This window comes from Miniopterus schreibersii (genome assembly GCF_964146895.1).
Source record: "Miniopterus schreibersii genome assembly, chromosome: 8".
Classification (NCBI taxonomy): domain Eukaryota; kingdom Metazoa; phylum Chordata; class Mammalia; order Chiroptera; family Miniopteridae; genus Miniopterus; species Miniopterus schreibersii.
Genome location: NC_138109.1, coordinates 75,535,613 through 75,823,970, shown reverse-complemented (window position 1 = coordinate 75,823,970; position 288,358 = coordinate 75,535,613). Strand labels below are relative to the sequence as shown.

The 288,358-nt window shown below is 43.3% G+C and overlaps 1 protein-coding gene across 5 annotated transcripts; it reads right to left on the bottom strand.

The window, feature by feature from the left end:
* Window positions 1-61,732: 61,732 nt before the first annotated feature.
* On the bottom strand, window positions 61,733-220,886 carry F13A1 (coagulation factor XIII A chain). 5 transcript variants are annotated; one of them, XM_081143694.1, is made up of 16 exons: window positions 220,683-220,886; window positions 220,379-220,439; window positions 218,433-218,631; window positions 204,628-204,816; window positions 175,073-175,324; window positions 151,287-151,405; window positions 148,760-148,867; window positions 127,369-127,543; window positions 124,495-124,633; window positions 107,816-107,919; window positions 106,251-106,339; window positions 97,695-97,848; window positions 89,123-89,410; window positions 83,066-83,226; window positions 69,919-70,055; window positions 62,677-64,525 (listed from the first exon to the last, which is right to left on the bottom strand). In XM_081143694.1, exons 3-16 carry the CDS (start codon window positions 218,560-218,562, stop codon window positions 64,372-64,374), a joined length of 2,199 nt encoding a protein of 732 aa, XP_080999820.1. In that variant the 5' UTR covers window positions 218,563-218,631; window positions 220,379-220,439; window positions 220,683-220,886; the 3' UTR covers window positions 62,677-64,371. The 5 variants fall into 5 exon arrangements, with proteins under 5 accessions (XP_080999819.1, XP_080999820.1, XP_080999821.1 ...); XM_081143695.1 differs by having other exon boundaries at window positions 218,433-218,580; window positions 220,683-220,769; XM_081143693.1 differs by lacking the exon at window positions 220,683-220,886 and having other exon boundaries at window positions 61,733-64,525; window positions 220,379-220,610.
* Between the last annotated feature and the right edge of the window lie 67,472 nt (window positions 220,887-288,358).

Below are 288,358 nucleotides of genomic sequence, written 5' to 3'. Positions count from 1 at the left end.
CTTGTTTCTATGCATGAAGACGTAACAACCATTTCTAGGATAGTCACAGAAAGGAAATAGCTGTTTTCACTTACATTCTCTCCAAGTAACAATAAAATATTTATTAGCAGCAAAATATAAGGACAGGCTACTCTTGCAACTCCCAGAACATTATTGAGCTTTAACTCCCTCTACCCCTTGGCCTAATTGTTTGGTATTTTGTTATAAAACAGGATAGAATGTGCCAAAAACTTGTGACAGATTGTTCCTAGTTATAAGCTGCCTCGAATTGAGCCTAGAGTCGAGGTAACATTTACAGTCCCCATTAAATGATGGTGAGGATGGCATTTTAATGGAAAAATAGGAAGGTAGTTTTATTAATGTATGTATTTCATTTTTATTAAGAACTCCTTAATAATGTTGGTGTTGGAAAATGGGATCTGCCTTATTGAGGTCCCTTGTGCTCCTTGAGGAATCACTCGGAGAGAAGGCAGGGGTGACACAGTTTGGCGAGCAGTTCATCCAAGTTTCCGTCGTTCTGTGGAATCCGATGAATTGTTGATGACGCTTTCTCAGCCTGACCTCGGTCATAAGGAAACATCTTTTATTCTTCCTTTAATATAATACGTGAGTCTTATAATATTAAACGCAGCACAGATGAATAAATACCAGCTTTCAGGCTAGAAATGTGTCTTAAATAATATATCATAAAATTGGATGCCCAAGAAAGCATTTCATATGGCGCTGAGCGGGAGTGGAAGTGCCACCTCAGCTGAGAAAACATTCTTGTCCTTGTTGGCAAAAAGTCAACGTTAACTTGACGTTTATATCAAAAGACCCACTTCGGGCACCTGTGTGCATCCTGGGGCCCAAAGAGACGGTTTGGCCGCAGAGCGCTCCCCTCTGCGGGCAGCTGCTGTGGCCCCCGGAGCTGGGAGCCGCGGGCCGTGGGGCAGCCTCACCTCTGCCGTCCTGAGTTGTCATCAGGCTGGATTCAACCAGCAGGAGGCGGCTCCCCCTCCTCCTGGACTCTGCCCGTGGCCAGAGCACAGCGTCGGGGATCCTTGGTCAAGCCGAGCGGTGTAATAACGTTGCAGCGCTGGTGGGGGGGGGAGTGTCACGAGCACTGTTCCTCACACAGCTGAAGACCGTGGTGTTTACCTCCCCTCGGCAATGTAGGTGTACAAGTGTGTTGGGCGGGCAAGTGACGTTTTGGGACACTTGGGAAGCCAACTCACTGAGACTCCAGTCGTCTCTACTCTCACAAAGCAATTAAAAAACAGTGCACCTTGCCCAGGCCAGGGGAGGGAGGTTGCCCCAGCAGCATGCATTTGTCCAGCTCCTCCTCTCCTGGTCCTGTCCCTCCTCCTCCCCCCCTCCGCCTCCCCCCTCCCCTCCTCCCCTCCCCCTTCCTCTCTTCCCCCCTCCTTTCCCTCGCCCTCCCCCTCCTCCCCCTTCCCTATTCCTCCCCCTCCCCCCAACTGTGGTGTCTCTCACACCACTCTGCACTGCGAGAGACATAGAAGGATGATTTTTCCTCTTCTGCTTTAGATGACACAAAGCATTGACGTTTCCTTGCTTTTTAACTCCTCGTGCACACTAGAAAAACTTAACAGGTAACATGAGACAGGGTGTAGTTTGGCTCTTGACAGGGCCTGTAGGCAGCTCAGTGCAGCAGAGAGTTTGCCACAGGCCCAAGTCCTGGGAAAGGCGTTTTCCTCTCTCCTGCCGCTCGCAGGATGAGATGCTCACCCCTGGGCCCGGTCACCCCCTGGGCCCATCTCATCCCTTCGCTTGCCACATTCCATGATGACTGTGTGGCGAGGGTGACTGAACATCCCAATTTGACTAACACAGTCCTGGCTTATGTCTGTTATTCCAGAATAATTACTAATAGCTCTCCCATTTGTTCCCTAAAGTGTCCGGGCATAGATTATAAATACAGCTCAGATATAAACTGAGGATCAGCTTAGCTCAGGCTTTTCTATGCTGCTGCTGTCAAATGAGCAATCTGGTAACTGAACAGCAGTCTAGCAGCTAAAAGTAATTACAAATATCAGTGTGTGTCAAGAAGAACATGAAAGGTGATCTAGGTCATAACCTACAGCGACACCCTCCAGGCACCTTTCTCCTTTCTTCCCTGCGTGTTCCTGGGATTGGTGGCTGCTCGAAAGCCTTTCAAACGTAACACCCCTAACTTCCCTGACATTCAACCCAAGCCTTTAATTTTGTCTCTCTTGCTTCTCTTAGCTCTTTTTGGCCTATGTGGCTTCTCTTTTCTCTATCCACTCTCTTAATTCTGTTTTACAAAGCCCCCAAAGCCAGTCTGGCAGAGACAGAACTCTCTTTGGAGGGTGGGGGAGGGAAGGCACCTGAACTGGCCAGATGAAACTGTCCCGAGGGTGCTGGAGGTGGGAGAGGGGAGGCTGGTGGGTCGCCTTGATGACTACATCTCGTCTGTGTCACAGCTATCTGAGAGCTGCTCCATGAGTTCTGTATCTCAGTGGGTAGCACAGTACTTCGCTCAAAGAGTTACCCAGAAACATGAGTTTTGAGAAGTGAATTAAGGAGGACTTTTACCTGGCTTTGAAGAAGAACAATATTTAGTGGGTGGAGAGGCAGCAAGAAGGAATTCCAAGGAAAGGCGGGGAAGGGCTTGTGTAGTCGTTGCTTTATTTATATGTGGTGGGGTGTGAAGGGGGAGATGACACTGGAGCCTCTCAGAGGGGAAACGTGGAGAATTTATTGGCTTCCAAAGGGGAGGCAGCTCAAAGAGAGCTCCAAAGGCCTTGGAGAGAGCTGTGTAGTAGAGAGCCAGGGTTGGTTCATGAACTAGGGAGTGACCTGGTGGAAATGACACTTTAGATAAATTAATCTGCCCACTTTGGGTGTAGTTAGTGTGCTTTGTACATCGGATTGCATTGTAATGGGTAAACATATCGCACACAGACATAACAAATAAACGATAGGCAACCCATCAACACCATTGGCATCACCCTCACTGCCATCCATCATCATCGCCACCACCACCATTGTCACCACCACCATCATCACCCTCACCTCCTATCATGAATTTGATGTTGAGGCAGAGAGATAAACTGGTGGGTTGTTTAAGGGAGCCATTGTGGAAGGAAATGGAGAAGATTCTCTGGAAAGAATGGAGACTCCAAATATTAGAAGGGCTGTGTGGTAGAAGAGGGAGGAGGCGCCTTATGTAGAGCTCCCTTGGGTAAACTTAAGGAGGAATCGCAGGGAAGCCAACTGTGGATCAGCATTAATGAACTTTCTCATATTCAGAATGTCTAACCGTTAAATTATAATGGGGACGAGAGCTCCTTGATGTTGGGAGAGTCAAGGAGAACCTGGGTGATCACCTGCCAGGGGTGCTACAGATGCTTTAATAAACGTGAGGAAGAGAAGGTTTATTCCCTCTGAGATTCTTTCCCACTGAAAGATGCAAGGATGTGCAGGCCTTCAGGGCATGGGCCAAGTTGGTGGCAGATGTAATAGCGTAAAAGGGTCATGGTCTATATCAGAGGTCCTCAACTGGGGATGATTTTGGCCCCTAAGAACACTTGGCAATGTCTGGAAATGTTTTGGGCTGTCAAAACTGGGGGAGGTGCTGAGGCCTAGGATGCCAGTAAACATCCTACAACGCACAGGTCAGCCCCTCAACAAATAATTATCCGGCCCAAGCTGTTGATAGCGGCAAGGAAGTACTGTCACTTACCAATCCCTTGAATTCTTTTGTTGAAGAGTGAGCAGAGTTGCTGGATGGATAAATGTTAATTCACATTGATCGGGTAGTATTTTCCTAAGCAGTGAGCCAGCAACAGGGCTCAACATCTAGTGAGTAGAGGCCTAGGATGCCAGTAAACATCCTACAACGCACAGGTCAGCCCCTCAACAAATAATTATCCGGCCCAAGCTGTTGATAGCGGCAAGGAAGTACTGTCACTTACCAATCCCTTGAATTCTTTTGTTGAAGAGTGAGCAGAGTTGCTGGATGGATAAATGTTAATTCACATTGATCGGGTAGTATTTTCCTAAGCAGTGAGCCAGCAACAGGGCTCAATGTGCCCTGTATGCTCTGGCTTTCACACATATCTTAAAGATTCTTCTTTTCTTCTTCGAAGCTTCTTTGAAGTCGGTAGAAGTGGTGTCCTTATAGCACTAGGCTGTAAGGACAAACCCAGTCTTTGAATCTGTTTGAAACCGCCTCCTGGCCGCCCCCAGGAGCTCTGCAGAGCGCAGTCCCGCATTTGTCGTCCTTCCTGGGGGGTGACTGACTTCCGCACAGGCTGAAGATGAATGGCGAGGACTCAGGTTTTATAGATTTTTCTTGGTAACATGGTCCTGTCCTCGTTTCACCCATGGCTCACGAGTAGTTGGGGCGATCGTATGTCCAGGTTTGCCTGAAACAGCCATGGTTTGCCTCTATTGCCCTGGAATGACTAATAGCACCTCCTTTACCATCAGAAGTGTCCTGGCTTAGACAATACATTATATGGCCACCCTACTATTAATTGGCCAGAAGGTATTTATCCATACCATTTAAAAAGAGTATGTATTTGCTACAGTTCTATCAGCTTAAAAATAACTTCCCAGTAATAGCTAATTTTATTCATGATCATTACCATCACTATAATAGCTAATTTGAATGACTTGCCAAAGTAGTGATGAGCTCTGTTTCTCCAGCCGCACTTTGGCCCGTTTCCTTCTGAGATTCATGTTTGTGACTTGCTTATGTAGCCCACGTGATTGCGTCTGGGGCCACAGACCAAAGTAAGTAACTTACACGGGGCCACGCTGACCTTGCTCTGCTCCACTGCCCATCCCGGGACACATTTCAATAAGATAAGCAGCTCCTCTCTAACCTTTCATGCAAATTCTTTCTAAGTCATGACCAATTCTATGTTAATTTTTACATCCCACTTTATCTTTTCTATCCATTTCTCAACTCCATTTCCTAAACCACTGTCCTTTTTTAAACTTTAATACCCAAGGGAGCTGATTTTGAAATACCGTTTCATTGGTTTCCTGAAGCACATAAAAATAATAGATCTGATTAGGTAAATTCATAATTTACAAATACGATGTAAAGGGCCTCATTATTGAGTACAGACAGGCATACCTTGGCGATATTCTGGGCTTGGCTCCAGGCCATCACAATAAAGGGAGTATCACAATAAAGTAAGTTGTAATCTTTTTTGCTGGTGGAGGGTCTTTCCTTCAATTTGTAAGAAAATACAACATCTGTGAGAAGCACTTACTAACGAAGCTCAATAAAATGAGTTCTGCCTGTACTTTAAACAGAGACTGGGATCTGTTCAATGAAGTTTTCTGATGAGAAAGCCCACGACCTACTTCCTATTTGTCTAGATTTTGTTTTCCCTGAGTTGTATTCTCTATGTCACACTCTTCTTATCTCTGGGGGAGGGAGTTTGTTCAGCAGGTGTTATGGATAGTAGATTGCCACATACATTTATGTTGCTGTATAAATAATAAACATTTCTGCATTCACAGGCACGTTGATAGCCTCAGTGATAATATGTCTCCCTTATCTTGGAGAAAAAATGTGCATAAGCGTTTTCATTGCTTTAGCCCATAAGATGTATCAGTTTGGCACTTGGTCTTCTTTTTTCCTTCAAAACTACAGTGTAGCAGTTCATGAAATTGCTCATAAAAGATGCCAATTGCTTAGAATGCAAAAACACAAATGACGTTCACTGACAATCTCAGAAATCATCCTGTTTTCTCTTCCTAGGAGACTCCCCAAATTTGGGATTTGTAGGTCAAATAATTAAGAGATTTCTTTTCCTGCTGCTTCTCTCTGCCTTCCAAACTTAATATGCGATGATAGCACATGTGTAGTCAGGAGCAGGGGCTTGGGGGTCCGTCATCAGTTAGAAAAGTCAGAGTAGCTGTGTGACCTTGGGCAAGTTACCTCATCTCTCTGGGCCTCATTTGCCTCCTAAGCATTGGTGGGGGGGGGAATAAAAAAGTTGATCTGATGGGGTTGTTGCGGCAATTAAATGAGATTGTGCATGTACATTCTAGGCAATCTCTAGCACCTGGAACAGAGTAACACACACAATAAGGCAGCAATTCTTCGTAGGTTCTCCGCATGTCTCTACCGTTACACACCCTATAAGTCAACTGCCATTATCTGATCAAACGCCTGACCTGACTAGGTGGTGAGAAACCCAGGGGTAGGGGCAAGGCTTATTCATCTATGTAGCCTGAGAGTCTAGTGTAGCATAGGTTAGGCACTCAATTCGTACTTTCTGAATCAGTAAAACAATGGAAGAACTTCCAACTTTCCAAGGGTGGCAACTTATTGCTACTCTCTCCCCCTACATTCAAAAAATGTCCTTGAAAAGCTTCAGACTATGGAGTATTCAGGCTCTCCCATGGTTCTGAGTACAGTGTTTGACTTGGCTTTGGGGGTAGATGTCCCTCTATTCCCCTCGCCCCCGAGGTCATCACTGGCTACCTCTGTGGAGTGGAAGCTTTCGTGCCGAGCTCATGTCATCCTTCCTGGGCGAGTGCCTCCCCTGTGTTGTCTGCTAGCCATGCACAGCCACAGCCTTTTCCAGAACCCCCCCTCCCCCCATTAACAGGCGCTCCTTGACCACAGATGTTGGGAGGTTATCCCACCTTCCCTGCCAGGTAACCTGCTGAAACTAATAATGGACTGACACAGGGATACAAAGCCTGGCTCCCTTGGGACCATACTTACCTTAAAACTAAATCAGATTGATAGTCTTGAGGATCTGACAGTTATGAAGCCGACAGTGTTGGGCCTGTTTGTTTGAGCCTTCAATCCATGTACACATGGGGGACAAAAGTCAAGGCCTTTCTGAAGTTTTTCTTACGAGGCCCCAGACATGAGTCTTCAGACCCACTGTAACCTTTAGCAGGTCCCTTCTCCTGCCCAAGCTTTTTGTACTTTGTTCACATTTGGAAATATAGGTCATATTCTAATATTTCAGATTTGAAGGTTATTAAACTTGTCAAGACTTACCAGTTTATAGCAAAGGCTCAAAATGAGTTTCTCATGAATGTTTAATAATTCTTGACATTCGATTAAGGAAAAGAATATTAACAAAAAGTAGTCTTAGAAACATAAGCCCAGAATGCCAGAATGTTCTAACTGTATCACTAACAGAAGTACAGGTTAACTTATTTGTGGCAAACTATGTCTGTTTTCCGGAATGTTCAGACTATAACATTTTGGTGAGATAGGGAGAGAGATGATAAAATTGACTTTCCAAAGAGTATATTCAAGCCTATCAAAACCAAACTGAGTGTATTTTTTCTCCGACAGCATCAAGATTTTATAGTATTTCAAGTTGGAAATTACAAATATTTGTTAACTTAGCATTAGAAATATGTAGCAAAAAATCTAATAATAGAGATTACATATTATAGAGTATTATAACAGAGAGCTTGGAGTCAATGCATTAACTGAGTTGACTTGACCAGTTTGCGTGATGGCCAGTAGGTTTCCAGAAATGGGTTCTGTTGCCACACGTGGTATCTCCACCCAGGACCTTTCTGTACGATGGTGCTGGAAACAATGTTAAAGGCCATTTATTCTAATTCCTCTGTTTTATTTTTCAGATGAAGAAACTGCTTCAGCAGATAAGACATAGCAGGTTGGCATGTGGCCTTAGGTTTCTTCTTCAAAACCACAGTGTAGAGTTCATGAAATTGCTCAGGAACTGTTGCTCAGGAAACAGAGTGGCCCAAACCATACATTTTTAAAAACATGTAATAGCTCCTTTCACTGTGCCCTTGATCGAGAGAAGCTCCAAGCGGCCTTGCCGAGTCGTCCTGCACTGGTCAGGATGTGGATGAGCGATGGGCAGCTCACGCAGGAGGAAGCGCAGGGTGTGTCTCCTTCCATCCTCTGTAGTTTCAGGGAACACGTTTTTTGAATTGCCACAGCCAAAGAGATGAGAGGGGAAATAAGTTGTGACTTGATTCACTAGCGGAGTGACATCCCCTTTTGCAGACCTGTGATTTGTGTTTCTAGATATTCCAGGATCACCTCTGGCGACCTGGGGCTGACAATAGTCCAGATGGCCAACACCAGGCTGAAAGTAGCCTGGAATAGAGGGGGAGATTTGTACTTTGGGTTTTGTCATGAATACCTCTGTGAGGGTGTGTTGATTTTAGGTTCTCCCCTCCTTTTAATTTCAGGGGAGCCTATCAGAAATAAGAGAATGTGGGAAAGGTTCAGAATTTGGATTTTTAAGGGTCCATGTGCAAGGAAACTGGATAGCTCGTGTGGTTCCATATGGGCATCACAACAGACTGTCTTGAAGACGTTGCGACCAAAGCTGCTTGGCTTTCATAGGACCCTGCGGGTGGATCCTGAGCAGAGCGTGGGCTGGAGTCGCTGCACTGTGCAGACCACCAGGAGCTGCCTCCAGCCTGCACATGCTCTGCCCCCACCGATGACCAAAATATTCTGGAGCGTTCGGAGATCACTGAGAGGGTTGAGCGAGGCAAGGCCCTGAAGCCCGAGGAAGAAAAAATGAAGTCTGGTTTGGCTCTGCCCATAGGTCAGATCCAAAATTTGGGGCTTCCCTTATTTGCATTTGCTACCAGGGTGCTGCTGCTGATTGGAGTCCACAGAGCAGCAGATTTGAGACAGCTACAGAGGGCTAGCTGTTCATACAAGGAACAGGGGTGTCAAGGGGGAGCTGCGAGAAAGGGCAAAAGAGTACTCAATATACAGGGTGGGGCAGAAGTAGGCCTACAGCTGTTCGTATGGAAAATACTACAATAATTAATAAATAATAATACAAGAATAAACTCTGTGGTTCGCGTGCTCACAACTGTAAACCGACTTTTGCCCCACCCTGTATAAGTAACCCCCAAGCCAACGAACCAATTCCCCCACCTTCCCTGCTGGAAGTGGCCTCATTTTTAAGAGTAACAAAACAGAAGTAAAAAAACAAAACAAATATATTCTCCCCATGCCATCCTCTCTCAGGAATCATAAGCAGCTGGAGGAGATGGAAAATAGATTGTGTTGGTAACAAAACAATTGCCCGTGACATTTTTCATGAGAAATGGAATATTAGCCGAGAAATAATACAGACAGCTGCGAGAAAGCACAAGGCTTAACATTTCACATTTTTTTCATAAACTTATTTTTAATACTAGCAGACAGAGATTAAAAAAAATGACTCTGTGCCCTTCCTAAGCTCTGAAGTCACATTACTTAAGATTGATGGCCATGAACAGCCAGGACAGTCGCTGTCATCACTGCAGGTATTCAGACAGTTGGATAAGTGCAGTCAGAGTCCATGAAACAGGCATCTGTGTGCCTGTCCCGCCGTGACCTGTGGGGAGCAGCTTACCACCAGGTCCCCAACTAAGGTCAGATCAAGGGTCCCTCTAGGGCCACCTCCTACCTGTCTTCAGGTAATTATCTGACTTCTGTTTTAGGGGCTTTGAAGTAGGTGTTTTGAGGGAGCAGTGTTGGCATTATTAACCATTTTTTGATGGAGGGAGAGGAGCTGCAGGGTTTCGGCTCTGACCTCTGCGAGTGAGACCAGCAGCGGCTCTAAACCTCGCCCCCTCGCTGGCCTGTGGACACACGACGGCTGCTGCTCACGGGCACCGCACCTTGCTGCGCAAATTTCTAGATTTTGATGAATCCCTACAAAATGTCTCTGAGAAGTAAAGCAAATAAGACTACAATTTTTATGGCATTCATAAAATACATTGTATGAGTGTGTGAGTAGTGAACCAGCCTTTTAAAGATCTCAAAACTTGTCCTTTTACGAAGAATATATGGGTTATCTAATTTTGAAAAAATGATTGAATTTCTAATAAGAGGCTCAATGCTTCTAGATCATCAGTCTGTAAGTTTATTAACAAGCTAGAAAGTATGTGTTGTTAAAGAATAAAAACAAGTAAAACATGCAGATTTATCAGTTTCCAACATACTCTATTAGTATGAATAATATTATTGCTAATTTCTTCGTATGACCATTTTTTCTGCCTTTGAAATAACAGTTGGTATTTGACTAAGCAGCATGATTGGAGCCTCCTGCCCATCATGTGCCGGGAGGATAGGGGTGTGCTTACCAGTCATGTTTCTTTACCTAAAATTGCATTCTTCCTTAGGTAACAGCAAAATCAATCAAAATTAACTATAAAACCACAACTCAGAACCTCTACAAAAGTGCATAATTCCCAAATAAAATTTTAAATGGGATTAAATAATTTAGTGTTTTTACTATAAAAAGCAGTATATGGGTATTGCCTAATCTAGAGACCAAGTGTATAATGCAGAAGGTTGACTTTTCCTCTGTATAACTACACCCTACAAATGAAACACAATGTATAAACACTGTGTGTGTGTGTGCATTTGTGTGTATTAATGGGATCATCCTGTAACCTACTTTTAAAACTTAACACAGCATGGGTAAGTCTCCATATGAATACATACAGAGCTGCCACATCTTTTTTTAAAAAATATTTTGTTTAAAATTGATTTTAGAGAGAGAGAAAGGGAGAGAAAGAGAGAGAAACATCAATTAGAAAGGAACATTAATCAGCTGCCTCCTGCATGCCCCCCACTGGGGGTAGAGCCCGAAACTCGGGCACGTGTCCTAACGGGGAATTGAACCTGTGACCTTTCAGTGCATGGGTTGATGCTCAACCACTATGCCACACTGGCTGGGCCTGCCACATCCTTTTAATCGCTGCTAAGCAGTAGTTTAAGAGGAGGCCATTGAAGCAGGCAGGACCAGCTGGTGCAGAGCCTGAAAATAAGCCTAAAATTTATCCTTAAAAGCAATGAGAAGCCACTGGAAGGATCAGAGCAGTGACAGGATGGAATCTGCATTCCAAAGACCATTGTGGCTGCAGTGGGAAATGGGTGGAAAGGGGGCAAGAACGACCCTGGAGGAATGACTGAGGCTACTGCTGGTTCCACCGTGAGGTGAGGCTGCCCTAGACCGCAGGGGGTGGTGGAGGTGGAGAGAATCGGGGAGATTCAAGATCTGTTTCAAGCTGGAATACAAACGACCTGACTCTTAGTGGCCATGGGTCTGAGGACAGGCAGGCGTGGAGGTTTCTGGCAGGCGGGGTTGGCTAAAGCGAGCCCTGTTTGCTGCTGGAGGGTGACGCTGGGGAGGCGGTGAAGTCAGGAGTTCATTTGACTGCTGGGTCTGCAGGGCCTGGGGACACGGGGAATGCTTACCAATCGGAGCAGAGAAGTGGCCCGAGCATTAGGCTTGTCTGTGCTGGGTGGAGATCAAGGCAGCCGAGGCCCTCTCGAAGACGCTGCATGAGCCAAGGCTTGGGCCTGGAGGAGCTCCAGGGCTTACGGCTGGCAGGAGGCAGACGGAGGAAGCTGAGAGAAGCCAGAGAGAAAGCAGAAAACCTGCAGGTAGCTCCTTCCGTTAGGGACCAGGTATGTTTTTGGTGGCTCTTTTATCTCTAGAGTTTAACACAGTTCCTGGGATATATAAATATTTTTAATGAACAGATGAGTGGAACTATGGTACCATGTAAGCCAAAGACAGAAAGGTGTGGCGAGGACACCTACGGAAGAGTGGTCCTGAATTTAGCAGGAGCAGCTTAAGTCAAGAGAGTGGAGTTAAAGACAAGTTGGAGTGGATCACCCATTTTATATCAGCACCAAAAGCTGTGTGAAGTACTGTTTCACTCCCATCCTCAAGGACCTTAGGTGTTACCAATCTTGCTGATTTGAAAGGCAAAAAACCCTGTTCTTTGACTTTCAATTTCTTTAAGGCTTTGAGCATTTGGGGGCATTAATTTATTTATATATTTTGTTTGCTTCTGTTTAGATGTTAAGTTTTTCCATCTTTAAATAGCCTTAATGTATATTAAGGCATTTAACTCTGTCATCCAGATGTCAAACATTTCCTCCTCTGTCATTTGTCTATTTGATTTGTTTATATGTTACAAAAATATTTTAACTTTTCATTATATTTATTTCTCTAACTTAAACTTTTATTGATTGAGTGACTGATTTTAGAGAGAGAGGAAAGGAGAGAGAGAGAGAGACAGGAAATTTGTTGTTCCACCTGCCTACACACTCATTGGGTGATTCTGCCGTGGGCCCCAACACGCAACCTTGGCTGTGGGGATGACTCTAAGCAATGGAACTATTGGGCCAGGGTATTTCCCTAACTTTTGAAGTGAATGATACATTCACATAATTCACAAATAAAATATAAAACAAAATTATAGAATGGCTTAGTTGTTTGGAGCATCATCCGGAGCACCAAAAGGTTGTGGGTTCGATTCCTGTTCAGGTCACAATCTAGGTTGCTGCTTGGATCCCCAGTTGGGGCACCTGTGGGAGACAACTGATGGATGTTTCTCTCTCACATAGATGTTTCTCTCTTCCCTTCCTCTCTCTAAAAGTAATTAAAACATATCTTTGGGCGAAGATTAGAAAAAAATGTAAATTGAAAAAATTATTTTCCCGGCCTTGTGCTCCTCCCCCTCCTTGGTTCCTAGACTCCCCAACTGTGGCAGGTTTTATTTTTATTTGTGCTGTATGTATTTTTCAGAGTTTATTTATTTTATTCCACGCAAATATAGATGTTTATTTATTCTGTTTTTATACACAAAAGGTGGAAAATAACACTCATCGGTCTGTACCTTGGTTTCTTAAGATGTGCCAGTGCCCCCTGGAGTCCTGCCCTTTCTGTACGTCAGGGAGTTCTCACTCTTAACGCGAGTGTTGCAAGAGAAAGGCTTTCCATTCTCTAAAATCACAGAAAGAACCTCTCATATTTCTTATATTTTGATAGTTTTAGTTTTTCATTTACATACATAATATCTGGAAATTAATTTTGTAGGGTTTGAATTTAACATATTTTCTTTTTCAAAGGGAGATCTAGTTGTTTCAACAATGTTTATTGACTAATCCCTCCTTTTCCCACTGGCTTAAATGCCATCTTGCCCTGTAATAAATTCTTATAAATGCCGGTGTCAGTTTCCGAAATCTCTGCTGTGTTTCACTGATTGATTTGTCTGGGCAGGAACAGCACGGCGCTGTTTTAATTTCTCTGGTATTGCAATGTAATTTGTTAACTGGTAAGGCAAGTATCCTCTCTTCTTAATTCTTTAAAAAATGTTCTCATTATTTTTTAATCTTTTATTTTGTGGGCAAATGTTATAACTGATTGGTCAAGTTAAAAATATCTTGTTAAAAGATTGATTGGAGCTGCATTAAATCTATAGATTAATTTGTGAAAAATTACATCATGAAATGTCACCTTTCCATTTACAGCATAAAATGTCCTTTTATTGATTAAGCTCTTCCATATCTTTCAGTCAAGTTTTATAATTTCTTTTCTCCCCTATAGGTCTTTTATATTTCTTGAGTTAGTTTCTCAATATTTTATGTATTTTTTTGTTGCTATTAAGAAGGATGTTTTCCTCTTTCATTATATTACACACCTGGTTATTTATGGACTACAGTTTGCCACTGAATTTTAGAAACTTATCTGTTTTTGTTTGTTTTGGTTTTATTATAGAAAACTCCAAACATACACAGAACAAAAGGCAGCCCCAGCCCCAAAAGCCATCATCCCACAGACAGTCCCATTCCATGTGTACCGTGTGCATGATCCACACCAACTCCAGGTTATTTTGAAGCAATTACCAGGCATCACATTTCATTACACATTACTAGAAGATTTGGACTCTTTTTTTTTTTTTAAAAAAAAACCCCCAAAAACTATGGTATTGCTTAACCACAATACCATTATCACACGCCTAAATAATATTAACACCAATCCATTAATATTATTAAATATCCAGTGTTTATATTTCCCCATTGTCTTTAAATTATTTTTAAAATTTGTTTGAACTGGGATATAAATAGGTTCCAACACACTGTAATTATTTGATGTTATGTGTCTTTAATCTATAGGTTCACCCCCCCCTTTCGTTCACTATTGGTGTCGACAAGTCTTTTGTAGAGCTCCCCACACTCTTATATTTTCTGTTTGAATCCGATCGAGTCATTTTAATGTCCCTCGGTTGCCTGTACTCCTTCCAATCCCATGATAAAGTCTCTCGAATCCTTTTGGTTGACGGCTGCTCTTTCTCAGGGGCATTTCCAGGAAGGGCCCATGGGGACACGTTCCCCGAGCTCCTGCAGGTCCCCAGCAGCTGCTCTGCAGACTTCGTGCTTGGAGGTAGTTTGGTTGATGTAAAACTCTTGGTGACTGCGGAGTCCTTCCGTTCTAGACCAGACAGACAAACACCCTGTTGTCTCCCCCTGCCTCCTGCTACACAGTTGCTAATCCAGCCCTATCTGTCCCCACCTGCTCCCGTTTGAGGTTCTTGGGAATATCATATCACCCACTTTTGTTAAAAATAATTATAGATGGCATTTACAATGCTTATGTTCAGTTTTGACTCAATAGTTTTTCTCTCCAATATCACCTTTTTCTTTCTGTCTCGAACAATTCAGAGGGCATATGAATGGCATATTAGGGATGATCTTGACTCTGCTTTCATACACAGACACACACACACACACACACGACAATTTAGAAATGTGGCCAATATAGAAGGCAAATTATTTAAAAAACCCAAGTGCCTTAATGATTAAATGTGGAAAATTATGTGTGATACAGCTCAGAATTGATACTGACAAGCCAGGTTTTTCAAAATCACGGCCTCTTTCGTGAAAATCAATGATTTCATGAATCAGAATCTACTTCCCATAACACATTTCGTATTTTGTGTCATGATGACATAAATGTCATCAATTAAAAAAACCTTTCAGATTCTTTTGTTGAACCTTAGTCTAGTCAACAGTAAGTGAAAGTTCTAAGTTGTATAACTTATAACCGACTTATCTAACAGAACTCGTTAGTTGGTTTACTTTGAGTTTGATCAAATACGATATTCTCTGGGTCCTCCTCTTTATTTGTGCTATGTGCCCCACGCTAAACTGTGAGAAAACATCTTCATATGCCTCAGTCAATGACTGGTGAGGAGCTTTTAAGGATTGAGCTCGTTTTAAAAATAAGCATGTTGCAATGGATGACAATGAAGTTTGTTCACTGTTGAATGAAGAAAGCCCTGGTTGGGGCTATCAGCTGTGAAAATTCAAACAGCTCTAATTTGATATTAGATCCTTAAATTATGATCCACAATTTTTGGAGTATTAAGACTCTGTGGTAGAATTCAGATCTGAAAACATCTCGGTAGATGTTCTCAAAGCAAAGTAGGAATTCATATATATCATAGGTCAAGATGGAAGAGAGAAGAGGGCCTGTGGTCCTCCTAGGCACCAAACTGATATTCAAGTGGTTCGTGAGAAGGACATGTTCTGACCATTACCTCTTTCTCTCCAGTTTTTCAAGTTCCCCTTCTCTGGAAAGGCTGATGAAATGAGGACATTTTACTTGTCTTTAAACCAGACAGCATGCCAAGCGTCGCTGGAGATGGCTCCGCTCCTAATCATGAAAGGGCACAGGGAGGCTGCGGGGCAATGCGCGTCCCTGACATTCCGTGACATTGCCCTCACTGCAGCTGCCAGAAGGACACAGCTGCTGCTTCCACTCCCCAGCCACTCCCAGCTTTGCTGAAAGAGGTCAGCGCGGCCTTCTCACTACTGAGCTCTCCATCGGCTGGGCATCTGGATTCTCAGCCCTCCCGTATCCTAATTCAGTATTTTCCTTACCTCATAAATGACAAGATTGGGCAACCTATGGCAGTGAGCTTTTGTAGTTTGGCCCCGGTGACTCAGCCCCAGCGTTTTAACTGCAGGACTTGAGCCCACATGGTGCAGGAAACCGTGTACTTTTCCATTGAGCTGAGGCAGGGGGGCGCTCTTCAGGACATGGAGGGAAGAGTAAAGTGAGGGAACAGGGTTGCCCTTTGTCCCTGCTTCCCCCAATCTGCAGAATCTGGAGAGGAAGAATCAATGGAGGGTGGTTCTTTCAGTCGAGGCAAAATCTGACATTCTGGGCCTATCCATTTCACCTTGAGGGCTTTCTAACTGCTCAGTGCCTCTGTAAACATAAGTACTTAAATTTGTGTTTAAAAATTCCCATTTAGATAATTTGGGCTAAAGAACAAGAATATAATACCTAATAGGCATCACAAAGCCAGTCCCGAGGTATCCTCCCGGCCTGCTTAGACCGGGTGGCCCAAAGCCAGGCTTTCGGGCCATTCCAGATAGAAGCTCTAGTGGGGGAGGTGTGAGGGATCCCAGGCCCTGGAGGGTCTAGAAGTGGACTCACGGGGAATGGACTTTCATGCCAGCCCCAGTCCGCTGCTGGGAAGGCCTCTGTGCTCCCAAGTGCATTTTCTCACCTCTGGGCGGTGCTTGGAATTCTACCAGCAGACAGTGCTTCGTTCAGCTTAGGTTAGCACCTCATCGGGCTGCTGCTGTTCAGAGGTGGGTGAGTTAGTCAGATTTTCCTCCTGAAAGATGTTATTATGGGCATGGAGATTAGGGGACAGGACTGAGACATATTGATTCAGATGAAGGTGGGAGGTGGGGTTGGGGGAATGATGATGAAGGGGAGGAAGGAGGGGTCCCATGAAATGGGGAAAGCATACAGAATATGAGCAAGTACAACGCTAAAAATAACCCCTTGTTATTAGTTTGCATATGAGCAGCCTTGGTGAGGATCCAAAACAAAATGTGCGTGACCAGTTGTGTAAGAAATTGTGATCTGGAGCCCACATATGTTTCTAAGAGACATTGGTGCAAGAAGAGATAAGCGGGCATCTCAGGGTTTCCAGAATGAGCCAACATAACCTTTGTGGCTTGATGTCTCTGTCGCCACTGACATATCTCAGACCACAGCTGTTTTAGTCTCTGAATATGCTCTAGACCCTCGGTACTCAAAGTGTGGTCTGCGGACCTGCAGCAGAGGCGTCAAAAACTCAGAGGCTTGTTAAAAACGCAGTCTCAGGTTCTTCCCCAGACCTGGAGAAAGAAAATTTGAAAGATCCCCAGTTTGTGAACCACGGTTCTAGAGCACTTTGTATACTCAGCTGCACAGAAATGATCTGTCATAGCAAGATGGGGTGACCTTTGGAGGTACATCCAGAGGAGGCCTCATTTTCTCGTCACCAGAGCAGAACTCCTCCCTGACGTGGCCCTGAGTGGGGTTTGGCCAAGCAGGTTCATTCAGTGCACGCCTGGCCTCAGCGGTAGAAAGGGAGGGAAACAACATCACAGTATGTCTGCTACTGAGACTCTTCAGTCTTCGGGTAAAGGCATTTCAGTCTAAATCCCAGGGCCACACCAGCTTCTTGTTTAATTTGTGATTTTTTTTGGTTCATGAGCCGAAAAATAACTGAGTTCCTGCGGCAGCTGGAAGGTCCTAGTCTTGATTCCGGCCCAGATGACTCGCAGCCCCTGCAGCCTGGCCAGCGGATCGAGGACCGGCTCTCTCCCTGGCTCTCTCAGTGACGGTGGCAATACTGGGTGACAACTGTCGAGCCCCAAGACGGCGTAGTGCCGGACCTTCGATTTATATGAAATACAGAGCCTTTTCAAAAACACACAAGGGAATCTCTGTGCTTAGGAAATCATACGCCCCTACCTTTAAGACACACAGTAACTCGATCCTCATTATTTATTAGCAAAGAATTGAAAAAAAAGGCTTGATTAAATAAGTCACACTGTGGTCAGTATCATCAACAAAACTATGTTGAAGGACTCCACTCCACCATTCACACAGCTGCTGGTTTTCAAATCGAGGAAATGCTGGGGGAGTTTTTCTTTGTGAAGAGAAGAGAACGTAGAGCCAGCTATGCATCTGGATTTTGCTCCCAAGCAGTTCTACTGATGGTACTTAGACGCCAAAGTGGGTGAAGCCCATAAGATGGAGACTTTCTCACCAAGGAAAGGCGTGCGACAAGGGACTTCATCACCCAAGTCGGGACACCCTGTGGTTAGAGTGGTCATCTGGGTCGCCCGGACGGCCTTGGTTTACACCTGCTATCCCCGTGTAATAGTGACTCGGCTGCCTCTTCCTCCCCACCCCACCCCACCCCACCCCACCCCACCCCACCCCACCCCACCCCACCCCACCCCACCCCACCCTGGTTTGGACCTTAAATTAGATTTATCAAACTGCCAGTTTTGTCAGTTATAAAAATCATTGCATCATTTTACATTTTTTTTTATGGTGAAATAATAAACCCCTTATTTCTTTTAAACTTAAATTTTGATTTGCTTGATAATTTTATTTTATTTTATTTATTTATTTTTTAATATATCTTTATTGATTTCAGAGAAAGGAAAGGAGAGGGGGAGAGAGCGACAGAAACATCAATGATGAGAGAGTCACTGATCGAGCCCGCAACCTGGGCATGTGCCCTGACCGGGAATCGAACCCCGATCGCCTGGATCTCAGGTCGACTCTCAACCGCTGAGCCACGCCCGGCCGGGCTGCTTGATAGTTTTAAAATGAGAGAATGTTTAAATGTCTTGAAGTCTTTTCTTGTTTTAAGAGATAGATTACTTTATCTTCCAAGGTCTTTTTGACGTCTATTTTTTAAGCAACATACTTTTGTTTCAATTACAGTTGAAATTCAATATTATTTATTTGAGTTTCAGGTGTGCAGCATAGTGGTTAGACATTTATATAATTTACCAAGTGATCCCCCAATAAATCTAGTACCCCTGACACCAAACAACCATACATAGTAATTACAACATTATTGACTATATTCCCTATGCCGTTCTTTACATCCCCAGGACGATTCTGTAATGACCGATTTGTACTTCTTAATCCCTACACCTTTTTCACCCATCCCTCCAACCTCCCTTTCATCTGGTGACCATCAAAAGGTTCTCTGTTGGTTCTGTTCTGCTTGTTTATTTTGTTCTTCAGATCATCTGCACATGTTTCACAAGACAAACTCCCAGTCACTATTGTGATCCCTGTGGCCCTTCAGAGTTGACCGCACCTACCATTCTAGTCGAATTTCCAGCACTCTCCCATGTTGTACTTCTGCTGAACTGCTGGGCTCTTGGACATTTATTTCTCTGTGGCTTTGTATGGGGCTGTTACCTCCATGGAGGGGGGCTTATTTTCCCAACCATTTGCTCGATCAATTCTTCTTTCTTCTGGGCTCTTCTCATGTCCTTCCTCAGCAAGGCCTCGCTTAGAAATGTCCATTCTGTGGCACTTCCATAGCACTGGGTGCCTTTGTTGAGTTCTGTGTGGACTTTGCCATCAAGCCCAGAGTGCCTAACATGGTGAGCACTCCACACATATTTGTGCAAGGAAGAGAGAGAAGGCGGGAGGAAGAACAAAGGAAGGAAAGAATGAACGAACAGGAGGAAAGGCATAAAACAAGTATTATTATTATAGAGTCAATAGCCACTAACAAGAAACAATGAATTTAGGGACCAACTTTTCTATGAGACCGTGAGATTTCTCTCTAGGTCTATGTCCGTATTTATTTCCCCCTGTCTTTTCTCAGTGTTGCTCGTAATAAAATTTCTGTGAAAAGCTGAAATGTCTGGTGCCCTTTTGAAGAGACATGAGATTGCTTTCTCTGCAGTGCTGCAGGGAGAAGACTGGTTGGAAAGAATAGCTGAAAATAATTTTAAGAAAGGAGCAGAAAACCAATTCCTGCAGCTGGTGCATAAAATAAACAGCACGGTGTTGGGGCTAGCCTGGGCCTAAGAAGCATCTTGGCGCGTCTACACTGTCATGTATACTGTCAGACGGTTGAACCTTAAAGTAATAGCTACGTTTATTATAATACTATCTATGTAGGGACAAAAATGAATACAGGGAGTTATTCTTCTATGAAGGTCTCGTTAAAAGATGGGTGGTCATGAAGAGGTCTTGAGAAGCCAGTGCATTTGGCTAAATGTATGTTTGCTTCCTCACACAGTGTTTCTGAGGTATGGTCCAAGGACCACTTGTCCCGGAGTCAGCAGGGCTGCTTGCTAAAATGCAGATTCTTGGGCCTTTCTCAGACCCACTGAACCGGAGTGTCCAGAAGCAGCTGAGGACTCCGGATTTTCCAAAGGCCCCTCAGGGGTCCCTAGAATCACAGCAGGGTGAGACCCACTGTCCAGGGAGAGGTTCCTGGGCTTTCCTCACCATGTTCCACCTTGGATGGGAGCTAGCTTCTTAGGAGAGTCGACACTTTCCTGTGATGGTCTGAACTGCAGAGCTCAAAGACCCCACGTAGCTGCCTGAGCCTTCCCGGGAAACCTGGGCAGGGGCAAAAAAACCTCGCCTCCAGCAATGGTTCTCCTTTTGGGGTCAGTCCACAAGGTTCTCCTCCATGTGACTGATGGAGATGGCTGAGAGACTCTAGAAATTTCTCTTCCATGTTTCTTTGCAGAGGTTGGGACGAGACTGCAATCAGCCTGTATCTTCTCTTTAAATTTCCTGCATCAAGGAGACAGGCATCTGATTTTCCAGCTGGCTTACTTTGGCTGGGTTGTGAACTTCCACAATAAGCTCTGGCCAGCTTCTGAAAATCTTTGGAAGGCTCTTTGCACTTGGCAGCCAGATGAGATCCAGGTCAGGACAGGGTCACCTCAGGGAGAAACACTGACATTTTCAGTGTCACGGTGAGAAGACACAGGCAATGGCAGCCCCAATATTTTAAGAATCCCTCTGCTTTCCAGCTGTCCCTCAATGTCACATACATGTTAAATTGTAGTGTGTGGAGTTTTGAAACAATTCTTATTTTAAAATAAACTTTTCTAATATTTTTAATCATTTCCCATGAATCCTAAATCCATTATTATTCCCAGTTTTCAAGAATTCATATAAGACAATTTATCAGCATTTTAGGGAGCAGATGTGTCTTTTTCATGGTGTCTCTGTACTAAGAACAAATTATTCAGACTCATAATTTCTATATTATTTGTCTATGTGATGTTGCTTTTAAACTAATAGCTAGCACTTTGCATAATGTGTTGATTTGTCCATCTTTTTGAAAATGGATACTGTGCTTGAACCCATATTTGCCTGGTTCTTAAAATTACATCTGATTAGTTCCAATAACACACAATAAAGAAAATTGATTTTTGGTTTGGGAATTAGAGAGTCTGGATTATTTGCTTAGCCGGCGCCAATCAATCAATCAGTCAAATTTCCCTTTGGGTCGTGCACTGTCCTCCAAACACCACAGATAACCGCACAAGTGCACTTGTAGAGTAAATCTGAAAAACCCTTTTGAGGTGAAGGATTAGACCCAGGCACCACCAGGACCAAACAGCGCGTGCGAGGAGCCCTGCTCCTGCAGGAAGAGTCGCCTACCCTTGGGTGCGGACAGTCACTTGAAAGAAAGTTAAATGAACGATCATTAGAGGTTAATCAGGTCGCACTCGATCCAGTAGAGGGCACTATATCTCTGTTCTTATTATATATTTATGTGTATATTCTGTGCAGCTCTATGAAACAGGCCTATATTACAACGGGAACCGCACCACTGCAGAACAGTACAGAATATATATGTGTATTTAACGGCCCTTTAAGAGTGTATCTCTCCTCCTTCCCGGAGGAGGGGCCGCTGCCCACAGCGCCCGCGGCCGGAGAGGAGGCGGGAGCGCCCACGGGCGAGGCGGCGCCGCGCGGGGCACCGGCGCCCGCTCAGGGGGTCGGGGAAACTGGGCCTTTTCTTTTTCTTCCCTTGCTGTTTTCAGCAGCGTCGTTCTGGGTTCTGGCTTTTAAGCAGAGGGATGGCCGCCGTCTCCTCTCTCCTGGGAGCAGGACGCTCATTCCTGAAGTCGACCGCGACGGTTAAAACGCCGATGGAAGACCGCGGACCCGAGTCTTTCTCGCTCGCTCCAGACCAAAGGCCCGGGCTGCGGGCGGCGGCCGGGAAGGTGGCCTCGCGGGGGCGCTGGGGAGGCCGCGGGGCCGCGGTCCGTGCGCAGTGCGGGAAACCCGCGGCGGGCGGTTCCGCGGCGCCTGGAACAGCTCGGGTCCAGGGGGCGGGACCCCCCCCCCCCCCCCCCCCCCCCCCCTCCCCGGCGCCGTCCCGGCCGCTCCCGCTCGCGGGGCATTTTGCTCTCATGGTGGCTCCCGGGCAGGTGGGGGCCGCGGAGGGTGGCACGGCCGCCAGCTCGCCGGCGCGGGGTTCTGCGGGCTCTGCGGGGCGGGCGGGGGCACGGCCTCTCTGCGGTTAACCCGAGCAGGCGCCCCTCCCCGTGGCGACACTGGGACTTCTGCGCGACTGGATGTGGCTCTTGCAGGCTGAGCGTCGGCCCAGCTGGAAACGGAGCGTCCGTCTCCGTCCCTGGGAAAGAACTTGCCTTCGAGGCCTCTGGGCGCGTTCGCTGAAGCGCTGTGAGGGAAGCTGCTGCTGCCAAGGGCTTAAAGCAGGGCCGTTCAGAAAGTGTTAACTGGCCAAGAAAGGCTGGGTGCCCTTGGGCTGGATAGACTGTAACTTTTAAAAGAAGCGTTTCCCCCTTGACTTCTCTATCCGCAAAAAGCTTCAATTGGCTACTAAGATATTTTTAATAGCGAACAGCATTAATATCCGTTTAAATATAGAGGCTCTGGGCAAATAAATATTTACTAAGTGAGTGGATTCTGGTGACAAAGAACTGAAGAAAGTTAGGTTGTTTCCCACTCTGTGCCTTTGCCAGGAGATTTCTGCCACTTTGACCGTCTTCTGCATTCCCTGGGCCAAGTTAAATCTATTTATCGTGCTTTCTACATCACATTTACCAAAGGTTCAAAAACCAAAAATGACAACCCAGTGTTGGCAAGGGTGTGTGAAAAGGGCACCTTGCCCATTCGTGCACGAAATAAACTGTTTTACTTTTCTAAAACACAGTCGGTAGGACCCAGGAATTACCCTTCAGTAAACTTATAATAAACGTGAGCAAAGACTTAGGTACTGGTACGTTTACCGAAGTGCTGTTTTTGTAATGGGTTTAGACTAGGAAACGAATGGAGCTTGAACTAGGTAAGCCAGCCCTGTCTTGGCATCTGTTTAACTTCTGGTTAAATAGAAATTGAGACATTTACTGTAGAAACAGTGGGGATAAAATTAAAGAAAATTATTGTGAAAAATTTCAAACACATAGAAATAAAGTCATAGAATAAATTTCCATATACTTATCACTCAGATTTAACAACTATCAAAATTTGGCATTTATTTATATCCCTTTATTTTCTTTGCTGAAATATCTTCAAGTAAATCCCATTGATCATGCCATTTTATCCCTACATACTTCAGTATGCATCTCTAAAAATATTAACTTATATTTACAATGCCACTATAACCCTTACTTATTTAATTTTTTTTAATTGATTTTAGAGAGAGAGGAAGGGAGAGGGAGAGAGAGATAGAAATATCAATGAGAAAGAAATATCACTTGACTGCATGACCCCTACTGGGGATCGAGCCTACAACCCTGGCATGTGCCCTGACCAGGAATCTAACCGGTGACCTCTTGGTGCATGGGACAGGGCTCAGCCAACTGAGCCACACTGGCCAAGCTAACCCCTATTTCTTGGTACCATTTAATATTCTGTTCTTAAATAAAAAAATTATTTGGAAGGGAGAGGTCAGGATCTGAATAAGATCCATCCATTACAATTTGGGGGTGGAAGTTGTAACGGTATTTTCATTAGGGGTTCAGACATATACAGACTTTTCAGCTAAACAAGATGGGTGCAGGATTCTCAAGGTCCGTCCATGTGTCACAAGTGGCAGTGTTTCACCCTTTCTTATGGCTGAGTAGTATTCCGTCGTGTGCATGTCCCACGTCTTCTCTATCCAGTCCTCTATCGAAGGACACTTTGGTTGTCTGCACGTCTTGGCCACCGTGAATAATGCTGCAATGAACATAGGGGTGCATATAGCTTAGCAAATACATGATTTTGAGTTTTTGGGTTATATATACCCAGGAGAGGGATTGCTGGGCTGTATGGTAGCTCTATTCTTAATTTTTTGAGGAACTGCCAAACTGGCTCTACCAGTTTCCATATGTAAACAAAATAAGTCAGTCAGAAAAAGCTAAGAACCATATGATTTCACTCATATGTAGGATATAAAACTAAAACTCATAGACACAGACACAGACACAGTGGTTACCAGAGGGAAGGGGGGTTGAGGGGTAGTAAAGGGTAAAAGAAGCCAAATATAAGGTGATGAAAGATGATCTGACTTTGGGTGGTGAGCACACCATGCAATATACAGATCATGTATCATAGGAATCTATACTTGAAACCGATATAATCTTATTAACCAATGTCACCCCAATAAATTTAATAAAAAATAAATTTATGCTATATATTTGTATGAAGAAAGAAGTAAAAAAATAGTTAAATACAATTTTGTCATAAATTAAGAAAACAACAAGATAGGTGGAGGGCAATGGAAATGAGATTGAAGGGAAGGTGTGCTGGGCCGCTGAAGGGGAACAGAGAACATCTGGTGGCGTGTGCATGCCACGGGCCAAACCAGTCCACTCGTGTGACCTGAAAAGCTTGCTCGCTCACTCTGTAACAATTTGGGACTTCTGCAAACCCGATATGGGATACCCTGAGTTTCCCTGTCCCTCTGTTTCCCAATTAAGCAGAGAAGGAGAGAGTGTTTTCTGGCTTCTTTCACAACATACTGTGGAGTTGGGGCACCAGTGAGCCCTAAATTGTAGATGGAGGGAGCAGGACAAAGGCTCACCTGGGGGCAGTCAAAGCTGAGCAAACCTCAGAAAGGACAGATAGAGGAAGGCCGGTGAGGCAGGTGGGTCTGTTTGTGTGAGAAACTTTTTCCTTCACTTTTCAAGAATAACTTCATTAGATATAAAATTCTAGGTTAGTGGGGTTTTTTCTTTTAAACTCTTAATGTTTTACTCAATTTTCTTCTTGTTTGTATGGTTTCTGAAGAAAATGATTTAATTCTTTTCTTGTTCCTCTATAGGAAAGATTTTTGGGGGGGGCAGGGGAAGGCTTTTTTCAAGATTTCCTCTTTGTCTTTGGTTTACTGCAGTTTAGAGATGGCATGCCTACATGTTGATTTTTTGGTATTTATCTTCCTTGGTGCCCTCTGGTCTTCTTGGATCTGTGGTTTGGTGTATCTCATTAAGTTTAGAAAATTCTGAGCCCTTCATTATTCCTTCAAATATTTCTTCTATTCCTTTATCTCTTTTTTCTCCTGGTATTTCCATGACGTGTATTTATACCCTTTGTAACTGCCCACAGTTTTTGGATATTCTGTTCTGTCTTTTTCCCCCCTCTTTGCATTTCAGTTTGGGAAGTTCCTATTAACATATCTTCACACTTATGAATTCTTTCCTTGGCTGTTTTCAGTTTATAGATGAGCGCAGAGGTTTTTCGTTTTGCTTGTTTCTAACATTTCCTTTTAATTCTTTCTTAGAGTTTCCATCTCTTTGTTATTGTTTTACCATTTACCATTCTGTATTACCTATCTGTTTTTGCATGTGTCCATTTTTTCCCATTAGAGCCCTTAACATATCAATCATAGTTTATTTTAAATTCCCAGTTTGATAATTTCCAACTCTCTGCCGTATTGCGGTTCTGATGCCTACATTGCCTATTCAGATTGTGTTATTTGCCTTTTAGCCTGCCTTGTAAATTTTTGTTGAAAGCTGGACATAATGCATCAGGTAAAAGGTAAATTAGGTAAATAAGCCTCTATGTGAAGTTTTATGTTTATCTTGCTAGGAGTTAGACTGTGCTTACTATTTGTTGCAGCTGTAGATGCTAAAATATCCTCTAATGTCCTTGCTTTTGTGCCCTCTGCTGTCTCTGAATTTCCCTAGAGACTCCTTCTTGAGTAGGGTTAAACGAAGTTAGACAAACTGTTGGTACAAATTCTTAAGGCAATTCATTTTGCTTTTTATTTAGTATAGGAGGAGAAAGTTTTCAAAGGAAGGTTTATTTCTTCTTCACCTTTACAGTGAGGCTCTAGGCCTGTGGGGCTCTCAGTTTCATGCAGGGATTTTCTATTTGATTCTGACTTTGGTGGGACCCTGAGTTTTATTGCCTGTTTCCCGTGATCCATGTAGCTCTCAAGATGGAGGCATAAGATCACTAGTTTGAAGGTCAACCTCAAGGCAAAAGCAAGTTTGGGCTCTGACTGGGTGGCTCAGTTAGTTGGAACACTGTCCCTTGTACCAAATGGCTGTGGGTTAAATTCCCAGTCAGGGTTCAATCCCCCTGTTGGGGTGCATATGGGAGGCAACTGATCAATGTTTCTCTTTCTCTCTCTGTCTCTCTCTCTTTCTCTCTACCCCTTCCTCTCTCTAAAGTCAATAAACATATCCTTGGGTGAGGATTTTAAAAAAAAGCTAGTTTGGATGCTCTCTGAATCTAACTTCTTATTTTTACACTGATATTTTTTCCTTTGTAGAGTCCTTAATTTTTTTTTTTTGCTAGCTCAGCAATAACTTTAATGTTCCTTATATTTTACTGAGCTTTTATATTAAAAACTTTTTCTTAAATTCCCAGTTAAAAAAATATAAAAGTTTTAAATTTTATATTAATTAAAAAAATTTAACTTTATATGGCTGTATGATAAACCATTTACAGTGTCTATCAAAATAAAAATGTATGTGTCCTTTGAGCCAACAGTTCTACTTCTAGAAAGTTCTTTGAAATAATTGCATATGTAAAAATACATGAATATCTTTTTGTTCACTGCAGCATTATTTTGTAACAGTGAGAGACTAGAAATGTTCGTCAGTGACTACTACGTGCTATGGAGTAATGCTGAGAAATCATGAAAAAGGTGAGTAGATCAGTATGTACTGGCATAGGGTGATCTCCAAGATTAATAGTTAGGTGGAAAAGCAAAGAAAAAAGAGCTTCTTAGCTTTTCAATGCACCTTCTATTTCCAAATTTTATTTTGGTGTCTCAAAACATTCTTAGAAGAAGTGATAACAGGAACATTATATGTTAAAAAATAATAATTTGCTCTGCTGAGTGCCTTTCATCTCTATATTTCAAAGAACATGTATTATCATAACATCGAAGCATTAAAAGACTAAAAGATATGCATAAAAGATAAGATAATTTTAAATTTTCAAAATAGAATATTAACATTATAAAGAGCTTTTTGAAGTAAAAGCAATCTAATCTTTTAGTATTTTTTTGAGGGTTAGATAATGTTGATTACAATATTTTTTTTATAATACCCAGAGACAATGTATCTTTTACAAAATACTTCATTTTTGTCTATCATAATTAATAACTTTTAAATCGATAAAATAGATTTATTTCTTCTGCTAGACATTTTAAAGTTATTAGTATAGTGAAGTCCTGATGCCATATTTTACCCACTAGGTATAAACAATATTTGAATTAGATAAATGACATCGTGGAAGGAGACAAACCATCTGTTCTCTAGGCAATTGTCATATAACTAAAGCAAATCATTATATGGTGCATAGGAAATTTTATGAAATAATTTGATTTAAAAAGAGAAATAAATGAAAAAACTCAATAATCTTGATTAATCAAGATTTGATTTTCCTTGAAGGATGAGACTGAATATATTAACTAGATGCACAGAACTTTTGAAAATAAGACAGAGAAAACTCACTGATTTCTACTCTCATGGGAGAGAAGCCACAGAAATTTTTTTGCGCAAGTATAAATTTAAGCCAGTTTATCCTTCAATGGGCCATAATTTAACAATTTCCTCCTTCAGTGTGCCATGGGGCACATTAGCTTACAGAGTCGAATCTCCTTGAAGGCTAAGGTTATATCCCAGTTGTATCAAGAGTGAGAGCTGTTACAGAAAGAGTTAAGGAACTCCCAACCTAAGAGATAAAATAGGATTATGAGATCATAAATCGATGATGTTTTATTCTGTTTTTATGAGTAATTTGTATAAATAACGGAGACAGCACATACCCCAGGAGGATGCATTAATGACTAGCCCATGTTCAAAGTTTACTCTTCTACAGTGTCTTGAGTCTCTGGGTTTGAAAGCATTTGGCTTCTCCCCCTCTTTCCTTTTCTAGGTTCTGAGAAATTCCTTATGTAGGTTGGGCATTTTGTTTCTTAATAGTTTGCGAAACTTACTTGTAAAACATTCTAGAGATAGTTCTTTTCCCAATATGTTTCCAGTGTTACTAATCTATGCTAGTTTCAGTCTCTTCACAAGTCATTTTGGCAGCTTTTATTTTATCATAAAATGGTATCTTTTGTTGTGATTTTAATTTTATAAACATTGAATTGTACATTGTGTTCTATTATACTTTAAAAATCTGCCCATACCCGTGTTTCCTTGTTTATAATTTTGTGTTTTTTAATAGTATGACAGCATTTTTATTTAAATATAAAAGTTAAGGCACAAATCTGGAAAAATACATCTAAATATTAGTAGCGGGTATCCCTAGGTTGTTGGATTATAAGTGAATTTCTTTATTAGTATTTTCAATGCATCATGAATATATTAATTCTTAATTAAGAAAAACCTAATTTTTAGGTATAAGTAATATACCCTGGCTACTTGGTAGCCTCAGTTGCATATTATCCTCTTCCCAACAGAGGGCGCTGTCCTGGGGAACTGGCACCATCAGTCTTTGCTGTGGGAGTTCCAATTAACACATTTCTGGAGGTCATTTTGGCAGGAAGCTAAAATATATGATTTGTATACTCCTTGTTCAGAAATTTCATGCTAAAGATTAATTGTAATATAATAATAGAGCACTTGCACAAGAATATATTTTAGAAAAATGTATATCTATAAATGGATATTTAGAATTGTGCTGTCCAGTATGGCAGCCATTAGTCATCTGAGACTGTTGAGCACCTGAGCTGTGGCCAGTCTGAATGTAGATGTGCTGTTAGTATAAAATATAGACTGTAATCTAATGCCTCAGTATAGAAATTAAATGTAAATGATCTCGTTAATACTTCTTATCTTGGTTAGATGTTGAAATGTTAATATATTGGATCTATTGGGTTAAATAAAATATATTAAAATTAATTTCAGCTGTTCCTTTTAATGTGGACACTGGAACATTCAAATTTGCTTGTACAGTTCGAATTTTACTTCTATAGACAGTGCTATGTAGAAGCTTCATGCAAGTCTGACCTAAGGGGCCCCTCATCTCCTTGAGTCTCTCTCAACATTGAACTAAAGCTTAGACGGTCTGACAAGGTGGAATAAAATATTCTTCCTGCTTGTTTTATTTTCCTTACGAAAAGTTTGTTATTTTATATATGTCTAAAGAATCTCCAAAAGAAGATGTGGTCCCACTGGATGTATTTTAACATTAGAAATCAAGAATTTATCTGTCCAATGCCTGAGAGTCTTCTCTGTACCTCCCTTCATGTGACACGCTGTGCTTTCTATTTCTGTCTTTACTGAGATAACTGCAGCAGACTCACAGGGGTTCACTCTGCCACTAATGCACATCTGGTGTGGAGAAAATCATTTTTTAAAGATATTTTTGTTTATTTTACTTCTTCTTTAGGAACTTTGTTTAGGAAGTTTGTCTCAAATAATTGAGAGCCTAAAAGCTCTTTACCAGTTTGGCACCAGCGTGGAGCATACCTGTTGCTTCTTAACAAAAGCGTGTGTGGCTTTGAAAAGCAAAGACTGGTAGGCCCCTCACTATGAGTGAAAACGTTTGTTAACATAGCTGTTTTCTGGGTTAGTTTCAGTTATACCATGATATTATTTTTAGAAATGTGTTGATAGTAAGAAGATAGATGCATGAGGAACTTCTGTCTCTGGCAACATGGTGAACGAAGGCAACCTGTAACCTTTCAGCGACAGACACCTAGAAGAAGTAGATAAAAATATAACAACTCATCTTCTAAATACCTCAAAAAGGAAAAAGCCCCAGTGCAAAACGAGAAGGGAACTAAAAGTTTTGAGTGATATGATGTGATATGAACAGATGCTTATGATTTGTGGGTGGGATGGGAAGTGTATCTTGGTTTTGTTAATCTAGCTGCACAGGTGTTGGTGCCCATATGGGTACAAAAGATGAAGGCTTGGGTCTGTGTGAGGCAGACATTTGGAACTGAGGAGCCCTAATATAATGCTAGAATTTTTGAAGGCCTTCATTCTCAGTTAAAGGGTGAATCAGAACAGGAAACTAAAGCTTGTTTGCATCGAATGGGTTCTGGCTAGAAAAACAAGTCTCTTCTGAGATCTCTAAAATCTAAGTTTAAACATTACACAGGTTTGGGTTTTAAATTTTACTACTTCTGTGGTCAGAACCTTGGCCAAACCAAGAAATATTAACATGAAATCCATTGTGGTATGCTGATACCCCTAGGGCTGTGTCAGAGCCAAACCCAAAATCACTCTGTAAGTATGCATCCACAGAAAAAAGTCCAAATTAAAAAGAGTCCACATGAAAATTACAAAACTAATGAAATAATTCACCATGGACAAGAGTCAGCAGACATAGATAGTAGATTTAGAATTCTCAAAAACTTAAGATAGCAGATTATCTGAGGGAGAACACAGATTAGTACAGTAGCCTCTCCTTATCCATAGGAGATACATTCCAAGATCCCAGTGGATACCTAAAACCACGAACAGTATTAAACCCTGTATATACTATGTGTTTTTCCTATACGTACATTCACTTTACAGCTTCTCTGGCATATCCAAGTTGCCAGCATCACTACCCTTCCACTTTGTGACCATTATTAGGTAAAATAAGGTTACTTGAACACAAGCAATGCAATATTGCAACGATCTGATAACTTAAAAGGCTACTAAGTAGTGTACACAGGATGGATATGCTGAAGAGGGTGATGGTTTATGTCCCAGTGTACACAGGGTGGATATGCTGAAGAAGGTGATGGTTTATGTCCCAGTGTACACAGGGTGGATATGCTGAAGAAGGTGATGGTTTATGTCCCAGTGTACACAGGGTGGATATGCTGAAGAAGGTGATGGTTTATGTCCCAGTGTACACAGGGTGGATATGCTGAAGAAAGTGATGGTTTATGTCTCAGTGGGATGGAGCGGAACAGGGCAAGATTTCATCACGCAGCTCAGAATGGTGTGCAATTCAAAACTTATGAAATGTTTACTTTTGGAATTTTCCATTTAATATTTCCAGACCACAGTTGACCAAGAGTAATTAAAACTGTGAAAGCATAATCATGTATAAAGGAGGACTACTGCATGTTTTAAAGAAATAGAAGACATGAAAAAGCAAAGAACAAGAGTATGAGAAAAGAACAGATGGGTCTGAAGAGTTCTACAATTCAAATTCAGTTCCAGAATTGAAAGGTACAGCAGTGTAATATAAAACCCTGCATATGTTAAATAACAATTGTGAGAGAATTAATGAAATGCATAATATTTTAAAAAATTACTCAGAATGCAACAAAAAGATAAAAAGATGAAAGACATAAAGGCAAAGTTTATAGACATAGGGAATGAACTAAGAAGGTGTGCTGTGTGTAATAGAAATTCTAGGGGAAAAAATAGAATGGGGCATACAATATTAAAATGGTAGACATTTTTATCCAAGTTGAAGAACAATAAGCTTCAGATTGGAGAAATTCTGTCTCATACAGGCTAAATAAAAGTGAATTCACTGTAGAAACATACTAGTAAAATTGCATAGTACTAAAATCCAAGAGAAAATCTTAAAGCAACCAGGAAGTGAATGTTACCTACAAAAAACAATAGCAGACTGTTAACAGACTTTTCAAGAGGACTAATAGAAGCTTGAAGTCAATGGAATAATACCTTCAAAGAGCCAAGAGAAAAAAGGTTAACCTTACATTCTATACTCCAAAAATGTGTTAATAAAATTAACCAAATTTAAGACTAAAATTGAGAGATTTATAACCCATGAACCTTCACCAAATGAACAAACTCAAGGAAAATAAATTTAATCCCAAAGTTAGAAGTGATGTATAAGAGCAATGATGAGTAACGTAATTGTAAAACATGGCATTATAAATTATTTCCATCACAATGACAATAAAAATGAAAACAATAATAGCATGACTAGGGGAATAAAAATGAGGTGAAACTAAAACTATAAGTAACAATATTATAGATAATGGAAGGAGATAATCATAATTAGAGCTAAGATGGCTACAATCTTTGCATTGTTTGGGTAGAAAGTAGAAATATTAATTATAGTCTCCCTTTTTTGAACAATTACACATTTAAAATAAAACCACTAAAATATTAAAAATGGAATACACAACTTCCAAGTAGGTGGAGGAAGAAAATAGGGAATTAAAAATGTAATTTATAATAAAAAGGAAGAATAGAAGAGAAACATAAACAAGAAAGCACGTTTAAGTAACAAACAAAACAAGATAGTAGAAATATGTTAAAACTAAGAAATAATTACAAAAATGTGGAACCAAAAGATAAAACATATATATTAAATCAAGATATTCTTAGGTTAGATTAAGAAAATACCACCAAATCCAGCTATCCACTGTATGTAAGATACATACACATAAATCTTATGACAAAGAGATGTTAAAGAATAAAGAATGAAAAAGTATCTCAGACAAATGCTAACCAAAGCAAGGCTGAATCAGCAATGTTATCATACTAAATGTACTTTCAGGCAAAGAAAGCATTATTTGAGATAAATAAAAATAACTGTTATTTAAAGACAAAAGAAAAAGCAGAATATTCCTGAATTTGTATGTAACTAACAAGATATAACCAAAAAAATGTAAAGCAAACATTGACATAGTTATAGGAAGATATAAAAAATATTCACACATAAACAAATTCTAATGTCCTTTTTTAAAAGCTGGCAGATCAAGTACACAAACAATAAATAAACGTATGAACGAATGGAATTGTATACACAGAACCATGTATTCAACATTTAGAGAATTCACATTATTTTAAAGCACATATGCAACATTTACAATAAACTGAATATTTAATAAGCTATAAAAACAAGTCTCAAAAATGCTAAGAAACTGATATACAGATATCTGATGATAATAATATTCTGTCATCTCAATGCAATAAAATTAGAAATTGGTAAAAGAAGGATACTAACCACCCTATGCATTTAGAAAATAAAAACCACACTTCTAAAGGATTTGGTTCAAATAGAAGTCAGAATGGAAATTTAAAAATCTTTAGAAATGAATGGCAACACAATCTCAACACATCAGAACTCTGAGGCTATAGATTAAGTAGTATTTAGAGAAAAAATCATCTTAAATGCACATAATTAAAAAAAAAATTCACAAGGTAGGTATATAACTCAAAGGGTTAAAAAATAATAACAGAGTAAATCCATAAAATAAGATAAAGATAAGAGAAGAAGTTAAAGAAATAAAAAATTAACCATAGAGAAGACCAACTCTACAAAAAATCATTTCTTAGAAGGAAAAAGAAACAATTAAATATGAAAACCTTTAAGGTTAGTGAAGACACAAAAATGACAGTAGACATTTGAAAAAACTTTAACTATTGTGACTATATAGACTTTTAAAACTTTATAACATGAGCTACGCCAATAAATGAAAAACTCAGTGGAAATAGACACTATCCAAAATTATAATTTTCCAAAACCTACTCAAGGAGACACAAAGTCTAAGTAGTCCTATGACTTTAAAAAAAATCCTCCCCCAGGATGTGTTTATGGATTTGGAGAGAGGAAGAGAGAGAGACATTGGTCAGTTGTCTCCTGTACGCACCCCGACCAGGATCCAACCCGCAGCCTCTTTGGGCTACTGGCTGACGCTCCAACCAACTGAGCCACTTGGCTGGTGCAATCCTATGACTTTTTAAAAACTAAGTGGGTAGTAAATATGTGTTTCCCCCAAAACACCAACCCAAACTATTTCATTAGTTACTTCTATCAAATATTAAGGAACTAATCATTTTTCTTATACGTTTTCCAGAGAGAAAAAAGGAGGCAAGCTCTCCAGTTCCTTTTATGAGGTTGGTATAATCTTGCTGCAAATATTGGGCAAGGGTATCATAAAAAATGAAAATTATATGACATTTACATTCATCAATCTATAAGAAAATATCCTAAATAAAATATTAACACTGCAAATCAAGGAATGGACAAATAATCTACTATTAATGATCTACATAATAAATGATAATAAATCCCATGAACAGATTAAGGAAGAAACTATCTGATCATCTCAAAAGATGTAGAAAAAACATTTGTTAAAATTCAACAGCCATCCAAGACCAAAACTTTTAATAAAAGTAACTTCCTTCGGAGGATGCATTATAATTAGTTGGTGACAAGATAGGGATGTGTGCTGTCACCGCGTCTACTGAATATTGACCGAAGGTCCTTACCACAGCGACAAGGCTGGACACTGGAATACAACTTATAAGGGCTGGAAAGGGAGAAACAAACTGTTATTTTTTGCAGACGACATGAATGTTTATATGGAAAATACAAGAAACTACAGGTAAACTGTGGGAACTATTAAGAACATTTGGCAAAGTTGTTATATAGAGAAATCAATAGCATTCTTAAGCAGCAGTACCGAATGATTGACAATGCAGTTCCTAAAAAGATAACATTTATAATATTGTCCCAAACTGTAAGGTTACCAGGAATATAGCTATAAAAATATGACACTTCATAGAGAAAATGAAAAACCTTTACTGTATGCCCAGTCAGCATGGCTCAGTGGTTGAGTGTTGGCCTATGAACCAGGAGGTCACGATTGGAGCCCCGATCAGGGCACATGCCCGGGTTGTGGGCTCGGTGCCCAGTGGGGGGCGCAGGAGGCAACTGATCAATGACTCACATCACTGATGTCTCTCTCTCTCCCTCCCTCTCCCTTTCTCTTTCTGAAATCAATAAAAGCATATTAAGAAACACTTTTACTGTATGACATAAAAGATGATGTAAGTAAATGTTGAATCATATCACATTCTTGCATGAGAAGACAGTATTGCCATGGTTTCAATTCTCCCCAAAGCACTTGTAACTCAGTGCAATTCCAATGAAAATCTCATTCATCAACAATAAAATTCCCATAAGATTTTTCATGGAACTCATATGCTTATCCTATAGTTCATGGAACAGTAAAGAGCCAAAAACAGTAAAAAAGTATTTTTTGGAGAACAGTAGCGTCAGCAATAAAAGTGAAAGCAGAAGCAACAGGGGCTGAGAAAGAAAAATGAGGTACAGACATCAAGGGCTTTCTATGAAATAATTAAAATGGATGGCAATGTAAGGGGGGGCCTAGCATAGACAAATAAGGCGCCAGAAAAAAGAATCTGGAAACTGGCATGCAAATACCTGGTGACTTAATGACAAGGATGGCATTGCAAATTATTGGGGAAAATGAATTCATTAATAAATGATAAAGTTACAATAGATTATTTATATGGAAAAAGATGCAATTATATCTCTGCCCCCTTACTATACAAAAAACAACCACCAATTCCTGGTGGGTTAAAGGCCTATCATGAAAAACAAACTGTATGCATTTTAGGAATAAACCCAAGATGTCTGTTATTTTTAGCATTTTCTTATGTTCTCAAAATATTTCATAGTTAAAAATTATTTAAGAAAAAAGTGTGTGAACCAGATGTTTGGGAAAATATGCTATTTGGGGGAGAGTTTCAGAAAATCTAAGGTGCAAAATATTTTTGATAACCATAAAAGAGGCATTTTTGCCCAGCCAGCGTGGCTCAGCGGTTGAGCATGGACGTAGGACCCAGGAGATTGAGGTTCGATTCCTGGTCAGGGCACATGCCCGGGTTGCGGGCTCCATCCCCGGAGGGGAGGGCGTGCAGGAGGCAGCTGATCAATGACGAATCTCTCATCACTGATGTTTCTATCTCTCTCCCTCTCCCTTCCTCTCTCTGAAATCAATAAAGATATATTTAAAAAAAAGAAAGAGGCATTTTTCCCATGGTTAAAATGTCACGGAAGGCCAGATATGAGTATACTAGACTGCTAAAGAATATTACTTGGCTTCTTTAGCTCCCTATAAAAATGAGGAAAATAAAACATATTTCATATGACTGTGTCTTCTATGTCCTTATGGTAGTTATGATCAGGTCTGTTATGGCAAGAGGACAGGAGCCCCTCAAATTTGCCTCAGCAAAGACAGGCAGTTTGGCCCACGTAACTGAGAGGGTCCTGGGCAACCACCACCACCGGCCTACGGGCTTCACAGCTCTTCACCCATTTAATCCCCACAAAGTCCCCGTGAGGTGGGTCCTGCTATTATTCTCACCTTGCAGACGAGCAAACGGACACAGAGAGGTAAGCAGAGCTGAGAGATAAGCAGCTGTGTCTGTGTCCATGGTCAAGAGAGGAATTAGGAGACTGGCCTGTGGCTCGGTTGGTTGAGCTTCGTTCTGGACACCAAAAGGGTTGCGGGTTTGATTTCCGGGTAAGGCACATGCCTGGGTTGCGGGTTCAATCCCTAATGGGGTGAGTGCAGGAGGCTACGGATTAAGGTTTCTCTAGAGCATCAGTGTTTCTCTCTCTCTCTGTGTCTCCCTTCCTCTCTCTCTAAAATCAATAGAAAATCGTCCTTGGGTGAGGGTTGAAGAAGAAAGAAGAGAAAGGACTTAGGACACAGAGACCTGGAATGCGGATTTCCAACACGTTAGCTAGGGCGTGCCGCGTGAGCTCCTGCTCCACACCTCTGTGGAACCCCCTTTGGAAGGGTTGCTTTATTTGGGGAAACCCAAAGAAGAGCTAAGTTCTTTTTTTGAGGAACCATTGGGTAATAACATTATATAGAAAGTAAAAATGTACAACATTATAAGTTTATATCTACATATTCTCTTGGGTGCTCACCACCAGTAGTCTAGTTTCCATCTATTGCCACATATTTTACCGCCTTTAACTATCCCCCCCCTCACAACTTTCCCCTCCTGGTAACCACGATTCTGTTGTCTGTGTCTACTAGTTGGTGTGTTTTTTTGTTTGTTCATTTGTTACTGTTTTGTTTTATATCCCACATGTAAATGAAATCATATGGTTTTTGTCCTTCTCTGTCTGACTTCTTTTGCTTAGCATGATACCCTCAAGATTCACCCATGTTGTCATGAATGGAAATATTTCATGTTTTTATGGTGAATAGTATGCCACTGTGTTCCACACATATCACATATATGTATATATATCCCTGTATATATTCCTATTAACTGTAATATATATATATATATATACTCATGAAAAAGTGTTCAGCCTCCCTACTCACCAGGGAAATGCAAATCAAAACCACAATGAGCTGTCACCTCACACCTGTCAGAACGGCTACTGGCAAAAGGACCAGAAACAAGTGTTGGAGTCCGTGTGGAGAAAAGGAACCCTCTTGCACTATAAATTGATGCAGCCATTATGGAAAACATGGGGCTTCCTGAAATAATTAGGAATAGAGCTACCATATGATCTAGCCTTTCCTCTTTTGGGTGTTATCCGGAGAAGAAACTCTTAATCTAGTTTGATATGGGGCAAAGTTAGACACAGCATATGTGAAAGGAAGAACCCAAGGGCATAGGGCCAGTCGGGTTACACTAAACTCTTTGGAACTTACTTTGCGTTTAGGGAGCTCTGAATAATTTTTGAGCAGGGCTACTCCAACCAAAACATTATTACGGGTATTTTAAGTGACAAGTGCTGGGAAGGAAAGGTGGAAAACTTGAAAGCAGGGGGACAGACTACTGCTTACTGCTTTAGGATAACACTAAATAAAGCTAAATTAAATTAGAAGCACAGGGTGTTCCCATAGGTAAAACAAGAAAAGACAGATGAGAAAGGCATAATCACACAAAAATCCACATCACCTGATAACTGAATGGCTGTTTGGGAAAGAGGGTGGAGAAAGTGAAAGATAACTCTGAAGTTACCATCTGGGTGACCTGGAGAGAGATGCCATTAGAAAGAAAAGGAAAGTTACAGTAAATAACAGCCTTCGGGGGGGGGGGGGGTGGACAGAATTCAATTTTAGACAAGTTGAGTTCGAGATGATGGATAAGAGACTATCAGTTAGGATTCTTAGTTGGAAGCTACCAAAACCAATTCTAATTTAAGTAGCAAAAGAACTTTCTAGAGGGCGCTTGGGTAGTTTGCAGAGTTTTCAGAGCTACAGAACCAGGCTTAGTGGTTCCTGCCCTGGAGCAATGCCCCTAACCAAGAGGTCAGCCCTGGCACTGCCTCGGAGCCCTGGACACTGCGAGGGGCTCACACTGGGCTCTGCTGCAGCCAGCAGCGCCCCCAGGCCTCCTGGTCCCTGCTTCCCTGCATCCTGAGCGCCGATGCAAGAGGCAGGCGCGTTCACTTGGCTTAGGCCCGGTGGCCACACCAGGCTGCCAGGGCAGCCGGGGACTGAGCGTCTGGCTTCTCCAGCTTTACAGTGGATGCAGCCTCTGTCTCCCACCGAAATTCAATAGGTCTTGGAAGCCTCCCAGTGTAGGAAAGGGGGTCATATGCCAGCAGCCAAAAGGGCATTCAAATATAAGTTCCCATCAGGGCTTCAGAAGGTTTGGACTGGAACTTGGGGAGAAGTTCTGGAAAGGAATGTTCCCCAAATAGAAGGTTTAGGGTACGATGGGGAAAGAAGATGGCTGAAACTAAATTTGGAGAAAAGGGTATTTAGGTGGCAGGGGGAGTGAAAGAAGGGCCATCAGACAATTTTGAAAAGAGTCAGCAAGAGAGGAGAGAGCTTCTGTGGGTGGAGTGGGGTGAGCAAGTATGGCATAGGGCCATGAGTCCCAGGAAATAATCAACATTTTTGGAATTAAGAGGTCAGCACTTGCCCTGGCCGGTGTGGCTCAGTTGGGTGGGCATTGTCCCACGCACTGAATGGTTGCCAGTTTCATTCCCTGTCAGGGCACATGCTTGGGTTGTGGGCTCGATCCCCGTAGGGGGTGTGCAGGAGGCAGCTGATCAGTGTTATGCTCTCAAGTCGATGTTTCTTTCTCTTTCCCTCTTCCTTTCTCTCCTCTAAAAATCAATAAACTATTCTTTAAAAGAAAAAAAAAGGAGGTCAGCATTGGCCATGCCAGGCATTCAGAGCAGTTGCAGGGAAATACTGAGTGGGTGGTGAAGGAAGGCAGGACATGTGGCCAACTCATTATAAGCATCGTAGAGAACATTAACCGTGCAGGCAAACCTCATTGGATTGCGCTTTGTTTATGGTGCTTCACAGAGACTGCATTTCAAAAACAAATTGCAGGGAAGACCCTCCACCAGCAAAAAGATTACGACTTGCTGAAGGCTCAGATGCTGATTAGCATCTTTTAGCAGTAAAGTATTTTTTACTTAAAGTATGTGCATTTTTAGCCATAATGCTATTGCACACTTAATAAACTATGGACTACTATAAACATAACTTTTATGTGCAAAAAATTATATCCAAAATATCTGTGTGACTCACTTTACTGAGATACTCATTTTATTGTGGTCTGGGACCGAACCTGCAGTATCTCTGAGGTCCGCCTGCATAATTGCAGGCAACGTAGCCTGTGCTGTACAATTATTCGCATGCTCCATTACTTGCCCCTTACGGGGAGCTCGGCTCTAGAGTGCTGTTTAGCAATTAGCTTTCTGCATTTTCTTGAATACTTAATGTTTTCTGGCCAGGGCCTGGGCAGTGAGGGGCAAGCTTTATCAATATTTGAGATCTCTGGTTAAGTAGAGAAGGTCTGCTGATGTCTGCTCACAGTAGGCCACAACCGTGGCATGTTAGAGATGCGTCGCATGGGGGACACCTGGTGTGCAGATGGGCAAATGAACTTCAGGGTCCACAGAACCAGGTCGAGAACAAACTAGTTCTCCTGAGTTCTGGTTGAGTCCGAAAAATCATTTGAACTTAATCAATTTGAGGCAATTAGCTGTGCTCTCTGGTAAGGGCCAGAAGGAGGAGAGGTCTTAGGAACAGAGTTAAATCCTCAGGGATTGTTTGCTCCACAGGAGTAGGATCTGGCTGGGTCCGAGGTTTGGCCACGGCATGGAGGCCAGAGCGTGGCCTAGTGTCACAGGGCCAGGCACAGTCGGCTTCCAGATGGGAACCACAGCGTGACTCCATTGCTTACAAATTCCTCCACTCTCTGTGGAAAAATCTCAGACTGGAGCAGTATTAAAACATAGTCAAAAGAGACTACAGCTTAACTATCAGCACAGATTCCCCGGAAGGATGGTTGGCAGTTGGTGTCTGTTTTAAGAGGGCCTCCAACAGGGCCTTGGAGTTTTGAAAGGTGTTAAAAGGAGGCGGAAAGGTGGGAACAAGGTTAGGCAGGGGTGGGCTGTCAGGTTGTGAAACAGCAGTGACCTGTCCGAGCAAGCTACCTGGAAGGCGGATTTGTTAAAGGTTTGGAAAGTGAGCTTTGCCGATTAAAGTAAACAAATCCCGCATTGCTATGAGAAGCTATTCATGGCTACCTGATCCCACCAGGTGAAAGTGATCTTTCTCTCCTTTAAAATTCTAAACTCTAACATTATCTCTGTTTCTTATAGATCTTACTGGCTTCCAACAAAGCCATTACCTATCTTATCACAGTTGGGTGCCCTTTATTAATGGGGAAGCACCATATGAATATTAATTATTTATATGTGAGTATAAAAGGTTATCATAATAGAACAGTTTCAATTTCTCAGACCTGAAAGGCCTCAACGATAACCAAGCACACATTTCCAACTCCATGTGGGTTTGTCTAAGGAGGTTTCTGAAAAGGACTTTTGTGACTGTTCACGCATCACTCACCTTCCAGGCTGTAGAACTGAAAGCTAAGGATTTAGGGAAAGAGGTTAGAAATCAGCAAGCAGGTTCCTTCGGGGAGAGTTGTTGCAAAGTTGTGGCATGTCCCTTCCCTCAAGCTACACAAGGGGCTTCATGAAGGACCCAGGGGCTGCTGACTTTTCCTACTCCTGGGAGGTGGAAGGCTGTGCAGGACTCTGCCTGCCCGCCTTGGGAATGAAGAAAGATGACTAGTTTGGGCATGAATATCATTCCCAGAGATGGTGGGCCAAAGGGACAAGCTAGGCCTGGGGACTGAGTGGATGACGCCAGACTAGGGCAGTTCTGAGATTTCTATCCAAGAGAATCGCCTGCAGTGGTGAGATGACCCCAAAGGAGGGGTACTAACAAATACCAGAGGCTGGGTGAAAAGTCCCAAGCTGCCAGGCAGTGCCCACATACTGGAGGCTGAAGCTGGAGGGGTTCCCATGGGGATCCCCAAGGGCTTCCATCCCAGTCAAGGAAGACCCCTTTTACTCCTTGCCTCTCCTCCCCCAGCCCTCCCCACACCCCTGCCTTGAGGACCCAGGCACAGCTTGGTGACTGGGGGAGGAATCGTAGAAGAAGAACTTGGCTGGCAAATGCAGGAGAAGGTGACAGCGCCTCCCCACCCTTGTCCTTACCTACTTCCCCTCGAAGCAAGGCCCAGCTGGAAGGAAGGAGGGGACAGTGAGTGCGATTTTGACACTGAGCTAGATGTTACTGAAATGCGACTGTTCCTATAAGTAGAACGGGCCAAATCTTTTTGTTCTCAGGTAGGGAGATTTCTTCGGGGGCTGGGAACACCCTAGCCCGCAGTTGGGTTTGAGCCGCCTTTAAAGGCGGTGGGAGGGAGGAGTAAAGTTTTCTGATCGAATCCTGCACGTGCTGCTGGTTCAATGAAAACGACTCCTCAAGGGCAGGGGAGGTGTTGGGCCACCCTGGCACCCCTGCAGTGGGATGCCTAGTTCTGGAGCGGTCGGTTTCCCCCGTGAGGCCTGAGGCTCTGCCTGAGCAGAGGTTCTCAAGCAGTCAGGACTGCCTGCAGAGCCCCAGAGCACGGACTGGGCCCCTGCCCCATCGCCGGTTCTGCAGGTCTGCTGGTTTCGGGGAGGGAGCCTTTTCTTATGGACAAGTTCCCAGTGAGGCCGATGCAGCTGGTCAGGGGACCACACTTTGAAAGTACTGATCTAAATGACATAGATGAGGGAGGGCAGGGCTATTCATCAACTAATTTATTCATTCATTTGGTCATAAATGAATTCATCCAGTATTTACTAAGGGCTTGTTGTGTGCTGTGTGCAGGCGCTGGTTGGGCCTGGGGTTACCCAGCCATCTAACCGGCCCAGCGAAGCTGTGGCATTTCCACAGGCCGGGGAACGAGGCCCCCCTCGCTCACATCCTTCCCACGCGAGGGTTTCACTTTCCTTGGTGGCCTAGTTCTGGTTGGAACCGAAGGCCTGCTTCATATTTAATAGAAGCTTCTGTTCCCCCTCACACAGTATATTGATTCTTATAATTGGGCCTTTTTGTTTTTCCCAAACTACATTACCTTCATTAACAGCTAGCTTAAAATGCCATTATGAAGCCATACGGGTCTTAGTGGAAGGGCAAAGAGGAAATGAACCTCTCAGAGCTCCCTCTCTTCCAGTAAGGCGGGCCCTGCACTGGGAAGTGGGGCGCTGGTTGCTTCTCCGCCTCTTATTGGATGCAATCCCCCAGGGCCAGCCGCTTAGTCAGCTCTGCCCTGCAGACCAGGACTGTCAGGTGGTGGTGGTGGGGGGGGCTTTACTTTTTTATTCCACTAATGAGGCCTGCGCAGTGTGAGTAGTGCATGTACATTTGTGTGCCTTCCTGAGCCTTGGCCTGTTGCACTGGGAGCTCAAGAGGGCTACACAGCCCCGTAGAAATCCCCAGGTTAGCAAACCAGACCTTGGTTTAGTGGCTCTCTCTTTGTTTAATGTCCTTGGGCCTACTTGGCCAAGGGCATTTTGGCCACTGCAATGCTCCCAAGTTGTGATTTTGACATTTTTATTGTATCAAGGAGATTTTAAACATGTGTAAGTACTTTTATTTGAAAGTTTGTTTTTTCCCCATTGTTTTACTGCTTCCAGGCATGTACAGTGAAGAAAGGGGAGGAAGGATCAGAGGCAAGAGAAGTTCTGCCAAAGGGCAATTCCTCACAATCTCTCTGGGTGACAGGATGATTGTTTTTGGTGCCGACATGGCACCACACATGGTCAGGGCCTGTCATGGGTGGGTGATCATGGTGTACCCTGCTGGGGCAGCAAGATGGGATTCAGTGAAGAAAAAACCATAATCTTTGTTCCCTAGGTGCTCAAAGAGGTTGGCGGAGGTTAATTTTATATGTTAACTTGGCTGGGCCATGGTGCCCGGATATGTGGTCAAACATTATTCAGGATGTTTCTGTGAGAGTGTTTTTTAGATGATATTAACATTTAAATTGGGGCCTGTGAATAAAGTAGACCCACTGCCATAATGTGGGTGGCCTCATCCAATCAGTTAAAGGACTGATTAGAGCAAAAGACTGACCTCCTCCAAGCAAGAAGGAATTCTGCCAGCAGATGGCCTTCGGACTTGAACTACAGCACCGGCTCTTCCCTGGGTCTCCAGCATGCTGGCCCACCTTGCAGATTTTGGACTTCCCCATCCCCCAAATCACATGAGGCAAGTCTTTAAAACAAACTTCTTTCTATATAAACACACATCCTTTGGTTCTGTTTTTCTGGAGAACCCTAATACAGAGATTAAGACACAGTTTTGCACAAGTGCAACATGTAGATTGCATCTTTGGATATACAGTGTAAGGAGGCTTATATGGGATTTGTTGAGAAGGGTCACATGAGTGTGGGTAGAATGAACACCTGTGATGTACACAGGGATAGAATCCCCACCAGTCAGCTCAATCTGAGCAAAGTGCAGGATCTCTTTAGAGAAGAGCAGATCTAGTTGGCTGGAGAACTAGGTGTGAAGGGGCAGATGTAATTGAGACAAATTGTGTCTGTCATTTTGAATGCCTAAGGTGAAACAATCACCCAGCCTTTGACACTAGAAAAATAGCTCTGGTTCTTGAGAGAAAGAGAGGCTGGGGAAATGTCTCAACAGCATAGAATGAATGAGGCTCACTGTTGCCCACACCAGAGGTTCTCCATCTTTGCTACACATTGGAATCATCTCAGGAGCTTTAAAAAAACTGATCCCTGATTTCTTTGGAATAAGGGATGGGTTGAGAATCAGGATTTTTAAGAAGCTTCCTAGATGACTTCATTGTGCAGCCCAAGTTGAAAACTGTTGCTTTAGACCTCGGCTGTCCAGTTCAGTAGCCACTAGCCACCTGTGGCTTTTGAACACTTCATATGTGGCTAGTTGAAATTGAAATGCACTCTACATGCAAAATACACACCAAATTTTGAAGATTATGAAGAGAGTATGAAAACAAGATTGTAAAATAATGTGTCATTAATAACAGCGGCAGGCAGAATAGTACCTCCCCCAATATGTCCATATTCTAATCTCTGCAACTTGTGAATGTTCTGTTACATGGCAAAGAGGTTAAAGTTGAAGATGGACTTAAGGTTGCTAATGGGATGACCTTAAATAAATAGATACCCTGGATTTTCTGGATAAAGTTAATGTAATCATAAGTGTCCTTAGATGTGGAAGAGCGAGGCAGAAGAAGCAGTGTTGGAGTAATGCCATGTGAGAAAAACTCAAACAACCATTGCTGGCTTTGGAAAAGGGAGAGGGACCACAGGCCAAGGAATGTGGGAGGCTTCAGAAGCTGGAAAAGGCAAGAATATGAATTCTCCACTACAACCTCCAGAAAGAAACACGGCATTGTCCACACATTGATATAGTCCAATGAGACTCATTTTGGACTTCAAGTAATACATGTATTGTTTTAATCTAATAAATTTGTGGTAATTTGTTATAGCTGCAATAGGAAACTAATCTATTACCTTACATATTGAAGTGGTAATATTTTGGATTGGGTTGAATAAGATATATTAATAAAATTATTTCACTTTTTTTTTCTTTTTTTCTTTTTACTTGTTTTAAATGTGGCTACTAGAAATTTTACAACTAAATATGTGGCTTGAATTACATTTCTATTGGACAGTGCTTCTCTAGGCCTTCTCAACCTTTGCACAATATGGTAATGTGACTGACTCTACTACCTCCAGTAGATATGACACTAGACAACATGAAAACAGCAATGACCTCTATGGGGATTCCTGGGTTAACTGAAAATTGTTTATATTCTCAGCCCCTAATAGCTTAGTTACAGAAGGAAAAATTGTGTCATATGCCTGGAACATCCTTTGAATAAGTGGCCAGAGGTTATTTTGACTGATAGTTTTCCAAGTTTATAGAAACCATAAAACTGGCCTAATCACATAAATTGCTAGGGTTTTTGAGAGAAATAAGCACAGATTAGTCTGCCCATTCACCATCCCAACAACAGTGCAACTACTGTAGGAAGGAAGTGGAACTAGATCTGTCCACCCACCAACACCATCACAGACTGGATCTGTGGGTGACAAGTTTGCTTTTGTAGCAAATATCTTTTTGGTTACAAATAATAAGTGTAATGTTTAAATGATTAAGATGGTTGCTTTTAATAAACCCATTAGGAGAAAAGTCTCAAGTTATAGTGTCTAGAGGGGAGAGAATAGTAGTAAAATCAGAGTAAAATCAAGGCCCAGTTCCTTTAGCACTTTCTTGTCAAAAGCAAAGCAAAGGGGGCTGAATAGATAGACTCCTTGAGAGGCTGTTATGAGATAGAATGGGCCAGTCCTTGCTGCTTTATTTGTAGTGTCTTTATTTGGTTTTGGAATCAGGATAATGTTGGCCTCATGAAATAACCTTGGGAGTCTTACCTCTTCTTGAATTTTTTGGAATAGTTAAGGGTAGGTGTTAGTTCTTCTTTTAATGTTTGGTAAAATTCACCTGTGAAGCTATCTGGACCAGGACTTTTTTTTGTTGGGAGGTTTTTTTATAGCTGCTTTGATTTTGTTGGTTGTAATTGGTCTGTTCAGATTTTCTGTTTCTTCTTGATTTGGTCTTTTAAAATTCTATGTTTCTAAGAATTTATCGATTTCTTCCAGATTGTCCAATTTGTTGCCATATAATTGTCTGTAATATTTTATTATAATCCTTTGTATTTCTGTGGTGTCTGTTGTTACTTCTCTTTCATTTCATTACGTAATTTTCTTCTGTCTCTTATTATAGCCTTTCTTTTAAAGTCTATTTTTTCTGATGTAAGTATTGCTACCCCAGTTATTTTTATTTGTTTCCATTTTCATGAGATAATCTTTTTCCACCCCTTTACTTTCAGTCTGTGTGCATCTTTTGATACAAGGTAGGTCTTTTATAGACAGCATATAAACAGATCTTGCTTTCTTATCCATTCAGCTACCTTATGTCTTTTGATTGGAGCATTTAATACATTTACATTTAAAGTGATTACTGATAAGTATGTATTTATTGTCATTGTATTATTTACATTCCTATTCTTCTTTTAAAATTTCTCTTTCTTAAAGAAGCCCCGTTAGCTTTTCTTGTAATACCAGTTTGTTGGTGATGAACTCCTTAAGCTTTTTATTTTCTGAGAAGCTCTTTTCTCCTTCAATTTCTAAATGATAGTCTTGCTGAGTAGAGTAGTCTTGATTGTAGGTCCTTGCTTTTTATCACTTTGAATATATCATGTCAATCCCTTCTGGCATGAAATATTTTTGTTGAGAAATGAACTGAGAGTCTTTTGGGAGCTCCCTTACAGATAACTTTCTTTCTCTTGCTGCTTTTAAGATTCTCTCTTTGTCTTTAAAAAAAAAATTATTTATTGATTGCCTTTTAGAGAGAGAGAGGAAGGGAGACAGAGAAAAACATCACTTTGTTCCACTAATTTATGCATTCATTGGTTGTTTCTTTTATGTGCCCTGACTGGCGTTCAAACCCACAGCCTTGGTGTATGTAGACGATGGTCTAACCAACTGAGCTAACCAGCCAGGGCTCTCTTTGTCTTTAACCTTTGCCATCTTAATTATGATATGTCTTGGTGTGGTTATCTTTGGGTTCACATTGTTTGGGGCTCTCTGTGCTTCCTGAACTTGTGTGTCATTTTCCTTCTCCAGTTCAGGGAAGTTTTCAGTCGTTATTTCTTCAAATAGGTTCTCAATCCCTTGCACTCTCTCTTTTTTTCTAGTACTCCTATGATGCAACTGTTGTCCCAGAGGTCTTAAACTGTCTTCATTTTAAAAAATAATTTTTTCCTTTTTCTTCTCTGATTGGGCGTTTTCTGCTCCCTAGTCTTCCAAATCACTTATTTGATCCTCTGATATTGTATTCTTCATTTCTGACTGGCTCTTTTTCTATGGTTTCTATGTCATTTATTATGCTTACTATCTCTTTGTTGAAGTTCTTACTGAATTTATCCATTCCTCCTCTTTGTCCTCTGAACATCCTTATAGCCATTGTTTTGAAGTCTATATCTGGTAGATTGTTTATCTCTATTTCAAGAGATAAACCTTTTTTTTCATTTGGGGCACATTTGTTTGTTTCTCTATTTTGGCACCCTCTCTATGTTTGTTTCTGTTTATTAGGTAGATCTACTATGTCTCCCATAGTAGGGAGGCCTTATATAACAGGTGTTCTTTGGGGCTCAGTGGTGTATAGTTCTTCTGATCACCTGAGCTGGGTGCTCCAGGAGTGTCCCCTGTGTGGGTTATGTAAGCCCTCCTGTGGTAGTTGAGTCTTGATTGCTGTTGGCTCATCTGTGGGTGGGGTTGACCTTTAGGCTAGCTGACTATGAGGACTGACCCCAACCACAGTGTATAGAGGTGCTATGTGGGGGCTTATCTCATGAAGTGGAATTTGCCCCTGATGGTTCTGGTGCTCGCTGAGACCTGCCTTTGGGTATGCTACTTGTGGAGCTAATCAGATCATTTTCTGCTGTGGTTGGAAACCAGCCACCAACGGGTATATTGTAAATATTCCTATCTGGTAAATGATCAGAGCCAGCTAAGAGATGAAACTTGATTTTAATTCTAGATTCTTTTTATCCCCATCCTTTTGGATCAGGAGAAAATACTGGATTGTTATTAGACCTGCTACTCTTATCAAATATTGTATATTGCTTTTCATTCTTTCCTTCCAAATTTTATAAAACATGAAACATACACTTTTGTCTTATTTGATTGTTTTTGATAGCTTTGCTCAAAAATAAAGTCATTTGTGCAGCTTTGTTCTACTTAAGAACCTTGTTCTTCAGTATTCAGCAGATAATTGGCTTGTGCATGGCTGTGAGCAAACTACCTGAGGTCAGAGAAAAAACCACATACCTGAGTAATTCCCACCACTATCAAGATGCAAAATGTTTCCTCATCTCAGAAAAATCTTTCAAGCCCCTTCAAAGTCCATTCTTGCTAACACTTGTACCCATAAGGTGCAATACTTTCTCTGATTTCTATCGATATAGATTAGCTTTGCTTATTTTTGTATTTCACTTAAATGGCATCATATAGTCTGTCTGGCTTTTCTTGCTCAGCAAAATGATTCTGAGATTCATCCATATTATTGAATATATATCTAGTTCATTCCTTTTTATTGCTGAGGAATATTTCTGTATATATGTAATCATAATTTGTTTGTTTATACTTCTGTTGGGGCCATTTCCCCTTTCCCTGAACCCTCTAAATGTTTCTACTCTTATAAAGAAAGCAGCTATTGACATTCATGCACAACTCTTTTTATGTTTATATATTTTTAATTTCTTTTGGCTAAATACTTAGAAATGGAATTTATATATATACATACATTATATATATATATATATATATATATATATATTATTTATTTATTTATTTATTTATTTATTTATTTATTTATTTATTTATTTTTTTATGAGAAATGCCGAGATATTCTTTTATATTTCCTTTTCCTAGAAGCTTTTTAGTTTTAGCTTCTCCATTTAGGCCTATGAGCCATTCCACATTAATTTTGTGACTATTGACAGATATGAATCAAGGTTCATTTTTCACTGCCATGTGTATACAGAGTGGTTCCAGCACTACTTGATGAAAATATTTTCTTTCTTCATTGAATTGCTTTGGTTGGTCAAATATCAATTTACCATGTAAATGTGGGTCTATTTCTGGATTTTCTTATTTCATTCTATTCATCCGTATGATTGTCTTTATTCCAAGATCTTGTTTATTATAGTTACATAGTAAACCTTAAAAATCTAGTTATATAGATGTACACAGCAACTTTATTCTTGTCTTCAGGATTGTTTGGGGTATTTTAGGTTTTATATATTGTCATATAAATTTTAGAATCAGTTTGCTAATTTCTATGATGATGCCTATTGGTATTTTTATTGAAATTAGATGGAATCTATAGATAAATTTGAGGAGAATTGATATTTCACATTGCAATATTGAGACTTTATAACATTAACATTGTATATCTCTCAAATGTTTAGGTCTTTTAAAATTTTCTCATCAATTTTTTATAGCTTTCAGTATAAAGGTTTTGCAATATTTTATTAAATTTATCTGTAATTACTTTGTGCTTTAAATGTGACTGTAATTAGAATTTTAGAAGATTTGATTTTCTAAATTTTTCCCGCTAGTATTTAGATGACCTTTTTTCCCACAACCTTGTTAAATTTACTTATTAGATCTAATAGTTTTTAATGCAGACTCCTTGGGATTTTGTAGGTAGAAGTCATGTCATCAGTGCATGAAGACATTCTTACTGTTTTTTTCTAATTATTGTGTCTGTTACTATCACTTCTTATTGCTCTGAACAGGCCCTGCATTTACCATCTTGATTGGAAGCAGTGAGAGAGAATATACTTCCATTGTTTCCAGTCATAATAGGGTGGAGTTCAGTCTTTCACCAGAAAGGGTTAGGTCAGTGTGAATTTTATCAGGTTCTGGGTAGTTCCTTTCATTGTTGCTTTACTAAGTTAATAAAACATACAAAACCCTTTGTATATAATGTGTCTTTTCTCATTGGTTGCCTTTAATATTTTTTTCTGAAGATCACTGGTTATCTGCTAGGTGACTATAGTGTACCTCCGTGTGAGTTTCTTAGTTTTTCTTGCTTGAGATTTGTTGAGCAGCTTGAAAGCCCACAGGGACTCATTTTTTTTTTAAATGAAATTTTAAATCATTATTGCTTCAAATACATTTTCTGTTTTCTCTCTTCTCCCACTTTCAGCTCTTTTTCTAGTACCCAAGTTATATATCTTTTAGATCATTGGACATTGTTCCATGTGCCACTGAGGCTCTGGTTCTTTTTCAGCTTTTTCTCTCTGTGTACTATTTTTTGAATAGTTTTTACCGTCCCGTCTTCAGTTGTTTAACCTGCTGTAATACAAATCCAGTTAATTTTTATTTCTTTGTATTTATAGATTTTTTTTTGTTCTAGAATTTCCATTTAGGTATTTTTTTAATATTTTACAATTCTCTATTAAGATTCTTATTTGCTCCTTTATTGTGTGTATACTTTTCTAGGACTTCTTGCTTATATTTATATTAAGTATTATAATGGTCTTGTGGTTATTTCTTGACCGTTATAATCATTTCTGTCATTTTGGGTTTGTTTATATTGACTTATTTTTCTCCTGATTATGGGTAACATTTTCCTGTTTCCTTGAATGTCTAGTACATTTTAATTGCATTATGGCTGCTACATTTTTATAGAAATTATATTTTTGAGTTTCTGTATTTTGTTGTCTAAGTTAATAGAGTATTAATATTCTTACATGCGGCTAATTTCCTTGAGCATCAACTCGAACTTCTGAAGTCTAGTTTTTAAATTATGTTAGGGTAAGTTAAGAGTAGTCTTTATTTCAGGACTAGATTAGCCCTATTTCTAGGCATTGCCTCTCTGGGATCTCTGCTGAAGGTTTCTGGTGCTCAGCATCCCCTCATCCTGCAAGGACTCTGCTAATGGATCTCGGTGGCTTATAGGTGACCTGACACTTTTGGAGGCACCAAGCTTGTGAGTGCAGATGCTGGTGCAATTGCTTGTGTGCTAAAAACTCAAGAATTTTCATAATTTTATTTTTCATTATTCCCATCAAAACAGACATACGGAGTGTTTAGAATTATACTCGCTGTATTTCTTTAGTGTGTAGCTGGCAGCAGAGCTCTCATTTTGCCTTGATATTGATAAGAACTGAATCCATGGTTTGTGAGATTACACAGACTCGCTTCCAGCTCTCTACGTTTTATTTTATTTATTTTATTATTTCATTTTTTATTTATTGTGGTTTCTTTTTATTTTATTTTTGTTCAAAATATTACAAATGTCCCTTTTTGTCCCCAGTGACACATTCCGCCCCCTCCCACCCCCTCCCCAGTCCCTCTCCCCCATTGTCCGTGTCCTTGGGTTGTGCACATCTGCATATAAATTCTTTGGTTACTCTCTCCCCCTCCACCCACCTGCCCTTCTCCATCCCCCTGACATTCGTCGGTCTGATCCATGCTTCCATGTCACTGAATCATTTCTGTTCATCAGTTTATTAAGTTCTTTAGGTTCCACATATAAGTGAGATCATGTGATGTTTCAAACCCACTTTCTCCCACGTGCTTCTAGCGAGGAGCACCCAGTCACGTTCCCACATGGCAGCGTCCTGCTCCCCCCAGCTCTGTGAGTAGGAGATGTCTCCTGAAAGCTGTGCTTACACTGAGGCTACTGGCAATAGCTTCACTGCAGACGAACCACAGAAATGTATGCAACTAAATACAAAGTGGGTCTGTCCTTAAGCCATCCTTTCTTTTCTGGGTCCTCAAAATGCTGTGGACAGTCTAATGTAACCCGACACAAAGGGAAGTGTGACAGAGGGGAAACTGCTAATATAAATTTTGACTATAATTAAAATATCTTCCTTTTGAAAATTTTAGAAATACTTATGACAATGTGAAAACAATGACAAGCCCCCTCACTCCCCCAGGGCTTTGGAAGGGCTCTGGGCAAGTGAGGGGTCCTGCAGCCTTTGTTAGCTCCCTGGTTAGTCTTTCTGGACGGGGCTGCAGTGGGGCCTCTGCTCTGCACACATCGTTGGAACCTTGGGGTGCCTTCGATGTTTGTCTTCAATTTCCTGGGCCTGGTCAGTATGTGATACCATGAGAAGCTGACCTTAGATAGCTTTCATTCTCTTTACGTCCATGGCATCTGAGAGGAATACAGAAAAATAGTAAGAGCTAAAAAGGAATGTCTTTAGTTTGATGTAAAAGAAAAGCATGTAAGTGATCTTTTTCCATGAGAATAAATACTAAATTAAGAGAAAGTCAGATTCAATGTGTATTTAATTTAGAATGTGCTACATGTAAAGCATGTGGACGATGTGGACAACACAGATGTTAGATAAATCATATGAATTAGCTACTCTTACTTGGATGGCTTAAAAAAATGGTTGGTTAAGCCTGGCTCAGGTGATTCACTAAGAAAGGCAGTTTATTTTGCAAATCAGGAAGTAGAACTTGGCACTTGAAAGCCTTAGCATCTAGTGGCTACGTCCTCGAGATGAATACTTACCAAAGTGTAGATAGTGAGTGAGCCCTTTAAGACTAAAATGACACTGAACATGGAACGAAATCATCACTGCTGGTTTACAGAGCAGATTACCTAGACCATCCGGGAAGATCAAAAAGCATATCTATCATTTAACTTCTAAATAGCTTTTCACTCCTCATTTTCATGTCTTTCCTTTCTCTTTATATATATGGAACAATTAAATATGATAGAGTTAAAGAGAAATTATCATGAAAATCAATGAAATTAGGCCCTGCTAAGAGTGACTGCATATTTTGAGACAAAGGTTATTGTCTTTATCTTAAGCTTCCTTAATATACAAAATCTCGAGTCCTTTTAGTGAGCTCTGTAGTTGACAGTGCTCAGCACGGCCCGCATTTTAACTTAGATCCATTTAAGGATCAGGCTCAGTGAGGCCCTGCGTCTTTATTATCCTTTCCTAGAATTCCAAAATCTAATTTCTTTCTCATGCATATGAAATGAGCCAAAGTAGAGAGGGGGCGTGAAGGGGAGGCTGAAAACCCTCCCTGAGGGCCAGGAGAAGGGAGAGGAGAGAGCTATTGTGAGCCTGAGATGAAGTCCATGCAAAGAGGCAGCACTGACTCATGGTGTGTCAGTTTCCAGCCTGCTCAGGCCTCCCACCCTTTCCTAGGACTCGGTGCCAGTGCATTTACATCGGGGATGCGGTGTCAGCGCTGGTCTTTTGAGACATAAGGAATTTTCTTTTTTCATAGCATCATTTCTTTTAATTCATACTTCCCCAAGAGCAGAGTTTTCATACATTTAAAGCCCTAAGTATTTGGAAATAATAGATATCTATATTTAATTCTAAGCAAGACATCTGTATATCTGGAATTACAGGCTTTTTCTTTCCCAGAAAACTACTTCAGGGGAGGCGAAAGGACAGACACAAGAATAGAGTTTCAACATCACTCTTTCTGCCCAGAGCTGGTGTTTCTCCTGCTTTGATGAAGGACACACAAAGTGGTAATTATATTTCATAATGCCTTATTCTTTTTTTTTTTTTTTTAATATATCTTTATTGATTTCAGAGAGAGGAAAGGAGAGGGAGAGAGAGAGATAGAAACATCAATGATGAGAGAGTCATTGATTGAGCCCGCAACCTGGGCATGTGCCCTGACAGGGAATCCAACCCTGATCGCCTGGATCCCAGGTCGATGCTCAACCGCTGAGCCACGCCTGGCCGGGCCATAATGCCTTATTCTTTGTGAAACACACAACCTCAATTTCCTGTGACCTTCAGTAGGGTTATAGACTGTGGGGAGTGAACATTCAGAGTAACCCCGGGCTCCTCTCCGCAGCGCAGAAGACTTTTTACCTCCCCCTGGTGGATAAAGTAAGAGACACATGGTTTCCAAGGACCGAGGCCAAGGAACCAGAAAATTGGTGAATTCTGGGGAGGGGGCCAGCGGGAGAAGGTAGAGCAATATTAAGTGGATGTGAACTGATAGCGTAGGGGACAGTTTGGCACCTCTCGTACACAAATTCCCTGGCCCCCTATTCTATAGCGTCCCCTGTTGGGCCCAGGTGCTTCACTGCCTTCACCCTGGCCTACCACTTTGGCCTACCCTTCCTACCCAGGGGTCCCTAACACTTCCCATGCCAAAGGAGTCCCTGCCCCAGCCATCTCTGAGGGAGGACAAGCCTTCCTCTCGTCATGTGGCGTCCAGCTGCCTTGCTCCTGACGGCACCTCCCCCGACCTGCCTTCTCACCCTCGCTGTCTAAAAGCTTACCCGCATTCCGTGTGGCGGCTTCCCAGGAGCAAGCCTGTGCAGCACCCAGTGCCATGTGTTTTCCAGGGAATTCATGCCTCGTACATACGCAGTGTTTCTTGAAACTTCAACTCTTCTAACCTGCTAATAGAATTATCAGTGGCTTTTGCAGTCAGGATTATTATTAGTGACCTCGACCTTAACATCTTTGCTTTCAGAACTTTGTTTTCCCTACTTTTAACAACTTCCTATGGTTGTTAACTGGGAGGCAATTGTCATTAAAAAATGGGACTTAGGTGCTGTGGAAAAAGCCTGAAATCCAACTAATAAATTGGGAAGTCTTTCACTTTTGGTGCTCAAAGAACGCATCGTCTTTATCTGATAAAAATAGTTGGCTGGAGAGGCATATCAATAAGGCTTGACTTATGGGTTAAGGGTATGGTAATAAAATTCTTATTTACATGCACTACAAATACAATCCATGAATGACACAGTGAGTATTTCAGCTCTTAGTGTTGGTGGGGAAATGTTAGGTATTATATCAAACACAGAATCTTGTAATAATAGATTATTAGAATTGGAAGTGACATTAGGAATCATCTTTTCCATTTTTTGGCCTAGTTTAGTATCTTCATCAAGCCATTCCCAATGAGTGGGCGGGGTGCCCAGTCTGCTTGGACATCTTCAATTCAGAGTTCACTACCTTGAATAGTTGGTTTATGGGGAGAAATTTGTGGGAAATGAGTATTTGTGGGAAGATCAATACATGGTGCCCAGTTTTGAGATATAAAATGAAAGCTCAAGTTCTTTCTTCTGTTAGCTCATCTCTAAATTCCCTAAACCCAGCCTCATCCTGAACTTCAGTCTTAGCAACAGAAGGAGCTTAGAGTCACTGATATTTTCTGTAGAATTGTTTAAAATCACTCTGGCAGTGGTATGAAGAAGGAATAGGGCTAGTTTTGACTCTCTGATTATTGTTCGGAGGGTGCTTGTGCACAGGAAAATGAGAGCCATGTTGCTGGGAAAATGTGGTTGGGATACTTCAGGTTGGAATGATGCAGAATATTTCATTTCCAAGGAGAAGCAGGTAGACAGTGGACTCTGTTCCCATGAGCTGCGATAGGTGGCTGAGTTCTGATTCTCACCCCATCTTGGCCCCTGTTCCCTTTGATATTGTTTGGGCTTTGATGCTTAGGTGGATTCTAGAAAGTGGAATGGTAAAAAGGAAACAAACTGCCTGGAGACAAAAGGCTTTGGGATTTTAGTGGTATGGAAAATGCCCGGATGGCAGTCACCGAAATGACAAGGGGCAGCCTGAACGATGGAGTCCAGGGAGAGTTTCCCACCATCTCTACTCTATTCTGGTCATTCGTTCATTCACCAAATGCTTATTGACAGGCCATCCTGTACCAAGTACATAGTGATGCACGCACCAGAACCACAGAGTTCCCTTTCTAAGTTGGAAAGTGGAAGCTTGCCTAAATGGAATCTATTTTAGTTGCTTGGGACTGTTAGTCATTTTTGGCAAAGAAAATCATCGTGATGGGTCAGTCAAATAACTACAACTTCTTTCAACATTTGGTAGAAATTGTCAGGGAAGTCATGCCAAGGCGATCCAGAGATGGAAAGATGTAATCAACTTTAAACTTAAAGGGTATTATTTTTCCACATGTTAACATATGGTCTGACATATAATTTTTGTTGTATTTACTAGTTTTCATATACAATGAGGTGAGTCCCCATTGAAGGGGCCCAAATATTAATGGTGGAGGGCATTGGCTTTCCAGGTTCTTTTCTAAGCTGTGTCTAAAAGTGATACTGGAGTGAAAACAGCAGCTCCTCCCTCCTTGGCATCTAGATATTGCCTTCTTAGCCAGAGAAGTAGACTAGCAGGTCAGAAAGCTTATTTGGGTGCAGTCAGATGGTGGGCTGTCAAGAAGTGAATCCTGAAGCTTGATGGCTTCTGTTAAGGAGGAAGAACCTCCACGAAAGTGAATTAGGACTCCATAAATATTGAAGGACAACTTTTCAGGCCAAGGAAGGGTACTGAAATAAAATATCTGTGTAACAAGACCCTCTGGCTCCATCTTGGTAATTCTAAGAATAATTTTTTTCATAAATGGAAGTATAACTAAGATTGCCCTCAATGATCTCTGCTTCCTAATATTCTTGCCCTGTGTAACCCTCTCTCCTTGACTGTGGGCTGGACCCAGTGACTCATTTTTAACAGAATATGACAAAAATTATAGGGTGCCATTCTGAGTTTAGGTTACAAAAAGATTTTGGCTTCTGTCTTGCTTGCCCTACCTTGCTCTGTTGCTTCCTCACTGTGATGGAAGTCAGGTGTCAAGTTGTGAGCAGCCCTCTGGAAAGGCCAGTGACAAACCACTGAGAGAGGCCTCCACCCAACAGCCAGAAAGGAACAGAGGCCCTCAGTTCACCAGAATGCAAGGAGCCCATGAATGGGCTTAAAAGCAATCTCTCTTCATTGAGCCTTCAGATGAGAGACCACTACCCCGTTTAACCTTGATTTCAGCCTTGTGAGAAATTCTGAGCCAGAACACCCAGCTAAGCCATGTCTGGATTTCTAACTTTTTGGGGGGTTATTTTGAATGTTATGAACATTCTTGAATAGTCTTATCTTTTGGTGAATATATGTAAATATTTCTGTCAGAAATATACCCAGGAGTGGAATTACTGGGTCACCACATGAATTCAGATTAGTAGCTACCACCAAGTAGCTTTCGAAAGGAGTTGCACCAATTACACTCTTACCTGCAGTGCCTGAAACCAATCTATTATTTTACTATTTGGACTGGATTCTTTGTTCCTTCTCAATTCAGCACAGGACCAAGTATGCCATGGGATTTTAATGGCACATTATATTAGTAACAATACTAATAAAAAGAATCATAATAGCAAAGGTAGCTTTGGGATACTTAATTACCTGATGTATTAATTTTCAAAGAGCCATACACAGCCAAGTACTTCATTATCTATCATCATTCGACGTGTATTGAGCATTAACAGAACAGCACACTAAGTACTAGTTTTTTTAGGAGATATCCAGGATTAAAGAAAAAATAGTAGAATTCTTTTATATTATGTTCTCAATATTTAGGTTACTTAGATGAGCTCAGGCTTTTTTCTTAAATTTCCCAGATAAGGACCTTCATTTTTTGCTCAACATTGCTAGTGAATATATCACTGAAACCTCTTGTTTTTATTGTAAGAAAAGGTTTTATTGATATTATACCTATTTTTCAATTTTATGTCAGTAATAACATTTTGTTGATCTACCTGGGCTTTTAACGTTGTGTACTTGATAAAGCTAATTGGGATATTATTGAAGATACCAAGCATTTCTTTTAAGGATCAGCATAAAAGGCAGATTCCTTTATTACAGCCATACTTTTTGGCTTCATGGTCATAGGTAAGATAAAAGAATAATACCTATGAGCTCGGCCTGCATCTACATGAAAAGCAATGTATGAAAAAGGAAGCCTGGCGGCGTCAGGCCAACACCATGGGCTTGCTCTTGGTGGGGGTGTGAACTTGTCATTTGAAAAATTCTAGAAGATACAAATGTCCATATTTGAAATAGCCATAAGAAACTGGCACCAGAAATAGTAAAGGTTAAGGGAATGATAAAATATCATTATGTCATTATGGTAGGAAAACTTTCAAAACCCACATTAAATGCCACGATTCATGTAAGGGCATGCTCTACTTAGCTTAGGAATCTCTCTTCTAAAGGTACAGAATAGCAAATTAGATGCTCTTTTGCTTTCTGAGGGCCATGCAGTCCTGCTGAGCACAGGCAAGAGCAATAGGGTACATCAGAGACGCTAACTCCAGTGCCTCCGTCAGGGACTGTGGGTAGATGACCTTCTGTGGGTTTGGATGGTGCTTTGATGAAAGACTGGACAAAAATGTGGGACCCATCTATGGCACAAAGAATCTTGTAGAAGAGAGGCTGGGCAGGAGAATTGCTACTAATTATCACCACTGGTGAGTGCTGAGGATAAGACTGATTTCTAGAGGGCAAGACTGTTTTAGGGTTATGCCATCAACTCTGGCAAAAGAGTGATATTTCCTACTTCAATGCCTAGTTTATGACTCATCTTTAACCAGAAACTGGTTTTAGGCCATTATTGGCTTAGCTGTAGCAGTGACCACAAATTTTGGTTTAGGTATAACTAACATAAAAATAAATTACTTTGTCCTACGGTGTCTCACATAGAGCTAAGTCAGTGTAGACCTTTGTGCAAATGAAAGCATTTTTAAATTTTCAGGGAGAAAAAAATGGAATATAGGTTCATGACCAGGCTGGTTTTTTTTTATTATTTCAGCTTATGGGGAAACCGGGTTTGCATGGGTGCTAGAGGATCTGACATCTCTGAGATTCTCAATGGAATGGCCCTGCTTCCTAAGTCTTTGTGAAAGATCAATGTCACCCTTCACCATTGTGCCCTCTCTTTCAACTTCAAGTTTTCCTCAAAGCATCTAACCAAATCTGGATGGAGATGAGGGTGATGAAGTGTCCAGAAAACCATAGTTTCAAAGGAAGAGTTAAAGGTACTGGCGATACTTAAATTAGACTTGGGAGTACAAGTGTTAGTCTCTTTAAACCTATGAGGGCTGTTGAGTAACAACAAACTATATATTTTTCAGAAGGAAAAAATGATGATCATAACACTGAGTATTTCCTTAAAGCAAGAGTAGTATTAATCAGTAAATTGTTCTTCTTTCTGAGATTGTTGGGGTAAGTGCTCTGGTTATGTCTTACTGCATTACAGATGACCTCAACCCTGGTGGCTTAAAACAATAACCTTTTTACATATCTCATAATTTGGTTGGTCAAGAATCTGGGCAAGGCTTGGCAGGGTGAACCTTGGGCTCTAAATGGCATTGGCTGAGGTCACTTGATGGTATTCAGCTGTGGGTGGATTGGTCTAGAGGGCCCAGTATGGCTGCATTGTCATGTTTGGTACCTTGGCGGGAGTAGCTGGAAGGCTGAACTCCACGAGAATGGTTGACAAGAACATCTACATGTAGATTCTCCAGTATGGCCTTTGCCAAAGTAGTTGAGCTTTTACATGGAAGATCAAGACTTCTTTGGAGAGGATTTCAAGAGACAAGAAGTGAAAGCTTCCAGTTTCCCAAGGCCTGGGCTGAGAATGGATAGTGTTGTTTCTACCACAGTCCATCAGTCAATGCTCTCACAGGGCCACCTAGAATCCAGGGGAGGGGAAGGAAGTCGCACCCCACCTCTCAATGAGAGGAGTAACGATGTTTGATGGTTATTGATATTATTGATATGACATTTTAAAAATCTCCTGCATGCATTTTTAAAAAAGTCCTCACCTGAGGGAATGTTCTTATTGATTTAGAGAGAGAGGAAGGGAGAGGGAAAGAGAGAGACAGAAAAACGTCCATATGAGAGAGAAACATAGACTGGTTGCCTCCTGTACACACGCCTACTGGGGATCAAACCCTCAACCTGGGTATCTGACGGGAATCTGACCCACTTGGATGTACTGGATGACACTCCAATCAATGGGGTCACTGGCCAGGATGATAGTCTATCACTTTAAGATAAATTCTAAGTCTGATTGTAACTGTTTTTCAGGCTATATTTGCCTGCTGTCTAAGCTTGCTCAACCAGAAAGAAGAGAAAGAACACTTTCTATGTTATAGGCACTTGCTTTTACTAGTGGAAATACTCACGAGGAACCCTTATGTTTGATTAATTTCAGGGACGGTGAAATATTGCTTAGATAATTACTTAAGTCCTAGAACAATGATTAATTAATGTGAAAATTAATGGGAGTTCAGGAATTGTATCAGCAGTAAGCTTACCAAGCATCTTTTCATGGAAGTCCATTGTCTATGGAGTTAGCAATGCTCACTGTAGCTCCTGGCCATTGAGGTGAGCACAACTGAGGTGAGCGCAATTTCCTAGTAAGTTTACCTGCTGCAACTCAGGTCCCCCCCTCCCCTTCTCACTTAGTTATGTGTTTGTTTTTAAAGAGTAATTTCTGACAGACATACTCAAGAGATGTCACTGTTATTGTCTTGTTTTCATTTTTTAATAGAGTCTATGAAAGTAAAACAGTCTAAATGTGTTGAGGTGCTGAGAACAGCAGGTAAGTCCTGTCCCAAGTTGGAAAGAAGTGTCTCTAGAAGCAGTTGGATTTCTTGGGTACTAGTTGGGGAGCTTTGCTTTTAGGACAGAAGTGAGCACGGCCCTAGGAACAAGATCCTGGGTTTAGTATTCCCTGCCCATGGTAATTGTCATATCTAAATGGCTGCCCAAATTTTAGCCTGTGGGAACTTATCTGTCACACACTTGTATCAGTTTTTTTTTTGTTTTTTTTTTTAATATATCTTTATTGATTTCAGAGAGAGGAAGGGAGGGGGAGAGAGAGATAGAAACATCAATGATGAGAGAGTCATTGATCAGCTGCCTCCTGCACGCCTCTCACTGGGGATCAAGCCCGCAACCCGGGCATGTGCCCTGCCCGGGAATCGAACCCCGATCGCCTGGATCCTAGGTCGATGCTCAGCGGCTGAGCCACGCCGGCCGGGCTTGCATCAGGTTTTGGAACGGACGGCTCCCTTCCACATGCTGCCCTTCCCGCTTTGTCTACATGTCACTTCCCGTTTTTGAACCCGCCTGCAGCCACACCCCATCTCGCGCCTTTCTCACCGCCCTGGGTGAGGCTCCCTACCCCACACTCTCTTGGCCTTGGCCACCTATAGTTCTTAGTCCTGCACCCAGTGTGATATTAGCGGCCTCTACGAGCCCCCTCCACGGCATGGCCCAGAAGGACAAACTCATTCCTGGGAGTGCTCCAGCTCTGAGCCGGGCCCGCATTTCCGTGGCTGAGAATCCCTGCGACTCCTTCTCGTGATCGCCTCACGCATCATGGCGAGTGTGGGAAGCGGGGCTCCCCTTGCTGGCTCCTCACCTTCCGCCCCGCGCAGCTAACGCAGTTCTCTCAAAGGCCAGGCCCTTTCTCTCCTCCAGGCTGTCGCATGAGCTCTTCTCTCACATGATCTCCAACTTCTTTTTTACCGCCTGTTCTTTTGTTCAAGAGTCTATTTAAATCTTTTCCCATTATTCCTGCAGATTTTGGGGGAGCCTTTTTCATGCATCTTCTTCTATTTCCATGATACTCTGGACAGACTTTACTAACATATCTGTCCCTTTGTACGTGATGTATCTGGCTCCCCCTCCGGCTTGTGAACTCTTTCTGGGTAGGGACCGTGGGTTTTCTACTTTTGAATCTCCAAGCTCTAGTATGATGCCTAATATTCAATAAATCATTTTTGAATTCATGCTTGCAAGCACTTATTAATGAAAGGTCGGGGGGTTAGATGGATGGTTGGAATAAAGAATGGATAGGTGTTGGAAGGCTGGCCAGCTGGCTGGCTGAATTGTGGGAGGATGGCTGAATGGTAGAAAAGGTGAATAAATGGGTGGTTGGGTTGGTTGACTACTTTTTATCTTTGTAATAATATTAGATGGGTGTTCATAAATAAGCTTACACCTAGACTTCTGTGACTTTTAATTGCTAATGAGTCTAGCACTAACTATCTCCCTGCACATTACTATTATAAATTTATGCATATATTTGTTATACTGCAGCTCTTCAAAGAGCCTTGAAGTTGGTTTTAAATCAGCATTCTTAAAACTCTGGGGAGACAAAGGATTTAAAGAGTTACAGAAAACCAGAGGTTGATTTCACTGCCGACTCCCACCCCAGCTTAATTTGCCATGACACCTGGCTTCTTAGACCTTTTAAAGTTTGGAAATAATTATATTTACTCCTTTTACAGGTAGATGAAGTAAAATTATTTGAAAAAACACACCCACATATATATTCATACAATATTATTTGTCATCTGTCTATCATCTATGTATCTATGTATCTATCATCCATCTCTATCGTTTTGCATGTGTTGTTAAGGTTTGCTTGATATATCCCCCAGAAGAACCTTGTAGAAATGTAAGTATTGTTACCCCTCTTTAGCCATTGAAGCTATAAACACAAATAAGGATTTGTCCAGAGGCACAGAGGACTAGCACAGGCAGAAACTAGAATTCAGAATCTCTGCTGTTATCTGAGATACACTGCTTAGTGTTGCTAAACTACAATTTGTGGAGCCACAGTGCTATTGCACGGTGTAGAATCCCAGCGATCAAGAGTTGGGGTGACTCTAAGGCAGACAGAGCAAACAGGTTTTGTGGGCCAGCCCCACATTAGTTGGTAATAGCTTCCTGGAGAACTGTGTTGAGAAGGACTCTGAGGCCTATAGGGGCTGCAGTTGTCTAGTGGCGTCTGCCATGAATGTAGGCTCTCCTGTGCATATTTGCCATGTATTTTCTGTCTCTGCTTTAAGACCACAAAAGGTGTTCATTATGATAGGTATTCATTAAGATAGGTATTCATGCTGGCTTGTCCACTGATTCACCCTAATGATTACTGTGGTCATTCATGAGGAAGTTTCTGGAAGCTGGTTTTTGAACTAAATATGTAAATTCCCTCCTCCAGTGAAAGTGGCTCAAGCAGAGAGAGCAGCAAGGAAAGCTAGCTGTGCCATCAATGCCAATTAGAGGCGGTGCTTTTGAAGGCAGGAATGCTTGTCTTCCTGTCCAGGGGGATTATCTACTGCTAAAGACGGGTGATTTACGGACGAGTTGTGAGCAGTAGGATGTTGTATTGAAAATTCAAAGCGTTCACTTCCGTGCAGATGCAAATACGATCAGATTAACTTTATTTTAAGCCTTGATTACATTCTAGTTAATAAGAATATACTACATTAAGCCAGTTTAACAGTCTAACAAAATGCATTCAACTTTAAAATTGGATATTGGAAGGCTTGGCAAATGCTGGGAAATTTGTTAATAAAGTTAGTATGATGTTCCTATAGGGGACCAGCTACCCTCATGGATTCCTGGTGCTACAGGCTCAGGAACAGTCTCAAAGGCTTAGAAATGTGGTTACATAAGCCAAGAATTCCATTCTGGCTTCTCCAGGTTTCTTCCTGCTCTGTTTTGGTTTGTTAAGAATCACAATCTACTGACCTAAATCATACCCTGGCATGTCGGTGGGTAATTCTGACCATAAATCAACTTTGCAGATGAATACCTTGGAGCACAAAACAAATGATGTCAGCATCCTGCCCGGGGTCTGCAGTACTACTGGCTGTTTGCAAGGTGCGTCCGCCTGACCTCTCAGCTCCTGGGCGCTGAGCTGAGGCCTCAGCATGGCTGGTGTGAAGGACAAGAGATGAGTGGCTGCCCATCCTCCTGCATGTTTGGGCACTAAATCTGCCAGTGTCTCTGAATTGCTGGGCTTACTCTATCTCTAAAAATGTACCTGGGCTGCACTATTATGCAAAGATGATCCCAGAGAGACAGGTGAAATATAATCACTAATTAAAGAGACTGAATCTTCATTCCTCCTGTCCCAAGCCAGGCTCATTACTCTCTAGGACAGGCATCCTTGCATTTTTTACAAACTGAAGGCAAGGCCCTTCACCAGCAAAAAGGTTACACTCGCTTCATTAGGATGCTGGCTTTACTGTGGTGGTCTGCAACCAACCTGCAACCTCTGAGATCCACCTGTACCGCAGCCCAGGAAGGGTTAAAGTGAGGGCTAGTGATTCCTGCTGGTCAGACCGCGGTGTGACACCTCCTATAAAATGCACCATAAAACTACATTATTTAATAGAGCCGAGTATTGCACCTGCTTTCTTAGCTCCTCTTAGGTGATTAAGCTTCTCACAAATGCAATTTGTTAATATGGGGCCACGTCTTCTCACAAGGCGAATCTTTGAAATTTGGCTGGCAGCTGCTCTGCTGCAGGTGCCAGGTGAAGGGCCTTTCCCTCGCTTTGTCAAGAAGACAAATGATGCTGTACTCAATCCATGGGAACGATATTCTGACACAGAAGGCAGAACCTGCTTCTAAGACAGGGGAATAGAATTTAGGGCCCAAATCATGTGCTTCTCTCCATTTGGGAGAGTATGTTAGCCTTATAAGAGGCTGAGTGGGGGACCAGAAAGCTTGTTTTATACAAGGCCAGGCATTAAGCGAATCCCCTCGCTAAGGGAGGCCTCTGATACTTGAAGCTGCAGCCATTTGCGATGATAAATGACGACGTTTACTCTTATGAGCTATGAGAGCTTAATTAGGGCTTAATTAAAGCTAATCCTCAGAATCCTTTGGAAGGTGGAGCGATTGAAAACTAACTTCCACTCTGAATGGCCTGAGTTTGGGAAAGTGTGTCTTTGAAATACATGGCACCCCCACTCTGGCGCCCCACCTATCCTGCCTATCTTGACTTAAAGCAAGAGCAGACTATTTTTGCATTAGCATTTCCTTAGCCAAGACTCCAAGAGGCCAAGTGCCTGGGCCCATCTCCGCCTCCGGGGCCTTTACGCAGAAGGCTGTCTTTGAATCTGCAAACCCAGCTCGCCATACACGTGTCGCAGGGAGTCGCTGGTCATGCTGGCGATGAGCTTCCGCGGGCCGGAGACCCAAGGCCGGCACACTTCTTCCCACTGCACGGTGGCGCCGGGCTGGACGTCGCTGAAAGGGGAAAAGACAGGAAACGCTTCACTTCCCGCACAGGCAGATCCAGCTTCCTACCTGACCAGGAGCAGTGAGAGCCCCCACTCCCTGCTCTCAGCTAGAAGACTGGTCAGGTCCACCAGCTACAACCCAGAGGAGGCCCCTAGTGAGGCTCGGCCAGAGCCTGCCGGTGACAGTCCCTTTTGGTTATGGTTTTTCCTCTTGGATGCATCATCGTATCTCTCAGTGTGTGTGGTCCATGAAGTGTATGGTGGAGCTGGACTGAGCCCTCCCAGCCATGAGTTCACGGAGCTCTCACTTGTTCCCAAGCCTCCACAGGAGCCTCATCAACATTAACCATCTGCCCTGGCTCGTTTTTTGACCCTCTACTTCTCATCTGGGACTCAGCTCCTGTCTGAATCCCCTGGATGCCTTTGCCGAGATGCTGACACTCTGATTAGTCCTTACCAGCCCCCTTACGGAGCTGTTAATGGGCAGAGATAAGATTCGAACTCAGGTTTATCTGATTTCCAAATCCATGCTCTTGCTACCACTGCGCACTGTTTCATACTGTGTCCTATAAGAAGACGACTTTTGATCACGCTGCTTGCCTTTCCAATGCTTGATTTCTCAAGCAGGACAGATACCTATTCTGTCCTAAGAGCTTCCTGCGAGTGTTGTTCATGGAGGGTTCCTGGTCTTTGCTCTCTGACTCAGGGAGGGCAGGTGCTGGGTGGCTTAGCACGGGGCCCTGGGCCAGTGCCTCGCAGGGAGAGCACCAGGGAAATGAATCGAAAAGAGCGATAAGGGATCTGATTATTTTCAGGGGTACTGAGGACAGCATGTGGGGGTTGGAAAGCAGTTAGCACTTAGTTCAGGGGTCTCATTCTAAAGATGAGGAAACTGAGATCCAAAGGGACATATGGCAGCTTCTATGGCCACAGAGTCCGATGGTCCAGACGACGGAAAAAGAGAGACACACTGGGGGACACAATGAGGACGCTTGTGTTCAGAAATGAGAAACGTGTTGTGTAGAGGGATTCTGTGGATAGATCCCTGGATAGATAGGCCAGGGGCTGGAAGAGGGCATTTTCGTTAGCACCATGGAGGGACCTGGGGGACCAAAGGATCTGGGGGTAACACTGTAGCTTTGGACTCAGGGTGGCTGGAAGGGTTGCAAGGAAGAACTGTGAAGGAGAGGTTGGAGTGGTCCACGGGCCTGGGCCGCATGAGCTCCCATGTGCTCTTGGGGGTTGGAGCCACACGCATCACTTTAGACAGAGCCAGGGTGAAGGGAGAAACACGGGCCACATACCTGTGCTTCACCTATTCTACGTAAAGTTGGAACCCAAAGATTTCCTCAAATGTTGCTAAAACAATGTATATTTCAACTGGCTGTGGGTGTATCCTCTGGGATAAAAGGGGAAGGAGCCCAAATCCTAGAAATCCAGACACTAAATAAGAAAGCCCTTTCTCTCTGTGGCCAGTGAAGTGAGAAAGGCATCCAAGGCCTTGGGTCCTCTCTCTTTGGGGCTGCTCTAAGCATTGACTTTGACACTGACAGTCTAAAATGTCTCAGTTTATTTGGTATTTGCTAACACTTTTCATAATTTTTATTCTTTATAAGTGTGACTAGATAAATTATTTTTTTATTTTAAAAAAAATGTATGTTTATTGTTGAAAGTATTACAGATGCCCCCCTTTCCCTCACTGACCCTTCCACCCCATATATAAATTCTTTATATCAGTTACATAAAGGCAAACTATGTGAAAAGAACACACACATAACCTATATATGTAGTTTTCAAACTCACTAAAATGATTTTTTGCTTCAAGGTTTAAACATCACCAACCTCAGCAGGGGCTTCCTCACCTGTAAGAGGCAGACACTATGGGATATGGAACAGGGTGTGCAGGGTTTATATTTGTCCTGTGCTTAGAATTACAGCAAGGCGTGGTAAGTGCCCAGCGGTAGGATGGGGTGTTATTTTTAGCCACTTCTGTGGTTGCTGTTTGCTCTGCCTGGACCTTCTGTAAAACAATTTAGGACAGTAGGTTCCTCCTGCCTGTATGTAGAAAACAGTTCTCTATCCTTAATTTGCAGTGATTAATTCAATGGGAATATAAGTTTGAGATAATTATTTCTCAATAACTGTGTTATTTTTACCCCAATCATTCATTTTCCCTTCTCTGGTTTCCCCAAGTGATCAACCAGAAACACTTAGTGAAATTAGTCACCTTGCTCAGGGATCTGGCCTGGAGCCAGACTATGCAGGAAACGACCTCAGACAGAAACTGTAGCCTCTGAGCTTTGCTTCATCAACTCACCCACATAATGGTATTTACACCTGTATCTCACACATGTATACCCTGTACACTCATCATGTATGAGCATCACGCAAAGATAGTACATGAAGGAACACATGCATGTCTAAATATGCATTTACCCACAGATAAATAGAGAAAGAGAGAAACAAATCTTTTGCCCGTCTTGGTAAGTGGAGTAATACTGAAATAATCTCATTTGCTTGGGGATAGATGTGGTGATAAATGGCTCTCAGTAATGTGCTGAGCCATCGGGATATGCTGGCCATTTATCATCTTGAACACACGCAGGCAAGTGGGATGATTATTACAATAAACTGCAGCCCTCCGTGGTTTGTCTTCCATGGGTCTAGCCCTCAGCTTCTGTCCTACTTGAAAACCCCAAAATTTAAACCCAAATCACAAAGTCAGGGAACTTTTTTTTTTGAAATAGCTCCCTGAACCTGATCACTTTTAAAAGAGAAAAATGAATCTGGAAGATGAATTATTTTATGTTCCGGAAATACCAAGGGCAGAAACTCGAAAGCTGAGTCTGTGGGAGGAGATGGAGGGAGCAAGGGGAACGAAAACCTTCTTGGAGTGGAGTTGGCTTGTTCCCCGACCGAGGAATGAGACGTGGCCCCCATTGCCTTCCTCGTTCCTGGTTCAATCCCCTGCCCACCAGCTCCCACCTCCCAGGCCCACTGCTCTGAGCAAGGGGCTCCCTGCCTTCTCGGACCCCGGCAGGCGTGTGTGGGGACAGCGGGGCGGTGACCCCCTTGCCTATTCAAGCTGTGTGCTCTAGAAATGAACAGGGCCTTGTGCAGGATTCTGGCTCTATAGAATCGCCCTTTCCAGGAGTCCTAGTTGTCATGTAGATCTGCCTCTCTTAGGCTGGGTCTTGGTAGCGGAGGGCACACCGAGTGTTTCTCATTAACTGGCAATAAGGCTGTGGGCACCGTGGCTCAGGTCTTGGCTTTGTCCTGGAGTCAGGAGGAAATGGAAAAAGCAGTGCTCTGCAAAGTCCCACGCTTACCCTAGATAATATATAGTTTCCAATTTTTGACAGTCTCTGGGAAATAAAACTTCCTGGCTTTGGAGAGATCCACCCCTGGAATCTTAATTCCCATGAGAGACTGAGGGCCTGGCGCTCTGTCTGTTACCTACTTGCCGTAGGCCAATATATTGAAGTCACTAGAAATAGTCCCTTAAGGCAGAGTATGGGCGGGCCATTTGCCTGGTGTCCAAGTAGGCACTGGCCTCTTTCAGCCTCTCCCTGATTCACTCCACTTTGCCCGCCCGATGCCCGATATTAACAAGAAACGATGCACTTATTTTGAGCCTTGTACCTCCCAAGTAGTGGGTCACTGTGCTGCCTGGGCCTTAATCTTTCTTCTAACACCTGGATCGTTTCTTTTTATGCACGAGCTTTTGATCAAGGTGGGATTCTTGGCATAGCCAAGGTACAAAGGAAGCAGAAATAAAGGTGCCAAGGCTCCCTCATAGATGAGGCTGGCGGGGTTACTGTTTGCGAAGGAAAAGTTGAATACAGCAGGGGGCTGTTTTGAAGGAGAAACCTGTTTCACTCGCCTGAGCAATTGTTGCATCTAATTAAAATTGGAAGGCGTGAGAATGAGTGAGACTATCGTTTCTGATGAAAGCAGAACTATTATTGCTGACCTCTCCCTCTAGCTAGGGTTGATTTCTAATTTAATTCTTGTTTTCTCCTGCAACTTCCCTATTAGCACAGGAAGGTTGTTATGATCTATGCTTGCATGTTTTTAATGCACTCAAGTTATTTTCTCTGCTGTTTATTGCATCCACCGGCATCAGGCATCTCTTAAACCATGAGGTGCAGAAGCTGTGAGCACTGTAATTTAGGAGAAACGTAGGGAGCCCTTAGTGGGCAAGTGGGATTTTAAAGGTACCCCAGAAGGGGTGAAGGAGGCCTTGCAGTTGCCCCACAGATTACAGGGCAAGGTAGCTTCTATAAGGGACACTGGGACAATTCCTAACATATCTGGTCATCGGGCAGTTTCCAAAGCCCTCCACCTCCCTTTCTGTACCTTAGAAGGTCACCCCACAGGAACTCTGCTAGATTGATTGATGCTGACAGGGACTTATTTGTGGTAGAAATGAAAGTAATAAACCTCGAAGATTGGGATCCATTCTGGGTGTCACACTCTAAGAGGAACACTGACAAATTGGAGTATGTGGGAGCGGAGGGAGTTAAACCCACATTGGAGGTGAGAGGAATAAAGTCAGGGTAGGTAGAGAGAAGACCTAAGGAAGGTGTGACAGCTGTTTGCAAACATTTGCAGGCCATCAGATGGAAGAGAGGTGGGCCTTACTCTGTGACTAGGTCCAGGTGACAGAATTAGGGTCCCTGGGAGGATCAAAAGGTGCAACTGTTTTCTAACAATTAGCACTACCCGACCATTCTGATCTGTTTGGTTGGGTGACAGTGTTTGTTAGTAGAAGTCACAGAAGCTGAGAACTATAGGGCACAATCTGATGGTGCTCGGTATGAATGAGGCCGACTTCCATTTATATTATTACAGAGCTTGGGGTAGTCACTGGTTCCCTGACTGGGAGACAGTCTAGAATTCCTCAGATTCCCCTTTATTCTACTGAAAACAATAGCTCTAGAGAAAGGATCCAAGAAAAGGAACACTTAAGGAATAGCATACTATTGGACACATAGTAGGCACTCAATAAATATTAGTGGAATTGATCCATGAGGAAGTAGTATGGCAAAATGCTTGACAGTTGGCTTCTGGAATGAGCCACCCTGAGCCTGAATCTTGGTGCTACTCTTATAAACTGTGCACCTCGGGGCAAATCAGGTGAACTGCCAAAGCCTCAAATTCCTCTACTGAGGGAGATAATAACAGCACCCGCCTCATTTGGGTGGTTTTAGGGATTAAGTGATGTAAGTGCCTATCAAACCAACACTATTTTTACTCCGTACCCCACAGAAATGCCAATAAGGAAGCAGCGGCTCCTCAGACATTTTACTGGGAATTAGATGTCAGTTTGGAAAAGACACAGAAAGATAAAACTTCCCACAGCCCCACAACTCCTCCCCCCAACCCTCCAGCACCTACCGGAACATCTTCCTCATTGGTTTTATCACTCCAGGACCATCCAGGCGTATCCAAACATTTTGCAGAGTTTCTTTTAAAGGATTGGTGAACTCAACTGTCACAACCATGTCAGAACCAACCATCTGGGTGCCACGGACCTAAGGAACGAGTTGGGGGAGAACGCAGCTCATTAGCAGCACATAAAACCTCCCTCTGCTCTCCCGGGTCCTTTGCCACCTTCACTGTTGCTTCTGTTTTGCAGTAGGATTATTTTTTGGCAACGGAACCAGTGCGATGAGGATAGCTTATTGCTTTGACTGGGGAATACCTATTGAGAAAAAGATGGAAAATTACTAATTAGAATCACACTCTTTTCCTCATTATAAAAACCACCCTAATTAGAGCTCAGGTTAATTGCCTGCCTACCTACTTGCTGCTTCGTGTCAGCAGGAGGTGGAAGTGCATTTGGTGTAGTAACAGATTTGGTGGTGGGTGGCCAGGTGAACCCTGCTTCTGGATTGAGCTCAAGTTTCCTGCTAGGACCTGGGGAATTCCTGGGTTCAAGAGGAAAAATGCTCCAGGGGCCTGTGCTTCTCACTATTAGAAACACCGTAAAGAAATTTGTCCAAAGAGGGAGTCCTCAGTGTTGAACTTGAGGCAGCTGGACACTAAGATAGTCAGAAGAGACTTCATCTGCAGCTCCAACATCTGAGTCCAGGAGGGGTGAGGCTAATTGTGGGTGAGTTTATCCAGAACAAATCTCAGAAGGATCAGGTGTTTGGAAGGAGATACCAGAGTTCAATGCCAACTTCAATACTTCCTAGCAGTGGGGCCTTGGGACTCAGCCTTTCTGAGGCTCAGTTTCCTTGGCTCTGAATGGCTGACATTTATACAGGGTGATCTGTGTAGAATGCTATTATCGGTAGTGGTTTTTATCCTGCGTTTACTCTGTGCCACACACCTGGAACTATATGCTTTCCCGACACCCACACAATGTGCTGGGGAGTGGCCAGGTGGCGACAGCATTAGTGTGTTTGCTTAGGGACTTTGCATCCCAGATGGATGGGTCTGTACATGCACCGAGTAACGTGGGAACAGGATACTAATAAAAGTTCTTCCCCACCATAAAGGAGTAGGGTGGGATAGTGCATATAAAGCAGCGAGCACACCGCACGGCATGTGGAAAAGCTTAATACACTATGGCTTCACTTTTCTGAAGAGGTAATGATCGGGGTAGTTGGTTCTATTCACCTTATATTCTAGCCGACTTTCTACTCCAATATCTACCCAATGCCCAGTAGATAGTTGTTAAATTAGGCCGACTGCTTAAAAAAGGAATCTAATGGCTATTTGACTTGTCTCTATAACAACCCAGTTATTATTATACCTTATTTCTTTACGAGAGTGGAAAATACCATGTGGAAATGAGCCTTCCTAATGAAAGGGAAGGACATTACCCAGGGCGGAAGGCCTATGGTCAAGAGTAAACTCTATGGCTTTCCTCTGTAAGATATAATTTGTTACTAAACATCTATGGGATTTTTAAAATGTGTAAGAAAAATGGAAATTGCAAAGGATTCCCCATGTTTATTGCATTCAAACTGCCATGTCCTGGGGTGGGTGGGGAGTAAGCTCACAGGAGTCAGGGGTGGAGCAGACATGAGCACGATGGTGATGACAGAGGACGTCACCCACCGAGCATGGCTTGTGTGCCAGGCAGTGTGTTCAGCACTTTAGCCAGTGGTCCCCAGCCTGGCACGCACAACAGAATCACTGGGGACTTTAACATTACAGAGGTCTAGGCCCACCCCAATCAGTTACGTCAGCATCTCAGATGGTAGAGCTTATTGGCTTTAAGCTGCCCTGTTGATGTCTAAGGACCAACTAGAAAACTGCCCCCATTTGAAAATCACAGATGCAGACAAAACATTTGACAGACAGGCTAGATGTCCCCCTTCCTTCCCGGATGTCCTGGCTCTATCATAGATGTTGGGGGTAGAGAAAGGCATCATGAGAATACTTCACATACTTTATAAACATGTCCAAAATATTTTTCCTAAGTTGAAAAAAATTTTTTTCAGAACATTTTTTGCATTAAAAAAAAATACAAACTAAAGATAACATTTACAAAATCTATCTAGATTCGAGAAAGTTGGGCTGTTCCAGAGACACTGCTAGTAAAAGTCTAATTGCTTTAATTTTGGGGGGAAATATTTTGGAGCCGTCTGCCTTCTGCAGGCTTTTACAAGTCTGAGCACAAGCCCCTTAAAACATCTCATGATAGCTACTGACCCTTCCTCCACACTGACATACACAGTGACAAATATGAGACATGCATAATTGCATGTAGTTTTAGGGGATTCATGTAGACAGACCCAAGCCATCTCCCCATGGCCCTCTGAGGTGTATGAGCTCCAGGCTGAGAGTCATCTCCATCCTGGGACGCGAGCTCCACAGGAAGCCTGGGGCTGTGGAAAGCCAGGTGCACCTTTCCAGGCCACTGATGACAGCCGGAGGGGGAAATTCGGTATTTAAAAGGTTGGCCCATGTGTTTGGGCCTCCATGGATAAGTTTTAGATCTGAGTAGGATTAGAAGATTAAGCCTTCTCAGCTAATTTTATGCTATGCCTAATCAGGTTGCTTCCAGAGATAATCTCCATAATTAGCTGCTGGCAGGGGTATAGGAACACTGCCCAGCTTTCCTGGAGGCTGGGGCGGGAGGCGGCTGGGGAGCGGTGGGAGGCAAAGCAGGAGGCCCTCCCAGGCCGGAGAGTGTTTCTTGTGCACAAAGACTCGGTGTTGCTTTTCTGACATCTGTCTCCTGGACCCAAATTTAAACTTCCTTCAACTGATTACTGAGATGATTATGAGCCTTAAACTAAACTAAATATAAAAGCCTGCCCAACATTTAACATCACTACTTTCTGCTTAGGAACTGAAGTGGAGATATTTCCCCCATTCTGTTGAGGAAGATGGAGCGCACACGTAGCGTTTCCATGCTGTGTTGGTTGGAGCGGTGTGCCATGCTATGGCGTCTGTGAATGACGACTACTGTGCGTGAAAATGTCTGTTCAGATCTAGTTTTTAGGGAATCTGCACTGCTTTTCTTCAACGCTGTAAAAATAATTTCATATCAACATAATAATGTTTCTGATTTTCTTGCTCTCATAAATAACCTTAAGTAAAGGGAGCCTCTAGCAATCCAGAGGAGGTTAGATCTAGGCACTTTATGCGTATTAACCTAGAGCAGAGTAGCTGTTGCTCGGACCAGGGGAAAGGAAAAAGCGCATGCCATGCTCGGTGACATGCACTTGTTTTCCGGCTGTGATGGCCCTGACTCTTTACGATTTTCCATTTAAAATATCTGTTTTGAAAATTGACAAAATATGCATTTCCAAGTTAAACATATTGACGTACCAAGCTCTGTCTTCTTATGCTATTTCATAATGAGCAACTATTCTGATTCTCTGGTAAACAAGATAGTTACTGACACACGTACACACACAAACTTTGGGGAAGAAATTACTTTGTAGGAAATCACAAGATCTCTTCCACGGAGTATATGCTTTACAATGTACACAACCATATCCAGACCTGGAGTGGGATTGAAGGAAGGTTTGAGAGAATGCATTTAGTTGGCAATGGGATTCATGACACATGAGTTCACCTCGCAGCCTGCACCCCCAGTGCTTTCGATCCTTTGTCACATGTATCCCTGGAAGATGAACGTTTCCTCCTCAGCCTGTGATGACTGCAGGGGAGAAGCGGTTGCTTATTGCAACCCATGCTCAGGGGCACCGGCACCACCACTGCTGTCAGCTGTCAGGCCTAGGTTGGCATTTACCGGACGATGCTAACGGTTTAAGATAGTCAGGCAATGGTCTACGTCTGCACTGCCCAATATGGTAGCCACCAGCCACATGTGACTCTTCACACTTAAATAACTGAATTAAATTAAATTAAAAATTCAGTTCCTTAGTTGCACTAGCCACATTTCAAGTACTCAAGAACTACATGTAACTTGTGGCTATCATATTGGACAGCACAGATTTAGAATATTTCCATAATCATAGAAAGTCCCATTGCACAGTGCTGTTGACTCATTTAATCCTCACAGCCGTATGGAGTAGATACTGTGCATCTCCATTCCACAGATGAGGACCCTGGGGCTCAGAGAAGACACGTCACTTGTTCAAGTTCACACAGACAGTAAGTAGAAGGGAGACTTAACTGCAGATAGTCTAGTGCCGAGTCATTGCTTAACTACACCCCTAATTGCCTCTGAATAAGAACAACAGTATTGATAATAACTGACATTTTATAGTGTTCACTCAGTAATGCAGGCATCCTTTCATAATTTTATTTGTATTATCTAGTTTAAACCTCCCGACAGCCCTATGGGCTTGGGAGCAGACATGGTCATTACATATCAGATATCATGTTCCCTTGATGGGAAACTGAAACTTGGAAGGTAAACAAAATGCCCAAGTTACAGAGCTGGTAAGTTGGTAGATGCCAGATAAGAATCTAGGTCTTTCTGACTCCACAATATTTATCTCCAAGCACCACATACACTGTGATCTGTCACAGCAGAGAGGCAAAAATAGTAACTTTTCATTGTGGGAAGGAGGCTCATTATTTCCTGCAATCCACTGAGGGATCATTTGCTATATTACCTTCTTCTGTCACTAAACTACCAGTTGAGCACAATGATTATAACTTGACCCTGAACTAAATTTGAAAACATATATACAACCCAACTCCTTCTTTTTGACTTTATGGGGAGAGAATCAAATTTTTATGCCAGAGTAAAATGTGGCAAGATAGCCTTGGGGCCTTGAGAGATTACATTACTTGATGATAACAGGATTTCATATTTAGGTAAAGGAGAAATCATTTAAAAAAATAACCAGTTGCCTAAACATAGTAGGATCATATGATAAAGTAGATGGGAGTCATTATTGTTGATGTTTTACTTTATGTGTGTCTTTTTTTAAGATTAAAAAATAGCAAGCAGGATATGCATAGAGCAAATTATGTTTCAGGTACCCCAGTTACCAGAGATTGCTCATTTCCATTCTCAAGTACAGGCTGTTCTGCGGCTGTATTGCTGAGGGAGATGGACATGGTCACGCTCCGGTGGCAGGGCTCACTCGCTGACATGGCTTAGGATGGGCTCTCCCGGTGGATGGAGCACACCCAGTGTCTGGTCCTCTGGGACCAACAGCCTGAGCATGTAAAGCCATGATTGGTGGAGCCCTGCCTGGGACCTTCCCAGGGTAATAGACTTTCACTGCTCAGAGCCCCTCGTTATAGGAGCTCAGACAGACTGGTTTGATTTTCCCCTGAGACAGTGTAGGACAATACCCAATACCGAGGGGCACAGCCACAGTGGCTGAGACAGAGACAGTGACCATACATGGGAGAAGCTGAGGGGATAGCCTGCTGGACTCAGGGTCTGAAGACCGGGGGCTTCCGCAGTGTGTCCTTGAGCCAAGTGGCTTGAACTCTCTGGGCCTCACTTTCTTAGGTGGTTTTGGGGAGGATTTGATGTGAAAGGATTTGGCTGAGCATCTGTGACATACTAGCGTTTCCTGAATCTAAATGCTGTTGAGGTTTAAAGAAAGAAATGCTGCCAGGGTGACATAAGAACCTCCCCACCCCTAAGTCCCCCCATGGGGAACCAGGTAGATGCGCTCCTTAGGTTTCTTAGGGGAACAGCACCGCCAAGGAGAGAAGCCGGCAGCCTCCGCCAACTTTCCAAAGAGAAGCGGAGAGGCCAACCTCGCTGCCCCTGCCCAGCCTCCCACTGCAGGGCCAAGGGGACCGGCAGGGCAGAGGTGCGTCCTGGAGACCGGGACGGGTGACAGGGAGGACACAGGGAGCTGGGAAGGGAGAGAAGGGCTCGGCTGGAGCTGTGGGGAGGAGATGGTGCAGGGCTCAGGGGTTAATCAGAACACGGCCTCTGTTTTTACTTTCTGTCTTGATGGAAATTTACAGACATTCAGATTCTCACAGAACAGGACAAAACTGTAGTTAGGTCTGACAGTTTACCCACTGCCTCGCAAGCATTTCGGGGCACTCATCACATCTCAGATGGTCTCCCTACGTTTAGCCTTGCCTGTGGGATAAAGGTACATGAATTGGGATGTCGGAGCAGGGCCTGGGCACCCACCACAGCAAGCAGCCTGGCCTTGCTCTACTCTGGTGAAAATGGGGGCTTCCAGGGGCATGAAGAAGTTTCTGCACTTAACCTAGGGAAGAACTGTGGATCCACTTAGAACACAGCATTAGGATGGTTGTTAAAAACACAGCGTAGCCCTGGCCCGTTTGGCTCAGTGGTTAGAGCATCTTCCCGTGGACTGAAGGCTCTCGGGTTTGATTCTGGCCAAAGGCATGTACCTGGGTTGCAGGCTCAGTCTGGTTGGGGTGTGAGTGAGAAGCAACCAACCAATTGATATGTCTCTCTCACATCGATGGTCCTCTCTCTCTCTCTCTCTCTCTCTTTCTCTCTCTCTTTCTCTCTCTCCCTCCTCTGAAAATGGAAAAAATATTCTTGTATGAGCCTAAAAACAACAACAACAATAAAAAATCACCTCCTCATAGTGTCTCAAATCAGAAGAGGTCGGGATGTGGAGCCAGCGCCAGCTGCGTCTGCAAAAGTTAGGAAAGGGCGCCCCTTTTCAGGGTGCGTGCAGCTCTCTGCGTGGCTCGGTGAGCAGTGAGTGGGCTGGATTTGGTGCCTTCACAGCCCCCCTCCCAGGCTCAGACATCGCCCCCATGATTGCATTAGTTATCCTCACAGCTGCAAGCCCAGAGGCCGAGGCTGCCCTGTCACAGCCGGAGGTGCAGGCATTCTGCTTGTGGATGTCTGTGACTCCCCGCTTTTCCTAGGCCCTGTATACTCTGTCCCTGCAGGAGGAAGCCCCATGAGAAAACAGAGCAGCTTTGCTCCTGGAGCTGACCGACGGTGAGCACCGCTGAAAGGAAATACCAGCAATCTTTCAAAGGAAAAGTAAATAAAAGTGTTCTTAATGTTGAGTTTTTCTCTGATAATTTTAAAAAAGCATTTTCTACCATTAGCTGCAGAAGGGGCACCAAATAACTATTTGTTGAGTGAATTGAATGAATGAATGAATAAATGAGTGAGGGACTAAACAAAAGGAGGAATGAACACTAGAAATTTCTTTCTGTCAACAAAACAAGTCAGGGGCAAATGCGTGTTAAAATCTTGTTAGTGCCACTCTAGGCCACCCCTTACTTGTGAGGACTGTGTTCACCTAGGGGTGGGAGGCGGTGAGCATGTTAAAACCCATGTTAAAAAATCTTGGAAACAGTCGATTGTTCTTATTTTTAGTGTTTAAAGAATTTTTTAAAATTTGGGGGCTCTTGTGTCTTCCTGGTTGGAATTTTTAAAATTATATACATAGAAAATGGTTATATTTTCTCTTAGCAAAATTGCTCCTAGCGCATATGAGAAGAGGAGTTCTGCTGGGGTTTTGGGGTGTTCTGCAAAGCCTGCAGGATTGTTTCACAGGATACTGCTACTGAAGTCTTGGCGCCTGAGCTGCTTTAGAATGGAGCTCAGAAGAGCTTATTTCCCAGATACTGAATGAGGGCCATCTGCTCCCCCATCCAGCCTTACTGAATGGGGGCCATCTGCTCCCCCAGCCTTACTCCAGCTTCCCTCACATGAGGGTTCCACAGGGAACAGGCACACACTCGACACCCAGCGGTCCGATTCAGTGCCACCAGGGGAGCGTCACCTTCACTGTGGGCCAGAGGGCCGCACGCTGCTCTGGGCAGTTCTCAGGGTGTGCCTGTGGGATTTCCAGGCACGGGTGGGACTAAGCAGGGAGGGAGGCAATCTTAACAGCAGCTCCCGGGTCCTGGCAGGGGCTAAGCATTCTCACAAACATCACAGATGTTAACCTGATAGGTAATTGCAATCAATAAGAGTAGTATTATAATTATTAGTGGTTTCATCATTTTGCAAAAGGGGACACTAAAGTTCAGAGAGAGTGGATGTGTGTGTGTGTGTGTGAGAGAGAGAGAGAGAGAGAGAGAGAGAGAGAGAAGGAAAGAGAGAGAGAAGGAGAGGAGAAGGGGAGGAGGGGAGGAGAAAAATAAAGTGGAAGCGAGGTGGGCGTAATGGAAGCTACTAGACAAGGGTCTTCATTGAGTTCTTACTACGATCAAAGTACCATGCTAAGTTCTTTATGGGAATTACTTCGTTGATCTCTCCCAGGAACCCAATGAGGTCAGTCCTATCATTGGACCCATTTCACTTCTGAGGTGGTGGAGTAATTAGCCCAAAGCAGCCCAGGTAGGGTTATGAACCCAAGTAGTCCTACTGTAGCCATCTCTAAGTATTCAGGATCCTGTGTCTCTATGAAAGGGGCTCGAGGTGTCCCTCCTGGTGTCCTTGTTCTAGTTGACCTGGGTGAGAGCATAAAACATGTGAAATCTTCACTGCTGACTGACAGTGGGCGAGACCCACCAGAATGCTGTTCCCACATGGCACACCACCGACTCTACACAAACCAGTCTGCAGCCTGGAGACCAGCTGAATCCCCACAATTGCCTCCATCGTCTCCTAAAAATAGCTGTTCATTAAAAATCAAAATGCCTAAGAGTCTTTTTCTGACTTAAAGCATCTTACAACCATCAACACATGGGAAGTCAGAGAAAAATTCTATGTCTGATTTTAATAAAATATACTTTGCTCATCAAAATATTGTGATGGCATGGAAAAAGAGACGTGTGCTCATTAAAGTTTAATGTCTGTCTCTCCCTGCCATTTTCCACTAGACTCATGCACGGTGGGCGGCCGGAGCAGCTAACTCATGGTGGGGAGAATGCAATCCGAGACTGGGCCCAGAAGGATGGTGCCCGTGTCCACTGGCCAACTGCTTCGCTTCACAGGTGTCTGAATCCCCCTTGTGGAATCAGACAGGTGGGCTCAATACTGTTCCAGGTTGGCCTCTATTTGCTCTAAAAAGGGGGCTAGTTAAGAACAGCTGCAAACTTGCTGCCGGGAAGCTCCAGTCCCAAGGCTGAGCTGGGGGCCCCCAGAACAAGACGATGACTTGGGCAAAGGCTTTGAGGAGGAGAAACGAAAGAGGTTCTGACTCTTGGGATGGGGGAGTTGACCATAATGTTAACATTTATGATCTAGAATCTTCACTGAAGCTTCTGTTCATAGATGCAATTATAAAGCTGTCACCCCAAAATTTTAGACTCACCTTAAAATGGCCCCAAGCTGCCTTTCTAGGTTTATCACCACTAGTCCCCTGCTCCCAGCCTCGACGCCAACCAAAGCAGGCTTCTGGTTGCACTCCACGCCTGACATCTACCTCTCTCCTGTCCTTGAGTATGTGTTGTCCTAGGACCTGGAGTGGTCTCTCCATCCATCTCTACTGCTTGAGATGCTGTCCACTCATTGAGGATCATCTATTGCTCTACAGCCTTAATCTTTGATACCCCATTTCAACCAAACTCATGCGATCTCCCTCCCTTGAGAAACACAGAGCCTTTGTGAAGGAAGCCACCATCTTCCACTCCCTGTGAACATTCCCATGTGAGAGCAGTGTAGCCTAGTGGTTATCTGCACAGACTTCCGAGTCAGAAAGACCTGGGCCAGAAGCTTCACCTGTTCCCTTATTAGGCACCTGCTCAAGGACGAGTTGCTTCTGAACAGTAATGATGACCATAAGAATAACCACCACCATACAGTTGGCATTTACTCTGAAGTGCGCTCAGGTGCCCATTAACTCATTCTATACTCACAGCCACCCTAGGAAGGAAGTATCACCATCAGCTCTCTTGCAGATGGGAAAAGATGCCAAGAGAGATAAGTGATGTGTCCAGAGTCACACAGTTACTATGTTGAGAAAAGAGGCTTTGAACTCAGATAGTTTGGTCCCAAAGCCCATGTTTTGACCACTATGTCACAGGGGACTACCCTGTTGGGGCCTTGGTTTTCTCATTTGTGAAATGGGGATTACAATAATATCCACCTCGTAAGATAATATGAGGATTAAATAAGATAATGCAGGAGAAGTAATAATAGTGCAGAGCTCAGTCACTCATAGCTGCTATCATTGTCATCCGTGTCCTGGTCTCCCTCCTCCTGCCCGTGAGCTCAGGATGGAGGGTCACATCCTCCCAACCCTTGGCCTTCATGTCAACTCCCTCATGCTGGGCACATTCGTGGCAGGGACCCATGGCTGTGGACCCATGCCAGGCTCAAAGAGATTGACAAAGATTTCTAGCATGTTCCTAGTCCTAAGCAATTCTGGACCTCTAAGCCACTGTACTTTTTTTTTTTTTTTTGTACTTTCACTACATTTAGCTCCCTCTCCAACTCCTGTTTTTTCTTTTTTTTTTCATTGCTTTTCAGAGAGAGTGGAAAGGAGGGAGGGTGAAAGAGAGAGACAGAGAGAGAGGGGGGAACATCAATGTGGGAGAGACACATTGATTGGTTGCCACTGAGCCTGCAACTGAGGTATGTGCCCCTGGCTGAATCGAACCTGGGACCCTTCATTCCGTGGGCCGACACTAACCATGAGCAAACTGGCCAGGGCCAACTCCTGTTTTATTCCATTGACGCCTCTCCCTGAGGCCTCCTGCATGATATTTCAGTGTGACTCGTATCCTCCCTCCTTCCCCTCCCTCTCTTCCCCCTTCTGCTCTTCCTTTCTCTCCCTTCTCCTCCTTTCCCTCCCTTCCTTTCCCACACCCCTCCCTCCTCTCTTGTCCCCCCTACCCCCCGCCCATTCTCTGTGCCCTCCTTCCTTCCCTCAGCAGCTCAGGATGAAGACTGCATCTGGACGCCACGACTCTATTTCGTTTGTCCAGCAGGCTAAGCAGCCCCCCAGGGCCCCAGCCCACTGCCAGGGTTTCTGGAATCAGGCCCCTTACAGCTCAGGGGCAGCCGATGGCTTTCACGGAGTGAGGTGCTTCACCCAGCAACACCTCTTCCCCTGCTCGGACTGAGTTTGCTGTGAGGTTAGTACGGTTAGTGGGGTTAGTGGTTAAGGGCAGTTCACACGAGGCTGTCTCCTGTCCCTCCTGAACAACCTTGGCCCTGGACAGAAGCCACTATTTCCATTTCTCTCACGCTTGAGTCCCAGTCACACGGTTGTGCCTCTAAATAAGTGTCCTCCAGGAACAGCATCCCTGATGCTTTAACAGAAATTAAAGACCAAACAAAAACGCAACTTTTCAAAAAGTGCACCGTCCCTGCCCAGCTCTCTTGGCTTGTTGGAGATGGTATTTCGATTCTGCCCCTGGGGAATTTAACTGCTCTTTAAGTAAGCCCAGAAGGTCATTAACAAATAATCCTTCAAATTAATAATGTCTAAAAGATGAAAATTATTAATTTCTTTTGTACACCCAGTTTATTATCAGTGATGCGATCAAACTCTATTGCATGCTGGGTTTCAGCGCTGCACAGCCTGGAACGGCCTCTCCTGAGACCTTCCCTGGGACAAGCTGTCGCTTCATAAGGGGAGAGCTTGTGGGCCTTGCCTCTGGTGGCAGAGACTAAGGGCGCCTTCCCATGCTGCTGGGAGAGGCGTGCAGGGCACCGCCCGTGTCTCCCAGGGGTAGCAGGCCCTGAGGGCAGCCTGCCCATTTGGGGGTGGTGGTCAGGCCCCCTGCTACGGTGCCCAGCGCCTCACACTGTGGAAGTCCTGTTTCACAGGATTGGCGGCACCCTGGAGGAGCGCGAGCGTGCTCTCCCATTTTGCATGTTCCCTCTTCTGCCTGCAGACCCCTGCACATCCTCATTTTATTTGTCTCTAAGGCCTCTTGTGCAGATGGTGCTCTGGTGGGCCTGGGGGCGGGGGTGACTGGGTGAAGTAACCAACCAGAGATGCTGGCTGAAGCCTTTCTAGGAATGAAGGGCCTGGGGTTCCTGTCCTCGGCCGGCACTACATGTCTGTGTGTGGGTGAGCCTTGTCCTAGGGTGACCCCTTGCATGGAGGTCCTCAAGTGCCTTCCACGTGGCCAGGGACCCAGCAAAGGCTGCCATTTCCAGTGCTACCAAACAATGATTCGTTTAACAAATGATCCTCAGAAAAGTCCTCATAAGACACAATGCCTAACCCCTCTTTCCTAGCCTATTCCACACCCAATCCCAGCACTAGGGGCATTTAAAATATGAGAAATTTTGTAAAACTTTGATTTGTCTGTCACTCTAGAGGAATGCAGCTCAGGATCTGTGCTGATCACTTTAATCAATTCAGGAAAAAAGTAAAAGTGTTCTCCAGTGACCTGGGAAAGTCTCAGGCCTGGGGAAGGCTGGCAGGAGAGGCCGTACCCCATGGACCCTGTTGCAGGCCTGGGTGCCTGCTTACAGGGCAGAAAGGTGCCTCAGCGATATGGCTACGATGTTGCCAGTGCTCCCAAGACGCAGGAGCTAACAGGCTGCCGCATTCAGCCTTCATCCGTCAGGTGCCTTTGAGCCACCTGGGCAGAGATTTCTGGTGGTAAATGGGGGAGACAACTTTAAAACTACTAGCCAAGTGGGCCGAAAAATGCTCCTGTGGCAACAAAAGTCAGAAAAGCGGTTATCCTGGTGATGGGGGAGGGGTTATTTACTGGAAAAGGCATGAGGGGATTTTCTGGGGTGTCAGGCCTCTGCAGCTCCACCTGGCCGGTGGTTGCCAGGTGAATATACAGGTGAAAAGCCATTGTCATCGAGCTGACTCGCAGTGTGTGTGGCTGCCACCCGCAGTTCTGTCTCGGGAACAGCAGCACTGTTCAAGGCGCCGGTGGGAGGTGGTCCGAGGGTTTCCATTTCACAGCCCACTCTATGCTGCAGGCAGTGAGAGCTCTGAGCATATGTGTCCATCACACATCCCTCTCTTCCTCCAGTGTGTTCATACCTACAGGTTATATTTATATCTGCAGCCAGATCTACATATTTAAATCTGGAGAGGAGAGAAAGTGTTATACGTGCGTGTCTATATATAGGGTAGTTTACTTCTTTCAAAGAACGGGAGGATCCTAGCTCCATTTTCCTTCATGGGAGGGTAGGGGGAGCAGGACACACACACACACACACACACACACACACACACACACACGGTAAAGCACAGTAAGCCTGATTAACTGATCAACAACTTTGCCATTCTCCCTTGTCTGAGATGCTAACACTTACCTTGATGATGATCTTGGGGATGGTCAGCACAGTGGACTTCTGCTTGGCCAGAATGTCCCTGGTCTCATTGACACGCGCAGTGACAAAGAAGTGCAGAGACGCTTGCTCCAGCAGCTGGCCCATGTACTCGCCGGCTCTGACCAGCACCTCCTCTTTCTTGGCTGGCGGAGGGAAACAAACACGCCGGCTATCAGTGCCTGAGACAGGGCCTGCTTCCCTTTCCCCAGTGCCCCATCTTTCCCACATCAGCACAGCACCCACCGGCACGCCGCAAGGGTGAGGGAGGGGAGAAAGGAACAAAGAGTCAGTCGGGGTCAGCTCTTCTGTTCTGAGTAAAGAAAGAATGTGCTGGAAATTTAATATTCAGTAAAGTCTTAGTAGAAAAAATGTGTCAGATTTTCCAAAGAGTGCTTTTTCTGCTGTAAAAGAGGATGCCATGTTTAAAATCAAGGACCAAGGAGCTTTAACTGTGGTTGTTTTGATCTGGGTAGGGACAATCCAAAGAGGGCAGGTGGGGAGCAGTGAATTCAAGGACACCTTCCCACGTGCCAAGCCCTCGTGCAGTAACAGCAGCTCCCGTAGGCCATGGGCCACCTGGAGCAGGACGGTCAATTACCTAACCCCTTGCCCTTGTAATGCTCCACAGTTTCTCTCCAGCCTTTCTGTACCAATCTGACATGAATGTTCTATTTAAGAGAAAGAAGCTGTTGGAACCAGTTTTCACCATAGGATTCAGTTTCCTCCCACCCCCTCTCCTATTTGCCACTTAAAAGGCCTCTGTGCCCAAAGCTTGTTTCCTCAGGCCACTGAGGTTAGCTTTCAGGGTGACATCTGGAGGCTGAGGAGGGTCCTGGCTCCCTCTGCTCACTATCAGGCTGGGGGCAGGGAGTCTATCTCGTGGCTCTGGCCACGGCAATGAGGTTCTGTGTGGCCGCATCAGCCACTTTCTCTGTCACATTCATTTCCCACAGCCCGGGATGCTAGAGAGCTGCAGGCTGGACCTGGGCCCCACGCAGCACCTGCTGCTACCTACCTGGCTAGAGCCACGCGTGAGTGGGGCACGTCAGCCAGCCGCCCAGCAGAACACGTGACTCATGTCTCCACCCCCGCGCAGAGCACCGGCTCTGGGAGCGCCCAGGGAACTGAACGTCTCCACCACCGCTTCCCCGCCCAATGCCCGCCTTGTGCCAAAGATTCCTCCTTCTTGCAAAAGTTATTAAAGGAAATAGCTGCTATGGCTGATAGTTTCAAGCGCAGAGGGTCGTTCATTACAGCCCTCCAAAAGGAGCAGCCCCTGCAGCCAGGAGCGAAGGCTGCGTGGAGGCGGCGCCAGGGCACAGGGAGGCACAGGGAGGCCTCCTGACCCGCTGGCTCACAGGTGAGGGCGCGTCAGCACCTGTTTCAAAGCTCCCCACAGATGAGCAGGTGCTGTGGCCGCCTCCCGCCCTCTCACCGAAGAGTTTTCAGTCTTGGCTCCACAGCACAGTCACCTGGGGTGTGTAAGAACCTGCCCTGCTGGATCCCACCCCAGACCAATGAGGTCAGAATCTTGGGGGTTGGGGCTCGGCATTGTTCTAAGTGCTGAAGCGGGCTCTAGTGTGCAGCCGGGGCTGGGAGGTAGCGCTCCAACCACAGAGGCTGCCCACAGAATCCACCTGAACAAGAGGAAAGCATGGCTTTTCCACCCCAGGCACTGCTGCTCCAAGTATGCTCTGCGGGCTGGCAGACACCACCCAGGCTGTTAGAGATGCAGGTTCTCTGACCATCCACCTCCTGGATCAGAGTCTTCCCTTGACTAAGATGCCTGATGGCTTCGCAGGTTTGCAAAACTCCCAGACAAGAGGTTTTAGCAGCAGAAGTGGCAGAGTTGAGGTGGATTTAGCATAATCTCAGGTCTAAAGCAGAAAGTTCTGTACCCGGAACCTACTCAATTCCTGCAAACTGGAAAGGCTGGTCATTCTAGCCAGGGGTTGTCAGCTGGGGGCAATTCCTCACCGCCCCCCCCCCCCCAAGGGGATATTTGGCAACGTCTGGAGACATTTTGGTTGTCAGAGCTGGGGGTTGCTACTGCATCTAGTGGATAGAGGCCAAGGATGCTGCTAAACATCCTGCAATGCACAGGATGGCCCACAACAATTATCCACAGCCCAGAATGTCAGTGGTGCCTCTGCTGAGAAACTGCTCCAGGCTATGAAGTTATTAGAAGGTATTGGTCCATCCTAGGCAAGTACTAACAACTTGGTCAGTCACATTTCATTTAGAGCCTGCCTTTTGAATTTGTGAACTGGCCTTGACGTTGGCCCTTGAATTCTGCATTTTTGAATGACCCAATCAGGCTGCCTCCTTTGGGCCTGAGCCTAGAGTCTGATTTCCCCATGGCTCCCCAGCAATGAATTGTCCAGACTCTGTCCCTCAGTTAGATACAACCTCAGATGAGCATATGGGGCCTGCTTCTCACTTCCCCAGATCTGGACAGATGGAGAGGCAAAATGACAGGCTTTGAAGGATGTGCATTTTCCCTGTGGCTACCTCCAGAAATAATAAAACGGGGCATCTTCTGGCTCTTTCTAGAGGGTTGTGTTGGACCACTGGGTTCCTTTAGTCTGGAGAGACATGCCTGACTTCTTTCCAGCAATCTTTGCGGAGGCTCTTGCTGCCTTCACAATGTCAGCATGAGGACCCCTTTCAGAGGCAGAGCATTCTCTAAATCATAGCACCAAGGAAACTGGGCTGTGCTTCCAGCCCAGGAGAACAGTGCTCCTGAAATAGTATGTTATGTAAGTGCTGTGTTTTGCCACCGTACAAGAAATTGTTCTAGATAAAGTTTATTAAATGTGGCAAGAGAAAGAAGAATAGATTTTCATTCTATGAGTGGTGGAGCTGGGATCCTGCCAATATCATTTACGGTGTCTGGGGAAAGCCAAGGGAGACACAGACTAGAGCTGCCTCATCTCTTTTCCAAAAAGCAGAGAAAACTAAATATAGCCAAGTGGAAATGATAGCACCTTTGAAGGTACTGGGAGGTTTAAGTTATTCAAGTCTTCCAAGCTGATTCTAGCCCACACATTTTCTTAAATCATCAATCTGGAAAGTATGCCTCCCATTCTACTTGGAAAACTTTCTTTGCAATACAGCCTCCAAGGAATGTACTCTGACCTGCTAAATCAAGGTCTAGAATCATGTGGCTTTTTGCAATAACGTGCAATTTCTTTTAGATTGCAATACACAATTTATTGCATGCAGTTAATGCCACCCGCCTCTAGGGTAAAGCGAGAAATAGTCTCCAACTCCCTTCTTGTTTTACAGGACAAGCCCTGGGGTGGGCTGAGCAGGTGGGACCTGTGTCAGTACGGAGTTGGCTTAGGTTTGGTCAGCTGTCTCCAGATCAGATCAGTGACTGAGAGGGCTAGTATAGTATGTATTCTAGCCCACTAACTCACATGAGCTCATTCATTCTTTAGATTAGGGAGAGGAGGAGATTGAGAGACGGGGCTCTTGAGGTGGGAAAAAGATTCCCTGTTCAGGGGAGTGAGGGGCAACTGGACTCCAGGCAGCAAAGGCACAAGTAAGGAAGCTGGCCCACTTGGCCCCAGGATTGCACCAAGTTGGCTCACTGTCATTGCCGGAATGGCACCTGGCTTCTACTATCCGCTTTGCCTCTAGTTACTGTGTGTGACCTTGGACATATCAACTCATCTTTCAGTCTCAGTTTCCCAAAATGTAATCACGATGGAAGTTAGCATTTACTGAGAGCCAACCATATGCAACCACTTCACGTATTTATCTCGCTCTCCCCTCACACCACACGGCCAACCTGTCAGCCAGCCCAGTGGGCTCTACCTTCTGAACATCTGACCAGTTCTCACCACTCCCCTCACTACCCACCGTCTCTCACTAAACTACTGCAGGAGCATCCTAACTAGTCTCTAAGCTTTAGCCAGACTCCTCCATGAGTCTGTTCTCAACACAGTGGCCAGAGTGATCTTTCAGAACCTAAGTGAGATCAGGCCATACTTCCGCTCAGGACCCTCTGAGGGTTCTTTCAGCTCACTTGGAAGCCAGGCCAAAGTGCTTCCTAGGGCTTACATCTTTTTTCATGGTCTTTGCCCCACTCTCCTCTTGCCACTTTTCTTCCCGACTCTGGTCTCCTTGTTGCTCATTGAACACACCAGACATGCTCTGGTCTCAGGGCCTTTGCACTTATGATTTCTTCTGGCTGGAAAGTTCACTCCTACTCTTGTCAGGTTTCTCTTAAATCGTTTTTTCCCCAAGTACCCCATCTCCACCACCACTTCCTGCCTCCCTTCCCCGCCTCCCATTTCTCTGTTACATGCCCATTACATTATATACCCACTTGCTTGATTGTTTATTGTCGAGTCCCTGCCCCACCACAAGAGACCATAGGCTGCACGAGGGTAGCGGGCACTTCTGTTTTGTTCAACGCTGTCTCCAGCACAAAGCAGAACCCAGACTTATAAGCATAAAATAAAGGTCTGAGGAGTGAATCAACAGCCCTGTGATATGAGTGGCATTGTTTCCATGTAGAGATGAGGAGAGCGAGCTCAGATGGCTGGAGCAGCTTGCCTAGGGACACACAGCTAGGAGGCGCCATAGTCACACCTCAAATCCAGATTTGCCTCATTCCAAGGCTCAGGCTCTAAAGTTGACTGTGTCTGCCTGCACTAAACAGTTGCGATGACCCTTCTGCTCTTGAGTCCTTTCCCTCCCCCGGTTGCTCTTTTCTATAAGAATTCCCTTTCCAACCCCCAGGGATGGGAGCATGCTAGCTCTTCCAGTTTCCAAAGAAAATGCCACACTGATTGATTTCCTAATTGTTGAAGCCACGTTACTGAAGCATGGGAGCTTGGCTTCCTTCAAGTTTGGGTAGGTTTCTTAGAATTAGCAGTTTTAGGAATAGTTTCCCATTTTTCTGGGAATATCTTTCTGAACGTACTGTAGTTTCGCACAGACATCAAATCCAGAAAGCATGAACACCATGGAGACGTGGTTTGGCTCTGTTTTGTAAAACTGATCATTCGCATACCTTTTTTCTTTTCTTTTTCAGTGCCACACATCAGCGCAACAAAAACCTGGTGCCCCGAAGTCCAGGTCCTTTTCAACCTGCTCTATCTAACTCCACATGCGCTGCCTGGAGACCAGCTTCTTCCGGCTGACTCATTTGGCCAGTGGACTTACCAACTGTCTTGCCCACTAAATACTAGACCCCAAGAAATGAGATGGGTTGAAACTGCAATTCCCAGCACAAGATGCCCCATGCCCATCCCATCTTGCTTAAAATATTCTAAATTTTTGAAGTGAAGAGAAGATGCTTCGGAGGGGCATGTATACAGGGGAGGCTGGAAGGGATTGAGGATGAGAAAGTGTCCCTGGGAGATGGCAGAGAGAGCAAGGCCCCTCAGAGGCTCCTGGACAGCATGCCCGAGACTCCCACCTCCTCTCCCAAGGGTGGGCTCTCTCCTGTCCTTATGTATCAGACAGATCAATTTTCAGAAAGAGCCTTTAGGCAGAACTTAGCTCTCCCTGCCTTCTAAACAGTAAAGCAACACCCATCATTCCTGCTGGAGCAGCCCCCCAAAGCCTAACTTGGGGAGAGGCACCACCAGGAGGTCTGCTTTCTGAGATGTGTCCTTCACAAACTTCCCCATGGTCTCAATGCCCTTGGGAGCTTGTTAAAATGCAGATCTTGATTGACAGGCCTGGGTGGGGCCTGAGAGTGCATTTCTAACTAGCTCCCCAGGGACACTGATGCTTCAGGTCTTCGGCCCACACTTTGAGTGGCAAGAAGTTATATTTAACTTTCACAACTCATGGATCTTGCTCTAGGCTTTGAAAATCTCAGTGTTCACTTGTATGCATGAGACACGAAAATGAAAGGTGAGGCCTCCCTGAAAGAAGTCAGTTTTCCCATGTGGTTCAAGCTCCTGAACCCTGGCCAGAACCTAAACTTCAACAGAAAGTTATTAAGGGTATCAGGCCCTTGCCAGACAGAGAAGCAGGTCGCAAGGCCCCGAGAGAGCAGCCCCCCGAGTAGCTTACAGGACAAGGGCTCCAGGGACACACTGAATGTCTCCTTCTTGAATTCCTCCTTGGAGACCCCGGTGTAGAAGATGACGCTGCCGGAGAGGTAGGCTGAGATGGTGTACGGATTGGGGCTGTTGTTCTGGAAGGTGATGATGACCTTGAAGTCTTTCCCCAGCACAGCGTTCTCCACCTCGAAGTCCATGTCCACGTGGGACCTCGACGTCACCACACCTTCTGTGTTGAGCGGCTTTTTAACCCCGTACATTAGGGCAGTCTCGAGGGCCAGTCTCTCTTCCTTTTGGCCTAGGAAGGATGCAGAGGTGATGACGGGGGAAAGAAATGCAAACCATCAAAGAGAAGGCCGCAGTGACACACACTGACCTCACACTGTACACTGTGCCCGTGGGACCACCTCTACAAGCCACACAGCTTCCTTTGAGGCAGGAGCCCAAGTCATTCCTATGTTACAAATTCTGCCACATCAAGTTCCCAGCCAGCCATGACCTGCCCAGGTTGCCGAGTTAGGTGGCATCCCCGGGCCTGTCTGCAAGGGGTTGCTAAGAGGCTTGCTCGAACAGTTGTTTCTGCAGTGCCACTATTTCAGGGTTCAGAAGGTTGAACAGGTAAAATCTAACTCCCCCTAAACTGTGGTATCGGTTTGCCTCCCTCCCCAAGTCCTAGCCATGTAGCCAGAAGTTGATCTCTAAGCAAAGGTTTTGGCAAGAGTCGCATCTGGCCATTCCACCGTCTGCATCTGAATTTTCTCCTATTCATGACTCTCCCTGAGAAGACCTGTCTTCCTCATCTCTCCTTCCACTTGGGCCTGTCCCACTTGCTCCTGCTTAGCTGAACCCAGGCAGCTCTCACCCTCCCTCCACTCCTTCCTCTGTTGCCATTCGCTCCCGGCAGAGAGCAGAGATGGCTGTTTCCCAAACAGTGCACCACGGCACCTCTGATCTAGCGAGCTGTTAACAAGCCTGCCCCCCGAAGGGCTCTGAGGCCAAGTTCCCCGGGAGCACTGGGTTTTCTGGATGTTCACAATGTGCAATAGCCTCTGAAAGGTTCCGAGACTGTGTCCCCCTGTGGGGAGACCTGTTTAACAAGATTTCCCAAAGCCATCTGACACTGAACACACTCTTTTTGAGGGACGCCTATTGGTACGGTGGTGCTGTTTGTGACATGCGTGCTGTTTCTGGGAGTATGTCTTATGTAGGGTTTCCATAGTGGCGGTGAAGGTGAGGCACAGAGAGGAGGGGGGATGAGCTCTGGAAGAACAAAAAAAATTGCTTTTACATGTGAGAAAGTGGGAATTACGGGTGCTGGTTAGGGCTCAGAGCTCGCTGCTCCTGACTCCAGGCTGGGCTAACGGTCCTTCCAGAGCACAGGACACAATGATTGGCTTTGGGGGGCAGGGGTTAAGGAGGTGTGGAGAGATAGTTGCTATTCTCGTTACCATTCTAATTCCTTTGGGCATATCTTAGTGTGTTGTGGAAATTAGAGAGGCACATTTTTTGGCTTCTAAAAACTAGTCATGGGATTGGCTAGCAAAAAACAAACAAACCCAAAAACAAAAACAGAAAACGACAACATATAAGCACTTCAAAATAAAAGTGTTCGCTTTTATAATGATGTTAATTTTAAGATACTATCTTTCACTTCACTTAGTTTATAATAAAAAGCAATGGAGATGAAGAGGTCAATTAATTATCATTGACAACTAACTATGTGATGGGCGTTGTGGTCAGTACGTATTGTACGCTATCTCATTTAATCCTCAGAGCAACTCTACAAGGCAGGCATTATTATTACCATCGGATCCTGGTTTGTAAAACAAGGGAGCCAGCATCATAGGGTTGTTAGGTGAATTAGAGGTAGTACATGCATAAGAATTGGCAGCTGCTAGTACTGCGCAAAGATAGAGAAAATGCCAGCAGGTATTGCAAACAATCGGAAATGTGTGTTTGAGTGTGAGTGTGTATTAAGAATTGCTCTGATTGTCAAGGCTGCCAGAATGTGCCAGAAACAGTTTGTCTAGGACAAGCATTGGCTAGAGCACATGTTTACAGATCAATAAGGGGAGATAGTAATAAAGGGAAGGAGGGGCTGTGACAAGGAAAGTGCAGTGAAATATTTTAGCAGAATGCATCTGACAAATAGCTCTACGAGAAAGAGAGCATTAACAGCTATCACTTTGGATGGATACCAAATATGCATTTAGGCAAAAAGCAGGGGCTGAACACCAGCAGCAGGAACATGGTCAGACAGGTGCCTACTTCGGGGAGAGAAGCTGAGCTGGCTGGGATGAGGGGAAGGGGCAGTGGAGACTTGTGGGGCTAAGAGACTTTATAGCGTGTCATGTCATAGATGGAGGGACCTCCCCCTTCCCCCTGGGGACTAGCCTGCCCCTGTGAGCAGGCAGTGCCAAGCAGAGGCTGGCTGGGTTGTCACAGGAAGCACAGGCCCCTAGGAGATAGGAGCTGCAGGTCCCCCAGAGCTGGTGGAACCCGCCTTGCTCTGCAGCTGTGCTTGGTGCTCTGATGTCTCACATGATTCAGGCCACGGATTTAGTGCTGGGAGAGAATGGCCTGAAGCCAGATTCCATTTTCGGAGATTCCTCTGTGGCCTCCAGGAGTAAGGTCGAAAACATCTTTCTGTTAACTGGGATGCAGTGAGACTACCCTCTGTTGTAGGCAGTTAGACAGACATGAGCTGAGCACCCACTATGAGCCAGGTACAGAAGGTCACCAGGGCAGAAAGCCCAGATGCCTAGCAAGGGGCAAAACTGAAAAACAAGAACCCTGCTCCCGGAGTGACATTTTCTCTGCTAGCATATCGCTGGTCATACCGTTTGGATCCCCTGACTTTTCCTCCCTAAAGATAGCACCTAGGCCTCAGTTGTACTTCAGCTCCAGACCCAGATAAGAAGCAAAACCAGACAAGTGGTGCCATGGCTGCCTCAGGTCCAGATACACTGACTAACGTCCCCCTGCCCTGGCACTAACCAATTCGTGGAGACCACGACCCTGAAAGAGAAGCCCTGGAAAGCTGGTGAATATTTTATTGAGACCCTCCCCTGAGGACTCCCCTAAGATTTCCACCCTCAAGAGAGAGATAAATATGCTCAGGACAAAGGACTTAGGGCTTGCTCTTCTCCTTCTTTCTCCAAGGGGACCCCATGAGACTTGTAACCAGGGGAGCAGTGGGCAGCTGCAGCTCATCCCAGGCAAACCCCTTGAACCTGTCTCCAAGGCCCCCTTTTCTCTGACTTCCCAGTGAGCCAGAGCAGCCCTGCCTAGGCTCTCCTGTTGCTTCTTCTATGCCCTTTCCTTGTTTCACTGTTCTATGTATATTTTTGCCTTGGCCAATACATTCTTTCTTACTTTGCCACACTTTGTCTCTTGATTGAATTCTTTCCTTCAAGAAGACAAGAACCGAGGTCTCCTCTTCTTGCCAATAACACCCTCTTCCCATTGTTTGGGTCCTAGCTCAACTGTCACCTTCTCAGAGTACCCTCCCTCCCTTTGTCCTGGGCAATGTGTCCCTAACCCCAGTCCTCTCATCTCTCACTAACATATTACCTGGTTTTACTTTCTGTTGCCTGAACCTGTCACTGTGTGATATTATTTCCCCTGTTACAATGCAAGCTCCATGTCCTCCAGACCTAGAACCCAGCCTGGCCCAGAGGCTCTGAGGACTGAGGTTTGGAGAAATCCTCTACTTTCATCCAGACACAAAACTTTCTTCTTTATTTATTTTATTATTATTTTAAATATACCTTTATTGATTTCAGAGAGAAGAAGGGAGAGGGAGAGAGAGAGATAGAAACATCAATGATGAGAGAGTCATTGATCGGCTGCCTCCTGCACATCCCCTATTGGGGATCGAGCCCACAACCTGAGCATGTGCCCTGACCGGGAATTAAACTTCGATCTCCTGGATCATAGGTCCACGCTCAACCACTGAGCCACACCCAGCTGGGCAAAACTTTCCTCTTTATAATGGATGCTAAATAGTCCAGTATAGGACACTTGATGTTCAATTAAGCTCACCTGTGAAAGTGCCGCCTGCGTTACCACTCATTTGATCATTTCATGCTATAGCGTCCAGGCACTGTGTTCAGATGAGATGCACAGCCCTTCCCTTAAGAGTGTGGTAGTGAAGAGGGCTCACCATACACACGTCTATCACAGGCACTGGGGCAGATGTTTCTGTGTGATGCAGGAAACGTGGGGGAGACTCAACACCAGCTGGGGGCAGAGAAGGCTTCTCAGAGGGGTTTTTCCTCCACAGTGAGAACAAGGGCCTGGAGGGAAGTGGGAGCCTGGCTTGTTGGAGCAACTGTCCGCAGCTCACCTGGCTGCTACTTATAATACCTGTGGGTGTGGTTAGCTGGGAGGTGAGGGGCCAAAAGGGCAAATGGCAGAGGAGTGGCCAAGCTCTGACTGAAATGCCCTGGAGATGACTAAAGAGAGCTAGGGCTTTTAAATAATGAGGCAGCAGCTCAGATTTACATTTTAAATATGTCACTTAGGCAGCAATGCAGGGTTTAGGATGAGGGAAAGAGGGTAAGGAGGAAAAGTGAAACAGGGAAGCTATAGCAGATATCCAGGAGGAAAATCATCATAGCCCAAGCTAACAGTGGTAGTATGGTAGGAATAAGAAAATTACAGCAGTAGCAGAAACTTACTTTTATTGGATACCTTCTAGGTATCAGGCACTATGCTGAGGTCTTTCCATATATGATACCATCTAATTCTCAGTGAGTGGCCATGGAGATCAAGAGGGGCGGAGGAGCCTGGCCAGCGTGGCTCAGCGGTTGAGCATTGACCTGTGAACCAGGAGGTTGAGGTTCGATTCCCGGTCAGGGCACATGCCCGGGTTGCAGGCCCAGTTCCCAGCAGGGGGCGTGCAGGAGGCAGCTGATCGATGATTCTCACTCATCACTGATGTTTCTCTCTCTCCCTCTCTCTGAAATCAATAATAAAAAAAGAGGGGCGGAGGAAGTTGAGCTATTTTGGAGGAGACATTTAGATTTTCTGCTTGACTGATTCTCAAGCTGCTACATCTGGTGGATGGTGGTTCTCTTCACTGGGGTAGAGAGTGGAGGAGAAATAGATCTGGGGTGGGGGAGGGAGTGGGAGAGGTGACATTTGGGAAGGTTCAGTTTCAAGTTTCTGTGGGACATTTGGGTAAATGTGGAGCTGGAAATTGAAGTCTAAACTGGAGTCAGCGACTTGAGATGTGCATCTCAGTAGGTATGTGGATGTAACACCAGCTGCGGAGAAAGAGCATGAAGGCGGTGGGCATGACACCCAAGGGTGGAAGCCTAGAATGAAGTAACATTCGAGGGAGTAAGGCAAGGGGAGCTCAGAGTGGGGAAAGAGACAGAAAAGGAACCAAGCAGGTTGGGATGGAACCAGGAGACGTTTGCATCATAGAAACAAAGAAAACAGAGCATTTCAGGCTTGGGAGTGAGTAATTGCATCAAAAGGTGTAGGAGGGTCAGGCAAGCTGAGGCCCGCACAACGTTCATGCCACATGGCAATCAGGTAATCTCGGCAACCTTGAGAAGATCCTCAAGGATGTGCTGGTGGCAGAACTCTGGTGTGACAGGTGAGGAATAAAGGGAAAGGAACAGGCCGGGCTGCCAGGCGCAGGCAGCTCGCCCCAGGCACCCGCCGTGCGGCGAGGAGGGAGGAAGTGCGGGCACCTTTGCTGGGGGATATATTGTTGGAAAAGAAGTTCTAATGGGAAGGAGCTAACAGAGATGAAGAGGGAAAAGCACAAGTGACAGAGGCATCGCTGACGGAGCAGCGGGGAAATGGGGTCCCGGCACCATCATAAAGAAGACATGTTGCCACAGAAGAAGTTGTAAGGATTCCGGGTTTTCTAAGTTTTATAGCATAAAAGGTATAAAGTTAATGTTAAGCTTTAGTTTGTCGAAGTGAAAAATGATCTATCCACTATCTAGTTAATTAAAATAGTAAATTCCTAAATCTGGTAATAATTCCTTTTTTATGCTTTTACTCATCTCCAAATTTTAGTGTAGAGAAATTTGCAGGTAGAGAAATGATATGAGAGGCTCAGCAATGAGAATCAGCGTGGCAAATACGTGACCGCGGATACTGGCAGCCCCTTCCTAGACGCCCGTGGCAGACATCAGTGATCACTCACTCTTTCCCACTCTATTTGAGAGCAGTCTCAGCACCCTTCTCTAAATAGTACTCAACTAGGTCATTCCCGAAGCTACAATTTGAAATGTTTATGCCATTTTTTATTAAGAGGTTAATTATCCACCCACCTGGTGTCAAACTCTAGCCCAGAAGCAGGGTGGGTTTCTTAAACTATCTATGGAAATTTAGGACCTCCTCTCTTTAGACCGACCCCCACACGGTCCACCTATCTGAGCCTTGCCTGCTTGCCAAACTCTGCAGGCCTGGACCACAAATGCCTTCTTCATTTAGAGTTTGCTCACTTTTTGTTTTAATCTGGTGTCCACCCTTGGCCAAACCCTTGACTCCTTTTTTGTAGACTGCCTTTGGGTCCCTCTTTCCTTGACATCTGACCCTGATTTGGACTCCACTTCACCTCGCCGGCTGACAGCTAATGGCATTCTGCTGTGTGGTTTAGACAAGACAGATGATGTCTTGGACAGCTTCCTGAAGGCTTCCCTCTTGTTCTCTTGTCTGAGCAGGACTTCGTCCACACTAGAGAGAGTTTATCCACAATCCTTGTCCTGCTGCCTCTCTCTGGAGAACTCCTTCCCTACGCTTCACCTAGCCAGTTTTCGTTTGCCTTTCCATCTCAGTGAGCCCATCACTAAAGTCCTCCAGGATCCCTGAGTCTGGCTTGGGACTCTCCTTGCTGTGCCCTGTAATACCTGGCCACCCATCCCACAACTTGGTGAGGGTTTGCATCCTGCCGATCTCTCCAGCTAGATGGGAAGGCAGGGCTATGCACGTCTCCAATTGTATCCAGTGTTGAAAATATGGGGGTGGTTAATAGCAAGTTGTTGAATGAATGAGTGAATGAATGAGTGTTATAGCTAGTTCCTTTTAGCTTTTTTATGGACTTTTATTTTTCCTTTCCAAACCTTTTTGCCTATAACTCCATAACAAGAGACCATTGTTTGTTGGTTTTATTATACTTTTTTTAAGCACAAAAACATTTTTTTAGATGATTTCTATTGCTCTGTCTTCAAATTTATTATTCCCTAGCTGCCTTTTAAGGAAAAAGAACAAAAGAAAAAATCTTTTGTATCTATGTTGTGCAATGGATGATATACAACAGAAAAAAAGAATGAGCCACTTTAGAAATACGACAAAAATTCACTATTTCAGATGACAGAAATTTTGACTTTCTAATACTATGCACAAAAATTCTCACTTCAGAAAACTTCCTCTTTATAGTGCAAATTGCTTTTGTAAGTAACAGCACAGAGACTGTCTAAACTATTTAAAACAAATTCTGCATTCCTTAACACTTCAGGAATATTGGTGGGTATTAAGCACATGCTAACTATTCATCATTTTTATCCATTCACTAAAATAATTGCCACTCCTGAGAACTCTGGCAGTGAATCATCTATAAAATATACTCTGCATCCCCATCAAGACACCTGAGGCCTTTCACTTCCTGTCCGCTGCTGACCCGGGGCAGCATTGTCTTCAGCCACTGGGCAGTCTGAGCTTAATGCCTAGTAAAGCCTGAAGGACCCTAAGCACACCACGTGTTTCAAACCTCCATGCTGTGGTTGTGTTCCCACGCCTGGAAACCCTGGCCAGCTTTCCTTAGCCATGGTCTGTAATTTCTCCCACCCCGCTTGGCCTTTTCTGAATCTCCTAGAGGACGGAGTGTCCCTCTTCTTTGTTATCAAAGACCTCTCTGCATAATGATCCTATCACTTGGCCAGTAACAGAAATTGGGCTGTGCTCACGAAAATGATCCCCAGCACCAAGCACAATTCCAGGCACAGAGTAGGCAACCGGTACCGCCTGAGAGGGAACTGAACTCAACAGCTCCATTCGAAACACCCTACGCAATGAAAGTTAACAAAACCACCCGGTCATTATTTTATAATTGAAACAGACCTTCAATTTAATTGGCCTGAATAGTAAGAGGGCACTGTCCTCTAGATATTGTTTTATCTACCATAAGGGATTTCCATAATAATTCAGTAGAACAATGTATGTAAGAATAGTGTATAAAGTACTAAATAGATGTGAATAGCTATTTAAATTTCTGTTATTGAACTGAAATTACATTAGTTAAACAATGTTTTATAATAGGGTCATTTAAAATATTTTTTTGTTCTTTCATATATTCTATATGCTGTTAAAGTAGATACGACTTAAATCATTTTCATAAGCCACGTGGAGGGGAATTCTGCTCAAAGCAAACATACTAATGAACTACAATGAAAAATCGTGGGTGTGATGTGTCTTTCACTTGTGAGAGTTCGTACTTCCTCTCTAACTACCATATGCTGTGAATACCTGTGCATTCTCTAGGACACATCTCATAGTGACCGTGGCAAGTACAAAACGGACTTGGGCAGAGAAAGTATCATTCAATTACAGTAAATTACCTTCTTGGAATTTGTAGGTGTCAGTAATATCCCTCATGCCATCTCCTCCAACTTCTTTGGTCACAATTAATTTCCCAATATGGGTGGTATCAACAGCTTCCACCACTTGAGTGCCATCTTTCTTAGCTGTGATGTAAACAAGATCACTGTTGACCTAGAAACAGGAAAAGAGAACATTAGCAATTATCAAATGTCTTTGTTACCAAAAGATCTAATTCTCAACGGTGTAGTCATCTAAAATCCCTAGAGCTGACATGTTTCCTCAGCAACATTGGATTCATAGGGCTAAACTCATTTTCAAACTATTCTGAAGGGGAATCGAATCTAGGTTAATTATCAGGTATTTTAAATTAAGAATATTTAGGGTTGGGACTATCAGTTGTCTAAACATTAATCACTTCTTTATTTTTTTTTATTCTCACCCGAAGATATGTTTATCGATTGTAGAGAGAGAGGAAAGAAGAGAGAAAGAGACAGAGAGAAACATCTATTGGTTGCCTCCCATACTCGCCCTTGCTGGGGATGGAACCCACACCTAGGCATGTGCCCTGACTGACAATCAAACCCCCAAAATTTTGGTGTACAGAACAGTGCTCCAGCCAGCTGAGCCACCCAGCCAGGGTTCTCCTCTTTTTTCTTGCTGGTAAATTCCACCTCTCAAAAGAGGGCTGAGAGCACCATGTCTGTTACTTGCTTTCCCAGACTTCTAAGGTAGCAGTAGCTGTGTGACCTACTTCCAGGAAAAAAAGCATGTCAGTTGGGTGGCTTCTGGGAAAGACTTCTTATAAAAGGAGAGAAGTACTTGGGAGAGTTTGCCCTTCTCTTGCCTTTGAATGTTTTCATGTGAAGTGAAGTGATGCTTGGAGCTGCTTTAGTCATCCTAAGATAGTGCAAAGCCACATTGCCAACAATACAAAGGTGGTAGAGTGGAAAGCTAAGGAGCATTTGAGAGCTTCGCAGGGCTGTTAAAAGGCTAAGCCAACCTGGGGACTACCTACTTCAGGACCTCTAGTGTGTGTTACATGCCATCCAGTCACTTCCGACTCCTGGAGATTCTACGAATATGTGATGTGCACGATGTCCTGTCCTCAGCAGCCCTGCTCAGCTCCCCTAGACTCATGCCTGTGTCCTCTCTATGGAGCCAGCCCATCTCTTATTTGGTCTCCCTCTTTTCCTGCTGCCTTTTATTGTTCCCAGTGTTACTGTCTTTTTAAAAGAGCCTGCCTTCTCATGATGTGCCTGAAGTAGGATAGCTTTGGTTTTCTCATTTTTGCTTCCAGCGATGTTCCAGGCTTAATTTGCTCTAGAACCTACTTGTTCATTTTTTTGGTGGTCCAGGGTATCCACAGAGCTCTCCTCCAACACCATATTTTAAATAAATATATATTTTTTCCTATCAGCCTTCTTTGCTGTCAAACTTTCACATCCAGGCATAGTAATTAGGAATGTGAGGATGTGGCCGGTCTTAGCCTTGGTCTCTAATGATACATCTTTGCTCTTGGTGATCTTTCCTAATTCTTCTATTGCTGTCTTTTGAGTCTTAGCCTTCTCTTGATTTCTTGGCCTCAGTCTCCATTTGAATGGATGACAGAGCCAAAATAAGCAAAATCTTTAACAATTTCACTGTCTTCATTGTCTATATTAAAATGGTGTATTTCTTCTGTAGGCATGGTTTTGTCTTCTCAATGTTCAAATGCAGTCTTGCTTTGGCACTTCTTCTTTCACTTTCATCAGAAATCATTTCAAATCATTGCTACTTTCTGCCAGCAACATAGTGCCATCTGCATATCTTAAGTTATTATTGATATTTCTTCTACCAATTTTCACTTCTCCTCCCTCTGAGTCTATCCCATTTTTTCATATGATATGCTCTGTGTACAGATTAAACAATGGGAAGATAAACTTCACCCCACCTGGCACCTTTGACTATAGGAAAGCATGTCTCCATATCCTATCCTTACAGTGACTTCCTGTTCACGACACGGGCTAGACATCAGCGGGATCAGGTGCTGAGGCCCTCCCATTCCTTTCAGGGCAACCATAGCTTTTCATGATCCCCACAGTCCAGGCTTTCCTGCAGTTTATAAAACACAGACTAGCCTTCTAACCTTCAGGATTACTTATATGAGAAAAATTAAACTTAAACTCCTACTGTTTAAGTGATTTTAATTGTTACTTGCAGCCAAAGGCATTTTAATTGAAAAATAATATTAGACTGTACAGGTGGAATTCGGAGAATTTTCTGGTGATTCAGCAACTGAACCTTGTTATTTATGGGACTTGGAAATAGTGTCTTGGGGCCATGCTGGCTGACCCCCAAGCTCGTTCAAGGTTCTCTCTACTTTTGTGAGACAATGTCTAAATCTATGCCCGGAGGCTGATTCCCTTAGAGTCCCTTCTTATATTCTTTAAAATCACTTTCTTGTGGTTCTGTTCATTGGCATGGAAGCAGGTAGGAAAAAAAGGAATTGCACTGCTACATCAGGTGTTTCAGCTGAATATAATTACTGATGTATTTACTGTTTTCTAAGATCCCCTCCAACCTTCAGTTCTCCTCTATTAAATACAGTAATAAAAGCTCCTTCCTCAGGATACTTGGAATAATTAACTGAAATAAACTTATGTGAATTACTTATCATAGTGCCTGGCATAAAGGAAAAACTCATAAATATTATCAATAATAAGAATAATAAATTATTTATTAGTATTGCCAGATATTTTTTAAGGTGCTGAAGTCTTAATGATAAACACGGGCTTATACTGTAGTAAGGAATATTCTGTGTCAGAATCACCTGGGGGAACTTAAAAAATAGACGTCTCGTCAAGGATGTCTTGGATGGGACCATAAATCTGCCATCTTTTTAAAAAAGGCCCCAGATAATTCTATGGGACAGCCAAGCCTGAGAACTCCTGCAATACAGTAGTGCAATAAGTAGCTTTCAAGGGAACGTCTGAAACACCAGGGGGGCACCTGGGGCGGAGCGGGGCAGGTTGGGGGGCTAGGAAGCAATAGCCAAGTTGAAATAAGACCACATGTTAAGTGTTCATACCAAAAACCAGACAAACACAAAATTCTCAAAAGAACATAGGATATTTTTGGAGATGACGGATGTGTGAAGTACCTTGGTTGTGGTGATGGTATCACAGACACATACATCAAACATGTGCAATTTAAATGATCAACTATACCCCCCCACTAAGGCTAAAAATAATTAAAGCCAAACAATGGCGAGAAGGGTGGCTGTTACAGGCTGAGGGCCCAGTCTCTCAACGTCCTGAAGACATTTAGCTGTAGGACACTTGGCTTCTGATCTTGCATATAAACTTTTAACAAGTTACCTTATCCTCTGTGACCAATTTTGCAGAACAATTTTTGGGACTGAGTGAGACAGCATCTAGGTGAGCGTGGCTTGTACATTTCAAAACGGAGAAAAATCTAATGGGGAAAACTGATGATCTGTCACTTTTAAAGCTGAGGCCTTTAAAGTCTATTTTCTCACAAAATGTTTTGAATTTACATAAAATCTGATTCTACTACAGAGAAAGTAAGTAGCCAGCATTTAGTAAATACCCACAATGTTTCAGGGACATTTAAAAATTGTTTCATTTAAACCTCACAACAACCCTGTGAGGTATGTGTTCTTATTTCCATTTTACAGATGAGGCCCCAAGTCTCCGAAGGTCAGCAGGGTGTTTGTGGACACCTGGCTGAGAGCTGGTAGAGAGAAGGGCAGGCCCTGGGCTGCTCATGTCTACTCCCTGCCTCTCACCCAGAACCGGCCACAGCACGTTCCCTGACCTTCATAGCACGGGCCTCGCCCACAGCACCCCTGGGCCCAGGACACCACCATGCCCGGGGACATGTGCCATGCCTGGGACTCAGATTTCTGAGGGGACACAGATAATGACCCTGAAATGTGAAATCAGGCATCAGGACAAGAGATAGAGCAGACACCTAAGGGATATTTGCCATTTCGAAAAAAAAAGCAAGTTAAGTAACCTTTAAAGGAGCTTCCTGAGAATGTCACCTTCTCCTCTGGAGGCCAAGCCAGCACAAAAAGCTCCCTCCTCCACTCGCAAGTTCCAGCAACAATAGTGATAAATATCCTCTCAATTAACAGCTCACAGTTACCAGGTAGAAGGGGCGAAATATGAAAGGGGCTAAATCCCTGTCTCCCCTTGAGCACAGCTAGGGAATTTATGTAGCGGAGACTGAAAACTGCAGGCGGCCCAACAGCACCGTCCCTTGTGGCGACCGCAGAGGGGAAACACAGGAAATGGTTTTTGCATCTGTATGTTGGGGTTGGGGTGAAGGGGACATATTCCATCTAATCAGCATGACACCAGCAACCTTCCCTTCCAGTTTTAGCCTCTAGGGTAGTGGTTCTCCACCTTGCAAGGGAGGGTCACCAAGGGGCTTAAAAAAGCAGCAGTGATAGGGCCCCACCCAAGACCAATTGCATGTCTGCGGTAGAATAGTACACGCAGGGGACGCTGGAACAAATATCGAACCCAGGCTGTGTAACTTTGAGCAAGTTGCTGAATGCCTCTGGATTAAGTAATTCTATCCTTGCAAGGCTGGTAGGTAGATCTGTACTACTTGTGAAAACTCCACATTTAAGGCCAATTTCTTTGGAATGGAAGGGCGCCCTAGTGATCAGCTAGTCCTTCCTCCGCATTTGAAGGGACCATGGTCATTGGGAGCCTGGCCTCCCAACCTGAAATCTGGTGCTGTTTCTAGCACACCACAGCTTGCCTCTGGGTCAGGCACAGGCACTCCCTCCCCAGCCTCGGCCCCCGGGGCTCAGCAAAGGGGGGCTGGGGTAGAAGGCTACAGGGGCCTCTCTGCAAACCTCTAACCATGCCCATGGAGTGGAAACCTATGTCCATTGCTGCCAGAAGCTACACGAAGGATGGACCCTTTCTTCAGAACCCAGGACAGTTGACTTTGTTCATTTGTTCCCAAATGGAGATAACTGCCTGAGACGTAGCTGTGCCCGGAAAGCAGTGGTCCTTGGGGGACATCCTGAGGCAGTGGGTACCTGCCTGTCCACCAGCCTCCCCGGCCCAGCTGCCGTCAATGCACCTGCGCTCACCCTTCCCGCCACCTGCCGCTGGCCACGCGCCAGGCCCGGGTGCCACCTGGCCCCATCTCTCTGAGGTACCGCGCTTACAGTGTACTCGGCGCCAGCCCTTGTTTGCGCGCTTGCTCGGCCCATTCATTCATTCATTCATTCATTCATTCATTCATTCAGCAAGTATTTGTTCATGACTACCACGTGCCAGAGCCTGCTTCCAGCAGTGAGAATCCCGGGAGGGGAGTCATCAACGAAGGCAGGACAGAGGGATAGAGACAACAGGGCCCAGAGCGGACTATGATGTTTTAGGCCGGGGTGGGCTGAGTGAAGGCCACTCCGAGGAGGGGACCTGGACAGAGACCAGGACGCAGTGAGGGAACAGAACATACAGCGAGGGAACAGAACATGCCCGTAACATACAGTAGGGGAAGAGCTTGCGAGCAAAAGGATCAGCATGTGTGAAGACTGAAATGAGAGCCTGTTTGGATGTTTCTAGAAGAGTAAGGAGGTCAGTGTGGCTGGAGAGAAATGAGCAAGGGATGGGGGTGAGGGGGAAGCCAAGGGCCAGGTCACATCAAATCTTGTAAAGATTTATGTTCAATTTTATTTTAAGGATGAGGGGAATCTATTAGATGGTTGGAGGCAGGGTAGTGACACGTTTTAATTAACATTTTAAAAGATAATTCTGGCTGATTTGTGGAGAATGGATAAGAAAGAGGGTAAGAGAGGAGGAGGGAGATGAATTAGCAGGCAGGCAACTTCACAGGACTCAGAGCTGTCCAGATCTCAGAGGGTAATGATGAAGATCACAGGCAGGGTTGATGACTGACAGTTTTTAAAGGTATTTCTGGCAAAATGCCTGGGGAAGCTTAGAAAGAGCGAAGCCAAGATGATCTCCAAGGTTTATGTTATTCGAATGAATGGAAGAATTACTTTAGATCAGAATAGAAGATGCCAAAAAGTGGGCTGCATCTAACAAGTCTTGGCAAAATAAACAACTTTGGATTAAGAATAAAGAATCTGCAGAGAAGCAGCCTCACAGCCTGTACACAGAACGGACAGCCCAGAGCTAGGGAAGGAGCCGCTCTGGGGCAGTGGGTTGGCTACTGTGGCCCTGAGGAGTCAGTCAGTAAATTACTGCTGCAAAGGCCAGCTCAGTGCCAGGGAGGGAAGGCAAGAGTGTGGGCGTGCATGTGTGTGCATGTGTGTGCTTGCATGCATGTGTGTGCTTGCATGCATGTGTGTGTGTGTGTGTTTGTGTGTGTGTGTGTGTGTGTGAGAGAGAGAGAGTTTGGAGTGGGATCGTGTGAAGGAGACAACAGATCCAATGAGAAGAAGCTTTGCTAGAAGAGAAGCAGCTACTCCCTCGAGCCTCATGAACATGGGAATTCGGAAGACGACTCCAGGCTCTTAGGACTGTTCTGCTCCCTTCTCCCCTCTCTGGACGCCGAGGGCACCACTAGTTGGGGAGAGAAAAGGCAGATGTCCCATCAGAACTGAGGAACTCACCCCAGCACTGAGGGCACCAGAGGGGGGCAGGGGAGGGAAGTAAGTTTTAAGCCCCGAAAGGAATCTGTAAATGCTAAGGATAAATTTCCAAAACGGAGGGGAACGGGAAAAGAACAGAGGTAAGGTGCCTTCCATGCGTGCCCCCTCATATTTGGGGTTCTGCTTTCCCTAAAGAAGATCAAGGTCCAGAGAAGAGCAAAAACAGTCAGCAAACATGACGCTGGCTCTGGCCCGGAAATGAGTAAGGCATGACCAAGCCAGTGACAAGCTGGGTGACAGGCAGAGGCAGGCCCCAGCTGACGGGCCTGGCGGGGGGGAGGCGAGCTTGCTCAGCCATCAGGGGACCGCGAGGGGGGCATGCGGCCCAAAGCCTGAGTCATGGAGCACTCCCCTCGGGCTCCTGACTTAGGTACCCCTGAGAAAAGATTCCTCAGCCCTTTCCAACACCTCCAACACCTCTTAGAAATGACTCAGCCCTGGACCAGAGCAGCAAACCGTTACACTGTCAGGCGCGTCCGCAGCGGTGCGAGGCGTAATTATAACCTGCAACCCCGATGACATTCATGACACCCGCTCTAGATTTAGTAACAGCGAAAGCATTTGCGCTAGCAGCTATCAGGCAATTAGCTCTTGGAGGGAGGTTCCTTCCCCTCCCCGTCTTTGCCACAGTAAAGCATGATAAAAATATAAAAACAAGGCTTGTGAATTTCAGAGTGATTTCCTACTGAGAGCTTCTCGTGGTGTCAGAAACTATCAGATAGATGGCAGCTGGGAGGTTTGGATAAATCTTCAAATCCCAAAGGGAAATGGAGGGAGTAAAATACCAAACACGGTACGCCTGTTCTCCCAGGGCTCTAGAAACTGCAATGGGAGGTGCGGTGGAAGAAATGCTGCTCGTTTGGTGCGTTTCACATTTCTGATTTTGCTGTCTAAATATTTATGCTTCCTGTACTTCCTAGACGGTTTCCAATCCCGCCGCCTCCTTCGCCCCAGCTGCGGTTTGTCCAGTCCTCCCCGGGGTGCAGTGATGTCACAGCCTCCCAGCTGGTCCCCCACCCCAGCGGCATTCCCATCAAGTCCGTGCTCCACAAATCTCATGTCTGTCCCCGTGGAGGCTCTGTGACAAGATGAAGCGCCCGCTTCTCGGGACCTAAGTTCCTTACGTTTAGTTCCTTCAGCTGTCACCTCTGACACCTGCTGGTGCAGCAGTTTCTGTGAGCGTGCAGAGATGGGTTTTAATGTTCCCCATGCACCGTTTGGATTCTCAAGTCGTCCTCTCTGCCTGAAATTCTTTTCTCCCTCTGGCTTTCTTCTTAGCCCCTTGGCCTGAGTAACTGCTGATCACCTCTCAAGACTCAGCTAGAGCACTAACCCCTGCAGGGAGCACCGGACGCTCCTTCCAGATGCTCCAGCAACAGTCTGCTAGTCTCCCTGTGGCTATCACGGAGGTGACCTTCCTGTCTGTCCCTGTGTCACCCTCCCACCCTAGACGTGGTCTTACCGCCTTTGCTGTCCTACTTCAGTTCCCGGCCCATATTTCTCAGGGAATGAATCTATTTGTATAAATGCAGATCATTTATCACCTACGTAGCTCACTTGACAGTCCCATAGCATCTCTTGTGTGATTGTTATTTAACTTTCGATGTGTTTGTGTCTCCCGCCTCCAACAAGAATCAAGCTGCTTAAGGACACAGGCCTCGCATATCAATAATAGTTATTCATTCTAGTTGGAGAGTGTGGTGGTTAGTAAAGCAATTTCTTTTGAGGGGAAAAAAAAATCTCAAAACATCTAGGAAAGAAAAATGTTGGTTAAGAACTGCATTTAGAATTGAGGGCCTGGAGGTTAACTGTGATCACAAAGCACAGGGCCACGTCCCAGGGAAGTTCAGGAGTAACAGCTCGGGACCCTACTCTTTGAGGTGTAAGAGGCGGGGGAGGAGAGCAGCGCTTTCGCCAGCTTTCCACTCACCTCTGCAAAGACGAAGGGCGCATCAAACTGGAAGCAAACGTGGCCGTGCTTGATGGCCTGGACAGAGGCCGGGCCGCACCGGTACATCCCTGCGTCACACAGAGGAGAAGCGTGTGAGTTTGTGTCTTCACGTCTGTCCAGACACAGACACAGGACAGGCCGTAGCATTGAGGTGGCTCTGCAGAGGCAAGTGTCCCTCAAGTTGGTCATTGATTTAGCCCAAAGGCTGTCCATGCCAGAGGGGGCAGGTGGGCAAGGTGTGCAATCAGGACGGAGGCCATGAAAGCAATGCCGGCCTCACTATTCCCGTCTATCCTCCTACCTACAGACATGCGCTCGAGTGTGGGTGCCGGACTGTTGGCCAACGGAGCGTCTATGCTCTTACGGCTGGTGTCTGGCATGTTGGAATGGTGATGTGTCCTTGGCGGCTGCGGTGTTTTTTGTTTTGTGTTTTGGACATTTGAGCCCCTGAAACCTGTATAATTTTGTTAACCACTGTCACCCCAATAAATTCAATAAAAAAGAAAAGAAAGGAAAAAGAACACGTCAAGTTTAACTGGATAACTTGGACACTAGCCACACTGAGCAGTGCCCAGTGTGCACTGAGGAAGTCAATAGGCCCACATTTACTTTTCCAAAATTTTTACATTTTAACCAGCTACCTCCAGTTAATAAGAGACTCACCACCATTAGTCACCTCTGAAGTCTCCTCAAGACATAGGGTGGGCAAAAGCAGGTCCACAGTTGTGAGTACGTGAAACACGGGGTTTGTTTTGGTATTATTATTATTAATTATTGTAGTCTCCATGCGAACAGCTGTACACCTACTTTTGCCCACCCTGTATAATCCGAAACACCAGAAAGTGTTGAACTTTCTTCTTTAGATTCCACTAAGATTCTCTTTGTAAATGCTCAATGAGTGTGTGTCTATGTGCATAGACACACACAACGATATCTTCTATCAGCACCCGAGGAAATAAGCCTAACGTCCCCAGGCCACTGCCTTTATCATCATTTAAAGATTATTGGAGGCTTATGATGGGATTTTATAAAAATCCCGATGAGGTCATAGCTGCCGGTCATTGCTTAGCAGACTTTGTAAGTCAGACAACAAATACCCACATACCCAAGTTCTGGAAGAAATCTCACAATATCAAAAGAGGTTAGCTCTGGGGAAACACCAGTGTTCTGAGCCCTTCACTTCCCCTGCTGCCTTATTTCTCACCACCCTGTGCCGTGGCGGGTGGAGCATGGTTTACAGCCTATTGAAATGTGCACACAGGCACTTTTATCTTGTCTTCAAAACTGCTTATCAAAGCAGGAGTAGGTGAATGATATATGTTAAGCTTCATGCTGTTTCTCTAAAAGTTATAAAACAATCAAGGTAAAACCAACCATTGAACTGAAGTTCAGCCTGATTGGCAGGTGGTTAATACTGGGCTTGAGCCCAGGGAGCACGCTCCTGCTGTGGGTTCCCACCGGGAGCGTTTCCCACGCAAGTGCCATCACAAAGGCAGAGTGAAGGTGGGCAGTTCAACAGTTCCCTGGAGGGGGATGCAGGTTACCGTCACTGTTTTCCTGGGGGGTGCTGTCCACGGCTTGCCAGCCTCCAAATCCAACAGGAAGATCGGGCCTCGTCATCCAGGCTTCATTCCAGCAGTGGTAGTTCCTTGGAAAACACCACTCAGTGAGACTAAACATCCCATAACATCCAATGCTCCAAAACATAAGAAAGTGACCCCAAATCCTGAGGATATGCCATCTACTTATTGTGGGAATGGATTAAAGTAAATTGATGACCCCCAGAGATATCCTGGGGCTCTAGGCTTGAGTTTGTGGGGCAGATTCATTCCCATTGGTCCCCCTAGGGACATTCACATGGCTGGCCATTGCTCTTCTGCTAACATCAGCTTCAAGGCCCTCCAGAGATATTCTAATCAGCACATTAAACAGTTCTGATCTTAACCATTCTCTGCTGCCTAATGAAACAGAACTTACTACATGCTAAGTGGATAGGAAAGAAAAGTTAATTAAAAGCAAAATACGAACTTCTTTGAATTTCTTTTATATTTATATGTATTAGATTTATAAAAAGCATATCCCTTGTAACAATTAAGCAATGAAATGCCTGTGTTTATGGGTTTAGATCATTGCCATGGAGACTATAACATTAACTCCTGATTATAATTGTCTATAATTTGTGGAAAATTTCCATTTTTTGTTCAACAAGAAGGAAAAGTTCTCAGGGCAAATGTCTCTTTACTCTATCAAAGGTGGGCAACCCATGAGCTGAGGGTCATGCAAAACTTTTCACAACTTTCCATATGACCCTGGAGGCAAGAGCATGGAATAAATGTCATCACAAATTGTATTATGTCCTTGGAAAGACCTGAAGTTATATAACAGCCCAGAAACAAATGAGCACATGAACCCATCCGCACTGCAGAAAATATTCCTATAGTGATAACAGTTTAATGGTGGGTGAGGTCATCGCCGCAGTCTATTTATAGCACTGATGCATTTGAGATCCAACTACCACCCATCCTTTCCCTAAATGTCCTGCAACGTTAGTAATTCATGCATGTACTCTCTGAGTACAGCTCAACTTTGATTAGCTCAATTTAGACGTATTATTTAACTATGTACCCATTACATGTCAGGCACCATGCTAGGTACTGGAGATTCAACAAAGATGAAGACATGGGTTTTGCTCATAAACAGCCTCGCAATCTAGAAGAAACGACAGGCATGTAAGCCATTTGTTCAAACATGTCATAAGTTTGCTGTGAGGCTTAGACAAGATACTACACGTAAAGCACTCTATGCCTGACATGTGATAAGTGCTCAAAAATGGTAACTTTCAGGCTTTCAAAAATAACTGACATGCTGCATGTTACAATGGAGATTCATCTGGGGCGCAATAAGCCTCAGTGAGAAGCTCTCAGGGAATAAGTGAAGGTGTCACAGCAGAAGTGGTATTTGATCTGAGTCCTGAAGTTTAGCAGATCAACAGAAAGAGCAGGAACAAAGTTGTGGGGGCATGAAACAGCCAACATGGTGTATTGGGGGGCTGTTATTTATCATCCCCGGTTTACAAAGGAGGAAATTGAAGCACAGAGGGGTTAAGACCCTTGCCTGAGGTCACACAGCTAGTTGGTAATAGAACTTCAGGGTCCCTGCTCTTAAACACTGAGTTATGATGTAGGTAAGGATGAGTTTGCGAGATCCTTTTATCCCAAATTCAATATTTGGGCTTTATTCTTGGGAAAGTTAACTTTGTAATTCTGTATTTATGAAAGGTGTGTGAAGAGGCAATATGGGAGACTGAGCCAAGTTACCCACCTCCCCCAACCAAAATACTGCAATAGTTGCAATGGATCAAAAATCTGTTCCCTAAAGAGGTGGTCATCTTGGTGGAGAGGGAGAGGAGCCATTGGGGGGTTCAGCTGAGGGCTGATGGAGATGTGAGGGATCGGGTGAGTTGAGGAAGACTTTCAGGTTGCGGGGAGTAGGAGGGTTTGTTTACCAAGACTGAGTGGGGGAGGAAAGTTTGTGTTGAAGGGGGTGGTGCTGGGTGGGTGAGTGCCCGAGGCCAACCCAGGAGGTGCAACCCGAGAGGCATTTTACAGACACTTGGGACACTCAGGCTTTGATGAGGAGGAGGTCCCTGGCGTCTTTCCTGACCAGCAGGAGAGTAGGGGGAGGCAGATGGGGAGCGAGCGGAAGGGGAGAGGCGCCGTGTAGGTTCCTCTACCCAAAGCGACCTAGACTGTGAGGGGCAGGACAGGAGAGAGGGCAACGGCGAGAAATAGAGCATCTCAGGGAAGGCTACTGTGATTATTTTTACATTAGGAGAGACTGTCATGCCTGTCAAGAAGGAGTGGGAGTTAAAAAAGAATAAAGAGCATTGTCCCTTAACCAAAAGTTTTTGGGTTCGATTCCTGGGCAGGGCGCATACCCAGGTTGTAGGTTCGATCCCTGGTTGGGGCGCATAGGGAAGGCAGCCGATCGAAGTTTCTCTCTCACATCGATGCTTCTCTTTTTCTCTCTCTCCCTTCCTCTCTCTCTCAAATCAATAAAAGAATATCCTTGGGAGAGGAGAAAGAAAGGAAGGAAGAAAGGAAGGAAGGAAGGAAGGAGGGAGGGAGGGAGGGAGGGAGGGAGGGAGGGAGGGAGGGAGGGAGGGAGGGAGGGAGGGAGGGAGGGAGGGAGAAGGAAGGAGGGAGGGAGGGAGGGAGGGAGGGAGGGAGGGAGGGAGGGAGGGAGGGAGGGAGGGAGGGAGAAGGAAGGAAGGAAGGAAGGAAGGAAGGAAGGAAGGAAGGAAGGAAGGAAGGAAGGAAGGAAGGAAGGAAGGAAGAAGAGAGATGGGAAAAAAGGAGGCTCTAATACCAAGAATGCAAGTGGTCAAGAGCAGCACCGTGGGCAGGTGTGGGGAGCGAGGCATTGCCTGCGGGGGAGGGAGGTGCAGATGTAGGTCAGGGTCAGGGTATGGAGGCGCTGGGGCAGGAACATGAGGTTGGTTCCACTTGAGAACCCCAAGAAAAGTCACAGTAATAAACAATGGCTGCTAGCCTCTCTTTAGAACAGTGAAGGCTGCACCATCGGGCAGAGAGATCCAGAGAACACAGCAATGAAGCCTTTGAAATCCCACATGGACACAGTCTTGCTTCCTACACAACGTGTGATGTTCACCAACCTGGCTTTCACCAATACAACACCATCTAGATGAATGGGCTCCAGAATCTCCTCATTGAAATTTAAGTAGCTCGGGCAAGGTTAAGCCTTGAACAAGATAAACAAACTTTGCATTGAAGATTTCAGATAAAAACTTTGACTTGAGGATAATATTTTTTTCCAAATGACAAGGAGATGGGGAAAACTATCCTCTCATTATGATATATAACTAGCTATTTGTGATTTCTTCCACTTAAACCTATGATAGGGGCCTTATTTGTATATTTAGGGTAGAAGAGTTTGATAAGAGGGTCAGGAACTTGTGGCAGAGGTGGACAGAACTAACTCTGAGCTGTCCACCTCGCCCACTGCCTACTGGTTCCAGTGGGGCTGGGTCTTAGTCGAAGCCAATGGTTGGGCCCCCAGAATGGCCATGAGCAGAGGGAGAGGATGCTACCTCCGAAGCCATGGGGCTATTTTTTGCCAGCATGCTATTCTCTGCTCAGCAATGGCCAGGGAAAGTGTATTCTGGGCCACTCATGCCATGGGGGTTCTCTTTTGGCTGGGTGTTAGTATTTCTGGGTATACGTACTTGTCTTTTATATTTCAAGTTCCCCTATGAAAGAGGCTAATAATTACAGACATTTCTGAATTCCATTTCCCTGCTCTCCGGGGTGGGAAATCTACATGCTTCCTGAAAGGTCATTTCTTATTTTACAGCTACTTTGTCTAGATCCTTAGTAGCCATTCTGCACTCATCCGGGGCTTCATCGCGCATGTGTGGAGTGCAGGGGCTCACTCTGGGCTCTGCCTTGTCCACCAGCACATTCCCAGGCCCGGAGCTGGGACTCGGGAGGCGCTCACAAAGTAATGGTCGATTAAAAGGTGAGGGCATCGCCTAGCAAGGCAGGTGTAATTAAACCTTTGTTTATTTTTAAGAGTCAAAGTTTTATATTTTCTCAGAGCCTTCATTTGAAGCTTGACTTCCCATTGTATCATCGAAATATGCAGTGTCTCTTTAAAGTTAAAAAAAAAAGTATAGACTTTATAAACCTTCAAAGTGATCTACTTTTCTTGTTGCCTTGTAGCAGTGTCGAAATGCAAACAAAGCCCCCATTTCACTGAGAGCTATTTAACCAAGTCGAAGATAACTTTGGGGTGCGTAATGATGGAGATGACATGTGAAGAACACATTTTTGCTTTAGGTTATTTTCTGACGCTTCCTGCAGCGACAGTCAGTGATTTCCCGAGCACCTTTCAAGGGATGGTAATTATTCAGCAGTTTCAGTACAAAGAACCCAGAAAGTCTTCACCAAAGGCAGAGCCTCACTAGAAAAACAGCACCATGCACTGCTTGGGGGCCCTTGGAGGTATGTCACAGAAGTGAACCCAAGTTTATCCTTTGATTCAGTAAACCTTTTTCCTTGGAATTTGCACACAGGAAATAATCACGCGATGCAATGGCAAGTATATAAGAATGCTCATCCTTGCATTATTTGTAAGAAGGAAAAATCGGAAACAGCCCAAGTGCCCAATATGTGATTAATGATCTGAAACACAAAATAGAATGCTATTCAGCAGTCAAAAATGCAGATCTGTATTTATTAGACAGAAAAGATGTCTATGGCATATTAATGTTTTCAAAGCACGTTAGATACCATATGCAATGTATATTATACATTCATTGTGCATGTAAATAAGTGTGAAAGGCAGGATTTTAAATGATCCCCACTCTTATATAACTTTCTCCCCTTGGAATCTACGGATAAGATGGGATATCACTCCTGAAATTATGTTACTTTACGTGGCAAAGAGGGTTTTGCAGATGCCATTCAGGTAATTAATCTACTGACTTTGAGTTAATTAAATGTGAGATTACCAAGGTGGGCCTGACTTAATCAGGTGAGTCCTTTCAATGTGAGTCTAGAGGTCAGAGACAGAACGAGCCAGAGACTCAAAGCAGCAGAGACCTTATGCTGTGGCCTTGAAGAGGATGGCCGCTTACATGAATTTTAAAGCTGCAAGGAACTGAGACTTTCCAAGGACCTGAATGAGTCCCGAACACCAGATGGACAACAGTCCCGTCTGAGACCCTGAGCGAAGGACCCAGTTAACCTGTGACCAAACTCCTGACTCACAGAAACTGTTTGATAGTAAATTTGCGTTGTTTTAAGTTGCTAAGCTTTTGGTAATTTGTCATGCAGCAGTAAAAGATGAACACAATATTCAGAGAAACATTAAAGAATGCTTAATAAAATGTTGATAATGTTGAGTAGTTAGAAAATACATGACTCTTACTTTTGTGCTTTTTTTCTGTAATGTTTGAAATTTTTATAATAAACATGTACTAGTTAACCCCCTTAAAAAAGCATTAAGAGGACTAATTTCTTTTTTATTTAAAGAAGGTAGAGCACAGCTCAGAATCTGCCCTGGTTCTAACAGCTGGCTAAGGTCACGTCCAGATTGCAGAGCCCATGGGAGGGTGACGTGATGGAGAACATGGCTGAAGGCACAGGGCTTCAGAGCTCCATGTGCCGTATATTCAAAGAAAACAGAGTGGCCGATTGCAGCAAAGGGCCCTTTACTGCCTTTAACTTAGCTCACCGCTCAAATACTCCACAAAGTCATCCCACAATCTGTCCAGGAAGGCTGCTGGGAAAAGGGGTCTCCAAAAGGGAAGAAAGGGATCTGAGCTTGTAACTTTGCTTCTGCAGCTTTGCTAGGGCTCAAGGGAGAGCACAAACAAGATCCAGAGAAGACCCTGAGGAATGCCTCGAACCCACTTCAAGGGTAACCAAGTGTTTGAATTCTGTTATTCAAACAATGGCAAGGGGTGGAAGAGAGGCACTCATCTAACTTGCAAATTGTTCGTGTATCCATAGAAAAGGAGCACAGCCCACCTCCCGGGACCTGCCGATCCACTTCTAATACAGACAATGCTACTGGTGACAGAAATGGTAGCACATCCCGCAACTGTGACGCTCTGGCCATTCCAGTGGCAGCAGGCTTGGGGCGGGGTTGGAGTTGCTGGAAAGAAGTGGGGACAAGCTGGTGGATTCTGAGGCTTGTCTAATAAGACATTCTAAAGTGGAAGTGAAAGCTTTGACCAAGAGAAATCTCTTAAGTTAGGAAAGGTAATGACGTGAGACAACAGAAAGGAATTATTCAGAGGAAGGGAGGCATGCTGGAGGAATCCTGGATGGAGCTGCGAGCCGGGAGCACCACTCATGGTCAGTGAGCTGTTCAAGGTGCCGCTGCTCACAGTCAGGGCTCTCGGAGGGCTGGAACCAGGCAGGGCATTTAGAGTCCCTTGGGGTCATGCCAGTCAAAGGCCAGAGGCCCAGTCAGGTGGAGACCAGGCCAATCCCCCTTGCAGGAACCATCTGACTATCAAGAAAAAAGAGAAGATAAGGTGTTTGCTTTGCTTGTCCCATGCAGGAAAGGGGACCTACAATGCTCATTGGGAAGTCAAAGTTTAAGCACAGTCTGATGTAGCAGGAGAGACCCCATTCGCGGGATTAAAGATGGGTGGGGGGGAGGTGGGCTTGAATATGTGCTGTAACTTCCAAAATGAAACTGTGAGGTGCACTTATAGTAGGCGTGATAACCAAAATAATTAATGATTTCCCAGACACAGACATGAACCAAATGGAAGCTGCAACCAGTCAGAAAGGACTCTTACTCTTAGCCAGTGAAGTCCTACCACAGCATACAGGATAAATGCCAGTCCAGATATGTTGAATTACATGTACAGTCTGATAGTACTTATGTTTCTTTCCATTTTCTAAGTTAGCTGGGAGTGTGTCTTTCCTTAGCCTTGCATGTATAGCCTTTCCACTCTCTTCTTAAGTGTCCAGGATTTCTTGAATATTTATTAAGAGAATTATACAGCAGCTTTATTAGGGATTTTTAAAAAATTGAGGGATAATCATGTAGATTTATTTTTAACCCCCGCTTTAATAGCTCCCCTATTTTGATTATCTGTTTTATTTTTTCACTCTGGCACCAGAAAATGAAAGAGCCAGGATAAAACTAAGTAAGGCAAAAAAATAAAAAAATAACACCCCCCCCCCCCAAAATACTCAGGATGTAGGTGCCACTCATTCACATAAGTCTCATTTGCCATCACTACTTAGTAGAAACTCCTTTGTAACTCTGCTAGGTTCCTTCTGCTGAATTCATTTTGAAAATAAGACTCTGTCCTTCTTTACTACTCTCTCTGGCATAGAAATTAGGAATTGATAATCCACGTGAAAATGAAGAAAAGGTTGGATTTTGAGAGTGTTAGTTTGGATAACACTAATGTGTAAAACACTTTTGTAATAAATTTTGGCCAAGTTTATCTACAGTTAATGAAGAAAATATAATCAGTTTTGTAGCTACCAAAGCTACTGTTTTGCATTATAAAGCTGTCAATGAGTATAAAATTCAAGGTTGATAGCTCATATAAAGTTTTTCTAGACGTCTTGTACCAGAGGGTCTCAAACGCAGGTTTAGTAGGCAGAAAGAAGAAAAGAAATTAGTGAAGTTAAAGTCCATTAAAATGATCCAATCTGAATAACAGAAGAAAATATATGAAGAAATATGAACAGTCCAAGTCAGAAATGGGACACTATCAAGTGTACCAACATACTTAAAATGTGTCTCCCTGAAGGAAAGAAGAGAAAGGAGCAGAAAGAATAGCTGAAAACTTTCAAAATTTTATTACAGACATTAATACATACACCTGAGAAGTTAAAAACTCCAAACATGATAAACTCAAAAATATATACAACTAAACATTTCATAGCCAAACTGCCAAAAACTGAAGACAAAAAGAAAATCTTGAAGACAGCATGAGGAAAGTGATATATTATGTACAAGGGAGCAACAATAAGTTTAAAACTAAGTTCTCGTCAGAAACCATAAAACCTAGAAACCAGTGGTAAGATGTATTCAAACTGCTGAAAGAGAAATTGTTAACCAATAATTGTATATCTTGAAATACTGTCCTTCAAGAGAAAAGGTAAAGATAACTACACAGAGAAATAGAAAACACAGTATAAATGTATATTTGTTTGTAATTTTTCTTCTCTCTAATTTTTAACATAACTTCATAAAGCAATAATTAGCCTGACTGGGATGGCTTAGTGGTTGAGCATTGACCTAGGATCCAGGAGATTGCGGTTTGATTCCTGGTCAGGGCCCCTTCCCCGGGTTGTGGGCTTGATCCCCAGCAGGGGGCGTGCAGGAGGCAGCCGATCAATGACTCTCTCTCGTCACTGATGTTTCTCTCTCTCTCTCTCTCCCTCCCTTTCTCTGAAATCAATAAAGACATATATATATATAGTTTTTTTTTTAAAGCAATAATTATAAAATTGTACTGATGGGGTTATAATGTAGAAAGATGTCATCTGTATTACAACAGCACAAAGGGCAGGGGGAATGGAACAAAGTTATGGTATGCTATTGAAATTAAGTTGGTATTAATCTGAACTTGATTGTTTTAAGTTTCTATGTTAATTGTAATCCCCAGGGAAACCCCTAAGATAAAACCTGAAAAATATACAGTAAAAAGAAACAGAAAAAATAATTAAAATGATATATTAAAAATATATATTTTACACAAAATAAGAAAATAATGGAGAATTGGAGGAAGAAAAAAGGGCATAGTACATATAAAAAGCAAATAGCAAAATGGCAGACATAAATCCTATTTATTAGTAATTACATGAATGTTAATAGACTAAACACTTCAATCAAAAGGCAGAGACTGGCAAGATAGATAACAAAACATGATTTAACTATATATACTGTGTACAAGAGATACACTTTACATTCAAAGATACAAGTAGGTTGAAAGTAAAAAAGATGAAAAATATATAGCATGTAAATACATCCAGAAGATAGCTGGAGTGGCTATATTTATATCAGAAAAAACAGACTTTATGACAAATATTGTTAGTAGAAACAAAGAAGGACATTTTATACTGATAAAAGAATAATGCTATCAGGAAGACATAACAATAGTCAACACATGTGCATCTAATAACAGAGTCCCAACATACATGAAGGTAAAACTGACAGAATTAAAGAGTGAAAGAGACAATTCAACAATTCAACCAGAGGCAGTATATGTGGGTTGGATGAAATGGGTGAAGGGAGTCAAAAGGTACAGACTTCGAGTTATAAAACAAGTAAGTCATGGGTTGTAATGTATAGCGTGCTGACTATGGTTAGTAATACGCTATTGATATTTAAAACTTGCTGAGAGAGTAGATCTTAAATGTCCTCATTACCCACAAAATATTTTATAACTCTGTATGGTGATGGATGTTCTAAATTTAGTGTGGCAATCATTTTGTAATATATACAAATATTGAATCATTATGTTATACACCTGAAACTAATACAATGATATACGCCAATTTTACTTCAATAAAAACAAACAACAAAAACAATTCAACAAATATAAGTTTGAGACTTTAATGCTGCACTTTCAATAGTGGATAGAACGAACAGGTAGAAAATTAGCAAGGAAATAGGAAACTATAACAATATAATAAATCAACTAAACATAATGGTTATCGATAGAACACACTACCTCCAAATAGCAAAATACACACTATTCTCAAGTGCAAATGGGTAAGTTTGGCCATAAAACAAATCTTAAATTTTGATCCATTAACATTTAACGTAATTACTGATATTACTGATAAATAGGATTTACATCTGCAATTCTGTTATCACTGGTCTTTTTTCTTTCTCTGTTCCTTATTTTGTGTAAACAGGTATTTTCTAGTACAACATTTTAATTTTTTTCTGGTTCTTTTTACTACATGTTTTTCAGTTTTATTCTTAGTAGTTTCCCTGGGGATTACAATTAACATCGTAATTTAAAACAATATAGTTCAGATTAATAGCAACTTAATAACATACAAAAACTTTGTTCCTCTCCCTCAGCCTTTTTTACTGGTTATTGTAATACAGATTACATCTTTCTATATTATAAAAACATCAACACTATTTTATAATTACTAATATGTGAATTATATTTCAATAAAGGTTTTTTGTTTTTTTTAAGTGAGCTCTACGGTGAGCTGTCTTAGGTTTGTAACTTAGGTTCTGTCACTTTCTTCCTGGGGACCAGGGTTAAGTTACTGTGCCTCAGTTTCTTCATCTATGATGGAGACAATAACAGTAACTACCTTAATAGTCTGTTAAAAGGACTAGATGAGTTAGTACATGTCACCCACTAAGATCAGGATCTGGTACCAAAAAAAAGTATTTCATAGGCATGAGCTGTTTTGATTCTTTGAGGGTGATAAAGCCTTTTCAATCTTTTCTTAAAGACTCTGGTGTGGGTTCACAGTGCGCATTCTCAGTTCTCTAATGACAGCTCTTGTGATCGAGCTCTAGGTGATTTTCTCAAAAACAATTTGGCTGACAGTAATGTGGTTAACAAGATGGTCTATTTGAAAATAATATTCTCTCTCTCTCATCCCCTTCCTCTTTCTCTCTAAAATCAATACAACAGATTTAAAAGAAAGAAATTAGATATCTTTGGTAGCTGTTCAGAATTGGTAACTTGGATGCATCGTAAGATAATTTTACAAACCCTTAAGGATCTTGAAGTAGTTTGGTCTATGTTTAGAATTTTTTTCCTACTTTTTAAAAATTTGGGATTCATTTTTAAATAATTATTTCACATACAGTGATTAAAACTTAGGATAATAGAACAATATAAAAGTTCAACTAATTGGAGCACTCTGAACATCTCAAACAATGCACAAGGTAGATTAGTCTAAATTTCAAAAACACGCCCACAACGTGCAAACCACCATGCCAAGTGCAGAGACTGCAATGAGAATTGGAATTGGTGGCTGTATTAAACCCAGGGCTGCCACCCAGGTATGAAAGCTGCTTAAATTCTGTTCTAGAACTTGCTTTGAAAGAACTTTGTTTACAGATTCAGTACTACCCATAGCAGCACAGAAACTTGTGTATTTGGACTGAAAAAACAAAACAATAGCAGTTATACTTTTTGTAAAAGGTAGTAAAGGAAGTTGGAACTTTTTCTTTAAAGAACCAGGCCTGTTGAGGCCAGCCAACAATTATAGAAATTTTCTGTGGTATGTTTCATTTCTGTTTGTTTTGTTTTGTTTTCTCCCTTTCTGGGACTGATGCGAAGCCAATTTGCAATGCAGCAGCTAACCCTGAGTAAGCCGGTCACAGCCAGGCCCTGTGCAGCTGAGCAGGTTCTCGAACAAAGCAAGTGGCAGAACCTGCTGACTACTGGCTGGAAGAACAGGGAAAATTACTTAAAAAATAAATAATAAGGTCACTGAGAGCTGGAAGTGACACTATAGCTCATTAAAACCGAACTCATACATTTATACATTTACATCTGAGAGAATTAAGGCCCAGAGAAATCAAGTAACTTGCCCCAAATGACGCAGCTAATCTGTGGCAGAGTCAATCCCATGGCTTTTCACCGCTGAGAGAGGAAGGGAGGGGAAAAATTAGGTTTGACTTGATTTGGTGTTTCCCATGATACCCCGAGGAAAATCAAAACAAAACTGTGATTCCTTTCCACTTGGATCACTGACTAGTTCTCAGATTGTTGAAACTGAGCGGAAACTGATGAATACAAATTCGCTAGTCCCCAATTATTTTAAAAGATTAAATTGAAAAAGCCAGTTTAATGAAACCTAATTTCAAATGAAGAGGCAATAAAGGACATAAAGACCCTTGCTAATTGCTTCAGCACTGACCATTTTTATAATGCTCATTTATTAATACAAGGTGTTTAAAGCTCTGAGTTAGGCTGGTTTCTACATCTGCCAGTTGGCCAATCAGCTGAACTCTGACGGGGAGACGGGGCAGCTTAGGGGCCTTGGGGGACACACGCTGCTCAGCCCCCTGTGATCACGTCCTGAGGACATAACCAGCACATGCTTCCCCGGAGATGAACACCTTTCTCTGGAACATGTGCAGGATGAAAAGGGGAACATGAGGAAGGGGGTTGGAAGCTGGGCAAAAAGGAGTCACAGGGTCTAGAAAGCTGTTGGCTCCAGGAGAGAATCTGGAACCCTGTTGACTACTGGACCCTCTAAAACAAAGACAGGGATGGGAGAGTTTATCTCAAAGGAGTCAGAACCTAGAACAGCACAGCTCCTAGAGGGCAGAGAAGCAGGGGGAGCGGCGGAACAGGGGTAATAGTGGCCCATCCCCCCCCCAAGCACTGTTAACTGCACCCCCTCCTGGTGAGGACCGCAGCCTGGAGGAAGCAGCCCCTTCGGGAGGCCAGGCACAGAGCTCGGCGTCCTCGATGTTGCGCTGGAAGGAGCGGCGGGGCTGGGTCAGGAGGGTTAGAGTGTTTCAGTATTCAGCAGCTGCAGCCCCTATGAGGCTCGTCCCTTCCTGCTGCTCTTCCCAACTGGTTGAGCTTTGGCGTCTCATCTCAGCACGTGGCAGCCTCTCCCCTGCTCCCTGGGCTTGGGATGGAAGCCCCTTGCCCGCGTCTCCGTGTCTCCTGGCTCACAGGACAGCCGGCCTTGTACGTTTTATGGAGCGTTCTAGCCGTGTTTGTCTCACCCACAGTCACTGAATGACTCCTGATTAATTTCTCTCTGAATCCTTAGCATCTAGATATTTGGACATATTAGTGCACAATGGTGTTTGTTGAATGAATTAAATGACGTTTATTTAGCTAAATAAACATTTAAAAAATTTTTTCAACTAATTCCATTTATTGAGTTCTTGTTCTATGCCCTGCGCCCTGCTACATGCTGGCAAAACAAACAAAAATAAATTAGATGGACATCGCCCCCCACTGTGGGGGATGCATTCTGGAAGGGTCAGGCCAAAAGATGGGCACAGTTCTTTCACCCGATGACCAAAGCTGACTACGTCCCCTCCAGCAAAAACACCCAGGGTAGTGCTTTCCTCCAGGAGAGAGGCCTTTCACTGAAACACCTTTCACAACTCTAATAAGAGCTGCAATTCCCTTTCTTTAACAGGTGTTTCCATTTCCATTGTGATCTTCCTATAACGAGGCGACTGAACTGATCTTTTTCAAGGTGAGGCCAGCGACCGAGCCCGTCCCCTCCCTCCTCAGGGAGCCCTCATGGCCATGCTCACTGTGGGCTGCAGCTCAATGTTGCGCAGGCATTGAGGTTGCACTTCGTTAAAGTGTCCACAGTGATTCACAGATGCCTCCCCCAGAGGGTGCACAAAATTCCAAAGCCATCAGCACACTGGGGACAGGCGGCTTAGATTGCTCCTTCCAGGATGTGCTACCTGGCTTTGGCCCACTCGGCATTTCATGTTCTGCCCTGAGGTCTAATTACTCTGCCCAGCTGTGTCCGTCGAAAGTCCCCCCCCCCACCCCTTCACCTGAATCACTAAGAAGCTGAGTCCTTCCTCTGTTGGCATCACTCTGTGCCCACTCTGGGCAAAACCCCTGCCCTCTGTGAGGTGAGGCACCTCAGAGGGGAAACCCACCATGCAGGGACCTGAGGTGGCAAACCAGAAAGCAGCCAAGTAAACAGTCAGTCCCTGTGTAGACAAAGAAGAGTCCAGACACGGGATGAAGTCTCAGCCTTGCCTCTTGTGGCTTAGGAGTGCACCGAGCACGACAGGCTCCCACGCGCATCCCGGAGCTCTCCTCGGAGCCCTGGGCTGGCCTGGCTTATTTCTGCTCTGGGCTTGCTGGACCTGGCTGAGTCGTGGGGAAGCGGACACCCTGGCCTTTGAGACCCAACTGGATAAATTCATTCACCACAAAGTTTGTACCATCAGGACCTCGGTGAAGAGTTGATGGAGGCACAAGAGAGAGAAACCAAGAAGTCACTCTCATAGTTTCCTTTGGAAAGAGCGGAAAGAGGCAGGGCAAGGAGGACAGGAGCCACCTACAGACTGAGAGAGAGTTGGGGCGTTTATTTGACTGGAGCCTGTGGAGGGAAGTGAGTCTGGGGGTTTGGGTGAGACCAATTGCTCCTGAGGCCCCTGCAAGAAAATTCACTGGGCCATATGTTGGCAGCCATGCTGCCCTGGCTCTCAGGGGTCAGCGGATGCCCACCACCTCCTCCCTGCGTTAACCTCAGCCCCTGCTGGCCGTCTGCCCCCTGCAGCTCAGGCTGCCTGTTTCTCATCTTATTAGCAGGCACTCGGTGAGCAGTCCTGGCTCAGCACGGTGGTGAGGACTTTGCCCGGATTATCTCATTTGTCACAGCTACCCCATCAGGAAATGGTCCCTATCAAGACTGCCCTCATTCTACTGATAAGGAAACTGAATCTCAGAGCAGTAAAGCCATTTTCTCAAGGCCACACAAAGAACTCCCCGAGACAGCACTCCACAGAAGATGTGGCTGTGGTGACCATGTGCTGGCCAACGTGTCAGGGTGGCCCCACCAGCCTCGTCAATCAAGGAAGGGCTTAGAAATCCTTTTGTTTTCCTGGGGCATCTGTAGCTTCTTGGCTCCACTAGTGTTTTTGCACTGGGGAGGCGTACATTTCTGTTTTGGTTTTAAAAATACCCCAAGGTAACAGAATTAGCACAGTCATCCCAGCACACTGGCCACCCCCTTTTTTTTGACGGCTTCGATGTGCTTGGGTTGATGGCCGCATGTTGCTTCGAAGGAATTCCAGCTCTGCGACTAATAATGAAGGCAACGATGACAGCTAGCATTCATTAGGCACATGTTATGCTTGGCTCTGTGCTGAGTCAAGTAGAAAAGAGAGGCACAGAGAGGCCCAAGGTCACACAGCTGGTCAGTAGCAGAGTCAGGCCTTGGACGCAGACCTGGCTGGTCCCTTTATTCCCTGTGGTCCCTGGTCTGGCGTGCCCTGAGTCGGGTTAACATCAGCCATTCAGCAAGTCAGACGGTCTCATTACATATTAGAAACTTGCTGTGCATGTGCCAAGTGAGGGGCAGGGAGAGGAGCCGAGGGCAGTGGTCTGTGGAGGGTGAGTGGGGGTCCCAGGCTAAGGAACACAGTCTGGGGTGTTTGGGGAAGGCAAAAAAGGAGCAGAGGGTGACAGGAGCAGGGGCCTGAAAGACGAAAGGGTTACCAAGAAGGAGCTCTATCAGCTTCACAATTTTGTATCAGTTTTGTTTATGGCCTCGGGGGGATTTATGACGGGAGGCATTTGGATCAAGGAATTGGGAGGAATAATTTCAAACTGCAGTTGACCACAAAGGCATTGTGTGTGTGTGTGTGTGTGTGTGTGTGTGTGTGTGTGTGCCCGCAGTGAGAAAGGCAAAATAATTCTCATTTTGCCACTTTCGACTGTCACAACAGGCTTTTGGGGAGGCTATTTTGGTCTGTTTTTGTCATTTCATATACATGCATGGCTGCTATACTGTGATTCCTAAGGCTTAAATGGCCTTTAAACTGCTGCTCAGTTTGCAGAGGTGAGGTTTTTGTCTTGCCTGTACTCTCCGGATTACCATTGCTCAGCTCATTCCCTGCAAATGAACTGCACTCGTTTTTATTCATAGGAGCGTTTCGCTACTAGTTCAGCGATTTCCTTCTCCAACATCCTCAAAAGAGCATTTACTGGTACTGGCGAGAGTCAACACTCCTCCTACAACTGTGATCCATTCCTGTAACGTGGGGGAGTGAAGGCACTTCTAACCTTTAATTTCTCTTAAAGTGAGCTTATGACTTCCTACCATCCCCATTTGGATGCTTTCACCACTGACAGTGTTTTAATTTTATTACTTATAAAGAAAGACAGGAGGAGACAAATTTTCGGGTTGCAAATTCCCCCTAGTTCAATGCCTGGCAAGTTCCTTCCGTACAGACCTTCATGAATGTCCTTTAAATCTGGACTCTTAGGATTTCCTGTTTTTTAGAATATTGGTTAAGACAGTGGGCAGTGAAAGAACTGAGCACTTGGTAGTAACAGGGCCGACTTGACTCTTACTTCGATCTCTGAATGAATGGTGATGTCACGAATCAAGGAGAGCCACAACTTTACACTCAAAGATCAACCCTATATATGATGATCGCAGAGGCAACAAAGGTTGTAGTCAAAGGTTAGCTGGGTTTTATTCTCAGCATACCAGATGTGTCACCTTGAGTAAATTACTTTAACCTCTCTGGGCCTCAGTTTCCTCATCTGTAAATGGAGATGTTGAGCACCCACTTGATAAGGATTAGATAAGATCATGTACACACAGAGACTGATAGATAGTGCTCAATAAATGTTAGCTATATGACTCTGAGAGTATTGACATAGACAATGCTTGGCTCCCGTCTCTCTGCCATTCACCATAATGCTCATAAACTAAGGTAGAGAGGAGCTAGCATAGGCCCTAGCCACTAAAACAATGGCCTTTATCAGTGGCTGCTATCATATGGGATGACCGATCCTCATTACTAAGAACCGAAACTGCCTGTTCAGTAACATTTCTCATACATTAGGTAAAAACAATCTCTGACAATCAGACATTCCTGTCTATGGTACTGAACAGTCCTTAAAATAGAAAAGAAAGACACAGTAGACCAAGTCTGTCTTGTGGTAAATGTGTAATGTCATTTTAATTTGATATCAGCAAATGCCCTTGTAAATCAAACTCACCACACTGAATCCCTGGTGAGTCTGGAGTTCACATTCCCATCTTCTTCCAGGAAGATGTCCATTTGCAAATTGGCATCATTGTCGTGGGCTGAGAAGTAATTGGTGACAACTCTTGCTGGTATCCCCAGGCATCGCAAAACTGCAGGGAAGAAGACAGACCACAACTAATCACATCACCGAAATTTAATAAATACATAGGGAGCAATCCCTCCTCATAGGGACTTTCTTCTCTAGCAAAGTCAAAAGTTCGAAAATAACATAAGTAAACCCAATGAATCACCAAAGTGGTAGTTAGTGAGAGTATTGTGTGCACACCAAAGAGACAGTTCACTAACCAGGAACACTCAAACCAAGACACAGAAGGAGGCCCAAGGACATATTATTATAAAGGGGCTTATATAGTGAGGAAGCAGTGACTGTTTAGTCGTCACAGTGATTGCTTATATTAGAATTTTCTTAAAAGATAGGGAATTGGTCAGTGGTTAGGGTTAGGAAGCAGTTCAAGGTTTCCAGAGGCATAAGCAGGAAATGACCCAGGTCAAGTTAGCCTTGCAAAATAAGCCAAAGTAAGATTTTTGTGTGCAAACTGTTTTTTTCTGCTAGGGAAATCTTCAAGGCTAGTCTCTGTTTGTTTTTTATTTTAACACCAACATGGAAAGCCCCATTCGCACATTCAAACATTCCATGCTGGAGAAGGGGCTATTGCAGGATCAAGGCTGCAGAGAGAAACCTTGCTGCATGGTCATTCAGAACTGCAGTTGGGCCAGATGAAGCCAACTGGGACAGAAGCCCAGTAACAGCGTTCCAACTGTTTAGTTGCAAACCATACAGTTGTCAAAGTGGTATTTTAGTACAGCTAAGGGGACTATGTTTCTGAAAATAAAATAAAAAACTGGCTAATACCAAGTTAGAAATCTACAAAGCAGGTCCTCAGTGGGGTTTGCTTTCCTGGCTGGAATTTGCTCCGTAACACTTGGTGGAAGGTGACACCACAGGTTCATTTTAATTGTTACATAATAAATTACCAGGATGCAACTCTTGCCATATGTACCTATTGATTAAATTTAATCCAAATGCCCTCCCTGGCTCCCAGGATGCCACACATCAGGGCTCATTGAAAATAATTCAGCTGACAATTTTAAGATTAATTACTTGGCTTGCCTTTTATTTCCTCAGAACAGTTTAGCATTTTTAACCAAAGACTATCCCCCTCCTTCAACAGGACAACCTTGGAAGTCCATACTGGAGTTTGGTAAGGGGAAGCTTGGCACTGGGGTGCCAGGACCTCCTTCCCTCCAACTTCCCTCTGCGAGTTTATTCTCACTGTGTTAATTCTCACGTTGCGCTTCTGCCTTTCCTAGCTTACCATCGAAGCCTGGAGTAGCTCTGGAGACCCTTTTATACAAAAGGCACAAATGGATGGAAGGTGCTCACTGTTTGATCTGGCTCTAAGCCCGAAGGAATTACACTGGGATAGTGAAATTACCGGCAGCAGGAGGACATGGGGCGACAGAGGGCTCTTTCTGCTTTCCTGGAATCCTTTCATAAGATTGACTGCCTCTGTTGGGTGCTGTCTACACAGTCTTGGCTTGCAAACCACGAGGGAGTAGAACTACTATCTTGAAGTTCAGGCTTCTCTCTAGAACTCCAGAGACCACCCCTTCTAAGAGACAGATGCATTGACTTTGATTGCTCTCAGGAAATACACGTATATTCTTTTAGTCCTTGGGTGTCCTTAAGTGGCTAGGAAAATAATATTCATTTTGATGCCATGGGGAAACAGAACGCATGATACAAAACTCATAATTTCTTCTCACTTGGATCACTGACTAGTTCTTAGACCATAACAACTTTGAGCTGAAACTGATAGGCGTCATAATCATTTATTAAAAAAATGGCCTCATCTCAGCTTCTAGCCTCTGACCCTGCCTTAATTTTTCTGAAGGAAAAAAAAGCTAGCTTGATGAAACATTCCTTATTAATGAGTAAGCAGAAAGGACACTCCAATTTGAGCTTAATGTTTTCTCCGAGGCTGTAGAAATGGCATGTGAATGAAAATCATTACCAATCATGAAGACACACTGAAATACATGTATCTTTAAAAATATTCACTGAATTAACAATAACATTGGGCCTATATAGGCAAATGCCATTTCACACAATGATTCATGGGGCTGGAGAGAGTAATTCTGTTCCCATATGCTTTCTTCCGTGGATCGGATGCTGCGTGGATTAAAAGCCAGAAAGGAAACTGGGGAGTGACAATTGTTCATTAAATTCTGATACCTAATTGCTCAGGGGCATTGAGACTCACATATAAAAATGAAGATGAAAAAAGTGGAGATGAGACCACCTGCCAAATCCCTTCCATAGCTAGAGTAAAAATTAAATAGATATATTTATTTAAAAACCCCCAGTGATAAACAATACGCAACTGAGCATATTTATAAAACTTCTCAATAACAAATAAAAATCCACATAAATCTTTTCTTACTATTATTATTATTTTAAATTTGGCTAATTTAATCTTTTTAAAATGGGTGTGTGGGGGGGTGACTGAAAAAAATTGCCATATCCTTAGCCCCACATCCTTACTTGGCCCCTGGGACCCTCCATTTCTCTGGATTTAGGATGATGGATTATATAGGAAATAGTCCATCATTCTTTCTATAAAGACTCTACAGTCAAAGAGAAACTATGAGCATATCTGGCCCAGAACAATTTAATTATGCATTGACTACATCCCAGAATAGCCACCCATAAATTCTACAGAGCCAACGGGGATTGTTAGGTCTCTGTACCAGATTATAGATAAAATATCATGAAGTGAAATTTCCTTTACATTAAAAAAATATTACTCAGTTGGATACTTACATGTGTTAAAGACACCAGCAAAAACCCAGCACTGACCATACCGAACTGGATTCTGAGAACTCTGATATTCCAACAGAATGTCAATGCTTCCAGTCCAGGCGGAAGGGGGGACACCATAGGCATAGACATTGTCCCAGGATCCAACAAGGACACCGTCATCATCTTTGGAATTGACCTAAATGAGACCACAAGTGGTGAGAAGAAAGATCATTTAGAAAAGCTTTCTCCAGACTCTGACATAAGGAAAGGTAAAGAGTCCAGTGTCTTCCACGTGGCCTATGTGATGAAAACAGTTCACTACTGTTTAATCCACTGTTATGTTGTCAGATAAAATAATGTAATAACTAATTGTGCAAGGGGAAACAAAATAATTGGACTGCCTCTTAAGTAGCATATCATTGTGGTAAGGTGGTGTTGAATAGTAGATATGAAGAACCTATAATGTCTTCTCCATGTACTCAGGAGGAAATGTACATAGGGTACTTGGTTTGTTTGAAATCATGCTAGAGGATGATGTAAGAAAGAGAGGAAGAAGACCTACAAAAGAAGACAGCTCAAGTAGGGATCAAGTAGAGATTCTGTCTCGGTGAAAGGAGAATTCAAAACTGACAAATGACAAAAGGTGTATAGATAGAGTGAAGGCCCAGAGACTCATGGTCTAAGGCGTTTTGACTTTGATGATGAGTGGCATGCTCCAATGAATTGAAAAATTAAACAGATGCTGGCATGGGAACCATTAAAAGTTAATAAGAGACTTCTGGTCAAGATGGTGGTGTATGTAAACATGATACTCACCTCCTCCCACAACTGCATCGAAATTACAACTAAAGTACAGAACAATTATCATTTAGAACCCCCTGAAACTGGGTTGAATGGAAGTCCTACAACTAGGGAATTAAAGAAGAAGCCACATCTAAACTGGTAGGAGGGGCAGAGACGCAGAACGGTCTGGTCTCACACCAACGTTGATAAAACTTGGGAGGATATCTTGGCTAATGGAGGTCCCCCTTGAGGAGTGAGGGGTCCCAGCCCCACACCAGGCCTCCCAGACTGGGGTTCCAGTGCTAGGAAGAGAAGTCCTCATAACTTCTGACTGTAAAAACCAGCAGGGATTGAGGCTGAGGGAGATGGAGGGCTGCAGGTTGTTCCTTTTAAAGGGTCCACACAGGGAATAACTCAAACTCATGCCCTCTGAACTCCAGCACTGGAGCAGCAGCTCAAAAGGAACCAGGGACATACTGAGAAGAAAGGAATTATCTGGCTTCAGGTTGAGAGCTGGAGGTGGAGGGGGCAGCTTTCCCTCAGACAGAAGTGCTGGCAGGTGCTGTTGTTCCTGTGATGAGCCCTCCACCCACAGAGCTCACAGACAGGTGCCATATCTGAGACTCCATCAACCTGGCTCACACTGCCCTACCCTGATGATTCCCTGAGACACGCCCCCCCCTCCCCAAACTTGCAGGCCCACCCAAGCTGTTTCCAGGGGCTTTACCACAGGAGTGGCCTGTCTTGGCTCATGCTTCAGATTTTCCTAAAATCTCTCAAACAAGCAGCATCTGGCCTCAGTGAGCCTAGTACCTCACTAAGTGGCCCCAGGCCCAGCACTAGCAGCAGCTGGCCTTGGCTTGTAGTTTAGTCTCACCAGGCACCTCCAAGTCCAGTACAAGCAGCAGCCATCTGCAGATCACTTTGTAGCTCAGGCTGGGTGGTCCCTGGCAGAACACAGGTAGTGACTGAACTTAGCTTGCACCTCCCAGGAGGCCCCAGAGCCAGTGAACCCAGTGGATAGCTTCACACCACATCGAAGCACCACCACCCAACCACCTTTGCAAACAACGCACTCAAAGAGCTAACTCAGCAGCACCAGAGCCCTGCTGAAGTAGGTCCTGCTCTGTGGGGTGGGCCCTTGCACAGCTGATCCTCCACAGTGGTCAGAGGTCTGTGGTCAGTGGTTGCATGCAGTCCTTGCTGCTGATTGGCCTGGGGGTAAATCTCTCCCATTGATGTGCAACAGCAACCAAAACTCAATGACAGGAGGAGGGTATACAAAGCCCACACGAGGGTGGGGTACACCTTGAGTGCCTAAGCTGGGGTGATTGGAGAGGCTGTGCCAATGGCCCCTATAGAACACCTACTACATTAGGCCACTCTTCCAAGCCTGGGAGATGTAACAGCTCTACCTAATACATAGACACAAACACAGTGTGGCTGCCAAAATGAGGAGACAAAGAAACATGCCTCAAAGAACAGAACAAAACGCTAGAAAAAGAACGAAACAAAATAGAGACAAACAATCTACCAGATACAGATATAATCAAAACACTGGTTATAAAGATGCTCATGAACTTAGTGAGGACCTCAACAGCATAAAGAAGGACCAGTTGGAAATGAAGAATATGCTAGCAGAAATGAAGAACACTTTACAGGGAATCAACAGTAGAGTAGATGAAGCTGAGAATTAAATCAGCAATTTGGAATATAAGGGAGCAAAAACGCCCAATCAGAACAGCAAAAAGAAAAGAGGACCCCCCCCCCCCCCCAAATGAGGATAGTGTAAGGAGCCTCTGGGACAACTGCAAGTGTACCAACATTTGCATCATGGGGGTTCAGAAGGAGAAGAGAGAGAGCAAGAAATTGAAAACCTATTTGAAAAAACAATGACAGAAAATTTCCTTTATTTGGCGAAAGAAATAGACTTACAAGTCCAGGAAGCTCAGAGAGTCCCAAACAAGATGAACCCAAAGAGGCCCACACCAAGACACATCATAATTAAAATGCCAAAGGTTAAAGACAAATAGAGAATCTTAAAAACAGCAAGAGAAAAGCAGTTAGTTACTTACAGGGGTGCTCCTATAACACTCAGTTGATTTCTCAAAAGAAACTTTGCAGGCCAGAAGGGATTGAAAGAAATAGCCAAAGTGATGAAAAGCTTCACAGCCAAGAAAAAGCTAAAGTTCATCAGCACCAAATCCGTATTATATGAAAAGACCCTTAAAGAAGGGTCTTCTTTAAGAAGAAAAAGTAGAATAGAGATAAAAAATATGAACAATAAAATTGCAATAAATACCTATCAACAATTGAATCTAAAAAACAAAATAAGAAAACCAGCCCGGCTGGGCGTGGCTCAGTGGTTGAGCGTCAACCTAGGATCCAGGCAATAGGGTTCGATTCCCAGTCAGGGCACATGCCTGGTTGCGGGCTTAATCAATGACTCTCTCATCATTGATGTTTCTGTCTCTCCCTCTCCCTCTCCTTTCCTCTCTCTGAAATCAATAAAGATATATTTAAAAAAAAAAAAAAAGAAAACCAGCAGAACAGAAACAGACTCATAGATACAGAGAATGTTTTGATAGTTGCCAGATGGAGGGGGGTTGGGAGATGGATGAATATAGTCAATAATATTCTAATAACTATGTATGGTGTCAAATGGGTATGAGATTTATCAGGATGATCATTTAGTAAGTTATATAATGTCTAATTACTGGGGTGTACAGCTGAAACTAATATAATAACTTATGTCAACTGTTACTGAAAACAAAATATTATTTAAAAATTTAATAAAAAATTAGTTTCCCATTGGTACCTCACGGAATTTGTCTTAAAAATTTGTGTTAAAGCAATATTTTTATTTATGATTATTTAAGGTGATTAAGATTTTATAGTTTTGTTAAAAGATATTCCCATTTACATCATGGTCCTGGGGTATATTATAGCTTAAACATAGAGGAGACTTGAGCAAATACTGGTAATCTTGTACATTAGGGAAAACCTTGCGGCACATTCAGACCATAGTCATCTGGTAGCAGCAGACCTCAAGTACAGGAACGAAAACCTTTTGTATTTAGATAATAAAACAAAGGCTGGAAAGTAACAGTTTCAAGGCATTTGGTCAGTTTTTGGGGCTGGGGTCTGGCTGAATCTTATCTCTCTTGGTGTAACTTTTTAAAATCATGTTTAACTATAAGTCAGAAGAATGTCTAGGTGGGTAGCAGTGAGACTTTTTTCAAAAACTGGTGCTACTTCAACAATGTTTATATGCTGACATGACAATGGTTCAGAGCTTTGCTTTCTAAAATGTGGTCTGTGGGCCAGCAGCAGTGGAATCCCCTGAGAGCTTGCTGGAAATGCAGAATCCAGGCATCTCCACGGAGCTGCTCAATCAGAGTCTGCATTTTAACAAAGTTCCCAGGTTATCTGGGTGCACATTAGCTTTGGAAGCATAGGTTTAGACTATGCTGAGAAGACATTAGTAAGCAATATGAAACATGCGATTGAAACAGAGATGTTTGGATTATGAAAACCATAGAAGACATATTAAAATGTGGTGAATTTTTATGTGTTCACTACCCTGCTCACTAACAGCTCAGCGTCAGCACTGCCCCAGACCCTTCTCTTACGCTTGCCGAGTTTAGCTGTATAGGAGTCTATCTTTCTCAGTAGGTCAAGAGTTAATTGAGAACAGAGATAATCATGTCTTTCTGACTTCTACAAAGTATTGGCAAAGAACAGGTTGCTCGAGTTGTTGAATAATCACTCATATACTCAACAGATAAACACTGTATAACTGAGTAAGAATAAGACTTTCTCCCTGGGGAGAGACAGATAAGAAACCAACCAAGTGCAAGTAAAGGTTACTGGTATTAAGACAGAAAGATGTAGAGGCAGAGTGGGGGCCCAAAGGAGGGAGCATCTGTTTTATCAGGCTGGAAGGTGGTGATGGTGATGGTGGGCTGAACAGAGGAAAGGACATGAAAGCTAGGTTTTGAGGGGCTGGTCACTACAAAAGGCCACTTACATAATGGAAACAGTTTGAATAAATGCTTGGTGTCATAAAATAGCATGGCAGGTTCAAGGACCTGCTAGGAGCTCTGCCTGGGTACCATGTAAGAAGACAATAGTGGATGAAATAGAAAATACTAGAAGAAAACAATTAAGATGGCAAGTGCCTTCTACTCTAAGTGACAAACCCTCCAGTAAAATATGATATTTACTTAGCACCGAGTAGCATTTCCCAAAGAGGGTCCTTCTGGGAGTGTTCTCTAGAAGATCCCCATTTGATTTGATTTAGATATGCTATTTTCCCCCCTTGACTCTGTCCAGCCAGGTTAAAGTGAAGGTTTTTACCCAGTTAATTGGTTTAATGTAGAAAAATGTAATTTTTTTGAGACTTCTGAAGGACCTTGTTCAACTAACTGCAAACTCATGCCTTTGATGTAAACGTTGATTTCATTCTGTAACACCATGAAATGACTGAGTTGCAGCAGGGGTTAGCCAACCATTTTGGCTGTACCCATGATCACTATTGCTCTTTGCAGTTAAGTTGATTATTTAAAATTCTGCACCTATTATAATGAAGCCTGAAGAATGCCTCCATAAGCTATGATGTGGTTTAGCCTCTGTGGACAGATAGATGCAGCTTTAACTCAATTGCCATTTCCTTCTCCTTACCATTGAGAAGTAGAATAGGGCTTATGACTCTCAGAGGTAAAAGTTTCTAAACTATAGTTCGATGACTGATTTCAAACAGAAAGCCGTTAATTAGAAGGGCTATTTATAGCTCATGGTTGAACCCAATCAGCTAAGAGGAAGAGTAAGAAAAGCAAAAAAAAAGCCATCTCCTCTACAGACCTTTTAATTGTTAATGCTGAGCTGTTCCCCTGTAGTTAGATAAATCACAACTCTCATTTATTAGCATTTGGCCAGGTTAGCTACTGTTTTCTAATTAGAACATTGATTTCTGGAGAGTCCAGACACTGAAACAGATGAGTTTTAGTTACAGATGGAAAGGGTTAAAGTAATAGCTTCCTTCCTATACCACAAGATATGTTTGGACACTTCAAGGGCATAATTTTTTTTAGGCCACAATGGACTGTTTTAACATACTATCATGAACTCAGAGTTTGACCAGTGACAGAATGAAACATCTCGGTCTTGCATTGCTGATGGTCAAGGAGACAACATGAGCTCAGGACTTTGGACAGGAAGCGTTATTAAACTTAATTAAGGTTTGCACAAAATTGTTCTCCCATAATAGCTACAAGATTGGAAAAATGAAGTACCAGCCCTCCCCTCAAAGTCACTGTTAGCAACCTTAGGTGCATAACATAACTCAATAAACTTCAAAATCTGATTCCCAGAAAAGATAAGGGTTACGGAGAGGATCAGAAAGATAACATGGCTCAGCTCTTAACTCTAACCCTGACCCTGACCCTGACCCTAACCACCAGTTCTTCAGAAGCCCTACTGTCAACTCAACATAATCTTGAGATTTCTCACTTGTATATGAAAATCTGGAAAGAAACAAACTGAATGAAAATGCAGATCTTTTTCTTGTTCTGATGAGAATAGTGAACACAACTGCTATGGATAAATGGGTGAAAAAAGGTCCGTATCTCTAAAGAGGTAGAGATTCTGGGACAGTGAGAAATTATACAAAGCCTGAGAGTTACTCCTCCATGGGAGTGAGATATGCCTCCAACTAGGTGGAGTGGGTTCTGGAATGAGAATTTTGACAGAATCCTAAAAGGAAGAGCAGACTCCAAGTATTCTAACAGAGACTGTCCTCTCTTCAGCTAAACTCCCTTCCCTGCTCCAATCTTTCCCAGGATTCTAATGAGGAGATAGGCCTCAAACTGATATGCAGAGGAGAAATTAAACGAATCTCAGATCGGCAAGAGTCAAGATATCACCTACATTATATCAGAGCAAACAGAACACTTGGAGAAGACTTCTGCCAGTCTGAGCATGAATAAAAAGAAAATTAACAGTGAGGAAAGAAGACAAGACAGGGGTGGGAGAGAGAGAAAATATTAAAAATACTTGTATGGAAACAAAATTAAGGAACATAAATAATTTTCTCACAATCTCTTAGGAGATCACAGACCTAAAGGAACAAAATGAAGAACAAATTACATTATCATGGAACTAAAAAGATTATAAACTGTAAGGAACAATAGATACTGCTAGAAATATAATTAATGACAGAAGAAAAGCCTGAGATAAAGGACATACCAATGAAAAAGGTGAGGAGGTGAAGTTATTTAGAGAGAAGCTAATAGTTATGAAAGACAAGGATAATATACCATAAGGATAATTAGTATCCCTAAAATAGAGAACCCAACAAATGACATAGAAGATATAATCATGACATAATAGAAGGAAATGTTACCAAACTGAGAAAAAGTTGAATTTATACATTGAAAGAGCAATATGTGCTTCAGGCTAACTTGATGCAGAATGCTCATTGCCTAGGAACCTGAACTAATTAAGCTTTTTGAACTTACGGATAAAGAAATAATACAGATAGAAAATGCAAATTAGCAACTAGGGAGGAAATTAAGCTGCCTTCAGACTTCTCCATAGCACCATTCAGTGGCAAACACGGTCAATCAAAGCACAGTCAATCGATAGTCCTGAGAGAAAGAAAGGTTGACCCAGGGATATTATGCAGAGCTAAGATGTTCTGCAAGTATAAAGGCAACCAGCACAGACTTACACACATGAAGGACCTCAGGAAATAGTCTCCATCCAAATCAAACCACTTGAAAAGTCATATCAAGATAATTAAGGGCTGAATCAAACAAAGAGCCCAGAAACAGGGACTCTGTGGTAAGAAAAAAAAAATCTGGTGGTGAGAAAATTCATATAAGTATAAAAACCTTTGGGAATTATAGTAGTAATAAATTGAATATGAACTATAAAACTTGAAGATGTAAAAACAGTAATAATCCTAAGAAAAATTAGACATAAGGGAGGAAAGAAAGAATGGAATTGCTAGTGTTTTAATGTGTTGATCTCTCTTAGTTAATTGACATCATCAAACATTAAAATATAATTTAAAAATATAATTACTTTATTCTTTTAATAGTTTCATAAATTTTTAATAACCTTAAAGGGATCTGTTAGGAAATAATATTTCTGGAGGTAAAGAAACATTTATTTAAAGTTAACAGTTTTCTTCTATGGTAATTCCATTTTCCTCTTCTGAGAAAGTAAAATTTAATAAAATTAAACAAATCTTACAATTTAATAGAATGCAAATACAATTAAATGCAGTATTTTTAGTTAAATAGTACAGCACTGTTTGGCATAAACACAAACAGACCAATGGAACACAATAGAGAGCACAGAAGGAGACTCCAGAAATATAGTTAATTAACTTTTGACAAAGTTGCAAAGGCAAGTTCAGGGACAAAGAATGATCTTTTCCACAAATACTGCTGGAACAATCGGACATTAATACACAAACATGAACTTTGATTTCTACCTTGTACCATAGACAAAAACTGTCTCAAAATGAATCATGGGCCTAAATTTAAAACCTAAAACTATAAAGCTTCTAGAAGGCAACATAGGAACAAATTTTGTACCCTTCAATTAGTCAAGGATTCCTTAGATATAATACTGTAAGAATGGCCCATAAAGAATATATTTACAAATTCGACCTCATCAAACTAAGAACTTTTGCTCTCTGAAAGATATTGTTAAGAGAATGAAAAGATAAGTTCAGAGTGGGCAAAAGTATTTGTAAATCGCATTTACGATAAAGGGCTTATAACCAGAATATTGAAACTCAAAAATAAGAAAAGGAAAAAAATTAAAAAACATGGGCAAAATATTTGAAGAGGTACTACATTAAAGAACATACATGGATGACAGATAAGCACAACTAAAGGAGCTCAACATTATCCATCATAAGAAATGCAAATTAAAACTCCTATGAGATAGCTCTACAAACCTCTTAGGAAGTCTGAAATCAAAAAGACTGATCATAACAAGTGCTGGGAAAGATGTGAACACCTGGGACGCGCATACACGGCTGATGGGAATGTAAAATGGTAACCACTTGGGCAGTTTCTTAAAATTAAACTTATACGGACCATAAGGCTCAGCCACCCCCTCTCTTATTTATCTAAGAGAAATAAAAGCTAGGCCTATACAAAGATTTCTACATAAGTATTCCTAGCTTTATTTAAAAAACTGGAAACCGCTCAAAAGTCCACCAACAAATAAATGGATAAACGAATTGTGGTTCATCTATACAATGCAACACTCCTCAGGAATAAGATGAAATGAACTGCTGATGGACATAATAGCATGGATGAAGTTTGAAAGGAGATAAAGAGGCACAGGAGAAGCTAGACAAAGAAGAGCTCATACTGCCTGATTTCATTCACGGAAAATTCTAGAAAATTAAATCCATGTTTAATGACAGAAAGCAGAGCGGTGATTACCTGGGGATGGCAGACAAAGCAGGGAGTCGTCAGAGGAAGAAATCACACAAAAACCTTCTGGGCGGAGATGGACATGTCCACTGTTTTCATTTTGGTGATGGTTTCATGAGTGCATCAAAGTAATCAAATCGTGAGTTTTAATTTGTACATTTTATTGTATGTCAAAAATATCTCAATAAAATCATAAAAAGTAAGTAAAATACTTTTAAATTAAAATAGCATTCTAGTATAATACCGTTTATGGTTTTAAAATTATATTTATCTCTTTCAATATCTACATATCTAGTTGGTCTGATATACATCAAATATTAATAATGGTCGTTTCTTGATGTTGAAATTTGGGATGATTTTTTTGAGAGAAAAAAATTTTTTTAACTTTCATTTAACAATCTTTCTGGAATGCGCAAATTCTTTTTAGAGAGAGCATTATCTTCTTGCATAAAAAAATACTGGAAGCAGATATGCCAAGATACCGATTGCATTCAATTCCTGTAGTGCGAATGTATATGTAATAATTATTTTCTTATTTATACTTTAAAAAATGTTTAGAATTTCCTCAGATGTTTTCCCTAGAGGAGAGAATAGTTGAAATTTCGTTTGTGCTCCAAGAGGGTAGGCTGCCTCTCTGAATTCAAGGCTTAGGTCCACGGGGTGTGATTAAACTGGGTTATTCAAATATGAGGAGGGACAGAGGCAATGCTCTTTGAGGGCTGACAAGGAAGGTCAACCAGTCAGGAGGTGGACCATCAGGGACTAGACAACTGTGGGAAAACCAGCCAGGAAATGCACTGCTGTTGGGTGGGAGGTCTTTTAAATGGGGTGGCTGTAGGAGGACAGGCCTGGGCTTGGCTCTGAAGTGGAGCTGCCTGACCTTGGGGCCTGGCACTGGGGTCACACTGAGTAGCCTTCACCTTAAGGTCAGAATACGCCCTGGGTCCCTGTCCAATTCAAAGGACAGAGAGGGCCTTAAAGCATGACCAATACCGGACTTCTCAGTATTGCTCATGGGGGATGGAGTAGATTTTAACTTGATACGGAAAAAAAGAGAAAGAAATGTGATATTTCTTGATTCTCTGATTTCTTATAGCACACACCTTTACATTTTGCATAATTACTATTTTTTTCTGCTTCTTTTTAAAGGTAAAAGTATTTTACTTATCCTGTGTGAACATTTTATATGGTTATAACAAAATTACTTTTCTCTATTAAAACCTGTATTCTGTTAAATTCCACTGTTGAAAGTTATGTTCTCATAAAGGCTAGGATTTCTATAACTCTTGTAGAATACAGTTTTATACCTAATCTTGTCTATAATAGTTTCTCAAAGACCTTTGGTTATAAATTTTGGGTAACATGAATTAGCTCCAAATGTGGAGAGTTAAATTTGGAAAGGAGAAAGATTATTCCTAGGACAAGATCCTTTCCAGGTTTTGTGAACCATAAGTCCCCACCTATCGTCTGGTGGTGATCAATCTAATTGTAGGTGAAAGTCTTAGAGATGTCAAACTGGGCTCATGACACTCTAGGGTTCTACAGAGTACCTCAGTAGTCATTGTTTTGGGGAAAGGTGATTACCAAGTGGTGGGGATGGTGGAGTCTTCAGGCAGCATCTCTCTTCAATGGCAACAGGTCTACTTTTCTCTTGTATATATTTAGGATCGATTGATATTTGTTTTAAAAATGTAGTTCCCAAAAGCAAAATTTGAACACCCATTGGTCTGGGAATTTGAAGATATGTTTCTTATGCCTTCTCTGCCATTTTTCAAATTATGTGCTGAGGATAGGAAGGGAGATGAACTGGAGATGAAGTACTCCTAGACTTAGACAGGTTATTCCATGGGCGAGACTCCCAGCAAACACACACAAAAGGAGAAATTAGGGTAGCAAGAATTCTTTTTTGTCCCTTGCCTGGATTCTCATCTTTGATTCTTTTTGGATTTCATAACACACATAGCAAAGACAAAGAAAGCTATCTATAATCTCCTTGGCTTTTCACAGTGGTGGGCTTAACAACAGCTGTTTTCTGCCTCAGTGCTGTTGGCAGCATTACTCTGTCTTTCTGGAATCCCTTTCCATACTCAACATACTCAAACCCTTCCTTTACTTGGCAAATGTCTACTGATTTTTTTTAAAACCCAGATCGTTTCATTCTGGAAATCGTTACCTATCTCTTTGATCTGGATGTCTTTTCTCTGTGCTCACATAGCATTCTTTGCTGAGTACTACCCTCCTATTTATTATATTGCCTTGTGTCATTAACTGAGTGCCTTTGTTCCCGTTACCAGATGTGCATTCTCAGAAGGAAGGAAGGTGCCATGCTGTTTTGACTTTGTATTACCAGTGTTAGCACAGAGTGGGCACTAAATAAGTTTCGCTTAATGAAAGGATATGGTATCAGCAGAAGGCGGGGTAGGCCACCCTTTAATATTTCTTCACTAGATCAAGACAAATGGGTTCATCAGAATGCCAACAGACATTCTGCTGAAACTTACAAGTTGTTCCTAAAATTTATATAGAAATGCAAAGGATCTAATATAACTAAAACAATACAAAAAAAGAAAAACAAAGTTTATGGACTAAGTGATTTGAAGATTTACTATAACACTGTAGTAACTGAGATAATATGGTATATAAGAATAGATAAATAGACCAATGGAACAGAATAGAAGCAGAAATAGATCCACACTTTTATACTCATTTGATTTTCAACAAAGTCATCACAGCAATTCAATGGAAGAAAAATGACAGTCTTTTCAACAAGCGAAAGTCTTCTCAACAAATTAGTTTCCAACAGTTTTTTTCAACAAAAGGTACTAGAACAAATGGATAAACTTGTGTGGAGGGTGCTTGACCCCTATCTCACACCACACATGGTAATAATTCAAGATGGATCACAGACCTAAACATAAAAGCAAAATTATAAAGTTTCAAAAATATATAGAATATCTTCATAACCTTGTGGGAATAACATATTTCCTAGGGAGAATTCTTAAAAAATGTTTTCTAATTGAATTTTATAAAATTTAAAAGCTTGTTCCTTAAAATACAATATTTAAAAAATTTAACGCCAAGTCATATTAGGGGAGAAAATATCTTAAATGCACACCTGACAAAGGACTTGTATTAAGAATATAGAGAAAACAACTACAGCTCATTAATAAAAGGACAGACAATCCAATAACCACATGGGCAAAGAGTCGAAATGATACCACACCAAAAAAAGGTGTAAGATTGGTCAACGAACGCATGAAAAGGTGCTCTGTATCATTAGTCATCAGAGAAATGAAAATTAAAATCCCAGTGAGATACCACTATACACGCGTGAGAGTGGCTAAGATTAGGAAAGCCGACAACACCAAGAGCAGGCGCAGCTGCGGGGCAGCGGAAGCCCCTGCATTGCTGCCGTCCGCGAGGCGGCCCAATCGCTCCGGACCCCGGCGGATTCTTACAAAGAGAAACATCGGCATACCCTGTGATTTAGACAGGCCGCCTTTAGCCTCTTACCCCAGGGATATGAAAACATCTGTACACAACAAGACTTGAACAATAATGCTCATAATAGCCTTAGTCATAATAGCCCCAAGTTGAAAACACCTCGTATGTCCATCAGCAGATGAACGGATATACAATTTGTGATACAGAATACAGTGAAATAGCGCTCAGCAATATAAAGGCACAAATGAAAGACGCGTGCAACATCTGATTAGTGAAAGAAGCCGGCCCCAACTGTGCATACCACATGCATCCAGGCTGCGGTTTCAGGTGGTAAATCTAACCTATTGCAAGAAATCAGAACAGAGGTTGCCTAAGGGGTGCGGATTGACTAGGAGTGGAGCACAAGGAAATTTCTGGGCTGATGGTAAGGTTTATATTTTGGTTGGTGGTGATTACCCTAATTAACTAGCTGAATTTTGCATTTAGTATCCATACTTTACTGTATGTAAATTTTACTTCAATTTGAAAAACATGGATTAACCCTAACCTGTACCGTGAAGCATACAACCGCTGTTGGGCAAATGTCCTTTGGTAGACATACTTGGCTCAGGCTCCGGCAGGGGTGGGTCATTAGATTCATTTTTAGAGCAAACTACTACAACTAGAGATTACTAACCTTGTTTCCCTTAGTAACTGAGAATTCTTATTTGGCCAAAACATATTTTACTAATTGGTCATCAAGAAAGAAATAACCAAATGTGGGCAGAGAGAGGTCCCGAGATTTCAAGCATTTCTAATGTCTGCTGTTTTATATTTATTTATTATTTATTTATTTAAATATATATTTATTGATTTCAGAGAGAGGAAAGGAGACAGACAGACAGACAGACACGTCAATGGTAAGAGTGTCATTGGGGATCAAGCCCACAACCGGGCATGTGCCCTGACCGGGAATCAAACCCGGATCGCCTGGATCCTAGGTCGATGCTCAACCGCTGAGCCACGCCCGGCCGGGCTCATGTCTGCTGTTTGAAATTTCTATCCCACCGCTGCATGTGGAGGGCTGGTGTAGAGCAGGCCTCCAGAAAGTTTGGAGTGAAAGGAATGGAGCGATGGGAAGGGGGAAGCGCAGGGTGAGAGGAGGAAAGGATGCGGATGAGGGAGAGAGGCGGAGGGAAGGTGAGAAGGGGACCCAAGGTGCATAAAGCTGTGAGAGCACGCCCCAAAGGGCTGCACCAGCTTTGCTGCATTTCTGTCCATCCATCCTGGGGACGTCTGTCCAGGAGAGCAGAACAGCCCGACTGCATGGCCGAGAGAGCGTGCTCGAAGCATCCCTGTTTCCCAAACAGCCTGCGCAATTTCAGAGAGATGCAGCCCTGAAACCTCATTCCGGGAAGCAATTCAGGGAGAGCAGGCATTTAGATTGACTATTATTATCACATTCAAGAGATGGCTTGTAATAAATGCCTGTTTTTCTCCAAAAATATGGGGAGAACAGGCATAAGAAATGTAACCTTAATAATTGAGAAACCAAGCTGTTTGCCCACAAATGGAAACTTCATCACATTGCTGGCTTTTACCATAAGAGAGAAATGATGTCTGAGCAGTTCTTTGTTCCCCGCTGCCCTGCGCTCCCCCCGAAAGAGAAGAATGAATCAGGCTGGGCTTGTAAAAACATTATATTTGTATCCAAGGAGCTCATGTGATGTGGGGAGAGGACAGACAGAGGGCAAGTCCAGGGAAACAGCATCGGGTGGGGCAGCAGGGGCAGGCAACATGAGGTCCATCTCCGCTCCTACCGGTGACCTTGTATAAGTCACTTAACTCCCTGAGACCTCAGCCTTTCTAGCTGCACTTTATTTATTTATGGAATGGACATAATTTTTCAAAAGTGGCTATGGTAACAATTTCTGTTAGGTAAATTCTATTTTCCTGCAGGCTTCCAATATATTTATTAATTGTTAAAAATTCTTCAAAAAAACAGAAATAAAAATCTGTAGTGAGTGAGGTGAGTAAGGTGACCTTGTGGTATTACATTTAGTTTGAAATGTACTGGAGATTGTCCTGACTCTACCTCCCATTCGTCATTGGATGCCCTCGGTCTTTCCTGAACTGTAGAAACGCCTCATGTTTAGGGATAGCTTGAAGCTTCACCTTTAAGGGTTTAAAAAAATCTTTTTAGAATTGGCATTTTAGTATTTTACTCTGCTGGACCATAATAACAGTTTTCATTAAGCCTCACAGTAGATTCTCCAAAGTTGCCATCACTGGGAGCCCTACTCATTGAGCTGTGTCATCATTGGAAAGGTTATGGAAAGCACCAGAGGCCTCTATCTTTCTTAGCTACCCCAATCGAGGCAGCAGTCCTGATATTCCTGGGCATGCATCTTGGAGAAAGGAAGGAACAATTTAAAATAAGAAAGCCGGTAGGGTTGGAAACCCAGACTCTGGATGGAGACTCAATCCACCTTGGAGCCCACATCCGGCAATGGTCAAAGCCTGGAAACGTTAGCTCCTCGACATTTGAAAGCTAGAATGCAGGTGTGTGAGTCACTGCCACCCTTCCAGGTGGAAGTTACCTCTGTACCTTCACAGAGGCGACACTGGGTCCTGCTCAGTGCACTGCACTGACTATGTGGTGGTGGTGTCACCACCGCCACCACTATGAGAAGTTCTGGCGGGCAATTATAGAAATCTTTGATATGAAAATCCAGAAACAAATTATTATTACATAATCATGCTTCTGTGCTAGATTCAATTTTTCCAAAATTAGGATCCATATGGGGAATGTGAAAGAGCTCATCAGTGGTGAAATGGGTCCTGATCTCTCCAGGACGGTTGACTCCGAGAAAGGGGCTGTTAGTTGCTGGTAAACCAAAGGCGCTAGATAGTGCTGGGGTTGGTCTGTATGGTCAGGAATAGACTTCATGTACTTACTCCTGCTCTAAAGTTCATTTGGATAACAGAAGGGTAGAATTTCTAGCCCAAGTGAATTTTTAAATGCATTATAGTCATAATAGTTTGTTGCTGGAAGAGGTTTGCCGACTGCAAGGCTTCCCGTAAGGTGCCCAGGTGAACAACTGGAGGACCATGGTTTGTAGTAAGCTGCCTGTCTGGCATTTCAGCAGTGAGGCATTACTGCTCCTCATGCATGGAAGAAAAAATAGCTTTCTAAATACCGAGACAATGAGAAGGCGATAAAAATGGACAGAGTGAAAAGTAACTTTATTTTCGGTATCTATGAGATCGCATATGCTTAGAGAGCAGAGCCCTGAAGTCCATGTTATCTCTAAGGTCTACGGTCATTCATCTTGTCCTGGGCCCCAGGAAACGTCAGGACCTACCACCAGTTGTGGTCAGTTTGATTTACTAGCTGGAGTTCGAGACTTTTTTTTTTATAACACTAAAGAGTACATCGAACATTGACTGGTTAAAAAAGTTTGATCTTGAGTTTAGTTTCCAAAAGGCACAGTCAGAGCAAGTATTAATGGGGATTAATGATGGCATTGTGGTTCGATATTAGCAAAAGACCAGGTTAAAAATAAATGTGGACACCTCAAGGGAAACAGGAAAGTCCAGGCTGGCAACAGTATCAAGGCTGGGATTTTAAAATATGTGACTATTGACCTTTTTTTCTCCTCTCCCTCTTTCCAAAATTTCTCAATAATGTCACCTTTTAAAAATTATTATAATTAAATCAAAAAAGCCCTCAGAGGAGCAAATGATCCCAGTCTACGTTTTCTTGCAGTGGTTTTGGTGACTGGCTCTTTGGGTATAATTTCCACCACGGAAAAAGGGCTCCATGAGTAATAGTATGGTTTATTGGTGCTATAGGCCCTTGGCAACCACTCTTCTACCGCTTGAGCCAATATCCCAACACTTGGTAGGCTGGCATTTATTTCTGGGAAAACTCTGAGCAAAGCTTGAGAGATTTGCTTTCCCGTATGTTTATTTCATCAGAGAATTTGCCATACTGTGTTGAAATTTTCCACTTACCTGTCTGTTGTCTCTGTTAGACTCTAAATTCTGTGAAGGAAGAAACTATGGTTTGTTCTCAATTATACCCCAGTACCTAGACCTGAGAGTCTCAATAAATACTTGTCAAATGAATAAGTTAATATTGAGCATTTTATTACCATCAGCATCATTATAGTAATCACCACTACCACCACCATCACCAACACCATCACCACCATCACTGTCACCACCACTACCACCACCACCACCATAATTGCCACCAGCACCACCAGCACCACCACCACTGCCATCAAGACGTATTTGGTGTCTAATTCTTTTTAGGAACTTTTTCCCCAGGGGCTCAGTGTTTCTGGCTATTAAGAATTCTCTGATTTATATCTTTCTTCACTTATTCCCTTATTTCAAAATTCATCTGCCTCTGGACCCCATTCTCTTGGGTCCTTTTTTTCTAGGAAACAGCTACTTAATTTGATATAATCGTGTTATTGCTACTAATGTGTTGGTAATGGCCCTCCAAGGTAACATGATCTAAGAGCGAGGACAATATCTACTTTTAGCTCAGCCACTTATTTGCTGTGTGCGCTTGAGTGACATCATTTCAGGGTCCTCTGTCCTTTACCTGGAGCATCTTCCAGATCTCATGTACACATTCTCTGCAATTCAACACAGCTCTTCTATTGATAAGTCTCAACTCAAAGGCGCGAATCTGCACTGAGGTGAGGTGTTAGGGGTTTCACAGTGAATAAGGGAGCGGTATCTGCTTAACAAGCAGATCAACATAATAAGCCACAGCGCGCCTCCCTGCAAACTTTTCTGCTCACAGTTGCTGCCAGATCCAATCAGTCAGCGGGCAGAAACAGGCACCGACAGGTAACCACGCGGCAGGAATGCCAGGCTATTGTCACTGTCTTCCCTTTCCCCAGGACCATGCTGTCCTTGTCACAACATGGCATAACCCAACTGTTTTGATGCTCTGATCGTGGCCCAGAGTCCATGTGTGGCTTCTTCATAGTAATCCCGGGCCAAAGATGCAATGCGTTCTTAATGCTCTGTGAGCAAAATAACTTTTCTTATGGCACAAAGCATCTTTCTAGAAATTCCCTAGCACATTTCCTGGCAATTGTTCTGGTGGGTACTGTCAAATCAGGTATGAAGTTCAAAGAAAACAGCAACCAAGCAATGTAATTTAAAGGAGAAAGTATAACTTTGGGCAAATCAAAGTTATAGTTTTCTCCTTTTAAAAATTTTCTCCCTTACATCAATCTGCAGTGAAGCTGTGGTAAAAGGTACCACTCAGTACATAGAGAAGCCTAAATAAAAGGTAGCTTATATAAGGTTATAACATCTCAGGCCCAATCCCCAGACAATGAAATTACAAAATTTACAGACTTTCTCCTGGGAGAATCCAATAGCCCAAGGCTGTCCAAATTGTCATAAGTAGTTCTTATTTTCCCATCAAAGTGAGGTAACACAACTTAAAATAAGAACCAAGTAAGATACTGAATTTATAAAGGGGAAATTAGAAGAAAGAAGAGCGTCATTTTGAAGAGTAAAAGGATATCTTTGCTGCCACTGGGAATAACAAATGCCATTTGAGTCTAGGGACAATATTTCCCTTTAAAGCTGAAGAGAGGCCTGGGGAGGTTGAGGGACTTGCCCGGTCACACAGAGAGTGGCCCAGTCTGAGCCGAGAGGTCTGAGCCGACCGGGGCCTGGTGGGTGCTGCTCCCACTTTCTCTTCTGTGGCAGAATGAAAACCAACAGGTTTTTTTTTTGTTGTTTTTTTTTTAAAAAAATATATCTTTATTGATTTCAGAGAGAGGAAAGGAGAGGGAGAGAGAGAGATAGAAACATCAATGATGAGAGAGTCATTGATGGGCTGCAGCCCACAACCCGGGCATGTGCCCTGACCGGGAATCGAACCCCGATCTCCTGGATCCTAGGTCGACACTCAGCCGCTGAGCCACGCCCGGCCGGGCGCAACAGGTTTTGAATGGGGCAGAAAGACAGATCCCCTTTGCAGGCAAGAAGAGAGCGTTATGTCCATTGCACAGGCTGGGAAACTGAGCCACAAAGGGGCTTACTGCTGTGGCCCTCACTGGGGGTGATTTGGATCCCGAGGGGACATTGAGCAATACCTGAAGACGTTTTTGATTGTTACACAGGGGGTGGGGGACTGCTACTGACATTTCTTTAACGGAAACCAGGGATGCTGCTGAACAGCCTCTAGTACACAAGACGGTTCCCACAGCAAAGAGCTATCTAAGGTCATAGACACCGGGCAATAACGATTTTTATCTGGGGGCTGTGCACTTAAACTCCAGATTTTTATTATTATTATTATTACCCTTAGGAAGTTTTCACAACCTGAGTTGCTATCAGGGCTCCGGGAGCATCGCGCCCACCTGTTCCCTGCAAATTCCTGCCGTGTTCGCTGCTAGACTCTCCCGTTACTCATCTTTGGGGCCCTGGGCTTCTGCTCCTACCTTTGTCCTCACTTCAACAGTTGATTTTTAAATTTAAATTTTATTTTTAAAAATATGTTTTTATTGATTTGAGAGAGAGAGGAAGGGAGATGGAGAGAGAGAGAAAGAGAGAAAGAATCATCATAGATGGGAGAGAGAAACATCGCTCGGCTGCCTTCACCTTTCACCCCGACTGGGGATCAAACCCACGACCTGGGCCTGGGCCCCGATGGGGAATCGAACAGGCGACCTTTCGGGGCCTGGGCAGACACTCAACCAACTGAACCACAACAGCCAGGGCAAAAGTAGACTTTTTTAAAGTGTCACCTTTTTCATTGATTTTTGGAGGCTCAGTATTTATTTTCTAAAATCTTTATAACTGAATAGATTTTTAGAAACATCCACAGAGCTCTTTGAAGGATGAAAGAAGGTAATAGTTGTGAAAAGATTTTTAAAACTATCACACATGTATTTTGTGTACGTAAACACTGATGGTGGTGGAAACAGAGATATTGCCCCTAACACGCAAGGACTCCCCTTCCGAAACACACAGCAAGGCAAAGCCAGGCCATCCCCCCAATAGATTCCGACTTGTTCTAAAGCTTGTAATTAGGTTACAGATTTCCAAAATGAGAACTTCATAGGCCTTTTATGATTAATAAAATTCCAAGGCAATTTGTATTAAGATTATGTGCTTAATTCAAAATTTAACAGCTTTCACTTGGCCAGTTGCCACTGTAGAAAGCGTTGGGCTAGCTGCTGCATGGTAGCTTCCTTCTCGCATTCTCTGTGGTAGGCAGTGATGTCTGGATTAGTAAAAATACACCCAAAGTGTGAGTGAGCCGAAGCTGACGAGCATGCTGTTGCAGAACGCGTCACAAGGGACTAACTTACATGCCCCCGCTGCTGGGGCCCCCTTCTCACTGTAAGCCTGCCACATGGCTTCAAGGGAGGAGGAAAGGGAAATCTGGTCTGCGAAACAGGAAAAACGGGGACTGGCTGCAGGTCTAATGCATGTGCTTTTAAACAGTTCTTGCAAACAAATTCCTAAATTCTTTAGAATTCATTCTCTTTTCATTACGCAGTGTAAACTAACAGGAGAAAACAAAACTGCCTTTAGAGGTTGTTCTTACCTCTGCTTTTCAAGCTCTACTGTTTCCTAAATTCACATGCAGCTTAGTTTTCAATAAAATACAAGCAACTCTTCGTATGAGCTAACCAGAAATTGCATTTCATATAATTCTCAGTCTAATATTGACTGATTGGATAATAATTGATTTTATTGAGCTTGAACCAAACACAAAATTCTTCGAAAGAGATAATTTTTTTTTTTTTTTTTTAGAAAACTTAAGAAAATTGGTGATACAAGAATTTTCTTTTTGCTCAGTCTTTGATGGAATAAAATAGCACCTGGCTTAATGTATCTTCTGGAACATTCTGCTCATGAATCAGCTTTAATACCCTGTTATGCACCAAAGGCAGGGTCTGCGTGCTGTGTATGTCAGTCCAGCTCAGGATTGCACAAGACACGGGCATCTCCTTAACTCACCTCCCACACTTGACCCCCAGCCTCCCCACTCATGGGAAACGTTTCCTCTCCCAGGAAGCTGTTCCACTGCAGGATCTCTGCATCCTCACAGATGCTCCTGATCTCCTACAGGGAGCAGCATGCGAGACAGAGAATGCCCAGAGTCGGGGTCAGCACACCTGGATTCTAGGGGAAGCTTTGTCACCGACAACCTGTCATCACACTGTTTCCAAACTTGTAATATCCACCCTACTTATCTCCTGTGACTTCCATGAAAGATCAAAGCCCATCTTTATAAATCATAAAGCCCCATGGTGAGGTATTATTGCAATAGAAGCTAGGATTGCATGGGGTCACTTATCTTTTTACTCTGACTGTGGGTGGGAAAATGGAGAAAAGTTGTGTCTCGTACATTCTTTGGTGCTCCTTGATGTTTGTTTGTTTGTTTGTTTGATTGCTTGATTATAGTCACTCACCTTTTGTCATGGTCACTCCTTAGTCCCTAAGCAAGAGATTCTTAACAATAAGTGGTCTATGGTGTCATGTCATCTATCACCACTTGTCTGAAGCCAAAGAAACATACGATACCAAGATGAGAATTTTGTTCTACAGCACAGGACAACTTTAGGGAATTCCAGGCTAGTACAAATCAAAGTTTGCTAAGTTTAAGTCACCATTTCAATAGCTCCCAATAAACTGGCATCTGAACTGAGGACATATGTGCACTTTGTTCAGTAGCCAGCGTGGTCGCTCACCATTGCAGACCCAACGCGGCTGACTTTGATGGGGTTCCCCCTGCCTGAAAGGTCCATCTGTGCTTTGTCCATCATGTGCAGGCAAGCGTCCAGGATGCCGTCCTCAAACTGTTTGGAAAAAAGAACAGAGAAACTACTTAATGTCCACTGGGCAAGCAAAATACTCTCTGGCCAAAAATAAAATAAAGCCACAACCTAATGTTCAGAAATGTGTATTCCTATACAGTAATTGCTCATAATCTTTTATACTTAATATTTCTCACTAAAGTGAAATGAAGGAGACATCCTTTTTTATTTCTCAGTAAAATAAGTAAGAACTTAAAAGCAAGCTAGAAATAGAAACAGAACTACTGGAGAACCGACATACTTAAGGATCATGAACTGACTTGAAGTTCTTTGGAAAATCGTATGAGGTAATTTGGAGGATCTCTCCAACATATTGGCTCCAGTGCCCAAGGCAGAGGAATAAACGATTTGCCGAAGTCAGGCCAAGGTCTCAACACCTCAAAAGTAACACGAGTCCTTGTGTGTCTAGAAAATAAATGGCTCTCAGGTAAAGCACAAGAAGGCACAGGGTCCGTATACCTCGCAGGGGAAATAGTAGGAGGCCCCGTGCACTGAATGTCTGCCCAAGGTTTTCCCTCTCTGGAGACAAGGTGGACTCAAGGAGAGGGCAGGGCAAAGTGAATTCTATTATCAAGGGAACAACCTGGTAGGCAGTTCAATTTCCTTAGAGGGAACAGCTAGCCGTTTGCAACACTAGCAATTTCTAAAACAGGAATAAAGGTAAAGTAGTAATAAAATGACAAAATGGAAGGTTTCACCTCTACTGTGCCTCGCTGTACAGGAGATTTCCTGGACGCAGAAATCTTGCAATCATCCACGCAAGGACTTGTGACAGAAATCACAATCTTAATGGCCAATTACCATGTAATTCTTTATTAAGTCCAGGGAGAATATCAACTCTGCATGTGCCCTGAACAGACGCACGGCTGCAGGAATGGGCAACCGCACTTGTTTTCAGGCACGTAAAGAACTCAGTGTTCTGGTTCTTCTTAAGCAGCATCTCTCAGCTGTGTCTGTGGGACATGCTGTCAGCGAACCGGAGGGGTAAAAGGACAGTCACAGAACTAAGGGCTTCTCTGCATCACTGCAGACTACTGGGTTAGCTGGTTCTTTGTGCAGAGGGACCTAAATTAATGGACTCCGAATGAGCAGACATGGCAGTGTTTAAGGGTGACCAAAGGCATTCTGGTTGAGGGGGACCCTTTTCCAGTCCTCTTTGAGACCCACCTTGGTGGCTTTCCCCTTATTAACTATCTATTGTCACATTGGTAACATTGGTAACATGGAAAGAATCACACCTAGAGGTTAGGAATCGGGGGCCCAGAGCAAGGCCACCAGACAATGGACAATACTAAAGAGTTGCATGTCACTTGGGAAGGGGGGTGGGTTATAACCAGGGAGCCAGGCAGGTGTCCAAAACAGGGGGAGAGAAACACAGGTCATTAGCTTGGCAGGACGTCAGAAATGCAGGTGGGCAAGCCCGAGGCCTGGGCGCGTGATTCCCGGGAGCCAGGGGCCAGGAGGAGAGCACAAAGCCAGGGGGTGAGAGTTACTGATGACATGGGTCCCGCTGGTCAGGCTGGGGCACAGGTGAGGGAAGAAGGGAGAGGCCCTATGAAAGTCAAAACAAGGCATCAAGAAGCCAAGAAAGCAGTGCGACCCGGGGAGGCAGGGCTCTGTGAACTCTCCGCCTCGGTCCCCAGCGTGGTGCACATGCCCGGTCATCTCAGCCGGGACTCTGAGAAAGGACACTCATCCCCTCCCAGGCTGCTAATGAAAAGTTGTCTCTGCATCCCAGGACATGCATTCATTTACGGAAATATGGAAAAAATATCATCCATTTGCCCCACTGTTAAAGATACCAAACTGAGATAGTTTAAATCACTCAATATCATAAATGAAACCCACTTAAGCGATTTCATATCCGGACAGAAACTTGACGTTGCAGCTGATTCAATGTCCTGAGGTAAGAGCCCAGTGGGCCCTCCCTTGAAGAAATGGTAACTCTTTTTTAATCAGTCATATCTTATACTACCACTTAAAACAGTGATTTCTTTGAGTTGAATACACACATTGCAGTATCCTCAGCGTCATTGTCAAAACACCTTTCCTTGTAAGAAAAGCAAAGCTCAGTCCCCTCCAGGCTGCCGAGCCAGGCCTGAGCTAACGGACTGCACTCCGCCGAGACGGCCCGCGCTGGGCGCAGGGACGCCGGGACGCCGCGTTTCCCAGGCCCCGATCCCTGCAGCCCTGTAACAACCTAAGAGGCGTGATTGCCGCTGATCAGTTATGCGGCCTCCTTTCTGAGTCTCTGCTCCTGGCCTCTCTGTCTTGGAGCCTCAAATCCTGAAAAGCAGGAAATTAGGCTTGTCTGATATTGACATGTGGCAACCGCAGTGATACACGTGACAAAAGTATTAAGCGACATGCCCTCGACAGTGACAGATTTTAAGTGGCTCACCTGACCGTAGCTCCAGCTCCTGCTCTTGATGTTATTGTGGTCTCCGTAAAAAATGACGCCGATGTCATTGAGGACATACTCCTCTCTTTCTCTTTCATCCTCTAGGTACACAGCATCGTCTGCATCAGAAATGAGACAGAGAGAGTGTTATCGAACCGGGCTGCATGCCTGTATCTGAAGCTTGTTTTGCTCCTAGGCTGCAGTTTAATCAACTTAAGGGGAAAAAAGTGTTTTGTTTTGCTAAGATAACTCATTTCCAAATATGCACTTTTAGCAATGGTGAACCTAGTCAGCAGCCAGGGTCAGTCTGTAAATGACATTTGTCAACAAAATGCAGACAGACTCTGTCTCTTTAAGTTCCAAGCAGCACAATTAAATAGACATTCTCATTAAACACGTTAGGGTTCTGGTGCATCCGTAGTTTCAGAATCAGAATTCCATGGTGCAGATACAAATCTGTAACCAGAGCAAAAAATGTTTGTCAACCTATTTGAAAAGAATTTTTAGAACAAGTCTGGGGCGTATTGGAAGACGGCAGCATGGTCTGTCATGCCTCTTTGTGGCCCATCAAAGACGGGAAGAGGGAGGCTGGGGGCTGTCTCCTTTCACTGCACAATTGCGGATGTGACGGGAAGTGGAAACTCAGCCAGCCTCCCTGCCCTGCTTCCTCCATTGCAGTGTCTCTCCTTCCCTGTGGCTCTACCCTGAGGAAGGCCGCGCCGCCCATCTGCCTACTTAGTGATCAGCCTGGAACTTATTCCCGGGGCAGGTGTGGAAGCAGCAAAGCATCTTTAACGCGGGCAGAACCACACAGGTGTGCGTTACACTCAGGTAAATCTGCATACTTGGAAAGGGTGGATTTGGGTTCTGACTGGGGGCTTGGTTCATCGCATTTCTCCGGCCCAGGTCACACCTGCCACCGCTATCGCCTTTTCGGGGCTCTTTCTTCCTCACCCCCTGATACGGCTTCTATCACTCCCTCTTGAATAGTAGTCATCATCCTGGGCTGCACATTAGAATCATCTGGGTAGGTTTAAAAACTCCTGACTCCTGGACTGAACTCAAGATCGATTAAAACACAATCTTTGGGGCTGAGGGTGAGGTCCAGGCATCAGGGTTTTAAAAAATATTTATTTATTTATTCATTTACTTATTCATTTATTTTAAGCTCTCTGGTGATTCTGCTATAGAACCAAAGTTGACAACAAATGCTCTAGCCCTTGCTACTCAAAGGCTGGCCGAAAGATCAGAGCCGCCTGGAAGCTTGTGAGAAATGCAGAATCCTAGGCCCCAGCTCAAACCTACTAAATCAGAAGCTGCATTCGGACAAGAGCCCCAGGGGATTTATGTACGAATTAAGGTTTACAAAGCATTGCTCAGCCCAACCAGCTCCCACCCCCGTCCTGGGTTGTACTGTAGCTTTGATGGAATCATCCTTCGGAGATTCCTTGGTCTTGGCTGCTCTCTAAGACTTTCTTGTACCTTCCTTTTTCTCTACCTCTTCTCTACCTCTTGCTCACCAGTTGCCTGGTTTCATGAAACTGTGAATACTGCGTGCGCAAGTACACACACACACACACACACACACACACACACACACAAATGCCCAATAAACTGTATGCAGTGAGAATGAACAATTTCATAATAAAAACAATAAAAATATTCACACCAAAATTTCCTGTGCTCCTTTGGATCCCCCATCACCACCAGGGAACCATTAATCTGCTTTTTGCCACTATAAATTAGTTTGCATTTTCTACAATTTTATGTAAATAGAATCATACAATATGTACTTTTTGGAGGGGTCTTGCTTCTTTCACTCAGGCTGATTATTTTGAGATTCATTCCTATTGTAGCATGTCGCATAGTTCATTCATCCAAGAGTCATTTTATCTTTCACAAAAATCAGTTACATGGCAAGTGTGTGGCAACCTTCCCTGAGCCCTTCAAGTGTAGACTTTGATGCCTCAAGTTGCTTGTCTTGCCAGGTTCCAGAGACCGGAGGCCATAATTTACCAGCAATTTCTATGTAGGCCTAGGCCTCTAAATGGAAATCACAGCTTCATTCCAAGTGGGTAACACATGAAGAAGTGAGAGCTGAGCCTAAGGTCAATATTTCTAGGTAAAAGCATGAAAGAAGACTTTCATTGTAAAAGAAAATAACGTGAGGGGTATAAGAGAAAGGGCATTGACCGTTTCCATGCACAGGGCACTCACCGGATGCTATCAAGTGTCCGGAAAAGAAAAGGCTACTCTGGTCTTTATTCTTTTGTAAAAGTGGTTTAACTGTTGGAACTATTGTAATAATAAACATTTTAGCCAATTGGGTTTCAAATGCCTGTTGTTGAGATAGAAATTTCCTCTTACGACCACTGAGGTCTAGAGACGCAATTTAGGAATGTTTTTAACCTGTTTTCCTTATAATATGAGATGTTTATGGACTTGTCCTATAAGATATTAGATGTTAGATTGAGTTATAGAGCTATTATAATTTAAATTGGTATAAAAAGAGATGAGTAAAAATGGATAACCTAGAAATAGATGTTACAATATGTATATATCTATCTGTGAAATTAATATATAATAAAGAAGTCATTGCAAGTCAAAGGGAGTGACTGGAGAGTTCATTAAATTCAGCTGAGAAAATTGGTTGTTTGGGAAAAGTAAATTTTCTATACATCAAAATAAACTGAAAATTAATTTAAATCTGAATTTAAAAATGGAAAGTGGAAGAAATCTAGAATAAAATAAAGGTGAATATTTATTTGGCCTCTAGATGAGAAAGTTTTGTCTAAACATAACTAATAGAAAAAAATCAAAATGAAAAAATGATTAATGCATTTTATTAAATATAAATATAAAACTTGATTTTCAAGTATAGTAAAATTTAAAGTATATAACAAATTAGGGAAACATTTGCAGCAACAGAAAGTGTTAGTAAACTTCCCTTATATGTAAAAAAAATTCAATAAATTGATAAATATGCTGACTGAGAAAGATGCAAATGCAAAAATTATTTAAAAATCATTCAGTGTCTAAAAGAAAGCCAGCAAAGGGAAAACCATTTCATAGAAGAGAAAATGTGACCATACATTCATAAAAACAATTTTAACTAAGCAGTATTAGAAGAGTGCAACTATTTAAAAGGAAAAAATATATATGCCTATATGTTAATTTATGTATTCATTTGAACTTATACTCCACACCAATCATTGTGTAATGAATTGTTAATCTACTGATGGGATTGTAATAGCTACAATATTTTTTAATTGTTGTTTTCTTTTTTTCTAAATTTAAAAAATTTAGCCTTGAAAATATAAGTGGTTTTTGATTCAGAGTAATGAATCTATCTAGCCCATAGAAATAATACATCAAAAATGTACGTATAAAGTTTGTTCATCATAGCACTGCTTACAATAGTGAAAAACTGGGGGGGGGGGGGGGGGGGAAGCTGAAATGTTCCCAATAAACTACTTGTGCACAAAATAGAATAGTATAAGCCATTAAAATATACTTTGGAAAAATATTTAATGATCCAGGAACTACATGGGTAACAAGTGAAAACGTAGTGTGAAACACAAAATCATGTACAAAATATGTATAAGTATGTAAAAATAATTAAAAATCAAGATAATTTTGTAAAGATAACTGATGCATTCATCTACCTCTATTATTTCTGCAAATTCCTTGAAATTACAGAAAATTACATATAATAAAATCATAACATTCAGGGTGGAGAGCAAAAAAGAATGTTATGAGCATCTCTGGAAAAACTAAGGAATTCCTAGAATAAAAAATATTTATAAAGATAAGAATGGTAAGAAGCATCAAAGACATCCGGAACATGCCCTAAAAGGCATTTTATTATCAGATCATATGAAAAATTAAAAGGAAGAAAAAGTTAAGGTATAAGAAAAACAACAACAACTCCCAGGGCTAAAGAAAGGCTTAAATTGTGAACACTGGAAAGGATCATAGTGTACCGAACATTATAAATGAAGATAAGACCCACACCTAGATGCCAACTGTTTAAATGTCAGAACTTCTAAGAAAAAACAAAAAGTTTGAAGCCAGGTTAAAAAATATCTGCAAAAGAATGAAAAGAGATTAAAATAGTATTTTCATAGATAAAATGTCCTTTTTGACAGCAGACTTTTCGTAGGTGTCACTGGATGCTGAAAGGCAGACAAGGAATATCATGGACACCCAAAGGAACGAGGGGTTTTGCCTCCAGAATTCTATTCCCACAGCAGAATTGGCATCAAATAAATGTCAACCAACAGACACCTTTGGACACGAAAGGACACAGAAATTTGATTACCTGCACATCTTCTTTATAAGAGTTAACTAGAAATGTACTAAATGAGGAAAATGCAAATGCAAAAGCATTATAAAAACCAATAAAAAAAACTATTGAGGAATGATGTCAAACATTAAAGACATGCAACCAGAATTCCAGATGATTTCAACATCGGAAGTGGTAAGGCTTGAGTGGAAAAGGTAAGTAAATGCCTGCAAAGGTTCCTCCTTGTCCTGAAGGAGATCACATATGTTAATTATGTTTTGCATTGACAGAAAAAGAAATAAGACTAAACCTGTGATCTAAAATTTTGAATTTCTTTTAATAACACGAAGATAGTCTTAAATTTGCTCAAAGAAGATGGAGAACATTAAAGATCCAACTAAAATACTATTTATCATTATTGATTTAATTTATTTCTTTTTATAATTCTTTTATTGATTTTTAGAGAGAGAGGAAGGGAGAAGGAGAGAGGGAGAAACATTGCTGTGAGAGCAGAACATGGATCAGCTGTTTCTTGCAAGCCCCCTGCAGGGGACAGAGCCCTCAACCCAGGCATGTACCCTGACCAGGAATCGAATAGGCAACATTTCGGCGCATGGGGCGATGCCCAACAAACTAAGCCACACTGGCCAGGGCTATAATTTTTTAGATTGGCAAAAATCTGACAGTATACTCTAATGTAACACTGGAGAGAAAAAAAGATACCCTTATATATAAGTTGTAGCAGCGCAAAATCTTATACATCAGTGGAGGGCAAATTAGCAAAATTACATTTGCATCTGTATTTAGGCTTGGAAAAATTACTTCTAGAGATCTGTCCCATACACACAGAATGCCACATACGTACAATCTAAGCACTAGTTGTAATAGAAAAATAGTGGATACAACCCAAATATTTGTCAAAGGCAGCTGGTTGAATGAAGCATGGCATCTGTGCACTGGAGTATTATGCAGCTGTGTAAAGGCATCGGGAAGATCTCTAGGCACTGCTATGTAAGGATATCTAGAACCTGTCATGACATTTAAAAGAAAACATGCCCGGCCGGGCGTGGCTCAGCGGTTGAGCCTCGACCCAGGATCCAGGTGATCGGGTTTGATTCCCAGTCAGGGCACATGCCCGGGTTGCGGGCTCGATCCTCAGCAGGGGGCGTGCAGGAGGCAGCCGATCAATGACTCTCTCATCATTGATGACTCTCTCTCTCTCTCTCCTTCTCCTTTCCTCTCTCTGAAATCAATAAAGATATGTTTAAAAAAAAATAAAAAAGAAAAGAAAAGAAAACATGAGGTACACAAAAATGTGTATAGATCACTACCTTTATCTAAGAAAAAAGGGAATTAAATAAGTAGTTAGATAAAAGAGTTAGATACACATTTATATACATACACACGTGCATGTATTTTTAAATGTAGAGATAAGCGAAAATTAACTAGGTTATTATCTCAAGAGTTGGGAGGATTGAAAGCTGGACTTTCTGAAGTATCTTTGTTTTGTTTTGTAAATTTGACTTTAAAGTTATATAAATGTTTTATAAAGTTATAAAACAAAACTAAATAAAAATGAAAGACAAAGCAATTTCTACATAAATGAAACCAAAATGAAACACACGAACATGACTCTGTGATAGGTTGGTGGCTTAACCACAGAAAATTACCTCAAGTTATTTTAGAACAAAGCAATTTCACTTTACACTCCCCGTCAAATATAACATAAGGACAAGAAAAACTGCAATATAAGTAAACAAAAGAAATAAAAAATGGTAAGCTGTTTTAGTAACCATATCATTAGTAATAATATTGATATTGCTATTTTGAAACTAATATAACATAAGCAATGAGCTTAATGACATTAGAGACCAAGATTTGCAATATAAAAGAAATGCATAAACAAAATCAAAGAAATGATCATTTAAACCTTGTATACGAAATTTTAGGCATTTGTTACACAATAGTTCTTTGCAAATCATCCTAGAGTTAGTATTACTTTTCCTCACTTCTTTTATTTGGAAGTTTTTTTAATCTGAAGGGGAAAGACATCTAATGACTTTCATGCACTATATGATGCAGCTGCCGACTAACAGCTGAACTGATTTTAAATAAGAATGAAAGTGTTAAGGATCTGACTACAAATGAAGTTTTTCTTTAGAATCCTTGTTAAGTGGCCCTGAGAAGATTGACTCCTGTCCTTGGAGAGCATGGCATTGCCTGAGGCCCACCACCATCTCTGTGAATTGTCTGCGTGCTTGCACTTCCTCTCACTATCTTACATGTGTGCTCTCTTCTTTTTCTCTCCCTGAGTCAAGAGAAAGAAAACCTTATTGAATAAATAAATAACCTTAATAAAGAAAACATTAAGTAATTGCTTAAATAGTGTAATTCATTCACTTATAGCATTTCTGGATAAATTAAAAGAGCTTTTGTTTGAAAGTGTTGTCTGGAGACTATTGTGTAAATGTAGGTATTTTGTAAAACAATCTGGAAACTGTAAATTGACACATGTTAGGTCAGATTGTATCAGGCCTAATTTGTTCTGTTTTCTTTTTTTCATTTTAAAATGACTTTAGCAATAATTACAGTAAAACCTCAATTCTCAAACAGTCTCCCATCTCAAACAAATCAGTTCTCACCAAGTTGTTCCTGGGAAAAAAATCTAGTTAACTTTGGTTCCGGACCTGACAACCCTTTCTTGCTGGTCCATCAGCATGACAAAAGCATCTCTCAGGCCACAAACAAAGGAGAGAACGCATGTGCCCGTATGAGTCAGTTTACAGTAAACCTTGTCTTGTTAACATCTCAGGAAATTGTGCTGTGGATATTTTTGTGTGTTTTTTTTTTTTTCTTTGGTTTCTGGCAAAATGGACAATTAGCACAATTATAAAATAAAGAAGCCATCAAGAGTGCTAATGTTGCGAAGGGTATGAAAGAAACAATGATCACAGGCGATTGAAGAGGTAGAAAAACTGTTGTTAACTTCGATAAACGAAAAGCAATTAGTCGGTGACAGCATTTCGGAGGCAGTGATATGTGAAAAAACGAAGATGCTGCATACTGACCCCCTGAAAGACACCCTTGGAACAAGTGCTAAAAGTGATTTGTTTAAGATTGGAGGGGGTGGTTTGATTAGTTTAAGAAAAGAAGTGTTTCTTTATAGATTAAACAGTACATTAGACATGTACTATATATAGGAAAGGTTAAAACAGGGAATCGTTTGGAGGTCTGGAACAGATTAATTCAATTTACATTGTTTCTAATGGGAAAGATGATTTGGCTTTCGAATAAATTGCTTCTCAAGCAGCCTTCTAGAATGAATTCAGTTCAAGAACTGAGGTTCCACGGTAATTCTATGCTTACCACGTTCTGCCATTAAGGGATGTATGCCAGCACAGCAATACTGCGAAAATCTTAATGAGTAAGGACTTTGGGGTAGGCAACTGCCTTGTTTCTTTCCCATCCACTCATGCCAGTTAAGGTATTTGTTTTGGGATTAATAGTCTCTTTGATATTTTTAGCCAGAAATTAGCCTCATAAATCTCTTTTTGAGTATACTTTGTGTAAAATAAAAATATTTAGCTTGGGTAATAATTTTTTCAAGCTGAACTCCTTCTAGCAAGATATTTTTCAATGCTTTTGTTTACTATGCACTTACACTTATGCACTGTTCCTGAAATATTATGTAACACTTTTTTTGTACTTTTGCCACTTGGAATGGTTGTGGTGTAGTTGGTCTGTAATTAAGTTGTAAAGTTAAAGCCACTATTAGATTTGTGAATGAAAATATCAGTGTTTCTGTCCTGGTGCACCATCATTCCATCTGCAGCTGCAGCTGGAACCCCACTGACCTTTAGATCCTGTTCAAGTCTTCATAATTAACAAAAGAAGGATGTAAAATGCAGTGAATGTGATTAATAATCCTGTCAGGAGATGAATGTCATTTCACTAAAATTGAATTATGTTTTTTCCAATAAAATGATGATAAAACTTGGAGACACATCACTCTGAAATTGGAAGACCTCCTCTAGGCTCCAAAGTGGCTCACTCAGCTGGACTCTACATTATTACTAAGAAAGCTTCAATAAATAAAAGCATTCAAAATGTTTCTAATTGGATGTGAAGATTCAAAATTGTAAATATATAATTTTACCCAAATTAGTTTGTTCACCCACTGGGGGGTATGATTATTTTAAGTGTGGGAAATGACCATTCTAACTACTGTTTTAGGAAAATATAACAAAAAATAAAAGAATATATTTGAAGGGAGAGACTGCTTATCTCTTCCCACTGGCTTGTGCTTAGCTCAACAAATGGATTTTTGGCCTACAAATGGATTTTTGAAAGCTTGCCTAAGAGATTTTCCTATTTCTGCTAGTTCTTGAAATATTGTTCAATGTTTAAATCAGAGCAGACTGTAATAATCATAAACTTAACTCCATTATAATAAAAACATTAAGCAAAAGGATTTTAGAAAAAAATAAACTGGAAATATCAGTAATAACTCATAACACATTTTCTCTTTCAAAATAACATTTTCTAGTCTATCCATTGAAAAGAACTAGAAAAAAAACAACCAAGGGAGTAGCAACAACTACCAAATGGTATAAAAGAAAGCTTCAATAAATAAAAGCATTCAAAATGTTTCTAATTGGATGTGAAGATTCAAAATTGTAAATATATAATTTTACCCAAATTAGTCTGTACAATCAAAGCAAACCCAACCAAAATTACACTCAGAATTTTTAGAACTCTGCAAGCTGATTCAAAAGTTTACCTGAAAGTCCGGTCAAGAGGTCAAGAGGGTGGAGTAAGTAAATACTATGCCAGCCTCCTCCCATGACCACATCAAAATTATAACTAAGTTACAGAACAATCAACCTGAGACCCATCTTAAGACTAGCTGAAGAGAAGTCCTATAACCAAGGATAAAGAAAGAGCCACATCAAAACTGATAGGAATAGTGGAGATGAAAACAGGCTGGTCCCACACCCACATGTGGTGTTTAAAAATCAGGAAAGGTTTCTCAGCTGCAGATGTCCCCCTGAGGAGCAAGGGGTCCCAGCTTCACACTGAGATCCCCAGCCTGCAGCACCAGTGCTGGGAATGGAGCCCACACAAATTCTGGCTGTGAAAACCAGCAGGAATTTTGTCCATCTGGAAGAGACAGAAGGCTGTTGGAAACCCAGGTGTCCTCTTAAAAGGCCCACACACAGATTCACTCACTTGCAGGCACTCAACCTGGTCTCTAGCAGAAGGACAGTGGCTCAGACGGTGCTAGAGACATACAGGGAGAAACTGAGTTGTGTAGCTTTAGAGCAAGGGCTAGAGGGAAAGCTGCCACTGTCCTGCACCTCTCAAGAGGCCCCAGAATCAACACACCCAGTGGCTGGCGTCAGACCTCAACAGAGCACCACATAATTAGCTCCACACATGGTACATCCAAAGGATGGTCTTAGCAGGCACCAAAGCCTGCTGGGGAAAATCTCTCTACTCTCAGCTAGTCAGTCTGTGGGTCAACCCCACTCATGGCATACCAACAGCAATCAAGACTCAACTACAACAGGAAGTAACACACAACACACACACAAGGGATACCCTGGGGCACCCAGCTCAGGTGATTAGGGAGACTTTGCCACTGGTTTCCACAGGACACCTACTAAATAAGGCCACACTGCAAATACTGGGAGACATAGAAGATCTACCTAATATAGAAACAAACACAAAGAGGTAGCCAAAATGGAAAGCTAAAAAAACATGTCCCAAATGAAAGAACAGGAGAAAACTCCAAAAAAAGAACAAAATGAAATGGAGGCAAGACACCCATCTGGGATCATCTTTGCTCTGCAGGCCCAGCCACTTCTTCAAAGAGTGATTGCACTCACTCAGCATAGTCCCCCCTCTTTCTTTAGTGATCCTCAGCTTTTAGACAAAAGGGAGGCAAGTAGAAGTTATTCCCAATCCCCTCTCAAAATTTCTCCCTTCACTAAAACAGTGGCATATTTCCCCTTTTTGAAGGGAATAAACCATTGTTCATTCTAAATAATGAGGCACAAAACCAGACTCAGCTTTAACCCGTCAGACAGTCTTTTCAGAGATCACTTGCATGGTGGCATTTCTGGCCACACCAGTTTTCTTTGACCCCTGAGTTCACTCTAAATGACAAACTAGATCGGATGGATTCAACTGACATTTACAAAACATTTCACTCCAAAGCTGCAGAATATACAATCTCCTCAAGTGCACATGGGACATTCTCAAAGACAGACCACATATTAGGACACAAAACAAGTCTTTATAAGTTCAAGAAGATTGAAATCCTATCAAGCATCTTCTCGGATATTTACACCATGAAATACTATGCAGCTGTAAAAACGAAGGATTCTTTATTCTTTGAGACAGCATGGGAGGACCTGGAGAATATTATGCTAAGTGAAATAAGCCAGCCAGAGAAAGACAAGTATCACATGATCCTACTCATATGTGGAATCTAATGAACAAAATAAAAAGATCCAGAGACATAGGAGCATGGAACAGACTGATGAATCTCAAAGGAAAGGCAGGGGTGGGTGGGTGGGTGGGGAGAGATTAACCTAAGAAATTATATGTATGTATGCACAACCCATGGACACAGACAATAGTGTGGTGAAGGCTTGGAGGGGAGGTGCAGGGTGGAGAGGATCAATGGGGGACATAGGGAGACATTTGTAATACTTTCAACAATAAAGATACATTATTTTTTTAAAAAGACAGGCCTATAAATCAATGGAACAGAATAAAGAGCCCAGAAATAAACTCATATCTGTATGATCAATTAATTTATGACAAAGAAGGCAAGAATATACAATGGGGTAAAGACTGTCTATTCAATAAATGCTGTTGGAAAAACTGTACAGATACCTTAAAAAAGCGAAACTAGATCTCCTCGTTACCCCATATACTAGAATAAAGTTAAAATGGATTAAAGACTTATATAGAAGACCTGAAACCATAAAACTTCAAAAAGAAAACACAAGCAGTAAACATTCTGACATTACTCTTAGTAACATTTTTTCTGATATACCTCCTAAGGCAAAGGAAACAAAAGAAAGAATAAACAAATGGGACTGCATTAAACTAAAATGTTTTGCTCAGCAAAGGAAACCATCAACAAAACGAAAAGATAACCTACTGAATGGGAGAACGTGTTCACCAATGAAAGACCCTGTAAGGGGTTAATATTAAAAATCTTTAAAGATTTTATATAACGTTAACACCAAAAAAACAAACAAATAATCCAAGCAAAAAATGGACAGAGAACCTGAATAGACATTTCTGCATTTGTGATGGCATGGATGGACTAGAGAGTATTACGCTAAGTGAAATAAGTCAGAGAAAGACAAACAACATGTGATTTCAGTTACGTGTGGAATCTAGAGAACAAAATAAATGAACAAACAGAAATAGACTCATAAATAGAGAACAAACTGATAGCTGCAAGATGGGAAGTGTGCTGAAGGTCTGGATTAAAAAGGTGAAGGGATTAAAAAGTATAAATTGGTGATTGCAAAGCAGTTGTAGGGATATAAAGTACAGCATAGAAAATATAGTCAATAATATTATATTGCCTATGTACAGTGCCAGGTTAGTACTAGATTTGTTGGGGTGATCACTTCATAAATTATATAAATGTCTAACCTCTATGCTATACACCTGGAACTATTATAAAATAATATTAAATGTTAACTGTAATTGAAACAAAGCTTATCTGAAAAGACAATGTGAAAAGAATAGCCAAATAGTAAAATGTTGAAAAAGAAAATTTGGGAGCTTGTCTCATTGTTAACTGAACTTTTGACCCCAGTTCACCCATTCCTGTAACCATGTTCTTTGCTTTGTAACTAGCTGTTTTTCTCTCTAAAAGTGGAACATCCCCCTCTTGACTTTGGGCTTACTTTGTTTACAGGGATGTTGGTAGAAGGGATGCATGTAGGGGTTTGAAATGTGCTTGCACAATTAAGCATGTGCTCTTGAACTTATGCCAGCACCATGAGAAAAACATACCCCCGCAAGCCCACTAGTCACAAGAGGATGAGACACATGTGGAGCAAAGCATCTCCACAGCCAGGCAGCGAGGGGTGTAGCCTCTCCGACCTGAAGCAGAGCTGGCCAGTCAAGCTTGGTCTACTCTAGCCCAACCACGGCCAAGTCCCAGAACCATGAGATTAAATGCTTATTTTTGTATACCAGTAAGATTTCCTGTTTTTTTCTTATGAAACATTACCGTGATTATAGCTAATCAAAACAAAGCTGTAATTAAAATTGATTTGGGCACAGTAATAAATATAAGGATAGAGGTAGATGTATATTTAGTCTTATTACAAGATAAAGATGGCATTTATAAGCAATAGGTAATGACAGATCTGATTAATAAATGATGTTTTGTCAACTGGCTACTCATGTGAAAAAAATTTTTTTCAGTAAGATCTCTTTCTCTCACTGTATACAAAGTTTACTGATAGATTTAAGAGTGCCTGTGTGTGTCTTCTTTCCAATCCTTAACTCACATAAATTGCCCCAGAAATGTACAAGTAAAGAAATACAAACTTAAAAATGCTCAAATTAACTAATAATTAGAGACATACAAACCAAAATAATCATGAAATATCATATTTTGCCTATTATACTGGCAAATTGTGAAACAAATGGTAACAGCTAGTGTCAATGAGGGCGTGAAGAAACGGATGCTCTCATGTGCTGTGGCTGTATTGTAAAACACCACAGTCTTTCTAAAGGGTATTTTGGCAGTATTTATGCAAATCTAAAATGTGAATTCACTTTAAGCAAGCAATGCTATTTCCAGGTATCTATTTCCAGAAATACATTTGTGCAAACTGTATTTTAAAATAGCATGGTATGCTATATTGAAAATGAGAAGCAATTTAAATATTTGTAAATAAAAAACCATATCAATTATGATACAACCATACCCAGCAGCCATTAAAAAGAATATTATGTACTGATATAGAAAACTCTCCAAGATATATTGTGCAAGAAAGTCAGGTGTAGAGTAACATGCATAACACAATCCCATTTGTTGCTAAAAAAATCCAAATTCTATAGATATATATAGGATATTAATATGTAAAATTATAGCAAAGTATCCAGAACTATAAACACAGTTAAAGTTTTTTTTTCTCTGGAGATTCTGTAGGATTAGATGGTAAAATGGGAAAGTCTGCTTTTTATCATATATATGAGTATATATGTGTGTATATTTGAAAAGGACAATGTATTCAATTAATTGCCAATTAAAAACTAAAACCTTCAAAGATACATTAAGTAGATGAAAATATACCAAAATGTTAACAGTATCTCTGATTTGTAGATCTCTGGGTTCTTTTATGCTTTCATTATTTTTATTTCTATAATAAGACTTCTGTCATCAGAAAAATGTTATTTTTTAAAATGTGGTTGCCTTTGGGTGAGACTACCAATTTAATAAGAGGCCACCAAGTTCAACTGTTATGTATTAATTTTTCTCCAAGAGCAGCATGGTCATAGCCTTTTTTATTATCAATGTCCTCACTAACCGTCATCATAGAATCATAACCTTTCCTCTTCCTTTAAGTCTCCCTGAGTCTTTTTCTTACCAGCACAGGCTGGATTAGTGTCCCTTAGTGTCCTAGGGATGCTGCGGCAACACCCATCCCACCAGAAGGAGGTTGCTCTGTGATTTAATTATGTATTGAACAAGCATGTGTTCATATTTTCTATGTGCCAAGTGCAGTACAAACACAAATAAAATCATTAAAACTCATAACAGCCCTGAGAGGAAGGTATTATTTCACCCCCATTTTACAGATGAGGGAACCTAGGAAGAGCAAAGTAAAGTAACTTTCCCAAGGCCACAGTGCTAGTAAAGGTGAGGCCAGGATTTGAACGCTAAGCTGCCTCCCGAGTGGGCTGTGACTCTCTTGAGTCCAAGGGATCAGGGCCTGGGAATGCGGCTCATGGGTCCTACTGCAGGAATAAGAAGGGATGGATGTCTGGAGCTTGAAGAGGGAGAGAGGAATCCAAGAAAATGAAGGATTTGCTTTTGGGTTTCGGTTGCTATTGATGGGAAGTTATAAATGTAGGCGGCACAGTGAATCGCAAGGAGTTCCGTAGCTCAAGACCAGGCAACCCCTTTGCTTCTGGCAGCGGAAGTAAATCTGCCCTGGAAATGGGCGGCATAATCATGAATCCTCTCGCCAAGGCAAGGCAGTCAAACGGGAAGCCTTGATTTTAATTTTAAATTTATTTATGGCTTTAAGAGAAGATTGAAAGTGGAAAGTACTGCCTTATTTCACGTTTTTATTCAGATCTGCCACTTTAAAATACAGTTGTCCAAAGCTTGGGTAAAGCAAGCAAACAAACACTTCACTATGGAAATTCCAAAAATCTCCCTATGTTTGATAGGCTAACAAAACTAGGAAAACTTAATCATTTGCCTCCGGAGACTTTTGTCGTTGGCTTCCTGGTGTTGTTTTAAGATTTTGGTTAGTGTTAGAGGGCTTGGGGGGGTTTACTAGTTCCAGGGGGAAATTTATTCACCACTTAATAAAATGGAAGGTATACTAAGAGGAAAAACAAAGTGTCCAAGAACTCAGTGTTCTAGGAAGCCATCAGTTTGAAGTGTTAGAAGGCGGGTGTGTGAGTGTGTGTGCACACACACGTGTGCGCGCTTATGTGATGTAGTGATTGAGTGAGAGCTGAGAGGGAAAGCCAGGTCTAGATAGCTCGTGGAGTTGGAGTGGCAACACCACTGACCTATGCACAATTTCTTTTTTTTCTTTATTTTTAATATTTTTTTTTATATCTTTATTGATTTCAGAGTGAGGAAGAGAGAGAGACAGAAACATCAATGATGAGTCATTGATCCAGCCCGCAGCCTGGGCATGTGCCCTGACCCGGAATCGAACCCCGATCGCCTGGATCCTAGGTCGACGCTCAACCTCTGAGCCACGCCCGGCCGGGTTATGCATAATTTCTTGATCCTAAGTGACCCCTGGCAAACAACCACCAACGCAAAGCTCAGCAGGAAAGCAGACTCCACAAGGCATCTTTGGTGAACGGGGCCCGATGCCTCCATCGACTGGACCCAGCAGCTCTGGCACCAGAGCAACCTTCCACAGTCCTTGTAAATGACCAGCCTTCGGGTGACTAACGAGGCAGGGAGCAGACAAGGATGGCCTCATTCATTTTACTGCTCCTCTGGTGGGAATAGTGACACAGTTTTAAAAAGGACATTGTGGGCTGAGGAATTTTGTGACTCAGCTATAGGGCTGATCTCAGGTACCTGTGGAAATTACCACTTGCCTCCCCACCCAGAGAAAGCAGGATTTTACAACAAACACGTGAAAATGAATGCAGAACCTATTGATTTTAGTATCTGCGTAACGTCTTGGGGAGAAAGGGTTATTCATCACCACCTGGCTGAAAATTTCTTTTGCTTATTTACATGCTATTTTAAATTGAAAGCAAGTCCCATACCAAAGTCACTGAAGTCAAGCCTAGAGGAGTGAGCTCAGGGATCAAAGAAAACAAGTGGCCAGAAATATCACCATGCAAGTGATCTGTAAAAAGACTGCTGGACGGGTTAAAGCCTAGTCTGCTTTTGTGTGTGTGGTCCTTTAGAAGGAATAATAGTTTGCTCCCTTCAAAAAGGTGAAATGTGTCACCTTTTTAGTGAAGGGAGACATTTTGAGTGAGGGGATTGGGAATAACTTCTCCTCGCCTCCCTTTAGTATAAAGCGGAGCATCGGTAAAGAAAGAGGGAGGACTGTGCTGGGCGGTGCAATCACTCTTCCAGGGAGTCGCTGCGCCTGCAGAGCAAAGGTGATCCCAGATGGGTGTCATCATGATATGTTTTCCATCTCAAAGCAAATCAGAAGGGGTTGTGACTCCAGCAGGCCGTGTGTGCTGTAGGCATGTGAGGAACAACTTCTTGCCCACAGAGCATATAAGAATGGCATCTCCAGAGTCTGTGCTTTCTGTTTTTTTCTGGAAGGTTCCAAAGGCACTATCTTTCTAAAATGATTGAATGCATTCCGGAGGCCTGCTTTGCTCCTATTAACTCAAATGGAGTGAATCCATAAAACACAGGCAAGCGGGTCCATTGATGTTCCTTGCAAACATGTTGCCTTACATTACAGCTCAGATCAGCTTGAGAAACTTATTTGATTTGTGCTAATTTGCCAGTTTTGCTGGTTAAGGACTTTTCAGTAGACTCAGACATCTTCAGAAGATAAACCATTATTCATGAAGCAATTCTACAGAGAGCAATGTCAGAGATCCTTCACTTAGCATGCAGCCTCAGAGGGAGCCTGTGCCCTGTGTCACGCTTATATTTTTTTCAAAGGAAACTTTTGTTTGATCTTATAGTTATCAACATGGCTTTATTTTATTTATTTTTAATGGCAGGGCTTGCCAATGTTGATTAGAACATTATAGAAGCTTCCTGGTTGGCACCTGCCTCTTGTTTGTCATATGACACAAGACAGGATACCAATGGTTCTGGTTAAAAAAGAAAAAGCTTATCCTTGCTGAATTAGGATGTTCAAGTTTTAGCTCTAGCTTGTTTCTTAATTTTCTACATGACCTTGAGAAATGTATGTAACACCACAAAGTCTGATTTCTCTCTTGAAATATGAGGCTAATAATCCCCTCCCTGCCTCTTAGAGTGATAGTGATCAATTGAATTAAGTAAACGCTCATGGAGCATTAACTCTGTGCCTAGGACCATGCTAAGCTGAGTGAGAGAGTAGGATCCTGCTTCCCAAAATGCGCAATGCAGGGAGACACTGGCTATGAGCATTCTTTGGAGAGTCTGAAAACCTACACATATAAGGAGTTGTAAAACACATGAATTGACAGATTAATGTGATTTTGGATTAGATCCTTTCGAACTTGTTCTTTCCAGAAATATCGCATAAACAGCTTTGGACCTTGATTCTGGGGTCATCTTTATGCCATTTAAAGGAACGTTTACTTTGCTTTCTCTGTGATCCTTTGTGGGTCTCAGTGCCACAAGGCATAAAAAAAGATGAGTGAGCCTCTAATGATTTGGCCACTGGGAAGAGTGATGGATGCGATTTTATTATATAGAAGGTTTGAATAAGCAAGGGCTTGAAGTTTTCACATAAGCTTGATTAAAACTTCATAAAAATTCAAGGATTAAACAACTATTTAATTGCTACTGTATGAAAGCCCTATTCTAGGGGCTAGAGAGGTTACAAAGATGAGCCACTGATCTGTCCCTCTCCACTCCGCATCTAGGCCAGGTGGCCTTATTATATGTTCTGGTTGTGCCATGACTTATTTCAGCACTTTTCACACTTGTGAAACCTTTGCTAAAAGCTCTTTGAGGGCAAAGATTGTCTATTTCACTGTCATAGCCCCAGTGCCTAATGTAGCATTAACCCTTCATATTTGTGAGTAAATAAAAAATACTGCTCTACTAGCACTGGGTAATTGTGTCGTCATGGGCATGGGGGAGACATACTCTCAGTATCCATGGATTGAATGGATGAATGCACTGAAAGGTCTAAAAGACGTGTATAATTACAAAGCAAATAGTATAAGGATGAATTTCATAATAAAATACAAGCTGGTCGTATTACTTGCTACCTATTAAAAGCATCCAGGTATTAGAAATTCATTGATTTCTTTACATTAAATTTAACTGATTTCTTGGTTTCCAGGAAAATACAAAAATCACATGGAATCAAAAGGTAGAAATACCACGTGCAAATTTGGTGTCAGATGCTGAAAGAGAGAAATCTACACACACATGTTCCCACAAACACACTCCCACACACACCATACAGGTTTCTGAAGTTTTTCAAGATGGTACCGTGTGAGATTACATTTACAACTTATCTGGTGGTGGTAGGTGGAGTGAACCTAATAAAACATTTATTTGGAATTATTAAATCAATATGGCAAATATTCTTTAAATGTTAAGTATGTACCAGGCACTGTGCTAGGTGCTAGATACAGGCTGAAAGAGGTAAAGAAAATCAATGATCGGGAATGTGGGGGGAAACAAGTCATCAAGAGAAGAAATATCCCGTGATGATAAATGACATTCAACCAATCAAATACTGCCCCGGACAGAGGACCAAGCACACGTATGGGACATCTAAATCTTTCAGAACATACTATCTGGCACTAAGGCTAGATTACGAATCTGGAACATTCTGAATTTGAACAGTAAAATACATTCAATAACCCAGAGTTTCTGAGTGGTCAGAAAAACAAGATGAATTCAAACTAACTGTCCAACTCACTCTTGTTGCCCTTATGGGTGCAACTCTCTCTCCAGCGTCCGGGAGAAGGGCTCCCTCGTGGAACTGACCCGAAGCCGATTTGGTGCAATTAAATTGAAAACGCTAGCCCTTAGCTCTCCCTGCCTCCACCCTGCCCTCGCTAGTATGATGTTGCTATTGATCCCCTTTAACGATTCAGTGATTAAACAGGATAGATCGCCTATGAATGCAAAGCAAGCTGAAGGGCCCAGGAAGACAGCTGAGCCTTCTTTTATCAATAAGCTCTGTGCACATTTGTAATATTTCAAACCAGGGTCCTAAGCCACCTTGGACGCCACTTCCCCATCGAGTGTGCTGTTCCCAGCATCTTGCTCACCTTGCTCTCTTTTGACAGCTTCTGATTTCCTCCTCTGTTACCTTTTCTACCTGGGCAATGGCCATATCCCTTCCTTTTTATCTACTTTCCAACTGTCAGACCATATCTCTAAGAGTCCCTTGTTATGAATGAGCATTTGCAAGGGCAAAACTGGGTGATTGTCAGCCTACTGTGTATTTGAGCGTGCGTGGAGTTCATGGCACAGATCCCTTTTTGGGTTATGCCTTAGCTTCGAGGCTGGGAAAATCACACAATGAGTGAAACGAGGAGATGGCCGCTCTCTCCCATTTCATTAACATTCCCTGGGAGATATCAGTGAATATTGACATTAGAATATAAAACGTTGTTATCTTAAAAGTTGACACCAGACTTTTTCCGCAGGGATGGAATAGTCTTTAAAAAGCGTGTGGTCCCCAAAAGCCTGACTGGTGGAGGAGCCCAAACAGCAAAATAAAAAAGCTTGCTGAGCTGCTTTGCATGAGAGAAGAAAGAGAATTTGCTGGCAGAGAGGAAGGGAGAGACATTTGAAGAACAGAGAACAGAAGGGGAGAGGGAAGCGGCAGTAAGGTAGGGAGAGAAGGATTCGGTGTAGGGAACACTCAGCACAATTTTAAGAGTAAAATACACTCTCCTATGTTTTGTATTTATTGATTTATGATTATTCCGTAAACCAGTGGTTCTCTAAGTGAGGCCCCTACCAACAGCATCGGCATCTCTGGGAGCTGGTTAGAAACGCACATCCCCAGGCCCCACCCCAGACCTGCTCACCCTCCAGGTGCTGCTCAGGGGTCTGTTTCAACAAGCCCTCCAGGTGACTGCGATGTGCTCCAAGTCTCAGGCCCAGACTAAATCTTCCCTCCCCACACCCTCCACATCAAATCGCAATTAATTTCTCGACATCACAGATGTTTTGTGGAACGTTTTTGTTGGTTTTAAGGCAACACTGGTGTCCACGCTGGGAGAAATGGGATCCCTAGAAGCAGAGATGGCCATAAGGACAGAAATCCCTGAGGAATTTTACAGGCCAAGGAACTAGGGGGGATTGTGGTAGTTGCCCTGTGTCCTGGGGAGCAGGGAAGATCCATCTGCCATGTTTCAGTCATAAGCCCACTTCCCACTACAAACTCTCACGTCTTCTCTCTCAAGCCTCTAATACCCCCCTTCCTTCTCCTTCCCCACAGATGACTCCACTTTACACCCCACCGAGAAAAAGAATCACATAGCAGCGACAAGCTCATCTCCCGGCTTCCTCCTTGGCTGAGTGGGTTCTGGAAACCCGCGCTTTTGCCCATCTCTTGCTTTTCCCTGTCACAGTGGAGGGTGGAGAGCTCCATCTGCCAAGCCCTGCATGTATCTGCTGCCTGGATCCCACCCACTCAAGGGCTGTACTCCGGAGGTTAGTGCTTCTCAACCTTGGCTCCAAGCATCGCCTGCAGAGCTTTGTGGGAACCCTAAAGCCCATGCTGCACTGCAGGCTGTCTCAGACTGTCTGGGTGGGAGGCAGGCATCCGTAGTTTTCAAAGCTCCCCAGGTCATTCCAATGTGCAGCCAAGCATCTGAACCACTACCCTCTCTCTGGGCGGCAAGACTTTTCCCCTGGTTTGCTCCATCACTGTAAAATTATGCCCACACTCGCCTGTTCTTGAAAAATTCTCCTTTGGTGTTCATATCACCATCTCAGTTTCACAGAGAGGCCTCCTGAGGGAAATGCCGTCTCTACTTCCTCACCTCGCATTACACTGCAGCCCATCCCACCTCTCTGGCTTCTTTCACAGCAAAACAACCTTTTTAAGTTCCCTAATTTCTTCTATTTCCCAAACATATGGCCACGGTCTTTCCTTATCATTCAACTCATCAGCAGCATCCAAAGAGCTGATCGCTGCCTTCTTGAGTCAACCGATAGATCTGGCTCTGCGATGACATGCTCTTCTGATCTCCTTCAGCTCTGAAAACAGCAACCCAGTTGGCTAAACCAGATTCATAGAGTAATTCTTAAATTTTATATATATACACACACACACACACATATATATACGTATATATAATATATATATATACACGTGTATATATGTATATATGTATATATGTATATATATACGTATATATGTGTGTGTGTGTGTGTATATATATAAAATTTAAGAATTACTCTATGAATATATATATATATATATATATATATATATATATATATATATATCTTTATTGATTTGAGAGGGAGGAAGAGATAGAAACACCCATGATGAGAGAGTCATTGGGGATCAAGCCCGCAACCCGGGCATGTGCCCTGACCGGGAATCGAACCTCGATCTCCTGGATCCTAGGTCGACGCTCAACTGCCGAGCCGAGCCACACCCGGCCGGGCAGAATAATTCTTGATTCCACCGTCTTCTCCATCTCCCATGTTTAATCCCTCTGCCCTGTGTGTTCTAAGTCCAAAGTAGAACTCCAACCCATCTCCTCCATCTCCTCCTCTCCAGCGCCACCCCTGTGGTCTAATTCATCATCATCTTTGTCCTGCGCCACAGCTTTCAAACTGAGCTCTTTGGTTTTCTTCTCACCTTCCTCCAGTGGGAGATGCCCACTCCCTCCAGGGGAGGTCCCTCTGTTCCTTTTCTGAAACGCAGCATCTAATGCATGCAGGGACCTCTTTCTGAACAGAGGTCACCAGAAGCTGCTCACCATGGGTACCACCGAAGACGAGGTAGCCAAAGGTTATCGGATATCCACCTCCTGAATGGCTCTCCTGTAAAGTTAATATGCCAGGCAACAGGACCAACCCTTTCACCTCTAGAAGAGTGGTCACATAGCTTGAAATGCGTGTAGACATGTGCCCCATTTTACAAAGACTATGTAACCCAGAAAACGGCAAACAAACCAAAGTTTGGGTAAGTCCTATCCCTCTTTAACTATCTTAGGGTGTTGGGTGGTTAGATGCTTTTCTTTTTGTAATGCAAGGGAAATCAATAACAAATTCCTGGTTTATGTATTTTATAAGTATGGATTTTTTAAGTTCCATTTTCTTACACTAGGCCACCTCTGCTGTGCGCCTCCATCTCAGACCCCTTTGCTGATTCTTCTGTATCAGCGCCATAGATGCTGGCGTTGGTAAAGACTCGACACTACATCGTTTTTCCTTCTTTATCTACATTTTTTTCCTGAGGTGCAGCTAACTCCCAAATAAGATCTCTAATTTTCATCACTAGATTCCCGCATCCGGACATCTACTTGTCATTTCTGCTCGGTATCTAACGTTATCTCGAACTTAACACTTTCAAAATCTTAGTTTGTCTCTATGCCTCAGTCTTTTCCATCCCTGAAAATAATGTCCCAATCCCTCAGTTACAGAACGCCTGCTATCTGGTTAACAAGATTACTATAAACAGGAGTGCACCTTTGAACTGCAGGGGGCCCAGTTAACACATTACCATCAACCTTGAACAGCTGTCACATAGATAAGATTACTGGGCACAAGGTAATAAGAGGGGTAGGTGGGGAGTATAGAATTAGCTCAGCACCATCTGCCAACGTTATTGAAACAGATAATTCAAAGAAAAGATCTGTAGGATCCAGATTAATGTTACATATGAGTAGAAAACATCATTCTCACTTATGACTTATGTCCAGACCAACCCTTATTCAAATGCAACTCTCACAAGCAAGGGTCACTCAAAATTAGCATTACTAGTGACTCATTTTGGGAGGATTTTAGAGAGCAATGCATGTGGGATAGATGATGTGAAAAGTCTCCCCTCCTATGTCATCTTTTACATGTTTCATTACTTATTTCTCAAGATCTAAAAGTGGTCCCTCTCCCGTCCATGCTGCTGGCTCTGGAACTAAAATCGGCCCAGGTCAGTCTGAAAGCGGGGGCAGAGATAGAAGGGTACACATGGGGGTGGTGAGAAAATATTGTGTGTGACTGAGTTTTTTCAACTGAACTGATAGAGAAATTCTTGGACTTGACTGAGTTTATTTAAATATAACTAGGTTAAGCATCTGCAGCAGACAGAAAGAAGACTCAAAATCGCAGTAGAGATTAAGCTGTATTCTATTACAATAAAGTTACATGCTTGTACATCCAGACTATGGCTTATGAAATTTGCATCTTCTATGCATATAAACAAATTTATGGGATCCTTTAGACATTAAGGCTTTCTGTCTTTGGTTTAGAGAGATAGAGAAATTAGTTCCACTATGGACTAAAGGATCAACTTTATTGTATTTTTCTGAAGCCAGATTCTGGAGCTTAATCGTTTTGAAAGTCAAGTTTAATCAGCCTATTTTGTTCCCAAAGCACTCGCAAACACAGAGGCAATGCCATCAGCATGTAATCCCACAATTAACTGACTATGTAAGTTTAGGCAATCTTCAATTATTCCCTGGAATAAATGGATAGCGGCATTAATGTTACATATACAGGTTTTGTTCTCATATACATTAAGGACAAATTTCTCATGTTTCTCTGTCTTTTAATCATGGAAAAAGGTATACATAGAAAAGGAACATGTCTTCTACAGTAATTACCTATAACTTCAAAAATGAGAAGAATCCACCAGGCTTACCATGGCCCAGTGGCTGAGCATCGACCTAGGATCCAGGAGATCGGGGTTCGATTCCCCATCAGGGCACATGCCTGGGTTGGGGGCTCGGTCCCCAGTCGGGGGCCTGCAGGAGGCAGCCGATCAGTGACTCTCTCATCACTGATGTTTCTCTCTCTCTCCCTCTCCCTTCCTCTCTCTGAAATCAATAAAGACATATATTTTTTAAAAAGATAAGTATCTTAAATATATGAACTCTTTTTTTAATGAGCAAAATAAACGCCTGCCTTTACCTTCACACCAGGGATTGAAGAGAATGTAGGTGTCGGTCTCGGGGTTCCGGTTGGTGCGGAGTATCCCATAGGGGGTCCAGACGGCCACGTACATGCGGAATTTCCCCACAATGCACTCGGGGGAAGACTGGATGGACAGCCGGACAGACCTGTCCTGTCGCATGATGACTTTGGCCCCCCACTTGCCTCTTTTCAGCTCGGACACCACGGGAACTGGGATGTAGGTTCCCTTGTTCTCCTGAGGGTAGCGCCCTAGAGGAAGAAAGAAAAAACACGAGTTGAGGTTCCACAAACCGATTTTGTTCTCACTCTGCCGTCCTAGAGCTGAAGGTGGAAAGTAATTTACTGCGTTACACTTGAAATCAAAAGCACTGGGTTGAATTTCATTCTGCTACCAGGATGGTAGTCCATTTTCTTAACTTCTTTGAGGCTCAGGTTTGTCATGTCTAGCTAAAAAGAAATAACAGTATTTATAGGGATTTTGATTGCTTGATTGGCCACCTATCTAATTCAAATAAGATACAGAAATGCTAACCTGGGGTGCAAAACCAAAAACGGGTCCATAGGGTACTGTGAAGTTATCCCTGAGATCCTGTTCTCTAAAAAGCTATCATTGCTTTTTTAAGGTCATAAGGTGAACGTTTATGTTTATTCCTAGTCTGTATATAATTTTTATTTGTTATATTACATAAAATAGGATTATATGTATAGGTTGTCATAGGGAACCAGTTTCACATTCACCCAAGATGTGGTTATTGCCAGCCTCACGAACGGTCTAGGCGTGTGTCCCGGGCAAGCGTTCCGCTGCAGGGACACTGTCTGGCTTGGAGCGCTGGCTCTGCTCCGTCCCCAGCTCGCAACCCCTGGCAAATTACTTGACCTCTACAAATCCCTCCTTCCTTCTCTTTTTCTTCATCAGCAAATGGGGATGCTAATACTATCTAAGGGCAAAATAAAATAATACGAGTAAGCTACTTAGCACACAATTTCCGATGCATAACACATTTTTAGCTGTTATTTCAATAGATTAAACATCCTCGGTACATTTGACCACGTTTGCAGGCTCTTCATACTTTATATACAAGCTGTGTCAGGGTAAATCTTTCTCTTTATTACTACCATCTAGGACCAAATTCTTATTTCATATGTTAATCTCATAACTGGATTTAACCAATGGGCTCCTGAAAAATCAGTCTTCACTGTATGTAGAAATTCAACCCTCCAGCACTCTCTAACTCTTTTACTTACAGCTTAATTTACAGTTTAGTTGATAAGATAATCAAGCTCATTAATAATTAAACTGAAGCAAATCTTTCAGCTATACATATTTAATTCTTCACTTGGCTAAAAATGCAAATCAGACTAAGTCTGTACATTATTTTGATTGGAAACAGAAGAAACTGCAAGAACAAAACTTATGCACTTTAATTGTTTTATATAAAACACGTAAGGGGTACTACATTAATGCAAACAAAAAGGATACTTCATTTTGGCATCTGCAGTTGCAGAGGCCTCTCAAATATTCTTTGGCTGGAGACAGCGAGGAGGTGGGTGCATGAGTTACTGCAGGGAGATGCTTCATCTTAATGAAAATAATTTACACCGTGCAAGACGGGGAGAAAGATTAGAACCCCAGTGCTTTGCTGTGTGTTAGGGATATCCGTTAATCACCACTAGGAATGAATATTATCATAAATCTGATAAAGCTTTAAAAATGGGTTTGTGCCAAGGTGCGACAGTGTCCAGGTGGTGTTCCTGGGACTGTGGGGCTCAGCTTCCGAGAAGCCTGCAGGAAACGCCACTTGGAAAAGCTGCTTGCTCCAAACGCACCTCCTCCCCAGGTTTCCTGTGCATGCTCCTCTCTGCGCACGTTCCACCGGGGCTGAGGTGACCCTTTCCTCTGGAGGCTTGTAGCCCCCCGGAGCCCCATCACTGTTGAAGGGCAGGCATCAGAGGCAATCTTGCCCACTAAATGGGACCATAATTTGTTCACTACAGTAGCTCCCGGCAGCTGTTGTCACTAAATACTAGTTTGGATTTAACATACATAGATTAAGTACGACACAAGTTTAGTAAAAATAAACTTTGAGAGAAAAAAAACTATGTGAAAATGACAGATTTAGGTATTTTTTTTTAAAAAAGATGAAGGAATTTTGAAATGAATTACATAAAGACACTCCTTCGGGAATAGCAAAGAACTAGGGGAATGTATGTGAACATGCTGTGTGCTGTGTGCTCTGTGCTGTGTGCAGTGCTGTGTGCTGTGCTGTGTGCTCTGTACTGTGTGTAGTGCTGTGTGCTGTGCTGTGTGCTCTGTGCTGTGTGCAGTGCTGTGTGCTGTGCTGTGTGCTGTGCTGTGTGCTCTGTACTGTGTGTAGTGCTGTGTGCAGTGCTGTGTGCTGTGCTGTGTGCTGTGCTGTGTGCTCTGTACTGTGTGTAGTGCTGTGTGCTGTGCTGTGTGCTCTGTACTGTGTGCTGTGCTGTGTGCAGTGCTGTGTGCTGTGCGCAGTGCTGTGTGCTGTGCTGTGTGCTCTGTGCTGTGTGCAGTGCTGTGTGCAGTGCTGTGTGCAGTGCTGTGTGCTGTGCTGTGTGCTCTGTGCTGTGTGCTGTGCTGTGTGCTGTGCTGTGTGCAGTGCTGTGTGTTGTGCTGTGTTCTCTGTGCTGTGTGCTGTGCTGTGTGCTGTGCTGTGTGCAGTGCTGTGTGTTGTGCTGTGTGCTCTGTGCTGTGTGCAGTGCTGTGTGCTGTGCTGTGTGCTCTGTGCTGTGTGCAGTGCTGTGTGCTGTGCTGTGTGCTGTGCTGTGTTCAGTGCTGTGTGCTGTGCTGTGTGCTGTGCTGTGTGCCCTGTGCTGTGTGCAGTGCTGTGTGCTGTGCTGTGTGCTGTGCTGTGTGCAGTGCTGTGTGTTGTGCTGTGTTCTCTGTGCTGTGTGCTGTGCTGTGTGCAGTATTCTGTGCTCTGCTCTGTGTGTTGTGTGCTGTGTGCTCTGTGCTATGAGCCTCAGCATCATCTTTGTACTAACAACCACTTTTGTTGGGTGCATTGAAATAATGAAGACAATTACTAGTTTCCATTATTACATTTCAAATTATGATTTCAAATGTTCATTAAATTTGACCTATGGAATTCACATTATACAAAAAAATATGTTGGTTTTGAAACCAGATATGACCTAATTTAAAGACTCTAGTTTATTCGAACGGTATTCATTCATACAACAATTGCCTACTACGTGCTCGGAGTTACTCTAAGTGCTGGGGACACAACAGTGAATGCGACTGACTCCCGTGATCATGCAGCCTGCAGGCTGTACACAGAGCTCATGCCTGTGCTGCTTTATTACTTATAACAAACTGTATGTGTTTGGAGGGGATCATTATTACCATCATTCTAATTTGACAAATCAGAAAACTAAGACACGAGGTCATTAAGAAATCTGTCCGAAGTGACGCGGCTGGTAAGCAGTGGAGCTGGGACTTGAACCAGGGCACCTGGCTGAGAGCCTGAGAGTTCAGCCCTCAGCTCCCTGGCAGCTGCGTGTGTAGAGAGCGCTTTGCAGTTGGTGAGAGCTAGTTCCAGTTATCACTCCCCGTTAGCTATTGTCTGAGCTTTCCTTTCCGTGTCTCTTTGCAGTTTAGTTCTGGAAATGGGAAAAAAAATAATTTTTATAATATAATGGAAGCTTTATGCCTGGCGCGCAGTATGGGTCCACTCCGATATATGTATTGTTTGTGTTTGAAACAGCTACTGGAAAGTGAAGATGGAAGCAGAGGCCCTTCGACCAGCTCTGGTTCTAAATCTGAAGCAAGGTGGGTGTCCCGGGGAAAGCCAGCTGCTTCTGTTGCGGGAGTTGTGGCCCCGGGGAAAGCAGCCTGACCCTTAGGGTGTGAGTGTGGGCAAAGCACTCATCCGCTCTCTGCTTGTCAAGCCTCTGCCTTGTCCTGTGAAGTGTTAGTGAGGAGAAGGGCTGCTCAGTTGTGGCCGTTGCTGTTGTGATTTCCCCACTCTCTCTGGCTTTCCGATGCCTCTGCGCCGGGAGCTGGGAGGCCAGGGTGGGGTCCCTGACCACTGACAAACCCACGGAACCCAAATCTACCTTCAAAGGCTAGTTCACTCAAGATCCTAAAATCTTGAGCTGACTACTATTTCTGTCAGAAGAACTTACGCAGGCCACCCTGCTGCACATGTGTGCCCGCGCGCGCGCACACACACACACACACACACACACACACACACACGATGGTGTTCACTATTAACCAAAAAGCCTTAATAACTCCAGAATTATCATGAAAGAATTACCCGACACCTGTACCCCATGCATAATTCCTGACTTCCTTCATCATTCATGGTCACTGTAATCTCCACTCATGCCTCAGAGCAGGAGTTGGCAAACTAGAGTCCAGGGAGTAGATGCAGGTTGCCACCTACTTGTGTGAATAAAGTTTTATTGGAATGCAATCCAGCTCCTTCATTTGTGCGTTATTGGCTACAGCAGCAGAGCTGAGTAGACCACATGGTTGGCGATGCCTAAACTATTCAGTATGTAGCCCTTACGATAAAACTTTACCAACTTTGCCTTAGGGAATTTTACGTTTTATTATTTAAGGGGTAATTTACTATAGACACAGAAGTCTAAGACTTGGGCCTAAGAAGAAAGTATCATCACCTGTTTTTTTCTTCCAAAGAGAAATTTATTATTAAACAAACAACAAACATCTGCACTACTATTAGCTCAACATTTAGTTCTTTAGGTGAGGGGTGGGGAACGTCTGGCCCATGGGCCATATAAGGGCTGTGAAATCATTTGGTCTGGCCCTGCCAAGGCAACCACAGGCGGGACTGGAAATTCAACAATCTGGGAGCTTTTTTCATAGCTAATTTTTATGTTGATAATTTGTATGGCCTCCGAATGATGTTATAAATCTCCAAATGGCCCTTGGCAGAGAGAAGGCCCCCCACCTCTGCCTTAAAGCCTGCGAGTTAAACCCCTCAGTCTCGGAGGGTGCTGAAGTCAGAACAAGCTGGCTGTGACTTTTTATTGATTCCACTCTATGCTAAAATGTTCAGTTTCATCACTGGAAAAGTTACCAAGGCCTTTCACCTAAAGGCGGAAATAAAGTGACAGGAATAACGGTTTGTTTCCTGGGTCCTTAGGTCCTTAGGACAGCCGTGGGAGGGGATTTCACAGATGGGAAACTGAGGCCCCGTGAGGCTGCCGCATGCAGGACGTCCTGCAGCCCTGCGGAGTGGAGGCCGGGCTGGGACCCAGTCTCTGCTCTGGGGCGGAGGGCTCTGTCCTCAGCGTCGCCACCCCGTAGTGACCAGGAAGGGCTGGGGGGGGGAGGGGGGGCTGGAGGGTAACCTAGGTGAAGGAAGCCCAGGGAGGGAGAAAGTGGGGGAACCCAGGGACGCGCGGCTGGAGGAGAGGGGGCCGCCCTGGGGTGGGGAGTAGGCGTGGAAGCCAGAAGCGGCTTGAATCCCGGGGCGTTACCCCCCGCCGGGAGAAGGGAGGCCCGGCGGGGAGGGGCCTCCGAGGAGCCCAGCCGGGAAGGGGTCCGGGTGCCGGGTGACTGACGGCGCTGAGGACAGGTCAGGCGGCGGGCACAGGGGGCGCGCGGGGGCGGGTCAGGGGCAGGCGGTGGCCCGAAGGCAGAAAGCAGAACCCACGCCCGCAGTGGGAAAGCTGGTGGTTAATGCGAGGCCGGGCATGTCCGCCGCGCCCGGGCACTGCCGCCTGCCCCGTCGCGCCACCTTTCATTCTGATCGGAATGACTTCGGCGACAGCACCGGGACGCATTTTCCGTGATTGAATCGTGAGCGAGGAAACGGCGACAGCGTGGTCTTTCATGTCCCTAAGCAGCCCTCGTCGCCCCGGGAGGCGGCCTGTTGCAGGGACCCGATGGGGCTGCGCCTTCGCCCAGGTGGGTGGTGCCTGGGGGAGGTGCTGTTCTGCTCCCCCCCCACACACACTGTGTAACTTTTGCATCTAAAAAAATCTCAGCAAGAAAAATAGAAGCAGGCAAAGTAATATCCCAGAAAAGATCCTCATTTTGCTTTTAATAACGTAGTCCTTGAAATTGGATTACTAAACATTAAAAAAAAATGTAATGACCAGTTGCATTTTTTCACACTTATCTAAAATTGGTGCCACCTTCCCAGGTGATCTAGAAATGAACATATGCTCTTTGTTGAAAGGCTTGTTTTAATAGGTCAGTTATTTTTGAGGCCATAGAAATATTCGTGAGGAAGGGTTTGGTTGGCCCCTGTGCCTGTGTTGGAAGGCCCTGGTGCCCTCTTTAACCTTCCTCTCTCCCTACACATACATGTGAGAAAAGCAGAGAAATGCAGCTCCCTCAGCACCTCCACTCCCCCCAGCCCCCGCCAGGAATCGGGCAGAAGGTGGCGAAAATATTTAATTCCTTTAAGATTTTATTCCTTTCCAACCTTGGCTCAGTGGGCCCGAGCTTTCTGCATGGCTTTTTCTATTAGGGTCACAGGTCAGCTAGAGAAATCTACCTCCAGCTCAGACTCAGCTCCATGTGACTCTGGGGAAAATCAACTATCAACCATTCATTTCAACCCAAGAACCCACTGCAGGCAAAGCCCCACATTGGTAGTACCCCCCAGAGGAATGTGCTGACTTTTAAAAATTAATGTTTTAGTCAGTGGGTGGCTTTGGAATAGGTTTACATTAAAAACACAATTTCCTAAGGGGTGACTAGGTTCCCAGGTGGTCCAGGAAGGCCACTCATTCGCATACAGGATGGTCAATAAGGGTGAATATTGTTGCTCGTAGAATGCCTGGGACTGCCCCTGGCCTGTGTCTGAACTGGAAGGACATACTCAAGAGGGAGAAGCAGGTCCCAGCCCTGAAGAACATGCCCAGTCACTCTCCCCAGCTGCTCTGACAGAAGCTGGTAGTCAGGACGCCCGATTTCCCTCATCTCCTTGGCATCTTGGCCGTGAATCAAGTGGCCGTGCCCTATGATCCCGTACCGTACTCAGTAACAGTAACACTGCTGCTGTGCACTCCTAATTAGTCCCCAGAAAACCCCAAACAAAGCCCTTTCCTTTCATTCTCGTAGATATCTACTTTTCTCGTTAAACTGAATTAAAGATATTATCGTATTTGTCCTTATAGCCCCGCAGGATGTCACGGGGCCTTACACTGAGCCAAGTGGGTGCACAGTGAATGGCAGTGGGACTGAACTGCGCTTTCTGCAGGTGTCCAGTCCCATTAAAAACATCACAGAGACTCTAGAAGCCTTGGGAAGAGATGCCTGCGGCCAGCAGCCGTCAGTTCCAAGAGCCCTTCACACGAAATAAACATTTCTCATTCTAAACGCTTTCTTCCAGGGGGTGTTTGCCATTCAGATACAAACACTTTAAGCTGAACTCTGACTGCACCCAACTGCAGACTCTAATAGTGGATTCTTACAAGAAGATTGTCTCTAAGGAACTTGTGAATATGTCATGCCTCCAGCTGGTAAGGTAAATTTCTTGATGGTAATTCATCTTTCCATTTGATTCATTTGTTTGTCCCAAGGCTCACCTTTCATGTTCAAAATAATCAATTTATTTCACATGGGCCCTGGAAGAGTTCCTTAGACGAGGGACGCAGGTGGCAGATCTGGAAGGGGGAGCGCCGCGCCTGGTGGAGGGAGGGAACCTGTTTCAACAGCCTTTGGACGGAGCGGGGCGGCACAGAGACCAGGCTGGAATAAGCCCCGGAATGACTGTCAGGAACATCAGGCCACCAGCTCAGAAACAAACACCACCACCCACAACGAAATAATCAGAAGGGCCCAGAAACCTCAGGTCATAGCAGCAAAGAGGAGAGAAGCAAAAATGTTTAAAAGCAAGCGATCTAGGAGACACCTCCAGGAACCTGCCCTTTTTTTTCACCCCTTGTTTCATGTAGGTGTAGATATATGGATATAGATCTGTGGCTTATGGATATATAGCAATGATGCTTCCTAAAGGAATATTCTGTGGTCCAGCAAACGGGAAGGAAGCAGAAACTTCTGGAGGACAGGGACTGAGTTGTTTCACTTTGTGTATCCAGTGGCTTGCATGATGCCTGAAACATCATAGATGGGTAATAAATAACTGCCTAATTGAAGGTAGATACTCTTTAAGGTGTCTTACCTCCCTTAATTTTATTTCATTTTTCTTTCAATCCTACCTAATTCTCTTAAAATCTTTTTTGGAGTAAGGTATACATTTGTGGAATATATATGAAACCAGCACTGTGCTAGACTCTTAGAAGGATTCAGAAAAAATAACAAGGTGACTGCCTGATGCTGACCATCTGCATGAGGAAGCACATGCCTTCAATGGCCAACCAAGGCCATAATCTGGATGTGAGGAGACAAGACCCTGGCCCAAGGGGCCGCCAAAGCATAGAGAGGAAGAAAGGGACAGGAGATAAAGATTTCAACAACATCAAGGTAAGAGCGTTTCTTTATCTGTGAAATAAGGCTGTAGAGATCCTTCAACAAATTTGACTCACATTTGAAGTGGGCCTACTGTGTGCCAGGCTACAGAGGAGGTTACTGGCCTAAGGAACAAGGCGTGGTAGCACTTCTGAAACAAACCATCACTACTGCTGGGTGTGGCAGAAACCCAGAAACGGTGCTTACAAACGTCGGAGCGGACCCCTCAGAGAATGTGGCTTAGAAATACAACCTTAAATGTGGATGGTGGGGAGGAGCCTCCCAGCAGAGGGCATAGTGAACGCCTGGAGCCTAAGGGAGTGAGGAGACCCTCAGGACACCCTTGGCAGGAGAAGCAGCTGACCTGGGCGGGGTAAGAACCGAAGGACCTTGGATGCCGTGCGAAGGCCTTTCAGCTGTTTCCCAGGAGGGGCTGGAAACAGGCCAGGAGCCACGAGACACTTTAAGTGGCCTGATGAGATTTGCACTTACTTCAGAGAGGTCACTCTGGCTGCAGGGTGGAGAGTGATCTGGAGGGGCAAGCGCGGAGCCAGGGCACCCAGTCAGAAGGCTGTGAGGTTTTCAGGCGAGACATGCCTGTGTCCCCAGAGGGCTAATGATCGTCTCTGGAGGGCGGTAAGTGGAGGCATGCTGGGCAGAAGCAGGAAACTGGGTCAGAAATGAGGGGCTGGCTCCTAGTGAGAGGGACCGAGCCAAAGATAACCCCAGGTTTGGTTCATCCTTCACAGAGAGGTGCTGAGTGGCTGCCAGGCGCCGTTTCAGATGCGTACAGCCCCGAGAGAAAGCCATCTCTTCTTACCCTGGGAGTCACGGCCAGGCTGCAAGCCTGCATGAGCGGGCTGTTTGGAAGAGTCTGCTCCAAAAAGTGGGGCCTAGTGTGGGTAACTGCTATGCTGATCTGTCTACTCAGTGAAGCTGGCTTCTGGAAATTCTCTTAACCACACGTGTGAGTTACCTCATTTGAGAGAAGACAGAATACTTTTAGTCTTTAAGAAAAACTAATCTACGTAAAATCTCTACTAATCTACTGTGTCTGTTGACTGCCCGGTTGCTCTCAGACCCAATGTCCACACCTTCTAGAACCCTCTTTTTGGTTCCACAGGAAATCTGATTCCCAGGCTCCTTTACCTTCTGGCTTTTACTTGGGTGCCAGGGGTGGGGAACATCTGGACTGAGGCCCGTATAGGCCTGGCCTTGCCAAGGCAACCACAGGAGGGACTCAAAATTCAATAAATCTAGGAGCCTTTTCATAGTTAATTTTTAAGTTGATAATTTTGTATGGCCCACAAATGATGTTATAAATATCCAAATGACCCTTGGCCTAAAAAAGGTTCCCCACTACTTTAGCCAATGAGACCTTTTGGAGGCAGATGGGGGAGACACCAAAGCGAGTCCCCTTCCCTCCCTGCTTTCTGATAGTCCGAATCCTCTCCCTGCTGTGGCTCAGACCTCGGGGGTGGCTTCTGGGTTTTGGTGAGGCCTCCTGCATGTGCCTCCCTCCCATTCCAGGTATGGTGGTAGTTAGTTTCTGTTACTGTGTCCTGGGCTACCTCCCTGTGTCACCTGCTTGGCTTCTTAGCCGTTTTCTCACTAGCAAAACCAATTCCTTTGAATAAACTTCTGTTGCTTATTTTTATATACTCCTGTTGAGGAGTTTTGTTTTATGCTCCGGACCCTACAATGTGTCAGATATTGTACTAACACTCTATATCAGCTTCAAAAGTTACATCCATTTTATAGCTGTGACTCTGGGGCTCAGAGAACTTAGTACCTGGCTCCAGGTTACACAGCTATGAAGCGCAGAACAATAATATGAACCCGAATCTGTTCCGGTCATAACTCGGGAAGCTAATGAAACACGCAGTCTATTTTCTGCCTGTAAATGGCAATTATAAAAAGTGAGAATTAAGTGATAATATATTTGAAGGCCATGTCGTGAACTGAACAGATAATTATTATTCTCATTTTTATATGGTGTCTGTGGTCACAGCAGCAAAGAAAACTTACTAAACCTATTTTATTTTTACTTCTGAGTAGAAAGGTGACTGCTGATGTGGCATGGTTCCTGAGTTCATTCTACAGCCAATTATTGAGCACCGAACCCAAATCGAAGGTGGCTGCAGAATAGCTGGAGGCTGCGTGCAGGTGCTCCCAGCCACAGACAGGGTTTACAGCTCAACTACAGAGCAACCAACTTGAAAAACCAACTGAAGTATAGCTGATTGGAAATATTATATCTAAGGAGCACTGAAGAAGCCATGTAGAGACTGGTAAGAGGCGCATAGTTGCAGAAAGGGAGAAACCCCCTCGAGCAGGTATAACAGCTGAGAGCCAGAGGTATATTGGGGCTGCAAAGCTCCCTCCCTTTGGGAGCGTGCAGTCTCAACCCCTTGCAGGGATCCCCAACTCAGAGCAATAGAGACGAGAAGAAGAGCTGGTATGGCATCAGGCAGTGGGAACCAGGGTGACTGTCTGCCTGGGAGACTGGGATCGCACCTTCCCAGTGAAGGAGCCCCGCCCAGTGTTAGCAGCCCCAGCCTGAGAAATTCACTCCTGGCTCTGCCTGTTGGAGAGGCTGCACTGCAGTGTTTGGGTGTAGGGGAGGGGTCTGCGGGCTACATCCAGCAGTGATTTTGAGGGACCCTCTACTTTCTTGAAAGGCATTGTGCTGGGCCCTAGTCAGTGACTAAACTGTTTGGCTTGGGGGAAGGGAAAAGATCACTCCCACCTCGAGCACGTGGTGGGAATCCTTCCCCACCTGTGGAGCCACCCAGCCCACCCTGTCCTGCTGGGTTGGTGGCATGCGTAACAGCTCAGGTCTGGGAGTTTTGGCTCTCAATGCGGAGTTTGGAGCTCGAGTAGAGCTGGGAATTTTGGCTCCACTTTGCTTACACCAGCCATGCAGAGAGATCAGAATCCCGTGCAGGGCTGATTTTCTAACTCCTCCTGCTTGGTTTGGTAACACGAAGGCACTGGTACCACGCAGAGCTGGGATTTTTGGACTATATCCCCTGGGAAGCTTCTGTGGGGGAGACAGGTGAGTGCTGCGTTGTGGGGAGGCTGACCTGAGATTCCTAGGAGTTTTGCCAGATGGCCTCTGGAAGGAGAGGTAGAGCCTGTCTGCACCTCCTGCAGTCTACAGGCACCACCCTCACTCAACAGGAGACTGGTTCAGCCCTGTGAAGTCCTAGACAACCCTGCTGGGAGCAGTCCTATGGGGGACTGGAGAGCAGACTGGGACATTCAAAGTGTGAGGCCCTCGGAGGCTGTTGTCTGGGACCAGGAGGACACGCTTAACCCCCTCCTGCAGACTGGGCTGGCAACACTCTCAACCGGACACTCTTTTTTGCTCTATCCCCCTAAGCCCAAGGTGGCTGCACCTGCTCTTGCAGAGGAGGCCGAAGGCTGTACCAACCTTGAACCTGCAGTGAGCCCCCTTAGGGAGAACTAGAGTTGAATCTCTGGTAGAGACTGAGGAGTTTGGCTTTGAAGCAGAAACTAATTTCCCCGCATTGAATGCCTGACTGCATAATCGCCAAGCAGGGGGACCAGTAGCCTTTGCTAAGCTATCTGGGTTCATTCTACAGACTCTCTTCAGAAGGCTCTGGAGGAAGACCAGGCAACCTCAAGGGGGAGGTGGAGTAGCTGACAGGTTGTACTTAGGGAGCCTCAGTACAACCACAGATCTTCCCCAGCTCTAATCTTAAAGAAGCCAACCCAGTTACACAGATTGGTCCCTTCCATGCACACACAGGTCTAGTAGATGCAGACACAATCAGTAAACAGAGTGGATACTAGACACAGATAGCCCAAGGCCAGTTATATACAATGTCCAACAGTGATCTGCATCTGAAACACACCCCAAAGGACGCAGAACCAACAAAACCAGTGGTGGGCTTCAGACCATACCAGAGCTTGGCCCACTAGATACACAAATGGCACACCCAAATGTGGATACCCGCAGGCCCAAGGTCCTACTAGGAACAACCCTGCCTCAAGGGACATCCCCTGCACAGCATCTCATACATAGTGATAAAGGTTTACCTCTTTAGACACCCAGACTGAAGAGTTAATGGTTGTGCTACTGAGCCCATCAAGACATCTTGAGACTGTGCTGGCATAGCAGTTTGCACACCATAGTCAGGGCTGAGCCTCATATTCAGCCAGTCTGAGGGACGATCCCTCCATGAAAAGGCCAACAGCAATCAAGAACCAATTACAACAGGAGGGCACAAACAACCCACAGAAGATATATTTCTAGAGCACACAGCTTAAGAGATCAAGGAGACTGTACCACTTGGTCCCACAGAACACCTACTACAAAAGACCACCCCACCAAGATTGGGAGTCTATAGCAGTTCTATCTTATACATAGAAACAAAAACAAAGAGCCAGCCAAAATGGAGAGACAAAGAAACAGGCCCCAAGTGAAAAAACAGAAGGAATCTTCAGAAAAAGAGCTAAATTAAATGGAGGCAAGCAATTTATCAGATAGGGAGTTCAAAGCAATTGTTATAAGGATGCTCAAGAAACTTCGTGAGAACAACAACAGCATGAAAAAGGACACATAAACCATGAAAAATAATCAGTCAGAAATGAAGAATGCCATATCTGAAATACAGAAGGGATAGCTAGTGGGCTGTACAAAGCAGAAAATCGGATAAGTGATTTAGCAGGCGAGATAGAAAAAGATCACTCAATCAGAGCAGCAGGAAGAAAAAAATAATTAAAAAACAGGAGGGTAATTTAAGGGAACTTCGGGACAACATGAAACATAACAACATCTGCATTATAGGGGAACCATAAGAAGAAGAATGTGAGCAAAGGATAGAGAACCTGTTTGAAGAAATAATGACAGAAAACTTCCTTAGCCTGGTGGAGGAAAATGTCACACAAATTCAGGAAGTACAGAGAGTCCCAATAAAGATGAACCCAAAGAGACTTACACCAAGGTACATCAAATTATGTGTAACCAGCTAGGATTCAGAGAAGAACACAGCATCACTTCTGCATTGTCACTGCCAAGGATCCATAACCTGATTTTAATCATGAGGAAACAGAAAAACTAAACTGAGGGGCATTCCACAAAAGTACTGCCTTATGATCTTCAAAGGTGTCAAGTAATGAAAGTCAAAGTAAGACTATTAAACTGTTCCAAACGGAAATAAAACAAAACTAGAGATGAGACATGGCAACAAAATGCTACATACGATGCTGGGCAGGATCCTCTTGGGTCAAGGACATTATTGGAAGAACTGGTGAAGCCCAAATGGGGCCTGAAGATCAGATGATCAGAACACATCAGTGTTAATATTCTGATTTTGTTGGCTATGTAGGAGAGTGTCTTTGTGCTAAAGAATTCAGGGGTGATTGGACATCACATTCACCACCCTCTAATGATTCTGAGGGGCAAAAAACAGAAGTTCTTTGCACTCTAGTTGTAAATTGTCTGTAAAGTGAAGTTTGTTTGAAAATTTTAAAAAAGCTTTCCAACAATAACAGCAACAGAATAACATGTGTAACCACTGTTGGAATAAGTACCTTGTGTAGTCATGTCCTCCTTTTTTACCATCAGGGATGTAGGTCTTTAAGTTTCTTAAGATGAGCAGTACTTTTTGAGCTTTCTCTCTTTGGAGCACCAACGTCAATTCTTCAAAAGTATGTGCTGAAGGGATATCCCCAATTGCCCTGTATTGGGCAACATCCTGTCTCAAAGAAAGGGTACCGTGTGCCCTCCCGTCAAGAAGCGTCAGCTCTAAGAGGATAAGGGACTAACTGGTGAGAAGCAGAATGTCAATGAGGAGCTCAACCTGTTTCATAATAATGCAAACGCAATTCAAAATCCAAGACTAAAGAAATCAATATGCCCAAGAGCGGGCTACTCAGTAAATCATGGAAAAGGGGATGATTTAGCACCCACAAGGCCAGGTTTACTGAGCCATATAAATCCAGGGGAAATGAGGCAGAGAGCAAAAAGAGATTTCTCTCTACCTCCTGAAGATGATTACCTTATACTTGTGCCCTAAATAATCAAGACTGTGATTTTTTTTTTCCTTGAAATTTTATCTTGATGGTTATAAACACAAGCGCTGTCTTTATGAATCATCTTTATTTTTTAAAATTTGGCTAACACTCCACTCAAGTGTCTTTGACATGTTTAAAGCAATTTGTTTCACAAACATGAAAGAAAAGATTGAAATGATGGAAATGAAGTAATGGAGACAGTGTGTCATTTTCCATCACTTAGAAATATGTTACACAAATAAAAAACGTGTTTGATGGAAAATGCCACCCTAGCTGTCTCCACTTCTTCATGTCCATCATTTAGTCATAAAACCATTATTTTTGTCTCTTTCTGTGAAATTAATTGCTTCCGAATACTAACAGCTCTTGTCTACCCTGTGCACTGATTTTCCAGAGAACTTACAGCATATTTGCCAACCTAATTTTGAGATGCTGAACACCAAATGCGGCTTCTTTCTCTGGGAGCCACTTATGGGGTTGAGAGGAAGCTGTTTTGCCTTTGTATTTTCCTAGCCAAGGAAACAGGACTTGAAATAGCATTAGTTCTTAGGTTATAAGCTCAAATGGAAAGCATGATACTTGGAAGGATTGATAGCATTATGCTGATGGCTGCTTTAGAAAAAAAATAAAATAAAATCCTGCCTATGTGTTGCTCCTCAGGTAACACCACAGTGTTGAGTGTTTAGCTGCTGGACTTCAGAAAGTATCAGGCTGCTAGAACAAATTACCACAGACTGGGTGGTTTAAATAGCAGACATTTACACCTCACAGTTCTGGAGGCTGGGAAATCCAAGATCAAGGCGCTGGCAGATTTGGTTCTTGGTGAGATCCCTCTTCCCTGCTTTCAGATGACTATATTTATTTATTTATTTTGCTGTGTCCTCACATGGTAGGGAGACAGAGAGAGCACGCGCTCTGGCCTCTCTTTCTTCTTAAAAGGATATGAATCCCTCCATAGGGAACCACGCCCATGACTTCATCTAAACCTAATTACCTTCCAACTGCCCCACCTCCAGATATCATCACACTGAAGGTTAGAGCTTCAACATATGAATTTGGTGGTAGGGGGGTGGTGGACAGACACAAACATTTAGCTTATCTCTAACTAAAGGCCTTCAGGTTGTCCTGCCCAGTCTATACCTTAACCAAGTTTCTCATACCTAATCTGTCACCTCAAGGAGGAATCAGCAGAATTGAAATCCAGATGACTGGCTCATCCTAGCTTTCCTGGCCTGACGCTGGACCTGGGATCTGGAAAGGTCTTGGAAAAGTAGGGAGTCCACTGAATGGGAAGTGAAGACAGAAACTCACCCCCTCTCCAAATTTTATGTGATGAATGGAATTCAACTATGACAGTTTATCCATTAAGATATTAGGGAATTATTTCCATAAAAAGGAAATATGGAAATATGGAAGAGGAGGAAGTATAATTAGTCTTATCAGATATTAACATTTTAGTAAGAACGAATTCACTAGAATTTTGCCGCTAGCTGTTAGCTGAAACCAGTTCCCTAGAAGGAGTTGCCAGAGGCTGAGTTTACGGGGTATAGTGTGGAGATGTTTGATGACCAGGTGCTTCCAGGGAAGGCAGGCCCAGAGGAAGGCCAGTATAAGGATTTCTGAGCAGGCCAGTGCTCAGTGCAAAATTCTTGGTACACTTGGAAGCCTGCTGACTCAGTTTCCTCATGTGCAGAAGGTGAATCACAGTTGTAACTACCTCGTACATAGCTAGATCACACATACAGAGAATGGCTGTAGACCTGGGTTTCCACACTGGTCGAGCCACACTCATGTGACTTTGGTCCATTTATTCCCCAGTTTGTTTCAAGTTTCTGTCAGTGCCTGCCCTTTCAAGCCTTAGTCCACTCCCAGGTGATCTTACTGAACAGCTAATTCAAGGCCAGCACCCTCACCTGACACCCTGAGGGGTTACAGAGGCCTGCACAGCCCCCAAAAGAGAGACCTGAAGAGAAGCTTAACTGGAGTGCACAAGTAGCTGGCTTCTTGCTTAGCCCCTCAGGTTTCTTTGCTTCTGCAGTGAGGAGGTGCAAGGGAGCCTCCACTATCCTTCCGTGGTTCACTGAGGACAGCTTCCAGCTCTGTGCCTGTTCGCCCTTTCATGCGGCTGGGTCTCCTTGTCTTTGTCTTGCCTCATCTTGAGTGAATGTCTCTCTCTGCTTGACCTCACCTACCCTTGATTAACTCACCATCTCCATTGATTTGGCACTTCCAAAGCCAAATCAATACTATACCCCACCCAATCCAATGCTCTAGGCTCCAGATGTCTCCCCTTGTTAGCACAAATTTCCTGTGCCCCGTTTGGACAGTTATTCCCATTGTTAACATCATACGATAGCTCCCCTTTGCCCTCTACATTCCTCTAGCTTTCTAGAAGCTTCAGCTTTGATTGGGCAACCATATATACAAGGTTTGCTAGGTCCCTGCTTATGCCTGTTTTTCCAGCATCCCATCTATTTAGCCCTTCCTTTTCTCTCAAAAGTGTCCTGCTTTAGAGGGTAAATAATAGCATCATCCTAGCTGTGACCCACTGAGCTGTGATCCCTGGGCTGACCTTGTGAGTGAATGTATTTGAACCTTTTACTGGGTATGGATAGTTTCCAGACCCATAAAACAAGTGGGTGGGCAAAGCGATTGCTATGATTCCTTCCAGCCCTAACATTTCTGATTCTGTGAGTCCATGAAACACACCAAGCTTTGGATGGCTTTACCTTTACCAAAGAGCAGACACATACAGTAAAACATTTAGAGAGGCATGATTTTTTTGGAGCAACCAATCCTAATTACTCAGTGGGCAGTGGTGCCCAGACAGTTCTCCTCCTCCTTCCTGTGCCTGCCTTGGGTACAAGCTCAGCCCTCAGCATCTTCATTCCACCCACTTTCAACTCGCCTTCATCTGTCCATGCCTGACTCCCCATGCCCTTTATCTTTTCTCTCAAAACGGGCTCTTAGAATATCTTCTTTCCTCAGGACACTGCTCTCTGCAGAATGTCAGCTAGTTGTTATGCAAAGCCAATTTGTGTGAACTTATAAATGGGAATCAGTTGGATAGTATTATCTACCCTCACAAAGCATTTTCATTTTGTAGGGGAGGTTCAGGTGCTCAAAGGAGTAACTATGAAGGAATTCAACATGCTGCTGCTGGAACACCGTCCATGCCTCTCTGTCTGGCTATAGATTTGGCAGGTGGCAATCCTAGGTCATCAGCATATGATTGGTGACCATAATGTGTAAATGGATGAACGAAAGGATGAATGAATGAGATTGAAAAATCTCTTTTTATTATGACCCTTTTCTTGTTATTCTACACATCCCTTTCCCAGAAGCCTTTAGTTTTAAAGATATACTTGGTTTCACAGTTCGAAGTATGAGAACCTGATCATCTCTAGATTAGCAGAAAAGTGTGGACTGTCCTCTCCCGCAGGCATACAGGTAAAAGGCTGGGTATCATTCAAGTCTCTCTTTACTCCCATGTGCAAGATACCCACACCATTTACGGAGCCCCTTTTATACTGTTCTTGAAAACAAATTAACTTAATTAGACTTGATCATGTTAATGAGCTTCTGATTTTTGATCAAGGATAGTTTCTCAGGACTGATGCTTTAATCTGACGCAATGAAATGGATTGTTTAGGAAGGAAAATGATTCTGCTGTGTGGAGACACCAGATGCCACAGCTCACCTCTGCACAAGCAGAAAAACTGAGCTCTGAACCTCACTACCCCAAAGTGCAGGCACAGAGCAAGCAACAACTGGCGACTGATTCCATAGGGTGAGCACATCCCTACGGGCCTGCCAGATGGGTCCCCCATACCACTGCAAGTTCCCCAAAACTCCGAGCCTTGAGAGTGAGTGCTGCCCAAAACCCAGGGCCTTCAGAACAGTCAACCCCAGCGTCCTGGAAGCTGAGGAAACACTGTGAACACACACAGAAGCTTCCATACCCACCTCCTGAAGGTAACTCCTGGCAGTCTCCTAACTGATGGGTAAATAACAAACACCCATCCATAGGACAGTGTTTATATATGTAAGAGAGAAGGAGAGAGGCAGTGGGAGCCGGGGAGAAACAGGCAGAGATGGAGAGCAAAGAAATGACAAGAAAGGCTACAAAGAGCGGAAGGGCTGAGGTGCTGAGAAGAAAGAAAGGGCGAAAGGGGAGCAAAAGGAGGTAGAGCTATTCATAGCTTATTTTATGGTTTCCAGGCCCTGCGTGGCTCTGACTGCTGTTACGGAGGCTATGCTTCCTTAAGGAATACTGTAAGGATTTAGCTTTCCTATACAGTTGCAATAATCAAAATAAGGCTGGTAATTGGGTCACCTTATTAGCAAGCAACTATCACTGAGGAGTCCAGGAGCTTTCCGGGTCCCTCATTAATCCTTACAACACACTCATGGAGTAATGAGAGGGCACCGACTATGAATAATTAGTCCGCTTTCATTCTTTCTTCAGCGGGTTTTAATTCCGCTCCGACACTCTCTCTCTTTTCACAGATTGGAGACTTGAGAGCCAGGTATAACAGTGGGCACATTAGTTTTCATTAAATAGTTTCCCCCCACCTTTTTTCACCCCCATCGTCACAAACTGCAAGGATTTCTTAGAATTTCTATGGAAGAGGCAGGGCAGGCCTTCGCCGTGTGACCCCCGAGGGCAGACCCTGAGTGTCCGGTAGAGTGCAGGTACAATTACGTGGGTGCTAATTAGCCGAGGTGAGGACTTCTCATAAGCGAGAGGGGTCAGTGGGGGCGGAGGCAAATTAGGGGGATAAAAGAGAGGGGGAGACGGAGGAAGGCGGGCACCTGGGTGGGAATCCTCCTGGCCCTTGCCCACGCACTGCGCTCGGTGTTATGAAACACACGGGCAGCTCTGTCACCCCGGGACACCGAGCTCGCTGAGAAACTCGAGCTCGGCAGGATGCCATGTGGGCCACCAGGCAGGGCCGAGGGGGCTCCCTGGGTGTCTCTGGCACTAGACTATGACGGCTGGCACTCCCTCCTGCATCGAGACTGAGCAGCTCTCGCTTCAGCTAGAACTGTGGTCAAATGATTCTGCAGAACTTGGCCTGTGGGCTGTCAGAGTTCCTATTGCACTAATTTAGCTGTCAGCATAAAGACACAATATTTTTGTTTGGAAGTTCAGCAGTTGTTATCTTTGCTTTGCTACCAGGAGAGAGAAGACAGAAAGCAATGACCTCCTATTTGCCTTTTTATAGTGTTTTCTTATTTAGTACCAGTCTTTCATTGGAGGACTTCCCCTGGCATCAAAGGGGAAGGGGTGAGAGTCTTCTCTCTCACCCCCCATCTTTTCAGATCCGGGATGGGGGTGGGCATTACTGGGTGGATACTTAATAATGGAGAAGTTGACCCCATAGAAAGCTGCTTGAAGAGTCACACATATCTAGAGTCAGGTTAGGCTGGTCCTCCAGCAAAAGTCTCCATTTACCAGTAGACAGTTGTGGAGATTAGACAGAATAAATGAATTAATCCACTGAACAATGTAATAGTAATCTAAATAGTAAAAACATAGATCTTTTTACTACTCCACTTAAAACTCCTCCATGAAGGCTCCTAGCTGCTGGTAGTGTATGATCTAAATGTCTTGTCTGGGTGTACAAGACTATCAATATGTGTCCAAGTGTCCTTTCTCCACTGAACTTCCCTTCTTTCTTCCTAGAATATATACTCTTTCTATTCAATTGGATCAACTCCTACCCATCCTTTGAGACCCAGCTTAAATAACAGTTCCTAGAAACTCCTCCAGCTAGCCTCACAATCACTCCCTCCAAGGTGTTTTCCAAGTATTTTGCCTAAGAGGCTGACATAGAACTCAGTCTCTACTATTCAGGCTGAACCATCCAGGCTCTTCGGGGGCGGAAGATAAACATCTGTGTTACTACTCTAATCCCAATACAGTGCTTTGCACATGAAAAGTGCTCAGTAAGAGTCCAATAACACACTCAGAAGGGAAGCAAATTGGCTTTATGATAAAATAAGCCAAATAAAAATCTAGAAAATAAATATATAAATATAAAGAAGTAAAGTAATCATTTTTGAAAAGTTACTTGATGTGAATGCCAGATTGATAGAGTTATTTTAATGTTGTCACAAAATCTTAAGTATCAAAAAGAAGAAACAGATATTATATTAAGTTACCATAATTTATAGACTACAAATCCACTCAGGCTCTGTCATCCACCCTCCTTTATGTTCTACAGCATGAAGGTAATTTGCAACTGTAATTAGACATTTTCTAGTGTGAGTTCTGCATTTTACTAAAGGGTATTATAAAATAGAAATATGGTAGAGTAGTGTTTGTAGTAATGCAATTTTGGGAAATGTTAGGCTAGAGCTTTTTTTTTTTTTTTTTTTTTTAACTTCAGAGCTTTTAATATATTAATATGTGTTGGGATTGGGACTCTGAGAAGACACATGAAACATAGCCTAACCCAAACATATTTTTCCACGGAACTTGTTTTAAGGAGCATTTCCCATGACAGCTGTTCACAGATAACACACTCTAACTCTAGGAAACACTGTCCTAGTTTCTCAGATGCCATCATCAGTCACTTCAAGAGGCACTTAAAAATGAGCACACTGATCGCTGTGATGCCGAAACACACAGAAGCAAAACTCTAAAATGACAGCCTATATAAATGTTGCTTCAAAATAATGACACAGGTAGCCCATCCTCATCAAAACACAGCATATTATAGCGGATCGAGCATCAGCTAAGAAATAGTTCTTCATATCTTACCAGCTGCGTGATTTGGGGCAAGAAATTTCTCAGCAGAGAAAATGTGCTAGGTCCTTGACAATCACAAACGGTGATTTTACCTGGACTTTCTGAACCCCAAACCCACAGGACACATCGTCTTAAAGAATTTGGGTGAAGCTCTCAGGTGTAAGAAATGGTCCTTAGCTTTGTCAGCTCCTGCAGCACCTGCTTACCTCCTGCATCTTTGAGAAACTTGAGGTGACCAGGCGTGAGGTTAGTTTCCTGTCCCTTTACCTAATACAGCCACACTGTCTCTTCCTCTTTCCCAACACCTCGGAGGACAAGGGCCTCCTCTTCCTGGCCAGTCCCTCACCCAGGCTTCTTCACTCTGTGCTTCTCCTTCCTCCAGCATTCTCCTTCGGTGACCGAATGTTTCTCCTGAACCTTCAGGATCCTTCCTCTACTGCTTCCTTCCCCTCTAACTACGTACATGTTCAAGTACCTCCAATCCTAAAACAAGCACTCAAAGCAAAACGCTCCTCCCTTTTTACTAATGTCCTCTAAAGAAATTAACCCACATTTGCGATGTCCATTTGTTCACATCTCATTTACTTTCGGGCCACTAAAATTTGATTTCTCCTCAAGTAGCCAGTGTCCCCCTGACTGCTGAGTCCGGTGGAAAGTTCTTACCTCGCTGCATCTCCTTCTCGTATTTGATAAAGCTGGTCACTCCTTCCTCTTTAAATATCCAGCTCTCCTGGATTTAGTGATTTGCACTACCCTGATTTCCCTCCTATTTATCTGATCTTGTGGTCTTTGTCTCTTCCAGGAGCTTTGGCTCCTGGACTGACTTTTTAAAAGGTGTTTTTCCTCAGGGCCTGAGTCTAATTCTCATGTGTTTACTTTTTTGAATGATCTTGCCCACCTACCTGTGTATGATATCCACATTTCCATATATTTAAGCCAAACCTCTTTCCTAAACTTCAGACTCATCTATGCAGCCATCTATTGGACATGTTTGCCTGGAAGTCCCTGGGTCCCTCAGAGTTCAGCAGGCTCAAGTAGAATCCTGTTTACGCATTCCAGTTTCATTGGTGGGGTAGTATGCATTGTGACTAGGAGACAATGCCTGAGTTCAAATTGTAGCTTCAGCACTCTCTAGGTGTCACCTGGGGTAAAGTACTTAACCACTTCAACCCTAATCTCATTTGGAAAAAAGGGAGATAATCAGAATCCAGTGCCTAGAGGGATGCTGGAAGAATTAAATAAGTACCCAGGGTCAGCGAGTGAGTTGTCCATGGGAGCCACTACTGTCATCATTCCCCACAGTTGCTTTTTTTCTCCCAAATTCCCTACAATCTTTTTTTTTTCATTGGGAAATGCTAGCATCTATCGTCATAGTCACACAAGCCAGCCATCCTTTCTTCCCTCTCACCCCATGCAAACTACCAATCTACAGCCCTGTAGATTGTGCTTCCTGAATATTTCTCACCTCCAGCCCCTCCTCTCCGTCTCTGCTCCTCCCGCTCCAATCCAGGCTCTCCTCTTCTCTCCTTTGAGCTCTTCTCTAGTCTTGAACCCCCTGTGAGGATCGTCAAGTCACTCCCATCCTTAAGACACATCAGAGCCTGCCTCCTTGGCCAGTTTTTGATAAATGCTATTTAAGAAATGTGTGAAATAAAAATATTGATGTGCTGAAGATATTTCAATGCTTTGTGGGGTTAATAATGCAGGACATGTGCAACTGACAAGGTCCTGTGCGTGCACCGTGACTGCACCGTGAACAACATACCTCAACACGTAAGGCTGCACTTTCCCACTCGCAGGCCAGCAGCTGGGAGGCGCACACCACTGTGTCTCCCAGCACCCACGCCTAGCTGCCTGTCCCTGTCCTCTGAAGGGCCTGGGAAAGTGAAATGCTTCTCTTACAGGTAAGGGTAGCAAATGAGACTGGCTGGCTTGCTGGGAGCTTCTGGGAGAGCTTTTGTTCTGGTAAGAGGAGCAGGCTTTGCTGATGTCATCCTTCCCGTCTCCTTTCTGCCACAACCACAGACTGAAGCCTGGAGCTGTGGGTAAAGAGAATCTCCAAGGCGCTGGCCTTGACTCCCTTGGGCTCTTGTGACTGGACTCCAGGGAGAAAGAAACTTGCTCATAGACTCAGTCATTAACTTTGGAGGGCTCACTGGGTAGGGTGGCATCTACTGTTTTGAGGGGGAGAGCTGGTAAGAATTACAGCTGAATCTCAGAGAGAAGGGGTGGGTGGGGAGAGATTTACCAAAGAAAGTATATGCATATATGCAAAACCCATGGACACAAACAATAGTGTGGTGAAGGCTGGGGGGGGCAGGTGCAGGGTAGAAGAGGTCAATCATTGGGGGAAAAAGGGGGACATCTGTAATACTTTCATCAATAAAGATAAATGAAAGAGAAATAAAAAGAAATACAGCTGAGAATTCTTTCCTTACAATGACCCTCCCTCAACTGAGTATCAAAGAACTAGGGGGCCCACGTTAGAGTGACAGCAATTAACACCACAAGCTGTTCCTACATTTTCACAGCTCCAGCTTCAGGTTAACAAAACCTATAATTAACGCTCTGCTCCACACCTTTCAGGATTTGCCATGGCTGCAGGCACAGAACAGGAGAGAGACAAAGACCCCGCAGAACGCTAGGCACATTTTTCAGCCACACCCACCTCTTCAAATTCATTAACACCTCCATCACCTCGCAGCGAGGGCTGTGTGTGCCGGCCGCTAATGACCTCAGTTCTCAAAGCCCTGGGACCATCTGCTCACGTGCTCCCTGCCCACCTTCCCCCATCAGAGAACCCTGCACACAGTGGCTTTATCTGGGGCCATCTGAGGGAGGCAATTAAATATTTTAAAAGAGAGAAAGAAACTTGATTGGAAAGCAGAGTCACTTATAAATAAATCTCATAACCTAAGTCTTGAGAACAGCAGCAAAAAGAAACCGCAGTGGACTAACACACGCCAGCTCATCTTACACAAAGTCACAGGAAAGAGAAAAAACGGTAACAAAAAACTAAATGCGAGTGAAAACAATTAAGTGTGAAGTTACTTTTTCTGTATTTTTAATAATGAGTTGCTTTGTGGCATAGTTATATTCTTTAAAAGTAGTGCGTACATTATTTGTTGATAAGTCTAATCTCGTTTATAAACTCTAATAGACATATTTGAAGAGATTCTTTTATATCTTTTATTTTTTGCAAAGTATCTTCTTTTCTGTTTTTTAAGTCACTGTTTTCACACTCGAGGTATCCTGAAATTGAGGTACACCTGCATACACTAACTTTTACTCTTAATTTCCTTTTCAGTTCAGATTCGACACTGGCGTCTGATTCTCAGTTACTTTTAAAATCGAATTCCCAAGGCTTTATTCAACCCTACTGAAATAAGCACTGTATTTTAAGAGAATTACTTCCGAGCCCTGGTGAGCGTCCAACACTGCTCCTTTCTTCGGTCTTAGCCCTACTGAAGCGTGAGGCCTGGGCTGTGAGGCTCCCCGCATGGGTGAGATGCAGGAAAGAAGCTGATTGGGGTAAACCCTGCTCCTCTAAGGCCTTGAGAAATGTGCTTGATTTCTCAGACCCTAAAGCATAGAATGTGGACTTTTGTCATTTTCCTTTTCTTGTTTCTATAATAAATTTGGAAATGGAAAGTCCTCAAATATACAGCAGGTCCTCAGATCATGACCTTTTGTTACAACGTTAAGAAGGAAAAAACCGATCCCCAGCTGGGGTCACTGCCTGTGGACAGTACACATCCCCCCTCGTCTGCGTGGGTTTTCTACAGGGACTCTGATCCGATTTCCTCCCACATCCCAGAGACTGCACGAGGTGAATGGGCGTCCATGTTGCCCCAGTCTGAGTGTGTGTGTGTGTGTGTGTGTGTGTGTGTGTGTGTGTGTGTGTGTCTGTGAGCACGGGCCTGCCGAGCCTGCCCAGGCTGAGCCCTACCTTGTGCGCTGAGCCGCCAGGAGAGGCTCTGGACACCGGTCACCCTGAACTGGAATCAGGGGATTGGAAAATAACGATCTTACTGGTTTTACTCATTTTTCTTAGATGTATGTATATATAGTTAACACTTATTTCAATGTTTAATATTGGAAGTGCTTTGGGTCTTTATTTAGAAGTTTGGTGATTTTTTGTGTGACTAGAAACATGCCTTAGGAGCTTAACTCTTGTTTATATCCATCAGCCTGTGATAAAATGGGTTTCATCTCTGTCATTTTGCTTAAAGTGGCAATTTCCAAGAACCTATTGACGACGTTAAGCGACACTGCAGCCGTCCCGTAACAGGACATACATATTGGAATACAGCTTAACTCTGAAAGTACACTTTATGGTATCTAAGAAGGGTTTAAAATACATGTTGGTTTTTAAAATATATAAATTTTTATCTCAAAGTCAAATTTGCTGTGCTCCCGTTCCCCCACCTTTTTACTAAAGGAACAAAAGTGATAGAGGTTGTAGAAAAGAGGGCTTCGGGTGCTCACCGTGGGTGCTGTGTGCAGGGCCCTGCCCTGCGGCTTTAGGAGGGAGGCACCCATGGCCCTGATGCCGGGAGTGCTGGTGTCCCAGGTCGCAGTGAGCTGCTTTCAGGGGTTTGCCCTCAGCCAGGGAGAGCCAGCTACAGTCATTGTCAGGGGGAGCTTGGAGCCAAAGCCTGCTCCTTGCTACCGTATAAAGGGCCCACACCCTCGCCGCAAGACTGGACAATCCTGCAGATCCAGCCCAGGCCCGGCCCCCCATCCCTGGGGCCAACACTGACTCCCTCACAGAGGCCCATCCCCAGAGCACCCCCAAGGGGCTTTCTGCACACACCTAAGGCACTCACCTTGCCCTTCACTCCAGGACCTCCGCTATTATACTCATTTTCCAAGTGGTCAGTGAGACAGGCCTCAGACTCAGACAAGTCCAACTCAGGGGCAAAGCTCCCGGCCCTGTTCTCACTGCCCTAATCATTTGGCTAAAAGCAGAGAAAAAAAATCACTGAAAGTCGGAGCAAAACTGTGGACAGAGTTTCAAACGGATATTTCTTGACATTTGTGAAGCGATCGCTCCATTATAAATGTGTCAAGGGCATTTTAATCAAATTTCGTCCAAACAAGCTCGTGCACAAACACACAAAAGAGCAGATAAATAAATTTGGGGAAAGAAATAAAAATAAACTTTCATCAGGTTTTAAAATATTGTTAGAAATACTTGCTGTGAACTCCTTTCTCAACTAAAGTGCCCATTATTAAAAAATATTAACAGTAATGGTCTGCTCCCTCAGTGTGATTGCATTGTGGTTATTTCATTTTCCCTAACACGAGCGGTAATTTAGTTTCCCCCTCTTCCTGCACACCTGGGACGACACACAAATGCCCAGGACCCAGGCATCACACGGACTCTGTTTATTCGGACCCAGGATTCTCTTTCCTCCCCTCCCCCTTCTACTCTGGCTTCAACCTATTTTCCCACATTAATATACACATTTGCATGGTAAATGCAAACAAGCACAAACCTTATTACTCAAGTAGTGAGGGTCACAATTTTTTCTAGGAAAGGATTTTTCGTTTTCTTTGAATTATTTTAAATCCCTTTACATAAACTCCCACAGAGATCAATAATTTTCCATAGATGCCTCCAAATAGTCCTGTCTTTCTTTCTTTTTACCCCTCTCTCGCCTGGTTCCCCTTCCTTTTGCTCCCCCCGCTTTGGCTGCAGTCCCACCAGGGCGCTCAGGCCAACACGTGCGAGTTGCCTGTTCTTTCCTGCGCTCGGTGCTGTCCAGATCTGGGCACACGCACAGTCACCCGCACCGGGGGACCTCACGCTCACTCTCCCACGCTTTGTTTTCTCACTCCCTGCCTCTCTGGAAGGCCTCGGGCATAGATCTCATTTATTCTTTTTTAAAAGTGACAATCCATTACTTGAATATATCACAATATTTTTAATCATTTAACCATTGAGAAACATTTGTCTTTAGGTTGGTTTTTTCTTTTGTCACTATGAACAATGCTGCAGTAAATAATGCCCACCTTTATAAACTGTATTTTCAATATGTTTGATATTAGTTCCTCAGACTGGAATTGCTGGGCCTTTTTAATATTAATAGATATGGCAAATTGCTTTCTAAAAAGGTTATAAAATTATACATTTATATCCGTAATATATGCTTTTCTCTACATACATGCCAGCAGATATTACAGATAGTATAGTCTTTTCTAAATTTTTGTGAGTCTGGTAGATAATACTTTGATCTGCTTTCCAACTGTACTAGTGAATCTGAGCACATTTTAATATGATTATAGGCCATTTGGATTTTTTCTTTTGTGAAATGTCTCTTCATATACTTTACATACTTTTCTATTGCTTGTCTTTATATTACCAATTCGTAAAAGTTCTTTTGCTTTCTATGTTAACCTTTTATTTCTATGTATATTTTGAATTTTTTCAGTACCTATTTTGTCCATTGACTTTATTTATAGTATTTTTAGTTATATATTTATATTTTGGTCATTTGTTCATACATATGGTCATTTGTGCTATTAGGGTATGTCTATAACAAATATACATACATATATATTATATGTTACATATATATAATATATATTTATATGTATATTAAAATATCAAAATACAAAATGCTAGTTATTTCCATATCATTTAATTTTTTAAAATAACAACAAACAGATAAAAAATCCACATATTTTTCTTACTCCATTAAACAACTGCTTTAAGCAATCTTCTATACTGAAGTCCATTTCTGGATTCTCTGCTCTACTAAATAATTTTTATTGTATACCCTTACAGATGCTTCTGATAGAAAATATTTTTTACTTATTATTTCTTTGTGTAATCTTCTTGGTTATTGACAGGTAATTATTCTCTCAAAGCAATTCTTATATTACCAGTCAAAAAAACAAAACAAAAACAAATCTTCCATTGGGATTCTAATTGGAAATGAATTAAATTTACATTTTAGTCTTGGGAGGCCATTTTAAAAAATATGTTGAGACTTCAAATCCAAGAACATATTTACCTTTTTATTGGTTTCTGTCTTTTATTAAGATTTTATAACTTCTTTACATAGATTGTGTTTTATAAAATTCCTCTCTACATTTCATAACTTTTTTTTCCTATGTCTTTAGTGGTAGAGAAAAGCAATTTACTTCTACCTAGCCATCTAAAAAAGTTTTATTAATTCTGTGCTTTTTCCCTTTAATCTGTTGGTTTTTCTATATGCACAATCACTGCATTAATAAAGTATAATTTCTGTCTCTTATTCTCCAGTGGTTATAGTAGACACTTCTTATGTATTGTTCATTTGCTAAAACCTTTAGAGCAATGCTTTAAAAAAAAAGAAACGGTGATAGCAGGCATCTTTAATTTATGAACATTATTAAAATTATTAACTTTTTGCCACTTAGGATACCAAAAGTTATTGGTTTGAGGTAAATAATCTTTAGTATAATTGAGGAAATTTCCTCTATTTTGTTTTATTTAAAGATTTTCTAAAATCAACTGTTGAATTTAATTATTTTTTTTTTAGTGACCATTGATTTGATTGCCTGCTTTTTCTTTTAATTTATTTATGTATAGGATTATATAGACAGATTTTCTGATATTGAGCCATCCTTGCTTTTTTGTGCATGTGTTTACTTGCTACTCTTTTAAATTCCTAGATAAATATTTATCAAATGCATCAAAGGTTAATAGCTATAATTTAATAAAGGGTTTCATAATCACATTAATTAGAGAAACATGGGACCAAACAAAGTTAAATGGTACTTCCCAGAACCATTACAGCTAATGTGCATTGTCAACTTACAAGAGGAGATTAGGGTACAAAGTGCTTAGTGAACTTTATTTGACCATCCATTCTTCATGGGCCATTTCATGGTACTATGTTAAGCAGAAGAAACTTTTGGGAAATGCTTAAATGGAGATTATGTACTAAGATTTGCAAATATTTTCAGCACATGAGACCAATTAAATCCTAAGGGCAGAGGAATAAAGTAAAAGTCACAGGTATAGGATGCCAAAACCATTCAGAAAAAATAACTAACATTTATGCCAATTGTACTTACCTTTACTTATACCATAGTTTTTCCTGGGCAAGCCCAAACTATTGATGTTTGACATTATACAGACCCATCCAAGCAGAGGGTCATCAGGGGTTAAATGTAATTCAACTTCAGCCAGCTGTTAAAGTATGATTCTAGGAAATAATGCAACTGAACCTGTACCCACCCTCTATTTGGTGACTTATAATGTCATGACTCACAGGACCTGATGACATCAATGGACTACCATGACTAGGGCTTGCACATGGCACTCACCAATGACATATTCCACCCTGAAGAAATCTTTCCTCGGGTTGTATGGACGATTGAAGTCGATCTGGATGTAGAAAGACTGTCCCCTGCGCACAATTAGCTTGCTGTTATCATACTGGTGGGTGTGGTGATCCACTTTGTTGCTGTCCCATTTCTCCTTGAAGAGGTGAACACCCGAGACATGAAGGTAATCTGAGCACAAAGAAAACGATCGAGGGAAACCACTCAGTAACTTTGTTTAGATGGAAAGTCAAAAAACAAGATCATTTTTCCTGAGGCAGGAAGGTCTACCGGATAAAACTCCATGCAGAGGGCTGGTAGGTTTGAGAGTCATTGTCTTGTGACATTTTTACTTTCCAAGAGGATTTTTAAAGAGCCTTTTCCCACTCTGATCTCATTCCAGACCTCGGGGCATTGACTTTGAGATGGAGCAGTGTTGATCATGCCTGTTTTACAGGTCTAGGTACAGAGAGACTAGGACTGAAGTGGAAGTCTTTCCATTTCCTGGCTTTGTTTACGTCAGGTCCTTCTCCTGGTAGTCACCACCACACTGTGGCACTAACTAGAGATGAGCAAGGAGTAGCCATTGCAATGATCTTATCATTAAAAGAGGAGGGAGCAAATCTGACAAAGCCTGCAAGATGTTCTAAGGACAAAGTTGACCATGGACCCAGAATTCTTCTCTTAATTCAAGAAGGTCAAGTGCTCTTCCTTTTGTAATTCTAAAAGTAGATCTTGTCCCTCCAAGGCAGGAAAGAGAGGGAACAGGTGTGGAGAAAAGATACTAACATTTCTGTGAGAAACGCTTTCACTTCTAATTGCTTCCACTTTGCACGTGCAGAAACAAGGCTCAGCATTTCCGTAGCTACTAATCAACCAATCTGGAAGCAAACCCTGGTCTGACGCCAAAATCTACAGATTTCTTAATGTTGAGAGTGTAACTGTCAGTAATACATTTATTTGAGACATGATAGCACTGGATAAAAATTGGATATCCTCCTGCCTTTTCCCTCTTCCCTCTGCATATGATCACTGAATGTGAAGCTAACCCTGACTACCCATCTACATGGCAGCTTAGAAAATCCAGTCTAGAGGCAGGTTTTTGTCTGTGCATTTGCAGTGCTAATGGGGCCCTGGGGAGAGAAGGGTGGGTGGGGAACTCACTGGCCTCTTGCCTTCCTTTCCTTTCCCTGACCCTGCCTGCTGCATGGTTCGCCCTCACAGCTGGGAACACAGTGTGCATGGAACTCACAGCTGCTGAGCTGGTGCTGGGGCATCACTCTGCAAGACTCCAATGACTTCCTTTGTTTCTACACAGGAACCTGTGTAGGGCGCCTGCTTTTCTCCAACCTCATTTTTTTTTTTTCTCACTGAGAAAACCAAGAAGTTGGGCTCATTAACATACTCTTAGGTTCTAAAATCGAGGAGTTTCTGAAACACTCTTAATTCAAAATTCAGGTAATTTTTTAAAAAAAGTTATCTTTTTGTTGAAAGTATTACAGGTGTCCCATCCCCCCCAGGTGTCATACTTACTTAGTTAAGGAACGTTGTCTCTCAGAAGCTGAATTTTTCTCAGCTTTAAAATGGGGATGCAAATACCTTGAGAATTTCTGTGAAGATTCAATGGTACAATAATGCGATGTGTCTGGCTCTATGCCTGGCACATAGTGGGGCCATAGGCTTACTTGTGGCTCACTGAACGTGAGCTCCGATGGAGCCAGTTTATATTTCACATGGTGTGGTATTCAGAGGGCTATTCTGACTGCAACATTACAGCAAACAGAAAGTGCAACATGAAGTTTTATTTTTACCTCATCTCAGAACCCTGCCATAGTACATGGTCCCTGAAGGACACTTTCCTTCCATTTCGTCATGGGCTAAAGATGTTTAATTCGCTACACCTCTCTCCTACAAGCTGCCTTTCCCCTAAGTTCTCTGGACTTATTAAAGTCACAATCCCCAGTGTTAAACCAGCTTCAGAAAAAGCTGAAAAAGAGGGAGTCAAGATCATGGGGTAGGAAAATCTTGAGCTCATCTACTCCCATGGACACACCAAAACTACAGCTATATGTAGAACAAATATAGGGTGTTCCCCCCAAAAATGTATACATACACTTTAAGTAATTATAAGGGCAGTGTTTATTAAAACACATTTCATTTTCAAAATTAAGCTATCAGCTGTTAAAGTGTTCATACATTTATTGGGACACCCTGTATATTTGAGAATGACCTAAAGACTAGCAGAATAGATTTTCTACAACTAAGGATTTAGAGAAAAAGTCACATGGAAATGGATAGGAGGGTCTAGTCATGACCCACACCCCCAGTATGGTTTCCCACAAGTTGGAGGGATTTCACCAACATGGAGGTTCCCCCTAAGTGATGGATCTGAGCTTCACATTGAGCTTCTCAACCTGGGGGAACCTAAACCAGAAAGAGAAGTCCCCATAACATCTGGCTATGAAAACCAGTGGGGCTTATGTCCAGGAGAGCTGAAGGGCTTTAGGGAACCAGGACTCTGCTCTTAAAAGGCTCATATACACACTCACTCACTTGGAATTCCAGCATTGATGCAGCAGTTTGAAAAACTCCTGGGTCAAACATGAAGGAGATACATTGGCTAATTTTAGGGCAAGTGCTGGAGGGGCAAGAATCTGTTCAAGCTTTCTCTGAGGACAAAAGCACTGGCAAACACTATTTATTTTTTATACTCCTAGCTGGCCTAGAGTGGCAGGCAACATTTCTAACACTTTACATTAACTTTTCTAATATGGTTCACCCAGCCCCAGTGTTCCCCTGAGATCCTACCCCACCCAATCTTCCTACTCCACCCAGCATCACTCCAGAGTAGCTCCCACCCTGCTATACCTGTTTGGCAGCCTTTTCTGGCACTGGAACCCCTCCAAAGCAGCCCAACTCCATCCCTCCACACCCAATGGACAGCTTTGTCTAGGACAAGTGTCCCTACAAAGAGACTCTGATTCCACAGGACTAGCCCCCACCCATTAGCATGTCCACAATAGTTGAGGTTGAGCCTTGTAGCTAACCATGTTAGGGGTTTACCTGCACACCAGCACACCCACAGAAATTTCAGCCTGGCCTCACAGCTAGCCACCTGCCCTTCAGTGCACCCATAATAGTCATGCCCAGGCTTTGCTGACAACCGGGCCAGAGACCAGCCCTGTCCACCAATGTATCAGAAACAATTGTGACAGAGTTTCACAGCATTCAGCTTGGAGGCCTGTCCTGCTTACCAACATGTCTTCAGCATCTGCAACCCAATCAAAACAAGGGCATACAGGGAACAACCTTGGAGCATCTGGCTCTGGTGAACAGAAATGATTGCACAACTGGGCCCCATAAGATACCTTTTACCTAAGCCCACTCTTTCAATACCAGAAGACATAGCTGACATACCAGTCAAATACATAGAAACAACAAAGAGAGTTAAGCAAAATGAGGAGACAGAGAAATATGCTGCAAAAGAACATGACAAAACCCCAGAAAAGGAACTAAACAACATGAAGATAAGCAGTGTACCAAATAAAGGGTTCAAAATAATAGTCATAAAATACTCACCAAATTCAGAAGAAGAATGAATGAATACAGTAAGAATGCCAATGAGAAGATAGAAAATATAATTAGAATTGAGGAATATAATAAATGAAATAAAAAAATACACTAGAGAGAATCAACATCAATTAGATGATGTAAAAGAACAAGTAGCAATCTGGAAGACGTGGTAGTGGTAATCACTCACTCAGAACAGCAAAAAATAAATTAAAAAATGAGAATAGTTTAAGGGATCTCTGGGACAGCATTAACCATACTAACATTCACATTATAGGAATCCCAGAGAAAAAGAGAGAGTGAAAAGGACAGAAAGTCTATTTGAAGAAATAGTGGCTGAAAACTTCCCTAACTTGGTGAAGGAAACAGATATCCAAATCCAGGAATCATAGAGTCCTAAACAAGATAAACCCAAAGAGATCCACATCAGACACATAATAATTAAAAATGTCAAAAGTTAGAGATAATGAGAGAATCTTAGAAGCAGCAAGAGTAAAACAACTAGTTAAGTACAAGGGCATCCCTGTGAAACTATTAGTTGATATATCAGCAGAAAATTTGCAGGACAGAAGGAAGTGGCGATATATTCAAAGTAATTAAAGGGGAAAAACCTACAACCAAGAATACTCTATCCAGGAAAGTTATTATTCAGAGTTGAAGGAGAGTTTCTTAGACAAGCAAAAGTTAAAGGAGTTCATCACCACTAAACCGCATTACAAGAAATGTTAAAGGGACTTCTCTAAGTGGAAAAGAAAGACCAAAAGTAAAAGAAAATATATGAAAGAAAAGAAATCTCACTAGTAAAGGAAAACAGAGTATGAAGGTAGTGGAACAATCACTTATAAAATACTGCCATTTGTGACATGACAGACCTAGAAGGTATTATGCTGGCATGGTATAAGTCAGACAGAGAAAGACAAATACTGTAAGGTTTCACTTATATGTGAAATTAAAAAAACAAAACAAATAAACAAATAAAACAAAAAGAAACAGACTCAGAGACACAAAGGCGAACTGACGGTTGCCAGTGGGGAGGGAAGTGAGGGTGTGGGGGCAAAGGTGAAGGGCATTAAGAGGCACAGAGCTCCAGATATAAACTAAATAAGTCCCGGGGACATGATGTACAGCGTAGGAAATATAGTCATTAATATCATAATGACTTTTGACAGATGGTTACTAGACATATCGCGATGATCACTTTGTCAGATATGCAAATGTCAAATCACTATGTTGAAACTAATTTAATATTGTATGCCAACTGTATTTTGATTAAAACAAAGGAAAGAAAGAGCTGGAGGATCATAAATGTCCCGGTTTAAAAGGACCTTAGTAATCAACTCGTCTGTCCCTCTTTCTAAGAACCAGGCCTTTTAGTGATTTTTTTCCCCAAAAAGCCTAAAATCCCAATTCCTCAGAAATGAGTTTAATCAGCTCTTTAATCTTCAGCAACAGCAGGAAGAATATACGGATATTTCAGCCCCACAGAATCTCAGAGAGCAAACATACATTGGAGACCATCTGGCAGGCCTGCTATATACTACATGAAACATCACGAAAGCCCTAACGATTAGGCTTCTAGCCTCCATCGGAATTGGAAGCCCGGTGTCTCACAAAGCAAGCAGTTCGTTTTTAAACAAACGTCATTATTTGAAAAACCCTCTTAAGATGAACTGACATTTGCTTCCCTGTGTCTTTCCGAAGCTTGGCTCCTGGCTCTGGCTTCTGGCTAAATATAGAAGGCATTTTATACATTTCCTCGGGACTCAGGGTAAACATTCCTGTGTCTTTATTCTTTTAAGAAATTATTTCCATATCTTTTACTCATTCCTCAGTTCTGGAATATATATTCCACTTGGTAAATGTATCTCATAGTATTTTCCCTAGAATTAAATACACTCCTGTATCTTTTTTCCTTTGCTGCTCAGTCCCTCCGCACCCCCTGTCTCCTCTCCACCCCCAGGGCTCCAGCCTGCTGTCTGAGTAAGTCTCTATTTTGCTTGTTAGCTCAGTTTGTTCATTAGATCCCACACTTAGGGGAAATCCTGTGGTACTTGTCTTTCTCTGCCTGGCTTATTTCACTCATGGACACGGACAAGTGTGGTGATTGTGGGGGTGGAGGGGAAAGGTGGAAGAGGGTATGGGGGGATAACTGCTGATGGGAAAAATTAAATTTAAAAAAAAATAATACATTACTCTGGCTCTTGTTATTTAAATAAAAAACAAAGAGACCACTACATCTGTCAAAAGGAATAGTATATTTCTATTAGTTCAGGCCAAGCTAATATTAGTGTTTTGAATACTCTTATTCTATTGTTGATTTACATTAGGCATCTGGTAAAGCAAAAGTCTCAGAAATACATTCTGATGTCATTTTTACCAGTATTGGATTAAAAATTCAGCCATATTTATTTATGCAATTGTTTTCTCTTTTTTAGCTTAGTTTTAAGGCCTTACATAAACTAATATCAAACCCCCTCATATTAAACTTGGTTAATTGCTCCAAGTTCCTAAGATAATTGGAGACCCTAAGTATATAGTCAATGTATTTAATGTCCTTCCTAACTTCCTGTTCCTCCAGGAATTTTATAAGTGTGCTATTTTATATTGACATTCAAGATATGAATATAAATGCTGATTAGGTCACGCCCTAATACAAACTAGGTAAATGCACAGTGATAGACACTGAAAAACTGGGCAGATAGTTATGATGTAGTGTCATAAATACCCTGATAAAGGAAAGATAGGCTATTGGGTGAGGGAGGGTTTCTGGGAAGTATAGGAGAGCTGTTAGCCCGGGCTAGAGGGGATTCAGGAAGCTTCTGGAAGAAGTGAGGTATAAGCAGTGGTCAGAAAGGTGATCAAGTTATGCAGGTAGAAAGAGATGGGGAAGAATTTTCAGGGAGAGAGGAAAATGAAGGAAGGCTGGAGCGAGAGAACACGTGGTTTACTTAAAAAATGGAAAGACAACTGGTTGTCTGAAGTAGCAGTGGGGTCACAATGGCAGAGGAGACAGGAGCCGCTCTTGCAGCCTCGTTGGCTATGTTAGGGAGTGAGGACTTCAGTTGCACTGGGGATCCAGTGAAGAATCTGAAACTGCAAACTGACATGATCACACACACACACACACACACACACACACACACAAATTTAAACTCCTTCAGGTGAGTGTCTGGAAACGGGTGGGGTGGTGGCAGTGCTGGAGGCAGAGAGGCCGCAGGAGGCAGGTGCAGGGTTCCAGTGAGGGGTGGGAAGTGTCGTCTGCCCGCCCGCCCTGCAGCACTGCAGGCTTTGCCTCACTTTCTCTGACTCCCACCCCATGGCCATAAGCCCCTGAGAATGAGTAGTTAGCTCAATGCCTTGGCTTCTGGAGCAGTTCTGCCTACGGGGAAAAATAAAGCCAGAGAGAGAAATTTGAGTATATTTCTGGTATCTAGCTCTCAGTGGTTCTAGTTCTCACTGCAGACAAAAACTGGCTTTCCAGCTCTATACCCCAGCCCAGCGAACCCGCTTAATGCCTAGTGACTCTGCCGTCCCCGGGCTAGTGTCGCGCAGTGCTGGTTCTATGGGATATTGATGGCTATTGGGGTAATTAAGGGTTCCACGGTTAAGCCAGTTTGGGAAATGCTGGACTCTTGTGGGATTTATGGGAGGCTTTAACATGCTGATATGCATTGCAAATCTCCTACAAGTACAATGTTTTCCAAATTTAAATGACTGTGGAAACTATTTTTTGTGGAGTATTTTGCAGAATATGTTGTGGGAAATGCTTCACTATTTACTAATTGTGCAACCTCAAAAAAGTTATTTAATCTTCTTGAGCTTAGTTTTCTTATTTTTAAAAAGGCAACAAAATATCTCATAGGGTTGGTGGGTGGGGGGACAAGGGAGGGAGAAATGGGGGACAATGTAATACTGTCAACGATAAAAAAGTTATCAAGTGAAAAAATGTATGTGAAGTGCTTTAGCACAGTGTCTGGCAACAAATTCTCAACAATTTTTATTATATAATTATTGTTAATATTAGGAGAGATAGAATAGCATAGTGGGTAAGAGCGTGGATTATGGAGCCAGACTGCGTCGACTCAAATTCCAATCCTGGCATTTACTATCTTTGTGATTTTGGACAAGTTACATAAACTTCCTGTGCCTCAGTTTCCTCATCTGAAAAATGGTGGTATTATGGGGACTAAATGAGAAAACACTGATTTCTGAGGAGACAGACTTCCTTTTCTTTTCCTAAGTTTCTATTGGTGCGTGGAATCATTTTCTCCTTTCTGTTCCCAGAATATGTTTTTCTTTTTAAAAAAGTCTATTATCATTAAACACTTGGCATTATCTTAATATAGGTGATTTAATCTATAGATTTGTAAGTCCCTTGAGGACCAGGCCACATCTTAATCATCTTGTCACTGTGCCCGGGACCGTGTGCAAACTGCCTTAGCCACATGCCACTTTGCACTTTAAACAACTTTAATATCTGCAAAGTTGAGCTTGGACTTGGTTGTTCATTTTAAAACAGATTATTCTATTTACCATAGGATTTGCCATAGGAGTTTTTCAATGTCATTTATCAGACAATGTCATTCTCAAAATATGCTAGTTTCCCGACTGTGTGCAGATGCTGTTGAAGACGGTGATGAGGGATTTTTTAACTTCAGGCCTTCGGACCCGCAATTTGGTTTCAAATCGGAGTAAAGGCACCAGGTCTCCGTAGCCCACTTAGACGGCTTCTAACACATGGTAGGCAAGAGTGTGCACGACTCCCGGGTGTAAAAGCACATCGGCCCCGCCCCCAAATAAACCTCAGGGGTTTACAGTTTTTACTAGGGAAGACAAACATAGATAATAAATAGATATTAATATATAACACGTTTGTTTTAAAACAGGGTAGACTATATGGTTATGTGATGGACAACATTTAATTCAAAACATGTCATTTCTAAAGTGTTATTTTTCTAAGTGATCTTTTTAATTCTCTATTGTACTATCCCTAAGTCAGTGCCTTCAGGAGGGAAGGAAAAAAATCATAGGGAACCACAGTGGTGCTCTAAATAGGAGAAACTAAGGCAATGATAGTAAAATTCCTCTACAGAGTCTCTTTAAAGTTCATATTAAGATAATTGAAGGTAATAAAAACATTTTATTTAAGAAGTAAATGACTAGAATATGAAAGATTAAGAGCTACACCAAGAAGTCAAGAGTTTAAAGAAACAATGTTCTAGACTGTAGTCAAATTCGTGACGCAGTTTATTCACGATGCCTTCTCTCCAGCGCCATCCCCTAATAGGGCTATAGATTTACTAGGGTGTGCCCAGTATTGGGGGGTGAGCTGAAGTCCCCAACACCACTGATAAACAACATTTCTTTCACTGCTCATGGAGAGTCACCCAGGGATCACGTCAAGCATAGATTTGCAAATATCATAGTTTTTTCTATCGTTCATTTTTCTTAGTATTGTGCGCCTTCCCATGGAGTAGGCTCTCTCTATATATTTGTTAAACTGGCATATTGATTTTTTTTTTGCTTTGTTTATTGCTCAACAAAACATAGTTTAGATCGAAAGGGCCTTCTCATCGCCCAAGCTCCATTTGCCACAAACAGGAAATTAATTTGCTTTTCCCATCCAAGCCCAGTCCCTGGCAAAATGGGGCAACTCATTGCTAAGTCACTTTTTTGTTTTTTAGAGAAATTTTGTAGCTGGAAACTTGGCAGCTCACTCTTTCAAAGTGACAGCTTTAAAAAAGTCTACCTTCCACAATTTAGCCTAATTCTAAACACATAAGAAAATGGACTGTTAAAAAAAGTCTCTCCTCATGAGCCAGCTGCCTCCCTGTCCTACCCTTCCCCTAATATGTAAAAAGTGGATTATATTCTCCTTTGGTTATACAAATATTCTTCAGAGAATGATTATACCTGTCACAGATGGAATTTTGAAATAAGTTAAATGTTTAGGTCCATATCCTAGGCATCCCATAGTGAATTAAACTCTCCATGCAATCTTTTTAATATTATTACCAAATGATAGGTATATATACTGCCCATGAAGAAGTAGGTCTGTTTATTGTGAAAACTATAGGATAAAGGCTTTTTTTCATATTTCTTTTAGATAGCCATAATTTTAAAGTATTATTAACTAGAATGATTAAAAACATTTTCTTAAACAGCTTATTGCTTTTTAACTGTTGCAATGAAAAATGTCCTGTATGTAGAATGTATAAGAAACGCGCAGCTGCTTAGAGGAAGCTAGGGTAAGAGAAATGAGGCTAACATCTTCTCCAGGGGCCACAACCCGCTGGCCAATGTCCTTCTATCCCAAAGAATCTCAACAGCCTCTAAATGCATCTCCTCTCCATCTCCCCCTCACCGCAAGATTTCCCCTTATAAAACATAATTCTGATTATGTCATTCTGCTCTTTAGAATCCTTCGCAAGCAGGAGGAAAAGTAAGGTCTCCAAGGCCAGTCGCGGTGTGATCCCTGCCTGCTGGTCCCAGGCTCATCTTTCCTGTCCGGTCCTCGCTGCCTGACACATACTGTTCCCTCTGCTATAATGCCATTCCACACGCTCGTCTGCCTGGAATAACCCTCTTCATCTTCCTCACCCGCTTTTCAGCTCCACTGACACTGCTCGACATTCTTTTAACTTGTGTGATTAGATGGAGAGTTCCTTGAGGACAGGGACTGCCTTACTCACCTTTGTGTCCCCAGAGAGAGTGTGGCACAGGGCCCGACACACAGGTGGTCATCACTGAGCGCTTTTCCTCAAACCAAATGACAGAATGAGCTGGTTCTACGCAACCTCGTTTCTTACTCACACCTTGAATGACTTTCTTTTTCTTTCAATAACCTTGAACACAGAGAGGTTTGCTCTGCACAAAGGCAGGTTGATAGCTAACCAGTTAACTAGTTGGTTTAGCTCAGACATGGAATAGTTGAAGGGAGGAAATGCTCAGAAAGACACAAGAGCTCTTTAACCAAATAAATACTAGATTCTGTCTGCAATTGATTTAAAAAAAAAATAGATCCAGGCTTGCTTCCCAGTTTGAATTCAGTGCATTAGACCTGTCAAGTAACAGTTACATTTACTGCTGCAAATGATGGCCTCTTGTTAATAAGGCAGAGTCAAACCAGCACAAGAATATAAGGTTATGCTCTAGAACATCACAGCTTCTGTTAAAATAACCCTTGAGGCAAGAAGGCTATAGAGAGATTTTTCAAAACACCAACCGTCTATTAGGAATAGATGCAAATTCAAACAATCTAAGATTTTCATGTACTTTTCTTGCTACAACTGAGTTCAAAGAGGAGCATTAAAGATCCTTAAAAACACAAAGGACATCAAACACCGCTGCTCACTGGCTGACCCAGTCTCCAGGGTTCCACTGTCACCAAATATTTCAATTTTTCTTAAATATTGTCCTACTGTATGGGAAGAACTTTACTTAAGTTTATACATTCTGACTTATAGGCTAAAATAATTCTTACTCAAATAATTATGAAAGCTGTGAATTAAAGGTATTATACCCACTCAATATATATTGTATACATTGACTGCCATAGGATTATTCAGAATGAAAAATCTGCCATAGCTTTCCCCTCCCACACACACTTTTCTCCTCTTGCTTCTCTGCCTTTCTCAGTCAGTTTTACAAGAGCATCTTGCTCAAGGGACACTTTAGAAAAAATCTTCCATTGAAATAAATGAGGAGAGAGAATTTGACTTATGGCTTTGTGTTCCCGGAGCCAGCGCTGCTCAGACAGGGAATCCGGGAGCTTCAAGTCCTCTCGGAGGCCACTAGTGGCCACTCAGTGAACTGCAAGGAGATGGCATTTAAACAAGATCGCCTCAGCAGGGACAATTTGGGGAAAAATCAGTATGTATTTAGTGCCAGAAAACCCTTTTAGCATAATAAACAGAAATTTTAAATGCAAAAGATAACTGGGAGATAGGCCTACTTGGTCAGATGGTCTATAGGCTGTTATTTTATTTCTGTCTTACTCATCTGGGACTTACTACTATGCTCCGTGGGTTCAGAGACCCTACCCTCATAGCATGTAACACTTAGCTCATCCGTGTGAGAAATAGTAAATGGGTGCATGTTTGTGAAGTCTGGAAGCTGCTATTAATAATAGGCTTATAGTGACTCCAGGGCAGATGAGTCATTCAATTCTCAAGTGATCAACTGTGCATTCATTCTACAAGCAGTCGTTGGAGACTCACCCTGCTATGCCAGGGTCTGTAGTAAATATCCCGGAATGTCACTTGGGTTGTGAACATATGACTACTAAGCAAATAATGACAGGTTTTCCAAAATAATTTAGTTCAAAATAATTCCCACTTCTGCCTCCAAAAATAAATAAACAAAAAACAGTAAAACCAGGTTATTTTAAAATTGACCTCCCTGCTCAAGTTCCAGGGAAGTTTTGATTTCTTCTAGACAACATTTTGTTCAGATTTGAGATATACAGGGGAGCAGGCTGTATATAGTCCCCTTAGAAACTGGGGTGGGCTCCTGACTGTGCGGGAGTGTGACAGCTGACATTCTAAATCAGTGAGCATTTATTGGTCATGTGCTGTGGGTCAGGGACTCTCACAGGCTCTGGCCATATGATCCTCATGACCGCTGTGCAGTTGCTTCCACGTGCTGATGGAAAAACTGGGGCTTGGGGCACTTGTATGACTTGCCCGAGTCCCAGGGAAGCAGAAGCGTGTGGCAGATGTGGAACGGGAGCCACCCTCATGGCCTTTGTGCAGGCTCTTGGCTCTCCTCAGAGCTCTGTCTCCAGCCTCTCCCTTTGTTCTTCTGTTACTTCTTCCAGCACCCTTCCTTGGGGTCCAGAGGCTTCTCTGCCAGAGGGGAATTTTGCTAGAAAACTGAACCAACCAAGGTAACCTGCTTGAGAATTTGACACCAGCACCCTTTCCAACTTATTTGCATTAAAAAATAATAGACTCCTGTACCGGACAGTGAAGGAGCTGAACATCAGTAGAGGGCCTGAGTTTCCTAACTTATAACATGGGGGTTTAGGTGAGCTGGTCAGCATGTCCTTTTAAACTCAGTTCTGTGGCTCTGATGGCGGTTTTAGATGCCACACCTCCCTGGGAGAGAGAGCTCAGAATGACAAGTTTACAAGTCCAACAACTGCTTGTAGAATGAATGCACAGTTGATCACTCAGAACAACAAGTTTACAAGTTTCTTCTGCTCAGCTGAAGATGTCCTCTATTCTGCAAGACCCTCTTCCAAATTTGAATGGTACCTGACAGATGGTACTGAATATCCTTGTTTTCACAGTAGGATATCAAAGAGCCTGGACATGAAGGTGGCACAGTCAGAGCCGTCCACAGTGTCCAGCGGGGGCTGACCTGCTGGACTGTGGAGTCAGAGCTGTGCTTCCCTTTGCTTTTAGCCACTGGGCTCTTTCTGATGAGGTGGCTTAACCGCAGCCAGCAGGGGATCGCATACCTCAGCAAGCAGGAGTCCACCCCCGCTTGAAACCTAGCACAGAGCACCCTCAGGAGCAAGAGTGGATCTTGGTACACATGTGCTCCTGACAAAAAGTGCTCCCTGCTAGATGCTATTCAGGGACATGAGTCTGAATGTCCCTGTCCCTGCCTGGCCCAGGAGAATGGTGTCTGGGTCACCAAGCCACCACTGGCACCTGGGCCCTGTCACAGCTGACAGGCTGAGGGGAGGTCAGCTGCTGGCTGCTGCTCCCAGGGCAGGTCCCTCGGGATCAACAGAGACAAGAGCAGGGAAAGCAGCTCACCTCGCCTGCTCTCCAGGCTGCTCTGGAGAGAAATAGAGGGCTTCCATCTCCATTACTGTCAGAGGCTGGCATCTCTCGCCAGCTCCGAAATTCACAGCAGTGGATGGAGGAGGGAGGAGAGAGGAGCGAGGTGGTGCAAGCCAGACAATCAAAACAGCAACAATATTTTGGAGTGGAAACTTCCAGCTAGAAAGCATTCTTAAAAACAGAGCGGCAGGGCTGGAAAAGGCCTCAGCTAAGCCAGCGTCCTTGTTTCATAAAGGTGACATCCCTGAGATGACAAAGCTGTTAAGTGGCAGAATTGGGACAAGAATCGGGTCTTTGGAGCTTTGGCCACTCAAAAGAGGGTTTAGGAGGCCTTACTTTAAAACCAGAGACTGTTTTGGGGGAGCCCAGTGGAGACAGAGGGTGCTGAGCCTGAGCCTGTGGGGGGAGGCCCAGGAGGCTGTGCCCGGGCCAGGGGGCCTGTACCTTGCAGGTTGACTCCTCTGGGCACCAGGCCCTGCAGCTCCACAGTGGGGGGGTTGTTCTCTTCGGCATTGGAGTTGTTGGGGGGGACAGCTCTCCTGCCTCCGAAAGAGGTCCTGGGGGTCTCCGACATTCTCAGCTTCTCAAGCTCCTTGGAGGATAAAAGGGGCCCACGAAAAAGGAATGTGAAGCGACGAGGTACCTGTGACACAGGATTCAAAAAAGGAGAAGCAGACATAACTTGGTGTGATAGCCCTTGAGCAGCACATTTTGGGTTTCACATAAATAAAACCAGAGAAGTGCCAGTGATGGGTATTCTAACGACGAGTAAAGCTCCCCAAGGATCTTGGGGAGATTTGTCAAAACATATGGGAAGCAGAAGAAAGGGGGCCAATTTGAAGACATAAAAAATGTAGCAGATTTTGTGAGCAAGGTTGTTTTTCTCGTTACCCCTGAAGCAATACTTTTGTGAGAGATGTTTATTGTCGCACAAGCCCATTTAGGATGGACTTACAGGCCTAAGCTCCTTTGAAGCATAAACTCAGGCAACCGTGTCCAGATACCGTCTTCCCAAGTGTTCATGTTCGCAACTTAATTTAACCCATGTCAATGAAGGGCCCACTATGTGCCAGCTGTGGTTGGTCACTTGAGATACATTAGAAAATAAGACAGAAGGATTCTTGCCTTGGAGAGCAGCAGGTAGGGTCCAGCCCACCACGATTCGGAAGTAAACTGAGTAGGGGGTGAGAAGATGGCACCTGCTTTGGAGCCAGGACCACAGGGACAGGATAGGGGAGCTGGAGAGTCTGGGCAGGAGACAGGGAGGCGCTGCTGCAGAGCTGCCAATAGTCCACTCTCTAAACTGACTCGGTCGGAGGCGCTGGCTCTGCCCTGGCTCCAGGCCTGCCTCCCCTTCCTTGGAGTCTGTGCAGGCAAAGCGCCAGCGTGCAAGCCACACGCCTCACCTCAGTGCCCAAAGGTAGTTGTTGACCAACTGACCAAATGAAGGGAGACCTTGTTCCTGGCCCCGATGAAGCATCCCCTTGATCACCTGGATTACACAATCATGCCCCCTGGTGATTTGCCTGTTTTCAAAAAAACAGGCACACCCTCCGAAGATGAAGAGCCCCTGTTAGAGAGGCAACTAGAGGAGACTGTTCCAGAAACACGCTGAGCAGAGGCAACGCGGCTGGAAACAAGAGAATCTCTTCTTAAGGGGTTTGGTCTTGGGAGGAGACAGCGCTGTTTGGAAGTACAAGGTCTGAACAGGTGCCCGTATGGACCTACAGACATATTTCCAGAAGCTTCCAGTGAGCTAGGGAGGCAGGGAGGGCGGGGAGGGGAAGGGGGTAATGTTGGAGAGAGGCAGGAAGCAGCAGACCCGGCGGGAATAGCGAGGATAGGCTGTGGGGTCGGGGGGAGGGGAGGGTTTGGGGGAGCACGGCACAGAACTAGGCACCTGTGCAGTAGCTGGCTGAGAGAGAGAACCGTGAAGCAGAGACCCGGGGAGCCTGTGCAGATGGAGAGTAGCACCCCCTTCTCCCAGGTCTGGGGAAGGGAAGGTGCTCAAGTTCGGCTCCCGCCTGGCGATGCAGCAAAGCAGGTGTTCTTCCCTGGCCCTACTTCCTCCTCTCCCCAACTTTTGTGTCTCTTCTCCCGTGGTCTGCTCCCCTGAAGAAGACCCCAATCCTCCCACTCACATTTGGTGGCCTTCTTAGCAAGCGGTGCCCTCAAGAAAGATTCCTGGAGTGCCTGAGAGGAGCCCCGCTCAGAAGAGGGGCTGGCGGGTGAGGAGCGAGGGGCCAACAAAGGGGAAATTGGACCCCTAGCCCCTGGCACTCCCAGCAGCCACCTGAGGGGTTCAGTCTCAGGGGGGCGGGGACAGTGGGCCCCAGCGAGCCCCTGGGTGCAGGGGTGCAGCTAGGCTGGCAGGAGGGATGGCTGCTTACCTGTGGTCCCCTCCTGAGGTGTCCTAGCACAGGCTGGCTCTGGGCGTCTCTAGGGTACTTCCTCAAAAGGACGCAGGAAAAAACGACAAGAAAGTTGGCTCTTAAATAACTTCCTAACAGCTCCCTCCCTTCTCCCCCGTCCCACAGGGTTTCTCCTCCCCCTCTTGACAGCTGGAGCAAGTGAGCAGCTTCTGGACTTTCTGTTTACTTCTGCCATCCTGCTGTTATTCTGGCAGGCCCCCTCCTCCCACCCACAACCCCTCACTCCCAGTTTCCCAGCCCAGCTTCTCCCCACCTTCCCCACCTCCAGTTGTGTCTCCCCCTCTTCACTTGGTGGCTGGGAGGACCAGCTAATGACCCTGCAGTGCCAAGCAGACCCTGCCCCCTTCCCTTAGGTGGGGAGGTCTGGAGGGTCTGGATTTTGCCATCCAGGTAGGTGGAGCTTGGCAGAGGGGAAGGTCTGCACTTCTACAGACAGGTCACAGACAGCTGTGACCAGGCATGAAGCAAGAGGAACGGGCCCTTCTTGCATAAATAAAGCTGAGGGACATGGCCTATGTTCTTGAACCATCCACGGGAGCCACAGCCACCACCTAACCACAGACTTCCTGTAGGAGGGCATGCCCAGCCGGAGGGAACATGAGTAAATACTTTTAAGAGTGCCACAGAAATGAGAAAATAACACTTTCTTTGGAAAACCATTTTGGTTTATCTTCAGATAATTGGAAAAAAATTTCCCTATTTTTTTTCTGAGTCTTTGCATGTATAAATACTCCTATTTTTAGCAGTGGCTATTTCTAACCCTCTTTTTACTGCCTCGAAGTTTCTGACCCTGTTACTTAGTCTAATTTCACAGAGGGGGGGGGAAGATGACATTGCTTAGGCATCCTCTCAATTTTCTGCTGCCAAATCTATGAACTTACCTGCAACTGGGGACATCTTTTCCCTCTTTCTTCCTGTTACTCATGTGGGAAGGATCCCTGCCCACCTTGTCGATGGCCACATATGCCTGTCCCCTTTGCCTGTGCCCCACATCCCCTTCTCCAGGCCTTGCTGGGCTGCCTATCTATCCTCCCTCCTGGAGCTTTAGCTCCTGCCCTTTAACAGCTGCTTCCCCCCAGCATGTACACAACTCCAAGTGAAGTCTCTTCTACATTTTTGAAACCCTTCTTCATTTCACATCCACCAGCTATTGCTCCTCTCTCTCTTCCTCTTCATTGCAAACTTCTGCCACCTGGCTCCTGCCCCTGTCATTCTACTGAAACTAGTTGAGGTTAACCAATGGCCTCTGCTAAATCCAAAGGACAGGATCCGATTCTCACTCACTTAACCTTCGATAGCACTGACCTCTGTTGCAACTCTAGCCCGGAAGGTCTTTTCCCCTGGCCTCTGAGACACTGCAATCCTTGGGGTGTCCTCAGAGTTGTGCAAGCTTCCCTGATCATCTCAGCAACTCCCATGTCTTCAGTTTCTATCTATATCCTGGCAACTCCTAAATCTAGGTCTTTAGCCATGATTTTTTACAGAATGCCAAACTCCCCCATCTACTGCCCACCAGCCATCTTTACTTGGCATGTCCCAATGATAACTCACACACTTCACGTCTAAAATGAGATGTGTAATTTTCCCTGAAAACCTGGTTTATCTCAGGAGTTCCCTATCTCAGTGAGTGTCATCACCCTGTAGCCAGTTGCCCAGCCAAACACGTAGCATTGTTGACCCTTCCTTCTCGCCCCCTCAACCCCCAAATCTAAACCTTCAGCAAATATTTTCTATTCTACATCTTAAATATCTGTTGAATATACCCATTTACCCCTTCCGATCCATTCCCCACAGTGCAGTCAGAGTGAATTTTGTGGACCTCAAATCTGAAATCAAATACTTTGAACAAAACCTTTCTGTCGTTATTTCTCTTTGCTTTAACTAAACACCCTAAGCATCAGCTGACAAGGTCCTATACGGTCTAGGTCCTGCTTTATTCTCCAGCCCCAATTCTGTCACTCTTTCTGGCACAGTCTCCCTCCCCCATCCCCACCTGCAATCTGTTCACCCCATTCTATGCTCGTCACAATGACCTTCTTACCTTGTGCCCCTTCCCTCTCCTCCTCTCACCATGAGACTGTCTCTCATTCACTCTCCAGATAGCAAGCTAAACAGCTCAGCTGCTCTACAAGGAGCTTGCCTTGTCATGGTGCTTCTTACACTGAATGTCCGTCTTCTGCTTCCTTGGCTGCACCCTCACTAGTCTACAAAGGAGTAGAGAGCCCAACCAGAGTTTCCCAAGGAGAGGCTGCAGATCATTTGATCACCCAGAGCCCACCCTTCCCCTATTCTTTGCCAAGTGGTAGAGAAAGGCTCTAAGAAAGATGCTAAGTCCTGGCAGACATCAAGCCTGGGTGTGCTGGACTCCTACCTACCCCGGCCCAAGTGGGGCGTGGGATGAGTGCAGCCTTGCACCCTCCGGGTTAGGTTGCACAGCTGCCAGGTCCCCCACGGATTCCTGGCTGTGTTAAGCATTTCGGGACAGGCTTGTCACCTTCACAGCCTCCACCAGCGTCACTTTGGGCCTGAGACTTGCTGGTTATTGTGTGTATGCACACATGCTGGTTAACTCCCTAACTCTTCCAAACTACTAACCCAGGAGCATGAAAAGTGCACAGGCTTTCCTTCTGCCTAACAAACAGTGTCAATCAGAGTGTCCGAGAGCCAAGCCTAGCACGTGGTTAGAGACCGTCCTCATCACAGAGCCCTCCTTCACAGTCCTGTGACTTCGAAATTGGAACAAAGTTTTCTGGCCAAACGGTGAGCCTTGCGCTGTGCCAGGAAATGTGACCTCTGCAGGAGCAGCCGAGGTCTATGGTAACTTTTACCTCTGAATGTCCCTTGCCTGGCACAGAGGTGGCCCAATGTAGGTATTTAAGAAATATAGCAGTTGGGATCCCTCCAGGAACATTAAAACCATTTTCGGTATTTTTTGAAAGAAGGAATCTCACACAGGGGATTGGTTACATGGGTGATGGAAGGGACAAGAAGCCAAACAAGGGAAGCTAAGCCAACTCAGCAGTTAGCAACAGCAGGGACAGTGTGGTGGGGTCACGGCACAGGGATGGGGCTGTGTGGCAAGGACTGGAATCGTCTGAGATTCAGTTATTACAAGAGCCACTGTCTGAGGTCAAAGGGGAGGGAAGAAAGATCCTCACTTGTCTCTCCCTTGCCCTCCATTGTCTCCCGTTTGCAGCACTCAGCCAAAACCAGTTGACAAAGGAGTTGGGAAAACACGGCCTGCAAAGTGGCACCACCACACCCGTTGGGAGGGGTGTCCCAAAGCCACCCCAACGTTCAACAATTCACAAGGTGCACCCACCAGGCTGTCACCCTCACAGCTATGATTTCTTACAGTGAAAAGATATAAATCAAAATCAGCAAAGGGAAAAGCACACGGGACAAAGGCAGCAGGAAGCCAGGCACAAGTTTCCAAGAGTCCCCTACCATTAGAGTCCCACGGGACACGCCTAACTCCCCAGCCAGGAGGTGTGATAACGTGTGAAATGTTGTCGAGCAAGAAGATCATTAGGGACTCCAGGCCCGGGGTTTTCGTTTGAGGTTGGTCACAAAGGCACAAACCAAACTCCACACTCTCCGAAAACAAGCAGGTGGCCAGTGTTGACCGTGAGCCACACTGTCCGTGCAAACGGCGCAGGGCCAGCCAGGGGCAGCCTGGCAGGGAGGCCTTTCCGAGGGGAGCAGAGCCAGGGCTGCTGCGCTGACTCCCTTCTGCACCCTCTCCTCGCCCCGACCTAGGACGGCGCGGAGCAGAGGGAGTGAGGGTGGCTCTCAGAGCAGGTGTTCCAGGGCTGGCACAGCGGACCACGGAGAGCCTGTCACAGTCCGACCAGCCCTTTCGTCAACCTTCCAGACATTGCTGTTGGAATGGCCACGGACACTCTGATGGGAAGGTCGCTGGGGTCGTGCAGTCCGCTCCCCCACTGTCCCTGGCCTCACAGGCTCAGGTGGAACCCCCGAGGCGACACACGTGCATTCTCTCTGAGTACTGAACCCCGGCAGCTCTCATATTCTGCAACCAAGGGGACCATGATCCCAGTGCTCTGTTGACTGAAACTTGAAAGAAGCTGCGACTTACCCAATCTCCTGCTCAAGGGCCAGGGCAAGAAGGCCTAAACGGTCACGTAGGAGTCCGGCTCCTGTCGGAATCTCCTAGAAACCTTTGGGAGTTGTATGTGACAGAAGACACATGGGAAGAAGGGTCCAAGTTGCCTTCCTCTGACTCTGTAATTCTGAGTGTTTAGTTCTCAGGAATGGGGCCCCTTCTCTCTAGATAAAGTGCTTTCTCTTCAGCAGTATCCAGGAAGCAGACCGCATTTGCTCAGGGGATGACTTTTCCAGCAAACTCTACTTGATTTACATGCAAAACTTCACATCCCAGAAAACAGAAACTCAGCCACGGCTGGGCCCTGCAGTTTTTCCCCGCCTGGATTTTGCTGGTTATAGAGGTAGATGCAGAGGGAGGTTGAGTGGATATAAACAGATGCTCCCCCATAGGAATGACCAAAGTCCATCTCTTGAGGGAGCCTTTCTCTTCCAACGCCCTTGAGCCTTGGGCGTTTGGGGGAACTTTCCACTGCAGGGGAGGTGGGGTAGGTTGGGGTGGGAGGGAGCTGGCACAATGTTGATCGGCACGTTTCAGCCGCAGTGGCGAGCAGCTGATGAAGGACGGGGCCCTCTGCGCCCGTTCCCATCTTCAGAGAAGCCTCAGGGGACTGTTCACGGAGTCTGACAATGACATTTAAAGCCCCAAGAAGAATTTGTGAAGCACCGGCACAGCCGCCACAGCCGTGGAGCTCGGGTCTAGGAGAGGACCTTTCCCCAGCAGCTCTCTTCCCCCTTCTCCTGTTGGGAGAGATGTTTCCACGCCAGTGACAGCTCCAGATGGCAGCCGCTTCCCTGGGCACAGCCGTCTCTCGCTGGTGGCCTGCCATCACCCTGCCGTCACCCTACTCTACCTGCCCAAGGTGAGCGGTCGCTGGGCTGTCTCCCCTCAGGCCAGGGCCCCCCAGGAGGAAGAGTGCGGGAAACCTGTTTTCTCCTTAGAATGCGTGATTTAGCTAATGCACTGGCATACAGTGGCTATCTCTATTATTATTGTTATTTGTAATTTTGGTAAAATACATGTAACATAAATTTACCAACTTAACCATTTTTAAGTGTTCACTTCAGTAGTGTTAAATATACTCACACTCTTGTGCAACCAATCTCCAGAACTTCTTTATCTTGCAAAACTGAAAGTCTGTACCCACCAAACAACTGCATATGAGTGTTTGTGTCTGTATGAGCGGGTGTGAGAGAGTTTGTGAGTGTGTGCCTGCATGGAGTGTATTGTCTGTGTGAGTGTGTATGTCTGACTGCATTTGTGAGTGTGTATCTCTGTGTGAGTGTGTGCCCTTCCGCGTGGGTGTGTGAGTGAGTGTATGTGCAGGGAAAGGGGAGGGACTGAAGAATTCCCAAGGGGATGTCTCAGCCATGGGGTTTAGCTCCAGACAGCCCTGTCCGTGGGCTTCCTAGGGCCTCCCCAGTTCTGGCTGGACTGGTGTAAAAAGACTCCAAGAGATTTTTAAACTTTCAGACTTTATAAAATATGATGAAATTCAACTAGAAATGGGTCTCTTAGAGATGAAAACTTTCAAGCTTGAAGTAAATTCATTTTTTTAAAAAAATATATCTTTATTGATTTCAGAGAGAGGAAAGGAGAGGGAGAAAGAGAGACAGAAACATCAATGATGAGAGGGTCCTTGATCAAGCCTGCAACCGGGCAGGTTCCCTGACCGGGAATTGAACCCTGATCGCCTGGATCCTAGGTCAAAGCTCAACCGCTGAGCCACACCCAGCCTGGCTGAAGTAAATTCTTATACAATGTGGATTAACTGGGGATATGCAGAGTGGGGAGAGGCCCTTTCGAAGCTCTGAGCAGCCCCGCTCCAGCCTGCAGCGGGACACTGGCAAGGCCTGGGGGTGTATTCCATCCTGTTTCCTACTCTGCCGTGGCCCAGACTCTCCTGAGCGAGAGCCACACCCACTACCCCACTGCTTTCTTTGGACAGAAAAGCAATCAGTGGTGGAAAAGCATTATGGACAAAGGCAATTAAGATAGTAACATAGCAACGCATATGAACAAAATGACCAACGGAAGCTCAACCTAAGAGTAACACCACAAAGTTACTACAAACGTATTAATTGAAAAAATTCTAGCCATGGGAAACCATTGCCGGTACTTCATAAATTTCTTCTTGGGGCTTTAAATGTCATTGTCAGATTTTGTGAAAACTCCCCCGAGGCTCTTCTAAGGAGACGCTACAAGCAATGCTTCTTGGTTAAAGTTGCCAGAGTGCCAGCTACTTGTGTGTGTGTCTGTGCACGTGTGTGCATATGTGACTGCAACTTCGGTGGGAGCTGGCAGTGTCCCAAGGGTGATATGGCAGCTGGAGTTAGAATCCAGGCTTCCTCACCTGTTACCTGTGTGACCTTGAGCAAAGTGCTCTCTCTGCATCTCAGTCCCTGACCTGCAGAGTGGTGATCATGCCAGTATCTCCCTCATAGGCTATGAAGATTAAAGGAGAGGATGACATGCCCACTGTGTGACCCCAGCACTACACTAACCCTAAATATCACCAATAGTGGCAGGTGCGAACTGAGCAACCTCAACTCATCCACAGGGAATATTTTAACTTTTCTTAATAATTGCTATCATTCATACTTTCTCACTACCTGGGAAGCAAATATTTAACTTGCTAATAATTTCAGATATTTGGGAGACAGGTCATAATCAGCATTTACTATCCTTGTTTTCGGTCCAGAAGCTCTTCAGGAGTTTCATCTGCCATTCACCCTTGTCCATGGGGAAATAGATCTATAATTGGCTGATTGCACTTGTATATATGAAGATACACATGGGTCTGTTTCCAATTGAAACAAATGAAAAACCTTCCATCACAAAGAAGCTGTCAGGGGAGTGGGTCAGAGAAAGATTTTATGGGTTTTGTTTGGTTCTTGTTTGTTTATCGATTTCAGAGAGAGGAAGGGAGAGGGAGAGAGAGAGAAACATCAGTGATGAGTAAGAGTCATTGATTGGCTTTCTCCTGCACACCTCCTCCTGGGGATCGAGCCTGCAACCCAGGCCTGTGCCCTGACTGGGAATCAAACAGTGACCTTCAGGTTCGTAGGTCCACTCAACCACTGAGCCAAGCAGGCTTGGCCAGAGAAAGATTTTAAATGACCTATGTCCAGTGAATGGATCAGTGCTTATATGGTTCAAAGCTCTCTTTGGAAGTCCCCGTCCAGGTAGGTCAAAGGACTGCCCTGCCCGGGTATCTCCAACTCTTCCAGTGAGGCCCATGGATGCCAGCGGCAGGTTGCCTGAGTTTACCACAGTCAGTGGCTGCTCCTTCCTGTGGTTGCACAGTAACACCTTCTTGCTGGTGAGGTGAGGCACTGGAGCCAGGCCTGCAGGGCTATTCTGAAGGGGAGCAAGGGCAGAGACAAAAATCGAAACTGGGAAACTGGAAGAGGAGCTTTGATTGCAGCCAGGCCGGAAATGGAAAGGGCATGATGTTCTGCAGGTCTCCCTAGAAGCACAACTTTTGGATGATGACCTTTGAATTTCCAAAACAAGCGAAAGGCCATTGCATAATCACATGTATGGACGCTAAAATGCCGTCAAAGAAGAGCAAGTTCTCTTTTCTTTGATGCCCACTCAGCAATTTCTGCGGTGAGGTCTTGCAGGGAAACATGCCAGAGCCCTTCCTGGGGACTGTTCCCTGTTAGGGCATTTCTCCTGACACAATGGGAGTTGTTAAAGTTGCAATGGAAATGTTAGCTGTACAGTGTGGACATATGTTGTGATCCACTGAGAATAGTTCCCACAACTCTTTTAACTTAAATAAAAACAGTTTACCTACACACAAAGTTCATGTTTAATAAATTCAGATATTGTGACTTAGAATATTAGGGGTCTTGAGTAGTCCATCCTGCCTCCTAAATTCTATGTGCTATAATAGTCTAGCTTCAATTCTACAAGAAATCCTCTAACAGCCATAACTCACTGTAAGGCATTATCTTTGATTATTCAAACTCCTCCTATATTATTATATTTTTATTTTAAAATACTTTCTATTACAGTTTATATTTAATATTACTTTGTATTAGTATCAGGTGTACAGCATAGTGGTTAGTCAATTATATACTTTATAGAGTGTTTCCCCTAGAGCCCATTAAAAAGGTTTTTCGAGGAGGGGATAGAACCAATAATGTTGTATAAGTAGCATTGCACTTTATGAAAACTGACTTGGTCTAAAATGTATCCACGCATTTCTCTACTATATTTTCACTTTGTATGCAACCTTCTAGGGTACCATTGTATTATATATATAATATATATGTATATTATATATAGTTTTAGATAGATATGGTTTTATGCAGTACTTTCTTCCACTTGTTCTAAAACATCCTCTCTGAAACCTGAAGCGTTCTTTAATGATTGTGTTTATTTATTCATTTATTCTTGAATTACTTAGCTTGCAAATATAGCCTCAATTATCCATGCCTCCCAGTACTCATGCCCTTGTATAGTTGTCTCCCACAGTGAACCTGGGCTTTAACCAACGGAGTCAGTGGAAGTGACACTGTGCCAGTTCTCAGCCTAATCTTTAGGAGGCCAGACAGCTTCCACTTTGTGTTTTTGGGACCTATATCACCTTTAAAAAGTCGAGCTATACTCATGGAGGTCAGCTACCATGTGGAGGGATTATATGGAGAGGTGGAGGCCCTGAGACTACATGGAGAGAAAGAGGAGCCCGGCTGCTCCAGCGTCCTAACTGAGCCCTCCTTTCACCTGTTCCTGCCAGCTCACTGCCCACCTGAGTGAGCCACCTTGGAAGTGGGTGCTCTGGCCCCATCAAGGCATTCCAGCTCATGCCATGCGGAGCAGAGGCAGGCTGCCCCATTGAGTCCTGCCAAAGTCATAAAATGTTGAGCAGTTAAATAAAATGGCTGTTATTTTAATCCACTAAATGTTGGGATAGTTTGTTATATAGCAAAAGGTAACTGAGACATATTAATCCAAGAAATACTTATCAAATACCTACTATTGGTGGACTGAGCAATAAATAAGAAATTATATTTATCTTAAAAGCATACAGTCCAGAGGGGAAAACTATATTAAAAGCTAGCCTTTTTGGAATTTAATCACAGGCCTGTTGGAATGATTTCATAAACTTCAAAATATTTTCTTTATCACTCCCATGACAAATATATTTTATAAGGAACTAATCTGGCATATAATATATGTTCAAAATATGTGTTGAATAATTAATGAATTAAAGTCAGTAGACTTTCTCTGATCAATGAAAGCAACAAAAAATAGGAAGCAAAGGCCCCCAGTGAATTACATATGGAGAGCTGGATTTTATTTTACTTTTCCTTGCCTTAAACATTCAGCCACTCACTGTGAACTTTGATTTCCAAGTCTGAGAGCCACATAGAAGGAGCACTGGTCCCATGTCACTGCTCAGAGGATCCGAGCCAGAGATGCTGCAGGTGTTGCAGGAGATTGATAATAGATTGATGATTAATGATTGATTGATTAGTATATGGGTATTTCCCATCAAAGTTGAAGCTCAGAGGGAGCCAATTGCAAGCTCTAAAAGGAAGCATTGTGCTCAGTACTGCCCACTCCTCAGGACCACACACAGAGGCCAAAGGCAGGGAGTGACCTGCTGGCTCCCAGGGACCTCTGTCTGCCAGGCTGCTCGCCATTAGGTCACTGCACCAGGGGTCAGCTGTACGGGCCAGGGATTCTGCAGGTGCTGCAGGACATCCCCGCAAGGAGCAAGAGAGCGCTTATCCTTAAGCTCATCTGTAAGAAAAAGAGGAACAAGTATTATTGTCCTGCGCACTTCAACCCTGGCACCCCCACCCCTTAGGGCCCTCACTGATGGCTTGGCCTTAAGGAATTTTGCTGATCGTATTGTGGATGCCTTGGTTACCCACAGCAGGTTAAAGCTACCCAGTTATTCTGAATATACCAGTCAACCACCATCACTCCAACCCTTACTTCCCACCACTTCTTTCTTTTAAATTTATCTTTATTGTTGAAAATATTACAAATGTCCCCCTTTTTCCTCCATTGATGCCTTCCCCCCTGCACCCCTCCCCCCAGGCCTTCACCCCACTATTGTCAGTGTCGATGGGTTAAGCACATAGGCATATAAATTCTTACATTAATCTCTCCTCACCCACCCGCCCTGGCCTTCCCTCTGAGATTCATCAGCCTGTTCCATGCTTCTATGTCTCTGGATCTATTTTGTTCATTGGTTTACCTTGTTCATTAGATTCCACATATGAGTGAGATCATATGACATTTGCCTTTTTCTGACTGGCTTATGTCCCACCATGCTGTCTCAAAGGGTAAAGAATCTTTCATTTTTATAGCTGCATAGTATTCCATTGTGTAAATTCCATTGTGTAAATGTCCATAGTATTCCATTGTGTAAATGCTTAATATGATTTTAATCTTCTTGTGCTTGTAGAGACTGGTTTTGTGTCCTAACATGTGGCCTTTGAGAATGTCCCATGTGCACTTGAGGAGAATGCTTACTCTGCAGCTTTGGGGTGGAATGTTCTGTAAATGTCAATTAAATCCATCTGATCTAGTGTGCCATTTAGAGTCACTGTTTCCTTGTTGATTTTTTGTCCGGAAGATCTATCCAGTAAGGTCAGTGGGGTGTTAAAGTCCCCGACTATGACTGGATTGCTGTTGAGCTCTCCTTTAAAGTCCCAAATAGATGGTGAAATAAAGAGCTTCCCAGGCAAAAAAAGGCTAAAGGAGTTTATCACCACCAAATAGCATTGCAGGAAATGTTGAAGGGACTGCTGTAATTAGAAGTAGAAATAGAGAGAATGAGAAACATAGGCATAAAGAAATAAAATGGCAATAGATAAGTACCTGTCAATAATAACCTTAATATAAACGGATTAAATGTCCCAATCAAAAGACTTTAGGTAGGTGAATGGGTAAGGAAACAAGACCCAAATATGCTGCCTACAAGAGATCCACCTCAGAACAAAAGACTCACACAGGCTGGAAAAGAAACTTCTGCAAGACTTTAAAGGGGAGGCCCACCACCTCTTCTTTAATCCAAAAATGCCTTTCAGCACAGTAAAAAAATATGACAGGAGAACTTTCCAGTCTAACAGATGATAACTGAAAACACTCTTTGTTGTCAGGTCTCGGTGATTGAAGTACATAGCATGTGTCCGCCAGCTGCAGTTCAGATGATCTCTATCTTACCGGGTATTAATTTTTTATGAAATTTCTCTGGAGCCCAGGGGACTTGTAATTGGCTTTTAGTTCTTTATTTTGCACTGTCATGTCTAATTGCTCAGACGGTTCCATGATAATCACATTTTAAGGTGGCTTTAATGTACTTTCCAGCCTTCCCATCTGTAGTCAGGCTCATGTCTTCTTGTAGAATTTCAATCATATTTTTCCTTTAGAATGGAGGTGGAGGAATTATTGAGCTACTTAATATTTGCTTTTCATGATCAGTTTTTTCACATTGGTGCCATGACTTACAGAGCACAGCCAATAACACACCTCAGACTGTTTTCTAATTCGGTTTGATTCCTTGGGAGAGTGTGATATCTGCACAGCAGAGGCGAGGCCTGTTTGAGCTGACTCCTGCTCTCCCTATGAAGCACGCTTCCTTGTTAGATGTGACACGGGGCCTACTGGGTCCAAGGAGCGTCTTCCCTCTCCTGAGTGGAAGCAGCCCTGATTTTGCATCAGGTTATCTGTAGATCCTTTAGTGCAGCCACCTGGTGGCTCTCACAGCCTGTCCCTGGGCTCCCTCTGCAGCCCCCATCACAAAAGAACCCCATGGACCACTTAGAAAACTGTGACAGCCCGGCCGGGCATGGCTCAGTGGTTGAGCGTCGACCTAAGATCCAGGCTATTGGGGTTTGATTCCGGGTCAGGGCACATGCCTGGGTTTGGGGTTCGAGCCCCAGTGGGGGGCGTGCAAGAGGCAGCTGATCAATGATTCTCTCATCACTGATGTTTCTATCTTTCTCCCTCCCTCTCCTTTCCTCTCTCTGAAATCAATAAAGATATATTTAAAAAAAAGAAAACAAAGAAAACTGTGACATAAAAATGAGAGAGCTGGAGAATGGCTGGTTGTCAGGACCCTACGCCCAAGGCCAGTGCTACAATCTTCCTAACTGCAGGTGTTCTTTTCGTATGCTTTCTAAAAAGTAAGAAAGAAAGAAAATCCCGTCTTCCGGCCTCACTTCCTTAAAGAGAAGCCAATAGAGGTACACAGATCTGCCTGCTACAGCTGATTTTCTCCCAGTGGTGATTGTGGCCGCGCACCCTGGGCAGACGGCAGGCCAGGCTCCCCCCAAATGCAATTCCACGTTCTTGACTTCTCCAGCTGGCTTCAACTGTTCACAGAGCGCAGATTTTGCAGAAGTCACTATGTTTGGGGAGAAAGGAAAAGACTTCATCTTGGGCAGCTTGGCTTGACGGCACTGTTCCCTCGCGTGCAGTGACGGCCCGAGGTGTGGGGGGACTTCGTTCCCTTGAGCACTGGGCTTTTGATGCAGCCCCTGGTTAGGAATCGGCCTCTCCACGGCCATCAGCCTCCTTTCTTCTTCGAGACTCTCCATCTGGTAGCGGGCTTCGGCACTATTGTGGAGTCTGAATTTGCTAGTATTTAACTCACTTGTCACAGACCGTAAAGAGCTCTGCTCCTTGAAGTCTCTCGAGTGTGTGAAGGCAGAAGGTGTGGGAGGAGCTGCCTTTTCATGTTTTACCCTGTGTTCTCAGGCAAAGATGTATTGTTCAGCCGCATTTGTTCAGTCCTTGAAGGCAGAAGGCAGAGCTTCTACTTGAAGCTTTGGTTCATTCAAAAGGGAGCGATCAATTTAATTCTGCAAGTGTTCACTGAATACTTCCTCTGACCCGAGGACAGGGCCAGAGGCTGCCCAGCAGTGCCTCTCCGCCGCCCTGGGCATGGATCCCCTGGAGAGCTTCTGTTTACGTGGGTCTGGGGCAGGGTCCAACGAATCTGTCCTCGGAAGAACTTCCATGGGGGTGCTGTCTGTGGACCCACTTTGAGCAGCACCACTGTGAGCGCCCCTAATGAATTTGCAGGGGCTCTGGAAAGACATTCAAACACATTTAAATTAGAGATTAAGACAACCAATAATACAGGACCAAATAGCCGGGGTCCCCAGGGGCACACGGGAGCTGGCAGATGCCAAGGGCCTGCAGGAGGCAGTGAGGATTATGGGGGCCAAAGGAGCTGACCAGAGGACAATCTGGACTAGAGCTTCACAAACCCACTTACATGCAGATTTTTTAAAAGTAAATACAGAGAGCATTGGAAATGTGTTTTCTCTCCCTTATGGGTTTCTTAATAACATTTCTTTTTCCCTAGCTTACTTTATTGTAGAATACAGTATATAATACATATAACATGTTGTCGGTAAGGCTTCTGGGCAACAGTAGGCTATTCGTAGTTAAGTTTTCGGGGAGTCCAAAGTTACACTCAAATTTTCGACTGCCCAGGGGTCGGTGCCCCTAACCCCTGTGTTGTCCAAGGGCCAGCTGTGTTTGACACTGGTCTGGGCTAGGGTTTTGCCGAGGCAGGGTTTTGAGGAAAGTGCATGATATGGATGGTGAGAAGAGAGGAAAAGGCGTTCTGAAGAAGGGCAATAAAGGTGATATTTAATGATAGGAAAGGGGATAATTGATGATGGAGTTTGCACTGAGAGCTGATGAGATTGGTGTGCAGGGTACATAATTTCTGTGGAAATAAATGGAGACCAACCAAATGAGAACAGGCAAAGTCCATTTATTTTGACCTTGCTCTAGCAAGGGAGTCAGCTACCAGCACTCGTGTTTTGTCAGAGACGCACCAGAAGACAGAGGACCGGGAGTTTTATAGTAACAGAAAGGAAAGGCTGCAGGCATGCTCTGATTGGAAGCTGTTGGCATGAGGGGCTGTAGACGGGCTAACTAGATAGAAGCCGGGCACCCCGTGTGACTGGTGAAGGCTGTATATTCCGCTTTCCCTGGTTAGTCCTAAGTTGGTCGTGGTAACAAAAATGAGAGAGGCTTCCATTCATTTAGTCCTTACTTTTGGAGCCAATGGTTATTGACATCAGCATTCGGCTTTCTGGATTGTTCCTTGAGATAGCAGTGTGGCTTCCTGCAAGTTCAGACTTAGAGTGGGCTGGCTTCCCGGACTGGCTATTATGGATAAGGGGTTGGTTTCCTAGGCAGAGTGCTGCAGAGCTCCATGTTCATACATGGCCTGACCATTGTCCATTTGTAATTCAGTCTTTCCTTTTTATTTTAGAGAGAGCTGGAAAACTGTTGGGTTTTGTGGGCTTGTCCTGATGTCGTCTCTCCTTTAATTTTATGTTATTATTTATATATATATATATAATATATAATATATAATAATAATATATAATAATAATAATATATAATATATAATATATAATAATATATATTATTTATATATGTATATATATGTATATGTATATGTATATGTATATGTATATGTATATATATTTATTTATTGTTGACAGTCCTTTTATTTTATTTTTACCATTTATTTTCTGGGAATGTGGGCTTGTAGCCTCAGTCCACTTCACTAGTGGCTTTTTGAGTGTTGCTTTCCTTTCTTCCTGATCCCGCCTACGTTCTGTTTATACTATAATCCCTTAGAGTGATAATGGGTGAACATCTCCTGGACAGGATATTGGTGCAGTTGCTCTGAATGAAGCCCAGCTCTTGGGCTGCATTGCTACTCACAAGGTGAAGGCCATGGCTTGTGTCCCTGCAGAGATGCCAGGGCTGCTTGGGAGCTATCAAGGTCGAAGACTAAGGGTCACTTTTCTCCTGACTTCATGTGAAAGAATAGCTTAACTGAGTGCACTCTGCCGAAGCTCCCAAGTCTCCAAATAGGGGGGAGTCCTCCGCATTCTTGTTGGATGGCTGCAGCTGCAGGCCAAGCACCTCTGCTGGAGGAGGGAAATGGAAACTCTGCAGGATGGGTCCATGTTGCAAAGCTAACACCCTAACAGGCCTGCAGGCCCCAAGCAACTGAGCGAGGTCACCTCTTTTTCTGGCAAGCACTTAAAAAGCTCCACAGCAGTGCTCCCTAGACACCGTGTTGAAGCTCTGCAGAAATGCCCTCTGCACTCACCATCTGCCTGCAGCTGCCCTGGCCGCAGAGTTGGGCGGCCAGTCTTCCAGCAGAGATGTCCTTCCTTCAGGTTTCTTGACCAGCTCCTGTTTATCTCATTTTCATTTGCTCTCTGAAATTCCTCTTGATGTGGCTCCCAGGATGTCTAGTGAGCTGTGAGCACCTAATTAAATTCTCTAAGTGAAGCTCATGTGTTGGGTCTTCATTTCTCTTTTTTTCTGAATTGCTTATTCATTTCTCATGGAAAATTCAACAGGTAAATTGATCATATATTAGATGAATCCAGTAAACTAAAAGGGCCATAGGCACTCAAAATGGCCAAATTTTAGCATTTATAAAGTTTATAGCAAAGATTTACCATTTATAATAAACATAAATATTATTAAAATACATAATACATCTGGAAACTAGGATTTTCCAGCTTTGATTTCAGACATGGTGAGTATGTTTGGATGTACATATATTTTCTGGGGGGAGGAGAGGTAAACATATATCTTTGTGTTTATTGCACAAGAAATGAAACAGTAAGTTATAGAAACAATTGTTCTGCGTATATATTAAAATACAGATTTCCAGTTATCTCTCAATATTCATTTTTCCTTTTTTTCCTACAGTAATCGAATCCTCAATTTTTAGCTGATCCCTTCTCTGGAAGAAGAACCTTATTTCCCAAGTTCTCTGGTAGCTAGTTATGACCGGGTGGCAGAACCTTGGACAACGAAGAATAAATGAAGATGCATGTGGGATCAGTGGGATGAGTTCTGAAAAGTGGATGTGTCCTTTCTTGCTGCAATCTTCTTCCTTCTGGCTGGAATGTGAACCTGATGGCTGGAGCTAAAACAGCCTTTATGAGCTTTAAGGATGGTGAGTGAAGCACTAAATTAGCAAGAGCCTGAGTTCCTGATAGCTGGGGAGCTCCTATGCCAGCCCTTAAGTGAAAGTAAAACAAACAGGTGTCTAGCTGAAAGCACTATTTTTTATCACTTGCAACCAAATCTATTCTTAATACACACACCAAAATAATAAAAAAACAGAGAATAAATTTTTCATTGGTCTTAGAAGGTGGGAAAGAGCAGTGATGCCATATAGGACTGTTCTTGTCTTTGTCATTTAAACCAACCTGGGTCACAGGTCATCCTCACAGACTTTGGTGCATTAGAGCTGCTCAGGATGACACAGGGGTTGTTACATCCACCTACTGATGTTTGCTTGCCTTTCTGTCATCACCAAGAACAAAGTAATATTGTGTCAACTATATAAGCAGGGATGATATCATAGCACCAGGAAAGCCTCAGGTTAGAAATGATGGAAGGATACCTTTTCTTAGAATAAGCCTGGTAAAAAGCCAGGCTTCAAAATCTCAGTCTCCGGCACCTTCAGGGACAAGCAGGTAATGTAAACGCAGCATGACTGAAGAATACTGGAGTGTCGGGAACTCATGCTCAAAGCCCCAGAGTCCATTCCCTGCCTGGGTGCGCTCAGGTTTTTCTAAAACATGCCTTGTGGCCAAATAAAACACATTTCTGAACTTGTCCTATGCCTGGGCCACCAGTGTATGCCCCTGGTATCTGATGAGCTCTGCTTTGAGTTATAGTAGATCCCATTCTGGGGGCGAGACATGATCCCAGGCTTCAAGGAGTTTATAACAAAGGGAAAGAAGGCAAGGTGGGTCACCGCAATTTCTGTTTGCATATGACCTTTAGAGCCTGAAATGCTTCAGTGGGATCGGGAGTTATAACCTGGGAAGGTTATCTTTGAGCTTGGCATGACATAGGGACGCTAAGGGAATGACCCAGATGAGATACCAAAACCCAAGTGCTAGACAGAGAAAGGAAGGGACTATATACACGGGGTTAGAGCCGGGAGATAATCCAATTTGGAGAACTGGAGTCTCCAATCCAAACAGTAAGTATTCAGTCTTTCTTTTTTTTTCTTTTTGGTTTTATTGAGATATAGTTGACATAAAACACTGTGTAAATTTAAGGTGTGCAAGGTGAGGAACCATCAGTCTTCGAAGCATATGACAAGAAGGAACTAAAATAAGAAGCAGAATTTTAAAATGTTTTAAATAAAGCAAAATAAAACTAATGTCTTGTACGTTATATACCAAAATCAGGGTTACATTCAGGAAGGATAATATGCACACAATACAGGCTGATATGTTGCTAGTCATTCTTTCCCTCTACCCACTCAAAAGTGCAAGACTCAAAAATAATTCACAAAATCAAGATTTATAACAAAACCTGCTGTTAATGACCTACTTGGTTCAAATCCCCTTTAATATAAATAGGTTATATAATCTTGGAAATTATTAGGAATACAACTGTTCCTTTTAATCTCTAATTATCGACAAGTATACCACATTATTTCATGCACTGTTGTTAAAACAGGCTACACTGGTCTAACTCCCCATATGACAAGACTGATGACAATTCAGAAAAATAAGACACATTTTTCTATAAGTCATAGCATTATACCCAAATCAACATTACCTAGCCAGAACAGAATTAGTTTCATTTGAGACAGTAAAGAGACCAGAGCATTAGAAGAGACTATGAGAACCCGTGCACTAGAAAGAGAAGCTGGGAATGAATCCCAGGCCTAGGCTTCGTCCTTACACTCCTCACTGAGCTGCCTCCACTCGGGGGAAGGGGGAGAAGCCGCCAAAGCTCCACCTAGGAATCCACGTGTTGACACTCAAAAGCAGGAGAGCGTGGCTCAGCAGCACCGGCGCAGTTTCTCGTGTCCACATCGTAGGACAGCTGGGGAAACGCACTGACGTCCGAAAGGTCACTGATCTTGACGATCCTGCCACAGAAGCGCTTGCAGCTGGAGTGATTCCCCGGGTCTCCGCGGCGCGGAGGCCAATGCACGTTATTGCCTCTGTCAAATATTTAGAAATGGTACAACGCTCATGGGGAAAAGACAAAAGGAATAGAAAAGAAATATTTAGGTTATATGGTTTAAAGACGCACGGGCTTTACGCTTTATTAAAACATCAGAATGATTTTTCTGTGTAACCAAGACCTCTTAGTGGGATTTGAGAAACAATCAATGGGACTGTGTATCCAAAAGGTATTCCCAGTTTTACATGTGTCTTTATATGGAAACACTAAAATCCCCTTAAATCTGTCACAGAATAGAAGAGACAGTGCTCACAGGCCAGATGAAATGCCTGGTCTGCTGGCCTAATGACTGAATTTTTACATTAAGGATTTGAAGTTCTAGATTTATATTAATCATTCAGTTGCTGGCCACCAGTGGGGCCTCCTACACTAATTTCTTTCTCCCCCAAAACTGTTTCAGAGACATGAACTAAAAAGACTTTCACTATACGTGTGTGGTTATTTTTTAGAATAATTAAGTATAAGGCCTTCAATATACGAAGTTGCTCACGAGAATGAGAGTTCTTCTGGGATCCACTCTAAATATAATAAGATCATGCATTAAGCCATAATGCAATAGCTCCAAATAAAAAACTTCTTCTTAATAATTTTACAATTCTGCACAACTAAACAACGAAACCTCAAGAATCCATCTGCAATAAAACTTGGTTCGATAGGATCCAGAAGTTTACTATACATAACAGCAGGCATCACAAATTAATGCAGCTTTTCTCCCCAAGCTCCGTAGTTCTTTCCTGAACACTAGATGCCCTTTTAAAATTTTATTGATATGGGACAAAATAACTACACAAGACCAGAATGTTGAAAGGTAATCTATATTCTCCAAAGAAACTAAAGGGTATTGTAAACAAGTTATATCACATAAACTGCAGTTACCTTTCTCTTCAGTATGAGTTACGGCTCTCACCCGCGGCTGGAATCCCTAAGCAATGGAAAAACAATCAGAATTATGTGGTTTGCTTTTGTTTTTATTAGGTAAGATAAAAAAAAGGGGGGGGGCTGGTGTTGAAAGCACAATAGATTTGAAATAATAATGCCCAAGTTAGAGTCACAGCTGAATCAACTTTGGCTGAACAACCCTGGACAATTTACTTAATTTATTTCTTGTCTTGAGTTCCCTTTCTATAGACTAAAGAATTTCAACAGATTACTTCTAACTGCTTTGTAAGACCTAACACTGTATCTTTATGTGCAACTATTCATTCCTTTAGGAATTCCTAAAAAGTTTTATTGTCATTGTGTTCATAACACCTATTGCCTTCTCTTTCATCCATCTTGTAAAATCCCCAGGCTTAAGAGAAACCAGTTTTGTTTGTGATTAGTTTGGAAATGGGAATGTGTCTAGGGTTGTGGACACTGGATTGAAGGTTCTGGGAATGTTCATTCCTGTTTCCTGAGAAAACCCCCCTTCTCTTTCTCTAGACCTGGTGGTGAGGATGTAGAATCTGAAAGGCTATCTCTATCTCCCTACCACTCTCCGAGGGGAAACCAATGTTTTGAGAAAGGCTGAGTCAAAGAACTGTTGGGAAACATGGATCCAGAGCCACAGGATTAAGTGAGCACTGAAGCTGAGCCTACTCTGGGCTTGCAGATCCATGAGCCAACACAATTCCTATTGCTTCCGCCGGCTGGAGTTGGTCCTTCGGGTTCTTGCAAACAAAGACTTTTGAGATTTCCATGCCCTTGTACATGAAGTGCTCTTTCAAGGTCATCCTTCCTCTGCGAGCACTCAGCATGCTGGGGAGGAAATAGTAAGAGTGACTCACCTGCAAGGTGTCCACTTGGTCCAGAATCTCCAGGGTGGAAAGGACACAAGCTATGTGGCTGCTAAGCAGAGAAACTGCATTTCATTCATCTCTGAATCCCCAGTACTTAGCAAGGGCCAGGGTGTAAAGTAATAAATGTAGAATAAATGTGTAATTAATAAATAAGATAAAGTTTATTGAGGACTTATAACATTTATTGAGGATTTATTACTGCCAAAACACACTATAGAAAGTGTTCCTTCTGCATGTTCACAACCTAATCAGATACCACCACGATTATTCTCACTGATCCAACAGAGTGAGAGATTAGGTAACCTGCCCAGGAGCACTCACTGGACTTAAATCTAGACTTGCCTGAGTTCAGAGCCCAAGTTCTTTATCTGTAATTTCAACTACTTTAGATGTTTTCTAGATCAGTGTTACTCAAAATGCGGTCCAGGGACCAGCTACAAATCGTTTGTACCGTGTAGTCCAGCTGACTTATTTTTTCATAGTAAGACTTTGCCAATGAAGGAAGCATGCATTCTATTTGAATAAAGGCCAGTTCCTCTCAAGAAATGAATTGCCAGTCTTTCACCAGCAATGCAGTGTTTGCAATGGTGTGCTAGTTCAGTTCATTACCTGAATAGAAATCCCTAACTGCACAGTAACCACATATCTGGAGAGTTCATATATGGTGCAAAACATTTTCCCTTGCTCTTCCTTTCAAGTTCCTAATCAGCCCATAAAGAACTCACTTGGGGTTCCCTCCTCTCTCTCTGATACCGCTTCCCCTTCACTCTTGCCCCATCCTCCCACACCCCCCTCAGCATTCCCCATCCTCTGTTCACTCCCAGGGTCCCAGTGCCCATCCTAGGTGAGTTTCACCAGGTCCCCAATGTTCTGAACATTGCTCCTGGCTCAAACCAAGATACATGAAGGCGGGTCCTTACTGTGCTTTGTGGGAGGAGGCCTGAGGTCTTTGAGACTCCTCAAAGTGGAGCATCTAGAGAACAGATACACATACACAACAAATCAAAACCATCCCTTTTGCTAATATCAGCCACTTCTTATGGAATAGCTTCAGGCATTACTTTGCTAATAAAGAAGGAAAGAAAGAGATGAGAGGGAGTGAAACTCCTACTCTACCCACATGCACCCTGTGGCTGTGCTCCTTTTCCCTCCCACATGAATATGGAAAATGAAGTCCTCCTTGAATAGCACTTGGGACCCACTGCTCCTGGACAAGCACCCATCCGTCAGACACTCATGCAAGAACGGTCTTTTACTCTGAGGAGCACATAAAGGGCCTTTAAAAAAACAGAAGGTATTTCCTTCCTCAAACTTCAGGGTTTCTTACTCTGCTCTCAATTGTCATCTGGTGGATTCATAAATGGAATGAAAAATCTTGCCTATTTGTGCATCTCTCTGTAAAGCTGTGACTCTAAATAGGTTGATGACACATTCCTGGTGTGCTTCCCCAATGCAGGGGGAGCAGTCAACTGTGTATTTAGCGTACCATTCTCCTTCCACCTACTGGTATATGCAGGCATATATACGCACATTTTTATGAAAATAAGACAAATTAATAAACAAACTGATGTAGCATAACCATGGTTTCAGGCTATCGCCATGTCACATCGAAGGGAGTGCTGAGACTGAGATATGGGAACTTACAGCAAACCCTTCACCCCAGATGGGAGAAAACAGTAAATGTATGTCTTACTTTACTTGGGTCAGTAAAGAAAGGTACACATTTGAATTTCATTTGAAGATGACTAAATGAAAAGGACATGTGACTGTGACTTAAAACATAATAAAGCTGGCAGGCCGTGAATGTCAATTTTGAATTTAGCTCTATCATGAAGCAATTTGGAGTTCTACAGGGGATGAGTGTTTTCACGAACTGAAAGAAATCTCTTCAATTTTTCAGTAATGATAGATGTAATGTCACATCTGTTCTTAGGCTTCAACCCTTATTTTGCTTCTCCTTTGGACATTGCATCACTTGTAAAATTATTGTAGTACAGACCCTCCTTTATATTTTGCAAACAAATAAAATTAGCTTTTTCTATGTTCAACCATACTTTTCAAAAGAGAAGGATAGTAGATAACAAGTCTTAATTAAATTAAAAACCACATGTCATTTTTGTAGATGTAAGTTTAGATAATTATCATTGAAGGAGTTTTATATTTATTTGGAGAGTTTTCTATCTTAATGGAAACTTTTGTAAATAAGCACATTGGGTTAAATACCAACTGACGTGAATTGCGCACTAAACAGTTAAAACCATCTGTCTTCTTTGCTGTGAGTTTTGGATCCAAGAGCTTTACTAGGTCACTCTGTGTGCCTCTCAGTGGTCACCCCTGACATCTTCTGACATGCTTCCCAGAACTCAGAGACCAAGGAACATCTGGTGCCACATCTATGATTGATCGTTACATAAACCAAAGAAAGATGCTGAGAGTGCTCACATGAAAGAAGCACATTGCAAACAAATTTAGTTCCAATAATAACCATTCTTTGATTTGTGCTGTAAACTTTTCAAAAAACTTCCATAAATGTATAATACAAAATCACACTTAAATAGTACTTCATTATCTATAGGACCCCTTCACATTCATTATTCTATTTATCTTTCACAAGAACTCTATAAGATAGATAGAGACCCACACTCACGTTTATTTTCAGATGAGAAAACCTAGGCTCAGAAAAATGAAGGTGTCTAACTGAGTCACACAGCTAGTAAAGGGTAACACTAGAAGTTCTCTAGTACTCTTTTTACTGAATCTTGATGTAACTTCCATTTCATGCCTCTTGTTGATCTTACAACCATCTTTTCAGGTAATTAGGTGAGATACTATGATAGGTATAATAATTAAATCAAAATTATAATGAAAATGTAGTCTCAGGTTGGGGATTAGTTTCTTCAAGAAGCTACACCTGAATTCCAAAGAAATAGAAATGGTCTCTGATTTGAGTTTTTGGGATACAGTATGCTCCCAGACCCCAGAACATAGATGTTTTTAAGAGTGGGGAATGTGGAGAGAAAAAGCCCTGGAGGGTAGAGTCCAAGATCAATTGGGGATAGATCCATATCTAACTGGCTGTATGGCCTTGGTCAAATCACTAGGGATGGGTATTAACTTTGTGGACATTTGGGCCAAATACTGTGGTAAGTGCCCAAATTCCTCATTTAGTGCTCTTAAAAACCTGTTTTCCAAATTAGGAGAGATTAACTAATTCCCAAGACTACATAACTGGGAAACAGAATTGGGTATTTGGCTTTAAAACCATTCCTGGCCTCAACACCCTCATTGACTTTATTGGTTGCAGTGACCTTTCAAAGTCCCTCTATCTCTGAAATTCTGCATCCACTTTAGGTATTATAGAATTTCACTAACAAACCAAACTTTCCTAGTTGATTTCATTGCCCTATAATGTGCTTTTTGAGGATAATTTGAACTTAAGCTAGTAAATTGTGATGTATTTTATTTATTTATTTATTTATTTTTTAATCTTCACCCAAGGATATGGTTTTTATTGATTTTAGAGAAGAAGGGAGAGAGAGAGAGATATCTCAGTTGGTTGCCTCCCATAGGTGCCCTGATCAGGGATCAAACCCCACAACCCCTTGGTGCATGCAACAATGCTCCATCCAGCTAAGCCATGCGAGCCAGCAATTGTGATGTATTTTAAAGATCATTGTGGTTCCGTAGTGCTAGTTTCTTGTTGTTGCTGTTGTCTTCTCATTGTTATTGTTGCTGTGACTGTTTTAGGTTTTTCTAATTGTTTGCTGACATCTGGTTTAACTTTTATTTATTTCACCAAACCATGTATTTTGAAAGACTACTCATACCTTGCCTATTTTTCTGCTGCACAAATAAAACATCACCTGGCAATAGAATAACTATCGTTTTTTGTTTGTTTTTTCAAAGAAGCTTAGCTTGACAAGTTAAAGTTTAAAATCACTTTTATTTCTTTTAGGATGCAATTAAATATAATCTTCAGTATGGGACATAATAAAATATGTTTTTAACCAATTTGGGAAATTTGCAGTCTCTTTCTCCTCAAGTATTTCCCCTGCTCATTCGCTTCTTCCCTTGGAGGGTTTTAATGACCTGTGTGCTAGAACTTTGGACATTAGTCCATCGAGGCTTTGTTTACTTTTCCCCCAATCTTTTTTTCCCCTCTCTGTTCTACAGATTGGATAATATCTATTAATGTTTCTATTGATCTCTTTCTTATTTAATCTCCAATCTACTGTTAAACCCATCGGTGAATTTATTATTTCAGAAATTTTATTTATTTAAATTTTTTTCCATTAGGTTGTTTTTATAATTTCTTCCTCAGTTGAACTTTCCTATATGTTTTTATACAAAATTTGCTATATGTTTATTCATTGTCACTATGTTTTCTTTTATGTTTTTGAGCATGGTTATAATAACTACTATAAAACACTTGTCTGGTAATTTCAATATCTGAGTTGTTTCAAAGTTAGTCTCCAATAATTCCTTTCCTTTGAGTACTGGCCATGTCTTCCTGTTTCTTTTCATGTGTAGTAACCCTGGATTGTACCGTCACATTATGAATAGTATATTGTAGAGTCCATCAGTTATGCTATGTTCTTCCAAATAGTGTTGATTTGTTTGTTTGTTTGTCCTAGCAGTCAGTTAATTTGACTGAACTCAAAGTCCACATTCTGTCTCCTCTGCGGTGGGCAGTGGCTGAAATCTCTGTGGATTTATTTTAGCTTTAGATCAGCTGCTTGGAATCTACCCCAGGCACATACACTTCATGGGCCAGCCAAAGATTTGAGCAAGCTTTGTTTGCAGAAATTGGAGTTTCCTCTAATGTTCTCTCTCCTTTCCAAGATTCCTCCTCTCATGATCCAGTTGCTGTGGTAGAACCGAAGCCTGTGTTCTGATTCCTCAGTCATAAGATGGCTGGTTCCTATCTGCGTTGGGGTTGCCTACGGGCCACTGACTGCGGCCTGTCTTTAGTTGAGAAAAACAGGAAACTGACCTCCTGCTATTTCCTTACTGTACTCGTGGCCCCCCCTCCGGTTTCAGATTTTTGTCACTGTTCAGGGATTTCAGATAGTTGTCTGAAGAAGAATTGATCTACATAAGCTCTTTGTCCATTACAAGAAGTGGAAGTCCTAAAACTTTAATTTTAAATGGCTTCTTTGAAACATGTAAAAAACCTGATATTAATAAGCCTCTTAGTCTCTTCTTTAGAATTCATAAGCATAAGAATGTTACTCCATCCTAAAGCAAACTAAATAGAGGGTCTGAACAGAAGCTTATAAGGATCCTCAGATTGTAGAGAATCCCCTACTAAATCAAGTTAAGAACTAAGACTAATAATAATCATCTCTCATAGCTCTATGTTTTCTAAAACTAAGAGAGTTGATAAATTCATTTGATCATAAAAGCAAAAGCCTTTACAATTCTGTCAGCTATTGTGCAGATATCTGAGTTCTCTAAATCAGATTGACATTTGGGGGATTTCTTAGATGACTTAGGTGACTTGCACTTCTTGGATAAGTCAAATTTGACCTCCAAGAAATGCCTTCAGTTAATGAAACTACATATTTTATTATTATATAGACCATAGAAAACAAATCAGCAGTGTTGAATGAAATCAGTCGCTATGCCACAGGGTGGAAGGCTATCTTCTGAAATGGACTTAACCAAAAAAAAAAAAAAAAAAAAAAAAGGAAATATATGCTCTGGGTTAGCTGCAGACCAGCTTAGACATGACTAACTGCTGCTTGTGCTTCAGATGATCTCACTGGTACTCTGCTAGGAGGCTTAAGGATAACGTATTTTTGCAAGAAAAAGGACCACCTTGAGTTGGGGTTCTGAAATGTTATTATTCACAGTACATAAAAGTCTGGAGTGACATACTTTAAGGTCAGAAACAGATGACCATAACTGACCATAAATAGAAGTATAACCAGATTGTCTCCAGCTGCAGTGTTTCAATAAACAATGATGTTACATCAGATAATAGCAGCTCACAGATTATACTTCACAGAAGTTTGGCTGTGGGGGGGGGGTGGGACTGGCAAATGGTCTTCGAGAATTGTAATTAACCCACACTTAATTTTTCTTGAAATTAAGTAGGTTGACTTATTTATATGGAAGTTTCTACTTACCAATGTGAAGAAGGAAGTTGAATCGCCATGGAAAGGAATTTATAACTGTAGAAATCACTGCTCCAGAAATTGATAAAATTTAAACCACTGAACTTGTCAGGTCACCTACCGTGTTCTCATCTAACTATTACTCCATTTCAGGGAAAAGCTGGCTGTGCAATATTTAGAACCAAAGAATATTTTACGGATCAGGTAGTAAGGCCCCTATTACTTCTAGACCTGGAAACCGAGATCTAAAGCAGAGATTTGCTGAAGCATCTGACCGAGCATGACGTAGAGACTGCTGGCTCGTTGGCTTTCACATCTCTGTTCAGGAATAAAACCTTCCAGGATCTTAGTCATCACACCAAAACAATTCATGAAAACACACCTACTCCGCATAGCTGAGACTTGGGTCCCAGATCCCTACTGGATTTTTCCATCCTCGGGAACTAAGCCAAATAACAAGTGCGCCTCACAACCTGCGTTTACCCATCACGCTGAGGCATCAACTGGAAGCTGGCCCGGCAGCCTGCGCCTTGTCCCCTCGCCCTACAACTGCGCCCCGGCCTTGCTTCTGGCTCCTACCCCCCCCGCTGTGGGAGAGGAGGGGTGTGAAGGACAAAACCAGCGATGGAAACAAGCCCTTCCTCCCAAGACTAGGGAGAGCAGCTGGGACTGAGCCCTCCTGCTCTCTTTCCTTCACCTGAGTCCTGCTTCAGGGTGTCTTCCAAGTGCAAAGGCGCTTCCTAAGATGAAGACCCACTCAGGGTGGTGGTGTCCCATCGACCGCATGGGGGGAGGGAGACAGAGCCATGCGGAGGTGCCGTCACTATTGTCTAGAAATAACATCCTATGGGACGTCTCTGGGATAGGTGATGCCAGTGATGGGAGACCTGTGGAGAGCACACATCTCAGGCAGGCCTGTGCCAAAGGCCCGGGATTAGGGTTCAGGTAATTCTCTGATGCCCAGGTAGCGAACAAGCCCTTCTAAGGGGAAAAAGGGTGTTCACCCCAAATAGACTGAGTTTAACACGGAACCCTCCAGCTAAATTTAAATTAACTGTATGGCTTTATTGCATTTTTAGAAATTTAGGACTCATGAGCTCAGTAATAGAGAAAAAGATTAAAAAAAATTTTTTTGCACACTCGTGTTTCTAAAAGTGAAATGAATCCCCCCTCCCCAAACAATATTTGTTGAGTGACTATGTGCTGGGTGCTCTGTTATGCTCTTAAAATGACCTCACAAAGCAAATTTTTCTGAAATAGATACTAAAAAAGAAAGTGCAGGGTCATAGAGAATGAGTATTTCTCATTTTAATGGATATTGCCAAAATTCCCATTAAAATTATAGCCACACTGATTTACGTTCCAACATGCATTGTGTGAGAACACTGGTTTCCCCAGTTTCATCAGAACAGGTTATCAAACTTAAGTTGATATTTAATCATATCTATTTTTATAAAAAAAATCAAATCTCATTATTTTAATGTCTCTTAACACTAATGAAGCTGATCAAAGTTTAATGTGTTTAATTAAATAACTGGATCTATTTTGTGAATTATATTCTTTGTCCATGTATTATTGGTTATTTGTATTTTACTTATTAATTAGTGAAACTATTTATTCTAGTTATTAATTTCTGAACTGCTACAAATATTTTCATGTAATTATAATTTGTCATTTAGCTTTCTAAATCTCTTTTTTAGTAGAGGACATGTTAATTTTTATGAGTTACTGTCTGCTAATAATTTGTGTTTTGTTATAAAGACCTCCTCTGTCTCAATTACAAAAAAAAAATCCTCTAAAAATTTATAATTTTGCTTCTAACATTTAGGACTTTGAATCTGCAATTTACTTTAGGTATGGTGTGAGATAGAAAACGTAATTTTTTCATCAAATGGATAGCCAAGTATCCCAGTATAATTTGTTGAATTTCTTCTCAGTCTGCTGATTTGAAGTGACACTGGTCTCATAAACCAAATTTCCATATAGACACAAGGCTGTGACTCCAGCCAATGTTCTCTTCCATTGGTCTATTACTATCACCTCATGCCACCATCCCGGTTCAAATAGTATAAAATAAACACACACACACACACACACACTATTCTCACTGTTCCTGGTCTTCTCTTTTAAAATTATCATAGCTATTGTTGCCCATTTACTGCTCCAGATGATTGTTTAAATATGCTCCCACTTTCCAAGCAATATCTTGGTGTTATATTCATTGAAATTGCACTGTTTATATATTGACTTGGAATAATAGTTATCTTTAAAATATTGAGGCTTCCCTTGAATAAACCTGATCTATCTTTCTGTTTGCTCAGGTTTTTTATATAGTTTATTAAGCCTTATACTTTTTAATTTCTTATGAGGTTTATTTATCAGGTTTCATAATCTTTATTCTTACCATAAGTTATTCTTTCTCTTTACCAGGTCAATTGGTTATTGGTTATAAAAAAAAAAAAAATACTGATTTTTAGATATTGTCCTTATAAGTGATCACTTTTCTAATTCTTTCATTAGTTCAAATTATTTTTTAGTTGACTTTCTTATATTTTGAAAATATACTTCCTTACCATCTGCAAAAAAACTCCCAAAGTTCTTATTTCTTTTTTCCAATATTTAAAACACATATTTTTTCTTGTATTGTACTGTCCAGAACCTTCAGAGCAATGCTGAATAGTAGCAATAATGATGGGGATCTTTTTCTTCTTAGAATAGAGTTTGAGAAGCAGAAATGTAGCATCAATAGACATGAAAATTTTGAAGACTATTATTTCAGATTTTCAAATTGTCATTTAAAAACATGTGTAGTAAATCTTACCTTGACCAGCAATATAGGAAGGTATCTAATTAATCTGTAGGCTGCATTTTGCATTTAGTAATTATAAAAAATGAACGTGATAATTTAAAAAAAGTTCTGATGTTGAGAAGGCTATAAAGGAATGAAGGTTACATTGGACAATGTAGCATATCTTTTCAAAATCCTCATCATGAGTCTATATTAATTTTGTAAAATCATTCCAAGGATATGTATTTTTGATGGAGGTAGATAAATACCTTCTCAAAAAGGCTCAAAAGAGCTCATTCTAACACAAAGCGTGCGCAAACAGTCACTGTTCTTGTCCAGTGATTGCCACACTTGGATTACACCATCCATTGTTTCTGACAATGCACTTTTTGGAATTTGCATCACTTATGTTTACGAAATTTGTGGATTTCATATTTACTGAACTTTTACCTTCTCGCCTACCAATAGCTGGGTACTGTAAACACTGCTGTGAACTACTAAAGGCTCTGTGCAGTGCAGCATTGCCTAGGCCTGCCAGCCAGGCTTGCCCACTACAGGTCATCATCTCATCTCGTGCTCAACCACAGGCTCAAACCTGCTGCATTACAGGTGGACTGATATTTCTCATTTGCTTCTATCTCTATCCTGACTTAGGTAAAGACTTTAAAAACAATATACCTCTGGGTACTGCTTTCTTCATGGGTGCTGCTCATTTTAAACACAAGAGTAACCCATCTTTCAGGAATCAAGAGCTGCATAAATATGGATTTTTATCAACCTCATGGGATTTGGGTCTTTAAAGGATCAGAGGTGATAGGGTCTGAATTTAAAAAGTAATAATTCACTACTAGACATAGTATTAATCCCCAAGTATTTTTATGTGCCACTTGTACTTCAGGTAAATTCCCATGTAGTGCTCCTGGATGGTTGAAAGATCCTGTAACCTAAAAAAGTGAGTACAGTCCGTATTAGTAATTTTGATCCTTTGGATTATCGAAACATCCTCTCATAATTGCTTCTCTTCTATTTTGACACATGTATGTTGCATTCATTTAGTATACAGTTAGCTCAGGGTAGTTTTTGTAAAGATAAAGAACTGTTTGGTCTAGGTCTGTTGGCCTTTGCTTGTTTTATTATTGGCAGCACAGCACAGCTTCTATCTCTATCCTGACTTAGGTAAAGACTTTAAAAACAACATACCTCTGGGCACTGCTTTCTACATGGGTGCTGCTCATTTTAAACACAAGAGTAACCCACCTTTTAGGAATCAAGAGCTGGATAAATATGGATTTTTATCAACCTCATGGGATAAAACCTCAACTTCACAAAGTAGCAAGGTCTTTAAATGATTGCTCAACCAGCGCATCAAAACCATCTCACATAGCCTCACAGAGCAAGCCATCTTTGCATGTCCCATTCCTTATTACCTGCCAGTCATCAAACAAGGGACAGTTGCACAGACAAGCCCCCTGTAGCATCAGCTCTAAAACAGTCAAAGTGGAAACACGGTAACTTTATAGTGGAGACATCTGGCAGACATCTCCTTAACCAAGAGACCAAGCAAGTCCAGTAATGACACAAGTCAGTGTATCAATGTCCTATGCCTCCTGATAGGAGGCACTGAGAACTCAACAGCACTTTGGAAGTATTGTTGCCAAAATGCACCACCTGAACCTCACTGTGAGGAAACATCAAACAAACTCAAACTCAAACGGAAAGATATTCTACAAAATATCTGGCCCCATCTGCAAAAACGTTAGTCACAAAAATCAAGCAAAGACTGAGAAACAATCGTTCCAGACCAAAGGAGAGAAAAAATAAAATAATAAAATAATAAAATAAAATTAATAAAATAATAATAAAATAAAATAAAGGAACTAAAATTGCAATAAGGTCTGTAGATTAGATGATAGAATTGCATTGATATTAATTCCCTGATTTTAGGATTTGCACGTGGTTTATAATAGAATGCCTTTGTTTTTCCAGCACGGAATCACCTGACCACTGGCAGCTACAGGGAACATGGGAAAGCCAGCCTATATGCTAAGTCTCGGTGGGCTACTTAAGAATCAGGGTTCTATTACCCAAGAAGGAGAGAGTAGATGCTGGAATAAAGGCAGTGGTCTTAGTCATAGAGAACATGTTCTTGGGAACGTTGATTGTAAAAAAACAAGGTCACATAAGAGGAGCACTGTTTTAAGGCTATGTGATCTCACGGATGGGACTGACACCATACCCTGGCCTCATGTTGCCTGGAGTGGAAACAACAGAGACGGAGCCCCTTCACTCTCACTCTCTCAGGGGCCACATGGTCTCCTTCACCTATGTTTTCCTTGGTCTCAGTCTCACCGGTTTCCTCTACCTACCTGCCCCACATGTGCTCCCAGTAACACCCTGAGCTCCCAAGCGTACCTTACCTGGCAGGCCCAGCTCTGCTATCAGCTGCCAGTGCTCCTAATACCTCAGCTCACATCTGCTTGGTCCCACTCAGACGTCGGTGGCAGGACTGAAGTTGACTATGACATGCGAAGAAGTGCTTGTGGACAGGCGTCCACCCCTGGTCTAATCATACATGGCTTTAGAGAGAAGAGGCAATGTCGCATGGTCCCTGGACTCTGTGACAATAGGGTTACAGTCAGAGATTATCCTGGAAGAATAAATAGATGAGCAATGACTGCGATCTCCAGTATACTTTGGATAGGCTGCAACTAGAAGATTCTTCAGAATACTTGTCACTTGGGGAAAAAATGCCCAAATGGAGATGAAGTGGGCCACCCATTTCCAGAAGGAAAAAACTGCTGGGGTCCATCTTGAAAGTAGCAAATCAAGTAGTCAAGGTGGAAAGGTACAGTGACCACGATGGAAGGAAATGACTCGCAGTAGAGTAACACCCTTGGCCTTTCCGCACAGGCCTTGCCCCCAGAGCACGTGTGCAAAGTGGATGGGGCGCGGGAGGGGCGCAGGCGGCAATCTGCAGCTAAAGGAAAAGAGAACTGAAACCGGTGAGGTTCCCCCTCCCTAGGAGCTTTCCGCCTTCACTTGAATCTTTTCCCTAGACTCAGAGGTCTTGGTAAATCTGTCAGCTGTCGCAAAATACCATCTGTCCTAAGAAAATGGGTGCAGAGGTGGCTGTCACCCAGGGGACTTCCCCAAATGCTGTCAGCAGGCATTTTCCTTGGCATAGGAGCCCGACCAAGCCCCTGACAAGAAAGTGAAAACCTACAAGCAAACTCCTGGAGTGGTGCCCACAGGGGAGCAGGGGGGGCTTGGGTGCAGCATGGGGGTGGCCATCCACCTGGGGGAGGAGGGGAGGGGAGGGGAGGGGAGGGGAGGGGAGGGGAGGGGAGGGGAGGGGAGGGGAGGGGAGGGGAGGGGAGAGGAGGGGAGGGGAGGGGAGGGGAGGGGCGTCCACCAAAGCCCACTCGAGCTCAAGAGGGGCAGGGGAAGAAGGGAGAGCGTGGGGATTACGTAAAGCGGGCAAAGGTCGGTGGTGAGAGTTCACCACGCCGGGTGGGATGCTTGGCTCTGTCACACCTGCCTGTCACTTCAGCCCATCAGCTGAGGGCAGGCTGCTAGCCCAGGGCCGTGTTGACACCTAAATGCTGCAGGCGCTCAGTCTAGTCACTGACAGATCCAAAACTGTCCTCCTAAGCTCTCTAAAGAAGCCAGCCGGGCATGGAGGGGGAGCTCTTTCTGCCCTCCTCTGCCATCACTGACAGGGGGCGGCTTCCTGTGAGTTGCAGAGAAAGCCACCTGCCTGCGGATGACCCCAAGCTGCTGATGCTCTCGGTGGGTAGGCAGGTATTGGTTCTGGGGCCTCGATTTTGCAAGAGTCGGAGTAATTGCTTATATACCTCCCAGCAGAACCACGACTGTGAATCCTGGTTGCTTTGCAGTCACACTTAGTTCTTTTAACCAGGCCCATGGCTAGTGTTCTGAGCCTGTATTCGGATGACAGCAGACTTGCTGATGAAAACTCCAAAGCCTCCTCTCCACGTGGTGAAGGACATGAAATGCAGCCAGAGTCCCCTGATTCCACCAGATGTTTCATAGACATTTGGGAGATGCCTCTAAAAACAAAACCTCAGCTCAGCAAAGGCACATAGGCAAGAAAAGCACAGAAATATGCACAAAGGAAAACACACACACACATATATCTACCATACACATGAACATACCACACAAATACACATACCACACACATACCTGCCACATACATGCACATACCACACACACATACCCACACACACACGAACATACCACACAAATACACATACCACACACATACCTGCCACATACATGCACACACCACACACACATACCCACCACACACATGAACATACCACACAAATACACACACCACACACATACCTGCCGCATACATGCACATACCACACATACATACCCACCACACACATGCACATACCAAACACATACATACCCACCACACACATGCACATGCCAAACACATACATACCAGCCACACACATGCACATGCCACACCCCTTCCAAGTCCACAGTAGGCCCCAGCGGAGCAGCAGTCCATGAATGCTTCCTCCACATACTTAAGAGATGCATGAATTTATTTCTGGAAAGGTGTTTGAGCAGTGGGCGGAGGGTCTCCCCCTTGATGATGAAAGGACTTGCAGGCCCCAGGCCCAGGAATGTCCTTCTCAGGGTTTTTCTGCATTGAAAGGGCTGCTGTCACCTCTGGGGTTGGGAGCAGACCCCCTGCAAGAGCTGCAGAACCTGTTCATTTGCCTGGAAAGAAGGGCACAGTGTTCAGTTTGTGTTGTCCACTGGGGATTTTCTGGTCCCCACCAGCGTGTGAGGGGGATGGTGGTGCCCTGCCTGTGCTGAACACATCCTTCCACCAGTGTGAGGCCGTCAGGTTCATGTCCAGGGAGACGCCTTGACCTTTCTGCCAATTTTTTAAATCTCTGGCTACATCTACCAGGTGACTAGAGGTGCTTCTTTGCAGGTGGTAAGTGAACCAAAATGCCAAAGGGATGTAGGAATCTCTGCTGTTACACTGGGTTCCAGGCTTCATTAAAAATTAATTAAAAAGAATATACACATATACGTACTATATATTACATATACATACATATATGCGTACATCTTTTATTTAATTAGTAAACACATATATACCAATGCTTAGTATACTTTCATACCAGTTCCCATGTGTAAGACACTCTTTTAAGCCCTTTATAAATGATAATTCATTTCATCTTCACAACTCCAAAACTGCACTTTAGAAGAGGAAACCGAAGCATGGGCAGGTTCATGACAAGCTCAAGGTCACCCAGCCGGCAGGCAGCGAAGCCCGAGCTCACAGACGCCCTGACTGCGGGCCTGCGGCTCCCGCTGGGTCCCACCCGCCCACCCGCGCCGGGCTGCTCGCTCTGCTCTGAAAAGGGGCCTGCGAGGAGGGCTTCACCTCACTTAGTTGAGCAGTTGGGTAGTACCCAAATTTTTACATGGACATTTTTTCAGGCTACAAACTCTCTAAAATTATTCTGGGGCATGTTCATCTATAGCTTCTGACCATTCAAACTCAGTTTTACAAAGCCTTGAGTTATAGATGAAAAATTTGTTAATAGGTACAACAAATGCTAATTATGGTACAATTCATACTAAAGGGTGAGAGAAGTCAGGAATCTGCTCTCACAGATTTCACTTAAGCTATTCATTTATTTACAGCCAATAAAAATAGAAATAATCTAAATCTAGTTTTAAAATGCTACCAAATGATGCAAAGGACAAAAAATCTATTATAAGTTGTAAACATCTCATTACTTGCCTATTATAAAATCCTAGACCTTCATCTTGTTAATCCCACTGTTAACTGGTTATTACTGATCACCCCTGACCTTTTATGTTATTTTTGCCTGCTTTAATTTTATTCTTATTTTTAGAACATCCATGTGTTACCTTCTACACTGAAACTATTTATCTCTTAACGTTGTTGAATGAAGTCATTGTTTGAATACAGAATGTAATCAAAGATACTCAAGGGTTAAAGTATTTTTCCATAACAGTAACAGGTGCTTGGACAGTGTCTTAAGGGCATTATGATCGGAGTGAAAATAAGATTTTGAAACTGGAGACAGGAGTTCAGACCCAGTGCCCTCACAATCTTGCTTCCCTGGGAGGCCTCTCGGAGCGCAAATGCCAATGTCAGCATCAGGTGGCCCGCACGGAGAGGCTTTTAAACATTATAAATTTCTTTCTTCATTCACATAGTGCCTGTGACAGGCTTCAGAAGAGCAATTGTCCCACAATATCCAGCATCTTTCTGAAAGATGTAAAGAGAATAGACCCTAGTGTCCAAAGTAGTCCAGGGACAGGCAGAGCCCAGACCCCATGGAGTAGCGTTGCCTCATTCAGCAAGTAAAAATATAGGAAGGCCAGTTAAGTTCAAAATTCAGATAAACAACAAATAATTGTTTACTGTAAGTATATCCCAAATATGGCATGGGACTTACTTATACATAAAACATTATTCAAATTTAGCCTGGCATCCTATATTCTCTGTGGCAACCCTTCCAGGGGGGAGTGAGGGCAGAGGTGCACTGAGGTCACATTGCCCTGTTGACAGACAAGTGCAATATTCTTTGCATCTGCTTTGCCCAGATGAGTATCACAAACTAATGTTTTGTGCAATTAGGGTGTGAACATTGTTTTGGAAAAGGGGCCACCTGCTAAACCTGCCTGGCTCAAGGAAGGCCTGCATGGTGGGCTTGCACACTCAAAGACCTAAAGTAACCACAAAGGATGGTCTGAAATTAAAATGTTCTAAACTAAGAGCAGCTTATGGTGGGTAGTCACGTCCTAAGGCAGTATTTTTCCTTTACAAAAGTTAATTTTCGCCTTAACTAAGCCTGACCCGTTTGTGCTTTGCATCTGTGATAACATACCTGATTAACATGCCTTTGCAAAAACAAAGTAATTTTCCTTTTTCTGGACCCTTCAAAGCACCTGCACCTATCTGAAAGGACAACAAAACCCCTCATTATTGTTATGTTAATTGTTGACTGTTAACTATCCTGCACCCACCTAAGTAAAAGAAGTGAGAGTTTATCACTTTATTCTTTATCCAATCCCAGAGCTTTCCCCACTTTGCTTCCTCCCCCCCAATCTACCGTCAGTGGATGTCCTGGAACCCACTTACGGCTCCTCTGTCGATTGTAACATATAAAACAAGGTGCAAAACTGCCGCTCTCAGGAGCATTATCTCAATTCGTTGAGATTTTACTTCTCGGCATTTGTCGACAGTTTAGCTCAAATAAACTCACAAAAATTCTTCACAGGTTTGAATGTTTCTTACATTAACATACAGGCTGTTGTGGGGATTAAATGAGGTTTACATACATATAGGGCACTTTGGGAAGTGTAATATGCAATAAAATGTAAGTTGTCATTTTTGTTAACCTATGCTTGTGTTTGTTCTGTCCTGAAACAGGAGCAAAATCTCTAAAACACCAGAAAGTGTCAAAACTCTGGCATTCTTTTGGTAACTGGTTCCTACATTGATATTTTTGGACTATATATCTCCATGAAGTAAAATTTCCCCTGCTTTCTTTCAGCTAAAATTACAAGTATTGGAAAGACTTATACACAATTTAGCCATTTGGAAGGTTGATCAGTATTTAAAACGTATTTTGTCCTGAGGTCCTCAAGATACATTCTCTGACAAACTCAAAATCAGCTTCGTGAAGCTCTTCCCCTTTCATCTACAGACAAACCTGTTAGTGCCAATAAATGAGAATTACAGCGCAGTGCGGACCAAGGGGTGGGATAAGTCGGAGGAAATCGGCTTGGGCGAGAGTCCCTGAGTGAGTGCCATGGGGACAGCTCTGAGCTGCAAACGTCAGCCCCACTCCCTGCTGAGCTCAGGCAGGTCTCAGCCGAGCAGGTGGGGGTCCGTGGTGCCTTGAACCTTTGGGAGCCTGGCTAGCATTTATTATTCATATGAAATGGAGCCAGTGCATTTCAGACATTTGCAAAGCGTTGCAGCCGCTAATGAGGTGGGGGACACGATACGCTCCCCGGAGGCCCCCCACTGTATTTATTTGAATGTGTGATCATTAGACTGCACAAGTCTCTCTGGGGCTCGGTGCCCAGGGTGCATTACACCCTGGAGAACGTGAAAATACTTTAATTAACCACAGGAGTGGGCAGGCCTGCTGGGCTCCTTCTGCCACCATCCTCAGGACCTGAAGAGTCAGCCCTCCGCCACGCCCCCCATGTTCATTATCGGCATAAAAGAAAACACTAAGCAGCAATTTCATTTAAAAGTGACTTGCAAAGACCACTAAATATAAGATATTTCTGCTCCTGCCTTCATCTGGCTCAGCGTGATTAGTAGCCAAATCGCACCAACACGTGCACACATCCACCAGCAGGCGCACACGAGCAGGAGACGGGACTTGACATCCCTCTAAGTCCCACGTGCTTTGCAAACAGTACAGCACTTGGGTGTATAGATGGAAAACATGCCAAATTGGCTGGCAATATGCGTTCATGTAAATATGCAAATTACATTCATCAGTTACTCAGCCAGATAAATGATTTGCCCCATTAATTTAAATAAAATGCTGGCAAATTCCTAGCATTCTACTTAGCTGAGAGACAGAGGCAACGTGCTTCAGGATGTTTGCTCGCTTGCTCGCTTGTTTTAAAATGTCGAATCAGTGATTTCTGCCTGAACTTGTTGGTTATATTTAAGACCGCGTCAACACCCGATTGAATTTGCAGGCAAGGAGAGCAGGGCAGTGATGTCCGCTGTTAAAACGCAAACTGTCAGTTGTGAATCCTCTGGCCCACGCCCCGGACTGCCTCGCTGCCGCCGTGTGAGCAGAGCTGGCCGTGCGTGGACGCGCAGGCTGACCGTCGGTGTTGCCCCCGCAGCTCAGCCTGGAGGCTGGCTTCTTGGGTAATAAATTTATTTCATGGCAAGAACTCTAGTTTCATCAGAATTCACTAATGAAGACTTACTTATCGCATTGGATCAATTAGTATTTATTGAGCATCCATGGGTGTCCCCCATTGACACTTGCCCCAAAAGCAATGGGCAATCTGGATGGAGAGAAAGACTAGTATTTGAGACAAATTTGGAGAAAATTAAATGTTGATGTGTGAGGCTGGGACTTTAATGTTTCCTGAAAGCATACAATTTTTCCAGGCCTTGTGGGGAAGTTTCATTCTTCTTATTTTAAGGTAGTGTGTGGGAGTAGAATAAATGGTAATCTAAGGAGCCTTTTAAAAAAATAAACTTATTATTTTAAAGCGACTTTCGATTTGTAGAAAAATTGTGCAAGCAATACAGAGAATTCCCACATACCTTGCACTTAGTTTCCTCTACTGTGAACATCTTACATTAGTGTGGTACAAGTGCTACAATGAATGAATTGCATCAATACATGGTTATTCAGTGAAGTTCATATTTTATTTGAATTTTCTTAGTTGTCTCCTAAGGTGTTTTGTGTGTTTTTTTGGTCCCAGGACACCACATATATTTACGCCTCATGTCTCCTGCGGCTCCTCTGGGCTGTGACAGTTTCTCAGACTATTTTTGATGATCTTGGCAGTTTGAGGAGGACCGACCAGACGTTTGTAGAATTAAGTTAAGATTTGTCTGATGCTTTCCTCATGATTAGACAAGGGTTATGCCTTTGGGGGGAGGAAGACCACAGATAAAGCTCCGTCTTCATCACATGCCATCAGACACATGCTATCAGCACGTCAGGGACCGTTTTCCTTCCCCCCGTAGACTATTGCTGTGAGAGCCGCCTCGAAAAAGTGGACCTACAAGGGGTCCATGGTGCGCACCAGCTCCCCGGCCCACTTCCTGGGCTCTTTTCACGTAAACGGCTTATGAACCCCGATTGTCACGCAGCATGTTCTTTCCCAGCACACAGCCTTTTCAACATTAACTATTTAAGATGCATGGAGGGCCAGCTCTCACACAGAGGGTATCGTTTCAACCTTTTTCTAGAAAATCGAGTAAATCCTGATATGCATGTATGTGAGAAGCTTTGGCAATTGAAAATAAATCTGGCAGTTTTCTTTTTCAAGCATGCTGAGCCTCTACACTTGACTTGTTGGTGATCTTACATTTTAAATGTTCTTGTCACAGCTGAGAAATTACAGGTGTAATTTTTCTTTAACTCCAGGGGTTGGGAATGTGGATATTTAGGGAGCATCCACTATGCGCAGGTATTTTGCATATTGTGTGTAATTTAATAATCAAGGTAGGCTTACCCTACACCTCAGGTACCATAATGTGCATTTTACAGACGAGAAAGTGGCTCTGGGAGACCAGGCCACGTGATTGCTGGGTGCTGAGCCAGTGTCTGAATGACCCAGGTTCTTTCTAGGACGCACCAGCTCCTGCTGGAGCCGATAACGGTGAGCTCTGAGTGCGGCAGACGGGCCTCTCTCACACCTGAAATGCCCGTTAGACGTGCAAGACCCTTGGCCTTGGAGAATTTCCAGGCTCCCAGAATCTTCTGGGAAAATGCAAGTTTTATTCTTACAGACATTTCCATAGCCTTTGCATATTTAAAAAGTGGTTCCTGCTCCTTTTAAAATATGTATATATCTTTATTGACTTCAAAGAGAGGAAGGGAGAGAGAGAGACAGAGATAGAAACATCAATGATGAGAGTCATTGATCGGCTGCCTCCTGCACGCCTCTGACTGGGGATGGAGCCCACAACCCAGGCATGTGCCCTGATCAGGAATCGAACTGTGATCTCGTGGATCCTAGTCGATGCTCAGTTGCTGAACCACACCTAGCCGGGCTCCGCTCCTTTTTGATAATAATATTAAAATAAATGTTTTACAATTTTTTTACTAAAAATTTACAGATTTGCCCAGAAAGCCAAGGAAGGGTGACTTTAATAATAAAGTAAAATAGAAAAATACTTCACAGTAATCAGTAATTGATCAATATCAAAGCAGTTGTGGCCACGGGGCACAGCAGAGTTTCTTCGTATACTACAGAAGGAATTCAAGTAAGTCAATGCAAAAAGGAGCAGCCCAATGGAATCAGAGGCAAAGCTCGTGAGTGGGCAGTTTCCAAATGAAAGGAAAATGGCTAGTGAATGTATGATATTTAGTATAAAAGATATTCAGGCTCTTTACTGATCAATCAGATGCAAATTTAAACAATATGGTTTTTGACATATCAGATTGGAAAAGTTTAAAAATGCTAATACCCAAGTGTAGCCCAGGGACTACAGTCAATAATATTGTAATAACTATGGTGTCAGATGGTACGAGGCTTATTGTGGTGATCACTTCGTAAGGCATATAAATGTCTAATTACTGTGTTGTAGACCTGAGACTAATATAAATGTCAACTATAATCAAAATATTAATTTTTAAAATGCTGATACCCAGAGTTGGTAAGAATGTGGAAAAGAATGATTTTTAACAATATCTATCAGCTTTAATGCACATTGCCTTTGCACCAAACGTCAGCCTTCTAGGAATTTATCTTCTAGGAATACTTGTTCAGGTGTACAAAAATATGTTCCCCTGGATGTTATTTACAAATCACAAAAAATGAGAGAACAACTCAAAGGTCAGTCCGTGGGACTTGTTGAGATAAATTGTAGCACACACACAACGGAAACCCCTGCATAACATGTTCACCCACATGACATTTCTGAGTAAAAAAAAATCAGGTTGCTGAAGAGTTTGTATTTTTTACGCAGTTTATGTCAACATGTGTGGCTTTACCTATATATTTCCAGACCTCTTTTGAATGCAGCAGTAATGGGGCTTTATTTTCAAAAAGTCCCAAACTCAGCACACTTTTACTTCTTTGTGTGGAACTGTGTATGCATCTGCAAACAGGCCAGCAATTAAAAAAATATCTGTAAGCAGAGTGAGGATGTTATAAGCTCAGAAATTCATTGAAAACATGTTGGCCTGAAGCCATTGTGTATTATTAACTGAGTCTGTGGTGACTCCAGAAAATATCAAAAGCATGGAAGTTATATAAAATGCTCTTCAAACATGCAGATTTAGATTAGAAAATGTGGGCACAGAAAAACTTTAAGGAGGCTGCTCAGAAGTATCACATCAAGCAACAGCCAGTAAAGAGACAAGAACAATAAATAAGCAACTGTAGAAAATAAATCGGGAAAGTATGGCAGCCGGGCTGGCCCCGAGAAACGCCTGGGAAAAGCTCTGGAAATAGCAGCGGAATTGAGCTCAGTCATATGTACAGTCTGGCCTGTGGGCTGCTGTTCACTCAGTGTGGTCTCTTTGCTAATCTCTACTCGCCAGGGTGGGGCTCAGCGGGATGAGACACTGTAATTACGTCTTTCAATCTGGTGCTTATTTTCAAATTGTTGCATAATTTTTTCATGCAATGACACACACCAAGTTCTGAATGGTAACAGACGGACCTCAAAGGCCCCGACTTGGACAGGCCTTCAGAAGCCCAGCTCCCCGGTTGAATGAGTCATAGTCTCTTTGATCTAACATCTGGCTGGCAACTCCTTCAAGGATCTTTTTCCCTGTGCATTCAGTTCTCTTCCCTATATCATGAGATCCAGCCTTGGACACACACCTAAAAGTAAGGAGATTTTTCAGAGTCTAAGCTAAAATGACAATTTGTATTTTTTTTTTTTTAAGGGTCAGGGTTCACCTTTTGTTAATATTTCTTGAAAAATGCTAAACAGCCCTGGCCGGTGTGGCTCTGTGGTTAGAGCTTTGTCCCGCGCACGAATGGGTCATGGGTTCGATTCCCGATCAAGGGCACCTACCTGGGTTGCAGGTTCGATTCCCAGCCCCTGTCGGGATGTGTGTGGGAGGCAAGCAATGGGTGTGTCTCTCTTACATCGATGTTTCTCTCTCTCCCCCTCCCTCCCTTCTAGTCTCTCTAAAAAAAAAAAAAAAGTCAATGGAAAAATTATCCTCTAGTAAGGATTAACAACAAAAAAAGTTAAACAAATTTGATATCTTTTATCACTCTGTCCCAGTGTACCACAAGGAAATAAGGGAAAGGGGGAAGGAGCTTATTTGAGAGATGTTGGGACTTAATTATCTGGTCATGTCTTCAATTTCCAGATTTCCTGTAGCATGAGTCAACAAGTAACCTAGTGAATGCCAGAACATGTCACTGTCTAAAGAAAGAAGGCAGGGCAGTCCTATTTCTATTGACATCAAGACCAGAGATGGCAACAGCAGAGAAATGAATAAAATAAAATGTCAAGGCTAAGAGCAACCCACCGCCTGAGCTGGACCCCTGAGCTCTGAGTTGTTAGCTGCTCCGAGGCTGGCAGCGCACCTGCCGGAGATGTGAGGACCACCCCAGGCCTCCACTGGCTGCGGATGCTGAAGCCTCGGTGCCATCTCCCGCTGTGGCAGAGGTTGCTCGCACCTGTGTCGTTGACATCTTATAACTCCATCAGGTGATGGTGACCATTGTTTAGAGGGAAAACAAAGTAAGGTACATAGACAGGCAGTAATGGTGGGGATTCTGTTTCATACAGAGTGGTCAGCAAGAGCCACTCTGACAAGGTGGCCTTTGAGCTGTTGCAGATGGAGGTGGCCATGTGCAGGGCACCCCAGACAAAGGGACCAGCAAGTGGAAAAGCCCTGAGATAGGAGGACTGCACCTTCCATCAGCCCTGAAGGGGGCAATGATTATAGCGGAGTGGGTGAGGGGAAAAGGGGCCAGGAGCAGAGGCGTCTGGTCACATACAGTCTCCTTTTTTCCCACACAGAGCCCCACAGGCCTGGGGCAGGACTTTGTATTTTCTTCTAAGTTAGATAAGAAATCACTGTGGGGATCAAGCAGATGAGTGGCATGATCTGTCTCAGGTTTCAGAAGCATCACACTCTGACTGAATAGACTGAAGAGAGCCAAGAGGGAATCAGCGAGACCATTTCGGAGCTCTTGATGATAGAGGTGAAAGATGGTGATACCTTGGATCAGGATAATAGCAGTGGGTTTGGAGAACGTGGCTGGGCTGAGAATTTGCTGTCATATTGGATGTGGGGTGGGAGGGAAGAGAATGAAAGATGGCCCGGCCAGCGTGGCTCAGCAGTCGAGCATCAGCCTAGGATCCAGGAGATCGAGGTTCGATTCCCGGTCAGGGCACATGCCCGGGTGGCGGGCTTGGTCCCCAGCAGGGGGCGTGCAGGAGGCAGGCGATCAATGACTCTCTCATCACTGATGTTTCTCTCTCTCTACCTCTCCCTTCCTCTCTCTGAGATCATTAAAGATGTATTTAAAAAAAAAAAAAAAGAGAGAGAGAGAGAGAATAAAGGATGGCTCCAGGTTTTTCAACCTGAGTAACATGAGGAATGGAGTTAGTTGTTTTTAGCTGGGGTGGGAAAGTGTATGGGAGAAGCAGGCTGCTGGGGTAAAATCAAAACTGTGGACACATTGATTTCAGGATACCTCTTCAGTGACGATTACGATTAGGCAGCCGGCTATATTAGATGAGCGTGCGAAAAGGAATCTGAACTGGTGGTTTAAAATTGGGGGCCTTGCCCTGCCTGGTGCAGCTCAGTGGTTGGAGCATCCATCCTCACACCAAAGGGTCTAGGGTTTGATTCCTGGTCAAGGGGTTGCGGGTTTACCCCCCGCCCCTGGTCTGGGGGCGTGCGGGAGACAACCAGTCAATGTGTCTCTCTCACATCGTGTTTCTCTCTACCCCCCACCCCAAAAAGCAACAGAGAAAATATCCTCAGGTAAGGATTAACAAAACAAAATATTTTTAGCCTGGCCGGGCGTGGTTCAGAGGTTGAGCATCGACCTAGGATCCAGGCGATCAGGGTTCGATTCCTGGTCAGGGCACATGCCCGGGTTGCAGGCTCAATCAATGACTCTCTCATCATTGATGTTTCTATCTCTCTCTCTCCCTCTCCTTTCCTCTCTCTGAAATCAAAAAAGATATATTTAAAATATATATATATATATATATATATATATTTTTAAATTGGGGATCTTCATCATATAAATCAAAGGGAATAAGTGATATCAACTAGGTACTAAGCATTAGTAAATAAAAGACATGAAGACTTTTTCCGAAGGATCCCGGGGACCTGCGACATTCAGAGCCCAGGCAAAGATGACTGCGCGGCAAGAGGTGAGCGGGAGCAGCCGTGGGAGCGGCACCCTGAGGCCCCCGCCAGGAAAGCGCATCAGAGAACCGGGAGTGACCCGCTGCATCCGGTTCTGTTGGCCACCGAGGGAGACGAGCCTAAGGACTGGCTGAGAACTGAAGACCACTGTTAACAGGGAGGCTATTGGTAGAGGGCACATTTATTTCCCAAACTTTCTAGAATGAAAGAAATGAGTATTAGCAACCTATTGCTGTGTAATAAATGACCCCAAACTTAGCAGCTTAGCGTAGCAATGAGCATTCTTTATCTCCTAGAGTTTATGCGGGTCTAGAGCCTGGGAATGGCTCTGCAGGACAGTCAGGCTCTCACGAGACGGCAGTCACATGCCGGCCAGGGCCGCAGGCGTCCGGAGGCTCGACTGCGGCACAAGCTCTGCTTCCAAGGTGGTTCGCTCACATGCTCGGGGATGGAGGATCAGCACCTCCCAAGTGGGCCTCCCCACAAGCAGCTTGAGTGTCCTGGGGACATGGACGCTAACTCCCTCCAGAGCAGGCTGAAAGGGTCACACGCGTCAGGGCCACTCAGTCTGGGGCTGCCAGGGAAGGGTGTGAACACCTGGAGGCCAGGATAACCGGGGGCCACCCGAGGGCATGGCGACAACAGTGTTATTAGCATCTGTGCCCAGACAGCAGATATAAATATGAAGCTTCTCAGGCAAACTGAGCCGTATGGTCATCCCAGTCGTGGTTTTGAGTAGAACAGGTTCAGGGGAATAAAATGAGACATGAGAACCACACAAGAGACATCCAACCCCAACACTTGTTCAACCACTGGGGGAAAAGTGAGCTCTTCCATTTCTCCCCACGAGGAGTGAAGCCGGTAGAATTGTGAGTATAGCTGGTAGCCACTTTGCCATCAACTTGGTGTCAAAGAAGAAAAGGACAACCCTCGGTGAAGACAGGGAAATTCCTGGTAACACTGAGTGAGCCCTGGGATCCAGTCCAGCCTGAAGCTCACGTTAACTGGAGCAGTCATCACATTCTCCCCCCGCCCCCTTGAAATATCTTGTAAGATTTCTCACACTTACAACCAAAAAATAACCCAGATCAATGCCTCCCTTGTTTAAGTGGATCATTGTGAACCACAACCCACTAGTCTCCCAAACACATTCAGTCATGTCTGAGCGCAGGGTAAACATTCCTTGCGCTCAGTCTGGCCTCCCCACCACACCAGGAAGGCGGTTCAGGTCAGCTCCTCTAAGGACTTTGACTTATACTAGCGTCTTAGTAAGTGGCTAGGAATATACGGTAGATTTTTTTAAAAACATTTTTAAAAATCCTCACTTGAGGATATGTTTGTTTGTTTTAAAACTGATTTCAGAGAGAGAGGAAGAGAGAGAGAGAAACATCAGCGTGAGAGAGAAACATCGATCAATTGCCTCCTGTACGCACCCTGGTCCGGGGATCAAACCCTCAGCCTGGGTATGCGTCCTGACCAGGAATGGAATCGGTGACCTTTTGGTACATGGGGTGATGCTCCAACCAGCTGAGCCACACCAGCCAGAGCTGCATGGTAGATTTTATACACCAGAGTATATATTGACAGTGAGTTGTTACTGGTATTTGCGTTCGATCCATAAAAGTTCATCTTCAAGAGGGGCACTGCCACAGGCAGCTCTTTCTATGAAACACTGAGGGATCTTCCCTAAATAAATCCAATAGCAAAAGTCCTGCCTGGGAAAGAGCTGCCAGCAGAACAGCTGAACCATCCATCCAGAGCCAAACTGAAGTCCACCCCGATAGGGAAAAGAAATGTCTGCTTGTAAATTTTATGCCAGTTACTTTCTTTCCCCCTTCTTTCCAACTTCCCTTCAAGATCTGGTTTCCTTCCATTATCCTGCATGAACAGAACTGGATTTTTACATAGCCTCTTAGGATTTATTCTACTTACAGTATACATACTTTGAATTTGAAAAAAAAAAAAAAATCCTGTGTTGACAGAGGGACATAGAAGAGAGGCTGGAGGTGATTAGAAAAGGTGACAGTGGCTGCAGGCAGCCTGTGGGGCCTCCCTGGCAGAGGGAGCTTCCCAGGCTGAGGAGGGAGGACTTGCAGTCACCTGGGGGTTTCTCTAACCGGCGCCTGTTTGGCCTGCACACCCAGAGGGAGGAACAGAACTGAACTGTGCATGCAGAAAATTGAATGTGTCCATTGATCCGGCAAGTCTGAATAAATTGCGTTCTTGTTAGCACAGCAATTAGTCCTCGTGGTCACAGAATTGAAACAGGCAGTTTCTGTGCCACTCGTCTTACTCCCCCACCTTACCCAAACATGAGCCACATCCAGGCTGGGCCAGAACAAACCTCCTTAAGTTTCCATCACCACCTGCTTCAGTTCAGGAAATGGGCTGAGGAGAAGCACAGCATGGAGGTGACATTTAATTTCAAGATCTTCCTGCTGCTGCCACTCAGCATTAGCTGGGCCCTCTCAAAGAATACAAACGTTTCCTGAGCATCTGCTGTACATGAGATACTTTCTTATACATTGTCTCATTTAATTCTCACAAGTAGGACTTACAGTAGCTTCTCATGAAGAGTCACAGCTCACACTGAACACCTACGCATGGCAGAAACGTTGGCAATGGGCAAGATATGCTAATGGGTTGAACCTAGAGCCAAGAACCAGAGTCAACTCATGATCCCTAGTCCACCACTGCTCTTGAGATATGGACTGAACAGTGCCATCTGTACTTCAGTTTTCCTTAAAATGTAATGCACCCCACTAGGATGAGAAGAGGGGTGGTGTTATCAAATTAAACGTAGCACCCTGAGCTTCTTTAAAAAAAAGTGTTTCCAAACGCACAGCATGACAACTACTGAGTAAACAGGAATTTCACACTCAGACTTACCCAGTGGGGTGTGGAGGGGGGGATGTGAATAGAGCCCACTGCTCTCTCCATGCAGTTCAGTGTTCCCAGATGGTGCATTCAATTAAAGTTCATTTCAGATTCTTTAAATGAAAGCTATTGATAAATGATAGTTCACCTTAATAGTGTACACTCTGCAAGGAGGAAAGCCTATCAACATGTTATCCTTAACATGCTATGCTATTACAGCTCACAGCCTAGAAACTGTCATAACTTTCCCAGCCATTCTTACAGAGAAAAGACCGTGCCATTTCCTCTCTTGAGCATTAGTTTCTCCCCCTTCAACAGGGTTTCACTAAGTCATCACTATCGACATTTGGAATTGGATAATTTTTAATGATGGGGCTGTCCTGGGACTGAAGGCTGTTGAGCAGCATCCCTGGCCTCTGCCCACTAGATGCCCATAGCAACACCTTTCCCCCAAGTTGTAACAACTAAAAATATTTCCAGACTTGCCAATGTCTCCTGGGAATGCAATAAGCCCTAGCTGAGGACCACTGCCACAGAAGACGGATAGCAACTGAACTACAGGGTGTTTGTGTTAGCAGGTCTAGAGAGCTGAGCGATCATTCATGCAATCGTCCCTTTCATAGATGGAGAAACGAAGCCAGAGAAATTGGTGACGTGCTTCGGCAGCACAGAGGTACCTGGGGACCTGCGCTGGGGAGCACAGCTAGCATTGTGAACCAGGTCCACTGACTACTCGGGTTACCTTTCTAGTCCTTGGGAGCAGTAATTATATTTTTATCTACCTGATAACATTAAGGGAGAGAATATAAATTCCCTTTAAAGGGAGCCCATTGAATCTAGAAGGGCATTTTCCAGAACAACAGTCATACCTAAATTATTACAGGCCTAACCCAAGCTCCTCTGAGGTCACGTCAATTTAGGCAAAACAATCCTTAATCAATTTCATTCCCCCCACACCTTCTATATTCCCTCCTGTGCCTAGAGAGTCCACACTAATCTCAAGACATGTAGTCATGGAGTATCCTGGGAGGTTGGATGTCTTCAGATCCTCTAACACACACACCCTTAGCCACCCCAACACATGGTCATGGCGATGAATGAAGTCAGTCTCCTTCACTCATCACTCCTTCCTCAGCCCACCCAGCTTTCCTTTCTCAGGCCTCAGAATAGTTCATGCCTTCATCCGTCAAACTCTCACCCACCTTGCAACCAAAAAACCCTGCAGTGGCCCCTACTGTCAGAAGATCCATGCCCTACAAATCTGAAGTAATCTTAACAAGTGTAATGGAAAATGCATTTCTTCTTCACATGTCCACCAAGTTTTGCCGTCAACAAACAGGTAATGTGCAGAGAGAGAGAGAGAGAGAGATTGAAACTAAAGATTTCAAATACTGCCCTTTGGGTTTGAAACTTTTCACTTTTTTCTTCAAGTTATACCCCCTTATACTTGAAAACAGAGTTCGGATATCTCCAGGAATCTTCTCCAACCTTCTATACTCCTTTAGGATTTCAATGGCTTCAGTCCAGGGCCCTGGGGCATCATGAGAGCACATCCATTGTCCTTAGCACAGCCCATTTTTCTTAGTTGCAAGCAGAGAATGTGCCCCAGGAGCAAACAAGAACAAAGGACTTGCATAGGGTATTCTTCTGTGATTGATTCCAAATTTACAGCAATGTAAAAAAATCTGATAACACATATGATTGTTGTAATAGTGCATAGAATTTCAGAATGGTCACTCTACAAGGGGGAAAACCTATCAACATGTTATCCTTAAATAAATAAATGGCTTTAATTGCACTATCGAATAAATGACATTTTTTTTCTTTCTAACTTAGCTGATTGTATAGTCAGTGTCCATGTTGATGACTTCTCAGATATGCATAGAAATGCTCATCACATCTGACCTTGCGCACAGGTGCTCTCACATAGTTAAAGAAACAGAAGCCCAGGTTTCCCTGTCCCCCTTCCACACCTGTCCTGCCTGGCACCAGGTTTCCTGTGCCTCAGCCATGTGCACAGGGCATCCCACTGCTTTCTCCACAGCCCCTCCACCCACACATCTATGCTGACTGGCTGGGCAGCTTCTGCAGCAGGGCTGTACTCTGGGGAACCACAAGTCCCACCATCAAAGAACTTAAAACACACTGGGGACTTAGACAAATGTTAATGAGTGGGTAGAACCCATGGGGCAGGCTGCTAATCCTATTTGGGGATTGGGCTCAAAAAACCTTCCTAAAGAAATGGCATCTAATTTAACTTTATACATGAGAGGTCCAGACAGAGAGGTGGTGCGAAAATGCTCCATGTACCTCTGAGTAATAGAAGCTGTTAAGAAAGCTTAGGGAGGCCACCCAGCCCCTTCCACTCGGTACTCTCTAAATATCAGCAACAGGTTAAAATGGCTTTGCCCTTAGACAATCCTTCAGGACAGCATGTCTTCAGGGCAAGAATAGAGTCCGCTGCAGCCCCCAAATATCACCCTACCTGCTCACTGGTGCCTATAATAAAGTGTGAGGATGAATGTTTCACTCCATAGTTAGAAATAAAATGCCCTTGGAGAGGTAACTTCTTAAGGTTTATAAATTTTGAGCCAAAATACAAATAATGATGTCAGATCTTTCCTAACTTCCTAAGAGCAATGATTCTTAAACATTACAAGCAGTATATTTTTATTTCCTAAATGCCATACTATAAAGATCAAATTCTTCGGTGTGTTTGTGAAGCTCAACAATAAAGATATATTAAGGTCTAGATGCAAGGCACACTTAAAGCAAGTTTTACTTTTGGTTGTATTTTATTTTTACGTTATAGCCATTTATTTAACTTGTTGCAGTTTGAAGTAAAATGTTCCCAAAATGTATACTCAACAACAATTATTAAAATGTTTGCAGTGTAACCCCACCCCGCCAAAAAAAGTAGAGCTACCTGGGCATCCTCTTTAAAAAGCTGGCTCGGATATTTGCGCACTCGCAGACACGGCAGCAATATTCCCGCAGCGTCCACTGCCAGGACTGGCGAGACGAAACGTGGTATATGCACGCAGTGACTACCGTTCCTTCTTAAAAAGAAACCCTGACACATGCTCCAACAGGTGTGACCCTTGAAAACATCATGCTAGAGAAATGAGCCAATCCCCAAAAGACAAGCCCCGCACGACTCCATGTGTATGAAGTCTCTAGAGCGGTCAAATTCAGAGAGACAGAAATAGAATGATGGGTGCCAGGGGCTGAGGGGGGCAGGGATGGGGAGCTGGTGCTTCATGGGGACAGAGGTTCAGTTTGAGAAGATGAGAGAGCCCTGGAGATTGGGGGGTGGGTTGTGGTTGCACACCATGTGAACACTCACTGCCAGAGAACGGCAAAGGGGTAAGTGTTGTGTTATATGGATTTTCCACAATTTAAGATAATAGTTCTAAGGTGAGGGGGCAGGTTCCTGGGTCCTGCTGTCAGAAAGCCTGATTTCTTATCTGTTAGGGTCTCACCAGGACAGGGGATTATCCCAGATGGCTCAGGGGAAGGGACTAAGGGGAGAGGCTGCTGACTTAGATGGGGCCGGCTGGGGAAGGCCAAGAACGATGCCGGGGCGCCTGGCGGGCAGTAATGCAGAAGGACGTCACTGCTCCAAGGGCTGAAGGGGCAGTGGGCAGAGTTTGTGCCACCCGAGCCCAGGAAAACCTGAAACTGTGACGAGGCCCTGGCCAAGGCGGGGGCCCGTCTCTCAGGAGCAGCCACCTGCCCGCTCGGATGCAGGTTCAGCTGGAATGGGGGACAGAGCAGGCAGGCAGGGGGAGAAACAAGCCCACCCCTCTGCCCCCTGTTCTTTCATCTCCCTCTTGGGCCCCCCTTCACTAAGCCCAGTTAGAGGCCAGACGGCAGACTGGGAGCCAGAGGCGCAGTTAGCAAGGGCTACCTGGTGGGACACAGAGCAAGCGGAGAAAGGCGAGAAATAGGCCTGGCGAGGCAAGCGAAGCCCGCAGAATAGTTCTGGAGGGGCTCTGGGACGCGGTGTTGGAAAGCACACCTTAGGAAACCCCTTGGCAGCCTTCCGCCCGCTCCACCTCAGGCACATTTTGAGGAGCTGGTTGGAAGGGAAGGGGCCAGATGCAAGAAAGCCTGAGCAGGCAGGGCCCATGAAGGCGGGAGTGGAGTAGCCAGGGTTGATACAAGGGGCGCTGGACGCAGTGGCCCAACTGGTGTGATGGCCCCCGTTCTGTTCCCGAAGCAAACCTGCATGAGGACACCTCTCTGGTTTCCGTGGACCAGCCGGCACCTGTAACAGACTGGACTGTCGGGGACGGTGAACTAGTTCCCCTCTGCACACTGAAGCGTGACGCAGAGCATGCCGAAGCCGTGAACCTCGTTCTGGAGGCTGCATCCTCTTTCCAGTGACCTCTCAGATTAGGTGATAAGCCTATGTCTTTCTAAGAAAGCGAGCTGCAACAAAAAAAACTTTGTAAATGGGTGTAAACACAAATAAGCTGGTCGCTCTGGGCAAGTGAGAAGTAGCTGTATCAAGAAATCATTTAAGTTCTGTAGAAGTTAAGTGTGGCTTCTCATCTGGAAAATACTCCTGAAGCACTACCACATTGCTAGCCAATCATATTCTATTTATCACTGACGCCTCGGCTCTGACCAGAGTCACCAAATCATTTTGGTTTTAGCACCACAGTCCCATGCCCCTACAAATGCCTCAGTCCCTGCAAAGCTCAGTTAGTTGGCCTTCGTCTCATGCAATAGCACCCAGCAGGTTCTTAATACACATTTTCTGCATGAATGAATGAATAAATGGCGTCACTAAAAATATGCAATACCTACTCTCACACTATGCTAATTCAGTTTTGTTTAAGATATTTTCTTAGGCAAAACCAGAAAACAAGACTTTCATCCAGAAGGCTGTTTCCACTTTCGGCCATTAAACACTAGATGTTTTAGGTTTGAACCTTAAAGCATTTAAAATCCGCATATAAACCCAGTTAGTATGCAATATGTTGATGTCAGGATTCTTAGAGAAACATGTCATGGCATTTATCCTTATACCCTGTAACTTTCATCCTGTTAAGTGTAAGCGAGGCGAGCAAATAGATTTTGGAAAACAGGGTTTGAAAATCTGATGTTTTAAAAACAATCTGATGGCTGAGGGCAGTCATAAACCTGAGATTACAATTTCTTTAAGGCAGAAGCAATGGGCATGCATTGATGCAGTTGGCCTCACTTCCCTTCCTGAAATGGCCAAAAAGAGCCACATTACATATGTAATGTCACCTTCACAGGAGCCACAGACCCCAAACAAGCCCATTTGTGCTTCATCTTTGAAGGCGGTCCCTGTGCCAGCACAGGTCCATGACATCTCCCCACGCACAGATGTTGCCCAGTCCAGCCCATCAGGAGAGGGTGGCACAGGCTCAGTCTCGCCCACCCCCGAGCTTTATTAGCCATTACCCTTCATGACTTCAAGGTGAGATCTTGGTGTGCGGTAAAAGCTGCTCGTTTTCCACTGTTTCTCACATAACAGGCAAATTTATTTCCCTTATAAAACAGGAATCGCAGGTGTAAATGCCACCTACACAGCTATTTCACTGCAGGGGCCACCCCCTCAAAAAGAGAGTGTTGTTTCCATGGGATACGCTTTTCTGAGGTTTAGAGCAAAGTAAATAAGAAGCAGCCACAAATTTGTTTTCTTCTTTCTTTGGTTCATTCTTTGTTTCTTTTTCACTTGGTAAATATTTTTTATATTTAAGTTGTCTGTTATGGAGCACAATGTTAATTTTTTGTTTTAGCTTTGTTGCATTACAATCAACAAATAAAACTGTAATATATTTAAAGTGTACAATGTGATGATTTGATCGATGTATACATTGTGCAAGGATTCCCACCATTGAGTTAACACATCCATCGACTCACATATTTACCATTTTGTGTGTAAGAGAACACGTAAGTTCTACTCTATTAGCAAATTGCAATTATACAATACAGAATTATCAACTATAGTCACCATGTTCTACATCACTCATTTTATAACTCAAAGTTTGTATCCTTTTACCAATTCTCCTTATTTCCCCCATACCCTAGCTCAGGGCAACCACCATTCTTCTCTGTTATTATGTTACACTTGTTTTTTGTTTCTTTGTTTTGGATTTCACATATAAGTGGTACCATACATTGTCTTTTTCTGTCTGGTTTATTTCACTTAGCACAATGCCCTTCAGGTTCATCCATGTTGTAAATGACAGAATTTCCTTCTTTCTTAAGGCTGAATAATATTCTATTACACATTTCTTTATTCATTCATTTGTTGAGAGACACATAGGTTGTTTCTATACCTTGGCTTTTGTGAAAAATGCTACAGTGAACATGGGAATACTGGTATCTCTTTTAAATAGTGATTTTGTTTCCTTTGGATAGATACCCAGAAGTGGGGATTACTGGATCATATGGTGGGTCTATTTTTAATTTTTTGAGAAATTTCCACAGTTTTTCATAATGGATGCACAAATGTAAATTTTTATTAACAGCATACAAGGGATCCCTTTTCTCTGAATTCTTGAGAGCATTTATCTCTTCTCTTTTTGATAACAGACATTCTAGCATGAGTGAAGTGGTATCTCACTGTGGTTTTGATTTGTATTTTCCCAATGATTATGATGTTGCCCACATTTTCACATATCTGCTGGCCATTGGTATGCCTTCATTGGAAAAAATGTCTATTCAGGTTCTTTGCCCATTTTTAATTAAATTATTATTATTATTGCTATTGAGTTGTCTGGGTTCCTTATATAATTTGGATATTAACCTTTTAATAGATATGCAGTTTGCAAATATTTTCTCCCATTCTGTAGGTTGCCTTTTTTGTTTTGTCCATGGTTCTCTTGGCTGTGCAAAGGATTTTACCTTGATGTAGTCCATATGTTTATTCTTGCCTTTGTTGCTTTTGCTTTGATGTCAATTCCAAAAAATCATCACCATGAGCAATGTCAAGGAGCTTACCCCTATGTTTTCTTCTAGGAGTTCTGTGGTCTTAGGTGCAAATCTTTAATCCATTTTAAGTTGATTTTTGTGCAGTGGTATAGGGTAGGGATTCAGTTTCATTCTTTTGCATATGAATATCCAATTATCCCAACATATTTATTGAATAAACTGTTCTTTCCCCATTGTATATTCTTGGCTCCTTTGTCAAAAATTAATTCACTGTATCTGGATAGTTTTATTTTGGGCTCTCCATTCTGTTTCCTTGATCTGTCTGTTTTGATGCCATCTTCCTTCCTTCCTTCCCTCCTTCCTTCATCCCTTCCTTCATCCCTTCCTTCATCCCTTCCTTCCCTCCTTCCTTCATCCCTTCCTTCCCTCCTTCCTTCATCCCTTCCTTCCCTCCTTCCTTCATCCCTTCTTTCCTTTCTCTCTCTCCCTTCCTCTCTCTCCCTTCCTCCCTTCCTCCCTCCCTCCCTCCCTCCCTCCCTCCCTCCCTCCCTCCCTCCCTCCCTTCCTTCCTTCCTTCCTTCCTTCCTTCCTTCCTTCCTTCCTTCCTTCCTTCTTTCCTTCCTTCCTTCCTCCCTCTCCCTCTATAACTTCCTCTTCCCCCTCCTCCCTCCTTTCTCTCTCTGTCCCTGTCTCTCTCTTTTTCTGGGTGTGATCTCAAACTCACTAAACTGCAGAAACTATATCATAAATGTCATTAACAATCTATAAGAATAATGTCCTTTAGAAAACAGTTTAGCCTGGCTGGGTGTGGCTCAGCAGTTGAGCATTGACCTAAGGTCCAGGAGATCCTGGTTTTATTCCCAGTCAGGGCACATGCAGGGCTGTGGTGCAATCCCGTTGGGGGCATGCAGGAGGCAGCTGATCAATGACAACTCTCTCATCATTGATGTTTCTATCTCTCACTCTTCCTCTTCCTTCCTCTCTCTGAAATCAATAAAGATATATTAAAAAAATTTTTGAAAAAAAAATTTAAAAAAACAAAACCAGTTTAGTATCTTAAACACAGAATGGAGTTTGATAATCTATTATGTTCTCCTCATTTCACAGAATATCCCAGACCCAGCTTATAAACTAAAATGTTCTTACCTTTGTTCCTTTACTAGAGTGCTACACAGTGGAAATCCATTGGACCCAGGCCCAACCTGGCCACTAAATCATTGCTGGATCTCTTCATGTCTAGAGTGGGAGTTTGGGACAAGTATTTTTTAACGTCGTTTCAGTTCTCTTCATTTTCTTTATTAATTGGTATACACACACACACACACATGCATGCATACACATGCATGCACATGCTGTAAATCATGTATGAATGTTGTTTGGGACTAAATTGTGTCTCCCCCCAAATCACGTTGTAACAGTACTTGGAGAGAAGATCCTTAAAAAGATGAGTAAGTTAAAATGAGGTCATTAGCATGGGCCCTAAACCAATATGCTTGGTGTCCAAATAGGAAGAGAGAGAGAGATGCCGGGGATGCATGTGCACAAAGGATGCCTGCGAGGACACAGAGAGGGCACCCTCTGCAAGTCAAGGAGAAAGACCTCAAGAGAAAACAATCTTGCTGACACCTTGATCTCAGACTCCTGGCCTCTAGAACTGTATGTTGCCACTGTTTTACTATAACAGCCCATTTTAGGGCTTTCACTTTGAATCCTACCCAACTGCTTCCTCTGACATCCCACTGATCAGTACCACAAAACCCCCTTTTGAAAGAGAGACTGAAAAATAAATTTTTACAAAGACACTTTGCTGATTCAACAAAATAGAAAATGAGAGGTGAAGGGGAGAATGGATTTGGTGTGAGCAGGACAGGTATAGGGCAAAGAGAAATGCGTTCATCTGTGATGCTCTACTACATTTTTTAGAAGATGTGGGATTTGAGCTGGATCCAGACACAAGCATGGGGTGAAGGGAAATCTATGTAGAGGGGTCATCACAGCAAAGACAGAAAATCAGAGACCGTAAATCATGTAAGAACCCGTGAGGCTAGGATTAGGGTATATGGGCAGGTCCTGGAAGATCAGTCAGAAGATGCAGGTTGGAGGCTAGCTGGGGAGTGTATAGTTTGACTGGTGTGCCATAAAATACACTGAGTAGCTTAAGTAACAGAAATATATTTTCTCATAGTTCGTGGGGCCAGAAGTTTGAGGTCAAGGTGTCAGCAGGCTTGGTTTCCTCCGAGGCCTCTCCTTGGCTTATAGATGCCGCCTTGTCTCTGTGTTTTCATGTGGTCTTCCCTCTGTGCCTGTCTGTGCTCTAATCTCTTCTTGTAAGAGCATCTTTCCCGTTGAATTAGGGCCAACCCTACTGACATCACTTTGACGTAATTACCTCTTTAAAGGCTCTATTGCTAAAGACAGTCACATTCTGAAACATTGGGGCTCAGCACTTCAGCATTTGAGGGGAACACACTTTATCCCATAGCAGGGAAGATCTTAAAATCTAGCCTAGGGAGCTGGTGCTTTAGTCTGTATGTAATGGGGACACAGCTAGATTTGGAGCAGGGAAAACATTACTGTCCTTGTTATTTTGCGGCAAGCTAGTGGCCCTCTGTTGGCATGGTGCGGGATGCACTGGCAGCAAGGAGACACAAGGGAAGCTGTTGTTGTAGTGTAGGCAAGAGGTAATGATGATCTGAATTAGGACAGGAGCAATAGAAATGCAAATAGGAGGAAATGGGGGAGGGGATAAATTCTAGGGACACTTGGAGGGTCGAATACCCATAATTTGGTGGCTAATTAGATATAGGAGTCCTTGTCCAGGACATAGCTCAGAGCTTGGCCAGAGAGAAACACTTCTGTTTCCTGAACGGAGGGAATGAGTGAAGGACCCTGAGAGACCAGAGCTAGAGGGAGAGGAACAGAGACCCTCACACGCAGTTGAAAATGCCCCCCGCAGCCTCATTTGCCTGCACCCCTAGGAGGAAAAGACGGTGCTGCTCAGATGCACAGGGCAGCCCAGATACAGCTGCAAGAGATTATTAAGGAGGAGACTTTGTAGTAGGACGGTCCCCTCTGATTTTCTCTCGGGTGAGGTCCCCTCTTTCTTTTTCTCACACAAACTGACATTCTTCAAACCAGAGCCATGGGAGTGACCCTCCTTTCCTCACTCCGCAGCCCGACTCGCTGGCTAAGATCTGCATCTGCAAGGTCACCCTTGTTCAAGCTGTGGGTCTTTTGCAGTAAAATGATACTAATTGCCTCTGAATTTGGGGCGGATGTCACCGACTTGCTCCCAGGACCCCCTCCCCAGCAGCTCAGTCTTTTGATATGCTCTGTTTATGATTTCAGGTCATGTTTGAGTAGCTGGGAATCACCGATTTCCCTTTTATTTAGGTTTGGGTCGGGCATTTGTGTGTAGACAGCCCTACCCCTTTCAGCCAGAATGAGAAAATCCTGTCTCTCAAATGCAGATTTGGTGCTAAATTAATTCACTGTTTTTGTTGCTGTTGTCGTTGCTGTTTTTAATGGATAACATGATTCTGGAAAAATATTTTTACATTTTCATTCTCTGCACTTTCCAATACAGTAGCAAACAGCTCATGTGGTCATTTAAATTTAAATTAATTCAGATTAAAAGTGAAACTCAGCTCCCCAGTCACATTAGCGACATTCCAAGTACCCAGCAGCTACATGTGGATAACGGCGACCGTGTTGAGCAAGTACATCTACAGCATTTCTAATTCTGCAGGAAATTTAAATTGGTTCTAAATAATCACTGCTTCAGCTATTCCATTTCTGATCCTTGATTTTAAAACATAATTGCTCGTATGCTCTGCGGTCCTCCTGCCATTTGCGTGGATTTGGACTAATGACAAAAGGTCACTGGTCACAGGATACGTTTCACTGTGTTATTGTCTTAAGTACAGTTGCCGTGTTGATTCACAACGATAATACGCCTGCTGGGTTTTTGACTGATTTCTTTATTTCACAGACATAATTTGCTTGTGCGATCAACACGAGCTTATTTGTATGATTCACAGAGCTGATTTCTAAGCTTTATTTTGCTTCTCCAACTGCTCCCCTGTTGTTGACAGTCACTCACTTATTCTTTATTCATTCACTGCGTACTTACGACGGCTGTGTCCCCGAGGTTCAGAGGGAGTGATGTGTGAAGTATGGATGACATAGCGTCATGATTAAAATCTGGGGCTCTGATGTCGTCTGTCTGGCTCTGTCACTTGCTAGCTCCGTCCCTCATTTTCTCACCTGTAAAATAAAGATAATAAACAGAAGGACCTCATGGGATTATGAAAAGTAAATAAGCTAAAACATGTACATCGAGGCTGTCATATACTAAATAGTCAAAACTTTTTTTTGTTGTTGACGTTTTTTTGTTTTTATTTTTTTGTTAATCTTCACCTGAGGATATTTTTTCCAGTGATTCTTTCTTTCTTTATTTATTTTTATTTTTTGTTTATTTTTTTGTCTGTTTGTTTAAAATATTACAGATGTCCCTTTTTTTCCCCAGTGACCCGTTCCACCCCATCCCACCCCTCCCCAGTCGCTCTCCCCCATTGTCCGTGTCCTTGGGTTGTGCATATGTGCATATAAATTCCTTGGTTACTCTCCCCCCTCCACCCCCCCCACCGCCTTCCTCCATCCCTCTGACATGCGTCAGTCTGATCCATGCTTCCCTGTCATTGAATCTATTCTGTTCATCAGCTTATTAAGTTTCTAAAGAACAAACATTTTATTTTAATAATCAACCTGTTGACTGTCATTATCGTTACTAAGGGATAATATTTAAAGCCCAAGAATACGGCCTTATTTTTAGTGTTTTCTCTTCTGGCCAGTGGCTCTACGGAGGAAACAGGAGGCGGGCTGGCGCTGCGGTCAGCGTGATGTGCCGTTTCTTGCCAGAACAACCATTTTGACAGTTCCTGCCGCATGGTGAAATTTCCTGTTTTTCACTGCTTTTTCTCCATAGATAAAAACTATGAGTAAGCTGAATAGTAGCAAGCAAGCAACTAAGAAATTAGATTCTGAAAACGCTTGCTCTCCTTTTACAAAAGAACCGAGCCGCTCCGGAGCCCCCGCCCAGGATGAAGATGTTGCGTGGACCTTGCCCCCCTCCGTCTCATCCCCTCCTTTCTAAAATGGTTTCATTGTATCAAGAATAAAATCAACACCACTTTTATTATCTGGAAGCACATTGAATTTAGTAGAAATTATTTCAAAGAATTTTAAGCTCTTAAAGAACTAGCTTCTTCCTAAAGCCTATGCCCATATGTGGCAGGAAGTCAGAGTTCATGCAGTGGATTCACATGTAAGATGTTCTTGGCGTATGAAGGTGACTTTCACTTCTCTACCTCTTCTTGCTTTTACCTCCTGTCTGACTTCTACTCCCGTCTTGATCAAGTTACTCTTTGGACCTTTCCAGGAATATCGCGATCTGACCTCCTGCCCCCCTTGGCATTGCTGACCACATCACTCCTTCTTGCAAACGTATCTCCAGGATTCACAGCTTTGTTCTGCACCTGGCCTTCAGACCTCTCTAGATTGGGCTACATTAAGGATGCTGCCCTATTAAAACTTGATAGGATCTCAGGCAAAGACTTTGATATTATGCTGTTCACATCTTTGATTCTGTGAAGCTGAGAAACTCACCCACAGTGTTGGATTATACCATGAAGATCATAAGAAATCATCAGATTGGAGCCATGAACCAACTGCAAAGTCTTCATCTTTGATGCCTCCGAAACAGCATCCTCATTGAAGGTGGGGGAAAGAGAAGGGGGTTAAGAGCCGTGGGAGATAGTTGTAAGTTTAATAAGGAGAGTCATGTAAGTGAAGTTGGGGGGATGTTTAGGGAAGTTTGGGATATAGGACATGGGCGTCTGACTTTTCTCATTGATCACTGTGATAGTGATTGACTGACTGGGCGGCTGTAACGCATCCAGCGGAGCGCCTGCCTGGCGCATGCTGTGTCTTCATCGGGCAGTCATCTTCCTTTCCTTGCTGGCCAAGCCCGAGTGAGAGCTTTGTGAACTCTTCTGGGGTGTGTACTTTAAGACGGCATCAACATTAACACCTCAGAGGCAACTACCGCAATGGTGCGGAGATGGAAATCCATGCCATGGAATGTGTGGGGCATGGTGTATATCCTCAGATCTCAGAGGGCCGTCAAAGGACTTTCTAATTTAGCGCCTCCTTAGAAGGAAAAAGACTTGTCCACCCTGGAGGGGATCAGCCTGGATCTGCGCTCCCACTGAGCTGTAATACTGACGTTGAAATGAGTGGCTTTTGGTCTGTCTTCTACTTCTGACATGTCCCAATCTTCTCAGTCAGTGTAGACCCTAACTTCCATGAGAAGAGAGGTTACAACTACCTTTACACCCCTAAATCCCACACCTAACATAGCCCCTGACGCACAGTAAGCACTCAGACAGTGGTGTGCTGAGTTGAACTGAAGGTTAGTTTCCCCCCATGAATGTTTGTGTTACATCTGGTTAAGTGCTGCCTTCTCTGAGCTTCTCTCTCAGTACCCTCCCCCTCTGATAGCTCATTCCCTCACATGGTTTCATCCATCACTTCTCCACAGCAAAGGTGCCTGCAGACCTGATGCTTCTGGCCAAGCTCAGAGTTTCAATTTCCTGCCGGATATTTCTAATTGGAAATCTAGCTGTGTCTCCAAACAAAATTGCTTAGCTCAGCTTTCTCATCTTACCCTCCAGACCAGCCTTCTCTCCAATTTTTCTGCTTCAGTGCTGGTACAACCATTTCTTTAGTCGTCCAACTTCTCAATGACAACACATAAGCAGGCACATGGGGCTCTGAATGAGAGACATACAGTGTAGCTTATGATCGGCCAGAATAAGACCAGTTGGAGCTGGTCAGTGAGGCTGTGAAGACCCAATGCATGGGCCAGGTACATGAGCCATCACAAGTGAAGGAAAAGATAATTTGGGTCAAATATGAATCTCTATGTCCCTTTAGTACACAAATTCATGACTATCACCTTCTCCCCATCAATAACAAAGAAATGAGATAAAGAAGTGATAGCTAGTTCCATCCAATGTGGGTTTTTTTACCAATCATTAAGACACTCTTAAATGCCAGGTTAGCCATTGTCATTGAAGAGCTTAGCATGGTGCTTAAATATAGTAAATGCTTACTAAATATCTACTGAATAAAAGAAGATAAACCTATTTTCAGAGAGAATAAATAATGTTAGAAATCACTTAGTCCCACTTCTGACATAAGACTTTAGCTATTTAGCACTTAAGGTACGGCTAGTCTGAACTGAGGTGTGCTCCAAGTATAAAAGAAACACTGGATTTTAAAATAGAATGTAAAATATTTTATTAGTAATTTTTATGTTGAACATTGATTACATGTTGAAATGATACTATTTTGGCTATATTGAATTAAATAATATAATTTGTAAAATTAGCTTCACCTGTTTAGCTTTTTAATGAGACTTCTAGAAATTTTAAAATAATATACACAGTTTACATTGTGTTTCTATGGCACTGTGCTGCTGTGGATTCTTCTGTATTAGCCAGAGAGAGAGAGAGAGGATTGTTTCATGTGATTATGGAGGCTGAGAAGTCCCAAGATCTGTAATCAGTGAGCTAGAGTCTTAGGAGAGCAAATGGTTCTAGTCTGAGCCCAAATGCCTGAGCACTAGGAGAGTTGATGGTGTGAGTTCCAGCCCAGGGCAGGAGAAGACCGTTATTTCAGCTTGAAGGCAGCCAAGTAGGTAGAATTCTTACTAGCACCCTTTTGTTCTACTCTGGCCTTCAGCTAATGGAATGAGGCCCACCCAAATTGGGAAGGACAATCTGCTTTACTTGGCCTACGAATTCAAATGTTAACCTCGTCCAGAAACACCCTCGCAGACACACCCAAAATATTGTTTAATTAAATATCTGGGCATCCCCTGGCCCAGTGAAGTGGACACATAAAATTAACCCTCACACCTTCTATAGGTGACATTTAGGTGGCATATAGGTCCACATTTTGGCAATGAAGAGGAGTTCTTTTTTTCATGGGTTACACGTTCCTTGTAGGGTAGCTGCCTATTTAAAAGGACATTAATCTTAAATTAGTTTTTCTACCATTTCCATCTATCATTCTTAGGCAAGACCCCCAGCCTCATAACTTTGTTAAGTGAAGCAGTGGACTAGATGATCCTGAGGCCCTCTCCTTTTCTCAATTCCTTCCCTGCTTCTCCTTCCACATCAGGACTCCCAATCCCCACAGGAACCCCTCAGATCTCCCCTTAGTCTCTTTACCAGCCTTCTGCAGCTCTTTGGCACCTCTAAGAGTTTTGCAAAGGGTCCCCTTCACAGCTCCTTCAAAAACTATCTAGTTGGAGCCAGTGGAAGGTGGAAGCATCTCATGAAGCGCCTGGGGAGGGCAGATGCAGTCCCCTGCCTCCAGACATCTCTGCTCTGCTTCCTGCACTCAGGGAGGGAGGGCAGAGGGGACCTCAGAGGGGGCTTCTGGGAGGGTGGCTCCCACTTCACTGCAGAGAGAATGCACTATCGGTCAAAGAAAAGAGATGCACCCATGGCTTCAAAGAGGGGAAAATAAGCACCTTGTTACAACACAGGGAGGGAACCGGAGCTGGGATTTACTGCAGAGCCCAAGGACACAGAAGCCAAAGGGACACCAACATTTTCCTTGGAGAGGGGTCCTGGGAGGCCTTACCACCCTCTCCCTGCAGAGTGCGCTCCCTCCTGTCACCTGCCCTTGACTGCTCATGCTATTCTATTCTGCCCGAGCTTTCTTCCAAATAAGGGTGTAAAACAACTCTCTTTCTTAGAACCACGATCTCTTAAGGCTCCAGAAAGAATTAGCTTTCCTTTTGGCTATCACTGTCCCCTGAACTAGCCAGCTGTTGGTTGGGCAGCCCCTTTAGCAGAATGACTTCAGAGGATATCACCCATCTAAAATGTCAATTATACAGGCATTCCCCCTCTATTATAACATGAAGAAGGAAGAGGAGGAGGGAAGACTTAGGCAATTAAACAGCTTATGCAACTCCATTTAGATGTGTGCAGCGCCTTCCAGCTTGCAATTTGTCTTACTGTTCATTTAACGCAATACATTTCTGTTAAACAACCACATAGTGTCTGTAGCAATGTGGCCACGACTTGAAGAGAACACGGTTCCTACACTCGGGTCACAGTAATGTTAGAAAGTATAAAGGTGTATCTGGATTATCCCTCAGCAGTGATGAGCAAACTGGAACTTGCTCAGACTAGAAGAGTACTAGTCCAAGAGCACACAGCTGGTCAGTGGGGGGCCTGGGATTTGAATCCAAGGTTGCACTCTCTTCCTATACCAAGCTACCTCCTTTATGCTTTGATTAAACCAAGCAATGTTCAAGCAACTGGTGGATCATAATAAATGTTCCAAAATATCTACACTGGGCAAAAAATCTTTATGGATATTCAGCAACTCAAATACTGTGAGCCTTGTTTTTCTAATATTAACTGCTCAGAATCTGAAAAGGGAGGGTCAGATAACATTTATACTGCACATCTAGGCAATCAAGAATTAGCAGCATTCATCTCCAGGATGCAATTACTATCATACCAAGCTTTTTGTATGTAGTTACTAGCTATTTGGTTGTCACACAATTAAGCAAACCAATTTTAGTACTAATATTTAGATTTGAACTATAAACCTTGATCAAATTAAAAAGCAACACTTTGCTGAATCCTGCAATGACAGCAAATACTGACTACTCCACCACCATCAGAAGCTAAATTCCATGGAACTGCCAATGAACCATTTCAAACATGAACTAAATTGGAAAATACCAGACTTGAACATCAAAATAATGGCCAAGACTAAATGTCAGTCATTTGAAATTTCTATAAATTTTAGCCCCTGTGATTGGCCAGGCATTCAACGAAAGGAGGAGGGGCACCTTCTCACATGTTAGTAAGTACTAGCCAACATTGCAGCCAAGTTCACCAAAGCCAACAGACTTGACCTTGTTATTTGGAAAACAATATAGATTGAAAAAAGATAAAACCCCAGGACACTCATTATTCAATGGGAGCCATTTTGTAGAGAACAGCTGCAAAAGCAAATTTCACGTTTCACTCTGTTGCAATCCCAGTAACTGAGAGTACTCTCTGCCGCTGCTATTTTTATAAAGTAACACACCCACAGAGAGTTCACAGGCGAGACAACAGGAGGAAAGACTGGTTCTCCCTTTTGTACCACTACCCTTGAGAGACAGATCTAATTGCTGCTAAGGAAAGCTAATAAACACAGTAACCAGAAAAAGGAACCAGAGGCAATCAATCAATAGGTCACTCGGGTTATTTAATTTAATTTCACTTATATCAGAATTTGAACTGTTTGAGGACATGGATGGGGGGTTAGGAACTGGACAAGAGACAGGTGGAATTTGAGATGGAAGGCAGTGCTGGGTGTGACCACAGGAGTGACCTGCTCTATTAGTTGGCAAAATCTTTCTGCTCTTTTCCTTTCTCCCACTTCAAATGGGCTCTGTCACCGCCACTCCATGAAACTGCTTTTGCCTAGATCCCCACTTGAAAAGTAGGATTTTCTGATGAGAAGGAATGGCTGACCGGCCATGCGCATGTAGATTTAATTCATTATCACTCAGGAGCACAGGGCGGCCCCTCCTCTACTCAGGCAGAGGCCGAGGCTCATGGAATGGAGCCTGCTACAGAATAACTCTCCTATCACAAGGAGAAGGCACTATGAAATTATTTTTACTTATTTATTCATTCAACAAATATTTATCCTCTGCTCTGCGTCCAGTCTAGTTCTAAGCACTTGGGATGGGACGAAGCATTTGGATAAGACAAACAGTTTTTGCTTTTGTGGGGCTTATATTAGAGTAAGCAATAAGATTTTAAAAATAAACACAACAAAGGACAGGAGAATGTAAAGGCGAGCTATCTTATACTGTGTATCAGGGAAAACCTCTTGGAGGAGGTGCTGTTTGAATGACATGAAGAGCTTCTGCATACCCTGTCTAAAGTCATCCCCTCACACTCCCAGTGACGAAATTCCCATAGTTGCCCATTCTCTCTCCTGTATCATCACATTTTCTGCCTCTACTGAATCATTCATCTGGGTACAACTGGATGTATAGTAGTATATCCCTCAATAAAATATAAATGCTCGCTTGGCCACATCACCCCCTCCAGCTCCTTGCCCATTCATTGCTCTACCGTGCTTCACTACAGAAGTCTGCTGAAAAGATGCTCACCCTTTACTCTTCCACCTCTCCTTCCCTTCTTGAACCTCCTTCAAATGGGTTTCTGGTCCCACCACTCTACTGAAACTTCTCTTATCAATCACTATCAGATGGTGGCTCCCATCGCATCTCCATTTAACTCAACCATATGACCTTTGCAAAAACCAGATGGGTCATGGTAGCTGATGGGTGATATCATAAACTTAACCAAGTGATAGTCCTAATAACAGTTGTACTGGATGTGATATTTCTACCAGACATAGAACTAAATCAACATGGCCTCTTGCATTTGTTCCATGTATGTTTATTTGATAAATGCATTATATTCTCATGCTTATCAAAAAAGGGAGAAAAAGCAGTTAACAATAACCTGGGACAGATAACTTTACATATTTACCATCTTTACCTCTTCTGATATTTGTCACAATATAGTCTAAAAAGACTCTGGTCATCTGGGCATTGCACAAAAAATCATGCCCATCTACTATGTTGATAGCATCTTATTAATAAGAGTTGAGGAGCAAGAAATAGCAAGTACTCCTATGCTTTTGTAAGTCACTGCATACCAAGAGGCAGGAGGGAAAAACCCTACAGAGATTTAGTAACGTTGCTAGAAGCTGTGAGGTCCGGAACATGTCTGGACGTCCTCTCAAGATAAAAGACAAGCTACTGCACCCTGCACTTTCTAACTCTAGGAAAGGCACAATGTTTGGAAAGCATCTTTGAAATTTGGAGATATCATATATTACACTTAGAAATCCTCTTCTAACACATTTATTGGATAATTCAGACAGATGCAAGTTTTGGGTGGGTCCAGAACAAGAAATAGTTCTGTGGCAGGCTCAGGCTACAGTCTGAGCATCACTACTACTTGTGCCATATGAGTCAGCAGATCTAATAGTGTTAGAAATCACTGTGGCCTGGCCGGGTGTGACTCAGCGGCTGAGCATCGACCTAGAATCCAGGCGATTGGGGTTCGATTCCCCATGAGGGCACATGCCCCGGTTGCATGGGCTAGGCAGTCGATCAATTACTCTCTCATCATTGATGTTTCTCTCTTTCTCTCTCCTTTCCTCTCTCTGAAATCAATAAAGATATATATATATTTTTTAAATCACTGTGATAGCAGAGGACATTGTGTGGAATCTCAGGTAAACCTCAGTAGTAATGGCACAGTGCAGAACCCAAGGGTCCTGGAGCAAGGTAGTGCAATTTGCATCAGAGAACTGTTCACGATTCAAAAGCAGCTCCTGGCCTGCTATTGGGCCCTGCTGGAGATTGAGTACCTAATTATGGAGCATCAGGTGATTATGTGACTAGCGCTGCTCATCATGAATAGGGATTCATCATAGGCAATAAGTTATAGGTGTGGTCAGGCTCAGTAGCAATCTCTCATTCAATGAAAACTACACACTTGGGGCTGAGCTTGAACAAGTCTGAAAAGCACAAGTCAGTTGCACAAACAGGACATCTAAACACCATTGCCGCCTATCTTCATTGCATGAATGCATTTCCCTTACTTCATAGCTATGTGAGCTGAAAAACGGATTACCTACAACTACAACCCTACTCAGGAGTTGCTCCGATATGAAGTGAAGAGAAGAAAATCCTCCTAACAGACAGAGCTGCGTCCAGCACACCTGGCCATCGCATTTGTGTAGAAAGAGAAGTGTACCAGGTAAGGCTACACATTGCTCCTTGCACACTGATTAATGGCCTGGCTGGGTCAGAAGTCAAGATGTACAAGTTCGAAAAATCAGAGACAAGGACGTCTAGAGAAGAACATATTAGAAGGGTCTATGGGAATGAGCACAACATGTATGAGTCTTTGGGTCAATGCCAGCAGCTCAGCCACTCAGTCACTCAAAGGCAACAAAATAGGTGTGATGCTGGACATGCCACTGTAGGATGCATCATTCCTACCCATGTCACATCACCCATGGACTGCAAAGCTGATAGAATGCTGGCCATCCTTTTAAAGGTGCAGCTGGGTCATGAGCTTGGCAACAGCTGAGACGCTCCGTAGGACTGGAATGGAATGTGGTCATTTAGGATTCAGTATATCCTTTTAACCATTATAAGATATGTTATCTGTGATAGCTAGACTACAAGATTCTAGGAACCAAAGGTTAAGACAAAGTGGCTTCTCCCGTAATCATTCTCAGTGACCCACTTGGGAAAATTTGTGCTTCTTAACCCTATAATTTTATATTCATCTTGATTAGAAGTATGAATTTTCAGGGAAGGGAAACCAGAATTCACAGTAAAAATTACATTAAATGCTTTAAGTACAAAATTATGATTGTCACCTTGTCATTTGGAGCTCCTAATGCAAATGTACAAATGGGCAAAGAAAGGACTTGTTGCATTGTTGCACATAACCAACTGGATTATCATTAGGATCCTGGCTGCTGCTGCTGCTGGGTAAACAGGGCAGAGAGGAGTACATCAAGAACTCAGGGATGGATTTTTGTGCTTCCATGCCCATGATAACCATGAATGGGCAGTTGTAGCAGCCATGGCATGGCCATGTGGCCCAGGCTTCTCAAGGATGCAGACAACCTAAGTAACCCGTTGCACAAACAACCTAAGCTAGCAGAAGTGTTGCACAAGGGTGAAAGAAATCTAAAGTGGAAGAGGGAGATAAATGTCTATTATGTCCCTTATTATGTGGCTTGTTCCATTAACCTACCTACTGAAGTTTGTTTTGTTGTGTTTTAAAGGAATTATGACTGGCTTCCACCTTGAAGAATCAGTTACCAGACAGAATGAACCTGAGATGGGACAGAAGCTGACCACAGCGGTACAGCTGTTGATGTTGCACTCAAGGCACACTGTTGGCATCACTGTTCCTGGTACACCGGAGGCTGTGTGCTGCAAGCACCAGTGACCTTCTTTCCTAGGGTGTTCTCTAATCAAGGGAGCAGGCTTGGTCATATATGG

Coding starts and splice junctions, on each gene's coding strand:
- F13A1 (XM_081143694.1), bottom strand. CDS start 218,562: ATGTCGGAGACCCCCAGGACCTCTTTCGGAGGCAGGAGAGCTGTCCCC. Junction 124,634..127,368: donor TGCTGGTGTCTTTAACACAT/GTAAGTATCCAA, acceptor TCTTCCCTGCAG/TTTTGCGATGCCTGGGGATA. Junction 89,411..97,694: donor CACCTACAAATTCCAAGAAG/GTAATTTACTGT, acceptor CATCCTTCCTAG/GCCAAAAGGAAGAGAGACTG.